Source organism: Neopsephotus bourkii, unplaced genomic scaffold (genome assembly GCF_033783945.1).
Source record: "Neopsephotus bourkii isolate Nb327-2 ecotype Australia unplaced genomic scaffold, CSIRO-AGI_Nbou_v1 NB_126, whole genome shotgun sequence".
Taxonomy (NCBI): Eukaryota; Metazoa; Chordata; class Aves; order Psittaciformes; family Psittacidae; genus Neopsephotus; species Neopsephotus bourkii.
Genome location: NW_026900643.1, coordinates 652,222 through 932,984, shown reverse-complemented (window position 1 = coordinate 932,984; position 280,763 = coordinate 652,222). Strand labels below are relative to the sequence as shown.

At 41.4% G+C, this 280,763-nt stretch overlaps 9 protein-coding genes and 1 long non-coding RNA gene across 16 annotated transcripts; 6 read left to right on the top strand and 4 right to left on the bottom strand.

Annotated features, from left to right (window-relative positions):
- Positions 1-59,461: 59,461 nt before the first annotated feature.
- On the top strand, positions 59,462-74,744 carry GPRC5B (G protein-coupled receptor class C group 5 member B). Its single transcript, XM_061367048.1, has 4 exons — positions 59,462-59,577; positions 65,506-66,519; positions 71,024-71,136; positions 72,511-74,744. The coding sequence occupies exons 2-4, from the start codon at positions 65,514-65,516 to the stop codon at positions 72,553-72,555; spliced, it is 1,164 nt and encodes a 387-aa protein (XP_061223032.1). The 5' UTR covers positions 59,462-59,577; positions 65,506-65,513; the 3' UTR covers positions 72,556-74,744.
- IQCK (IQ motif containing K) lies at positions 67,460-117,282 on the bottom strand. 2 transcript variants are annotated; one of them, XM_061367067.1, is made up of 9 exons: positions 117,130-117,282; positions 115,610-115,665; positions 113,843-113,981; positions 111,963-112,060; positions 104,698-104,750; positions 104,476-104,553; positions 93,494-93,578; positions 89,498-89,609; positions 67,460-67,560 (listed from the first exon to the last, which is right to left on the bottom strand). In XM_061367067.1, the coding sequence occupies exons 1-9, from the start codon at positions 117,176-117,178 to the stop codon at positions 67,535-67,537; spliced, it is 696 nt and encodes a 231-aa protein (XP_061223051.1). In that variant the 5' UTR covers positions 117,179-117,282; the 3' UTR covers positions 67,460-67,534. The 2 variants fall into 2 exon arrangements, with proteins under 2 accessions (XP_061223051.1, XP_061223044.1); XM_061367060.1 differs by lacking the exon at positions 67,460-67,560 and adding an exon at positions 84,840-85,333 and having other exon boundaries at positions 117,130-117,278.
- Positions 117,177-126,302, top strand: KNOP1 (lysine rich nucleolar protein 1). The gene is made up of 5 exons (XM_061367036.1): positions 117,177-117,293; positions 118,181-119,540; positions 123,023-123,091; positions 123,579-123,656; positions 125,950-126,302. The coding sequence occupies exons 2-5, from the start codon at positions 118,182-118,184 to the stop codon at positions 126,259-126,261; spliced, it is 1,818 nt and encodes a 605-aa protein (XP_061223020.1). The 5' UTR covers positions 117,177-117,293; position 118,181; the 3' UTR covers positions 126,262-126,302.
- Positions 126,303-129,779: 3,477 nt separating this feature from the next.
- On the bottom strand, positions 129,780-187,521 carry VPS35L (VPS35 endosomal protein sorting factor like). Of its 2 annotated transcripts, XM_061367205.1 has the most exons (31): positions 186,788-187,521; positions 184,306-184,405; positions 183,194-183,361; positions 182,743-182,865; positions 182,364-182,388; positions 181,261-181,337; positions 179,987-180,115; positions 174,172-174,256; positions 173,133-173,192; positions 170,864-170,960; positions 170,412-170,459; positions 169,273-169,366; positions 167,150-167,227; positions 166,646-166,768; positions 165,884-165,930; positions 163,610-163,721; positions 163,288-163,404; positions 162,835-162,888; positions 162,338-162,418; positions 161,433-161,495; positions 160,547-160,632; positions 159,446-159,526; positions 157,006-157,069; positions 154,690-154,788; positions 153,790-153,867; positions 152,520-152,634; positions 142,531-142,670; positions 140,544-140,709; positions 138,635-138,753; positions 131,098-131,244; positions 129,780-130,548 (listed from the first exon to the last, which is right to left on the bottom strand). In XM_061367205.1, exons 1-31 carry the CDS (start codon positions 187,018-187,020, stop codon positions 130,450-130,452), a joined length of 3,108 nt encoding a protein of 1,035 aa, XP_061223189.1. In that variant the 5' UTR covers positions 187,021-187,521; the 3' UTR covers positions 129,780-130,449. The 2 variants fall into 2 exon arrangements, with proteins under 2 accessions (XP_061223189.1, XP_061223197.1); XM_061367213.1 differs by lacking the exons at positions 170,412-170,459; positions 170,864-170,960; positions 174,172-174,256; ... (5 more) ...; positions 184,306-184,405; positions 186,788-187,521 and having other exon boundaries at positions 173,133-173,177.
- A 1,358-nt stretch (positions 187,522-188,879) lies between these two features.
- CCP110 (centriolar coiled-coil protein 110) lies at positions 188,880-204,692 on the bottom strand. 3 transcript variants are annotated; one of them, XM_061367186.1, is made up of 15 exons: positions 204,579-204,692; positions 203,546-203,702; positions 202,068-202,196; positions 199,063-200,707; positions 197,983-198,107; positions 197,655-197,838; positions 196,827-196,966; positions 196,502-196,618; positions 196,140-196,241; positions 195,739-195,855; positions 195,213-195,292; positions 194,569-194,631; positions 193,518-193,577; positions 192,892-192,974; positions 188,880-189,123 (listed from the first exon to the last, which is right to left on the bottom strand). In XM_061367186.1, exons 2-15 carry the CDS (start codon positions 203,690-203,692, stop codon positions 189,071-189,073), a joined length of 3,045 nt encoding a protein of 1,014 aa, XP_061223170.1. In that variant the 5' UTR covers positions 203,693-203,702; positions 204,579-204,692; the 3' UTR covers positions 188,880-189,070. The 3 variants fall into 3 exon arrangements, with proteins under 3 accessions (XP_061223170.1, XP_061223163.1, XP_061223178.1); XM_061367179.1 differs by lacking the exon at positions 204,579-204,692 and adding an exon at positions 204,387-204,517; XM_061367194.1 differs by lacking the exons at positions 192,892-192,974; positions 204,579-204,692 and adding an exon at positions 204,387-204,517.
- A 1,566-nt stretch (positions 204,693-206,258) lies between these two features.
- On the top strand, positions 206,259-212,973 carry GDE1 (glycerophosphodiester phosphodiesterase 1). 2 transcript variants are annotated; one of them, XM_061366999.1, is made up of 6 exons: positions 206,261-206,564; positions 208,267-208,442; positions 209,437-209,542; positions 210,282-210,374; positions 211,369-211,580; positions 211,970-212,973. In XM_061366999.1, exons 1-6 carry the CDS (start codon positions 206,310-206,312, stop codon positions 212,115-212,117), a joined length of 990 nt encoding a protein of 329 aa, XP_061222983.1. In that variant the 5' UTR covers positions 206,261-206,309; the 3' UTR covers positions 212,118-212,973. The 2 variants fall into 2 exon arrangements, with proteins under 2 accessions (XP_061222991.1, XP_061222983.1); XM_061367007.1 differs by lacking the exon at positions 210,282-210,374 and having other exon boundaries at positions 206,259-206,564.
- Positions 212,974-215,123: 2,150 nt separating this feature from the next.
- TMC5 (transmembrane channel like 5) lies at positions 215,124-243,448 on the bottom strand. 2 transcript variants are annotated; one of them, XM_061366970.1, is made up of 23 exons: positions 243,160-243,448; positions 233,558-233,719; positions 232,808-233,007; positions 232,354-232,449; positions 230,878-230,970; positions 229,997-230,096; positions 229,326-229,416; positions 228,756-229,004; positions 227,413-227,564; positions 226,774-226,918; positions 226,056-226,211; positions 225,515-225,681; positions 224,928-225,006; positions 224,456-224,553; positions 222,725-222,820; positions 222,052-222,127; positions 220,470-220,603; positions 219,272-219,445; positions 217,824-217,902; positions 217,420-217,512; positions 216,202-216,303; positions 215,866-215,911; positions 215,124-215,302 (listed from the first exon to the last, which is right to left on the bottom strand). In XM_061366970.1, the coding sequence occupies exons 2-23, from the start codon at positions 233,629-233,631 to the stop codon at positions 215,187-215,189; spliced, it is 2,616 nt and encodes an 871-aa protein (XP_061222954.1). In that variant the 5' UTR covers positions 233,632-233,719; positions 243,160-243,448; the 3' UTR covers positions 215,124-215,186. The 2 variants fall into 2 exon arrangements, with proteins under 2 accessions (XP_061222954.1, XP_061222962.1); XM_061366978.1 differs by lacking the exon at positions 243,160-243,448 and adding an exon at positions 241,264-241,296.
- LOC133219579 (uncharacterized) lies at positions 221,135-229,093 on the top strand. Its single transcript, XR_009727471.1, has 2 exons — positions 221,135-221,653; positions 228,758-229,093. It is a non-coding gene; the product is annotated as an uncharacterized LOC133219579 (long non-coding RNA).
- Positions 243,449-245,481: 2,033 nt separating the features above from the next.
- TMC7 (transmembrane channel like 7) lies at positions 245,482-261,783 on the top strand. The gene is made up of 16 exons (XM_061366964.1): positions 245,482-245,684; positions 245,914-246,163; positions 248,340-248,488; positions 248,834-249,001; positions 249,189-249,274; positions 249,796-249,941; positions 250,515-250,662; positions 252,113-252,283; positions 253,687-253,844; positions 254,752-254,869; positions 255,427-255,524; positions 255,858-256,041; positions 256,884-257,014; positions 257,278-257,433; positions 258,840-258,918; positions 260,602-261,783. The coding sequence occupies exons 1-16, from the start codon at positions 245,630-245,632 to the stop codon at positions 260,659-260,661; spliced, it is 2,157 nt and encodes a 718-aa protein (XP_061222948.1). The 5' UTR covers positions 245,482-245,629; the 3' UTR covers positions 260,662-261,783.
- A 248-nt stretch (positions 261,784-262,031) lies between these two features.
- Positions 262,032-266,656, top strand: COQ7 (coenzyme Q7, hydroxylase). The gene is made up of 6 exons (XM_061367766.1): positions 262,032-262,149; positions 262,296-262,495; positions 262,911-263,025; positions 263,131-263,270; positions 265,323-265,391; positions 266,062-266,656. The coding sequence occupies exons 1-6, from the start codon at positions 262,032-262,034 to the stop codon at positions 266,137-266,139; spliced, it is 720 nt and encodes a 239-aa protein (XP_061223750.1). The 3' UTR covers positions 266,140-266,656.
- The last annotated feature ends 14,107 nt before the right edge of the window (positions 266,657-280,763 follow it).

The window sequence follows — 280,763 nt, the reverse complement described above, 5'->3', positions numbered from 1 at the left end:
CTGTCCTCACCATGGCAAGGAGAGAGGTCTCAGGAAACATCCTGCTGCCAGAGCACAGCTCCTAGTGGGGCAGTGACCCCAGGGTACAGACACAGCATTGCAGGTGAACAATGGCCCTCATATCCCCAAACAAAAAGCAGCAAAGGGTTACTGTCACAGAATGGATCAGCTTGTGGTGCTTTAAGAGGTCTGTGACTCCTGCCCTTGCAAGTGTCACAGCACAGCAAAGCATCCCAGCTGTGGGAGAAGTGCCCTGTGTCCTTTTGCCATCCCTGCAGATTCGTCTTGCAGGTGGGATTCCCTTCACACAATGGAGATGCCCATCATGTAGACAGCTCTCCATCAGCCACTCACCCTGACCAGCAAAGAAAAAGTCATCTCAGCTGCTGGAATTGCCCAAAGCACAGCAGAGGAGCCCCACATGCCATGCCCCTAAGTCACTGCCTTCATTGTAAAAGTGAGGGCAAGCACATGCTGCCTCCACCAGCCATGCTGCCCACCTAGAAAAGGGGTTAGAAAACAGGTACAGAATTTACATGAGCTAAGACTTTAGCCTGCTGCATTCTACAATGGATTTTTCAGCCCAGCCTCAGGACAGCCAGGCCTTCCAACAACAGTTAGAGACATTCAACCTTGTGAATTAAATATCGCTGTAAAGTGAGTGACAGGCACTGGTTTCCAGCAGTACCTTACTAGTCATTTCTCACAGTCATCTTTGTCAATGGAACTGATTCTGCTGGACTGAGCTCTCTCAGGTTTCTGTTCTGCAGGTACAGACCTTCAGCACTGCTGTGTTTCTGGGATAAAAGAGGTAAAATAAGAGTTTACGTCTGAGATGTTGTGTTCATGAGGAAATTGATCAGAGCCTCCTACTAGCACACATCTCAGGTATTCGGGTACTTGGGACCACATGACAGTCAAATCACACAGCAATGCAGCCAAACCAAATAGTGCATTTAGCAAACATTGCTTAAAAAAGCCTTTAGCAGAGATGCCTTTCCCTGATTTACTTCCATATGAAGAAAATGAAGAAAAAGAGCACATGCTGTGGAGTTTTTCCTCCTTTCTCTTCCTTTTATCTACTTAGGAGTTCCACAGAAAGCTACCTAATTGAACCACAGGTGGTCTCAAGGAAGGGATAATTATGCCCAATAACACAGGAGCAGTATCAGAGGGACCATCAGTATTACCTCATCTTTCAGCTCTATCACTAGGGGGCTCAATTTAAACAGAAACCACCCAACCTCCCATGTCATGCTATGAATCCGTAACAGGTCCTACTGAACAGGGGTCAAACAATGCCTTACACACAAGCAAAGCATTCATCTAACAAGTCCATGGTGCTTGAACAGTGATGTTCAAACTGCCCTGGCTCCCACAGCAGCTCCTGCTCTCTCTGCCTTACCAGCTCCACTCCTGCCCCAGATTGGCTCTTGGGCCCATCCATGGCTGCCTGCTCTTCAGTCCTCTTCTTCCCTGACCTGCACAGCCCCAGCACCCCCCACTTGCACTCCTTTCCCTTCTCAAATGAATCACACTGCCTACATCTTTCTGATCTGATCAGTGTCTTTAAAATAGCATCTATTGTTACTTACCACAAATATGTGATAAGAGTTTATGTGCAGAAAACATGAGCTGAAAGCTGTTTTATAGATTACAGCTGACTCAGGTTAGAAAAGTACAGCCTAAGTAAACCAAAGCAATTTACTTCTCATATGTTTTGCTTCTGATACATCCCAATAGAGTAGAGTGTTTGAAATGAATCCTTGTCAGTGCCCAGCACAGCCTGCGCACTCCAAGTGAACCAGAGGTGGCTCTTCCCCTTCTGATGCTCCACGTACCAGTGGTGCGAATGACAAGCAGCCCTGCGCGTGCTGGTGAGATGCGCCGTGCCCAACTGCCATGAAAAGTGCCACCAGCCCAACTGAGCCAAGACAGGCTCAACTACAAGTCATCCAAACCATCTTTTAAAGCTGCATGCATCCCAGAGGATCTCCAGCAGACATCTGGCCACAGCTGGCTGCCTAATCAGCTGCTCGAGGGAAGAGGCACATGCATAATAAACCAGTTTTCATTTAAGCCAATATTGCACTGGTGTGACCTTTTCCAGGAGTGTCTATGTGTAAACTCCAGCAATCAACAGCACTAATGCTCAGCAGCTGCGTGCAGGAAGGCTCATGCCTGACAATTCACCACTGGCAGCCAAACCCAGCATTCACCAGAGAGAAGAGCACTTTGTGTTTGCGTCTGCGAGCACGGAGAGGGTAGCGGTGCTCGTGGGGTGAAGATAAGGATACACATCTGCAGCCTCGCAGAAGAGACGTGCTTAACATGCAACACCACCACGCTCTGTGTGAGCAACTGCACCAGTGATTCAGAGATGAGAATGAGTAAGGATGGAATCTGAAGTTTAATTAAACTACTAGGAATTATCAAAGTGGGGAAAACTGAGAAAAGGCACAGGGGAATCCACAGGCAGAAGGCAATGGCCATTTTGCTAAGCTGTCATCTAGTACAGGAGTATATTTGTATAAATAAAGGAAATCTAAATCTCAAAAGCATCAGTGGGTCTCTGCAAGGAGGATCCAGAAGGCAATCCAGGAGGCACTAAGATAAGAATTAGGACAGCACAGAATCATTTAGGTTGGAAAAGATCCTTAATACTGAGTACAGCCACAGTCTAAAGTATCATAACGGTTAGCGTTCCTCTGGATCACCATCTCAGAGGGGCCCTACCAGATCCCCACAGAGGCTGAGGGCAAGGCAGACTGTGCGGAATGAGCTCTCCTTCAGGGGCCACCTATGACCTGTTACAGCCAGAGACCATGAGACTCCCTTAAGTGGCAGCCAGCAGATGTGCCATAAGAGGCTCTGCTCTTCTCCAGGCCAGGAGAAACCTCAGGAAAGGAAAGCAGTTTTGGAGACTAATGTAACAAAATGGCACATGTGAGCGTGCCTTGATCCTGGCCGCTGCACACTGCTGCTGAGGGGGACTCCATGCAGCAATGCCCACAACACTGGCCCTGAGCAAAGGCAGGCCAAGCCTGCACACCAGCAGCAGCATTACATGCATTTGTGGGGAGTGAGAATGGAGCTGCAAGCACATCTCCTCCCTCTGCACTCATTCAGGCTCACAAAGATCCCTCGGCACAACCTCCCATGGCTACAGCCAGCCTCCCCTTCTCCTCTCCCAGAACACAGGGAGCTGCTCACGTGGCACAACCGCTTTCCAAGAGAAAGGCACACCGGCACATTGGTTTTAAGGCTCTATGTATAATCACACACATTAACCACATCACTTCATGAAGCTACAGGAGCTATTGCTTGTTCAAGTAAGCACTCCATGTCTGCCAAATGGAACAACTACTGCATCGCATCAAGCTGACATGCTGCAAGGTACCCCCGAGCACACAGTCACCCACAATCAAGCAGGAAAAGGCAATGGCAGAGATGACAACTAATCAGTGCTGCTGATGTAGGTCAAACAAAACCAAACCATTCTCCGCTGAGGCCCCTCTGTGCCAGTTATCCTCTTGAACTGCATAAAACAGAAAAGGAGAAATATCGAATAAACTTCCCCCCTCCCTTCTTCCTTACAGCTAAGTCTGTCATCATCTTTTCCCTGTCTGTACAAGTCTTGGGGACTTTATGAAGACTTGTCCTTTTTTATGAGGACAAGTTATTTTCCTCTGCAGGCAGTGATCCCTGGCCTTGCCCACTTAGAAAGTTATTTGATTTATACCAGGGAGAGAAAGCCCCAGATGGAAGATGCTGCCCACAAGCACCCCACGGTGCCCCCTTCAGCAACACAGGACCCACATGCAGAGACCAAGAAACTGCCAGGCTCTGCTCCCATCAGAGCTGTGGCTATACTCCAGGAGAGCTGAATGGGGCTGTAGTTGGAACCATACAGTTCTAAATGGTTTTGAAAGCAGCTCCTCTTTTCCCAAGTCTTCTCTGGGCTCCCCCCCAGGTGAGCACAGTTGTGCAGGACCGTTTCTTGCCCCATGCGGATGAGTACCATTGACACTTGAACTTACCACAGTGGGTAAAACTGGGCAAGATTCCACCCTCTCAGGTGCAAACAGTGTGGAAATGCTGCTGACCCAAACATTTGCTTCAGTCTGGGTGCGAAGGTGCTCCACTTTACCAAAAACATTTATAAACCTAACCTCCAGGGGAAATTGCTTCTCCAGCCCCAGTCATGCTTGGGTGCCTCCAAGAAATGGATCACATATAATGGCTAGACTGAGGGGCAGCTGGAGAATTTGAATACTTTTCATGCTAAAAAGCATATAAAAACTTCATATAATGGATCGTCTCCTTTATCTGCCCTTTACAGATTGCTTATCTCAGGTTTATAAGCTTCCAAAATCCATGCCCCACACACCAGTGCTCTGTTTGTGCACCAGACTGACAAATCCCCTATTCTCTATTAGCACATGCACCCCCATGTCCTACAAACTGGTGTGGATGCAGACCTGAGTCACTGGGTGCCCATTTGATGAGACCCTCAAGCACAAAGGTGCAGGGCCCAGCCAAGCGCTCTCACAGAGCAGGAGTTGGTGGTAAGGAGATGACCAGAGTCCTGATGTCGATAGCAGCCACTGAACAACAACGGCGATACAAGATCTTGCAGGATTTAGACACAGTATTCCTTAGCCTACATGTTCCATGTGAAAGGGCACAGTGTTCACATCAGCTATTTTAGCATCTGCTAGCATCTGGGTTCCCATGCTTGCAAGGCAACCAGCAAGAGGCTGCACTGAATTGCCACTACAAAACATCATCTCTTTCTATACTGAATTCATTCAGGTGAACAGCTCCTTTCCAAAGACGAACTTGCAAGCTGGGCTTGAAAAAATAAAACATTTTTCCTTCTTCTGTTCTAGCATTTACTACATCTGATATCAGGTTCTAAAAGCTTGAAGAGTTCAGGAGATGAAAGTATTAATTATTCAGCAAACCTCATCTACACATGCTCACAGGAGACTGAGCATTTAAAAATGTACGTTGCACACTTTTTTAGTATTTTCCAGAAAACAAACTAATACATTCTGAGTTACGATGTTTACTGCACTTTCCTTTGTCTATTTGTCTAACAGGCAAACCTCAGTGTGCACTTAGATTACAACATTCATTCTTCCTGCATCTGCAGCCATCATTCCTCCTCCTCAGGCCATTGGACATCCTTCTCAGTTCACAAGCCACACACCTACCCACAGCCAGACTGGGACGACAATGTGGTCCCTCCCCATCCATTTCTCTAATGCATCAGTGGTTCACAGAGGAACACAGACCCCTCTCATTAATCAATAGCTTCTGGCAGTAGGTATCAGGGAAAACCCAGCTTTCGCGTTCTTACAGAAGACATTCTGAGTTTGGACATCTCCCACGAGCAGCCACCACCCCCAGCTGGGGTCACACCAGCCTTCTGTAGCAAACACTTCAACTGACTCAACACAAATCCCATGGGCCAGCAGAGTCTGGCAGTCTCAGACAGCTCTCATATTATGGGGAAAGCAGGTGGAGAAATGAATGTTGCTGTGGGTTCTCAAACCAGTGAACCAGCCTCTTGCTGGTTGTAAGTGCCACCATGCCAACATTACCTCCCACCAAAGCCACTTCCTGCACCTGCAAAGCCCCATCTCCTCAGTACATTCCCAACGGCTGTGTGATGCTCACTGATGAAGTTTGTGACACAGTTCAGACACTCAGGGGCTCAGAAATGGGAGCTGCTCATGCCCGGTGAGCTCCCAGCTAAGCAATGGATGATTGGAGTATCTATCCATCAAAACAATGTTTCAGAAGCAGCTCATCTGGATCAGTCTTTTGAATCACATCCTTCTTGCCAAGACAGCTCAGTTTTACAGTTCCTAAAGCAACCTTTCTTCCAGATAACTAAACAACCAGGGGCTGAATGCTGCATTAGTACAGAGTCAGACAAAGCACACCTGCAGGCACACTAATGCTTTGTGAGCAGTTTATACTGAGCTGTGCACACTGTTAAGGTTTCTCTGGCCAGGCTGGCCTCTCGGCAGGTATGAAGATCTGCTTCAAGACCTGGGGCTAGGATACACAGCTGCTTTCCAGGACTATGGGGGTACTCTCCAGGAACACTGCCTTCTTATAAGTACTTTGCTTAGAGAACTGCAGTGCTGCAGAAACTGCTGTTAAGGATGACTGCAAATACACCATCCAACATTAAACAGCCACTTTTAAAGCCTATGCATGATCCAAATGACCTCTGCCCTCTGTCAGGAAACCCTGCACAAAGGGACAGCTGTGCTAAAGCCAGTGTTATCTGACAAAGCTGAACCAAGTTGAACATGACTCCATCAATACCAAATGCTGCTAGCACCACGTCTAGTCAACTGGGACAAGTCCCTGTGGCACACAAAATTGACTTCATAGCAGAACTGTAGACAAAAAGCTGGGTTCCCCTTATGGACTAAAGATTCAGGACTAAGAAATCTTTATGTTTCCAGGGAACATGTACCAACATCCAGGTCAGCAATTTAGGTCACACTGGCCTTACTACACTGCCATCTTCTGCTCTGTAACAAGCAGCCAGATCCAGAGGACAATGCCTTAATATGCAAGCCAGGTCATTAACAGGGAGAGGCCAAGAACTTCATTCTATGTTTTTTGCACTGAATGCAAAAAAAGATGAATATGAAACACTAAGAGAAGTTATAAATGGACAGAAAGCTCCAGAATGTGCAAACAGAGCTGCAAAATCCAGGACACTGTACTTTTCCAGGATGGCTATTAACATTCTAGCAGCTTCTAACCTCTTGTAATCTCTGAAGGAATACTGGGAGAGAACAAACTTGTGAGTCCTGAACAAGCGTAACATTCAAGACAAAAATAAGGTCTACAGTTGCTTGCCATAGAATCATAGAATGGTTAAGGCTGAAAAGGGCCTTAGGATCATTTAGTTCCAACCCCCCTGCCATGGGCAGGGACACCTCACACTAAACCATGCCACCCAAGGCTCTGTCCAACCTGGCCTTGAACACTGCCAGGAATAGAGCATTTACCACTGCTTTGGGCAAACCATCATTACGCTTATCAGGAAGCAAAGGAAACCAACTGCAATTACAAATTCTTACATATTAAAATGAGCGGTTGAGCTTTATTTCATATAAAATAAGAGCTGTAACCCCAACTCCATTGCTGCACCCCACCAGAGGTGACAATGGTAAAAATGGCAGGTGAACAAGGAAGAGCTGTTGCCCTTACAAGACCATCTACCATCAGAAAACCAGGCGACCAAGTATTCAATTTCCAGTTTTGGAAAAGCAAAAAATATTTAAAGAAACAACCCCAAAACAAACAAGAAAAAAGAAACCAAAACAAACCTCAAGAAAACATCCCAAAACAACCCTTCTGCTTCTGGGCACAACATAAGCTTGTTCAGTTCCAAGAACCAATAGTGTAATTACACCATGTGAACAACTCACATGTAGAAAAGCTGCTTTCTGCATCCAGCTTGGCAAGAGTCGGTAACAGGAACAATTGAACCTGATCAGTCCCCAAAAATAAATAGCCTGAGAGCAAAAGGATGGACTTGCAGTGCAAGTACTCAGGAGTTACAGCACTAGGGGAAGCAGAAAGATGAGAAGATCGGAACAGCACAGAAACAGAGCACAGCATGCTGGCTCCCAGCAGCATCTGGGACCAGCACTGGATGGTCTTGTTCTGCTACCTATAACTTGTCATTGGGATTTCTAAGCCTCCAGTAAGACTCCTGCATGTCCCTTCACCACATTTCACATGTATTTTATCAACCATCAGTTTTCACTCCCAAGAAGAGGCTGTGCTGGCACGTTTTGCAGCCCAGCACAAGGTGGGAGATCCACAAGCAAGAATGGGACATCTCAGCCACCCAGCAACAGGGCCATGACAGTGATTGCAGCTCTCAGCCTGACCACATCCCATAGCTGGCACCTCACACCCAGCACTTAGGACACCGGCAGTCAGGTAATCTTGTAATCACACACACATAACCAGATGTTACGATAACTCCACTGTCCTGGGAATAACCACAGCTAGAGCAGATATTCCCCCACATCTGCATTTGCTAGCTACCTGCCTGCAGCGCACTGCGCACACAGAGGATTACTGCTACACTCTATGTATGTGTAAATGCATATACCTGTATATGCTTGTGTGCGCACATACACATTTGGAGAAGTGTTGCCAAGGGCACTGTCAGTAACTGCTTCAGTAACGAAGTCCAATACGAGACAGTCACATCGCAGACTTGATCCTCCACATGGCTGTTGGAACAGAGTGCTCCAGAGAGCCTCCAGATGGTACTTCTGGCACTGCTTTATTTTATTTGCCAGGGCCACCCTAAAACACAGTATGCAGGCATTGCGCTAATAAAACTAGCTGCTAGGCATGAAGGGTTAACAGTTCATCTAGAAAGATTAATTTATGCTCAAACCCCATTCTGTTGTCACTTACCAAGAGAAAAAAGTTAAGCACTGTAAAATGGGTAGCAATAATTGCATTTCCTTAAGGACGTGTCTGGCAGGAGGTTGCTATCTGCTCCATGAGGTACGTGACCATGATACTGTCATTTTGACAGCATCAATGTATGCAGCCATTAATCTTGCAAGTTAAAAACCCATAAATCTGTTAAAACCACTGTCACTGATTAAGAATTACATTACCACAATACACAGAAGCCTTTTAATTTTGTTTTTCCTCCAAAATGAATAAACAGGCCTGTTTGGTTTATCTCCTCCTATGCTGGAGTGATAAAGGGCAAAGCCATTTCATGGCTATGCATCATTGTTTTGGAACAAAACCATGCTTAAGAAGCTTGGGAGAGGGGAAAATGAAGAAGAAAAACAGGTTTCCAGGGAAATTCCAGGGTAATTTAGCCCAACTACTTACTATCTTTTTTTTCAAAAGTATCAAACACTGAGGCAAAATATGTCAAACCTTGAATCTTGTAAATTTGGTTAACATAAAACCAGTGATTAGTCCAGCAGGCCTCCTTGTAAGAAAGAGAAGCACAACTGTTGCGCTGGATCTTTATCTGTTGCCTTTTTTAATGCTCCTAGCTATTGGAAATATTCCAGATTGATCAGTTATCAATGTGGTGAATCAACCTTCCAAGGCAATGTAGATAATAACTCCTCATTACAGTAATGACTCAATAATCCACATACATTATTAGGAAATCTACTTCCTACTGAATTTTAATGTCTGGGTGCTGCTCTAAAATGTAAAAGCAGATGTGAACTCCAGCATACAGGCAATTCCATTAGGGTCAGGATTGATGTGCTGATAGTTTAACACAAGTGCTTTACTAGACCAGTGAACTGACTTCATTTTTCCTACAAAACCCCTATAGTTTTGGTGCGACCAGGTCACCACTTCATCCTGTTCAAGTATTTGACAAGTGTGGGGGAAGGAAGTGAAGCAAAGCAAGGTCTTTCTGATAATTAACTATAAAACTGAGAGCTACCATTCAGATTTAACCATCTGCCAGGTTTATTGTTGGCGGGCACATATAAAACTTCTGAGAATAAGGACTCATTGACAAGAGCCTTCTGGATGACGTTTTTGTGAACAGCCAGTGGATACACAAGTGGGAGACTGAGCGCCCATGTGTACAGGCACAAAGCAAAACCAACATCCCAGCTGCATTCCTGTAGTTCCAACGGGAAATAAAGGGCTAAAAGACTGAAACTTGTTCAGCTCTCCTGCCTCTTCACTCGCCTTTTCTTGCACTGCCCATCTCCTTTACCGATGGCTTCAAACAAGGAGAAAAGAACTTAACCAGCTTGTCGTAGTTTGTATACAAGCACCTCAACGGAGGGTAATTAAATATAGTGTATGTTCTCTTTTAGTAGTTGTTTACAGCTGAAAGATCAAATGGTTTTCTCAGACTTTGATCTTGATGCTTCTCCTTGAAAAAAACACACAGACAAGTTCAATGGACCCCAATGGCAACTTCTTAGGGATGATGTTGATTGGATGCAGCTCCCCATGACAGAGCTGCACATCTTCAGGATGGGGAAACCAAGTCAGTTTTCCGCAGTCTGTAAGGGACATATACGATCAGTTAAATTAAAAGGGAGTGGAAGCTCAGGGTGCAAACCCCAACAAGGCAGCTTAGGAGCAGAAGTTGAAGCAACAGCCATTCAGTGTCTCATTCAGGCTGTTCTCACTGGTGTGCTGGGAGCTGCTTCATCCCATTCCTGCTCTGAAGAGCTGGCTGATCTCATCACTAAGTGCAGTACCAATGTTTCTTTCAGGGGAAAGGACAGATATTTTGTATACCTTTTATGGGCACAAATGGGCCTTATGTAAGAATGTCATAATGGTTTTATACAGTTATCATCAGGAAGTTTTTTCCGATTTTCTGGCTAAGCTCTTGCTCTAAAGACACAAGGCAGGCTGTGTACCTTAAATAGTCCCCAGGACCCGCCCAGCCTAAGGAAACTATGGGAGACTGACAAAAGTCAACAATTTAATTTGCCTGAGGGCTAGAAAGTAGAACAAGATCCTCTGAACACCAAATGGCCTTAACAAATATCCCCCTTCAGAATCATTACAGCTGAATCTTGCTTTTCTCAGTATTACACAGACACCAGGAGTCACTTAGGAGTTTGCCAGCTCTCAAATTGGCCAGGAAACCAAAGTCAATCCAATTGGAATTGGAATAGAAACATTTGCCAGAGTGAAGTGGACCACCCGAGATCAATAATACAGATCCTGGGACAAGGGAAAATTACTGTGTCTGAAGAAGGAAACTAATGACAAAAGAGAGGTTCCAAATCAATTATTACCAGGATCTGGGGGGGGAAGAAATAGAACATGGAAAAGCAAAATAGTAGCTATGTGTCTAAAATGTGTAGCCATGGGGAAAAACGTATGAACTATTTCCATGAAGACTAATTCCCACTCCACATCACACAGCTCCTTCCACAGACATACATATGTGTCAAGGGGACACATGGACCGGATTCAAAGGGAAAACAGTGAAAAACATGATATAAACCAGGAAGGTTCATTCCGCAAATGCACTTTTCCAAACAGCACAGAATGAGTAGAGCCTGAGCAATCACTAAAAGGCTTTGAAAAGGAAACACTACTTCTATTTGCTTTCAGTCCACTTTAAATACTAAATACAGGCATTGATAACCTGTTCACTGCAAAAATATACAGATAACAGGTAATAAAAATAGCAGCTAAGGACTTTTAACCACCTACTAACCAGTGACAGAAGCCAGTTGCCAAGAGACATACTTTCATTATGGTTCAGTACAATAACCCCTACAAAAATGAGATATGGATAAAAATTGCAACTTCAACCCCCCTGCCATGGGCAGGGACATCTCACTCTAAACCATGTCACTCAAGGTTCTGTGCAACCTGGCCTTGAACACTGCCAGGGATGGAGCATTCACAGCCTCCCTGGACGACCCATTCCAGTGCCTCCCCACCATCACAGTAAAGAACTTCCTCCTTATATCCAATCTAAACTTCCCCTGTTTAAGTTTTAACCCATTACCCCTTGTCCTACCACTACAGTCCCTAACGAAGAGTCCATCCCCAGCATCCGTATAGGCCCCCTTCAGATACTGGAAGGCTGCTATGAGGTCTCCACACAGCCTTCTCTTCTCCAGGCTGAACAGCCCCAACTTTCTCAGCCTGTCTTCATACGGGAGGTGCTCCAGTCCCCTGATCACCCTTGTGGCCCTCCTCTGGACTTGTTCCAACAGTTCCATGTCCTTCTGATGTTGAGGACACCAGAAATGCACACAATACTCCAAGTGAGGTCTCACGAGAGCAGAGTACATCTCAGATGCCAGAGAAGACAGGAGTGAAATTCCATTTTGAACACTGTTCAGTTTACACCACAAGAATTGTGTTTTATGGCTGACTGCAACGAGTTCAGCAATTTTCCTATAGGTATATCAGTGACACCTGCCCTTCCAGGCAAACAAACATGCAAAAGTTTTCATTTGCTCCCTCCACATGCTTGAATTAAGCTCACTATAGCAATGAGGTATCTTATCAATATGGTTTGGAAGGGACCCTGGCAAACTAATGTTTTGCCAGTGACTAAAATCAGAGTTTCTTTTTGTTTCTGGATTAGTCAGCTGCTAAAGATAATTTCTTTATTATGAAGTTGATAATTTCTTTATTTATGAAGTTTCACTTGCCAAGGACCCAACCATTTGTCAGTCACCACGCTAATCTTGCTGTCTTTCTACAGCCAGATTCCTAATTATTGCAACTTCAAGAAGTCCTGTGAACAATCTCCTCTTATTCAGATAACTCCCAGTCACCATGTGCTAAACCCAAGTCTTTACAGTCTTGTTCACAGCAGAGTACAGATTACAAGCCAACAGCTTTCAGCTGGCATAGCCTGCTCTGCATACAGTGCACTCCTTGTATTTCTTGTACATGTTCACTGAGGCAACAGGATTAATGGATGCTTTCCCCACATCAAATATGATTTCCATGCATATGGCACATGTTTAGCAAGCATTCTGGCTGTGCCTATTCATCATAGGTAGTGTCAGTGCAGAGATGAACATCCTTCTTCAAATACACTCAACTGAAACCATACCAGCATCAGAAGGACTGCATGGTTTTGTCCTTACCCATTTGCTGAGTTCCTAATTCCATTTATATAGAGTTCAAAAATTTCAGCACATTTTTATGTGACAGGATTTCTTAGAACATAAAGTGGGTGCAAAAAAAACAGTGTAGTTAAAGTTGGAACTGATGGGGGCCTCTGAAATAAGAGTACCAACTACTAAGTTAGCCTGTGTACAGTCAGCTAACAATAAAGATAGGCCTGTGACATGAGACACCAGATCATTTGCTGACACAAATCAGAGCAGGCCTATGGAAGAAGCTCTAATGCAGCTGATTAAAGGCAACTTAACATATGAACCAAAACTTGTCTAGGAGCAGCTTTCAAACATGGATAAAGACTCCTGGTGGAATTAAGAGCTTTTGCTACTTTAGAATGACAAAATAAAATTGTTTTGGAGCAGTGACCATTGTAAAAAGTTGTACTACATTGCATTTCTCTATGTTTGTCAGTTCTGATGTGATGTTAATATCACTTAGACAAATAAGGACTAACTCAAGCCCATGAAAACAGAAAGGAATAAGTGACGCCTTAGATAACACTGGAATGAAAGTAGTCCTGAAGCTGCCTGAAATGGAGATCCTTCCCTCCAGAAGGTGCAGTGCACCCAAGCCATCATTTAGTACCTCTCAGGCAGTGTCCTGTGCTCTCAGCAGAGCAAGCAGGCTGCCTCCAGAGCTGAGCCCTGCCAGGGAGAGCAGCATCAGCCTCCCCCCTGTCCTCGGATGGGGTTTCTCTGCCAGGACAGCGCAAGGAAATAAACAAGACAAGCCTAGTCTGGGGTCACATCGATACCCCCTCAACCTTACCATCACTCCATGCAGTCCCCAGAGGTGCAGCCAGCCAGGCACACTGCTGCTCCAGGGCTCCTCTGACAGCAGGAACAGCGCTGGACACTGAGGGTTTAGAGCATTCACCCACTGCTGTCTCTGAGGGAGCCAGCCAGCCTGGCTGGTTGAGGAAGGGGTGGTATGGGGCAGTGCTAGGGAAGGTGGGAAGCAAGTGCCCAAATCAGAGCTCTGCCTTCAACCTACCCCCTGTCAAGGGGGGAGAAATGCAGGGACAAACTTGCAAGTTCACTGCATCATCTTCGGTGATGTGGATTTAATTTAAAACAAAACCTTTCTGGGATTGATTGTTAGGACAAACTGCTTACTGGTGTCTCTCCAAATCAATATCTCACTGCTTTCAAACCACTCAGTTGTCCTTCCCCACAGCAAAAGCACATGTGAAGTGCCTGTTAACTTTAGCAGTATTTCACTAAAGGCCAGCAGTGCAGTTCCTCCAACATGGTCAATCAATCTTTATGGATTTCAGTGGAGTTACACTGATTTGCACTAGCTGAGTACCTGGACCAGCATTTTTCCCAGTAGGAGCCTGAGGAAGCTTTCATATGTTTTTCATGTCACCTATAAATCAAGACCTGGTGGCACCTGCAGCAAGCAGGTCTGCAGCCATTCATTTTGAGCAGTTAGCCCACAGAGCCATAAATCACCACTAATGTCTGGTTCTCACCCCACATAGGGCTACAAAACAAAACCCCCTCTTGATTAAGAGAGTTGCATTCAGAAATGCTGCAGCTGGCATTTCACATAGAGATCAACTTGGTATTGCCTCCAAATCCTTACCCGCCTCCCCTTCGAGGCTCTCCTTTGGAGCAGAACCAGGTGCCCCTTCTTAGCACTGCAGCTGGTGGTGGTACTCACACAGGCAGGACAAGGCCAAGGTTTCCCATCTCCAAGTGTGAGGAGGAAAGCCTGTGGTTATGCAGATATTCCCACTCACACCAGTGCCGGGGATGTGCAAGTGGTACTGAACAGCTCCAGGCCTTCTGCATCCCTATGCCATCACATGGAGCAGAGAAACGTAACTCTCCCTTTACCATCTTGCTTAAAGCACGTGTAGAAAAATCTCTCACCTACTCAGGACACCTGTGAGCTTGGCTGAAAGGGTGAACAGTGACCTACAGGTAATTTTAGCAGAAAATAAGAGAGGCAGAAGGACATCATTTTTCTTTTGCTCTGGCAAGTCTCGTCTCCCAGTGGTTACCCAGCAGACAGCACACAATACATCTGCCATGGCAGATCATTTCCAGCAAATTGGACCGTGGCATTTTAAGCTGGGAATATGGATATCATTTTTTCCACTGCAGCTCTCCATGGATTTTACAGCTCTGTGGAGACTAGTTGAGAAAACCTAAGGATTTGTGAGCTTCTGCTAGCAGCATTGATGTGTTTAATTCCCTTTTCTCAGGCTGTCAAACTGACTGGAATGAGAAGTTCCACTTCTTATCCAGAAGGAAACTGCTATGGGAAAACCAGGCACCCATGTCAGAGCTAGCAATGAGTGGCCAAGAGAGCCAGCCTGCACAAGTCCTGAGCTGCAGGCACTGCTGTCACCCTCTCTGTGCACCACTCACTTCCACCTGTATCTACACCAGGCACTCAGACCACAGGACACCTTCCCTGCACAGTCACCTCACTACTGGTCTCCAGCAGCTCTGCCAGGTCTATCTTCAAAGATCATCCATCCCGTTGCCCACGCAGGGGCTAAAGATAGCCTAAAGCACATCATAAAAGAGGAAAACTATCGAAGTCTCTCTGACCTTCCACCATCAAACAGCCATTGTACCTTTCTGCATCACCAAGCTTTTTGCAGCCACTTCAGCCCTCTGCAAAAGGGCTCTTGCCCTGAGAGACAATAATTTTACAGGCTTTTCCACAGACAAAGCAAAAGCGTATCTACAGGCAGTCCTTCCTGGCCAACACCTCCACCCAAAGGGGCAGGAACAGCCAGCCCTGCTAGGCTAGCTTCATGTACAGAAGTCACATTCAGTCACTTCAAGTCAAAACTCCCACAGTCCATCACACCCATCTGCCTGAAGTCTACAGTCTGAGCGTTCATCATGCTGAACACCCCAACCCTCTCTCCACACACAAGTGGGGAAGGAGCCCTTTTCTGCAGCACAGGTTTGCCACCAGGCAGATTTTTAATTAAGCGGAAAGGGCAGAATCCACAAAATGATTAAACATCTGCCAGGTACTCACCCACTTGCCTGTGATTCCCTGCAAACGGCCAGCTTCCAGCCATGACTCACTTCTGGAGGCAACGGACCAGCTTTGTCTCTTCAGCTGACACTTTAAAGGTATTACTGAAACACACACAACCCTGTTTTCTCTCCTACTGTATCATGAGATAGCCTTGTGAGCACTCAGCTTCTCAATGAGTTAATTGCAATATGGACAAACATGCTAGGAGATGTCTGCAGTGCCCAGCTGCAGCACCAGCCCTGCTGGGCTTTGCTGGGGTGCCCATGGATGCAGGCCCCTTCCCACACCCTCGGATCTGCAGTGGCATCTGGCTGTGCCCAAATACCAAAGTTGCCCCTTGCATCAGATACCTGCCAATTTTAGGCCATTAAACCTGTCCATGTGCTCAACACCAGCGTATTGCAGGTCAGAGCCCCATCTCAGCTTGGTCACAGCCATGGAGGGAGCAGCAGGAGGTCTCCTGCACAGCAAGTCTGGCCATGGTGCAGCCAGAAACACAAAACAACATACTGCTGCACCTAGGGCAAGCCATTCACCCCAACAAGGGATCAGCAGAGCAAACTAAGGGCTCAGGCTGCATTCCCTTCATATTTATGCAGTACCCCAGACAAATCCACACAACACTGGGCAGCAGGGCTGGATTCAGGCACCTCCGAGGACTACAGCATGCTTTTGAACATAACAGTTACTCAGGACATACCCACCTCAGGGCAGCAAACCAACGGGTTTGTTCTCCTCTATTTGTCCAGGTCACTTGTCTGCCCCTGTCTCCAAAGCATGAGGCACAGCAGGCCCCCATGCAGGTCTGTTTGCTCCTCAGCACAGACTGTACCCGAGCACTCCCTGTACTGCGTTAGCACTCATCACAATATTTGCCTTTAACACCCTAGCCTGTCTTAAACCAGCCTGGCTGTGCCTCCGTCTAGCTGTCTCGTTACACATGATTCTGTTTACACACAAGCTGTTAGTTCTTTGTGCTGCTCAGCACTGTCTTTGCAGAGCCTCCTTCCTGGGAATTGAGGCATACCCTACAAACTGCTTTTGGTTTACATCGCCTCTCTTCTTTGCATTCAGTATCATGCACTGCCCTATCATCTGCCAAGGAAGAGCTTGATCAAGCCAAGATGCTCTTATCACACCAACTGTACACCGACACAGCATTTACCACTCTTAGTTTGTACCAGACCCAGGGTTTTAACTTCAGGCAAAAGCACCACAGCAGCAGCTCGTAAACAGGGTCCAGCCCACTCTATGGACAGATGATGGCTGATGATGGAGGCATGGGGACAGCCTGGCTCCCCATCTTTGTCAATGCTGGCATCAGCTTCACAGCTAGCTAAGCTGCTCTTTGGATGACTGCCACATCTCCCCCCAGAGATGGGCATCGCCAGTGGAGAGCTGGCTCTACACCAAAGTCCCATTTCCTCTCAGTAGTATATTCCTCATATCAGAGCTTTTCAAGGAGTTCAGAATTTGGCACCAAATACTCATTTATACATAAAGCTCTTGGAACATCCAAGGGCTCCTCTGTCCTCAGTTTTTAACCCCAATTTCTCATATTCCGCAGTTGACAAAAGCATTGTGATGTGCTGCCCCAGCACAAGGGCACATCACCGCTTACCTGAAGGGTCTGGACGAAGGGGTGGGAAACACGAAAGCAGCATTTATGGGTGTAGCTGTGGTATTTCCCCCCTCCACAGCTCCCAAGACAGAACAGAGCCCTGGCCATGGTCTCCCTGCAGGGAGGCAAGCCTGGGCAAAGGACAGCAGCTTCTCCCTAGGTTTTGTGCTCCCAGCCTGAACATTTACCATCCATAAATGGGATTGATTCATTCATTCTTCCTCTTCACCAAGCAATGAGATAAGAGCACTGGTCAGTGTTAACTGCTCCTGAATAACAAATGCAGTTGGCATTGGGATTGCTAAGGCTGGTAAAGAATTTGCTTGCTCAGCAAATGCATTATCAATCAGCACAGGTCAAGAACTGGAAAACACATTCCCAAAAGGGGAATGCTTTTACTGTTCAAGCCTTACTATTTCTTCACACAGAGTAGCCCATCAAAAGCCTTCAAAAGCATAGAAGTGGTTCTTAAGCAGTGTTCCTTGTTACTTGCTGTAGAAAAGAAAGCAATATTTAAAGCTTCTCCCAAAGATATTCTGAGCCTCAGAAGGTGAGCAGTAATAAATACCCTATCAGAAATGGTGGATCTGCTGAGCACCCCATTCCCCTCCCTGCATCCCTGAGCAGGGCCATGCACCAGGAGAGCTTACCTTCACACCAGGACAGGAACCAGCACAGGGTCACACACCCAGCACTTGCATCCCTTCCAAGACTTGGGTGCTGTCTTGTCTGGGTCAGCCTGTCCCAAAGGTTTGGAAGAGATGGGAAGCAGGAAAGCATTAAGTGAGAAAGAATCAAGTGCTGAGCAGTGCCAGGGACCCTTTGCCAGGCTATACTAGCTCAAACCCATATACAGAGCTAAAGCCTTTGAAGGAAGTTGGTTGGGCAACTGAACAGCTCTGGAAACAATCACCACATTTTACCTATTTTTCTCAGCCAGGAAAATATTCTAGAGAGAACAAATGTTGTTATGAGTCCATGCAACATCCACAGTGACCAGGGGGTTTTAAGGGATACACATATTTTCCCAGTCAGCATAAGATGTGGTCCTCTGCTTTGTGAGAGATTTTGGTTGGAAGCTGCACCCTAAAACTGTTGCTGAAGAGAGAGGACAGAGCCTGTATATTGCAGAGAAGGACTTCTACTGCTTCTTTTATTGGCTTTAACTCAGCAAGGCCAGCTCTATTCACTGAAGTACACCAATATGCATGTAAACACTTTTCCAGTTTAGGTCATTATGAAGAATGGGATTCACAGAATACAATGAACATGAGTGAATTGTGTTAGAGGATCTGCCCTTACCAGTGTATATAAAAGGTGCTAAGGTTAGGGTTCTATAGCAAGCTTATTTCTGCCCCACATAATGTGCCTGGACCTGAAGCCAACTACTTTAGCGTATAGATCATGCTAATATTTAGGTCAGAAGCATTTAAATTAAACAAATTCAAACTCCATTTGAATGTTTAGTCTTTATTGTGGTTATATATTTGCCTTAAAAGAAGTCTGGTTCTCAGAAAGTCCCAGGCACCTATTTAATAAATTGGGGCACTTACAGTCTCAAGCTGGGCACCCAGAAAGAGTGGGAAGGAAGCCACGAGACCTGCTGCTGAGCAAGATTCAGTAAAAGAACAAATGCTTCCCAGCTCCCAGACTGTCGAGAATTTGGTTTGAGTTCCTTATTTTGTGAAAGTGAATTTAATTTAAAAAAATTGGCATTATTTCAGTTACACACAGCACTGATGTTCTATACCCTGCTTACATTATTTTGGCCAAACTAGTAAATCTGATCATTCAGGACTGGATATAAGCAATTAGATTTACTGTATGACACACCATAATCTGATCAAGCAGTCTCAAAGGATTTCACTTGTTAGCATTTCAAAAGCATAGGAGGTTTTTGAATAATTTATTACATTTCTTTCAAAGCTCAACTTTGTTAATTCATTATGTAAAGATAAGGCAGATGTTTTACAGAGACTTGTGCCATATCTGTTTTAGCTTGTATTAATCTGTTTCCAAAGACCCAGCTTAATCAGACAGCTCAGCTGGAAGTAGCAGGTACTGAAAAGCTTCAGAAGGAGCTAAGGTTTGTGGCTTTCAAAACTCAGGTCCACAGATACAAGGATTTCCCCCAGCCTTCACTTTCTAAGAAGTTGTTGGCCTTTACTTCTCCATTTTCCTGCCTGTAGCCTCTCTACCTCACCCAAGTTTGGGTTTAACACATCCACTCATGGTTCTGCTAGAAGCTGCACTATTTCTTGCATTAAAATCTCCAGAAATAGATAGAAACGTTAACTGGATTAGACAAATCCACACAACCACATTCCATCTGATGGAGGCATTATTTCACCCTGCCCACTAACATGACTCATAAGCTGGCATTTGCTGAACCTGTTAACGACAAGACAGCACAACCTCCTTCCCTGCAACACCAGCTGTTTCCAGGGAGGTGGCTTGCTCCCTCACCTGCATCCCAGGAGATTACCTTCATGCTTTGTTCTTGTCCTGCCCAGGAACAAGTTATTCACCAGAGGTTTGAATTCCTGTGAACAAACTTCATTGGGTTCATTTGGAAAAGGGCACACTTTCATTACTTGATCCCTTTTCTGGGAGCTCAAGGCAGAACGATAACCCCCAAGGGCTGCAAAACCACATCTTTCAGCACAGATCCCTCTTCTCCCACTCTTAACTGAGTGATGGCACCAGAGTGGCTCTGTGCCCAAAGATACCATCTCATAGTGATGCAAAACCAAGGCATAACCTTCTCTTCCTTTATTGAGTCAGGATGCTAACTTTCCCAACCTACACTGATCCGATCACCCACTGTAAATCATTTTAACCTGGATTCCTTTTGCAGCTTAAGAACTCTTTTTAAGCATTCTTACCCCAAGTGTTAACTGCATTTTTCGTGATAACCCATTCTTTTTGTAATGACCCTCACACACCAGAGAATGTGCCCATAGTATCTACCTCCACATACATCTGCATTATAACTATTATTACATATATATGCTGCTATTCTGATTTTGGTCCAAAGAATCAGCTACACCTTGCCTAGTACAGTTGGGTGCTGCATGCACCAAGACTGACCATAAAGCAGGTCTAGGCACAGAAGAGGAGGTCAGCACCAGAAATCAGCCCAGTGCAAGTCACAGCATACTGCTTGGCAAAAGGCACTGTGCCCCGCATGGACAATTGAAATTACTTAGTGCATGAAAGGATGATTAAGCATGAAACATACTCATATCAGGAAACAGATATAAGCATCCTTCTGAAATGCCTGTTCTACCAGAAGAAAAGCTCCCAATAGTAAATTCAGAAGTGTTTCTCATGCCAGGAGCCCACTTTAGTCATAGTAATTTCCTGACGAGCTAAGCTGACAATCACTGAAGCAAGTGTGCAGTCACTCTGAAAACACAGAGCTCCTATTGTCACAGACTGTAACAAGCAGTCTGCTTTCAAGGACAATGTCTGAAGAGACCTATCTATCTAGAGTGCTTCTTGGTTTCTTTACTACCAGTGTTAGAAGAGGCATGATATTCCTCAGCTGCACCAAGAGACAATTTGTCTCCCAGTAACCAGCACTCATGACAAACACTCAAATCTCCTAACAGCAGTTTTCCTCACCTTTGCTGGGTGGCCCAAAGAACACCAGATAATACAGGATTTCTCTTTCCATCCCTTTACCTCTCCCTCCCAACCCCTCTCCAAAGAAAACCATCATTAGGGTCTGATATGAACTCAGAGTTTACCACTGCAGTATATTAATCAGAACAGAGCCAGATTATTGAATATCTGTGTTTAGATACCAAGTAGTCACCAACTGTGGTCAGCTGGAAACCCAGGGTGAAATTCATCTCACCTAAGTAGCAAATAGTTATCGTAGTCTAAGCAAGATGCTGCAATTCAGAAGCTTCCCTTGGGATAGGATGGATCTGGAGCTATTTCCCTCTACAGGCTGTAGAAGGAGTGTAGACAACTATCTTAAACTTAGCAGATGTCTAAACTTAGGGTGACAGGAAACCCACTGGTCTTGTTTGGAGCAATGGCTAAATTCTGCAAAGTGATGCATGTTCACCTGCAGTTGTCCACAAGTAGCACTACTGATGTGTGCAAGCAGGGTTATGGTCTTGCCCAGGGGGTTGGAAGGAGAAAGAAGAAATTACCTGGAGATTTCCTAGAACGCTTCTGCAAAAGACGTCCAAGTACACCAGGTCAAGAGATTTAGACACAACTTGAGGAGGTGTTTGCTGGAGCTGAAGGCTACTTGGAAGCAAATTTATATTAGCAAAAGCTACAGACATGTAGATGAGAATTCATGACACCCAGACAGTGTATGTCATGAATGAGCAGTACTTCTTTAAGGGAGGATTAGGCCCATTTGAGGAAGTTCCTGCCATTTCCAGTTTGAAGGTCAGCAGCTGAAGTTTGGCAAGGCTACATGGCGACCATCTGCACCAAGCAGAAACATTTCTGTAGGCAGGCACATAACAAGATGGCATTATAACAAACCTGCAGCAATGCTCATGGGCCATATTCATCTAAAATAGAAATCCAATGATAAAGCTGGAATGATCCCAACATTTAATACTATTCCTTAGTAATCTAGAGTATTTTTTTTTTAAAACAAAAATGAGCTTTGAATTAACTCAATAACCAGAAGCAAATTCTGATTCAGGAAGCTGTATTTTGTCTTCATTCCATTTCCAAAGCCATCTGGACATACATCACAGATAAACCAGTATCAAAAATACATGACTATTCCTAATTATGGTATGCTGTGCCATTTCTCCCACCACCTGCTAGTGATGACACATTACTCCAGAATAAAGCTTGATAGGCTCGATGAATAATTTTTAGACTATTTTCTTCAGCTTGCAAGTGATCTCTGAGCAGATTTTCCTTCCCCCCCATACCTGTTCTTTAAAATTAGTCACAATGGTTTTGGTGACTGATTCCTGAGCTGTAACTTGTTTATGAGCTCCACACTGCGAGTGTTTGAGATTTGAAATGCAAATCTCTGGTGCAGAGTTTAGATTTGACCTCTGACTCGAGAGTGGTTTCCTCCCAACTGGATAACACCACAGTCACCATCCCAGGATGAATTGTTGCATTTGTAGCCTCAAAGCTCACTTTCTACCCCTTGTAACAGTTCCTTACAGTTTGCTGCACCTTCAGACCATTCAGGGAGCACAGAAGCAATGCAAACACTAAGGAAGCTTGCGGGACAAAGGAAAAGGTGGGAGAGGTAAGGAATTGCCTGAGTTATTGCTCTGTTTGAACTCCTGTAAAGCCAGAAACCAATTCCTAGCAATGCTTCCAAACAGTATGCTCACCACTGGATCAACATAATATGGGACTCTGCAAGCACCTGCAAACCAAGGCAGAGACCTTCTGAAAACAACTGCCCTCAGCACTGTTCATCTCACAGCCATCTCCCTGCACAGTTAAGATTGGCCTCATTAAGAGGCCATAAGAAGTCACACATGTGCACTGGTCACTGGATTCAACTTCCTCACATCTCCCATCTTTTAACCTCCATGACATTCACCAGTTTCATTTTGAAGGTGGACATATTTGAAAGCACAACATCTACAAGCAAGGCGTGTTTCACATGGAGACAGCTCACTGAAGTAAGCAGAAGTATTTCTACAATCCCACAGCTGTTCAAGCCCCGCATTTTGGGAGAGGTGTTATCACCCTGTGGGTCAAAAGAGACAACATACCTCCCTTCCTCTGTCTCTTCTAGGGCAGCACAGGAAGTCTCCCAGTTTCCATACCCTAGTTCCATCCAGCCCTGTTCAACCAGGACTACAGCCCTGAGTTTCAAGACATCCCAAGATTGATCTTTTTCCTCCTGGTTTATCTTCTTTAAAAGACATTTGATTCCGTCCAGTCAGGCTCCTGTGGAAGAGCTTCAAGTCAGCACGGCCAGGAGAGCAAAGACCCCTGCAACTTCTGCAGTTTCAGAATCATCCCTCGCTAGCTGGCCAAGTCCCTTCTCCATGCTTTTGAAACAGCACGCTCCATGCCAGGGAACAGTCAGCACAAGGCTCACCCCTAAGGGAAGGATGAGCTCTGAGTGAGCCCATAGCATGAATGTCCTCACCCACCATCACATGGTCCCAAAGGCCCCAGGCACAGTACCACATGGTGATTGAGCATCCATCAGCAGCCCCAGACAGATAGCAGCCACCAAACACACTTCATTGTCACTAATATCAGTCAGCCCAACTATGTATCATCAGAGCTTCGGAACAGGTGCCTTAGAAATAAAAGTTGCCATCTTCTACGTGCTTTTCCCTCCCAGGCCATCAGCTTTGCCCATGGACTTTCCAGCCATCTTCAGGCTGTATTGTAGAACTTGGTTGTTACAGTACCCAGTGCTGCAGACCTGCTTGTAACTTCTGAGCACCCATCAGCTTTAGGTACATGTTCACATACTCCTCTTGTTTCCCAGGTGCATTCTGAAGGAGGATTCAGCACAAAACAGAGAGAAATGCTTTCAACCGATCCACATGGAGCAGAAAGGTGGGAGAAGTAAGTGCTCCGCCTGGGACTGGGGAGCTGAGCACTGAGGAAAAGCACAGCCACTGCAAACCACTGGGGATCACATCTGCTGCCCATAGCCCCCACCACAGGCAATCACATATCTGGAAACCAACCTGTAGCTCAAGGTGGGTTAAAAAAACAACACCCTAAATCACCAGATAGCGTCTTCTGGCCTATACTTCTCACAGGGTCTGCAGCACACTAAAGGGATGATAAATGAAATTTATGAGGAAGAGCTTGCACTTTCAATGCAAAACAGACTGGCTAAACTGTAGAAGAAATAGCTTGTGAAGCAGCTATAGCATCTGCCTCAGACAGAGGATGTATCAGATAGTTACACAAGGTGTAGTTAACACCACCATGCACCTGAATGCTCTGTGCCATGTTACATCAGTCCACATATCTTATAGGACTGATTACTTTTACAGAATGGCACAAGTTGCTCATAAGGGTGCCTCCAGCCTTAGTTTATGAATATATCATCATAGAAGTTTCTAGAACTATGCTCTCCTGACTACCCTGCCGCAGGTACCTCAAAGCATGCAAAAATGTGCCATAACCAATATTAAACTTCACTATTAATTAAAACACCAGGGAAGAGTTAAAGTTCAGTTTTAATTTGGTCCTGTTAATTATGATTAAAGTATTTTTCACAACTTGCTGGTAGCATTTTGCTCATTCATGCAGTGATACCACTCCTTTGTTTTCATCTGCAGTCAGACTCACACCAGCACTTGGGCTTGCCTTGTAAAAATAAATGAATAAAAAAGAGCAAAGTCACTCTTGCCAGTAAAAAATCATCCTGTGATTGTACCTGGGAGGTTGATTCAGCCATTCCCTCCCCAGCTGTGGTTCTGTCCTAGGGAGATAAAGTGCACAGTCAAATTTCTTATAAGTTTAACTGAATAAGACAGGACCACTTGGATGGAAGATGTAGCTGATAAAGGGGAAAAAATACCCTAAAAGAAAGCTCAGCACTCTAGCAGTTGCTTCAGATTCACTCACGTGTTCTGCCTGTTTCTCAACTATGTAAAACAGCTGTGTGCAAGGTGGCTGGAAAAAAGAAAACCGGAATGTTTTTAGTCCTGGTGTTCCTGGGGTGAAGTGCTCAGGTTTCCACCTTCATGATGATGCTTCCCAGCAGTGCACTGCTACTGTCAGAGTAGTTCACACATTTAGAATAGAATCGAATCCTAGAATAGTTTGGGTTGGAAGGGACCTTTCAAAGGTCACCGGGTCCAACCCCCCTGCAGTGAGCCCACCTCACAGCCCACGAAAGCTTTCAGGTTGGCAGGTCAGGGCAGCATCGTCCATCTCATCTGCTAACCCGCACATAGGATCTGGAGAGAAAGCTGAGCACATCAGGGAAAACACAGCTCTCAAAGAGTGCAGGCTAGGAGTCTTACAGGCTCACCTCTTTAAACCCAAAGTTTTGAGTAAAGGGGATACCCTAGATCATTGAAAACTAGCTCAAGAGAAGACATTTTGGTCTGATGTCTAGGCAAGAGAACAAGGTAACATGGGGCTTACTGAGACTGACTGCTAGTCCTGTGACGACACAGCAGAAATACAGAGATCATTGGGCTAGCTACTGTTTGGTGTTACTCACCGGGAAACTCAAAGCTTCTGCCTTCCTTTGTATGATCTCTTTATCCTCAGATCAAGATTTACTTCCCAAGGAAAATTTTCTTTAATGGACAATAAATCAAACAAGGTTTTAAAATCGTTTTGGAAATAAAAATACTACATCTGGCACAGTTAGGCACCGACAACACATTTTACTGGCAGCAACAAGTGACTAAAGCAAGGATAACAAATGGGAAAGGATAAAACTCAAAATGTGGAGTAAGGACTTTGGCACTAGGACCATCGGCTGTAAATCTGTTTCCTGCTGCTGTGCTTAACCCCAAGGGAAAGGTGAAAGTGAAGAAGTGAGTGTTGGGTGTCTCTGTGGGACTGGGAATAGGACACAAACTGTTGCCTCCAGATACAGGCTTGCCCTGCAACACCAGGGCAGCAGTCACAGTGTTACTGCCCACAGTGCATAAAGAAATCAGGGGGCATTTCTGGTCCTATCCCAGTTTCTTGCTTACACACTTATCACCAACAGTGCTGCTGATACGGGATACTGGGACCTGTTCTATGCCTTCCCAGACAGCCGTCACCACCCACTGCCTGTCCCCAGGGGCATGAGGACTCAGACATCAGGCCATTAGCTACTTTAAATAAACACTGCATTAGTTTAAGTCATGAGGGAGGGGCTGGGTTTCAATCGCTTTTTGATTTCCTAATTGTCCCTGCCACCCCATTTAATTTCCTTCTTTTTCCCCTCCATTTTGCTCTCTTTATGCTGGTATGAAACATGTTTTATTGTCTCATTTGCTAGCTTCCATTTCTCAGGGAAAACAGAACACTGTGCTGGAATATCTCCCTATTCTCATGGTCTGTTTCATACAGTAAAACCAGCAGACAAAGTACACAGGGTATCATACATCTTGGGCAAAGATGTCCTCACAAGGCACAAGGTGAAAGGCTCCAGTCTTCCCTATAAACTGCAAACTACTGTAAAAGGGCCTAAGGGTGGAAAGAAAGGAAAGACTCATCTAATTTGTTAGACCTCTGTTACAGCTGCCTAACTGTTACTGGCTGGGGAAATTACTGTCAGCATGGCCAGCTCTTCAGCCAACTCATTCAGTGACATTACTCCTACTTGCAGCGTGTTTCATAGAGCTCAGGAAGAAAGGCTGTGCTCAAATCAAAGCCAGATACCTGCCACCAGCATCTGGCCTGAGAGAAACACTGGTGACTGCAGTGAGCTAAGGGCAGAGCAGAGCATCACTGTCTGCGAACAAAAAATTACCTGGCTTAAGAAGAACTCCTTCACCATCCAGAGCCAGTAGCTTGACATTAACAGCCTAAAGGAGGTGCTGCAGTTCCATCATGGGCTACACAAGAGCAGCACAAGTGCTGGAGGTCAGACTAGGCGCCCTTTCTGTTCTCAGCAGAGCAAGGATCCATCAGGAGACAGAACTGGACCTAATCTTTGTGTGACACCATCTTCAGCTCCATAAATTCCTCCTTCCTGGCCATGTGAAGGGCACAAGCCCCTTGCAGCTCATCCACTGCCCACAGACCCTACCACCAGTTAGTCTTACACTGCAGAGCCTCTAACTGATAAGAAGTATGTCCTAAAAGAGCAAAACTGGGATAAAAAATAAAACTCAGTTCTTAAAGTACTTTAACTCCAGTTGCCAGAGCAAAGAAGCCCATCTCTTCACAGAGTAGCTTAGGGAATTGAACTGAAAGCCAGGAGAGAAGGGAAACTAAAAAGCTGCAGAAAACAGTAGCTGATATGGGAGAAGTTAGATGAGAAAGTAGGTCTTTGGCAAAGGATGTCTCAGCTTCTCTCTGCATCAGCCAGTTCACTGATGGCCTAAAACATGTGTGCGTTGGAGAGAGGAGGGAATGGGAGGAGTAGGAGCCACAGATCATGAAACAAAGCCTTAGTGAAGCCAGAAGCCTTGTTGACGCCACCAGCTTTAAGGGCAACTGACCCACAAGACAGAAAACATATTGCAAAGAGATACCTGCAGATCCACCCACCAACATCCTCCTCTGCTTCTCCCCTCTGATTACCTGTCTCTCCAAGATGAAAAAGGCCACTTCTAACAAGCTGACACACACCAGCACACTAGACTGAACACATGCGATGTTTTCCATGTGATGGTGAACAAGTACTCACATACAAGATGCTCTTAGGTTGCACAGGGAGCACATACAAATTTACATGTCTGTATTTTACCTGCATGTTATGTGTCTTACAATTGTCCTGTACCAGAGACACTAACTGGGATCACTTGCATGTCAAGGCTGTAGAAACAGGATCTTTCCCTCAAAAGCACATGCTCACAAACATCCTAAGGAGCCTCATTTTCAAAGTAGTTGGGTCCCCACACACCCCTTTACAATATGAGCCTGGACTTCACACCCAGAGGGCTTCTGAGGAGCCAGAGTCATCAGAACTATTTGTTCTTGAGAACAGCTCTGATGCCGTAAGGAGCTTCCAGATTTCATTAGCCCAGCTCCCATTCAGTTGAGAGCACCACTGACCACCAATCTATAAACCACACATCCATGCTCTAAAGGCAGTAACAAAGCTTGTAGTACTTACAAGCCACAAACATTAAACCGTGTCTATTGTGTATTTAAAAGCATCACAAGGTTCTCATTTGTGCGATTAATTACCTGCTCAGTGCTATAATCAAATGAAAAGCACAGAACTCTGCTGACCCCAAAACACTTAAAACAATCAGTAACAGCTAAATAAGAACCCCCCTCCATTTTGCTTTCCTGTTTTACCTTTCCATATAGCTTTATCCCCCACACAGCCCCCAGTGCCCCAGCAAGATGAGATAAGTCTTTCCAGATCCTTAAAAGCATTTTCACAGACCTATTTTTAAGTCTACTAAAGTCACCTTGTTAACCGTGTCTTCTCAACTTCCTCAGATGACCACTGCGGAGGGTGACTTCACTTTAGGAAGGGATTTGACTGCTTATGGGGATATTCACACAGCACAAAAAAGATTAGCAGAACAGACACTCTGAACTGAGTCCTGGTGCTTTATTACACATGGTGTTAACATCAGCAAGGTTATACTTTGGGGTTCGGGACTCAGTGAGCACCTGGGTTGATAAGGCAGGCTAAATAAACAGCACATGCTCAAAGTGAGATTGCAAACATGCTTACCATCTTCCCTAACAGCCAGAGAAACGCTGTGCATGACTTGGGTGTAAGAGTCAAGCACTGTACCTGAGCTATCTTTAAACTACCTCTAGCTGGAATTAATACAAGCCAGCCAGAGCAGGAGGGAGCCTGGTACCTGGGGAGCAGGACCTGTACCTGACAAGCTACTTTATGCTGGTCTGCTGCTGGCAATAAATCAGTTGGTCTCACTCAGGGAAGATAGCACAAGCCACACTCACTCCTCTGACACAGCCTCAGCAGGTCCCACAATGGCAACGTTTCTTACTTGCCCGCAGGCCCACCATCCTGGTTCATCATGTCAGCTCTCCATTCATCAGGGCAGCAAGACAGGAGGATGTTAAGCTCTCTTTGCGTGCTCTCATCTTACCTATTCCTCTGGGAAAGTTTTGAGCCTCCTAACTCTTGCTGTCAGCTGTCAAGACAGAGTTACTGTTTATTGCAAAGCACTTTGATTGACATCTTTGTAAGAGTGCAGAGCTGCTGTCCTGCGGCAGAGCTGGAGAAAAGCATATAGTGCCAATAGTTTTGAGGCAGGCAGAGAAGAGATGGTGCTGCGAATAACAAAGGATGTTATTCCTTTGGCTTACTTTTTACAGCACTTATTTAACAGATGACAATGCATTTTCTTGCATTTAACTTTATCTCAAGTGGGTCAGACAGTCTCTGACTGCTCTTTCTCAATGCAATGGTACATCCGGAGAGGGAAGAACAAAGCCAAGCAAGGCTTGCTAGGAAAATGCATTTAGCACTCCTTTATAAAGGGTCCCAGCACCAGTTTTGGGAAGTGTCACCAGAGCTTTTCTGACTCCAGCTTCAGGAGTTTTGCTAGGTCATTGCTTCTCAGTCATACACATTACAAAACAAGAACAGATATGAACAGCTTAAAAGTATCTTTCCGCAGGTCAGCATTGCTCCTTCCACTGGGTTACATCTGAGCTTTCCTGTTATCTGTAGGGATCTACTCCTCAGCTAATGTTTTGGTATGGCACAAACCTCCTGAGAACCTGCTTATATAAGGAAATGCAAGAGAACAAAACTTCCCTTTTGAGCGAAGAAAATAACATCCTGAAAGCTTTTGGTTTGGAACCAAAGTTGTACTACTGCTATAGTTCATAGTTTAATACTTAAGGTGATGCGAGTTATCATCAGATGGTTGTGTTCATCCAGGACAGGCATGGGTTTACTTTAATCTCAATTCTTTCTCCTCCATGCAAAAAATACCTTTCCCAAAATGCAAAGGTGGCACAGAAAGTCTCACCTGAAATGGCTCAGCTCTTGTAAAGTTACAGCAATCCCCCGCCTTACGCAATAAAGCAGTAAGTGTTTGGTAACCCCTCAGGGTGCTCTTTCTCAGTAGATGCCCTGGCACACAATGTCTGACTCCTGAGCCCAGGATCAGGCTCTGACAAAGCCACCCACCCTGTCACTGCTCTGCTCCGTGTCTCCAGTATTTATTAACAGGGAAACAGTGCACAGCATCTGACCTCTCCAAACAAATGCTGAATCTCCAGATTGGATGCATTCAGCAAAACCCCCTATCTTAAACAGCTGACCTTTTACCACCTTTTCTCCCACTCATTTGCTAGAAGGCATCTCCCAAGTGTTTTTCTCCCTAGCAAGATACGGAGGAAGGAAATGGATCTTGTATTAAAAGGCATCCTCATCAGCAACAAAGAGATCTATGATCAATGGATATTTACTGTTTACGAAAGAAAAAATAGACTGCTTTGTGCTGTGCAGATTAGAGATTTTTTCAAAGGTTTAAAACTGGAGCTGGCACAAGCCCAAAGATGCTGTAGTTAGTTAAAAGGCAAGAAGTAGGAAGAATTTTAATAATGGAGGCGGATTAGACCATTCCTAATTAACAGCATGATGGAGTTCACACTGCACCAGGGTGACTTTGGGTAGGGAAAACACAGTATTAGTAGTAAATGGGTATTTATATTTATTTTGTATTTACACTTGGGCTCAGCATAGCAAAGCACAGCCAGAACACACAAAGGAAAAAACAGTTTATTCATGCTCCAGCATTTTTTATGCTCCCATTTTCTCCTATTCCTCTGCAGGGTAACCCAGACCTCTGAGAGTTGGCACCATCAGCCCTAAGCTCCACACCTCCCCAGGGCTTCAGAAAGACACATTGGAGCTGAACTTCTGCCTGGCAGCTCTGTGAGTGGCCTAATTCCCAACAGCAGCACCAAAAGCATCCAAGCCCTCTCTACGCTTGCACTCAACTCTTCCTATAGTAAAAAGATCAAGTAAGCCACATTACAGCCAGCAACAGTCAGAGCTCCTCCAGCACTTTTTGCTAAGCAAGGAGCATAGGGATGCAGAAGCCTTCTCAATTTCATCTCCATGCTGTAGTGACCTGCCATGCCCTGCCTGCATTGAAGGCAGCGGTGTGGTTTGATCTCTCAAAAGACATTGGCTTTCATATGTGCAGATGCAGCACTTAAGGACATGGTTTAGTAGTGGGCTTGGCAGTCCTGGGTTAATGGTTGGACTCAATATTAACAGTCTTTTCCAACCTAAATGATTCTGAGTTTCTATGAGTATCTGCAATTAGCAGCACTTATCTGTTTCATCCATCTCCAGTGCTCAAGAAGCTGACTGTCAGAATAGCTCCAGCTGTTTTAATAAAGCTCAAGCCTGCTGTCTAAAGGTTAGCCACTTTCTAAACTACACTTAGACACTTCGGGTGGCCTGGCTTTGGGGGTCACTTGCACAAAGGACTCTGCTTCCTTTATCCCTTTGTGATTTGAAGGCACAAAGCAAACAGAGAAAGAGGCAGAGCTGGCAGGAGTAGTGCTGCAGCCCTTGGAGGGGAGGGAAAGAAGGACCACTGTTAAAAGCCTTCCAGCAGCCTGGGAACATGTGGTAAATGCTCGGATCCAGCACACAGAGAGCAGGATTGATAACACACTAAAGGGTAGATTACAGGCTGCAGAAGGAAGTGGAAACAGGAAGGAGGTGACCTGCATGTGATAGGAAGGGCTGCTGAACATCCCTGTTCATCCACAGCAGAGTGGAGATCAGCTCTACAGGCCACCTTCCCTCCACCATCCTCCTGAGCAGGCCAGCCCCAGCTCCCACATCCTGCTCAGTCCTCCAGCTCCATGGTACAATGCCCAAGACATTGATTTGCCTCAGGACCAGCAGCTGCATTGCCACAGATCTGCCCACCCCTCTCACAGCCAGCTCCCCATTTGGCTTTTCCATTTGTGATGAGCAGAGAAGCAAACATCAGTAGGGTTACATGGCTCGTAGCTACGCTAGACGTGAAGACCTGACAGTGAGGAACTCTGACTCAATTCCTAAAGCTAAGTCACCTACTGTCTCCAGTATGTCTGTTTGCAGGAGGTCAGTTCAGGGCAGCACAGGCAGCACCTCCCATATGAAGATCAGCTGAGAAAGTTGGGACTGTTCAGCCTGCATGAGAGAAGGCTGTGTGGAGACCTTATAGCAGCCTTCCAGTACCTGAAGGGGGCCTATAGGGATGCTGGGGAGGGACTCTTCACTAGGGACTGTAGTCATAGGACAAGGGGTAATGGGTTAAAACTTAAACAGGGGAAGTTTAGATTTGATATAAGGAGGAAATTCTTTCCTGTTAGGGTGGTGAGGCACTGGAATGGGTTGCCCAGGGAGGTTGTGAATGCTCCATCTCTGGCAGTGTTCAAGGCCAGGTTGGACGAGGCCTTGGGCGATATGGTTTAGAGCGAGGTGTCCCTGCCCGTGGCAGGGGGGCTGGAACTTGACAATCTTAAGGTCCTTTCCAACCCTAACTATTCTATGATTCTTTAAGCAGTGTCCCTTCTTTCCAGAAGGCAGCAGTCTCTTGTTCTATCAAGAAACTCAGCATAACATTGCGCCATTTCATTAATATATGATTCTATGCCTCTAAAATCAGCCTTTAATGATTTTTGCCAGCAACTGCCCTCCAGCACACAATCTCTTTGCCATCCTCCCTTTAGATGTTGTCATTCTTAGGTGAGTTTATAGTTTGTTACTGGTCCCGAATACCCACCCAAATGAAGCTTGAACACCCTTGCTAGGTGCTGCAAGAAAAAGCCCATCAAGCTGCAACAGCCCCATTCATTCTCTGGAAGCATTTCATAGCAGCACAGGGTAACCCTTGAAGCACCACAGCTGACCCCAGATCTGTAGAAATGGGGCAATTAGCACAGCTACAGGGAAGGCTGAGCTGGGAAGTCTGTTTGCACTTCCTAGTGATTGACCCAGCATCACAGCAGCAAAAGAATACAGATGCCTGAGGCTGCCACTCTGTACTGAGGCCAAACCCAGCAGCATCTAAAACTGCTCTCAGTATGAATATTTCTTGCATATATACATTGGCTTGGGGCAACAAAGATTCCTCTGACTTCTAATAGAGGGTCAGGGATGAATTTCAAAAGGCACAAATCAAATCACTTGCACTGTAGCATCCTATAAAAAAATATCTGTAGGATATTCTTTATAGATGGTGGATTAGAAAAAAGGCAGAAGACAATACTGCAGTTAATACTAATCTAATGATGGACTGTACAGCAGAACAATGCTTAGCAAATTGGTGCACACTAACAATGGCAAGTCCAACCAAATCAGATTAGGAAAGGGGGAGGGTGGTGCCAATCATAAGACAGCAACAGAACTGGGTGCAGCCTCTCATCCTGCCAAAAACAGGCAGCCCATCTCACACATCAAGCACAGAGCATTCATCCTAATTCAGACCAGGCTGACGGGCCCTCAGTGCAGAATTTACACTTCTCAAGGTCTTTTTAGTCATTTCCTGTCTTTCTGGTCTGAAAAGAGGCACTATTCAAAAATGGGACAGCATCTTAATGCAGAGAATGGGGAACATTTGCATAAAATGAGATTGGAGAGGCTTTCAGCACAGACTGTTTCTGGGTAGAGCAGGGTGGCTTCTGAAGGATCAATTTCACTGCATCAGAGACTAAGGGGAGCAAGACTGGATGATTTTTAAGACAGTGGCCTTGATAAGACCATTATTCTTTTCCTTTTCTCTAAACTGGGACATACATGCTTTGCAATGTCCTGCTGAGGCTAATGCAGCTGCAAGACACCAACACCAGCACTCCACAGAGAACCTGAGCCATTTGTGCTTTCTTTGGAGCCTCCATTACCACACTGGGACAAGTTCCTGGTGCTTTGCATGGTTTTGGTAACGTGCCATCCACTGTCAAGCCTGCCCTCCTCAAGCAAGTCCCCAGGACCTCAGGATCAGCCCATTTAACTCAAAGCTCTTTCATACCAACCACTCCAGCAACACAGTGTCCATCGCCACATGCTGACTTCATTAGAGTGGCAGTATCTTTCATATGCTCCATGCCTCACCATGCTAAAAGATCACCTTCCACTCCATGCTGAAAGCTGGGATGGGGGAGAAGTTTTCTTGGTCTATAGAGCTGGCAGAAAGGTTTTGATTCAAGGGGATCCAAGGAGTCAGGGCTTTTTATCTCTGCTAACAAGAGATGATACATTAAGAGCCACCAGATGTTTACCACTGCAAGATGCTCACTGCCCATTCTTGTCCTAAGGATCAGATAAAGGGAAACTGGCCCATGACTGATGTTAGCCACGTTAATGCCTGGAGAGCTCAGAAACTAAAGATACACATGCAGCACAGGAACCTGTGTGGAGGAGGACAGGTTACAGGACCATCCCTCTGGTAAATTCACTCTGCTTGTCAAAACACAGCAACAAGTATTCCCATGTTTTTCCCTGGGTTCTCATTTAAACACTCATTTCCCTAAAGGTAAGGTTCATACCCAGCAGTGCATTTGAAAAGAGAGGAACTGCACAGCAGACAGGAGAGTTCAGGAAGCTTGAATGAGGTGCAGTACCCAACAAGCTGAAATTCCCTTGGAAAGCAGCAGCCACAGACTCGGCAGCCAGTGTCACTGACACCAGGCAGCTCTAAACACTGCCATCAGCATGCCCAAATGCACGGAGTTCTGATTTCAGTGTCTTGGCTGCGCTTTTTAAATGAAATAACCTTTTGGTCTAGGATGCGTCACTGTCCAATCCACCAGGGGTTAGGCAAGGAGCAAAAGGGGAAGAAAGGATAAACAGACTGCCAGTTATTTTTTTCAGCTCTTTTCAGATTCTCTCCATCCCCATCTGAGCCTCTAACTCCATCCCTTGCAGCTTCTAGCATTTTCCCCCCACCATCATGCATCACTTATCACTCCTGCCATTTGGTTCCTCGAGTCCTCACCTAATCAGTGAAAACTTTATCTGCCTCTCCCCAAAGTCTCAGCAAACTGTTTCAGAAGAGATGCCAAGAGTGTATCTTTCTGCTGACAGCCAAGTCTGGGAAACTGCCTAATCATGGTCCTGATACCTTGTATGACGGTCCTGATAGTTACCCTGTATAACAGTCTATTCAATGCGTTATCTGATACTTTATGGCATAAAAAGGAGAACATAAGTTTTTCAAAAGTCCTGATGCCAAATCTTGGGCAGCATCTTCAGCTCCAGCTGCCCAGACTTGTGCTTACTCATCCATTGTTATGCCTTGTCACACATTTTCTGAGCAGGAAGTCGAAAAGCTGAACACATTTTAGCTTAAATAATCATGCACTGACACCAACAGCAGCAACTGCTCTAAATCACTGATGTGTCTCATATTTTAGGGTGAAATAAGGTTTTTTGCACTGTATTGCAGTTGGTGCCTTTCCCAGGGAGAGGAATCGGGACAGGAGCTTGGCAAGGCTGGGGTCAGTGCTGAGCAGGCAGGAGCAGGGAGACCAGGAGGGAAGAGCTCAGAGTGATTTTTCCATAGACGAACAAACTTGAATCAGAAGGAGCAAAATTTACCCAAGCATATAATGACATACTATTAGTATATACTTACCATATTATAATGGGTAATAGGATAATGTATTTATATAATATAATAACTACCTAAGCTTTGAGTAATACATTAGCTGTAACCACAGAGCTTTCACTCTACATTCTGTGAGCCAGGCCAAGTCCCCCCTGGGCAACTCAAGCTGATCCAGCTCAGGCTGCATGCAGCGGCACAGAAGGGGAAGATGTACAGAGTCTCCCTTGAGCTCACCTGGGGTTTCCCAGCTTGATGACTGCTCAGCAAGTATCTATGGGGGCAGCTGTGCACAAGCACAGATTTCTAGATCCATCGGGGGAATACCTAATCCTGCCACCACCGCACTTCTGCTGCCACATGGCTTCAGTGGGTCCCCTATGTCAGGGCCCCTCCTGCCACCAGGACACTGAGTGCACTAGCAGGCTCCCTAGGGTTTAGAAACCACGAATATCCACCATAAGGAAACTATTCCCAGCTTAGACAGCCTAGCAGGTCCTGTGGCACTGGACACCAGCACTTCATACCAGACATCATGCTGTGCTAGGTGGAGCACACTATACAGCTCAACAGCAGTACTTGTTCAAACAGTCCCATACTTGAAGATTTGGTTCTTATCCAAACCAGAACATCAACCTGGGCAAACCCTGTACTTCAGGTGCACTTATGCACTCACCAGCTTAGAAGCCACCACTTACCTTTGAGTCGGCTCTTGAGTACTCCCAAGCCTGAGTGCAAACAGCTCAAGAGCACATGGACTCACTGGCTTTTAGTGCCCACACAAGCTTCCTGCCCTCCCACCCTCCTTAGGCTGGGGTTATATCCAGGTCTAGAAAGTGATTTTTAGCTTCCACTAGTACAAACTGGAGCACATTGAGCCCCACCACATGACAGAACCCTCATCAGCACAATCTTTAATGAGCCAGCACTGGAGAGCAGCACTTTTAATGTACACAGCAACAAAAGCTGCAGCTGCCTCCCAAGATAAGGATACTCACAGCACACAAAGCTGCCTCCATGCTGCTGCAGCCCAAGACTCACTGCAGCCTCTGTGCACTTCCCAAAGAGCTGCAACTACTCCTACCCCCTGCATGAGCATCCTCCAGAAACACAGGGCTATTCCCCTCCAGCAGCAGGCCAACACAGCCCTGCTCCACTGGGTTTGCTCCTGATCATCATAGTGTTAGCAAAGAGGAACAAGTGGGCAACAATCACTTCTCCTGCAACAAAAGAACTATGCAATCACAGACTGGTTTGGGTTGGAAAGGACTGGAACATACCTTGAAGCTCATCTAGTTCCAGCCCCCTGCCATGGGCAGGGACACCTTCCACTAGAACAGGCTGCTTAAAGCTCCATCCAACCTGGCCTTTTTTAAATGTGTTTCATATGCTTGTTCTCACAACACAATACAAGTTTTAATCAATCACTATTCAGTTATAGCAACTTTTTATTTCAGCTAACTCTGATAATTAGTCTCAAATTTCCTGCACACTGCCTACTACCCCTTCCTACTCCCAGCACTATTTTTCCATTACTTTACACTTGGGTTCTGCAGCACAAGTGTCACATTAAACATTTACAACCAAAATACCCCCAGAAAGTATTGGCTTCCAATTTAAAAAAAACCCAGATGTTCCAGTGAATGCTTTGATTATCGTAAAATAAGAAACTTGTTGGGAAAAATCTTTTTGGAGTAGCTTTTCCTGCAGTTACTGCTTGTATCACTCTCAGGATGCCCACGGCAAGCTCTCTTGGTACAGGCTGGCTTTGAGCAAAGCACTATCTTATAGCAAGACCCTGTAATGCTGGGCAAGAACAAGATAAAAGGCCAGGAATGGAAAGATGATGAAGTGAAACAGTAAAAGGAAAATCCTCTCCTTCCCACTGTGACAAGTTGCTGCCAGAAGAGCTAATTACCCAGCAAGACCATGGGGTGCTGGTGAGGGACAAAGAACAGCAGCAATATTGAGCATTCATTTTACTGTTGCACAGATGAACCCACAGCCCCTCCAGCTGTGCTGGGACCTGTACCCACACTGCTCAGCAGGGAAGAGGAGAGAAGCTCCATGGGCCCATGGCACAGGGAGGCCAGGGTGAAAGGTGTTCAATTATTCTGAGTACGAGGAGTGCACGTACCCTCAGTGCTAGGATACACAGACTAGAGCTGTGCAGAAGATACCCCGAGCATCTCCCCCTTGGTCCTTTGGAAGACAACTGCCGGCCGAGTCCTGCGTGTCCCACCTCCTCGCTCCTAATTCAATGGTGCCACCTAGCGTCACCAGTCCTGGCACCGGACAGGGCAGCTCTCGCTGCAGGGATGCTTCATTTGCGCATCCTTTGGGATGCAAACTGGCTTCTCCTTGAGGGCCAGCCCCAGCCTGTTGTTCGCGCGGCTCTTCCACAGACAGCCCGAGGTGGGATGGGGTTTAGCATCCCCTGTCACGCTGGTGAGGGTGGTGCTCCAGCAAGGAAGGCACCAGGGGCAGAATTCCTCTTGAGCTTGGGGTCCAGGGTCTCAGGTACATGCTCTGGAGAGGACAGCTGTGGAGGTGCTCCTGCTTGCTGTGAGGGCTGACTGTACCCTGACTTCCCATCGCCTGCCTTCACCTTGCTTCTCCCAGGGAAGGAGAAAGGGATCATGTCCCATCACTACAGCTCAGCCGAGCTTCCTCATCACAGACCCCTGCACTCCTGGGAGGGCCGGTCACCACTCACAGCCCTTCAGGAGGATTGCAGCTCAGGAGCAGCCAGAGGTCAGATCAGACACAAGAACAGGCTAAAATCCTACCCTTCAGGCTTGAACACTTGCAGGGTGTGATAGAGCTGTCAGACCTCCCTGAAGCAGATGCTTATTATATCCAAGAGGGGCTGCGGGTCTGGAATCCTGGGGCCAGTACAGACACGCTGGGCAAAAAGAAGACAAGTTCTTGGTGATGCCAGCAGAGATGAGAACCTCCAAAGGGCCCATCTAGGCCCATCTATGGGAAGTCCACATGTGACAGAGTCCTATGCTTAATGATCGCAGCAGCAGAGCCACGTGAATAATGACACAGTTGAACCAGCATTGCAAATGGCATCAGTCCTGGCTGCATTAGCCAAAATCCCAGCCAAAGACTGCACAGACACCAGGTGTGCGAGCAAGCCCCAAAGCTTTGGTGCTTTGCATGAGCAAGACCCTGTGCAGAGACCCACCAGATTTCAGTGTTTCTCTGTTCAGGCACAGGACAAACACAGAAAACCAGGAGGCAAAGTGAAACTTCAGCCCCTCCAAGACCAGACCCATGGCCCACCAATGCTGCTGTAATGGCAGGATGCACAAAACAAGATGAGGCAGCCTGTTTCTGAAAGCTCTGCTATGTGACAAAGGCTGGCTTAGGCACAGGTTACTGCTCTATACCCTGCTACATATGAGCAGATATTTCCCTCTGGTCTCCCTGTGCTGTGAGCTGGAGCTCAAAGGCCAAAGGCGGAACAGAAGAAAGGAGACTGGCTGCCTTGCTGAGCTTTTCACCTGCCACACTGAAGTACAATAAAAGCATCACTGCTACCAAGGCTGTCCCTTCAGGATAGTACTTCAGCCCAGGAAATTACAGAGTTGCAAAAGGCACTTACTTAAAGGGATACAGTCCTCAAAAGTCCTTTTTTTCTGAATGCATCCATTATTAAGTGCATGATTATTAAGACTGCATCCACTGGGAAAACACTCCTGCAGGAATACAGCCAAAATGTTCTTACTATTCCAAAGCGCAACCATGCATACATCCAGGTAATTCCAACTAAATTAGGTTGAATTGATCTTGGAATCATCATTTCTTCTACATGGAGGTAGAGATCAAATTTTACTATCATCATTAATTAGGGGCACTGGTCACTTGATTGTCCATTTATTCAAGAGTTCCCACTGGGTTTCTGGAATATCAGCCCAGTCTCTCTTTTCCAGGGGTGCACATGACCTGAGAAGGAATCACTTGATTTCACAGCCTTCAGAGACAAAAAGGCAATTTCAGGTTTTGGCAAGAGGATGAAGTTGGATCTGAAAGATGGGGTGCTCATTTAGATCAGAGACCTGGCCAACCCGCACAGTGTTGTCAGCTCACACAGATCAATGCCCTAGCTGCTTTTTGGATCTCTTAATTGGATTTGATCCATGCTTTGAGATGCTGTTCATGGCTCCTGCACTCCTCATCTCAGCAACGTCTCCTGGTGACAGGAGCCACACAGGCTTTGCAAGGGGCTGGGTAGCAACATAATAAACTACTGTAAAGAGAGCTTGAATGTTACATCCTTTATTTGGATGTATTTTCATGATTTCCCTATAGTCTTTAAGCACTATTACTAGTCAACAACAGCAAATTCATCACACAGTGCCCAGATGAAGTGGCACGCAGGGAGCACGAGGAGGCCGGGTGAGCCAGCCAGTGTTTGTGTAGGTCTGCGCTCAGGCAAACAGCAGCTTCAGCAAGGCAGAAAACATCTCCCCACAGCTGCTCCCGGCAGCACCCCTTTACCACTGCCTCTGCACTACCACCTCCCTGGGACTAATGTCACCAGGACACAACACCACCAGGCACCAGGGTGCTCCTGACCTATGTCTGGGGCTAAAGAGCGGAGAGCAGATGTGTCAGTCCCACCCACAGAAGGACCAGGAGTACTCCCAGGGACAAGCAGATGTCACAGCACAGTGCGCCACAGCAGCTCCTGACCCTGCTAGACACAGGCTTCAGTCAAATCATATACAGCATGTCTCAGACCCTCCTATCCACCTCCCTGAGGCACTGCCAGGCTGCAGACACTCCTGAGCAAGGCCGTACCGAAAGCAGGCATGATTTCAGTGTGCAAGGAGAGAGGCACCCACTTCTCTCCAAGCCAAAGCAAGGGAGCACCTCGCTGCCAGGGCAGGCCGAAGGGAGCGAGGACAGGAAGGTCCATGCAGCCCTCCCTAGACCAGAGCCAGCTTTGCCCGAGCATGCTGCAGTCTCAGTGCTTCAGTGTTAAACACAACATGACTGTATATTCCCCAGGACATAGCAGTTCAATGGCACTCTTGAAGACAGACTGCCACACAGCCTCGGTGGCAGACGGGACAGGAGGTGGCACTGGCCATCCTCACTGCAGTCCCTTGCCCTGCACCCGCAGCAGCTCCTAGCTGCAGAGGTCACAGCAAAGCCACCCTTACTGCCTAAAGCGTACCAACTTCTTCTGGTGTTTAAATAGTCCTTCCTCTCCAGAGAGCCAGCCCCATGAAGAACATGTTGCTAACCCCAGTGCCCAGCAGGACTGCCTTCCCCAGAATCTACTGCGGTCAAGCCATGAGATCTGGGCTGGATAGATAAAGAGTATTTATAACCTTCCACAGGACTCTGTGTGTGTTCAAGCACAAGAGCAAAGGCTCTGTACAAGACCTAGGTGATAAACAGGTACCTACTTGCTCACACCAAAGCGAGCAGCAACTCTCAGTGCAGCCACAAAAATCCCTGCTAGCCGAAGCTGTGGAAGCATTATGTAATAGTGTCAGAGCACTGCTGGCTTTACCTGTGCACTCACTGAGACCAAGGCAAGAAACTGAGCCCTTATCAAAAAGTTCGGTTTCCCAGGATCATTCTTTGGCAGCCCCTAAAGATTACTTGGCTTGTTTGGGAAGTGTTTGAAAGTACCAAATTTTTCAGAGGAAGGGCACCAGAAGAAGGACACCAGTTTTAAACGAAAGAGATAAGAAGCAAGGTTACACATGCTGACCCCAAGAGGCTTTCAAAAAAGAGAATAGCTGATGTTGCACCACAGCCTTTATGTGGGGCCCCTGCAAACGCCTACATGCTCAGCCCAGAGCACACCCCTAATGCAATCCCCACTGTCAAGGGGGAAGCTCTCTACCACTCACAAATCCCTTGTGAGCTTTGCTCCCTGGCACAAATTTGTCAGAGCACATCAGAGGGAAACCAGGCTTCTGAAATCATGCAGAAACAGGACCAGGTACAGAGAGGGGCAGCAGACAGGCACCCTGCACCTCCAAGGCCCACAGGAAAGAGACACTAAGCCACTCAAGCACAGCTCCCATGGGTAGCAGCAGGGAGCAGGCAGGTAAGTACTAACAGCACACATGTGGATGTACTTTGCTCCCCTTTCCACAAGTACTGATGAAATCAAACCACATCTTCCCTTACATGAAGCATTTGCAGCATCTCTTGGGTTCAGATACAGAGCACAAGCAGTAGCAGGGCACAGCAAGGGTCAGCCGCACCCTCAGGAATAAGCAGGATAGCAGTTGGCAGACCACCCCAAGTACCTGAGCATGGTGAGTAGGGCATGCAGAGAGACCACTGGGTTCCGGCAGGAACTGGTATTACCAGACAACTTCACAATGATGAAGCAGCAACCTGGCCAGGCAAAACATGGCTGTAGCTGAGCTGGAGACCACCCCCCTTACAACATAGCTGAGGAAGAGCCTATCTCCACTGGGCTGAGCTTAAATAGAGCTCCTGGCCCACAGGTGGTGGAAGGGGAGGCCTCAGGTGAAGCTGACTGGGGCCAATTAAGACCTATGAGCGTGCTCAGGCCCTGAGGGCAGCTGGTAAGAGAGGCAGCCTTTTCCAGAGTGCAGGTGATGCCTGATCTTTACCGTCCCCAGTGGCTGCAGGGCTAGAGGGGAAGTCTCCTGGGGAAGGTCCATGCAACAGGATCTTACCCCTCCTCCAATGTGAGCAGATGGGCAGAATATGTACAGGAATCAGGAAAGATTCCTTTAATCAGATACAAGAAACATCCCTCCATGGGCCAGATGGTCCAGGCAAGGATGGCTCCCTTGCCAACATAACTGTTTATTACAGCTTAAAGTGAAGACTTGAAGACTCCACTGCTGACAGCCCTAAACCCCATGAGTCTTCAAAGCCCCAGGACATTAAAATCTGTGCCATTATCTCAAGAAAAAAACCTCAACAACATAAATAACATTTAGGCAGAAGGAAGGGCGACAATGCCAAAAGGCAGCCATGCAGTGTGGCAAGGGCCTGGCTGAAGTCCCCATGCTGATGGTATCCGGCATAGCTGCTCCCACATCACTGGATGTGGACTGCAGCAGTGATGCCCATGTCAAGCTCTGGCAGGTCACAGCTCATCTGCAAAAGCAGGTGGATTAAATGGAGAGACTAGACAGGTGGAAAATCTACAGGCTGGCTCCTGCATAGCAGTGTCCTTGTTGGGCTGTTGGGGGTAAACACTAGTCTGTGCAGATTGTTGTGGGGAAGATAAAAACCACCACAATTCACCAGGGAAACCATGGGGAGCAGGGAACTGGCTCTAAACGCTCTGTTCCATGTGTGCATTCATCTGGCTTTTGGTGGCATCGCAGCACCATCTGTTGGAAATGCATTAAAACTGGCCAGCCTGCACTTCATGTTCTCAGCTGATGCTGAGACACAGACCCTGCCGTGCTGACATGCACAGTCTGGGGATGGAAGCCCCAATGCCCCAGTTCACCTGGGGGTTACCAACCAAAACTTATTAAATGTTTCCCCAGGGGAAGGCAAACTCCCAAAGCCCCCCTAAATCTGATGTCCACCCCACACACCTGGGTGCTCCTTCCTGCTGCTGAACCTGGTGACTGCATTGATAGGAAGACATGAATGTGGCCCTCAGCAGTGAACTGCAAACCTAAGATCTGTGTCACAGGGAGGTCAGTATGCCCCAAGCCCAGGCTGCAAGCTGCACAGACAGCATGGCTCACTGGGAACTGTAGAGCAGACATGGTAGATTTACCTTAGGGACAAAATTTAGCACTTGGTGGCCCTTTGGGTGGTCACAGTGCTGGACTTCACACCTGGGAAGGGTGGTATAGGTTAAAACACATGGAGCTCTATGCTCTATGCTTTAGAGCTTTCTCATGGGAGCTCGCTGATTTCTTGCCTGCAATAAAGTAGGACAGGCCAAGTAGCATAAACCTCCATCCTCTCCCTTCCCGCCAGCAGGCACAGTGCCATTACACCAGCGAGGCAGTGGTAATGCCAGGGCAAGACTGTTACTTACAGATAAAAGTGAGTGTGCTGCGGCAGTGGAGCCCTCCTTGTATGCTGAGGAAAATCCATGTTTGGGTTTGGGCTGATCCTCTACTGCCTGCCCAGACAATTCTGAACTTTGTTTTCACAGGGAAAAACCTTTCTCAATCCCATGTGCCAGTTTCAGGGATTTCAGAGCTGTGGATCCTCCCCTGGGGATGTGCTCTTGCAGCCGAAATATGTGCTTCACTGGGCATTCCTGCCTGTGTCTTCTCTGGGCTGCACACACACTGCATCATTAAGCCAGCACTAGTACTTATCCCTCCTCCTAGTGCTGCAGTGGCAGGACTGGCCCTGCTGTGTCCTGCAGCTTGGGGAAGATGTTTCTGTTAAAAATATAATGAAAGAAACAGCTTTCCAAAGATTGCACCTTACTCACTGGGATGCTTCCTGGCCTCCTTCCTTCACAGTGCCTGCAGAGGCATTCCATATGGTTGCTGGTGGCCATCCAACACAGGAGCTGCAGCTTGCTCAGTCAGCAGCACCTGGGGATTACTGGACATGCCTAACCATGATGAACCTGGTGACCCTTCTTCTGCTTCATTCCTCTCAGCTGCAGCGACACAGGCTCCACTGCTACAAACAGATCCCTTCCCTGCATTCATTTGCTGCCTTCCTTCTCAGCATTATCATTTTATGTAATTGGCTGTGTCAAAAGAGCCCTTATATAACCACAGCCACCCCAGGCACATGTCTCCAAACACATGCATGCCTCCCCTCTCTGTCAGCTGCAATCTTTTGCACATGGCTGGATTCAACCCTTCTTCAGGAAATACTAAAAATAAAGAAAACACACTTGTGAGCATCAGGAACCCACTGAGCTTGGTGTGTTTCGTGTCTCTCACAGGCAGGATCTGTATACTAAAACATAGAGAGACCTGGAAACAACACATGCCAGTGGGAAAATAACAACTTGCTTTACTCATAGGCATCTTCTCTGTATTCAAGCGGAGTGCGCTCCCTTGATGAAAAAGTATGCTTTTAATCTTTGCAAGGGCACAGATCTGTGTACAAGCCATCCATACAGACCAAGGTCCTGTTCTGAAGCTAGAAACACTTTGGACCAAGTAATTCTAATCATCTAAGTGATTCCATTGATTTTTCTGGCTACTTGCATATCTAAATGATTCTGAACAGTTGCATGACTGATGCCCAAAAGTTTACTGGCTAAAATCACTGGCACAGTAACTTCCCCTGAGATCAGCTTTACCACTGGCACAGGGAACTGTATTGACTGGCTCACCACTCTGCTCACATGGATTGTTTCCAAGGGGCATAGTATCACTCACAGGCAAAACAAGCTGGAGCTTGCCATGCAAAGGTGAAGTCAAGGAGCACTTTGGCACTGACTTCACGGAAAGCAAGATCAGGGCCTAGATAACTAGGGTGATGGTTTGTTTGCAAAGCAAAAAGACACTTATTCCCCCTGATTAGTCACTACAACCTAACTTTGACAGCAAGATGTAGTTTCTTTTTCTCTTCATGCCCTTATTCTGCTACCACTCCCCATGTGCCCTAGGGAGGTGTCTCGTCTCACCCCATCAACATCAGTAACTGCAAAGCTGCTAACTCCAGGTACATGCCACAAGCAGTCTGGATCAAATCACATGCTGATTGTGGCCTCATACATGTTCCTGAATGCTGAAGACAACCAAATGTTTCCTTCTTTTTGTAGTCAGCATTTTATTTTCCAAGGCTCATTACGACAGCCCTTCAGTGCCCACATAGACTCCTAAAGCATTGTCTGGCCTGAAAATCTTCCTAGTTCATGAGATGATGTCAAAGTCTTGGAGTTGTGGAGCTGCACTGACATCACTCCAGCATTAGCTAATGGCCTTTTTGGAAGGAAATTGCTTTACTTTTCCCTTGGGCTATGATCACAGATTGTGTTAGTGTTATTAATGGTGATCAGATAGAGGCCAATCATTTACTAGTCATTTACTTACATGAATGACCTTTTCAGACCAGAAACTAAGATGGCATGGAAATGGTAGTGGCTTTCTCCTGCCTGGATGTCGGTACAGCTGGGCTTTGGCCAGGCATTGACATCAGCTTGATACCAGCCCCTGGACATGACTCCCTCTTGGCCAGCAGCACCCAGCAGGTCACATCAAGCAGGCCAGTGGAGATGCCCAGCACTTAGACTAGCAGAAAGCCAGGAGAGCAGCGACTTTGGAGACAGGAGATGATCTGTTCTGCTTAGAGGTGTCTCGTTTTGCTATTTTCACTTTTTAAATTAACAGGATGTGATTTGAGTATAACTAAGTTACAGTGGTTTAGATTGTCCACACTAGAAAAGTCACCACATTGGGCAAAACCTGTTGTGTTCCTGGTGGAAAAATTCAGCAAACCACGTTTCACAGCCCTGCCTCAGACACATGGACACTTGGCACCTGTGGCTGACCTCTGGCTCCTGACCATGCAGGCACGGTAATAATCCAGCTGACAGGAGGCACACCTAACCCCAGCCCTGGCTCTCACAGAAACCACTGCACTCAGTATTTTGGCAGCAAGTTTTCAGCCAGCTCTAATGAAAATCAGAAATCCCCATGAGCTGCTCTTGGCTGCCATCGCCTCACCCCCTCCTGCCTTTTTTCTCTGGAGAGCTCACTGTCTTGCAAGCATTCATTAATTAAGCCTCTCACGCACTTCAGTTGCTTGCTGGGAGGTAAGTAAGAGATTTCTGGATCGCTTCACTGATGGCTGGAGTGCAGTCAGCCATCCAGAGAGGAGCACAGCAGCCCCACACCCAGCTGCAGGACTGCTCCTGGTACCATCTGCTGTACCTGCAGCAACCCGACACACCGTGCTGAAGGCAAGGCAGTCACACCAGCAGGAGCAATGGGAAAACGTGGGTCTGCATCCAACCAGATGTGCTGGGGAATTTGGAGATGGGTGAAGCAGCCACTAGAGTCTGCACAGGTCCAATAGTTTCCTCCTGTTGGGAAAAGTGGAGGGGCTTTTTCTAAACCAGCTGAGATTCCCAGCATGTACTTCATCCAAGCATCTCTGCAACCTGTCAGTAGTCTGAGACTAGGAATTTGCTGGAAGCTTTAGAAGCTCATTGCTCAGACCCAGCAGTAAGCATGTCTGATAATGGCATTCTGACAAAGCTATTCTACTTTAAAAGTTCAAACTCTCTGGAGTAAGAGAACCGCATTCTGAAGGACCAGCACACTAAGCACTCGTCTAAGCATTTTCTCCTACTTTTAGCACTGAGAAGACTCTCTGTGTGATTTCCTTTTACGTTTTTTTCCAGAGATACAATCTGCTCTCCTTAGGTCTTGGTTAAAGCAAAGCAAACATTGGGTAAGGGTAGGGAAGCACAACAGAGTGTACACAAAGCAAAACTCAACACAACCTAAACACAGCTTCTCTCCTGGAAGTCTCCTGACTTCCCACAGGCTCTCCACATCTCTGCTCCCAAATAACAGGTTTGTCATAGGAATAAGACTGCATGTGCTGAAATGTGGTGCTATAGGCAGGCCCGTACAAGCACAGCAAATGCCTTGCCATATTTACAGGGGAAAAAAAGCAAGAGCTGGGCTTACATAGTTTCAAATAGCATGTGAATTAATCCCCACTTCTTCCTGAGGCACAACAACCTTGCTACCAACATGAGCTTACCTCTGAGCCACCCATCCACATTCCCAGTGTCAAAGTTAGGAACAGGGATCAGGTAGTTGTGATATGATACTGTGTAAACATGCAGAAAGGGAAGTACATGAGACATGAACATAAATACGCTCCGAATGCCGGGGTAACACTGGGTTCTCAGTCGTAACTCTTCAGAGCCATGGCACAGTGCTGGAAGGTGGCGAGGGTGGAAGGCAGCTTCTTGGCTTTGCTATGGGTGCTTAGCGCTGTGGTGTACACACACCATGGGCTCTTCATGTTCAGGGCAATATTACCAGGTAATCTCTGGACAATGACTTAGTAAGCAAGCTGCATGCTTTGGGGAAGGCCCAAAGTATCAAATTTGGCCAAAATTTAAGAAATTGTGACCATTAAAAAGATATTTTAAGATTTTGCTTTCATGGGTCCAGAAAGAAAATTTCTCACTCAAATTTACCTTCTTAGGTATTTAAAAAGTATAAAAAGGAACTGAGCTTTTGGTTTAGGTCAAAATGTTTGATTTCTTGGTGTGTGTTTCAGTGTGAAAATATCTCTTCAGTTTGAACAAAACAAATAACATTTTAACATGCTAACCATCATCTGTGGTCAGGTACCAGCGCCCCCCCCCCCCCCCTTTTCCCACACATCCACCTGCTCACATATTCCTGCTCTTAAATTTTGCTGAGGGGATCTTTAAATCTGCACTTGGGCATTTTATTTTAACATCTTTATTTCCCACCTTCCTTTCCTTTCTCATTTCATCAACAGCATTAGATCAGGGCATTGCGATGCTCTATGGAAATGTTGTGAAATCAAAAGCCTTCCTCAGCAAGCTTTGTCAGCTTCCCCAGTTCCAGGAAAGTAAAGCTGGCTCGAGTCAACAGCTCAGCTTGTTACAGCACAAAGCATCCATCCCTGAGGATAAACAAGTTATTTGCATGCTTTTTCACTCTTACATCATCATGCTCTCCAGCCAAATGAAACACTGTAAATAGTAAAACAAAGCAATGCTTCATCCTGCTGGCTAAAGACCTTTATCTTCTGAGGTTACAATGACAAACAACAGACAAATGAAAACTCTCCCAAACCAAACCAGAATAATGGTGAGACCCAGATGTTGTATCTTTTTCCATATGGGTATACAAATCCACCTGCCAGATTAGAAAAGTATAAATATTGTGTCTGTACAGAGCTGCCTGCAACACCTGGAGCTGTATTTGTTGTTCAGGTCCAACTGGAGGCTCCTGCTCAAAATCCGGAGTGGGACTCTTCTGTTTACCAGGATATTAAGTCAGACTGAAAAGAATTGACACCTAAGGGGCTTGCGAACTAAACACAATGTACTTGTACCAATGTATTTGAACAAATATTTGCAAAATCAAATACCTTAAAAGCACTTGAAGACTGTGATCTACCTGACTGTGGCAGCCCAGCTCCTAGCCTACTGCAGTGCTCCTGGGCCTGCCTGCCAGTTGAATGCCATCCAAGTCTGGGTTACACAGGCCAACAAATGCTCCCCTCCAGGGATGTGACAGAGAGAGTCTGTGTGCACACAGCAGATTTAAACTAGAGACTTTCTGCTTGTGCAACACCTATTTGGATGTGCCCCATCCCTGGCAGTGTTCAGTGCCAGGTCAGACAGGGCTTTGAGCAATCTGGTCTAGTGGAAGGGGGTGGGAACTGAATGAGCTTTAAGGTCCCTTCTGACCCAAACCATTCCATGATTCTATTATATAATAGAATCATAGAACAGTTAGGGTTGGAAAGGACCTTAAGATCATCAAGTTCCAACCCCCCTGCCATGGGTAGGGACACCTCACTCTAAACCATATCACCCAAGGCCTCGTCCAACCTGGCCTTGAACACTGCCAGGGATGGAGCACTCACAACCTCCTTGGGCAACCTATTCCAGTGCCTCACCACCCTAACAGGAAAGAATTTACTCCTTATATCCAATCTAAACTTCCCCTCTTTAAGTTTTAACCCATTACCCCTTGTCCTATGACTACAGTCCCTAATGAAGAGTCCCTCCCCAGCATCCCTATAGGCCCCCTTCAGATACTGGAAGGCTGCTATGAGGTCTCCACGCAGCCTTCTCTTCTCCAGGCTGAACAGCCCCAACTTTCTCAGCCGATCTTTATATGGGAGGTGCTCCAGTCCCCCGATCATTCTCGTGGCCCTCCTCTGGCCTTTTTCCAACAGATCCATGTCCTTTTTATGTTGAGGACACCAGAACTGCACACAGCACTACAAGTGAGGTCTCATGAGAGCAGAATAAAGGGGCAGGATCACCTCCTTCGACCTGCTGGTCACGCTCCTTTTGATGCAGCCCAGGATGCAGTTGGCTTTCTGGGCTGCAAGTGCACACTGAAGCCAGCTCATGTTCATTTTCTCATCGACCAGCACCCCCAAGTCCTTCTCCCCAGGGCTGCTCTGAATCTCTTCTCTGCCCAGCCTGTAGCTGTGCCTGGGAAGTTAATGAAAATCGATCACTAATATTTCTAAAACTAAGTTTCTAATTTTCTTCATTTTAGACCCAAAAGATGGAAAGGGCCTTTTATTTCTTCATGCTACAGAATAAAACCCAAGGGAGACTAGAAACCAGAAGGAGCCTGAAGAAATGTGGCCCTCAATGGCCAGGACTCTCAGAAACATCAGATGTTGTCCAAAGCCCCTCTGTATATCAGCCAGATTTGTAGCCTGAGCCTGAACCTTAACAAAATGAAATTCGTCTGCACCACATAGGAAGAACAGCAGCTGGCCAAAGGGAGGGGGAGGAAAAGGAAAAGGCCACTTTCTCACAGCTGTATTTGATAGGTAGCTTTGCTAACAATAAATAGGCTTACCAGTGTGGTCCTGTCTGCTGGTACTGAGTGACCCTTTGGAAGCTGCTACCTCTTTGCAGACTCTTCGCTTGATTGACTGCGCCTGCAGTAGAGGACAACCTGCCCTACCATAACTTCAGGGGAGGTAAAGGAAGGGCCACAAAATCCTGCCCAGGAGGCAGGAGGGAGCACTCTTGAGGACCTCATGTCAGCAGGGTGCTAGTTCCTATAAAGACATCCTGCCACATGGCCTTTCCCTGCCACTGAGAGTGTGAATCCCACACAAAAAAAAAAGAGGATGGAAGGTCCAGAGCTTTGAACTATGTTCACCTAAACCTCTCTCTCATGGTGTGCTCCCTGAAGAAGATCAAAAAGCTTCTGACCTCAAACAGCCAGGTCTTACCTGGGAAAAAATAGAGAAGACACTTAACTTTCTAAACAAATTCAAAGTCAAACTATCAGTGACTGAACATGCAGATCTCTGCCTATCCTATTTCAGGACTTGGCTGCAAGTCAGTGACTTTTTGAGCTGCAGCCAGCAGTGCCTGTTCAAGTGAATCTCTGGGGAGCCCCGATTCTGGCTGCTTCCTGCCCACTCCTCTGCCATTTCTTGATCTCTGTGCCCGAGCTGATCCTGCTCCTGGGCTGTGCTTCCTGTCTTCAGTCCCCTGCCCAGCTCTCTCAGATCTTTCCTCTGAATGTGCTCCGTAGCACAAAGGACAGCCTAATTCTGCATCTGGAGGTAACATCAGATCCAGTCCCTGCACAGAAACGTAATTGGGGTGAAAAAAGAAATGAGAAAAAAAGGTACTCTTACTGACAAAAGGCATGAAAGATCCTCCTTTGAATCTTGTGACTTCTGCACTACCCTGCAGTCCTGTAACTTGTGATGTGAGATGGAGGTGACTTCCAACATCAGGGTGGATGCTCTGCTGCATATCCTAGTCATGGCTGATTTTGCCCAGCAGACAGCACCTTCCTTCAAGCTGCACAGCTCAGCTTGTGTGGTTCCCCTCCCTCCTCCCAGCCAAGGCAACACTCCGAAGGACATCTGCAAAGGGACCATCCTGCATCCCACAAATGTGCTGTCATAACACAACAGCTTCTCTTTCCTCAGCAACCTCAGTCAAAAATGCTTTGCCTTGACCAAGTCACAACAACAATTTGTTACCCCAGGTTGTGAGCATCATTATAACCCTGGAATACAAGACCCTGGAGCATCATTATAACCCCTGGAATACGAGGGGAGGAACAAGAGCAGGATCTGCTCTTCTCACTGTAACGCCCTGTCACCAGAAATATCACTGAGTCTAGGCAAACTTCAGCTGATTCAAACTCTAACAGATTTCTTTCTGACCTTCAGTTCTCCTTTTGCTGAGATACATCATTGTGTTTTCACAGCTTGAGCAGTCTCTGCTTGCTGGATCCATTTGAGACCTATAATGTTTTTGCCCAAACTCCATTCCTTCCTTCCCAAGCAGTAAGATCTCAAAGCAGTATGACTCAGCCTTCAATAAAATACACATCAAGGACTATTAAAATTAATACACAGTGCAGGGATAAAATTCATCAGCTACATTTTTTAGGCTAGAATCTTCGTTGCCCTTCATTTACCCTCAAAACCAGTATTAACTCACGTTGTATCTCAGTGTGAAGTAAATCTACCAGCAAAATAGAAGTTTTAAATGAAATCCTTCTCCAGTGGGGAGAGAATATCTCAATCTAATAAAGTGATAGATGGGACTGAAGAGGCTGTGTGATGGTCCTGGGGAGCCCACACTCCCAAGCCTCCATGGTACTTAACAGTCAACACTCCTCAACCATCTTCTGCCTGAAGAAAGATCACAGCAGCTCCAAGGAAATGATTGACTGAGTGTGGGTGGACAGCAGAGAAGGGAGCCAGGCAGAATTTTCTCTAGTGTTGTATTCACAAGTTGGAAAAGTGCATTTCAGGCAAAGACTTGTGTTCTCAATGAAGCTGAAAAGGCTGTGGTTTTCCCTGTTGATGTTTGTGAGAGCTGATCCCAGGGTCTATGTGGCTGTGAGCCAGAGGTTTCTAAGTCCTCTTGACATGGAATGGCCTTGAAGTGTTTTGCTCTTTTACAAGAAGTGAGTAGTGAAGAAACCTATAGGGGAGGTAAATAGCATTGTCCTCCCTGTACAGTGTGGGGGACTAAGACTGAGCATCCCATGCAAATGCACCACCCCCAAAGCCTCTCATGATTTGAAATCTGATCCTAAATTCTTTGAAATTACCCTTTGCACTGAAATTAGTGGAATTTCACACAGACTCTTATCTCCCTGGTTTTCTTTTAAACCAGCCACGTGCTTTCATAAGAGAGACATCCAGGCACCCAGTGTTCTCTGACAACAAAGCTTGTAAACGTCCAAGTTCAGGAATGAAGGGAAATAAAAGCAAACAATGTACCCATTTCACAAAATTACCTAATAAGAAATAAAAATTTGGGCACTTTGCACAAATTCAGTGCTAAGGACTGACTCCAGACGAGGTCAGAAAGTGTTTCTAAAGTAGATGAAATCTATTTTTTACAGATGTTAACTGACAGGTGTGTGAAAAACATCCATAAAAACATCTCCTCTTTAAAGTTTCAGTACAACAGGCAGCAGTGAGCTTGAGTGCTGCTTTAGATGTGCTTTCAGGCAGCAATACCCTTGTGTAACACCAATTGAGCTGAGGATACTTGTCATGAAACAGACTGTGGCACTGGCTTTCCTTTGCTACCAGCAATCCCGCATCATGTCAGTAATACAGCTCAGTAACACACAAGAAGAAACTACAGATTTTAGGAAGAGCTATGGAGTGATGCTCTATTGCAATAACCAGTAAAGATGCAGTTGTGCAGTTGGGCACCTGTTGCTCAGCTCAGCAACTCATTTCTGTGTCTTAAACAGAAAAACTCCCAGCTGAACAGTGCCTTTCAGCAGTGTGTTAACCTGCTCTCAGGTCTGGGGAGGAATGGGGGAAGGAGGGGGACATTCCTTGTGACAGAGAGAATAAGCCATCCTGCAGTGCTATATTGTAGCAGTGAATTCAGACTCGCTCTTATTTATACCAGTTGAGATTCTGGCCCACAGACTGGCAGAAAATGAGCTACCAGTGACAACAGATGTGAGGGCGGGACAAGGACAAGGACAGGGCTAAAAGATGTTTCTAGAGCAATTCTTTCCTGTAAAAGCTGTAGAGTAGATCTTCTGTAAAGGCTCCTTTGATTCCTGTTGAGCTCTGCTGGTCAATACTAAGATGCAGCCCTTTCTTAAGGTCATCTTGTTTCCATGGTATAATGTGATGAAAATCCACCACAGACAGAACAGCTGGTCCTTTTTCTTTCCTTTGAGTGTTGGTTATGGTTTATTTTGCTGTCATTATGTTTACTTAAACTAGTGTTTTATTGCACATCTTCACTGTGATGAGACCCCAGTTTCTTTTGCATTGAAACACCATGAAATTTGGATATTTGATAAATGAGGAAGATTTCTGAATTCCTGATCCACCTCCATTTACAGAACTACTGCCTTGTTTATGGTCAGACAAGTCACGAACACCTTCGTGGTGTAATTTCTAAAGGCAAAGCTGAATATTTAACTCATCAGGCTTTGCTCCGAGCTGCTGGTGAGCTGCTCGGTGGCCAGCAGGTGACAGTCTCCGCAACAGAAAAGCCCGGGCAGCTCACAAAGGGGGTTTGTTCGGTGTTCTGCCGGGATGTAAACGTGATTTATTTGGTTTTAGATACACAAACAGTCCTCAACAGCGGAGAATACTTTTCACCAAACATGCCAATAAAGAGGAAGGCAGCAAAGTTCCTGAGGGTGGTTCCCTACCCCCCCCGAGGACATACTGCAAATGAGGGCACTAACAATCAAGAGGTACCAGCACAACTCTTTGCAGCATTCATTAAAAAACCTTGACATCCCATTGCAGATGTGAAACTAGCAGATATAAATAAAGGCACTTACAAATCTAGAATCGGAAACACAAGTGCATTCAAGGCTGGCACAGTTACACTGGCTGATACTTGTAACATTTTGATGAGGGAACAGGATGTAGAAAATCTCTGTGGTTTTAGTGATGGCAACTTCTTCCTTAGAGCAGCCCTAGACAGGGCTGAGTGCACAACCACGGTCTGTGAACACAAGCATGTGCTTACAGCACGCCTGGTTGTGACGATCAAGATAACCTTTGCAGCAAAAGCCAAGAAAACATTTCCTTTGTTCATTTAGACACACGCATGTTACTTAGCGAAATACCTGCATCTTGTTTACCATCTAAAGAAGTACAAGAGCTGCTTGAGTGGATGAGTCCAAACCAGGATGTGTGATTGAAGGGAAAAATGAGAACCCATAGTGGGTAGAAGGAGGTTTTCTACTCCACAACCACTTAATGTTATTCCCTGCTGCCGAGCTGTCACTACAAGAAACCTCACTGCACCCACTACCACCTACAGCTGCTCACTAGATAGAAGCTCTAGGTTCTCAAGCAGAAACTGTCAGTCTTGCCTGGGGTCACTACCTCCCAAACACATGCAGCTCTAAGGAGATGTATGCCATGAATCATTTGCCCTAACTGGGACTTTGCCTGAGCAAAGGTCAAGTATAAACTTGTAAAACTGAAATGGTTTGTCTGGTTTGAGAGGTATCTAGCTAGGTGGAGCCTCAGAGAGTGCATAACATTAATTCAATAAATCAGAGATATGCTGACTTAAATATCTATTTCTAGAGGTTTCCTTGTGAAAGGAGCATTTGAAGGTGTGCTAATTCCCAGCCATAAGAATTTTAATCACATATGCCTGGTGTCACAGACCATTTTAATCCAAATTGTGTTTTAGTCAAATTTGACCAGATGCATTAGATCTTAAAACTTGTCCATGTTTCTCTGCAGTTTAAAGTAAGCATTTATGCATTACAAGTGTGATAAAGAAATGTGTCGAGAAAACAAATTAATATCACATTGACTGCATTGTAAATTGTCCCTGCATTGCTACTTTCTTGTCCTGGTGCTGAGAGAATGACTGATAAGTGGAGGAGAGTCACTGCCTCTCCATAGGGCATATGCCACAGCACATAGTAGGGTGACCTGCAGGACAGATTGTATTTATTACCAAACAGTCAAAGAGTTATTAGCAGGCACAGTGCTATATCTTACCTTGGTTTGTCTAATCCAAGTTGAAAAACAGGTGTAATTTGGATTTGAACTTGGATGTAACATCTGATACTATGGCTGTTCACACACACTATCCATCCTGAAAGCACCTTTCTTTTGTGTTATAGTTATAAGTTCTTCTGGGTTACATTTCCCCTTAATGTTTCAGTAATTGTTTTTTTCTCTCTCCCCAATGCATCCATCTCCTTCCTGTCATCCATCTCTTGTTTTGTATCGATTTCAAGACTCTCTATTTCTTTCATTTCTCCTTCTCCCCTTCTCCTCACTGACCACATTTGGCCACTCAGACCCATTTAAAGGAGCACTGTGGAGAGTAAACTCCGCCTTTGGCAGTGCAAGGAGCAACCAGAGAAATCGTCTTGCAGTGGTCACACAAATCTCATCGGTGCCTTGGTGCTGCCAACCAATGGGAGCATCAGGATTTGTATCCTGCCCTGAGGAAAAGCAGGGCAAGTATTAGGCAAACTAATCACGCTGCAAGGATTTATGTAATGAAAAGTACCTCTGCTTGGGGATCAGAAATGGTGTCAATCAACCACACACCATTGGTTGGGTGTGCAGTTCATCCGGTATCTCTTCTGTCATGTTCACTATTGCAGTGTCTGAACATCTAGGAAGCAATAGCACAGCCTGGTCACTCTGGGATTAAGGCACATGGTTTGTCACGGGGTATTACTTCAGAGACTGCTGAACAAACTGCTTTACCAGATGCACTGCATGCAGGAGGGATGGCTCCACCTCACATCCAGCAGCCCTGTCTCTGCTCAGGGCCTCTACATGTTTCCTAATGCAAACAACACTAATGCAGACTTAATGATCATTGTCACTTCCATGTGCCTACATAGATCCCTTAATGAAATATTCTGGTTAAACTGCACTGGCACAAGCACAGTTCCATGATGGCAGGAGCCACAGACTCACTCTACCAAGAGAAAAGGTTCTGCAGGACCTGCCATGCAATAGGAAAGCTGTTGGTGAAATACTGTTTGACAGCTTTTCTGCCTGCTCCTGCAGTAAGCATGACACCCTCCTGTCTTCCTGGAGGGGAAAAAGGGAACAGAAGATGGAATTACCTTTATCTCAGGTTGGGACACAGAAAAAAAGTCTGAAATGAGAGTCTGTGGCAATGTGGATTTGGTACTTATTAATGGGTGGGTGCTATCCACTCAGTGCTGCTGTAACACACTTGCTCTTTGCTGTTATGGAATCCTGCTAGGAGCACTGATGCAGAAGAGAAAAACTTCGCGACATGCAGCATCACAGATTCTTTGTTCACCTATTGGCAAAAGCAGGAAACCAAATAATGAAAAAGCAGTAAAATTCTGTTAAATGACCAAATGTGAATTGTAGGCAACAGGAAGAGTAAAAATACTGAAAAGTGGTGGGTTTTTAAAGCTGAGAACATTATATGCCCAGTCTAAAATAAAGACAAAGATAACATTCGTACTCTTCACTATTTCAGAGATGAACAAAAGCACTGAGCTGACATCTTTTAAGTCATCAGCTCTGGGTAAGTGTTGCATCTCATAAGCAGAGCTGTCTAAATGTCACCTTTACTTTGGTCCTGCACATCTTGGCCCTTCCCCAGTCTCCTCCAAGCCCTGCTGACCTGCAGGCAGTTGCTGCCTGCAGCTGTCACAGGGTCCTGGGAAGTGCTGTAGGAGCTGGGGGCACCATGTGAGATGAGGGAATTCGCACAGTCCACATGGGTCATAGCACCTACTCCATCCTCCCTCCAGCTCTCTTGAGGCAAGGCAATGCTGAAGTTGCTGGTGAGTTAGTGGCTGAGCAGTGGAAACACTTTTCCCCTTACTAAAACCATATTTTCAGAGCATATTTTCAAAGTTAACTGCTAATGAATTTAAAGCAAGGGCAGCTGTCATTTAGTCCAGCTACTGTACAAAGTTCTTCTATAACGTCCTTGATGATTCTATTTGCTATGCACTTTCATGACAGCTAATGATAAAAGCTGCTTCAGCAGGACAGAAATCAGCATTATTTGGTAGCAATCGGCCTGTAATAGTTGAGAGGGACATTTCCTTCTGTCACTGAAAGGCAAACAGGAGAGACTGCTTCCTTTACTGTACCAGGGGCTGTGTGAGAGACACACAGGAAGAAGGGAACAATGACCAAGATTTGCATTTGCTGAGGGGCTGAGTACATTGCTCCCTTGTGAGCGGGCCAAGACCTTCAGCACATGAATTCTTGTGATTCATCCTCCCCCTTGGTCTACCTCTCTGCATCCAGCACGGTACAGAGAACTCTGTGTGTTTATTTAGACACAAAAAGGTCTTTGCTTGTTACTGTAGTATTTGGGTGCTTGGCTCAGGCTCCCAAGCCGAAGGGGAGTACAGACTGATCTGGTGAATCAGTATTTTTACTCTCTTGCCAGACCGCTGAGTGACCTTGGGCAGTTTGCAGCTGCCTCACGTCTCACCACCTCAGTTTCTGTAAAATTACCCCCTTTTACTTTGAATAGCATGTGGGTATCGACTGATGGAAGGGCAGGATATTATCGCTTATGTGTGGCTCAAATAAAGCCAATGACTATAATCCAGAATCAGCAAGGCAGAGAAATGGAGAGAGAAAAGGGCAGGAATGTGAAATCCTGCCTCTGCCTCAGCTGTTCTCTCCCCGCTGCCCTGCCTGAACACTGGCAGTTACAGCCCAACACACCATTCGATTTACTCTGTGCCAATCATGCTGAGAAGTTCAGGTAGCCCCCCAGGGCGTAATATGTGACATCTAAATAAGCCCACGCATGTTAGGATGAGTCTGTTTAAAGGTTGCAGATCTTCTGTGCTGGAGAATGGATGTTTTGGAGCAGACATCTGCCTTTGGAACACTCTGGATACTGAAGCCTAGTATCTAAAGGGTCTGACAAGAAATCTGGAGAGGGACTGTTTACAAGGGCATGTAGGGACAGGACAAAGGGGAATGGCTTTAAACTGGAAGAGGGGAGATTTAGTTTAGATATAAGGAAGAAATTCCTCCCTGTGAGGGCGGTGAGGCCCTGGCACAGATTGCCCAGAGAAGCTGTGGCTGCCCCATCCCTGGCAGTGTTCAAGGCCAGGTTGGACGGGGCTTGGACAACATGCTCTAGTGGAAGGTGTCCCTGCCTGTGGCAGGGGGTTGGAACTAAATGAGCTTTAAGGTCTCTTCTGACCCAAACCAGTCTGGGATCCTATGAAGCCTGGTGAGAAAGGCATCATGCTGCCCGCTCTCAGGATGGACAGGCATCAGTCCTGACTGCTGATAACACCATGTCAGCTGTAGCTGCCCAGTTTCTCATTAGCTGTTTAACATAAAACCATGGATGTACAGTGCAGTGTAGCTGCCAGTCTCTGGTGTGTCTCACAAACATACTCGAATCACTTGAAAACGCAAACAAGTTTTGCTGCTCATGAACATCACACACTGAAGCTGATGGTCCTTCCCTTCCTTAACTGACTCCTTATGGCGTCTCTAGGAAACCCTGTCCTGGGCAGAAGGGTTACATCTGTCTCAGAGTTGAACTGTGGAGAAGCTGGAAAGCTAGAGATGAGCTACATGCTGGGAGATGGGAGGCAGATACCAAACAAATCCCAGCATCGCCTTTTCAGGACCTCATGCACTCACAGGCCTACTCCTGTGTTTTGCTGCCTAAGCAGACTGTAAAATGTCACTTGCACGATAAAGAGGCACTTCTCATTTTCCCCTTCCCACTGCTGAGCTGCTGTCCAGGGCAGGCTGGACAATGTGCACTGGAAGTACACTTAGTGAATGCATCCAGCCCACTGCAAACCTCTCCGAGATGCTCAAGGTCTGTACGCAGTGGCCCTGGGAGGTGATTTCCCAGTGCACGCTGCCTGCACACAGGAATGCCTGCCTGATTCCGTCCTGTATCCTGCCTTCCCGTCACCTTGCAGGAGCACGTATAGCTGCGATCAGACCTGTGCCACTCTGCACTCACAGAGGTGTACGCGTGCCACGCTGCACAGGCAGGGGGTGTGTGTGGGGGGGGGGGGGGGGTGAGCACACTCGCGCTGCCCGGGTGTCCCCTCCCGGTGGTGCAGGCACCCCGTGCAGCCGGGACCGCTGGGTGCCAGCAGGGGTGCGCTGACCCTGCAGTCCAACCGGCGGCACCGTGCCGTGCCTTTCCGTGCCGAGCAGAGCAGAGCAGAGCCGAGCCGGGGCGGGCCGGGGCGGGGCGGGGCGGTGGGAGGGGGCTGGCCGCGGGGCCGTATCGCGGCGGGGCGGCGGGCGCAGAGCACGGCAGGCAGCGCAGCGTACGGTATCGCACGGCACAGCACAGCACCGCACCGCACCGCACCGCTCCCTGCGCACCGGCGCTCCATGAGCCGCCGCCGCCGCGGGGGGGCTCGGCGCTGCGCTCGCTCCCCGCCGCCGGTGCCGGGATGTGACTTGCGGCGGGCTGGCGGACAGAGCTGCAACAGCCAGCAGGTGAGTGAGCGTGCGGGAGGACCGGCCCCCGGCCCCCGCTCGCGGGGCTGTCCCCGGGGCGTAGTGGAGCCCTCGCTCGACCCCGCTTCGTGCGCTGCCCGCGGAATTAGCCCGGTGGCCGCAAGCAGACAACAGGCTGGATGTGGGAGTCCGGGGGGGATTAGGCGGGATATAGGGTAGGGCGGGGGGTTTGGAGCAGGGGCTGCGCCCCGCAGAGGAGGGTACGGCAGACCGGCGAGGAGGGGAGAGGAGTTCGGAGACAGGATGGGGAAAGAGCAGGGACAGGCGGGGAAAGGAGAGACTGGGAAAAGAAACCCAGGAGGGAAAGGAGCGAAGGGACAAAAGAGAGGAGGCTGGAGCGGACTGCCCTCGCACGGGAGGAGGAGGAGGAGGAGGTTGCAGGCGGATTAAGGGGACACCGGCGAGGACGGGGCTGCCTGGCTCCGCACCCGCGCTCTTCTGAGCCCGAGGGTAGCCGCAGCCAAGCCCGGCACCGTGCCGCGGTTCAACAGCGGGCGCCCAAGGGCAGCGGGGCCGGGCCGAGGGCAGAGCCTCCCGGTGGCCCCTCGCCGACGCTGGTCGGTCCCGGGCCGGGGGCAGCGGGACACGCGGAAGGGCTGCGCAGCCCCAGCGGTTTTCTCTCCAGTCAATAAAAAGCCCTGCGTCTCTATTAGCGCTCCCCGAAGCCGGGCAGCGATAAGATTTAGCACTTAGGTGAACCCTTTGTTTATACCTGGCCTAATGTTTATCCCGAGGCTAACAGGATTTCCTGCGTGCTGAACCTAAACACCTCGGCTGGTTATCATCGCTCTAAGACTATCTACTGCTCGGTGATATGCATGCTACTTACCGGCAGTGAATGTTGGTGTTGAGGTGTTCTCTCACTGCATCAAAAGAAACCGGGTGAAGGAAATCCATCTGTCGTGAGGCTGTGACATGAACAGAAACAATCTGAGAATTAGCAAAGAAAAACATTGATTACTATCACTGATTGCTACCAGTAGTATAAAGAACATTAGGCATTATGGTCAGAGGTATCTGGGCACGGGTGATGTCCAGAATCTGATTTAAGAGCATTGTGAGCACCTAGAACATTAGAAAGATCATTTCATATTATATTCAGCATTGCAAAGTATTCGTAAGTTAAGGCAGTGCTTTTTGTACATGCCCTTTTGGAGTGGGGTCTTGCTTTCTGTGACCATGAGGCTGTACACAGCGTGATGTGTATTATTCTAATGCAGGGGATGTCTCAACCTCTGCTGTATTTTTGCATACAAAGCATAATTGCACTATTAATTATTATTCTGGAAGTACATCTCTTGAGTAGCCTGAGCTCAGCTTGGCGCTGCTGCTCTGTTATCAGTCCTGAAGCTCGTTCTTCAGATCTGATCAAAAGGATCTGGCAGAGATCCCATGCTGTGATTAATTCCTCCTCACTAGTGGTTCTCCACAACACTTCGTGGTGGGGGTGGTTTTCTGTCACAAATTGTACAGTGAACCAGTCTTCTGCCTGAGTGTGGCAGAGCAGGTTACTATTTGTGCTACTATCACTCTTATTTACTAGGCTGTTATTCTTCTCAGTGCTTGGAGGCATCTTCCTGTATCAGTTGATTAACATGAAGACTCAAAAAAGGGGAACAAATAATACATCTAACCATGAATAGCCTAACCTCAAATCTTTGCATGATTACAGGTTTATTCTTTCTATATATTCTTGAACAGCATCTTTTTTACCAGATGATATTTGCAGTCAGAAGACTTTGACTAGTGAAAGCCTCATTGATTTTTAACCATGCCAACTTTTTGATGACAGCTGTGAGATTTTTCTGTTTGTGCTTAGTTGCTTGTAATTGTACTTTAAACCCGCTGGGGCAGCTTTGTGCCTGCAATTTCTGTAGTGATTCTACACCAGGTAATGTAGAGGACTTCACTCTGTTGAAAACAAATGTGAATCAAAAATTGAGGACTGGATTTGGAAGCTGTCCTGCAAATTGTTTGCTGCTTTTGCCTGGAATGTGTGAGGCTTATTGGTTCATTTGATGTGCTTGTGATTGGTCTGGGTTTGGGTATATTGGCTGAATAGTTCTTATGAAATATAATTTTGGGGATGGATTTTGGGGAAACAAAAATAAATCTCAAGCTGATTTCCTCCTGTATGAACAGTTCCATTCAGCTACGTGGGGATGTATCAATGTCGCTTACTGTACCTGTGCTAGAAATCTGTGACATTGCTGTGTTACTGTTGCTGTAGCTGTCTGGTAATAGAAGTGAAGCGTCAGTCTAATAGAGTGGTGTTGTTACTACCGTCAGGTTGCATAACATTGCAGAGCTAATCTAGATATAGAGGTAAAAATACTACTCCTCTACAGTTGCTGATTTAGGTAACTATTGGTGGTAGTGTGCAGACAGAGGATTTTGCTACAGAATCTTGAGCCACACAGGACTCTGCAAATCTACCACAGCACCAACTTGAGGAAGACACTATTTTAATAAAAACCTCATATTAAAGTATTTTTCCAAAATGACTTTTCTGGCAAAAAGACTTTCTATTTCCCCCTTAAATTACTGAATCTGTGGCTTCAGCTGAAGTAGTGGTATTCCCTTGCTAAACTTTCATGTTGTAATGTAGTGTTTTTCCCTTGTTTATACAACTGTCTGAGTCAATGCTGAGTACCAGCGCTAGACAGAGGATTTGGGCTAGTATCGTCGCAGGGGTTTGGTTATTAACACTGCCAGTCTTTACCTAATCAGGCAGAAATAAACAGTAAACAGGTTGTAAATATGGCTGTTGATAGCAATGGTGAGGGAAGGATTCCTCATTTGGAGGTTTTTAGGCTTGCAAGCTTTGGTGTGGATAGGATCTAGAGTTTAGCAAGACTTACTTGTTAGGAATACGATTTCAGGCCAAGAATACCTGGCAGTATAAGGAAGTATAAGTTAGCAGTCCTAAGGACTTCTTGGTCAGTACTACAACGAACTAGGAGCTTTCTAAAAGAGTCACTGTTTATTCCATCAGTTCTCCCAAAAGTAATTTCACAAATGGAAGTAACTTGGGAAAACTCTTGAGTTGAACGTCTCTGTGTTTCTGAACATATATTTTGAATTCTCAGTATATTTTGTCACAGATTAATTCCCCCTTTCCAAAAGAAACTACTTCTTTGTGGCAGGGGAAATACTAAAATTCATTAACCCTCCCTCCCCCTCTCCCAAACACTTCCAAATAGGAAGAGGAAACAAATGACGGGCTGACAATATGACTGCTTACCCATGCAGCACCATCTCCATGGAAACAGACTGTCCTAGAATAGCTCAATCACATGAGGGTTACATGACATGAATAAAGTAACCAGAAAACTGGAAAATATCTTAGAACTGGACATACTTCCACTTAATTCATTACCCTGCAGGTCTTTGGAGGATAGCTAATAAACAAAGCTAGTATTGAAACTGATTTAGTGCATGCATATCATAGTTTGTAAGTGATAGGATAGTGGAAAATTAACATAATCCTCACTTAAGGGCTGTTTATTGTTTCAAGTTTGGGGCAGCATTTAGAATGAATTTTGAGTGATTTTCCCCATGATCCCGTCTTGAAATTGGTACCAGTGGTTCACAGCATTGCCTTAGTAGGTCCTGGTGGATTTCCTCTCTTTGTGTCAGCAGGCACTTACCATTTCATGCTTTCTGGGACATTTTGGGTATTTTAAAGAGTGAATGCACTAGTTGGAGCAGGAACTGCCTGCACACAGAAGGAATCGTAAAATCGCCTTCAGAATGTTTCCTTCTAGTTAATTATGTACTCGCAGGGCAAGGAGATTTATTGAGTGTAACCATACTCAATACCAAAATGAATACATTTCACTGATGATTAGTTTTCTGTCTGTAAAGTCAGTATTTTTAACATGAGTGTTGTGACGGAGTCATTGAGAAACCTTGTTATACATACGAGATACAAACAAGTAAATATTCTACCAATTCCCCATAAAAAAAAATAACAGCTAGGTAGGAAAAAAAAAATCATTAGTCATTAGCTGCAGGTCATTGCATCATTAGAACACTGCGGCTCTTTCCACAGTGCAAGGATACTGTAATTTCTATGGGCAGGCACAGATCATCAATTACCCTTTTCCTGTTTGTCTTATCCCAAATTACGTTATTTGTTACAGTTTCTGCTTCTGAGATGAAGTATTTGTTAATACAGTTTTTTGTCTGCTATATGAATGAAAACCATAAAGTCATTATGCATTTGTATTAGTGCATTTGCTGTCTTGGTGTCTCTAATAGGAAACTGTAATTTGCATCATACATATCCTGTAAGCCAAACTAGCCATTGGTCATTGTACTGTGAAAGGGGAATAAACATCTGTTTGAAGATTGGGATCCCCAAAATGTGACTTTAGTCATTACAGAACTGTAATGCACAGGAAGAAAACCTCTAGTTCAGAGCTGCAAGAGACTCTCTAAAGTTTCGGCTAGTCTACATAAACAGGTTTTGTGTTGGTTATGAATGATGGTGTTTAACACAACAACATGGCATTGTTCCTTTAAACCACTTCCAATTCTCATTAAGTTTTTGACATTTTCATTAAATACATTTCTCACTTCTGAAACATCTTTAGATATGCAATCACTTAGGGCTGTTTGTCTAACTTACAAAAGAGGTACCAACAGTTTCTCTGCTTCTCGCTCTGTATCTCAAACACATCACATGAGCCCCTGACTAACATTACTGCTAGTTCATATGGTGCTTTTCTTCTGCATGGTCATACCATGCATATGGAAGTTAAACTCTGAACATTTTCACCTAGGCATGTTGCTCACATCAATGCACATAATCCTGCTGGAACCTGCAGCACTAACTGTGCAAGTGAAGGTTAACAGCGTCAGGTTTCATGTCTGGTGCACGAGTGGTTACTTCAGACTGCCCTTATAGGGCAGCTATTGCTGGGACAGATTGCTCGTGTAAAGGTTACATTTTTAATAGTCTCCTTTGCCATGCTTTGCCTCATAAAAACAAGTGCCATAACATATATCCTTTTAAAGCACGTAAGCCATGTTCTTCCCAAAACTAAGTTGGGATTCATCCAGGCTTTTGGTCTTCGTGGTTGAGTGGGATACGTTGTGTTCCTAGAGAGTTCACCATTGTTTGCTCTCTGGATCAGGGAAGGCGATGCTCTGTTTTTTGTTGTTTGTTTCCTTTGAATGGCTTTAGATGTGCTAAGAAGCACAATGAGTCATTCATTTTTGATTACTTGATTGATGACACTGCATGCGTGCACCATTGTCACAGAAGATGGGATTTCTCTAGCCAACCATTCCCATTTGCAAATGCAATCTAATACCTGGGCTTTGGAAGAGGATGAAAGGAGTGAATACTGTAACTACCTATTGACTGAGCATGAAAACAAGAATTTCCTTTATCAAAAAAGCACAAGGTTTATTTTCCTGCAACTACTCTATCCTTAAAAAAATAAAAAATAATGATTTCACTTGGCCTTTATTCCAGTGAAAGGAGCACGGCTGTGAGTGAAACTGTCTAATTCTGATACAACTTATGCTTGCACCAGGCCCAGTGCAATTTACACAAGCTTTAAGCACCTGACTTTGAGCAATAAGGTACTCTAGATAATATATTATTTTGCAACAGAATACAGAATTTCCTCTGGTTGTCTTTTAGGATATTAGCAGGGGCAGTGTTTGGAAGTATTGTTTTCAATCAGTGCAAACACAGTAATGACTCAGTTGGCATTCAGAGCACAACAGGCAAAAGCAGCTTTCTGGGAGGGCAGCAAAGGGGACCTGGGGTAGGCTATTGCCAGCTGCAAAAACCCAGTAAACACAGGCTATTGAGACAAGCTGTGCTTCCAATTGCTGTGAAATCCTCCAAAATGAACTGTAGCTAAGTGAACAAATATTTTGTTGTCTCAGACAGAAAAATGAAAACCTACCGAGCCATTGGGTTCTTCCTCCTCTTCGTGATCAGCTATGGCTCTTCTGAAAACTCAAGTACGTCTCGAGGATGTGGACTGGATCTTCTCCCTCAGTATGTTTACCTGTGTGACCTGGATGCCATCTGGGGAATAGTGGTGGAGGCAGTTGCAGGGGCAGGTGTGCTGACCACGCTACTGCTGATGCTGATTTTGCTGGTGAGGCTACCCTTCATCAAGGACAAAGAGAAGAAGAGCCCCCTGGGAATGCACTTCCTCTTTCTTTTTGGGACTCTAGGACTGTTTGGGCTGACGTTTGCTTTCATCATACAAGAAGATGAAATGGTTTGCTCTACCCGAAGATTTCTGTGGGGAGTTATCTTTGCTTTGTGCTTCTCATGCTTGCTAGCTCAAGCCTGGAGACTTCGTAGACTAGTTCGCCATGGGAAGAGTCCATCTGGCTGGCATCTAGCTGGTGTGGCAATCTGCCTGATGCTCGTTCAGGTTATTATTGCAACTGAGTGGTTAATACTGACAGTTGTCAGAGATAACAAGTTGGCCTGCAGCTACGAACCAATGGATTTTGCTATGGCTTTGATTTACGTTATGTTCCTGATGGTATTTACCATGGGATTTTCTCTTTTCACTCTCTGTGGGAAGTTTAAGAAATGGAAGAAAAACGGAGTATGCCTCATTATAACACTTTTTTTTTCCATTCTGATTTGGGTAGCCTGGATGACTATGTACCTCTTTGGTAATGCTGAGCTAAAGAGAAGAGACAAATGGAGTGATCCCACTCTTGCTATTGCACTGGTGTCCAGTGGTTGGGTGTTTGTTATTTTTCACGCCATCCCAGAGGTTCACTGTACCATCCTTCCATCACAGCAGGAAAACACTCCCAATTATTTTGATACTTCGCAGCCAAGGATGCGTGAAACTGCTTTTGAGGAAGATATACAGCTTCCTCGGAGCTACATGGAAAATAAAGCCTTTTCAATGGATGAACATAATGCAGGTAAGAATTTACTATAGAGGACTGTATCTTTCTATAGTAGCCAAGAAAATGAGGGGGAAGCAATAGAGAAAATACTTATGTTTGGTTAAAACGATTCTTCTGCATGTTGTTTTTCATTAAAAAACTGAACAATTTCAAATGCAAAGCCAAAACTGAAAGCCTATAAAAATCCACTGTGGGGAAAAAAATGGCCTCTATTTTAAAAACATTTAAATAATATTTGTTGTCATTATTAGTTAACAACATTTAATATGAAATAGTTTCCAAAACCCCAAGAAAATAATGAAGTGTTCTGTTACAAAATGCTCAGCCTCTCGAGCAACAAAGTAATTATTATTTATCATATTTCCATTAAAATGGGATTTAGTGCCACTTTGTGACACTTTGGGGGGTAAAAAACACAGAGTGGCATAGAGACAAGTTCAAATACAGTCTTTATTCTTAATGTCTGAGCAGAATATGCACAGATAGAGGTTTTGAGGTAGTCATTGCTTTCCTTGTCATGCTGTTTGGTGACATAGAACCATGTTTGATGACCCATTGTTACAATTTGCAATGATAGTGGTTTTGAGTGGTTGATGGAAAGGCTAGCAACAACTGGTTGCTTAAGAAATCCAAACCACTGCTGAATGCTTAACCCATGTGAGAAAATACACAGGGATGCTGATGTGAGCAGTGAAGGGAAGCACGAGCCAAACAGTCTTCTGTAGTGCAGGGTGCAGTCTGGTGCTGTCCTACACTTGGATAAAGGATTTTGTTACTAGTCACAATGCTTTTTATTCAATGTAATTGAGAAATGTGGTATCACAGCAATGTTCCCACATTGCTTTGGCAGCCCCCATGAGGCACATTATCCAGGCACTTCACCTTCCTATTCATTTTTACGTATCTTTTATTTCCTCTGAGTTTGAAGTTTCCTCTGGATATAGACCAGATGTGGAGGAAAACAGCACACTTGTCTGGCACGATGTCAGGTCAGGAGGGCGTTTTTCCTCTAAGTAGTTTAGCAGGAACTTTAAAGGTCTCCTCTTAGTACAGAAGCTTTGAACAGAAAGGAGTTAAATTCTGTGAGTATATTGCAAGGGCAGTGGTAAAACAAGTGAAAAATCACATGGATAAAAGAATGGTTGTTTATTCCAAATGTTCCAGAGCCACAGAGGCAGCTTCATGACAAAAAAGCACTCTTTTTTTTTTCCTTTGGGGTTTTTTGTTTGGTTTTTATTTTTTAGTGTTCTCTATTCCCCATCACATTAATGTCACAGTAAGGTAACTGCAGTGGCTTCAGTGGAGCTATTTCTGACTAAAGCATATCTAAGAACAAAACCAGATCTTCCACTCTGTATTATTCCCATTCATGCATGGACTTTAAGAAACAGCTGGAAGCTCCTTTTTAATCTGATCATTCAGTGATTAAGTCTTTTAATGAGATGAATAGATGCAAGATATCTATAAAATCATTATCATGTCTATTATAGTGCAATTTATGTTCTCTTTTAATCTATCTGAATCTTACATAGTACAATACTAAATAGATTTTTCTTATCTGATGCCATTATGAATATTTTCATAACAAATGCATTCCTATTCCTATGGCATGTGTGATAAGGATACATACATTTTTAATAAATCAAAACAGATTCATTATTCCTGAAGTGATTCTTCAAGTACAGACTTACAACGACAGGGTTTGGAGTGAAAACTTTCTAGTATGGTAGAGACTTAAAGTAAACACAGGTAGTAATATTCCAGTCATGTAGTATGGCTGTGAAGTGTTAAAGTCAGATTACTATACTGATGGGTGTCAGTGGCTAAGCAACTGGAATCTATTAGCAATTGTCTCTCTGCAGGTATGTAGAGAATGTTCTCTTCTTTTTTCATTTAATTAACCTCCATTAAAGAATTCATCATTAAGAGCTTAGAAATGAAAGGAAGGGTACTTGATTCAATTATACTGAAGAATGATGTTTAAGAATGGAAGATCTACTAGTTGCAAAATTGTGGTAGACATGATAACCAGAAAACACCTCTTGGTTCCCTGACTAATATTTGTTTCCAGAAGTAGTTAGGTTCCAACAGAAAACATGCTTGAATAAACATATTTATAATTCTTATTATTCCATTAATACTTGCATAAAGAAGTTTAGTAGTTTTGCTCCCTTTTTTCTTTCTTAAAGAAAAAAAAATACTTTAAGCAGCATTTTAAGAATCTGAACAAACTTTGAACTGTGGTTCAAACAAGCATATGTTCTCCTAGTCTCTTTCTTAGCTCCAAATTATACATAACAACAAGAGCTGCTATATTCCAGCAATATCATTAAGCATTTATAAAGCATTAAAAAACTATTTTAAAGTCAGTTATTTAAACATCGTTTCAACAACACATGGCCTGGGATTTTAATATTCATGATAGAGAAGTTGAAATATCTAATTAAAAGAGTTATTTTCATACCAGTGTCTTGTAAAAGTGTTAGTCAAGTATTTAGAAACCCTGGAAAAAAGCAACTAAAAGTGCAATACACCAGAAACAAACATCAATAGGACAGCTTTTGTAAGGCAAAGAGAATTTGCCTTATGTATGACAAATCTGGACGTGCAATGCAGAATGCTACAGCTGTCAGGAAACCCAAGCTGGAGCAGCTCTGGTACTCACTGAATTTCATTTAATGACTTCTAGCACTACAAGTCACGCTTGGAGCCAATGCCTAAACCCAAAGTTAACAAAATATATGTGTTAAAAGGAAACTTTGACATGACACTTGCTCAGAGCTTCTTGGCGCTATATTTTCTTCTTACCTATACGTGCTCTATGTAAGTAGATGCATTCAATAGTAATGGGAAAAGTACAAGGAAAAATGGTAAAACTGGTATGAGGAAAAAAATCCACAGTGAGTATTTTGTCCATAAGCTTTGTCTCCGATTCTGATGTTTAAAAGAATTTTAGACTTATTGCAGGAATAGGGGAAGGAAAATTTAGCAATATGGAATTGCATTTACTGGCTTTTTAACTCTGAAATGACCATGGAAATTTTGTGTAAATATTTTAATGATGGTATGCATTACAAAGAGAGGGGTTTTTTTAATGTGTGCTACCAAATACCAGTGCAACCATTTGTGTTTAATGCACAATATGAAGCCAAACTGCAAAGAAAGACTACTACTGACCCCAAGATGGTTAAATGTAAAATAAAAAATAATAATTCTAATTTAGGCATTTCCATCCATTATTCTCCCAGTGTTTTGCAACAATATCTAATTTCAAACTGTAGAGCCAGTGAGGGTCTGTCCGCATCTGAAGTGAACAACTGAGCCTTTGCACGGCTGGATTTCTACATTTCTGTCCCAAATCAATAGCGTTGCTCATCTCAGTGCACAACCCCCAAAGAGAGGACTGGCAGTGGATAGATAACAACATATGGCAGCAGGATCCATTTAAATCTTGTTCCACAGAGTGCAACTATATTAAATCCTGGCTTCATTAAACCCTGTATTGAAATTCTTGTAAACTTCAGCTCATTCATGATTTCAACCAGAGTGTAGAACTGCAATTTTAATTAAATGTAAGAGAAATTCTTGCCCCAGGTGCCTGAACTAGGGGTGTTTCTGTTTACCAGCTCACAGATGAGTATTGCCCATTGTAACCACACAAGTCACATGGATAAGTGAGCTCTGTTCCCTGGCCACATCTGAGTTCAGTGAAGCCATTATTTACCCTGAAGTAAAAAGAGAGTTTGTATGTGCTAATCCATGGACTGATTTAGAGAGAAAGAAGCACATCCCTAGCTATGCATCTCTCTCATTCAGAATCTACATCTTGAATCCAAACTTGAGCTCAAAAGTGGAGAGGCTCGTGTATTTCTGGTATAAGCATTCAGAAGGACAATCAGTATCTTCCCTTTTGCTTCAGTCCTTCACCATGTTTAAGCTATTCAAAAGCGATATTTACTTCATGTTTCTAGTTTTTCAGAGTAAATATAATCTGAAACATCTGGAAAATCCTTATATGCTAGTCATGCTGAAGTAATGCTCAGGGGGGTTGCGAGCATGCTAACTGGCTCGAGCAATGTTTTGGATCCCTGTCCTCTGAATTTGATAGAAAGCAAAATGCAAGATCATTTTACTTTAACCCCACAGTATCCAGACCAGTACAGTAAGTGCTTTGTAAAATACACTGTGCAAGATACATCAAAGGTTTCGTACTTGAAGACATTTAACTCCTATTGAAATGAGATGAAGCAAACTTCAACAGTTTGCTTCCAATAAACTTTTTCCAATTCTACAACAAACAGTTAAGTTTATGTAAAACTGATTCTTCTGAGATCTGTCCCCAGCAATGTAAGAAAAACAGCTGTTGAAAAGCAGTGTGAAAACCGGTATAGCACATAAGTTAAAATTGGTGGCAGAGTTTCCAATCGACTAACCTGGAAGCAAGACACTTAATGATTTCAGAGGCAATGCACAGCGTTAACTGTATTCCTAAGAACTATCTCTTTTTTTTTCTAAACAGCACTAAGAACAGCAGGATTTCGAAACGGCAGTTTGGGAAGCCGACCTAGTGCTCCTTTTAGAAGCAATGTTTATCAGCCAACTGAGATGGCAGTTGTGCTAAATGGTGGGACTGTAAGTATCAAAAATATGATGATTTAAGAAATCTTTGATACGCACTGACATATACAACCACTGCTAACTAAAAACCTGCTTTAAGCTTATTCATGGCAGGGGGGAAAGCTTCATGTGAAAACTCTGGCAGCAAGTATGCATGTAATGCTTCCCTTCCCTCTAGAAAAGATGTAATTACAAAGTATTTTGCATTTCTTTACTTGGCCATTCACATTTTGCAGTGTAGCTTGAGTGAACCAAGTTCTTTGAGACTATATGTTCAATAGGCCTTTCAAATTAAACCTCTGTTAAGGTATTTAACATAACTATTAAGTGACACAATTTCTAACCTGTTTTTTTTTCTCAAGATGATGTGAGTCACACAGATGTTTACAGGCCAGTACATTACTTTAAGTAAGAATCACTGTTGCAGATAGTGCTGGTTTTTCACCTATCTTCCATTTTCTTGTAAAATATATGTAATTCTTTGTAAGTAAGTTACAGAGGTGTATGTCTCTGGAAAAGGGATTAATAAAAGACGAACAGAACATTTTAATGTTAATAGCATTGATTTTCCTTTCTTAGACAATAGTTTGGCATGCCATTCTTTGATAGACCTGTTTTTCTGTAGCCTGGTGGTTGTAAGAATGGCTTAGTGTTCTGATGCCAAACAGACTTTCTAAATGTTTTTCCCATGATGTGTAATTTATACTTGCAGACATTTCATATAACGGACATACTGTTGAAAAAGAAGAATTTTCATCCCCATATTTTTCATGCATACCTACATGCTTCTTAAAAATCTACCCATGAGCCAGTTTATACTCATATGAATTGGGTTTGCTTTATTTTGAATCATGAGCTGATTCCATAACTCAGTCTCTATGCCTCTATGTTTCAAACCAAATGATGTGAACTGATTGCAGGTCTCTTTTGGCTGATTTTAGTGAACAAGAGGGACTAGATAGAAGGATTCTCCTGTAAGACAGGGGGAAACCTATCAACTTAAATAAAATGAAAAGACTTGTGTTTTGCTGTCAGTAATAAATAGTATCCTCCTGATGCTTGGATTCATCTATGCCTATGTTTTCTGATACTAGACTATGCAGCTCAGGGAAAAGGCTGAGAAGCTGGAGAATTTCTTTTGGAGTGGGTTTTTTGTTTGTTTTGCGGTGGACACAAAGATTAATGGAGGTAGTAAAATGACAGATTAATGTGTGCATATAGTCATGGTTTTTCCAGAGACGTGAATGCTCTGTATGGGTGTAAGATGAGTTTGTGTCCCTTTGCTGTGGAACCGCAGTCTGGAAAGCTGTCATATACATGTAGCATGATAACACTGATTTTTGAACAGACTAGATCTCTCAGTTATGGGTTTATTATCCTTATTTCCAGATACCAACTGCTCCGCCAAGTTACACTGGACGACACCTCTGGTGAAAGGCTGTAGGCTGTAGAGAGTAAGAATCCTTATTGCAGATGTTGTTCCCTGGCAATGTGTCTTTGAGGGAGGAATCCATAACAGTACCAGAACAAAGCAACAAACCATCCAGGATCTTTCGAAATCCTACAGAGGATTTTGTCTAAATGTGAACACCATTGAACTAATAAGATAACTGCAAAAACAAAGTTGGAAAACTGAAGCTGAGTCTAATTTAAAATAGCAGTAGGCACACCTGAAATTGGAAGAGAGGGATATTGCATTCTGAAATGTATGATATTCTCTTGTCCGCAACTAGTGTGTGAGGCAAGCCTGCTTTTGCTGGTTGCCAGTTGCTTGCAAGATACCCTCCTCTCACCTAAACTTAGGTCATGTTGCCACAAGAGATTGCCACTACAGCATGAAAACATGCCAGATTTCTTTCCATTTTGCTCCTTTTCCCTTCATTTCAAATGACATGAGAAGTATCTTGTTTGCTTCATTATCTAGCTGTACTGTACAGTCACGTAGCATCATGTGTGTGGATAAGCATTGTCACTCTGTGGCAACTAAATTACCATTACACTGTAGGCTGATACTCTTTAAAAAGCTGGTGTAGGAAATGCAGTTCTGGAGGGATGAAAGGTCTATGTATGTTTCAAGCAAGTTATGGAGCTTCTTGAGGCAGAGAGAAAAAGCATAGGTCTAGCACAGAGGCAGCTCTCCTTGACCACAAGGGACAGATTCCCAGTTGTTCCAGCCTCAACCCTGGGTGCAAGGAAAGAGTCGCACACTCTCATGTCTCCTACAGACGAAGCCATGAAGCGTAACTATGGAAGGATGTACTCTTGCAAAGACTTAGCTGAGGACAGAATGTGTGGCTTGAGTTTTCCAGGAGTTCATTGTGATGGTGGATTAAGGGCAACCCACTCTACTGCCCAAGCAAGCCTGTTCTGGGTGTTGATGGTACCAAGCAGGACACCAGTGGCAGCTAAGAAGCACTGACCACCTTTCAGGAGAAACTCAGCAGCAGATAGGGTCAAGACCTTCCTTTCTAATCCCTGTTCGTACGAGTAGTCCCCTTGACTGCAGCTGTTTGTGCATTTCAATGTGGTTGTGCATTTTAGTGCCTAGCTAATAGAATCTCCGTGCTGGAGGTGGTTTGTTGTTGTTTTTGTTTTTTTTTTTTAAGATGGTTTCTTCCCTACTCCTCCTTCCCTCCACCTTTCTGGGTTGATAGAAGGCAGACTTTCTCAAAGCTTTTTATCTTTGCTTTTTTCCAGGTTATTTAAAAGGTTCCCATTGCCCATTGTTTGTGCCATGGTTTTCATTATGTTTAAGCAATCATTCCTTTATTTAACATCTAATGCATATCGGACATTAAAAACATCGTTGTATCCTCACTGTTTGGCCAATGTTAACCCTAGCTTTCCTTGATACTAAAAGCTAATTGTTTTTACTTGAGGGCATAGGAAACATATAACAATTAAACTTTGCATATGCTGTAATAAAAATATATATTTTCAAACTAAAAAAATGTAATGTACAAATAACTGAATAACTTGGTAGCTTCACAGACAGAAGTTACTTGCTGTATACTGCAAAAGAAAGACAAGCTTTTTATTTTTCAAGCGTCTTCCTGATTCTTCATGTACCTCCATTCCTACTGAATTAGGAACCTAGTCCTGCAGACTTGTACTCCCACCAGTAGTCCCATCAACACCAGTAGGTCTACATACAGGTATGGAGGCTGCAAGACCAGTCCCTAAGTGTTGCACACAGATATAGATGTATATATATATAGAGAGAAAAAAATATATATTGCCATTCTTGCCATGATCATCTTATGGTGTTTTATTTCAAAGCCCTTCTGTTCCAGAAGCAAAGTTTTTCTGTCATGCATGAGTAAAGGAGTATGTTAACTCCCCCCTGCCCTTCTCGCCTCGAGGCAAAGGAAGCATGTGCTTGGTTTTGGGATTGCTTATTTTATTTTGTAAGTAACTAGATGGCCTTAGCAACCAAGTAGGGTAGGGGTGGATATTGCATGCTATCCAGTGACTTAGAAATACATTTTGCTTGCCTTAAGCAAAACTTTGATCAAATAAGATAGTATTTAAAATAATAAGTTACCCAGAAGATGCATCATTTGGAACAACAAAAAATCTATTACCATCAATTGCCTGCAGAAATTTGCTTTTAGAAAACAAATACCCCCCCCCCAACAGGCTCATAAAACTGGTAAAAACATATGAGATGACCATGGCATAAATGGTAGGACAGCTTTCTCTTCAAAAGTTTATCATGCTACAACCAAGATTAATGAATTACAATGCACATTTTACAGACCTTGGACAAAATTGTACAACATATATTTATCTTAAACTTTTTTTTATTTTCCTAGATGTGACTGAATTGATAGAGTTCCCAGTCCTGCTCTAACAAAGTTGTTTGGCATTTGAGGCCTATACAAAGATACTGCCAGATCCTACAAGCTCCCATGGCTAGTCTCATTGGGTTAGTCATGGGGATTGTTCATAAAATTAAAAGCAGGATTGGGTTTAATTTGTGGTGGTGAAGGTGTGGCAATAGATTAGGAGGGTCTTTATTTTCCAATTTCATGCAATTAGTAATAAGCAACTTCTTTTGTAAGTCACTAGTCTGTGATGTAAAAATGCCCCAAATAAAACTGTAATTGAAGAAAGGCACCTTCATGTTAACTTGTATTTTTGTTACAGTATTTACTTTTGCCTTTTATGAAAGTTGCCTAGAATGTAGAGCATCTGTGAACAACATAATAAGTAAGCACAAGCCTTTCACAGTTCAGTTAATTATAATTAGCTTTTATACTATAAAAGCTACTATGTTCTCCCTTGATGGTTATGTGCTCATGATACTCCCATGCAGGAAAATAAAACCATAAAACATCTGATAAAACTATTACTACCAATACAAGATTTGTAACAACTGGGTTTTGATCAGTGGCTACAAAAAAGGTCAAAGCTGTATTTTAGAGATCCTGTCTGCTTTCAGATGAGTTGAGGGAGTTTGACACTTGCCAGAAAATATGTAGTATTTTAAAAAGAAGACTCTCAATACATACAGTTGTTTATAGTAACAGGGTACACGAACTACTATAGAATTAGATGTTTCTGGTTTTAGTCTAAACGCAGGCATCTTGGTTGGCTTTGTTAAAGCTTGATGCCCTGGGTTCTAACCAAAGGCCATGCAAAAGGGAGCATTGTAGCTTTTATAATAAAACAATTGGACTATTCTACCAATTTACAGGATTACGAAGCAGGTGCTTTTTATTAATTGATGAGAGCTGAAGCTCATTTTTGATAGATAATATATATTTATTAAATGTATTAATGTGTGTTTTATAACGTACCCTTTTTTTCCGCTGATTGTTGCATACTGGTATCTTATTAAGTACATCTTTAAAGGATTTTCAAGACAATCAATGTGTAACATGATGACTGTACATAAGCATACAAGACCACAAAGGTTGTAAGGCATGGGCAAATGTTTTATTTTCAAAATGCTGTTCTTAACGAGAATAAAGGCTTTACTATTTACTTACAATGCTTGTGTGAACTTGGTGCTAAAATCTACCTAAAATGTTTGTATTACAGTAAACTAATGGTGCTACAGACAGCACCATCCTTTGTGTGCTACTGTGAGTGCAATTCTGCAATATAAGCTAAGTTAAACTGAAGGAAATTGGCTCTCAGAGGCTAGAGCCACATTCCTCCACCTCTGGCCACATTCCCATACTTATCCTTAGCTCTGGCACCTATCAGATCCACAGTGAGCCAGTCAAGGAGCTGAGCAGCCAAACTCTTAACACGAGCAGGGATTTTTTTTCTTCTCAGTTGGCTCAGCAGTTTCCTGTACTGGCTCAATTGCTAGTGCTTGTGAAAAGGAGGGGAGAAGATCATACAGCTGGGGTTGAAGAATGCAGGTTGAGAGTTTTTCTTAAATGGTTTGATTTTCCTGATCTGGTGCAACAACCAGCACCACCAACCAGGAAAATAATGAGGGCAGGTACTGACATACCACTGAAGACAAGGTCCACGTAAGTGATGGAAGAAATCCATGTTGAACCACAGAAACAGCTAGGGGCTACCCATAATTTATCATCCTTTCATTATAAACAACCAGACCTTTGATTGCCTTGCGTGGAATTAGTAGTAGAGCTTGCAACTATCTTCTCTAATTATGAAATTAGAAAGGCCTAAATAGGTCTCTGCTCAACAAGACTAAGTTAAAAAAAAACAGTGAAGACTCCTTAGCCCCAACCTGATCTTTATTCTGCTTGCACTTTATGTAAGTATGTACGCATAAACAAGATCACTGAAAATGCTCTCACTGTAATCTTAATTTTACACTTTCTCAGCACATGTGCTAAGTGATAACAAAAGGGCCTTTGACTTTTCTCCCCTGCAGAAATGCAGAGCAACCCTCACTAATTGCTATCAGTTGGAATTAGAGTGGCACAGCCTTCTTGAAGTTAGATGGTTAGGAACAGAGCCTGGATTTGTGTAAACTGTCACAGCTCTACAGAAGACAGTGAAGCGACTTTGTTTATACTAAACGAAGAATTTTGCCTTAGTTTTAAAACTTGCCTGCATGTGCGTGTAACCCCATTTGTTGCATCTTTTGTCCTTATCAGAAAAGCTTGCACAAAAGCATTCAGAAACACAGACTCAATATTTTTGGCTAAATGTGCACAGTTCCATCTGGTTTAACAGAATTGTGCTCGTTTTGACTAGGGCTGAATTTTGTCTTGGCATGCTCAGTCCTTATATAATCACCCTTTGATTTATAACACCTCACATGTAGAAGTAAAACTGTAATGCTAAGAGCCTTTCTAAATCAGTATCACAAAGTTGAGCCCATGAGCTTTCTGTTTTGTGATATTTGTGAGAAAACTAAAATTGAGATGTTGAATCACTTTGTGTATGGTCTCCTAAGCCTTCCAATTTGCTTCCCACTGCAACCACATAAAATAAAACATTACTTAACTTTCCAAAACAGCCACAGAAACAAAAAAAGCAAACATCCATACATCCACAGCAAACACTGCTGTTCAATAAATAATAGTAATGAAAAACCCACCCAACCCAACAGACCTGTTTCTTCTGTACATGGCATTTTTTGACACAGCTTCAGCACTCAGATACTTGCACAGCGTTCTCAGTGCCGTCTGTGGGAGTCGTGCATGTGTAGCCAAGGGCAGAGTTGTTTGCTAATAAGAAGTTACTGGATTGTAAAAAAAATTAGTGAAAGAAGCTCTTTGAGGTTTTCACTTTGAAGAATTTTCAATTAGAAGTCAGCACTGAAGTCATACAGTTTACCTAGTATATAAATATATTTTTGTCATTTAGGACAACAAGCAAGGTCAATAAAGAATAGTTTTTCTATGTCTCAGTGGAAAGAAGAATGTTATCCATGTGATTGCAAAGGATCTGCCAAATGGGAAAAACCAGTCAAACAAAGAGCACAGGGTTGCTCTCTGGAATAAACAATTCTAAATGAACAAAAGCTCTACATAAAAGTAGAATGTCCCACCCCCTACTGAAAGCTGTTTTCAAAGCTCTGTATTCTTTCAGAATGCTGTAATACAGATCAACCTAATGTTTTTCTTCTGCTGATACAACAGTCTGATTCCTCAGTCTACTTCTGAGATTTCAGCTGTCATATTCTGTTCTTAATATTTTTGTATTTTACAAACTGCCTTTTAACTTATAAAGGTAAAAATCTGTTTTTCTACTCCCTACACTTCAGAAAATGCATCTGTACCATCCACCTTTTACATCAAGCAATTTATATATATAAGTTATGCTAGAGACAAAGGAGGCCAAATAAGCCCCAAAAAATCCCCTTTTGGCTGTACAGTTTCAGAAGAGCTTACCTACCGTTCCAAGGCATGCAACTGAAACCCAGCAAACTCAGTCCTCTTGGTACGTGCATGGAGTACTGGGATGCAACAGACCCACGTGCTAATTTAAGGTGCTCAATGTGCTACCGACCTGGAAGACCCCAGCTCATTGAAAACACAGGAAAAGCAATGTATGAGGAACACAGACAATACCTTAGAAACCCAAAATATGACTGCAGTGACAGGATATTCCCTATGTTCTACAATGGTCAAGGCAGTACCTGTCCAGTGCCTTGCTGGCACAAGACCCTTCTTGATTTTAGGGCTTTTGTCTGTACAGCTGGTGAGGAGAAAAGTCAGAGTGGGTTAAATAACCCATATGACTATGAACATCCCATGTACAAAGTACTAACTATTGCATTGGATTTTATCTAATACCCCTTGATGTGATGAGGCTGGCCTTTGCAAAGATTCCATAAAAACTGCAACAAGTTCAAAACTCCCAAAGCTCACACATTGTTCCACATTAAAATGAGCAAGTTTTAGGTAGTTGCTAGCAGTTCTTTTAGTCAGGAGTGCTCATGTCTTACCATAACCTGTGTTATTTAAGCATAACAATTTCAAATCACATCACACTAACCAGGAAGCACAGGTTGTCAGCATGAATCTGGAATTCAGGCAGTTATTGAAATAGTTTTTGACGTAACCTTGCTTCCTATGCAGATAGAAAAGTAAGATGTCCTCAGGATTCAGCTAAGCTGGAAAGAAGCTGCCTGGCTAAGTCTCCTCACTAGAAATTTCCATTGGAAATTGTATTTTTCAGGCTGTGACACTTCAAACTGAACTAACTTGCTTAAAATATTTTGAAATTCCCAAGGAAGATGTTTAGTTTGTATATTAGCATTGCTCCTGTGAAGTTTAGAACAATTTATAGCAACTTGTAATCCAGCCCATTTCTTTCTGACAGCATGTATCTAAACCCATTGAATAGTGTAAATGTCAATATGAACAAGTAGCTTACAACCATGCCATTCATATGCAGAATTTTAAGCACTGCAGGCTTAGGAGTCCTGTCATTCCTTCAACAGAGCAAGAGAAAGACCCATTTCTAGTTTCAGATGCATTTAAAAAAATAATAAAAGTTGAACTTTAACAGCACAGGTTCCCATTTTATCCTTCTATGTCCCTTGTCACTGTGTGCAGTTATGCTGGCAGATTCCTACCGCGGCAGAGCTGCAATTCTATTGCAATGGAGACAATTTCTTTTTCTTCACAGAGATTTCCTGCGTACTGGGGGAAGGCGTATGGACATAACGGGGCAGAACAAACTGCCTGAGGATTGCAACTGTGCACTGCTGCCAGTCTCACAGAAGTGCCAAGAGAACCATTTTCACAGGAGGCTGGATCCAGCTCCCATGAAAATTACAAACACCTTAAAAATCAAGATATTTGTGTAACAGAATGTGTGAAAAATACCTACAGAGAATGCATAATCACTAACGTAAGGAGGTGCAATGTAAGATCTAAATAGAAGTAGTGCAATCATCATCATTGGCAGCATGATCACAGTACTGCATACAGTTTTAAAACATCAGCTCCTGTTTTAAGTCCTGAGACAGAGCAACTGAGGCCCTTAAGTACTATAACAGTGTAAGTTAAAAACCCCTGACATCTCACTTCCAGTATTACCACTTCTATCTATATATGTCACATAGTTTCTACTCTCAGGACAGTTGAATTTGTTAGCACTGTTTCAGTCTCATTACTCTTATTTTTTAATACAGAGCAAACCTGATTAAACTATACTTTAGTTGTGTGTTCTAAATCATTGGACACTATAACCACTGCTACAATAACAAGCACTAGAGGAGACTGTGATTAATTTCCTTGGGAGTGCGCTGGGGGTTGCTCTGAGGAGGTTAGCACAACTGTTAAGTGTTATTTTTGACTTGCTACTCCTACTACAATAAAGTTATCCATTAGTTTGTCTGCCACATTCCTTGGAAATGCAGCTCATTTGTCGCAGTTTCTCATGTATGTGTTGCAATGTGGAGGCACAGGGGAGGCTAAAGGAGGCTTTGAATGCCTTTGGATGTACTGTTTTGGTTAGCTCCTGGGAGTGGGATACTCAAAAATCTGCAAAACTCCTATTAGACATCTGAGGATTGGCCTTTGTTCTATTTACATGTGTATTAAATTCAAACATCTTTACCACCTATTCTGGATAGTAGACACAAATTTCCCTCATTGTAATGCACAGGACTGGCATTCTGGTTTGAGACTTAGTTGTTTCAGCATAAAAGGGAACAAACTGACCTACTTTGTGCACTACTGTATAATAGAAGTGGTTTGTGGCAGTAGCTTATGAAAGGTTTATATACCCACACTGTTTTGTTTAAATAATAAGAAATACAAGAATGACATTTAGTAATTTAAACAGTTGACAACAGTAATGAAAAATACCATAGACCCAGAGAGTAAGAAGATGAAAATCCATTAAAGAAAATCTATTGGAATAACTTATTAGCAAGGGCTTATTGTAAAATATATATATATATATATAGAAAGGAGTTTCATCCTCACCTCCCAATGAAATGCCAAAGAAGCCTGAACATGAAATTGGAGCCACCAGCCATCTTTCTGAAATAAGACCTGACTTTTAAAGAGACAGTTCTTTATAAAGCCTGGATAATTTTAGCCTCTTACTACTAGAAGTCAGCATGTATGCAAGCATCAGTGAAAACTTTCACTTCAGGAAATCTTCAGTCACCAGTGATAGGGAAATGGTGTCTTGAAAAAAGGTTTATTAAACAGACAAATAAAATAATAAACCGGGAATAGTGCCCATAGACATTCCTTCTACTCATGGATCTGAAACAGAACTGTCAGAGGATCACTCATCAGGAGAGGCTTCTGCAAAATGGATATATAGAAGTGACAGGACAAACCTAATTCTCCAAATCAGCAACAGAGTTTGTAAAATGCTGAGTCTTGCCTCCGTGACTTCAGAGAACAAACAATTTCAGGGCATTTGCTAGTTCACTTAGGACCAGATTAGGGAAGCAAGAGCTGACATTGGGACTCCTAAACACCAACATCCAGTAAGGGAGATGGGGAAAAAGATGGCTGAAAGAATTTGTCCAATGCACCATGCTTTCCTAGTATTTTGACAGAAGGATTAAGAGTTCATTTGATATATCTGGACGGCATTTTACAACTCAGGGTCTACAAAGAGAAATATTGGAAGATAGAAACATTAAACTAGATGAAGAACTGACACAACACCTGAGACTAGGAGAGAACAAACTACACAGGATTAGATGTACTGGATACTGTATGGCTACTGATTATGCAAGTGCCCTCCAAATCACACAGTGACCTGAGATTCATGAAGAGACAGGCACAGAAACAACAGTTGAGGAAAGAAAACTCTCAACTGAAAGGTCCAGAATAAGGGCAACCAGCCCATCCTAAGTACATCTGATTAATGCAGGCTTTTTCCATGAAATAGTCAACATAGAAAAGGAGAATGGTGAAAACAGAAAGAACTGAGCAGAAATGAAGAGAAACCATTCCAGAGTGGCAGCACCCCAGCAAAAAGCATTTTGGGCTTTACAGGCAGAAGCCAACATAGGCAGAAAACCAGAACACCAGATTTGTTGGGCAGGTTCATGAAACCTGCATTTACACCCATTAGCCCCTCCTGTTTCTGAAACGTTTCCTGCTTGCAAAATATGATAGGTTCTGTAGTCATCAAATTTAAACTCTGACACAGACTAAAACAAGTGATAAGGTAAAGAAAAAGGAACCGTTACATTGAAAGAGTATATATACTATATATAACCTAAGTGGTTAATGCCACTGTCTGGGTTTAAAGGGAAGCCTGGGGCAAGTAGCTGTATGTTCTGCAATCTGTCACTCACTTCTTGACTAAGCTCTGAATCATATTTTAAGACTCCACTATCAGTTTATGGACTTCCTTTTCTTGCCTCCCCCCCTGCCCCAAGAGTCTCAACTCTGGTTTTCCTGCAGGACTCTGGGGGTTTTACTTTTTAACTGGTGACAGTCTTTTCTCCAGTCTTTTACTGCATCTCATACATAGAACTTTGGGGTTTGTATCTCTAAATGACTAACAAAAACCACCAATGTATTTTTCAGGAAAATCGCTCCCATTTTTTCACTGTTATCTTGAAAAAGGTTAAAAGAGGAAAAAGAGAAAAAAGATTGCAAAACCCATGAAGAATTTTTCCTCCTTTAAAACAGAAAAACAAACAAAAACTGCTATTTCCATAATCACAGAAAAATCACCACATTTCAATTGTGTTTTTTCCATTACAAATCACTATTAACAACTGTAGAGTGATGGGTAAAAATACCCCTTTGGTACTGGAGGATTAGTTCAGACTTGTGCCAGCAGACACAGAGCTGTGCCTCTGCAGCACAGTTCAGCAGATCACAGAATACGTATTTTGCAGCTTATCTAAATGATCATCTTTCTTTATTTTCCAAACATTCCCAACATAGCTCCAGAAATTCAATGTACTGCAATCTTTCTAACTTTTCAAAGATGTCTGAGGCTGGGTGTGGACCAATAAAGAGGAATCTGTATCATGAGTCTTATGACTTTTATCACTACATTCTCAGCTGTTAGTGACAAGATTAAACTTCCAGAAACATCTCAAGCATCCTGAATGAGGCTTGATGAAAACCACCACATACTCAGCCCTCGGCACTGCTTTGTTCTTTTTTTCCTTTTAAGAAGAAATATTAAGGTCTTCTGTGTAACTGAAACCTTATACATGTGCTTTTAAATCAAAAGCAATCAATACACGAACCTATTTTAAGCCATTTTAACTGCAGCACTTTTGTTTTCAGAAAGAAACAACCGAATACCTGTAAATACAGTAATGTTTAAGGAAAAAGGAGAGCCAAATTCTTTTAATCACAGTGTCCTATTGACAGCAAATAGCCTTCCACTTCAAACCTGTCTATAAGGCTCAGACTGAAACAAAGTAATTTGAGGAAATACTTTCAACATGTCAGGCCTCAACATAGATACGTAATTGCATGTATGTTAGATAATGTAACAGGTATATTGAAAGTGTAAAACCAGGAATATGGGCAGGTCACCTCTTACAAGAGCTCCATGATATTAACTGAATAATTGCAACTACAGTAAAAGGAGGGTAGAGGAAATCAGAAACAAATTTTTTTTTGCTTAAAATCTTCCTAAAAAATGACAATATTCAACTCCCCTTGGTAAAAGTGAGGGGAAAATAAGCCTGAAAGAAACTCTCACATAAACTTGACAAATTCCTTACCATTTACTGAGCTAAATTTCCTAGATAAACCACAGAGGTGGAATCTTTAAAAATTCCATTGCTATTCAGGCTGTGTTTTCCTAATCCAGCATTATTACCTACAGCACATTTTAAATATATTTTTTTCAGCCTACTGTAAGATGTCCAATTTAGATATATCCCCTTTTCAATATTTTACTCAGGAAACTACTCAGCCCTGCAAACATGCATGTGATTGCAACTTCATTTGTGGCCCCATTAGTAAGGATCTATTACAGCATGTGACTACACTCATGTTTATTTGTTTATGGAATGAATTCCAAGAAGTTTTACAGTGTAGTCTATTTGTTCTGGGTACTAAATTTAATGTTTTTCCCTTCCTCAATTCATTCTGCTTTGATGTGATATGATTATTTACTTTGCTACAATTACATGCAGCCATCCTTCATAAGGGTGCAGACCAGACTTCCCCTGTTCAGCTTGGTAAGCATATTTAGCTTTCGAATCTTTCCTCATAATTTAGGTGGAGACACATCACAGCTGCATAAAGAGTGACTGACTGTATTTTGTTGCTTCTTGACAGTATGCATCTGTTCCTGCTCTAGTGCTCCTAAAATATGCAGCCTGTTCTCCACTTTATCTGCAATCTCATTCATATTTTCAAGGATTTTCCTGTGACATAACAGCATGTTGCTGGTCGCATCTTCCCAAAGGAAAAGATTCTACCAATAAAGCATTTGTAATATCTCTCAGTCTAAGTGAGTAGTAACTTCTACTGCCAAAGGAGTAATACAGCTGGAAAATTGAATGGAATGTAAAAGAATATTCCCTCCTGTATCTGGAAATCACACCCCCACACACACCTGCTGTGAAGATTACTTTCTGTCTCAGTCTGGTTTAACTAGATTTTCCACACACTGCATACACATTTACTATTACAGAAGTACCTTGTAAAGCCAGGAATATTTATTTCTTACAGTAAGAACAGTGCTTTTTATAAATAAAATTTTGCAAACTTTAAGCAGGTAAGAAATAAAGAAAACCCTTAGGAAACAAAATAGCTGAATGTACTAGATAGCATCTACAGAACCAACAGCCTTTCCACAGCACATCAGCAAAATCATTGTAACAGTGTCAGGAGAGTGTTTTGTTCACATAAGTGATGAATGAAGATTTAGGTATTTTCATTAAAAAGTTCAAATATTTTCAGATTCCTTTCATTGTAGGACAGGCATTTTTCATTTCCAGTGATGTGTCAGCAGTACTGCATCTGCATAACACACCGCTCAGAATCATGGCTAGATGGGGTTTGTCCACTGCAGGGAGGCACAAAACAAATTAACCAGGTCATTAACAAAAACCCAAATGTTTCTTCTTGGAAACATGAAAGCAAAAATACAGCTGGAGCTATGTGGGATACCAGCTAGGAAGCCAGCTGCAGGAAATTATGTCCAGTTTCAAATGGATGATTTAAGGTGCAGATACTGACAGAATTGATATGGACAGCCCTAGATAAATGCACGCTGGGAAGAGTTTTCCTAATCAATCTCATGGTAGAACATCAGCTGCATGAAACCAAAAGCAGATCTTGCGATGTGTATGCCCCTGTGTCACATCCTGCCAAATAGGAAAACATCATCTCAAGTAACATGTAGGTTACATACATTTACATTAGTTTCAGCAAATCAGAATAAAATCAGAAATGACATAATCTCAGGAAAAAAGAAGAAGGAAAGAAAGGGAAAAAAGGAAAGAAAAGGAAAGAATAAAAAAGAAAGGAAAAGGAAAGAAAAAGCCCCCCAGCTTATCCACTATTCACTCACATGCTCTGCAGGTTGTTTTTATTGGGTGTGTTTTCTGTAAAAGGTAGTATTTTTTATTTTTAAAGACCTGTAAAATATTCTGGAACAAATTTATCCCATCAGCTGTGCTATACTGGGGAGAATGCTCTCTCCCTACAAGTCTAAAGCTGTGAGCCACTAAACTGAGTCTGTAGTGCTATGCTTCTCTCTACATTTTCAGTCTGAAACTGTGAAGAGTAAGGACTATCACACCTTAAATATAGATTGCTTTGTGGAATGTGATGTTACAGCTCTGGAGCAGTATAGCAAACAAAATGTCAGCTAAGAATGTTGTAGCTTTACGATCTTAGGTAAAGGCTGAAAGAAACACACCTCCTTCTTGGCACTCAAAAGGAAATTTGGCAGGCATATGCACTAAAGAGGTCAACAGTCCTTGCAAAATAATACTTAGAATTTTCATGCAAAGTTTTCATACTTTCTATCCTAGAACACGTTCTGAAATGAGTAATACATAGTGTAAAAGATACAGTGAAAGAAGAATTACAAAGAAAGAAAATAAATGTGACACTTTAAACACGCTGTGAAGCAGGGGGAGAATCAGTGGTTTATATGAGGCTACATTATACCCAGCCTACCAAACCAAGCAGCCACACCATGTAGGGTATGGTTTCACATGACACAGCAGGCACAGGACAGATAAGCTGATCTGAAAGTGAGCGGCCATCACAAATGGGCAGTTTGCCTTCCTTCTATTTACTGTTGCAGTATTTCTCTTATAGTGGATGTAAGGACTGTGTCATTACTGGGCAAGCCAGTTTGTCAGGCTGATCCAGCAGAAAACTAACCCAAGGGGCAGCAGACCGGAACTGAGGAGCAGTTCTTTGTCAGATCTGCTGAACCAACTCACTGTGAAGCCATGATTGCTAGTGCCAAGAAAAGGAAAGGATGGCAGAAGCCTTGGCCAAGGAAGCACAGGGCTGCCTTTTTCCTGGAGAAGCTGCTGGATTGCCTTAGCTGCCCAACAGAAATCAAGACTGGTCCTTACTTGAAGAAAAACCTCAAAAGTGTTTCATGCTGGTTATGTTCTAATGAAAACTAAAACTTCACTATTTGTTTCAATAATAATGAACATGCTTTGACACAATTTCTGAAACCAGAAAAATGAGTCAAGAGTGCCTTTGCATTTGTTAATTACAACAAGTTTCTTTTTTAACTTCCTCTTCATACCCTTCTTAAGTATCAGACTGGTCAAGATTATACAAACATACTTTCATAAAATTATACATCTTTGCCTCAAACATACCCTTGAAATAAGGTGTACACAGCATTGTGCTGAAAGCCACAACAAAGCAGAAGCTGTTAGCTCACATTATCCGAGTCTTTGGCTGATATTTTCACGAAAGGTATGCTGATCTTTCTAGTAGTGTCAATAGAATCACATTACTGCCCAAGTCAGCATTTTCTAAAAGCTATTTGGCAGCTCACCATTCATCCCCTACAGTCAGATTCAACACTGTTTACAACACCTAATAAACCGGGTTAGACTCATATACGAATTTAAGAGATATTTCATTGTTACTCTCAATGTATTTTACTTTATAATAAATTGTTGTACCTATTTAAAATTTAAAAACATTTTTCTTCTTTGATCATGAATCTCAATGCTTTATTTGTGACATCTGAGTTTAGCAACAATAAATGCTTTGTCTGCTTCATGAGAAGAGCTCAGTTGTTTACTTGAAAGGGATTAATTCAACTAATTCACTTAAACCAAATATATATAACAACAGGTTAAGAAGTAGTGGTGTTATGCTATTCATTATGAGTGCTCCCAATTCACTTTAGCACAAAGTCAGGTGGGTTAGATGAAGCCACTGGTGAAAGCAGTTTAAGCTAACCTTGCTGACTTTACCACGAAATGGGGTTTAACAACATTAATAAAGAGCAGAATAATAATAGCAGAAACAGGAGCAGCTGGAGCACTAACAAAATTAATTGTGGCATCACAGCTGAGATTGATAATGAAAACCTCTGGACAGTAACTTCTCAAACTAGTACAGCTGTTTCCAAAGAGCCATCTGTCTGGGCCCCAAAGCTATTTTATGTATGGATACTCTTAAATTTACTTAGCAGAGCGCAGTTAAAGAATTACAGAAACAATGTGGTAACACTGAAAGCTAATGTGATATAAGGAATATAAACTCTACTGGATTAAGAAAAAAAAATGGAAAAAGGGCAATTTTACAAGTTTCTTTGAAGTGGTAAAACATCTGTGTGTCCTACAGTCCTAAAGTAATTGATCTGATGACAGCAAAGCTCTATGAGAGTGATTAAAAGGAAATTTGTTTTTCCTTTTAAAACAACTGGCAAAGGCGGCAAAGGAAATCTTATCACTACATTACTTTCCAACACAATATACATTTTATAAATAGAATGTATGTAAAGATTAAATTTGTTCAGGGACAGGAGGGTTTTTTAATCAATTCAACTGCCAATTGACACAGTCCACTCCACCTCCTTTTCTTAGCTGCAACATTTTGACATCATTTAAAATTCATTATGAAGCCCGTAAGGTCAACTTCTATCATCCCCCTCAGGAATGCTTTTTTCAACCATTAATACTGACGGAATTAAACACATATTACAAAGAGAAGAGTTTGGTTTGTATTTTTCAAATCTATAATGACATTATTTTTATCATAGTAAATCTGAATCCACTGTTTTCAGATCTTCAATACTAGATCTACTTATTTATTCTTTTAAAAAATCAACGGTATAATCAACTCCTGCTAGTCACCTGGAGATTGGATCTTCCTCAGACAGGAACAAATACACAAGAATACCTTCTCATATTCTGCTCAATTTAACCAAGCTGTGGGCTGCTGGAAGCAACTGTGATGCTCTCTCCCCAGTTCACTTTCTTCTTTATGTTAGATACAGCAATTACGTGGCAACAGCACTGTGGAAAATTAACCTGCTCCATACCAAAATCCTCAGTGATCCAAACCCATGGTGCAGGTACACAAACACTAAAACTGATGCAAGAGCTACAGAGTGGGATCAACCCTTTTGTCAGCTCTCAGTTTGATCCACTTGACTCTGTGAAACTGTACTCCGAATGCTCGTATGTAGTTCATGGCAAAGGTTGACCATCTGAGCACACATCTGCAACAGTCCCATCAGACTGAAGGACCTCACAGTGGTGACTGGTACAACATAATTTTCCCTCTCTTCAACACATGAACAGTACAGCTGAATAACCTCTTCCCACCTCCATCTATTTGTGTAAAGTTGACATCCCTACATGCATCATGTCACAGTCTAGTCCACAGAGGCTGATAAAAAGTAGAGTGGCTGAGGAGCTAGTGAATCCTCCTGCAGCAGCAAAGAGGGTGTGCAGATAATCATAACTACACCTCTGTGCCTGAGTAAGTGAATGATAAATCTGGCCCTGCGAGTAAAGCCTTGTCCACGATCAGGGTGAACGAGAACATACTACGCTGCTGATTCTTAAACCAATCTGTCCTCATTTCCCTTGGCAATTATATTGGGTTGTTTGGGTTTGCTTTCTTTTCTTAGAACTGTACGGGCTAACTTCTGCTATAAAGCAACTACAGGAAAATGCCAGTAGAACATTTACTAGATTGAAATCCCACAGTTCAGAAAAACCGTACTGTAACCCATCTGGTAAAAATCAGCATTTACATGTTGTGTAGCTGGTACAGGTCTGATCCTGCCCTACAAAATAGTGTGCCAGCACGCTGTCATAGTCCTCTGAAATCACTGAGTTTTGGACCTGTACTGCATTTTCATTGCTACTTTCAGCCATGCAGGCAACTAACTCAGAATAAGTAGTATGGAAACAGCCAGCCATTTCCACTAGACATTATCTTCTCTTCTGTGTGTCCTATTTTATAAGGCACCTTAAAAAAAAATCAACACAGCATAAAAAAAATAAATAAATACACAATTCACTTACCTTTGGCTTCCTGAATAGTCCAGAATTCTTTCACTATCTTAACAATGTTTTTTTCCTCTCTCAACTTCTTTTGCCACTGACGTAGCTCTTGTACTTCACTGTCACAGCGGACCTGTGAAAGGGAAAACAAAAGATGCTACTAAAATCATATACATTCATGCTACCCAAGAGGATCAAACAATTTTTTCTATGGGGCTGTGACTGGGCAAATACATGACATTCATCCTTTTTTTTCTGGGCCTGATAGAAAAGCACAGTCCCAGAGGTTTATAATTTTCAACTGGCACAGAAATAAAGCCCGCAAACTGACAAACCCTATTGAAGACATAAATATGCCAATTAGGGGATCATATTGATTACAAAGGACTCCTGAGAATGTGATTGCAGTGAGGTACTTTATTCTTTGAGTTAATTAAAATTTAAAGCATTATGCTAAAGAGTATTTGTGCCTTTAGAAAACCACAACACTGTAACACCATCCCACTGACCAACATAATAGAGGAGCGAAGGAGCATGAAAGGTCATACAGCAGGAAATTTATTCCAGCAAACTGATTCACACCTGCTATCAGCTGCAAATAGGCTTACTGACAAGCCCAGCTATACAATTTTCACAAACAGGAGAGCCATTAATCTGTTATTTAAAGTAATTGGAATGCATTACATGATATCTATTCTTTGTCAGTCAATCACTCTATGAAGGGCATAATTCTGCTTCTACATAAAATGACAATACTCACAGGCCTTGACTCCATTTAAGATTTAAGTTGAATTCTTCTATTATTGCTTTTGTACTAGGGTAGATCCTACTAATGTAAGACAGAGCAAGCTTTACATCAGCAGCTTTTACCACTCTGCTACTTAAACTCGTTCTAAGCAGGATTTGATTAATTAGCAGTATGTTGCCTGCTGTCTACATCAGTATTCACACAGTTACTACCTCTGTGCTGGAGCTAAAATCCACAATAGATACTGTCCTTCTGAAAATGGTGGGAAAGGGACATGCTAAAATTAGCTTAGACATTGGTTAGTGATTATTCTTTTAAACTCATATTCAAATTATAATAGAATTATTGAAAAAGCCGTTTCTGGTGGCTTTTTTTTCTAAATGTTATATAAGTAAAATGTCATTATGTTTTAGGACTTAATGCCCTAATAATTCAGTCTGGAGTTGAACAACGTGGTAGAAACAAGCAGCAATAAGCTTAGGGTCTCCTGAACACATTCTTGTTCTTGGGAAACTGACTACTTAGTTTTCTAGAAATTTTCTTGTATTTATTTTATTCTTACATGGTAAGGTAATGGGTTTGCTCTGTGACTTGAACTCTCCTACCCCACTCCATTACACTTTACTTTTCTTCCACTTTCCCAAGATACCTACAGAGCAAAAGAGCAGGATATGGTTTTCCACTAGTTATAAAAAGAAATAAAAGAAAACAATATAAATTATTTATCCTCAGATATATTATTTCCACCCAGAATTTCTCCTTTGTGGTGCAGCTGGGAATGCAATAGAGAGTAGCTGAACTCCCACAGCAATTTTTAATCCACTTAGAAGATAACTTGCTATGTTTCAGACAGTGCACTGGCAGAGCAGAAAGGTTACATGATCAGTAACGCCAAGCAAGATTTCTGCTCAGTGACTTGACATCAGATACCTCTGAGTCCTCTAATAATACCCCATTATACTAGTACAGTTCTCTATTATCTTCTATAAAAGTTATACAAAGTTCTCGCAAAACCATTTTCTATTAAACACATCAGATACTATTTTCAAAAATAAAATACAATCCCCAACCCAGGATAGTTTCTTTAGGCTTGCAAGACACTTTTTTTTTTCTGTTATACTGCAATTCATGTCTTTATAAAACCAATAATTTCCTATAGCATGGAGTCAGTTTATCTGCACAGGAAAGGGTTAAAGCAATGCTTATGGAACATGCAACTGTCAGTAGCAGAAGAGGCAGAAAGATAGAGATTTTACTACCCCTGTGTCTAAATATAATATTTTTGAACAACTTAAGTGCCCATTTCCGACTGCAGCTATGTAAGACCTGTATTTTGTCCTGAAACACTGATGATTGGTCTGGAGAAGACCAATAATGAAGCACAATACACTGTTCCTTTATCACAGTGCCATGTAAAAAAAATGTATGTGTGCTTGTGTTTGATTATTCAATATTATTACAATGTGTAAGTTTTTATTTTGATAATAGTGTTTAAAAGTTCCAAATTCTCTAAATTATAAAATAAGGTTTAATGAAAAAGTTCAGAAAAAGAGCTTAAAATACTGACACAATAATATCCTTAGAATGCAAAAGGGCATACTTGTAAGTGTTCAGTTATTGCCGCAATAAATCCCTGTTATCTGACAGAGCTATTTATTTTAAAAGCAAAATATTTGAATTCTTTGGTGAATTTTCATAATATACTTTAACATTAATGTGTTGAAATGCTATTTAAGCTTTGTGTTCTCTTAATTTACAAGCTCAGGCATAACACATGGCCCTATGTAGTACGTTGTTACTAATGATTTTTGTTTTATAGTCCTGATTTTAATTTCAATTTAAATTTTTAAAACACCAAGTTCTGTCATCTCTAATTAGCTAAACCATTTAACAGCGAATTTTATAGCCTGAATTATTTTTTATGTCTCCTCCTTTTTATTGTACAGTTTCTCTCTCATTTCTGGGAACTCGTTTAGAATGATAAATAGTACTGTGAAAATGTTGACGTTAATATATATAACAAGGAAGGATAGTGTCCTTCAGAAGCTTTGGTAGAAGCACAGAGTATCTGAGCAACCTTGCACTGTTCAGCAAACATAACTATTACTGCATAATGGCTGCCTTTGCAATACACCACTGTAAGGATGCCTGCAGTGAGGCTGTCAGTGCTAATTAATGTTAGTGTCAATGCCATCTCTGGTTTAAAATAAGAAAAATAAAGGAAAATGAAAAAGCAGAAAGCATCACACAAATCTTCCAGTCAAGAAGATCATTTCAAGGTATGTCATCATCTTTGGTTTCATGGCATATTATGTATCCACTCATATATTCATGCTTGTTAAAAATAGTAAAGATAAACTTAGCAGTGTTTTATAGTGACTGTTACTTAAAGAATACCTAACATACAGACAGAGGTGTGTCTCACTGTCTGTCACAATGAAATTCCTGCTATAACTGAAGGCTATTTACAAGCATAAAGTTTGATAAAGGCAGTCAAAAGACATTTCTTTGTCACCAGTGTCACCTGAATTTCAAGTCAATTTCTTTCCAAGGCCTGAAAGTGTTAGAGCCTTTCAAAGAAGTATTTGATAAAATCTGTTCAGGATTTTCAAAGTAATTTATTTTGTACCCTGGGGTTAGCATGGCTGTTACCCTCCACAAGAACAGCATTAGCCCATTTTCTTTGCATTTATTTTATGCCTCTTGCTTTTCCCCTCAAATAAGGATCTTGTTAGTGTTATACTACTAGTACCACTTTATTTTCCCTTTCCTTGAATAAAAGTTCATGCCTCTCCTACATATCCTGTCTCATTATTGGTCTCAATTTTTTTATCGTTTGTTTCTGTATGCTTTTATTTCTTAACAGACCCCACCAGTCCTCCTTTGTGCATCTTCTCACGTACTCACTCACTCACATATCCCTGCATGAAGCAAAGTTAACACTTCATCCTTTAGCAACCAGTCAAAGATTTAAAAAAAAAAAAAAAAAAAAAAAAGTTGATCACGGTTAATTGTATTTTTGAAAACCAAATTTCTGTGCATTTTCTTTTGTTGAGGAAAACAGTGAGACTGCATCAGCAAAAATGCCTGTGAAAAAACTGTAGTCACTAGGCATAAGGCAAAGCAACATACAAAGCCAATGAACCATGGGGGGTCTCAGCAGCTATTTATAGTATCCCCTACTTAAAATTTATGTAAGGATTTTCCCTGGGGCCTTCACAGTTCTACAGTTTTCAACATCAAGCAAAATAATTATAGATTACTCTTACCCGATAACCTCTCCAGAAGGACTGAATTATTATGCTTGCTTCTTCTTCTGATAGAAGGAGAGAGAGAGGAATTGGTCGTCTAGGACTTAAAAAAAAATAAATACATGTTTTGTACTTGGACAGCCTATAAATATAAAATACTTTCTTCCCTAACAGCATATTTGACGAAAAAAAAAAGAAGAAAGGTTATTCAGGAGCTTGAAAGACACAATTGCTTATTGCTCCAAAGATAAAATGTGCAAAGAATATCTCCTTTAAAAATACATTCTATGTTATGTCTACTACAACCATTTCTTTTAAAAAATAATAATACATAAATAGCACATCAAGAGACGTAATCTTTCTTATTCTTCTACATGGATTTCAAGTTCCAGCTATTACAGTAAAGTCTGATGTGGCAGCGGGAGATGGGCAAGAGAAGTAAACGTGCCATTTATTTCAAAAGCAGAGGAGGTTTTAGTGTGCGTGCAAACAATGAACAGCCTGATGACATAAATGCTTATAACAATTATTAAATACACAGAATGTAAATACATTTTAGTACATTAATTTACAGTATGATTTCACTAAAAATTACAATGCACTCAAAATGTAATTATTATCATAACTGCATAAGCATGGGTCCATGTTTACAAATGTCTAAACGAGTTCTTAAAACACTGAAATTTTACTTTGAATATACACATTATTTGGTGATAAGAGAAAGCAATACATATGTGAAGTCAAGAATTTTCAGTCAAAATTTACAGTAATTGGGTAACATGTTTGCTGATTCTGTCACTACCAATTTTAATGGGAAACATTCTAAACTATAATTACAATTCAGCCATCACTAACAAAACCTCAAATCACTGTAACAGATCCTGCTTCCCAAAAGCCACGTTCCATGGATGCTGATTTTTTTCTCATACACAATGATCAGAAAGCATCCATTGGAAAGGACAAGATAAAACTAACTGATGAAGTTTCTTTCATAATAAATGTAATTTTAAGCTAATGAACTATAGGGCTATAATGTTGCAACTCATGAAAATACCTGTTATGAACACTAGATTTAGCAAAGGATTAGAAGGGCTGCTACGAGCCACTCTTCCTTGTATGGGAAACACACTGAACACAAACTTATGAATCTGGATGCAGCAATCATCTTATAGACACATGCAACTAATGCAGAAATGTTATTTACCATATTTATACTATAAAATATATACCTAAAGATATACTGTAATGACCACCATTTAGCAAGCTATTTATGCAGTCTTACATTTTCTGGCTAAAACATTTCTTCTGCCATTTCTTTATTATATTTTTTTTCTTATATTACAGCTCAAGCTAGGAGGCTTGACAGCTTACATTTTCCCTTCACTTAATTTCATTCATATTAGTCTCTACCCTGGTAAGCTTCCTGTGGTCTCTGACATCTTGCTCTTAGAGCTTGTCTTCAGTGAAGGAGCATTTCAACTTAGAGCACAATCTTAACTATTATCTAATGCTACACTGACTGCACCATTTTAGTCTGTGTACTCAGCTAAATTGGTATCATCATGTCAGCTGGGTTTTGGCCTACATTTATTTTAACGTGAAAGAAAACCTTGGTCTTTTTGGAAGAGTAGAAGTAAGGCAAAAATAAAAAGAAGTCTCTCTATTAAGCTCAATGGTTTAGCCCTGTGAACATTAATTAGCATTTCTACTGCTCAAGGGAATCAGAAGTGCTGGACAAGCAAAGCTAGCGGCTTCCTATGATCAGACAAAAACAAAGTTGGGCTGTGCTGGTTTACCTGATAGGCTTTTCAGCCTCTATTCTATTTTTGATCTTTTTTGAAAACCAAAACTTTGAGCAGGAAAGTCACAGAAAGACCTACATATTTTACAGCAGTTATATCAAAGACATTGAACTTTCTCTGTGAATGAGCACATCTCCAAAGAACAAGCTGAGAAGTCTCTTAGCCTGAAAGGCTGACTCTAGCATTCATTTGCTTTCATTTTCAAATTAGAAAAATGTCTAGTTTATAATCCAACACTAAATTTGAGAAACTCATATAAAAATCAGGCAAGAACAGGACTTAGTTTTCAGTATGACATCAATCATTTCAACAGGGCAGCTTTAAAGAAGAGAAGTCATACCAGGTCCAGTTTTGTCTGAGAGAATATACGCAATTGGCTTCAGGTCAAATAAAAATAGAATCTGAGCAGAGGCAATCACCCCTCAGCAGTGAACTAGGAAAAAAGGGAATATATCATTTGTGGCAGAAGACAGCTGTATGCCTCCAAGAAGATTAAAACTGACACTAACTATATTCTGCCTGTTTAGTCTTTGATTATGCAAGCCCATGCATTAAACATGTTGATACCTATTTTGAGAGATATATATATATCAGCTACATTGTTTAATGTAAGTTAAATGATGTAAAAGAGCATCAGTAAAATGATTTTTCCTAACTACTGTATTTTACCAACTCTGAATAAAGCAGACACGAAACAGAGGAAAGTTGTTTCTTGCTTTATGAACAAACTTGCCCAAATCCTGACTATGCAAGATACTTACTAATTATGTTACACTATGCAGGTGGAATGTGGCACCCAAAAGATAGACAAAAGACTTGGATTAAATAAATGTATGAGGTATTGAAAAGGTTTCTTATTGAAGATGTATATCTGATTTCCTCATGGGCAGCAGCTGGGTTTCTCAGTGAATTCTCAAAAAGGGAGGGGGGGAAAGACCCTCCATTATCTTGTCACCAAAATAGAGAAGTTAACCTCTTGGGGTTCATAGCCATGCTGATGAGCACTTTATACAGTCACTGATTTTACACAGTAATGTCCAGAACACCCAATTGTCATTAAATTCCCAGTGTGTCTCTGACAGATAGGTCTGATTTTTATCTTGAAAAGGAAATACAAGAAAAAAATTAATTGAGCAAAATTTTCACTATTTATAATTCAGGATTTCATAATTGCTCATTTTATTCAAATCTATTCCCTCACAGTAACAGATAACCACCAAATGTAACCACCAGCCTCACAGCAAGCTGCTGCAGGACCACTGTGCCAGCTACAGAAAGCATCAGTGCCTGGGACGGAAGGTGTGTGAGTGACAGTGGGATATCCAGGCACAGCCCATGAATGATCAGGGTTTCTCTCTGTTTTCAGAAAACTTGTCTCTAGAAATAGTGAAGCAAACTGAATCACAAGGATCAGGCCTTCTGGAGGCCTCTATGTTTCAATACGACAGCTACTGCCATATTAAACAGCAACAACCGCTTCACCTTTAATTTGACTGTGATGGTTATTGTTCTTGAGTATTTATATCATGTGTGAACACAGGCAATGACAGAGTCACTGCAAAACTCATAATCTAAAAGACACAAGAACTGACCAAAGAACAGGGATAAACATAGGAGACGCAAATAAATGACATGGTGATCTGTGTAACTCCTCTGATAAAGTCTGTGGTTTGAAAGTATTCCAATAATTCACATCCTGATCTGAACAACCAAAAAAGTTCTGGAAATTTTTCAAAGTTGTTTTCTTTCATATTTTCTGCCAGAGAATCTAGAAATACTATAGCAGCACCTGACTTCATTAAGACTTGCTCTTACAATGCCTAATCCAGAGTTGTAAATATGCACAACAATGAAAAAGCATTGTTTTGATTGAAAATGCATGTTTCAAAATCTCTGCCTACAGACGCTATTAAGATCATTCACCCAAAAAGCAGGAAAAACATTGTTCATAAGCAATCAGACACTGAAGTACTGATTTATCAGACCTGTTTGAAACCAATTAGACATGTTAATCACGTATTACACTGTCACTGTAGGAGCTTCACAGCTTTACAGGAAATATTCCCCCAGACACCTAACAAATACACCCGGAACATTTTCTCAGATAAAACTCGGTGCAAACTGAGACTTTCCTCTGTAACATTTTAAGAAGTAATACAACTATTCAACAGTCAGAAAGAAATTTCTGTTAAAAAACAGACTAAGGACAATGTAGGCCCCCTCAGGAAGCTCTCAGGTGAACTAGCTACACAGGATTTGGAGAAGGCTGAGGTTCTGAATGACTTTTTTACCTCGGTCTTCACTGGCAAAGGCTCTGACCACACCACTCAAGTCTTGGAAGGCAGATGCAGGGACTGTGAGAATGAAGACCTTGGGCCCACTGTAGGAGAGGAACTGGTTCGAGACCATCTTAAAAATCTGAGCGTGCACAAGTCCATGGGTCCTGATGAAATCCATCCGTGGGTCCTGAAGGAGCTGGTGAATGAAGTTGCTAAGCCGCTGGCCATCATATTTGAAAAATCATGGCAGTCAGGTGAAGTTTCCAATGACTGGGAAAAGGGAAATATAACCCCCATTTTCAAAAAGAACATGGATGACCCAGGGAATTAGAGACCAGTCAGTCTCACCTCTGTGCCTGGCAAAATCTTGGAGCAGATTCTCCTGGAAGGCATGCTAAGGCACATGAAAAACAACAAGGTGCTTGGTGACAGCCAGCATGGCTTCACTAAGGGGAAATCCTGCCTGGCCAATTTGGTGGCCTTCTATGACGGGGCTACAGAACTGATGGACAGGGGTAGAGCAGTTGATGTCATCTACCTGGACTTGTGTAAAGTGTTCAACACTCTCCCACACGACATCCTTGTCTCTAAACTGGAGAGACATCAATTTGATTGATGGACCACTCGGTGGATAAAGAACTGGCTGGATGGCCGCACACAAAGAGTTGTGGTCAATGGCTCAATGTCCAGCTGGAGACCAGTAACGAGCGGTGTCCCTCAGGGATCGGTGTTGGGACCGGTCTTGTTCAACATCTTCGTCGCTGACATGGACAGTGGGATTGAGTGCGCCCTCAGCAAGTTTGCCAATGACACCAAGCTGTGTGGTTCGGTTGATACACTGGAGGGAAGGAATGCCATCCAGAGGGACCTTGACACGCTTGTGAGGTGGGCTGATGCCAACCTCATGAAGTTTAACCATGCCAAGTGCAAGGTCCTACACCTGGGTCGGAGCAATCCCAGGCACAGCTACAGGCTGGGCAGAGAAGAGATTCAGAGCAGCCCTGCGGAGAAGGACTTGGGGGTGCTGGTCAATGAGAAAATGAACATGAGCTGGCTTCAGTGTGCGCTTGCAGCCCAGAAAGCCAACCGTATCCTGGGCTGCATCAAAAGGAGCATGACCAGCAGGTCAAAGAAGGTGATCCTGTCCCTTTATTCTGCTCTTGTGAGACCTCGCTTGTAGTACTGTGTGCAGTTCTGGTGTCCTCAACATAAAAAGGACATGGAACTGTTGGAACAAGTCCAGAGGAGGGCCACAAGGATGATCAGGGGACTGGAGCACCTCCCGTATGAAGATAGGCTGAGAAAGTTGGGGCTGTTCAGCCTGGAGAAGAGAAGGCTGCGTGGAGACCTCATAGCAGCCTTCCAGTATCTGAAGGGGGCCTATAGGGATGCTGGGGAGGGACTCTTCATTAGGGACTGTAGTGATAGGACAAGGGGTTATGGGTTAAAACTTAAACAGGGGAAGATTAGATTGGATATAAGGAGGAAATTCTTTCCTGTGAGGGTGGTGAGGCACTGGAATAGGTTACCCAGGGAGGTTGTGAATGCTCCATCCCTGGCAGTGTTCAAGGCCAGGTTGGACGAGGCCTTGGGTAATATGGTTTTGAGCGAGGTGTCCCTGCCCATGGCGGGGGGGTTGGAACTTGATGATCTTACGGTCCTTTCCAACCCTAACTATTCTATGATTCTATGATTCTTCTGCAGTATTCTAAATGCACTAGAATAACAGAAAAGTATTTGGAGAAAAACATACCTTACAATATATAAGAAAACAATTTTGTGCATTACATGAAGGGTACATTTTTGAAGCACTGTAAAAATAACCAAAATTAACCTTCTAGAAAGGAAGTGCAAAGGAGCAGATATTTTGAAGTGTGACTCCTGCTACCTGCCTGAACTCTTCTCTATCACCTCCAAATAAAAGCTCCTTGATATTGTCAATAGCTAAATGAAGAATTAAAAAAAATGCACTTTGACCCCTTTTGCCCCCTCCATTCTCTGCATCCTAAACTGCTTTGCTGGTCTTTTGAAAACGCTTCTGTACTTTGAGTATCCTCACATACAAAGGCTGTATGTTATGAACAATCAAATTTCCTGTTTCATTTATGTCTCAACCACAATTCTTAACAAAAAAACACCAAACCCACACCAGCAAACAAAATCCACAAATCTTCCCCCTCCCCCTGAAGATTCAAAATATTACAGTATAACAAAACCGTAAAATTACACTCAGAAGTATCATCAAAGTGGTCATAGTGATAACATGCATACAGCTGTTAACACATACAAACCTCTAAAACACTTATTTACCTTTTCATAATGGAGACGTGGTAAAAAGAAAAGATAGTGCGGAATTAACATGAGAAAGCTGCTAACTGGGGAGGCAGAGTCATATAACAGACAGGGGAATGAGGCAGAACAGTGAACGATAACAAGAATGTGAGAGGAATTAGAGGAAGCACAGCAAGAAGTCTTAGTAGTGAGAAAATGCCAAGACAGTGGCAGAGCAAGAATCTTCTGTCTTCATTTCTGTCTGAAAATTATAGTAGCTTTCTTGCCTCTCAATATGCCTTTTACTTTGGGAGAACTTACCCATTTTAATGATAAAACTCAGCCCTCCTTGCATAATGCTACATATTTTGCAAGTCACAGTGTGTTGCCTTAATTTTCTCTTTTGGAGTACCAGTATTGATATAGTCTGTAGGAGTGTTTGTGGTCTTGGACTGAAGGAAATCAAACATGGAACTATTCCAAAGTCCACTCATGTTAACGGGCAAATTTCCATCTATGTTTGTGTACTTTAGATCAGACCTTGTATCCTGTAAACATGAAAAGCTAACAGCAGAAGGAATAACCTCCACTTAATGCTCTAACAGCAACATTAAGAAGATGGCACAAGCCACTAATACATTTTCAATTTTTTCATTGCTATTTGGACAATCTTTACATAAATTAAGGCAAGTTTCATCACTGCCTCAGGATTTGAGCCGCAGAACCTCAACCACATAAAACCATTACACAATATAAATATTTTATACAACAACTTCATGCAATTTTCCAACACACAGTTGTAGGGTAGGGTTTTAAGTCAAAAATTTCTCCTTCATTAACTCAAATCCTGCAGTACAGCTGTAATAGCGATACTTCTTAGATCCACATAGACTAACATCCATACAGACATATTTGTTGGATTTTTCTGTTATTACAACTAAATGTGCTGCATACCATCCCCCCAAAGAAAAAAAAAGAAAAAAGGAAATTAAAGCTCAAATTATTGAAGACAATGAAAGAAAAAATATAATGTGAATCAAATATACTCTGAACATGGTTGGTTTAGAGACAAACTAGTGAAATATAGCAGTGTGCAGAAAGCAAAGCCTGTAAAAACTGAGCACATTATGGAAAGAAAGCAAGCAGTCATCCATGCAAAATTACCCCTATTGGCCATCTGAGAACTGACAATGAAGTCAACTGTAAAGGCAGCTGAGACCAGCAGACTTCCCTAATTAAAATGGGAGGGGGATCAATGTATATATGTGAATATACAGATATTTGGCAAAAAGCCACTATGTGAGATTGATTAATAACTTTATATATACATATATATATATTTATTATAGCTGTCCACTTCATTAAAGCCATGATAATTTTATTTTCTCTGTATCTGTACATTTGTTTTAGCAGACATAGAATAAACCAGGAAATGTGTCCTTCGGAACTGAATATCAAGTGAATACCTCTATACAGAAAATGAGAAAATACAGCTAAACAATTTTGGTGTATGAATGTTTATTTATAAAGCACACCTTCAGTTCCTGTAACCCTGTTAAATATGCGTTCAAAAAGTGATCTTCAACAGCTAGGAAAATACTTATACTTATTCCTAACACAGATCCGTACACCCTTCTCTTTCACTGACTGTAAAGGTTTGAAGGTGAGCTTGAATAATTCTGCCATATTAGTAAATTCACATGACAGTAGACTTTTATGCTATCACTCTCTTTCAGAGCAGTGGAACTATTTTTATTGTTTTCTTCATATTTCTTTCATTAATACGCTAAAGAAAGTTGGATAGTGATACTCCTGTGATACTCAGAACAAAGACTCAGTCTAACTATGCCAGAAAAGTAAAATTTAAGGGGAATCAGGGCATAAACACAGGTCACTCTTTCCCAGTTCCTGGTTCAGTACATAGAGCTTGGTTACTTGTGCTGAGCTTCACCGCTATTCAACCAGAAACACCACTGGAAAATGCTGACAAAAGGCAACTGTGTTGCTCATTAGCATATTTATAGAAGTACAAAACATTCAAGGCTCTAATTCCATTTACTTTGCTTGGCTGTTATCAGCAGGCTTCAATGTAGGAATAGGGACACCAGTATGTACCTCAGCCAGTTCCCAAAAAAAACTTTTGTTAGTTTCTTGTTAAAACTCCAGTTTCTTGTCCTCTGAAAGGTCCAGCTGCCCTTTTAGACAAGAGGAATGTGTTCTCCTGGATGTGAAATGTAGATTACCAGTCAGTGTTGAGGCTGCTCCTTCCAGTGCTTTTGAAATCTGCTTCATGAATCAAGAATTCCCAAGGGATATAAAATTTTGTCAGTACTGCTGGTAGCTCACAGATCCCAGTAGAAACAAGGTTAACTCTACTGAGGCTTTTATTTACTGATGGCACAGCAATTACTATAAATACTAAAGCTGGAAGGAAATCCAAATTTTACAAGCTCCTTCACCTACAGTACCCAGCTTCTGAAGGTGCCATGTTTGCATTTCAAATTCTGGAAACCAATACAGCATTTGGGTCCTTATAAAGGAAAAGTAGGCTGCAAGATCTCATTTAGAAACACAGAATACAGAGAGTGGGGGTCATAAGACTGTGGCTTTGATTATTCTTTAAAAAAGAAGAACTGAGCTTCAAAGAAAAAACTGGAGGCACTGGAGGAGAGCCAAAAAAAGTCATACTCAAGTATGGAATATATTAAAAAAAAAAAAAGCTGCATCTCTGATAGAACAAAAAATTATTTCTCTGGAGTTTTTATGGTTTTGTTTTCTTTCCTTTTTTTTCAAGCATGAAGACCACTTTGCTCTGATACACCCTATTTTAACACAGCCTAGAAATGTATTCCTATTTAACAGACTTCACAGAATGCTTTCCAAATTTAGACAAGTAACTGAAAAAGCAACATAAGAATTTACCCCCTAAAATTGCAGCAATGCTTTTTACTTCTTTTTCTTAATTGTACCATCTAAACAGTTGGAATAAGGCTGTTTCCCATCAAAACTTGACCAGCACACTTTAGCAGATTGTCTCTTACATATTCATAAATCCTGTTAAAAAAAGCAAACTCTTTTACAAATAAAAATGGAAATTACAATAAAAAAGCATAAAATTAATTGCATTTTAAATGTGATACTTGGGAAGATACAATAATGAACTATTTATGACCTATCCAGGAGGACATAATGATGAATTCTCCATTTTTATTGTTATTTAGTATTGCAAGCTTTCATATGCTCTAATTGCTTACTTTATAAGCAATATTTGTTAAGAAATCTGTAATTTTAAGGTATTTGCATAAAAAGTTAGGTTTTAATAATTTTAACTGTTATTTTTAAAGGTCTATTTGTTTAGAGGATTTGAGATCAAGTGTGTATCAATTTAAGCAGGACTTTGACACTTCAGTGTCCTTGTGGAGCTGTCACTACGTTATTTAGGAGCACAAGTACTAACAGAAGCTATGAGTCATTCAGGCTGTGATTCCACAGTGTATTTCTCTTGTTGGCAAAGCTGACTTAAGCAATTCCTTCCACCACCTCTATATTTTAGCAGCCCATTTGTTCTCTTCACCTTGCCTTGAGCCCTTCATTTTAATCCTTCATTGTGCCAATACAAAGGTTTGTCATGCTCCCAGGTGAACCAGAGTGGAGAAATTATCTATATTTCAAATAGCTACACAAAACCTCCTCACATGTTTTGGCAGAGAGATTTCTAACTCAGAGTAGGCCCCTGATCAGAATAACCAAGCATCCAACCACACAGATTAGGTTGCCTACAAGCAGGTTGGGGTGAAGAACAGCGGAGAACAAGGAGAGATTTTGGTCAGCTTTACTTCCAAAAGAAATGCTTATAAAACTGCTATCTTTGATTTATCTTAGGTACAAATATTAATTCAATTCAGTGGTATCAAAACTGCCTTACTGGTGGTTCTTCAGTATGCTTAAGAAATGAGTATGACAACCTCACCACAGTTCATAATCAGTTTCCAAACCACAAAATTTCCTTTAAATCTGGCCTCTGTAGTTTTCTTATCCTCTCACTGTGGACTATTACTTTACTTCTGATACAACAATTCCATTTTAAAACAAAATGCAGTCTCAAAGACAGTGACATTTCTTTCAAAACTACTGTGTAGTTTGATTCCACAGGAATAATGAAGAATATTGATTGAGGCTGTCAAAACAAGTTCATTTCTCAGATGCAGAGTCATAAATGTCTGCAGAAACGTACCCTGACACCAAGGATTGCTGCAGGTATTTTTAAAACAGCTGCTTACAGTTAGAGGAAGAATTTCTAGACTGCATATCCTCAAAGACTTCCATAGTAGGAAGCAGCATTGAAAACACAGCTTTGTTCCTTAGTACAAAGATATTCATAATACTACCAGACTATTCAAATGCTATCCAATCTACAGTTAAAATATTTAGGAATTTTAAGCTAATTTATCTGTGAACAATTCTGATACAAAACACCTTGTAACTAATACACTACCAAGTTAGAAAGTATCACATATTTCTTTGTTTCACACAGTAAAGGGGCAATTAGAGGGCACAACTGTAACATCAAAGCTCTATTACTTTTTTGAACTACCAGGGGAAAAAGAATAAAAGGAGAAAGGTTACTCTGAGTATTGTGATAACTTACTGGTCCTTTAGCCAGTCCTTAACAAAAGGAATGGAAAAGAATTCTGTGAATGACTCATCTTTCCTCTTTGGGTTATTGCTGATAAAGATTAAAAAAAAAAAAAAAGAAAGAAAGAAAAGAGAAGAAAACAACTCATTAATTTAGATTTCAACTATTCGATTGGCAAATTAATGCCTTTGATTCATCAAGCATAATTAATAGTAAAAGCCATGATTAACTTACTTGTATAACCACTCGGTGAGGAAATCACAGGCAATAAATTTGGTCCTTATTCTCTAAAGATAAAAGATAGTTTCAAATTATTTATTATCCTTGGACTGGACACATGTTTTTACTAGTGGAGAGGAACAGAAGCTAAATTGACTGCTTTTATTAAATCAAATATGCAGTACATTACTCTGTCTACTTTCATATTGCTACTGCCAACAGTCAGTGGCTCAGCCAAACCTTTAGAAATTCTGTGGAACGCTTTCAAGTCAAGTCAAAAATGACTGAGAAAGTTCTACATACACTATCTTGACATTTGCTGCAGTGTAGCTGTAACAAATATCTCCAGTGTGCTTTCCAAGTGGCAATCTCATTGCAAGGAAATTCACAGAACTCATATACGAAAACACATTGTAAATTACTTGCCATTTTGTTCAAAGTTCTATTATCATACTTCAACTACTTCATTGCTTCCAAGGCACAGAAAGAACATTGATGGAATATTGTTTTCTCCTGCATGGAACCAGCTTGAAGGTGTCATAAGTAAGACACACAGAGAGTGTTATATGGTTGCTCAGATAAAATCATCTGTTGGGTAACCCAGAAAGGAAGGCCGCAACAAGTCATATATATATATCCACAACCATGGGTACCACTGACATTACAGAGAATCAGGTAAAAAAGTTCAAAACCTGGAGCTTTGGAGCTAAACATCTGTGTCCTTTGCTTTCAGTTCTAAGACTTCTTTACTACTATGAAGATTGTGGTGGATTGATTTTGCAAAATGCTATGCAATGGGTTATCCTTAGCGACTCCTGAAGCCAGTACCTGTTAAGCTGGACAGCACTGCACACTGTAAAACACATTTTGAGTTCGAAATTCAAATCACTGATTTTGATCAATACAGAATTAATTAGGATCTTCCTTTTCTCAGATTTCCTTTTCACATTCCATCTTTACAGACTGAATGTATAAATAAGTACTGGTGCTTATTCTGCTTATCACAAACCAGAGTAACCATGATGTGGAGAAGATAATGCAGATTTCTGGTTGGAATAACAGAAGACCTTAACTAGCACCTTCTGAATCTCTCTTACATGAGATATGTTATGGATGTGCACAGCCAGAGAGTCAACACTGGAAGCCATTAAGCCCCCACAGAACAGAGAGGCTGAGTGCTTTATCAAAGTAGCTAAGAGAAAGCTCTAGCTCCCTTGCAGAAGGTAATACTTACCCTGTCAAATAGGGGATTCAACTGCAATTACTACTTTTTAGGAAAACAATTCACACTGTTCAAACACACTTGTGAAACTGCTAAATGTCATGAAAAAGGCTGGAGTCTTGATTAAAATGTAAGAAATGAAGGTACTATTACCACCTGCTAAGAAAAATATCCTAAACATGTAATTGGAAATGTAATGCATGACGAATGACTTTATTCTATGCATTATCCTCGCCGTGTCTCTCCCTGTGCTACAAGAATATGATGTAAAAAGAACTGGGGGATGTGAACAGAGAGGTAGAAAAAAAGTGCTGTACATAGCATAATTCTTTCCATTTGGGATATTAACAAATAGCATTATTTGGGGGTCAATCAATTATTCCAGCTACAGGAAAAGTGGAAGAGGAACATTATGTGAGGGTGCTGACTACACAGTGAAGAACACGGGGTAGTCATGTAGCTATGGGATGAAACACATCTCCTTAAGGCATTTTCACACTTGTCCTGCTAATACCAGAGAAACTGTTCTGAGAAGCCAAACACCTGAGCTTTAAGAGAGCAACAACTTCACTAGAGAGCTTTCTACTGGTCATTTTAGATGTTAAATTGACAAATTTTGACTTGAACAGAATCTGAAAACTAACAGCAGAGTTTTACAATCACTGTACAGCTATTTGCAATCACAGTATGAAACTGTGTGCCATCACTTAGTGAATTGTTTCAGAGAATAAATTCTATACTTTGACAACAAAATTCAATTTAATCTTGCAGTTGTGATTTAATCTAAGTAAATTGCTTTTCCTTTGCAATGGGAAAACACAATCGGAACAGTCTTGTCAAAACAGCCATCACCAAAGGAATCAAATTTATCTTGCCTTATCCTTGTTAGATCCAGTGAACTTATCAAGGAGGAATTTGGTCAAGCTGAGTATTTTTTTACTTTGTTATTTCTTTTGCCAGGAAACAGTTCCCTTTGCTGTGAATTAAATCATTAGTTGCACAGCAGGCAACATTAATAGAAGGGAAAAAATGACATAAATTGACCTGCCTTTGACACATTCCTCCTATGCTGCATGAATCAGGATAAACACAGGAAATATCTGCACAATGTGCATTGTTAACCTGAAGATGTGTTTATAAACTATTTATATTCAGAATTAATTTCCCATTTTTCAGTTTAAATATGATGTGCTTGGTAATAAGCATGCAAAATACTGGTGATCAGAAGCTGGTAAAGTCATCAGAAAACCTTCTTCCATTCACTTTCCCTGATCTATCACACTTTTAAATATAATATATTCCATTACAGCGTCTGGTACAGCACTTTCCTTCTGTGATTGCGAGCTAGAAAGAAAAGTCAGAATTATGCTAATAAAAACATTTAAACATTGTTCAATTTTAATGCTGAAAAATGAATGCATTAGCCAGTTCTCATGAGAGAAAAGATTTAAGAAAATTGTCTTTCCCCCAGAGACATTTGACAGCAGATAGGATAAAGCACAGGAGAAGTTATGCTAGGGAAAAGAAAAATCAGCAAGGGAATACACTGGGCAAGCTAATAGGTTCCTTTCATCTCTAATTTAAAAACTAAGCTTTTGCAGGGTGTTCTCATATTTATGTCAGTTTGAAGTCTGCAAATGTATCTAGCAGCTGGTGGTTTTTCTAGGAGTTTGCTTTCCAGATTTCTCATATGGACTACGTAACGCAAGACAGCCTATTTTAAATTAAATGTTTAAGTTGCTATAGCTTCCAAATAAGTTATAGTTGTTCTATATAGCCTTCCAAATAAGATCTTGCAGCTTTCTTTCCGAAACAAATGACTACTTTCAGCACAACCATCTTCGTTTCCTGACTTTCCCATCTGATTCTATAATTCTTCCTTTTCAAACACAGGTGCATCTTTTCTGATCTCTTCCTTGAATTCTTCTGTTTGTCCCATGATCTGATCTCCTATCCCACAATTTCAAACAACTCTCCAATGTAATTTTTATCATAGAATGATAGAATTGTTTGGGTTGGAAGGGACCTTAAAGCTCATCCAGTTCCAACCCCCTGCCACAGGCAGGGGCACCTTCCAGAACAGGTTGCTCCAAGCCCCATCTAACCTGGCCTTAAACACTGCCAGGGATGGGGCTGCCACAGCTTCTCTGGGCAACCTGTGCCAGTGCCTCAGCACCCTCAGAATAAAGAATTTCTTCTTACTGTTTAAGGTAGTTCTACCCTCTTCCAGTTTGAAGCCATTACCCCTGGTCCTGTAACTACATGCCCTAGTAAGAAGTCCCTCTCCAGATTTCTTGTAGCCCCCCCTTTTAGGCCTGGAAGCTGCTACAAGGTCTCCCAGAGCCTTCTCTTTTCCAGGCTGAACAACCCCAGCTCTCCCAGCCTGTCTCCATAGCAGAGGTGCTCCAGCTCTCTGAGCACCTTTGTGGCTTCCTCTGGACTGGCTCCAACAGGACCATGCCCTTCTTATGTTGGGGGCCCCAGAGCCGGATGCAGTACTCCAGATAAAATAATACACTGTGCAAAACTGCTAACTGTGTAGATAGGGAAGGGTGAATGGTTCAGGAAGCTGAGCTGCCCCTTGCACCACAGAGGTGTTTCATTTCAAAGGCTGCTGACAGTGACTCCGGGACCTGATCCCATGGAAGATACCTCTGCTCTTAAAATCACCTGCGGACGGCTTGGTCCTGGTACTCCCTTACTTAGCAACAGGAAGATGAGAAAATCAGTGGAACTTAGAACTAAAAACAATTATCCAGTGTAAGAATTAGAAAGTGTAGGTGCTGGGCTGGAAATAACAAACACTGAGCTCCGTGTTTGCTGGTTTTATTTGTTGCCTGTTCATGGCACGCAGAGGTACAGAAGGCCGTTACTGAGGCCACTCTAGATTTGAGTTGCAGGTGCATCACTGCTGCTTTTTGTCAAACAGCATTGCTTTATGCTAAGACATAAGCTTGTATAGGTTGAGCTCATCAAAACCGTTATAAAAGGACATAAATATGCAGTAAGACACCTACATCTGCCGAAGAGGCTGCCCACACTTTCTTCCAAACCTTTGGAACCTGAATTCCTGCATTCACAAATTAGAAGTCCCAACAGCTTTCCTAAGCAGGGGCACGGGAATGAACATCGAGCAGGGAGGAAGAACACAGCATGGAAGCACTCTTTGCCAGGTGGCAGCAGCCCGTGGGATGAGTCCTGCCCGTGACAGTTCCGTCCGTGGCTGGGCTCCCTGTCCCTGGGACCGGGCTGCCCTAGTCTGCTCCCGGTGCCGGTAGCCGGACGGCCGCAGGGCGCACATCTAGAGAGTGGCTGTCGTTCTTTCATGGAAGAAAATACTTCCCACATGCTTGTACCTGTGAGCTCTCCCTACAGCGGCTGGGCAGACATTAACAGCCTCTGGATTTGGCTGAAGGCTAAACGCCCCGCGGGAGCTACGCCGCCCCTCCTGCACTGCCGCCTCAAGATGGCGCTCCGGCGGGCGGTGGGTGCGCACGGCTTCCGACCCCCCGCCGCTGAGTCAGCCTCCTTCCCCTTCACCCCACGGGAACCTGTGGTGTGCCTCATCGAACACCCGCTCTGCAGGCTCCACCACAACGAGCCCTCTCTTCTCACAGGCTCATTCAGTGCTGACTGCAGTCAGTTCCATTATTCCTCCCTTTCTTCCAGTGCTCCTTCCATTCGTCTTCCACCGGTTTATGCTGTACAGCTGCCCTTCACAAGCTTTAATGATGCATGTCTAGCCAAAATTCAAACCCAGTATTCTGTTCCCTCCTTCACGGCTGCACGTAGCTTAATCACAATTAATCATGCTCCTCTCCTGCTCTCTCATGAGTTCCACAAATTCCTCTACTCTTTGTTCTCCTGGTTTTTGAAGCTATATTCTGGTGTTACCACAAGATCCTTTCTCCCTGTCACTAACTCTCTGGGTTTCTAAGAGCTCTATTTTTGATCCTAAATCTGTTCCAGTTATTGCGCTAACCATTTAAATACAAACCATAGCATGTTTTTTAATCCAAATCCACATGGAACAAAACATTTCTTACAAAACAAAAGTGCAATTTGAAAAGACGTATTTAAGTCAGATCAGGAAATAGACTGTCCAAGTACCAGCACCTGGACAGTAATGGAAAAGAACATAAATATTCAGTTATATGGCAAGCACAAAGAGCCATTGTTTTACTAGTTATTGTTCAAAAGGAGGAAGAAATGATGTCACAATGGAAAATGATCATCTGACATAAGCTTGCTTTCCTAAACTAAAACTAAACAGCAGGACATCCCGTCATGTAATGACAAAAATCACTCTTTTTTAACAGATATGCTCACTTTCATGACATTTCCATACATTAAAAAGTAATTGGGTTTACTAGCTTACTATGAAGCAGCACAGACCCATAGAAAATCCGTTTTGAGAACAGGTACTTTCTGATCTATGTACTACTGAAGCTCTGCAAAATTGCTCAGATTAAAAATAGACAAAGTAACCTAAGATTTGTCCTGAGGTTGAAACTGAAGTATTTCTAAGAATTCCGGCGTTTTTGTATTAAGTGCTGGTTTATTGCCTCCAGAAATACGGATCATCTATCAAGGACTGTACTTTAAGCCAGCTGTAAGACACGTCTTTTCCCTGTTAAAGGATATGTGCTTCCTTTAAAAAAAAACCCAAAACCCTAATCAATGTAGATTTCATTACAAGTGTGATGAATAATATACATGTTTGAACTGTTCTTGGCTAGGTAATGTAAATGTGATGGCAGGAATGATGCATAGAGGTGTCATGCCATAACGACATGTAAATGAACCATTTTCCTATTTCACCTGTATTAATTACAGATTATAAATACATACACACACATCTATCAATGAACCAGTTCATAGACACACAAACCTTGTGACGATCTACGCAAAAACTGAAATAACTTATTGTTATTAAATGTATCAATCTGGATTTAAAATGCTGGATTGGGGTGCCTGTTCAAGTGTGGTAAACTTTGTGTATGTTGGCTGCGTGAGGCATGTACAGATCAGCAGCAAACAGCACACATAATGTCTATTACCATATATACAGATCAGGGCTTAAGATGATTAATAAACCATAGTTACAAAGTCCTCCTCACTTCACTATCTTTTTAATCAATAACCTCAAGAGCACAGACTGTATTTCTCAGATGTGTATTATGTAGAAAAAGGGAGAAATTTGCATTTGCATTTATATGAATTGCTTTTTTATATTACGAAGCTGCAAGTAAGAGGAGGCTCTGCCACAGGCATAAAAATATGGAGAGGTTTTACATTGGAAAGTGTGGATGAAAGGCAGAAAGTAGGAAAGAAGCAAAAAAATAATTGCTTCTATGGTTGAAGAAAATAGCAGAAATGATGGAAGACCCCAAAACTCCCAGTATCTAATCTATTCCTGGTGGTTTTCAAGTTAGGCTTTGGTGATGCAATGAGCTTTATTTTGCACCAGTTCTAATGCTTTTTTAAGCATTCCCTATATACAGTGAGGAATGTCTCTCCAGACATAATTATGCACACAAACACTGAAACCAAATGTATAAAAATATACGTAACAAAATTATTTTTAAAATGTACAATTTTATAAGCTCATTAATGCTGAAAACCCTGGCTTCCAAATAAATGGAATTCACGCTGAATGTTAAACAGCTAAAGAACAAAATACACTTTTGTTAGGATGTCAGACCAGCAAAAATATTTGAGTATTGAAATAAAATTCAAATTCTTTATCTCACCCTCAATAGAGTGTATGAACCTGAAAAGAAACCTCTTTCTTTAGAATACAGCACTATTGAGGCTGATACAACTGCATATTTAAGGAGGATTGGTTGGGAGTCAGACATCATCGCAACAATCGAGTGCAATATGCAAACTATTCTAAATCACTGGAGAAAACAATATCCAAGACCAGATCCAAAACACCTCATGCTATGTTATTTCGTATTATTGTGATTGGTTTTCTTGCAAAAAACAAATAAAGAAATACAGCCCGTGAAATAAAACTCTGATTTCCTGCCAGTGATTTGGACTGAAAACAAACCTCAAAACACTTTTCCTCCTGTGCTCGATGCAAGAGTTCCACCATTCCGGGTAAGAGTACTGGAAATATGTAATACTCTAAGTATTCTCGAGGAGGACCTGAGAAAACAGCACAGCCTTTACTTACAAGTAAGCATGCAGATTTCACAAAAAAGCAAACATTAGATATCATAAACTAAATAGCAGTTATTTTATCAGTACCACCACAGCTTAAACTAAACAGGTTAATTCAGTGCAAATACAGACACAAATCTGTCTTCTCTTCTGCCAAGGCAACATAAACTTGAGTAAATTTCATACTAAAGGTGCATCAACACTGCAAACTACAGTGCTCCTTAGAGATGTCAGACTTAGTTTTAAACGAGGAAGCTCAGACACCAGAAGCAGTTTAATTTACCCTGACAGAAAGAAAAGTAAATTGGCATGCCCTGAACTCAGTGCTGTTACAGGTAGACCACTTTTGGTATCTATCCTCATGCCCTTCACAATGTGCAGTAACAGAGTTGGTCATAAAACTCCATTTCTAGATAGAGGAAAAAAATCAAGGTTATGTTTCAGTGGTGCTGTGATTTCTTTCTTATAATTACTTCCTACTTGCCAGATCCTTCAGAAATTTGAATGTGCCTCCATGCACCCAGATTTCCTAACTTGAGAGGGATGTCTCAGTTTGCATGTCTCTCATGTTTCACTGCACCGCCCTTACTGCTTGCCATACCTCACGTCCTCACACACACTGGCAACATGGAGTTCCATGCAGAAGCAAGCAGTTCCAGTTTTTTTAATCACCAAAACCTAGCAGTGCTATGGCCCATGCTCCTCTACATATAGCCTAATAGCTACATGTTTGCTCAATTTAGAGACTCAAGCGCCCTTTCCTTCTCAGCTTTGTCCCACATCTCCATCTTCCCTAACAGGACCTTTCAGCATCATAAACTGGGTGAAGTGGGGAGCCTTCTACCCCTTTCTATGAAGGCACTGAACCCCTGGGCCAGAGTGAACAGGGAGCCTGACCCTATAAGAAGGCATAAGAGCACTTCCTTCAGAAAGATGAACAAACCAAAACCTGTTAGGATCCTAGACAAGCAGGCATGGCTTACTGGCTAAAGGACTGTCCTTGATTTAAAGGCAGACTGCCTGCCATTCAGTAAGTATGGTGTGGTCAGTAAAGATTTAAGTCATAGAAGTGTTCTCTTCTGGCAACACAGCTGAAAATTTATTCTCTGCTTTATACCTTTAATTGGTTCATGTCCTGCCAAAAAATATTCATAACTGGAAGGACACTATATATGTATAATAGCCAAGGGTAATACTGCTTCTGATTAGCAACCTAAATTCCTAATGGTCACAAATGAATGGAAGAGAGGAAGAGCCAAACAGGCAGGCTAAAATGCATAATAAAAACACATTGGTACTTGGTAAATTTTATAAAGTATAGAAATAGATAAAAATGGAGGAACAAAACTTTACAGCTGTCTCCATTCTAATTTGTAAGCAGATAGGCAAAGATGATATTTTGAAAGCAGTTTTCAAACTCAATTGTCTATTTAATTTATTGATCCTAGTTTTGCATTATTAAATTAGAGGAGAAAATGCTTGCCTTTCTCTGATTTAAGTGGTTAAATAAAATGTCACTTATTTGGAAGAGACAGAACCTATCTTAACAGCTAGACAATGCTACTGACTCATGATGCACCAGTTGAGCTTTCTTCCATTGATCAATTGACCAAGCTGGCTCCCTGTTTACAGACCAGGGGTCTGATCATGCAAATTCCACTTAAGGTGGTGTAGCTGTTAACACTTTAAATATAACAAATGACAAACCCTTGCCAAATGCAAGAAAAATAATCACAGCAGGGTTCAAGATAACATACTCCTACTTACACGTTTTTGCATCAGGTGGTTCTGGAAGGGGATCTGCCTTGGGTGTGGAAAGCAACTGTTGGACAGAAGTATCAGCTGCAGGGGCTGAAAAAAATTGTTCCATACATAATGGCTGTGCTATTCCTGCTTCCAAAGACACCTGTTCAAGATAAATGTAACCTATATAAATATCCCAATGAAGACTGTAAAAAAAAAATCCAATTCAACATGAAAAAGTATAAAGTCAGTTAAAAAAATATAATTTCTAATTCAATATTAAATTGTTTCATTATTTTATGAGTACTTTCAAAGAAAGAATTAAGCTTTAAAAAATTCTGCACAGCTCCAGCACAATAAAAACATCCAAACCTAACAGAAGGTATATGAATGCTTCTAAGAGAATAAGGTGAGATATCACAATTAAAAAATATTTTAGTCTTTGCAAGAAATAGTAATTCTTTGAAAATTAATTTATGTTTCTGTACGGTTCAGGAGTCCTGACACTTGCCTTATAAAGAAAATAAACATTCCTTCTAAACAAAGCATAGACAAATTCAGAGCAAATCCTTAGTTTCCCCACACAGGGACATTTATGGATATCAAAAAAAAAGATAGCCCACAATTTTATGGATGTTTTTAGGAGTGCAGGAACTGAGCCTGCAAAATACTCTTAAGAGACACTGAGCTACACCTGTTACAGAAAGACAGGTACAGCCTTTTATCCCCAAGAATGCACCACATTAGAGTTTGCTATGAAAATATGTTATGAAAATTACATCACCTGAATAGTTTCACCTTAAATTCAACTGGATTTATGAGCTACTGCAAAGCAGGTGGTGGGATCAGGCCACTACACTTGTAATATACTGTATGTCAATAACTGCAGAGATTCCTTTTTAATACATGCAGGATACAAAAAATCAGTGTAACAAGGTATATTATTTCATTTTCAATGCTCAAATATATCAATATATTTTGCCCAGACTAATGCCTCAAGCAGAGTTCAGTTTTCAAATTTAATAACAGCCTGGAATGAAACCAGTTTCATCTGGGGAGACAGGGTAAGTCTAAACAGACCCACTGTCAGACATTTTAAACCATGTCTTAAAATAGCTTTAAAATAACAAAGAATAATAAGATAACACACCTACAGAAATGCCTAATATAAATGAAAGCTAACTTTGTATGAGATGCCCAAAAGAATTGATCTTGCTGCTCCTAGAACTTTTGGGGCCAAAGGTTTAAACTGGTTTGTCTTTCTTAAATTTTTATGTCTGCCACACAAATCTTCCTAGACTGAATTTATCAAAATTAGACTCCAAACCACTTTGGCCAGGTTTAATCCACTAATTTCAATGGCCACGTCTATGTGACCTATCATATATGTGACACTGGGCAGCAACTGTCACTGTGCTTGCTCCCCTCTCCTGTGTATTGCAGTACTCGCTCTGCTCAACCACCACCCAAAGGAGCTCCTGGCATGCTTCAGAGCCCTGCCTGTGAAGCAGACAGTTGCAGCTAAAAGACAGCAAGATGTACAAACCAAACACAGCTGCCAATCTAATTTTAGTGTAACACCACCCAAATTGTTTTAAATAAAGTAATTATTTGGAATATTACGTTTGTTGAGTCACAGAAGTTGTTTGCAAAATATCGTTGGGTTTTGGGATTTCTTTTTTTCATTTTATGAATGAGTGTACTCTGTGGGTATCTAATTTTTCCATTTAGTTATGCAAAATATTTCTAAAACCAGCCCTATACAGATTTTTTTTATTGAACGATACTCACATATTCTTGTTTTGATTCAGGACCATCTGGAAATTGAGGCTGCTCTGCTTCATACTCTGGAAGTAAAAAGAAGTATGACATTTATTCAGAAGACTTTAAAAACGTAACTATTTTTCTCTTAAACAAACATTATGATTCTATATTTAGGGTCCTCCTTTAACCCTCTGATGGGTTAACCATAACCCTCTGGTAGTTGATGCTGCCATTCTATGATTCTGTGATTACTTTCTGAAGATACCTAGTCCAGATTTAAACAGTAAAATTTAATATACCACAAATGTTTAACATGAATTCTAATGTTTTCAAACAAGTGAGAACTTCAGAGCCTCTTGTCTGCGGTTTAAGTCAAGTCCCAGGTTCTCAGTGATAACATAATTCTTTAATGGAAAGAGATCTTTAATGAAATTAACAATTTAGAATATTTTAATGTAAGTTAAATGCAGATGCTTGCATAGTATTAGCCATTGTTTTACCAGTGTATAATACTGCTTTTTAATTTGTATTCCTCTATAAGCAATTAAATCTCCAGGACATTACTAAGCACTAGTCGCCACCTTCAAAACAACCAACCAATCAATCAAAACACAAAAGGCAAAACCAGGGGAATAAAATTAAAAGATGAGGACAATGGAATGGATATGAAAAAATCTTACAGATTCCACGATATAGGAAACTCCTGCAGCCAACCCCAGGTTTACCATTCTACCATTATAATCAGATTTACTGGCTTTGCCACTTCCACACATACTACACATGGCTTAGATGAGTTATATTAGAATAAGAAAGTTTATCCCTACATTTCAAATTGCCATTTTAACACAAAATACCTACTTTTAAGGCATTATAAAGTACTAACTGAAGAGAAGCCCACCACAAAGCCACGCTGCTGGTCTCTCAGCTTCCTGACCAGCCTCAGCACTCTGACTTTGGGAAAAGGCCAAGACTTTTGCTATTAGAATCAGGCTCTGGTAACAGAAGATGTGTATTCACTGAACTTGCCGTGAGCAGCAGTAACATCGTCACCTCTCTACTTCCCCAAGGCAACAGGCTAACTCCTTTGCAGGGATAACCCCAAAAGCTGCCTCCACGCAGGGCGCAGACGGCCGTGTGGTAAGCCACAGGCCACGACACTACTGCAGTAAGCTGGGTACTTCTGGCCTTGCTGGCAGCGGAAACACGCACAGAGGTATGTTTCTGTCAGAAGCTGATGACAATAAGAAGGCACAAAACGCTTGGGAGCGGCACCGCTTCGGGGCTTGCCCTCAGCGGTGCGAAGGGCGGGTTTTAGCAGGTACAGCCAGCCCCTCCGCCGGCTCCACAGCGCTGCTGAGACCGAGCGCCTCTCCGCCAAGAGCCGGGCAGGAGCCCCCTTGAACGCTGCAGCAGCGAGGAGCAGCCTGGAAGAGCCCCGAGTGACCGAGGCTGCGGGGCTCTGCCCGCGGGGTCAGAGCCGGGCCTACCCTCCCGGTGCCCGCAGCGGCCTCAGGGCCAGGCCGCCCGCCGCCCCTCCCGGTTCCCACCTGCGCACACGCGCTCCCAGAGGCTCGGCTCCCGCCCGCCCTCCGCCATGCCGCCTTGTGTTGTGTTGTGTTGCCACGGCAACCGCGCCGCCAGTCCCCTCGGCGGGGCGGGCGTGGCCACGTTCCTCTTCCGGGTCGGCGGGAGCCGCACGTGGCCGCGGCAGGTAAGCGGCGGCAGGTAAGCGGCGGCGGGGAATGGTGTGTGCTCATACTGGGGGCTTCCGCGCTCCGTCCCGTCCCGTCCCGTCCCGTCCATCTAACGGGGGCCGGAGTTCAGCGAGAGCTGGGTGGGCCCAGCCGGCGAGTCCGGGCGGGAGGGGCAGCGAGCGGGTCACCGCGGTGTGCTGTGGTGCACTTGGGGTTTGAAGGGTTGCGGCAGGGGTGTAAGAGGCACTTAAAGAGCCCTGTGGGTTAGTTACTGATTAAAGGATGGGAGACCATCTAGGTTCCTCAGCAAAGGCAGGCCTGTCGCCGGGTGGGTACCACAGGTACAGAGGTCTGCTATAACCTGTGCATGGGCACGAGTGTCCCAAAACACAGAGCAGGACAAGCAATCACAAATAGAAGCAAACTCAAGGTAATTACGAAGGTGCCTTGAAAGGATCCTGTAATGCCAAGTGGGCAATAAGGGGATGTAAAGTTCAGTGCTAAATAAGTGAAAAGTTACACATGTGTGGAAAACCATCTTAGCTCCACACACATACATATACACACATATATACACACACACATATAGTAAGTATCCACTTTGTCACTTAGGAAGGATGTTTCAGAGGGTAGCTAAACCTGTGAAAAGGTCATGCTGAGCAGCTGGCAGAGACACATAAAAAGTTACAAACAAGGACAGCAATAAAGAAGATTAAAAACCCCCCTGTGGCCACTCTGGTACACTGTTTTCAGTGCAGCACTTCTGGTTCCCTCTATCACAGAAAGCAGATTGTGAAACTGGAAAAAGAGTGATGAGATACAGAATGGTTTCAGAGTAAAGGGAGACCAGATAGCCTGGGACTTGCTGAAGCTGCGCACTAACATCTCCATTTCATGTTTTTAGAATGATAAAAAGAAAAGAAGTTCATGAGGAACCTGTACAAAAAAGGAAAAAAGCTAAAAGGAGTAGGAGCCAAACTGTCACTAAAACTGAGAAAGATGTTCAAAATGTCATTAAAATTGAGGATGATGACGAGCTTGAGACAAAAACAAAGAGAAGGAAAAAGGAAAAATTAAAAGATGAGCATTTAGACCAATTAGAACTGAAAAATAATAAGAAAAAGAAGAAAAAGAAGGCTGGCTCTGGATTACTGAAAAAAGCACATTCAGAAAGCTTTGAGAATGTAGAAGGCCATCTGGATTCAGAACCTAAAGAAGAATCGGAGCAACAAATTAAAATCGTCAAAAAGAAGAAGAAAAAAGCCCAATGTCATTCCTCCTTATCATTGGAGAATAATGAGAGTCATGATGTGGAGCTTTCAAATCACCATGCAGATGGTACTAATGAAAATGGATTTGCTTTTAAAAAAAGCAGAAAGAAGACCGCTTTGAATTTGGAATTGGATGGTGAAGTAACCAAGAAAAAAAAGAAGAAAGGCATTTTTTCTTGTTCATTAGAGGACATCCAGGACAGTGAACATGAACAGGCTGAAAAAGTTCCTGAAACCACACAGAAATGTATTTCACAGGAAAAACCTTTTACAGGTATTATCCATAATGATGGAGAGAATTATGTGAAAAGAAAGAAGAGAAAGAAGAAGGATAAGCCTGACTCCTTTTTACCACAAGCAGATAATAAGGACAATACCAATGGAGTTCCTGATAGCCCCACTGCATTAAGTGACTCTGGAAAAAGGCAAAGAAATAATGCCCTGGAAATTACACGGACAAGTAGAGAGGAAGAGGACACAGCTGAGAACTCTGGAAGTAGCAGAAAGACCAAGAAGAAGAAGAAGAGAAGAAAAGATGTTCCTTCCTTAACACATACAGATGATAAAGACTACAGTCACAGTGTTCCTGATGAGCATCTCCCAGCACAGCAAAAAGTTGAGTTTGAGGAAGAAGAGCTTTCTGGGAAGAAAAGCAGGAAGAATATAAAGGATAATCATGAAGTCATCAAGAAGAAAAAGCAGATTCAGGAAGAGGAGGATTCAAAAGTTTTGTTAAACAATGACAGTCCATCGAAAAGCCAAAAAATAACACTACACAAAAGCACTAAAAAGAACCAAAAGAGGGAAATGAAGCAAGCAGAATGTGTCACAGGGGACACTGTAGATGCGGTATTGTGCAACAGTAACCACATACGCTGGGATGGAAAAAGGAAAAAAAGGAAAAAAGAATCATGCCAGGACTTTGCTGAAGAACCAGGTTCAAAAGCAAACACAAAAAAGATCCAGAGAGAAGACATGGGAAATGAGGCATTGGTAAGTTGTAAAGAAAAGGATGTCTTTGCTAAGGAATCCTGCTAAGGAGTTGAAAGCTTTTTAGGTAGGCACTTTCTTCCTGCAGGCTGTTCAGCCTGTTCTGACCACTGGGATACACTTAGGTCTGTAGGGGCCTTCTCTGGGGTTCAGGAAGCAGGATCAGCTGATCTGTTGATTTCAGCATGTAATAGTTGTGAAACCCTGCAAAATGGTTTTTAATGCCAAATCTTGTAGTGATCGTGTTTCAGCTGTGAAAATGTTATTACAACTAAGAGCAAGTACTGGCCCCAAAAGAAAACTCGTATGTACAGACATAGTGTTGTTCTGGCCTTCCTTCTATTGCTCTTGGCAAAGTGGCAGCACTCCTGTAAAACAGGATTTTACTACCATGTCATTTAACCTGAGCAGGTTGGTAACACTGGCAGCATGAGTGCAGCTAACTGTGTTAGACTTTCCCTTAAGCTTTTGCTGCTCTTAATGCTGGAACTGCAGTGTTAGAAACAAGGGGGAAATTTAGCCAAAACCTGTCATCTAACTTGGACAAAACTTTAGAGAAAATCCTCAGAATCCTAAGTGTAAATGAGGCCTAGAGCACTGATGTATGAATTTGGCTAGAAAAATACTAGAGAACAACCTAAACACAAATTATTAATAAAGTAAATCAATGCAAGACAATAAAATGATACAAGAGCTGTAAATTGTACCTGAAAGTAACTGGAATTGTATCCAGACTGGCTGTTAAAGGAAAACCCATCCTAGAGTCTTGTAGTACTGCCATTTCTGAGGTGGAACAAACATGGAGAGGAACTGATGGAAGATTTGAAATACAGAAATACAAAGGTTTCTTCTTTGATTTGCTCCCCAGTTCTCCCTCCCCCCCCCCCCGAGGCTATTAAGATCTTGTTTTATTGCTTTAACTTTTTTTTTTTTAACTCCTTTTTTAAAATCTGATTAGGTTCTTATTTTAAAGCTATTTAAGTGCCTAAAGTTAGTACCTACATGCCTAACCTCTGTTGTTATTGTTGGGAATTAAGGTGTGAGATGCTTAGAAATTCAGTAGGTACATACCTGTATTTTTACTACTTAAACAACAATGGCTAACTGCAAGTGACTAGGAGCTTGCTTTGATATTCAGAGGTAATGTGAAACTGCACTCCAGTTGTTTTTTATCAAGAATTTGGATATTTGGCTTGTTTAAAAGTCAAGCTCTAGTAAATAAAGCATCACTGAAGATTTCTGTAAACCAGGAACAAGGCGGGCTGCAGCCCTGGCTGCCTCTCCAGCCAGCTCCATGGTGTGCTTTGTGCTGTTACACACTCCTGTATGCAGTTTCTTCATGTTCTGTGAAAACCCAGCAGCTTTCTGGTATCTGGCTAATAATTCAATACAGATTTTATATAAGCAGGTTCTTCAGTGTCCATGGAGACACAGATAGAGGCTTTTCCACAAAGGTTTGTGTTGGGAGTGTGTATGCTTCTCAGTCACCAGGCGAGCAGATGTTTGGGGCTTTGTCCTTAGGTTTCTCTTTTTGACCATTCAAAGGACAAGATGATTTTATTGCTGGCATATATTTTCTAATTAAATTCACAATGACTTTTTGAGACTGTTAGACATTATTTAGATTCTTGTAGCTGTTCACATTCTGTGGAGGCAAGATAAGCCTAATAACAAGTAAAATCTCATGATGAATTACAATGGAAAACACAGCAAATACCTTGCAAACAATTGAGGAGAAAGATGTAGGATGATGCATGCGTTGTTTCTCTTTCCCATATTCAGCTCTGACCTTTAATAATAAGAAGCACTTCAGGAAAATTCTGAAGACTGAGAAGTCTGGGTAAATCAGTTCCAGAGAAATCTAGTTCCTGCCAGACCAAAAGACACTGTTGTAGTAAATGGCGGATAATGTCAGTCTTGCATTTAACTGTGCCATGGTCTTGACACGTTTTCTAGTCTACAGTGTGTCACATACACTGCTGCATGCCTTGAAAAATCCTCTGCACTGCTTGTGCAGTGAACAAATGAGTGAGTTTTTCAAGACAATGTACAGTGATACCCACTTTATATCAATTATCACCGTTTTTCCAATTGGAGACTATTACCATCACCTTGGGCAGAGTGACGACTTGGTTTACTTCTTTGAAGTTACTTGCCTGCAGATAGCATAATCCTACTACATGTGAACGTGCTCCCCTTCCATGAATTTGGAGGAAGACCGCCATTCCTGGAGGGGTAATTTTTGCCACACAGCAGCCCTCAGCAAGCCAGCAACAGGCTGTGAATTGGCAGGGATGAGGGTGCACCCTCCTTCCTCATCTTCCGCTTGACCTTCCAGCTAGGAAAAAAAAGTAACATTGCAGCTGTTTGCAGAGTCCTGTCACATCAGTTCTGCTTGTTTGAATAGATCTGAAAAGACAGTACCAGGCCATCTAGAAGTAAATTGGGGTTTTGATCTTTTCTTTTCATCCAAAAGAACAAGCTCTCCTTATTGCAGACAGTGTTCTCGCATTTTTAATGGTGCATGTACTTGTGGGTGTGTGTGAAATCAGTACATAAAAGGTAGCTTTGGAAAATGAACTAAATCATTCATGGCTTTAAATAAAACTATAAACCCTAAAAAAAGTAACAGCAGCTTTTGCTGACAGAAGTATGTTACAAATATTTTCCTTGTCCTAGCATTCCCTGGCTATTTCATGCTTGGATTATTATGTTAGCTGTATCAATAGATCTTCCCTTTGGCCACCTTTTCCAGGCTGGTCTAAAGCTTATGGCTCTAATTTACCCATCCTGGACTTACTACTTACCCTGTTACACTGGATGCCCCAAAATCTTACCCTTATTACCAATTTGGAAAGGAAAGGCTGAGGACAGTGATCTGGAAGTGCCAGTCAATGGGAGCAGAACCTGCTGAAGGGCTGTGCTTTAGCGTAGTATCAGTATTTACCTGGGGACTGACACTGATTTACCTCTTCTTGTCCTGCCCAGTCATACCTGCCAGAGCTGTTCTGTCTCCACATCAGCTCCCCATTCCTCACTCCCAAATGTGCAACTAAAGTGCTGTTTGCTGCCATTGTAGGAGTTGCTCTTTCCAGGTTTTTGAATTTATGTTAACTTTCACTCTTTCTGCCCCCTACTTGAAGTATAAACTTAAACTGTTATGGTTTGATTTGAAATGACCCTGTCTGCAAACATTAGTGTATGTGCCAATGATGTGGGCAGGTCCATTTTAATGTGTGAATTTAAAGAAATCCCTTATGCTCTTTGTTTAAAAGGAAAAGGATCTCTTCCTTGGGGAGAAAGTCTCTCCATAGAAATACACAGCTTTAATTGGCATTTCCAGCTTAGATTTGACTATTTCTTGCCTCACATTACTACTAATCTATTGCTTGGTGGTTTTAGTACTTTTGTAGTCCGAGCTATGTAAATTCTAATTAACCAGAATGGACAAAAACATCCATATAAGCTTTTTTACCGTTTTACAGGAACATGTGGATGATGTAACTATTGTGCAGGAAAAAAAAGGAAACTGTGATGAAGTTAACATAGACAAGGTATGCTTTGTCTTAATTGTGTAAGATTTAAAGCAATTCAGCATTTATTGTATACATAGAATTTGTAACAAAAACCCTTTATTACTTGTCTATGCCAAGATTTCCCTAGATAGAGCTCTGCTTAAAGTGTGTTTTACCTTCCATGGGTTAAGTCCAAAATGTACAGCTCCAGTAAATGTCTAAGTAGCTTATTAAGTTAAATACGGGTTTCTTTGTGTCTCATTAACTTTGGCAGTTTCAGTGTAGCTGTTACCTGCGGTTAGAAGACAAAATATATCTGATACAGCAAAATGTTCATTTAAAATACCACTAGCAAAATCACAGTTCTGTTGTTGAGGGTGTAAATGGATCACATGCAACCTTTTAACTATCCTTGCAAAATTCTGAAGAGAACTAATTATTTTAGTCTTACATTTTCATTGTGAATGACATTAACTCATTTAACACACAGAAAATAGCGTCTTGTGCTGTTTTTTCTGCATGCTAGGTGAGGCGACAGGCTCTGCAAGAAGAAATCGATAGAGAATCTGGCAAAACTAAGGCTTTCAGTCCCAAAGGGAAACAGGTATGTATGAACTTTAGATCATGATCTGACAGAAATACTGTGTCACACAGCAAGCTCCTGAAAAAAGCACTGTACTGTTTGTACGTGGCTCAGGTACAAGGCTTGCCACAATGTTCCTCCTTTGGACTGTAAATTTAAGGGCATGGTATAGAACAAGTTAGTACAATCCCAGGAGAGCCTGCGAGCTGACCAGTGAACTCTCAACAGCAGCTGGCATTGTACAGTGCTCTAATTTCCAGCATCAGTCCTCAAAAGCAACATTTTGTCTGGTTCCTCTGGAGAATGAGCCATGACAAAATGCTACAGAAGCATTTTCTGCTGGCTCTGAAATACAAATAATTCTAGACTATGGATATAGCAGTCACTGAATTGTATGTGAATTGTTATGTGGAAAACATTCAGAAACAGGGGTGAACATAGATGAAAGGGATGACAGCTGATAACACGTGTGATATTTACAGTCAGTCCTCTCCTAACTTTTACATCTTTCTTCTACCTCTTTGAAAGATTATTCTTTGCTTTTGCACCCTACTCAGCCTGCCTCCTGACACATTTACAGGAATGGGGTACAAATTGTGGCAGTAGTGTAGCAGTGGTAAAAACATTCAGAAAGAGAGAAAGCTTTGCTTGTAATTCAGTATTCTTAGTTGTTTCACAAGACTGCCAGTGTGCCTAGAAAGTTGGAATATACCTCAGTGAAACGCCAGAAACAACTCCTGTAGGTTTTCACATAGTGGGAGGCAAACTGCAATAGCTCTGGAACTGCAACTATCTAATAGTCTTTGAAGTCATTGAGAAAAATGACATCCTTGGCAGGGGATCTCCGTTCTGTGGTGCTGATCTGTCTCTGTTTAGGAGTACACAGAAGAATAGAAAATTAATTCATCAGCTTCACAGAGTGAGCTGGAAATGCTGCAGCAAAAGCTATGTGTAGTGCCTGCCAGCGCTTCACTTAAAAGAAATTACAGAGTTTGACAAGGCATAATTATTTCTGCATCTGTGCAGATGTCTCCCATGCCAAAGGGAGGACATGTATTTATGTGTATGTGCACATGCATCTGCCACAGAGCTGGGCTTACACAGCAATTTGTCTTTGAGCATAGTAAAAATACTAAGTATTATGGATAGCTTTTTTAACAGCAGGTATTTTGGCCTCTGATAGTGAATGACACTCCAGCCTTGCATTTTTTTAGCTTAAAAAGCCTGGTACAGCTTGCCTGCAATATTGAGTAGCATGCTGTGTGTCATGTTGGCTGTCGAGTGGAGAATGACTGTTTCATGCAAGCTGGAACTGTTCAGTTGGAAGGATTTCAGGCGTCCATAAGACAGGCCACTAAATTCACATTTTTTCCTTTGATGTAGCCAGCTCGGTCTATCTAGTATCACCCCCAATTTTAAAGAAAAAATCGGGAGTAGCAGTTCTGCCAAAAACAGTTATAAATGAGAACAGAGCTCCTAGATACAGCTCGGGAGTCAAATAAGATCCTTAGATAATTAAGGTTGTTCTTAGGTAAGCCGAAAGTTCATGAACTTTATAAATCATATGATGTGTCTTTGGTAATCCACAAATGGCTGAACCCTGATTTTACTTGGACACTGGCTGTTCTCTCAGAAGGGACACAGCTGCAGACAAAACAGAAATCCTGAACGAGTGAACTAGTTCAAAGAATACAGTGAGAGGCGAATACAAGGAACAGAGCAAGCTGCACAGGAGGGAAGCTTTCAGAGTACTATATTTAGTCCTGTCAGATAAGGATTCGCCCTCATTTTTTGCACCCTTGTGATATTAGTGGGATGAGACTGCAAATACTACTCAAAGCTTGAGAGCCAGATTGAACACTGTCTCCAAAATGTACTAAAACATTGCTAAAACCCACATTGCTAAAACCCTGCCTAACTAGGCAACAGGAAAATGAGAAGATAACTGCACAAAGTGACAGAGTGAAAGAGGATTAAGCTGTCAGTTGTCTTAGAATAAGAGAAATGATTGGACAACGTCTGGCTCTGTATTATCCACAGTGCAGAAAAGCCAAGATTCCTAAGAGGGACAGGAAAAAGTGCAATAAACCTTGTCTCCAGGTTAAATGAGCTGAAATGCTAATGAGGATGCACTCATGCAGGGTTGTGTCATTCTTTTATCATGTCCTTCGAGAGATACTACCCGTAAAATTACTGTTTCTCAGCCCTGCTGGGTTGTTGTAGTTGGTTCTGTTCTCATGGTACACAGCCAGAAAGTGTTGTTCTTAATCTTGGTATTATTTAATTTTAGCACTAACCTTGTTTCACTTCACAGGATACAACGTTTGGCCAGTGGAGTACAGCTGCTTTTCAAAGTTCTGAGCAACAAATGAAGTTTCTTAGACTGATGGGTGGCTTTAAAAAGGGCTCTGGTCCTATCCAAAATCTCTCAGCAACTACAAACAAACCAAACATGGCTCTGAACAGGGAAGGGGAGGAGAAGTTACAGCAGGCTCTGAAGATGGAATTTGATAAAGCAATGGACTTGAAGCAACACAGAGGAATTGGTCTTGGATTTCAACCTGCTGCCAACAAAAAAGTATACATAGACAAATATACATCCAGATCTATAAAATTTGAAGATTAAAACTCTGAAGTAATAAAAGGAATAGAAATTCAACTGGCAAATTTCTTTTCACTTTCCACATCTTTTTAACTTGAAACAAGATATAAAATATTTAAGAAATTTGATCTATGAGGCACTTGTACTGCAAGTTGTCAACTGCATGAACTGGAGCTGAGTCCTCACTTCAGCTAAGCAGTAAGTTTTTGATACCTTTACAATGTTTTCTACAAGGCAAGAGACAGTCTGCTTTGAAGATTGCAGCTACGTGGGCAGTGCCTGTACATAGTTGAAACTTAGTAAATTGAAAAAAAAATGCTGATTTTATAACCTTAATTTTCAGCTACATCTGTGTGGTTTAAACTCAGCCATGCAGTCTCTCTCTCACTACCCCCCTTTCTCTCCCCCCAGAGGGATGGGGAGGAGAATCGAAAGAACTCCCACAGCTTGAGAAAAGAGCAGTCCAGTAACTAAGGTATAACACAAACCACTGCTGCTGCCACCTATAATAATAATGATAAGGGAAATAACAAGGGAAGAGAATACAACTGCTCACCACCCGCCAACCGATACCCAGCCCAACCCCAGCAGTGATCTCCCCTTCCAGGTAACTCCCCCCAGTTTATATAGTGCGCATGATGTGCTGTGGTATGGAATACCTTTTTGGTCAGTTTGGGTCAGGTGTCCTGTCTCTGCTTCCTCCTGGCTTCCCCTCCTCCCTGGCAGAGCATTAAACTCAGAAAGTCCTGGTCACAGTAAACATTGCTAAGCAGCAACTAAAAACATCGGTGTTATCTGCACTGTTCCCAGGCTGAAAGTCAAAGACAGAGCACTGCACCAGCTACTAAGAAGGAGAAAAATGACTGCTACTGCTGAACCCAGGACAGTATCCACCCCTTATTCCATACCATTCACATCATGCTCAGATCCCACATTTTCAATATACCAACACTTTTATCTCATGTATGTATATACGCACACACACACACACACACACAGAGATCATTCCTTAGTGCATGGACCAATCCCTATAAAACTGCTGACTCCATCTGCTCCATGATGTCAGGCTCTATCTCTTGTAACAGTCTTTCAGAGCAGGAGAGGCTGTGTGCAGTGTTCACATTCATGGACAACCTGGGCAAATAGTGTACATTGCTAAGTCTACCCCTCAATCATGAGTCCATCTCGATGTTGCATCTCTGCCATGAACCCAGGACAACATCTCAGTGATTCAAAAGGATTTTGGTGTTCTGTAAAATCTTGACATTTTTACACTCAGTGAGTGGTACAAAGTGATGGTGTTTTACTCTGAAGAAACACTAGTGATACACCTACAAATCTGATGATACATTTTGGGCAACTCCTGAGGAGAAGTGAAAATTATGGAGATGCTCCAGCTTAAGGGGTTGCTATGAATCCATTCCCATACCTGGGATGAAGGAGATGCCGAACCACTTCCTGCAGGGTCTTTGACGAAACATCTTTATAGTGTCATTTAAAACCAGCACTACCTCAGGGCGAGTTTGTTTTTCAGCAGTGCTCTCAAAGTTCAGTGACTGGCTTCAGCCAGCACTTCTATGCTTCAGCTTTTGCTTTACTTAAACCCAGGCAGTGGAGGTTCTGTCTTCTGTTCCAAGACAAATGCTGAATTCAGGCCCTCACCTATTTGCCTAGCAAAAAACCTGATGTAAAATAAAGGAACAGGTAAGAAAATGTCAACTAGTGACTTCATTTAGGAAGAAAGGGACAGCACATACAGCTTTCTGCTGCAGAGCCAGTCCTGGATGGGTAATGACTGGTTTTGCACTACCACTGACAAGATGCCGAAGGTGGTATTAGTCCTAGCCTTGCCCTTAGATAAGAACTCTTTTTCCCCATCTAGAATTGCATAACGTGTACCAGTATGTTGTTCAACTGCAGCTTTGTGGCCTGGCACCTTCTCTTGATAATAATGTACACATGGAAATGTAGTTTGAAAATCAAGACAAATACCTGGGGAAAAAAACTCAAGCTTTTTTCAAGCAGATAAACTTGGTCTGGCCTGCATATGTGCTGCATATAGAAGAAAGAGGTCTGTAATACTGTACAGTACTATAGGTACTGTAGTGATAGGACAAGGGGAGGCAGGTTAAAACTGAAACAGGGGAAGTTTAGATTGGATATAAGGAAGAAGTTCTCTACTGTTAGGGTGGTGAGGCACTGGAATGGGTTGCCCAAGGAAGTTGTGAGTGCTCCATCCCTGGCAGTGTTCAAGGCCAGGTTGGATAGAGCCTTGGGTGGCATGGTTTAGTGTGAGGTGTCCCCACCTATGGCAGGGTGGTTGGAACTGGGTGATCTTAAGGTCCTTTCCAACCCTAACTATTCTATGATTCTAATAACTGGTGTGTTTTAACTAAAATTAGTTTTTCTCTAACATGGAAATAAGCTAAAAACAGTTTATAAGAGTGATTGTGTTAGCTTCTAAGCTACATTTTTATAGAGCTTACTTTTGATAACTGTTTTCTGCCTGTTGTTGTTGAGCTATTTTTGCACTAATAAAAGTAGTAGTAAAACATTTCCCATGGTGGTGTTGCATCAATAAAGGAATGAAAGTAATACTGTGCTTCAAAGACAACAAGCAAAAATTGATGCCTGCATAGAAAGAGGAACAGTGGGCATGTCTGTAAGCGTGTTGTAAGAGTTTCTATTTTACAGAGTCTGATGGAACTCCACCCTGGGTTTAGAGCAATACATTCGCCCCCAGAGGGCAATTTCTGCCATACCACAGCTGCTTAGTGTGACCCACTTGGTGGTTTAGAGGGCTCAGAGCTTACCCAGTTTGTGGTTTATGTTTCCAACCCCAACACGAAGAATCATCTCTGTACTGTTGAAAGTTGTTTTGTGCAGCTGCAGCAAGAAGGAAAGCTAAATTAAAGTTGGACATGATAACATACCATTTCAGTATCTATGTGCACTATATAAAGAATTTTTTAAGGAACATCGGTATAATCAAAATGGCCATGTACTAAAGTTGGAAAGGTTCTGTTATCAAGCTGATACTACTTCACAGTTATCTTGTATTCCTGCAATTTTACTTAGGTTACACCTACAGCCTGTATCAGGACAAAAAAAGTCCTGGTTCGTTTCTTTACAACCTTACCACAAAATACATATTTTAGATGTACCCTGCTTCTGTAATCATGGAGGAGATGAAAAACAGGCAGCAAGAATGCTTTAATAATTTGGGTGGTATTTATTATCAGTTTGCTAACTCCTTAAATATATGATTCTGGCAAAAATGATTACTTGCTTAGCCTTAACAAAATAAAGCAGTTTTGTGCAAAAATGTATCTTAATATCTATATGCAGATTTAGCTCATTAAAATACTTACCACTAAGCTAAACCAGCAATAGATGCAAGGTCTCAACATGGTTCCTCCTTACCATGGGACAAAAAATGGTGAGAGTGAAATGTTATTAGATGTAATAGCAGTACATGTAACTTAATTCCACAAGGGTGAAGTGACAAATCTGTATACACAAAGTCCCCAAGAACAAACAGATGAACTGCAAATTGTTTTATTCAGGGATAGTGTACTTTGCAAACACAGAGTACTCTGCATACATTTCCATTTTTCTTTGCAGACAGCACTTAAAAGAGTCTTTCCATTTTACAAAACAACACTGAACTAAAATGAAAGCATAAACATGTCCATGAAAATATAATGCAGAAATTAGAACAAGAACACCTCGGCCATTTTTCTCTTCTACTGGAACTGACCAAACCAATGTTGGCAGCTTCCCAAAGCAGAAAGATGGCTTAGTAGGATTATTATATTGAAATGCTGGTTTCTACAGAGGAGAAAGACTATCCTGCACATGGGATGAAGTCTGGAAGATGTGAACTGATCCGTGCACAGTTTATCTTCTTTCTTTGTTGCTAAAATGACAACAGGTTAGATTTCTAAAGGCTTTTGCAACCACAGAGGTTCAAAATACCATTAACTGAATCTAAATTAGCATTTAATAAGAATGTAGAGGTAAAACTGGAAACAAATTCAGGTTAAATTATTGCACTGAGAATAGTTTTACCTTTACCTGTGTCCAAGTAAATCTGTCACACTAAGTAACATAAAAATACACTGAACTCCTCCAGTCACAATCCAGATCAGTGATTTGAGCCTTGGCTACACATTCCCTTGTGCAGGTGACTCCTTGGGAAAGCGGCATTCCTCAGGTCCTGGACTGCAGAGGAAGCCGAAGGGCCAAATCTGTGAAGTGACTCATTTCAGGTTGTTTGCTTCGCTTCTTGATGTATTCCAGTGTTGTCACCTGGGTACAAAAGAAAGGTATTTTGAGTTTTTTAGTGTCTTTGTTCTCAGTTCACAGGCCATCACTTAATCTATGTGAGGGTGTTTTGAATAAACACTCATGATTTTCCCTAAATGTCATTGGCTACATGAGCACTTGCTTTTCTTGCTCCAGAGCTGCTTATCATGTATACCTTTCTTAAAGGCTCTAAAACACCCTTTCCAAGCTTACACCATGCAGTTCCTTCCACTAATACAAATGTTGTACTTCTCTTAAAAATAGTTTTCTGTACTGAAAAAAGTTATAGCACCCAACATTTGCACATGCCTTAATGTGTGAAATACATGTTAAAAGTGCCAGAAAGATACAGACCACCTGAAGTAAGACAAGCTGCTTATTCCTTAAGAAGCACTTAAAAATAAGTGGGGTTTAAGCTGATTTATTTTTTAAGACAGCAACTTGTAAAATTATTGGCTTTATTCAGATAAAGGAAATGTTACCTTTTCTCAAATGAGGAGTTCAAAAAGATCTTAACAACTACAATTTCCCTGCATTACCCCTTTTCCTTACCATAGTACTGGTGTCAGCAAAGCCATGCTTCTGAGCAAGATTCCAGAGGTTGACTGAAAGCTGGTTTAGTTTGTTGCTCCGTAGATCCCCATGAGCTAGAATAGTGTTAAAGAAATAGAGTGCCAACTGGCTCTGTCGCTTTAGGGTCTATAATAGAAAAAAATACATAAAAATCCTGTATTATCAGGCAGTCATCCCAAAATATCCAGCATAGCCTCACCATACTCTCTGAACTCAGAAGTGCAAGGGGCAGACACTCATTTTGTGATACACAGCAATACACAAGAAAACGGGCATAGTTTTTCACATCAAAACACAAGTAGTGATAATCACAAATCAGCCCAAGTTGCTGTAACTAAAATAATTACATCAGGTTCCTACATCTTGTCCCACTTTAGCACAGCATGTAGGTCTGACATGTTTTTAACTCAAAGACTCCCTACAACTGCACAGAAATCGCTCTCCACCAACCAACCTTCAACTTACACCACCATAGCTATGTATCTTTTAGAGAGACCACTGTCACCATCTAGATGAATGCAACTTCAGGCCTTTTCCAGTTCCTAAAGATGTTTTTCCCCTGCTGTTCTTTAACTGAGACTTCGGTGGTACCAACATATTTGTACCATATTTGCAGCTATTTTGCCAAGGAAGGACCTTAAGGAAGATCCCTGCTTCATGGTAACCTACCATAGAGGAGCACCATGCCATTTAGCCTCTGGAAAGAGTTCTGGGGCACAGACAATCCTGCACTAAGCTTAAAGGTTGCTACCATGCTGATTTAGGATAAGTGGAAAACAGAATTAAAATGCCATTGCAGATTCTGCTTATTCCTTTAGAATAAACTCTAAAAGGCTAAAAAGAGGAATTATTATTGGATGCATGTGAGTGTAGTATCTGTTTATAGTGCTTTGCTGCAGCTATCCTTTGTTTTTTGCTCAAGATGGATCACTAATAAAAGTATAGCTCCATCTTACACAGAAACCACAGCAGCATAGTAGTAGTTAAAACTGTCAGCTGAGCAGCTTGATTAATGAACTTAATACTTCACTTTAGCCCCCTCAGTTCAACACATACTAGGTAGCTATCACACAGCATTCAGATGTGAAGGTACAGAAGACTGAAGCAGAGACTGGGATAAGAGGAGTGCAGCGATCTCTGATTTGACACCAATGCAACCTTGCAGCCTCTGCCCCTTTCCCTAAGGGATCAAAAGTAAATTAATTTCCCTTCTCACTGCCAGCAAAAGAGAGGTCAGATGCTATTCATCAAAGAAAGGGCACACACTGAGCTATCAGTCCTCCAGATAAACATGGAAAAGGAGAAAGGCATCATTAAAAACCTGACTAACTAGAAAAGAGAACACAGCATGCCCCAGACTAGAAGCATCAGACTGCTACTGTATGTACGAGACACACACAGAAGATCTGTGCACACAGAAAAGATCTGACACATCAGAAACTGTGCACCCACACATAAGCATGCATATGCAGTGCCCAGAGCTGCTCCAGGCCCTGGAAGTTCCCTAAGCACTAAACTAATTGCATGAAGCTCCTGAGATGACAGCTGTTCCTGTAACAGTTATCTACAATAATTAGCAATTTCCATCCCAGTATCTCCAAAACCTGTTCATAGGCTAAAACTACAATCATCTTTTGGAGTGTTGAACATACCAGACAGAGAAATACAACTGATCAGTCTAGTCCAGTAGTAGTAACAAAAAAAGCACAAATACAACTCAAAAAGACAATAAAAGGAAAGTGGTTATGTTTAAATGCTACTGTAGTATTTCTCTTGTAGGACTCCCATTATTCAGGGGAAAAACAGAAGGTACAGCCAGCTGGTCCATGTTTTGCCACATTATTCACAAAACACCCTGCAACATTAACATGTATCCTGGATTAACAAAATAACCTGTATTAACTATGGGTTTTTTTCCCATTGACCATCTAATGCCTGGATGTCTTCTGCTGAATACAAACTTCAAAGAGGTTCCTGGGAATTGCCTGGAGGTTTCCTCACGAGAAGTGGGACAGTCAAATTATCAGGCAGATTGCAGAAGCAGCAGTACTTCGGTCTGAATATCAACAAATGAAGTTTTCTAGGCAGTACCAATGCAAATACAAAATCCATTCTTTAAAAGAAGGATGATATTTTGATTAATTTAAAACATATATAATCCAGAAAGGATCACACTTCAAAAAGGTTCTAAAAACACATTAAAAAGCTGGAAGAATGAGATGCACACTAACTCTCATTGTATTGGGATAGATGTAACAGGATGTTGGCATCTAGTCATCAGTAACACAATATAGAGAGAAGACAGAGGCAGGCTTGGGTATGCAGTAAATCCCACCATGTCTGAAAATGAACAAGTCAGAGAAAAGGCTTCACATGATGATGAACAAGAACGTTTGTGTACCACTGACCTCCAACCTGAGAGATACCTGTGCCAGCATGCTGCCATGCCTGCTGACATACCTGAGATGGAAAAGTGGATGGCACTCCAATTCACAGGACGTCTTCACGGGCAGCAAGGAGAAAGCAACAGCTCAGCCATTTGGCAGCCGCAGACATCATGGGGTTAGCAATTCCCACATCAAAAGGAATTGCCAACCTTGTAGGCAGTGCATTTTCCATAATTTTTGGAATAATGCTGATGACAGTGAAACAAAACACCTCATCCCAGAATGTGACTCCCTTGTGCCCGAGCCCCTCTACTGAAGTGCACAGCAATGCCCAAATTTCATGTAAATGTAACAAAAAAAAGGACCTTCCATACAAATGCCTCTGTAACATATTTCACCAAATTCTGCCTAGCAATTAAAATATTCATTCCTGTCTGTCAGTGACTTTTGCCAGGCATCGATGTCATAAGGATACCTTGAGCCTTCTGTTAGAAAAGCATTTGTGCATTCAGATACGTTGCTCCTCTGAAGGCGCATCCAGCCTGCTGCAGCTCCCATGTAACAGGCTCTGATACTCCTTAACAGGACATCTGTGGCAGCACGGAGCTCAGCATTGCCTGTAAGGCTCCTCCAAGGTACTAAATATATCAGTCTAGGCTGAGTCTCCATGCTGATACAACATCTGTTTGCTGGTGTTACCTGAACCATCTAGCCAGAAACTAATTCCAGCACTACTGTGATGCTAGTGCTTATGTCCTTGTGATCCAAACCTACATAGAGAAAGAAAGCCATGACAGGCAGCCTTGTCTTTCCTTAAAAGCTCTCACGTTAAGCTCTTTAGGAATCTTTTAACATCTGTTTGTTCACTGGGAAGGATCATGAGCCGCATGGGGCAGACCATGTGCTCAACTCTCTCATTACACAACTGTCCTAACACAGGATAAATGAAGCACCCAGCACCAACAGCAGCTCACACAGGCTCATTTATAATAAAAGGAAATAATGATCTGAGAAAACACCAAGAACCAATCTGCAGCTGGGAGCTCTTATACCCACGAGAGGACATGTATCCCCTGTTTCACCACTCCTCTAGCACACTGAGATGGACAGAAGAGAAAGAGCTTTCTCTTGGATACAGTCCTTGAAACAGCAGTCCTGAACCTCCCTCTGAAGTACTCAATCTCATTGACAGCTTCTCCTGGCTCAGGGTGCAGTAACACACCTCTAGTTAAGGCAGGCTGAGACACTTTATTTCTAGCTCTATACCGGCACCATGACAGCTTCATCTCTATTTCAAACTCCTTCATGCATTTTTAAAGCTTTTAATATTCACTGTGCTGCTCACATCAGCTTTATTTCCCTCTAAAATTAATCCAAGAAAGAAGTGCTCCATGTAGAACTAACTTGTGGTTCATGGACAACCAGATCATACTTTCCAAAACCATACTGAGTAATCCTGCTGTAGGCTGTTAGCAGAATCCTGATTTATGTATTTTGGTTTTCTCCATTTACCCAGTATGCTGCAAACATGCAGAAACAATGTTCCCAATTAAACTTTCTCTAGTCTTTAAACTCCACCAGCATGCCAGAGGCAATGATGTAATAACAGGATTAATCTGGGAGTTCAGACTCTCCAACTCTTGAGACAAAGAAGTCGAGTTGACATGCACTCACCAGCCACAGCTCCTAACTGCAAGGTTCCTATCCTATTGCTGACCCATCAGCAGGCAAGCTGCAAGGTGCCAAAACAGGAACCTCCACCACCTGCAGTGTCTTCTGGACACCTCAGCAGGTAAACTCTCTTGTCCCTCTCCTCCCAAAGCAGAATATGATGTTTAACCACCTTAGAAAATCTTGGCCAAGGACACAAAATTCTTAAGGATGAGCAATCTCTCCTCAATTTAAAACATAACCACACACAGAGAACTACGTCCAACTCTGCTTCTAGTTCAGTATTCAAACACATGAAATCAACTGAAGTTTTTGTAAGTTTATATAAAATTATCAATTGGATGTTTTGAAAGAAGAAGCCTCGAGAGTATATCCAGAAATTGCGTTTTATTGCTCCTTTTTTGATGCTTACTATAAAACGTCCAGTACCTATCATATGGTACATGTGAAGACTGCCATCCTAACATTACACTGCCAAGGACACAAGAACATGTTCCAAATGTTTTGGATCAAAAGTCGTGTTTGAATAAAACATACTCAATCTGGACATTTATCACTGAGTAGCAAGAGGCAAGGTATTTACACTCCTAAGAAAGTGAAGCATAGGATCAGCCTTCCACCCACCCAAAGGCAGAAAGGATTCACTGGTACATGCTCTTGTGACCAGAAACAGCTTGAAGTTTACAGAAATATCCAGAACAAAAAATATCCATTCCAACACTGTCACGTAACTGAAGCATTCTCCAATACTGTGAAAAGATCATGCTGTGTTAACATAAGATGCACTGTTCTCTTCCAAATCGCCCTTTTGGTGAAAGCATTTTACTGTGAGTAAAATTTATCTTACTTTATAGCTTTTAAAGGAAATGAACCAATGAAAAATGCAGAATCATCAGAGACTTGTTCATTTAAATAAGCAGCCAAGAAGATGAATAATAAAAGGTCACTGACACTGAAGCAATCCAAATACCACAGTGATTTTATGATTGGTTCTGCTTTAGCACAAATGGAGGTGTCTGACAATATTCTCGTTGCCTCCATTCGCTCAGCAACAACAGCTTCCTCAAAAAACTATTAATTCTTAATTCTTACAAACCAACTTTTATCTCAACCTCTCAAGGACTTTTACTCAATTAAGCAAAATAAATGCTCCCTCTTTGTAAATAAGGACCAACAGAGGAATAAATCCAGGGCCACAGAGGCAAAGGCAGGGCAAGGACCTATATCCATGCTGCTTAGCTTTAAATCCAGTTTTCTATGCAACAACTGCTTCAGCGAAATAACACAGGATCTCATTACTCAAAGTACTAAGCTTGAAAGAAAAAGAAAAGAAAGAAAAAGCCTTTCAGAAACCACAGATTTCAAGCTTTACAAACATCCCCACACACATACTCCATACAGGAGTCAGATGCAAAAAATCCTTAATATACAAGCCACAGGCCTGAAAACACTGTTAAAAATCACTTCCCAATATCTGCTTGGATATTCTAAGCTGTGCAAGAGTGGTTGTTTTCTTCTGTTACTGTTCTGAAAAAGAACTGCTATTCACTGTGGTGATGTGTACAATAATGTGGAGTCATTTGAGCAAAGAGTTTATTCATCTTATGTCTCTACTATTGCTAAAGGAAGGATAGATAGGATAGAAAAAGTAGAGAAAAGGCTAAACTTAGCATAGTGTCCTCCAAATATGTAACATTCAACACATTCTGTATTAGCAAACACTACAGGGTATTGTGCGAACAGGCTACCTAAAAAATTACATCAAATTAATCATCCCCTGCCCTCCCATTTCCCTCTACAAGAAACAGGATTTCTATCAATACAGCAGTTTAGTAAGGAATGTTTAGGAGGTTGTGGATGGGTTCGATCTCAGAAACAGCAAGTTCTCATTATTTCAGTAATACTGAAAACTTCACTCACCTGCCTTTCACATACAATCCCATTACCCTGTATTTGATCCCTCAGGGATTCTGAACTCCAATCAAGAAATCCAATAAGCTGCCTAGAGTTTTCTGTATTCAATATTGAACAAATATGACCCTGCATTAAAAACAGGATAAAGCCAAAACATCTTTCCCCTCCCCCTGCACCTTTCTCCCGACTTCATCCTAGTGTCTGAAACCGAAAACTTTTACCAGTTAAAGGTGGTTGCCATTGCATTTTACCCAGTAACAGACTAGTATTGTGTACAGTTCTGGTGTCCTCAACGTAAAAAGGACATGGAACTGCTGGAACAAGTCCAGAGGAGGGCCACGAGGATGATCAGGGGACTGGAGCACCTCCCATATGAAGATCGGCTGAGAAAGTTGGGGCTGCTCAGCCTGGAGAAGGCTGCGTGGAGACCTCATAGCAGCCTTCCAGTATCTGAAGGGGGCCTACAAGGATGCTGGGGAGGGACTCTTCATTAGGGACTGTAGTGATAGGACAAGGGGTAATGGGTTAAAACTAAACAGGGGAAGTTTAGATTGGATATAAGGAAGAATTTCTTTACTGTTAGGGTGGTGAGGCACTGGAACGGGTTGCCCAGGGAAGTTGTGAGTGCTCCATCCCTGGCAGTGTTCAAGGCCAGGTTGGACAGAGCCTTGGGTGATATGGTTTAGTGTGAGGTGTCCTTGCCCATGGCAGGGGGTTGGAACTTGATGATCTTAAGGTCCTTTCCAACCTTAACTATTCTATGATTCTATGAATTCTTACTTTCCCGTTATAAAATTGGGGACTTCAGGCTACTGTTAATTTAGCTGCCAAGAAAAGATGGTTTATTTACAGAGAGAGAAAGTTGACAGCCATGAGAAAAAAACAGGAAGGCCAGATAGAGAGCAGATTTTAGGCATAACTATATGGCAGTCAAAAGAGTGACTGTGGCACTCCAGTTCTCTTAGGCCAATAACTGCAATACCAGCATCATCCAGCTCATTATAGTCAGACTCTCATAAGAAAAAAAGTTATCCCAGACTGAGCATCATATTTCCATAACCAAACTACACCAGGACTCAAGCCTGTTAATTTAAAGCTAACTCTAAACCACAGAGCATCATGTTTCCATAATCAGACTACACCAGGGCTCAAGCTGGTTAACTTAAAGCCAACCTCACTATGCTGCTCTGCAATCATTATTCTAGGCACTGCAGGTGCACAATCAATACAACAGAGTAGCTTCTACTGTTTGTTGGTTTGTTGTACTATCTGTGTACAACATATGGCTATGCAGGTAACTTTAGCCTGAATATTAGAAATGTATTATAATTGCTACATTATCTGTTTCACATCATTAGGTCTCTCCACCATAAGCCTGCCTACATGACTGATCCACCTTTTAACAAGTAAAATTACCTAACTTCCTCCTGTTGCAAGGTTCCTGGAGCTTTGTATATAACAAAGCCTGGTCAAGAAGCTAGACTGTTTATTGAACTTCAAAGTAATTTTGGTTTTGTACTGAATCGAGCTGAGTAAGAACATACCTCTTCTTTTCCAAGGGTTTTCAGATGATCCAGGATCTGTGCTATCACTGTTTCACACAGTTTATTAATTTCAGCCAGGAACTTGGAGTCTCCACCATACAGGGTATCATTAGAGTCAACTGCAGAGATGAATTCAAGCTTAAGTTTGACTAAAGAGCTATGCATTCATTTGCTACTGAAAACACCAGCTATTTACAGAAGACCAGATTTGGAAGTTATAAAATGACCTTCCTCCTCCAAGAAACACAAACAGAACAATCTCATTTAAGTGCCTACCGCTTTGTTACCTACTATCTCCTGATTTAAGGAAAAAAACACTGAAAAGGATCTTCTATTTTAAGGCCTGTCCTGTGTTCCTGGATGCAGCCACATTCAAAAACATCTGCTAGACTTAAATGCAAAGCAATATATAGTGTTAATTTTCACTTTTCCCACAGAGATAGAGTCTCTGTGCCCATCAGTTTAGAAGAGTATGGCTATCATCTTCAATGGCAGCAGGGCTGGGCCAAGAAGTTTACTTACTAAAACCAGGAGGATTTTCAAAGGAAACTGCCTTTTTAAACTAAAATAAAGCCTGGACTACCTCGAAGTTATGGACAGAAATTCAGGAAGTGTCTTTTCAATTTCAAAGACCTTGAAGGGTATTTTTTGGGGGGTAAGGGGAGAGAGAGCTCCAAGTTTTTAGAGCTTACATAGTTATGATTTTAAACATGTTTTGTCCGAATTTATTTATGTTTTAGTAAGAAGCTAGTTACAAAAATTTGTAAGTTTAAGTGGTTTAAGTGTATTCTGGGTAAATCAGAGAGCAGTCGAGATAAAAGGTGATCTCCTGTTCTCAAGTAAACTTCAAGAAGCTAAGGTACATGGTCCACATTGGGGGAAAAAAAAATAATCATCCAGCTACAAGGGACAAATTAGTAATTTATATTTCCATGCTTCATTCCCTTGAAATGTAATTAATTCAGATTTCTCCTCTTGGGATTATGCAGCTGTTTTGGTCATATACAACACAGAGTGAAAAAAAGGGCAGCTAAACCACATTTCCTTACAGAACCTGAAAAGTAGATTTAAAGTAGAGTACTTGTTCAACAGACAACTATTTTCTGTGCTGCTAACTGCAAGAGGTGTTTTGTTATGGTTGGTAACTCTGACAGACTATCCAGCAGGAAAACTGCAGAATGTATTCCAGCCTGCCTCTCTGTGAAAGCCCTGTGCAACTAGAACAAAAAGCCAAACTAGCTTGGCCTCTCAGATTAACTAATCATGTCAGTGTGCTTTAAAAAGCCTGATTAATACCCTACCTTAATTTAGTAACCTTTTTATGACCAGAAGGCAAACACTCAAATCTTAGAGCATATTACAAAATATTACAAAAAGACTACAGCTATTTTATAAAATGAAAAATCTTCAGATTCCTTTTTTCTAGATGACCTGAAAATCTTTGTAAGTTACCACCACAATTTCCACAACTAAAAGCCTGTATTCAAAGCAGCAAATACACCCTTTAATAATGAAGAGGAGGCATTGCATGCTAAACTGGAGTAGTTAATAAATGTGAATGAAACACCAACAACAGGTATAAGTCGACACTTTAGACTAAAAGAAAACTCTCCATACATATGAAGTTCTAACATTTACTTGAAAAATTCATAGTTCTAAGTATTTGCACCAGCACCACCAGGAATAAACTATGTAAAACACTTTACACAGTTCCACATTAAAGAACAGACTATACATCTGTTCAGGAGTCACTCCTGTGATTACTTTAAGTTACAATATCTGGACCTGCACAGGAAAATAATCCATACTGTATTACTGACTATCATTGATCTTCATTAACTAGGTAAGATAACAATACTATAAATTGCATGGTGGAACACAAGGATACAGAGCCACCCTTATTTATTACCTTTATCTACATGGTAGATATATACTTCTTGAGTCATCGCAGACAGCAGATGCAAAACATGAGTATAAATCCTGACTTTGTCATCGCTGTTATCCTCCCAAGTGTAATCCTGGATCACATTTAGTAATCCTCGCACAAGAAACAACACTCCTTGTTCTGGATGGTCCTGTAGAAAAGAAAAGACAAGTCAAAACCACCGCCATAACCACCCCAAAACCAAACTTGGATTATTCGCAGTAATTCAGGGGTTTAGTCATAATATTACCTCTATAAAAGTAAAAACTGCAATATAATTAAAGCTGACAACTACTTTTCTTAAGTAAGTGCTTCCTGCAACTCCTTTTAAAAAATTGTTCCAGTTTCCTTTGAAAATGCCCATTTGACCCATAATCATAAACTTGATCTAAGGCAGTCTCCATGGACAAACTTTGAAATGCTTTGTTTTCTAGTCACGGGGGAGTAGTACAAAATTTAATTGCCAGCTTCGTAACAGCTAAGCTGCTAAAATTACACACACCGGGTAGACTTCTTAATTTAAATAATGTCAGTAAGCTACAGAAACAAGTATATTACTCATATAATTATGAGTTTCAGAAGAACACCTACACTGGGAAGTCAAAGCTACAGACAATCAACAATCTTTCATTATGAAAGGAATATAAAGACATCCAATTTACATAAGCTACGGGGTTTTGCAAGTAGTTTTAATAGTGCGCCCAGCTTATTTCAAGCTGATGGTGCAGTGACACCAACATGCATAAAGACAAATCACAGTCCACTGGGGACACTTCCTTCTGATCATCTATCCTGTAAAGTAAGGAGAAAAAAAGTTATGGAAGCTAATTTCTGAATCCTGGTATCTCATTGCAAGTTCCTCAGTACTGGATCCAAGAGGCAAATTCCTCCTTCAATCATCTGATCCAAGCCATTTCTCTGAGCAGCATCAAGTTCTGATATAGCCTTCCTTCAGAGGAAGGTCAACAAAATACCTTGGCTGTGTAAGTTTTATCTCAGATCTTCCAGACTAATTTACAATTTTTCCTCATCTTTCAGCTACAGCTGAAAATATAGGAAGGAAAATTGCATCTGTATGTCTAAACTTGGCAGTTGGCTAAAAATTGGAAGGGTGCAAAATGGCAGTATTTTGTAAAATATTCGTCAGAAGAGGAAAATCATGCACAAACACATCTTCTATCTTTTTTTTTTCCCACTCAAAAGATTAGGCAACCTGTAACAAAGTAACTGAAACTCATAGAAACTACAGCTGTGTATTTTTCCCCTCCTCAGGTATTAGATTTTATGAGTGCTTAGCTAAAATACCACATTTCTGCAAGGATCTATAAATACTGGTTTAATACCAGTAAATTATGCTTACACAATTAAATGATGGTGAGATTTCATAGAATCATAGAATAGTTTTGGTTGGAAAGGACCTTAAGATCACCCAGTTCCAACCCCCCCGCCATGGGCAGGGACACCTCACACTAAGCCATGTCACCCAAGGCTGTGTCCAACCTGGCCTTGAACACCCCCAGGGATAGAGCATTCACAACTTCCCTGGGCAACCTATTCCAGTGCCTCACCACCCTAACAGGAAAGAACTTCTTCCTTATATCCAATCTAAACGTACCCTGTTTAAGTTTTAACCCATCACCCCTTGTCCTATCACTAGAGTCCTTAATGAAGAGTCCCTCCCCAACATCCTTGTAGCCCCCTTCAGATACTGGAAGGCTTCTATGAGGTCTATCCAAATCCAGTTAAGTGCAAGATGCTACCAAGAGAGGCAATGCTGTTCTCCGGCTCCAATTATTCTGCCTCCTCATTTTGCACTTGGGTGAGTGATTTTGCAGCCAATAAGCAAATGGGTTCAGCTTGCTCATGGAAAACCAAGCACTGCATCTCCCACTCCCAAAAGCCCATTGTACTCTAAATTTTTAAACAGGAAAGCCAAAATAGCCTATGTGCTATTCATAAACACATGACTTACCGGAACAACTAATAAGGTGGAAAAAAAATTACAGAGGAATTCCAGCAGGAAGGAATCAGAAGGTCGCATCTTTCCATCGACATTGATCATTTTTGGTACTTCAGGAACAAGGCTCACTGCAGCTTTGAAGAAAGCATCAGCTACAAAATAAATATAGAGTTGCTGTATTACTGCTCCAGCTGTGATGGCACAGTCATGCCCCTGATCCAATGACTGCTTCAAGTTTGTTTGAAACAGACCACAGAAAATGAACCTATGCTTAACTGCAAAGAAACTCGAGACTCAGCAATCAATATCTGCTGCAATTTAAGTGATGCTGGTTTTTCAAAAGAAGTTGCCACTTCACTCGAGACTTGTGAAGTTATAATTCTCCTTTGCTTAACAGGAAGACACCACTCTTTCAAACAGATTGCAAATATAATTAACAAGAAAAGCACACAATTCAAAACTGACTTATATGGCTTATGCTAGTAGAATGGGGAACCCAGAGGGGGATGCAAGGGGAAGATCTTGCTATCTTGTTCACAAATTCATTCACAAAAGGCTATTAAAGTTCTAAGGAAGTATGGGTGGGTTCACTTCTCTATTTACACTTATTAACAGTAAAATACTGATATAGTACCAGAACCCAAGGTATCGATGAATAAAATGATTCTAAGAATCACAATAGAGGAATTACAGAAACCAGCCACCATTATGGCCTTGGCGAAATAGCTCTTAAGGTGTTTTTCACAACTCTCTATTAAGTCTCTTTAATCTACAAAACCCCTCAAACATAAGAACATCTACTCCTCAGTCGATTAATATTCATAAATTAAACCCAACAGTTTCCCTCTCACCCTGAACCTCCCATATATGCCAAAAACTCCCCCAAAAGATTCTGACAGTAACACTGTTTTGCACTTTCTTGGCTACATTTCAAAATATCCAAGCACCCAAATCCCACTCAAGCTGTTTAGCTATATACTTCAAAGCAACCTTCAGAATTAATGCTGCATCTTCACTTTAAGCACAGAGATCGAGGCCATGAAACCAAATTTTAGCAAAGAATAAAAAAAGAATTCTTGGTGAAAGCCAAGAGGTGTCTGTCCCATGGCTGAGATGGAGACCCCACTCCCAGGCACGCATGGGCACTTCCAGGAGTGCAGCTTGCTTTGGAAAAATTCATTTGAGCACATGGGACTCCAAGCAAACTTGCTAAATATAGCCCCAACTGATACCTAATCCAAGCTCCCAAGGAATACCAGGGAAACATCTGCTTTGGAAAAACTGTAAAATTGCCTGACTCTTATTTCTTTTCAGCACACAAGTGCTCAATCCCTTCTTAACTTTTCAGTGCTTACAACACAGACCCCTTCAGTCAAACATCATGCTTCTTTTGTTCTGCACATCTGAGGTGAAAGAATGACTTATTTATTTTGAACATACAAGTTTGAACAGCCAACCCAAAGGAAGGCAAGTAATCTTGCTGAGCTTTATTAGAGGAAGGAAAGCAGCAGCTGACGTTCATTCTAGCACAAGTAAATGAATCGCTGTCACTTCCACAGTTGTCTTAGGAAAAAAAAAAGCACATGCCCTACATCACTTTATAATAAAAACATGTGACCAGACAAATGAAAAAATGTGTCTCAGAAAATAGTCTGCATTCCAAAGTACCCACATCTGTGCAGAGAATACCCATGCCTTCTGAAGTTATTTCACAGTGGGACAAGAAGGGTCTGTGCAGCAATCAGTCTCCATAATGAAAGAGAAGTACCTCACCTGCTCTCCCAGCAATCACAGTCCTAGACATTCTCTCCTAAACTTCAGCCACAGCACAAAACCAAACCCTCTATCTTCACTATGACTTACTGCAGTTTGATTAAATTTACTCTTCCTTGACCTCCTGCTGTCACTGCAAATGAGATATGCCTTCTCATCTGGTTGAGCAGAGACATGAGCTCCCTCATTAGACCTGCTAGTTAGAGCAGCATGCCCAGCTCTGCAGGTGACTGCTGCCAGGAATGAGGAGAGAGCTGTCCACACTCACCAGGACCTATCCTCATTGCAACAAGCTCCTCTGTGCCTCCACCTTGGTCCTTCCTCACCAGGACAGTCACAGAACTGCTGCCTCCCTGCTATGAGTCTTTGTGGCTGCTGTCCTCTGGCCACTGCCACATGGTTGTGTTTGCAGTCCCACATACTACTGCTGTCTCAGCACAACAGGAGACTGTGGGGTTCTTGCCCCTACACTTTTGATTCTTCTTGCCTCATTCCTCCACAGCCAGGCAAGCCAAAAAAGCAATAGAGCATAGAAGGAGTTGGTTGCATTTTCTATTGAAGAAGTGGTTATTTTACCTTGGTACATCCAGAAGTACCAACAAAGGAGTATGTTCATTCTGCTACGAGTTCAGCCAATCTGCGCTAACCACAAAATGGTTCTTACACTGGAACACTAAAAGCACATTTATCCAAGGTAACCCTTTGCATTAATGTGCTTTGTGAGAAGCAAAAATAAATTCACATTAATGCAAAGGTTTTACTATAGGCTTTGCAGAAAACTGTCCTCCGAACACTACCACCCTGCTCACTTGCAGAGAGGTGTCAAGAGTACGCATCACATGTTCTGAGTTTGGAGAAGAAATTCACTAAATAGAATGGCACAGACATGCTCTTTTCCTAATAAGAATGAGCACTGGTATTTAATTCTTAATTACATTAATTATGAGGTTACGCAATGGTGCTTTCTCTGTATCTTTTAACAGTCAATTTATAAAGCTATTGCTGTAGAGATGTTTCAAGAGAAAACCACATGCTTGCTTTTCCTGGTTTAAGAAGCCACATGAAAAATACCAAAACCCACAACGATGTTACATTCCTGATTAAAAAGAAATAGAAAAATATAACATACATACAAGAAGACTTCTGGTGAAGGAAGGAAGCTGTCCTCTTACCTGCCTAATGTATGACACTAGTTCTAAAGTGAGCCACTGTTAAGTTGGATAAGGGGACAGCAGCCTGCACATTAAAACAAATCATCATGATAAAGTCTTCCCAGACTGCTGTTAATATCTTGTGCAGTGCTCCGAATATGACATAGTTCATGCTCTGCTAAATTTATCCTTTCACAGCAGCTCCTTCATTTTAGTTGACCATAATCCTATAAATCTTTACCCGAGCACACATGTTGACCTTCAGGGTACAAAAACCAAGTCTTGGATATCCAAGTCAGTACTTCCAGTAATACTGTCCCCTATGAAAAAGCAGGTGAAATTGGTGTTGAACATTTTGCTATTGTCAATATTCATGACGGTGCATATACACACACATTTAATTATACATACACATAAATATGTGTACCTCCATATATTTCTATCCATCAATCTGCTTACAAATAAAAATTTAACTTACATCATATTTGCTGCATCTATGAGAATCAGGCAAAAAACGAAGGAGGAACAAAGCCATTAATAATGGGGAAAACAATTAAGCTCAAGCCCACCTTCAAAGAGCAAAAAGGGAGTGAGTTTGACATACCTACACGAACTATTTTTAGTCATGGATACTATTACACGAGGCTAAGTACACCCAAAGGACAAGATCAGGACCCATACGCAGTGTTCTTTCTGCATTACACATCACCTTCATGCCCTACAACACTGTCAAGCCTGTTTCAATACTCTGAAGATTTTGCTTCCACATATGATAGATGTTGGAAATATAATGAAGCCTTATACTCCAGTGCAAAAAAATAATGGGATGTGTGTGGGGGTTTTGTTGCCTTTCCTTTTTTTTTCCTGTTAAATAAAATAATGCATTAGTGTTTTGTCAACCAAGCATTGCAAACATTTGGAACTCCTCCTCCTCACCTTGCTGAAGCCACTATGAGAGTTCTGCAACACTGCTGAAATGTGTTTTTCCCTTGAGCTATTGAACATTCTCCATTTTAGAATTCTCTACACATCACTTCCAATCCAGAAACTACAAAAAATTATTTGAAGTAACAAAGATGAAATTAATGGCTGCTGCATGGTGAACTGGAATGCACTATGTTAAATAATACTATTTCATACTAATTCATACTATGAATTAGCTGCAGATAAAAAGGTAATTATGTGGATGAAGCCTGCTAGTGCTAGTTAGAGGAATAGCTTGATTATAGATTGTTACAAGGCCTTAGTACTTCCAGACAAAGGAATACAGAGGCGTAAGTGGAGGAGATTTGTACAGGGAGATCATGCAGTATGAGCAAGAACACTGGATACAAGATATTTTATTCTTAAACTGTGATCAATAAGCACAACACCATCACCAGCACCCAAAAATTCAGCCTGACTCTTTAAATTCCATGTAATCGCTAGACTGTGAGGTAAGGTATTGCCAGCAGTCTATCAGTAATACTGTAAACTTTGAGATGATAAACTTAATAAAGTTGAATACTGTAGTTTCTCCTGGTTATTATGAAATGGGAAAAAAAAATCTATCAAATGAGCAGACACAAGGAAAAACCTGCTACAACACTGAAGTATCAATATGGGTTTTGGAGACAGAAATTACTCCTCAGAAAGTTTTCGAAAGAACCCACAAGTTTGTGTTTAAAGTGACCCACAGCCAATAGGAATAGTCAGATTTTTAAAACACATTTAACAACGTTCCTCATACAAAAGGCTTTTAAAACAACTAAGCTGACAAAAGATAAGGAGGAAAGTCCTCCTGAGGATTCACAACTTAATAAAGGATGAGGTGGAGGGGGAAAGGAGCAGGAATAAAAAGTTTTCACAGTGGAGTGAAATTACTATTGTGTCCTTAAGGTTTGTCAGGGAAACATGTCCATACAATGAGCTGGGAGGGAACAATGTTTGCAGACTAGTCTGGAACGTGACTGCAAAGAATCGCAGATGGATCTCATGACTCTGAGCAATAAAACAGCATATGAAATCTAATATTAGTAAGGCATATGGAGAAAGAAGCAGTCCTTGCAGTAACTATAGAAAGTTAAGCTCTAAATAGGCTATTTACACTCATGAAAGGTTTTGGAGTCATTATAGATGGTTCCTTGAAAAATGCATCCTAAACAGCTGTCGAAAAGGCAAGGCAATTATAAGAATCCTTAGGACAGTAATGGAAAACTGAGGTGTCACTCTATCATTTTTATAGCTGTTGTGCATTTATACCTTGGATATGGTCCCAATATTCCCATTTCCAAAAGAATAAAAAGAAAATTAAAAAGGTCCTAATGCACGGAACCGTCTCCTTATTAGAAAAGACTTTACTGTCTCAAATTCTTATCAACGTACCAACTCCATCATCTCATAAACAGCGTGAAGAAAATGAACCAAGAATGACTGAATTTATCACAGTACCACAAGTAGCTGCTTGCATGGAAACACTCAATATTTAAACAGCATACGAAAATAAATCCCTAAGTAGTAGATTTCCAATTACCATGCAACCACAGAATTCACTGTCACGTGAAGTTACAAAGGGTAAAAAGTAAAACTTGGTTTAAAAAAAATAAATTCCTAAGGATTGGTCCATCTCTTTTTATTAAACACTGTCATCCTTGTTCAACTTTGCTGAAGGATGTATTTAGATCACCTGCAGCTAAAAGCTAGGAAGAATCATTCTACATTATTGTTTCTCATATGTTCCCTTGGGTAGATGCTACTAGACACCTTCAAAAACAGGTCATGGGCTAGACATCCTTGAAGAGCTGACAAACTGGTATGAAACGCTAGTCTGAAGAGCTTACAGAGGCAGAGATGCCCTCTCTGGAAAATCTATTGGCTGGGATAAGGGAAGGAACAAGAAGCAGCTCGGTGAATGGGAGAAGTTTCCAGCTGTGGAAATTCCAGGTAAAAGTCATAATTTTGTTCAAATAAAACAATATTTAGTATTACTAGTGAGGAAAACTGTATCTCATCTCTTTCTCCCAAAGCTACTTTGCTGCCTTCAAGGAAAACAGCATTTCAAAAGATAACAAAGACATCATATCAGAGACAGCATACACTGATATCACCAGAAAATCCTGAGCCAAGAAGCCCCAAAAGCTAAAGAAAATAAAGATCTGTGTCAGTTGATTTTGGGGGACAAAGACTACCTGTTTTTATGAAGTTTTATGCTTGACGATATCCCAGTGAAATCAGTCACACAGAATCAGCTGAATTACTTTATTCACTCAGCATGTTACTTGTGAAGCGAGGCAAGGATTTCATGGCCTTTAAAATGGAAATGCTGCTCAACACACATTATCAGAAAGTTACATCATCTCTACCCACCTGCTGAATGCTGTGACCAGCAATTAAAAAAATCACACTGTTCTCTGACAGGCAAAAGCAGCATTTCAGCAGGGAGGAAATACATGCAATTAAAATAATACCTATAGGTCTTTTCCAACCTGGTTGTTTCTATGATTCTATCTCAAAAATTCAGGAAAAGTGGTAACAGAGCATGCATTTAATCTGAATTTAGTCCAAGCACTCCCTATGACAGAAAGCATGACTGATGAGAATTCAGTATTTTATGTTGGCAGCATGCAGCATTCTGTGGCTCAGATTGAAAAAAAAGAAAAGCATATCTCCGTAAAATCTAGCATCTTCCTATCTTCCTTTCTAGGGTGGGCTCTTAATAGGCTCACCAGAGATACAAACTGTGCACCCAAGACAGAATCACTTAAAATGTATCAAATATAATTACAGATTCAATTTATTTGAAGCACTTCTTGGGAGCTGGAAACAAAAGAGACAGTAGTCATAGTATCCCAGACTGGTTTGGGTTGGAAAGGACCTCAAAGCTCATCCAGTTCCAACCCCCTGCCATGGGCAGGGACACTTTCCAGTAGACCAGGTTGCTCCAAGCCCTGTCCAGCCTGGCCTTGAACACTGCCAGGGATGGGGCAGCCACAGCTTCTCTGGGCACCCTGTGCCAGAGCCTGACCACCCTCACAGGGAAGAACTTCTTCCTAATATTTAATCCAAATCTACCCTCTTTCAATTTAAAGGGTGTCATGATTAATACATGTTGAACAGCATGCCTGGACAGACATCTGTCAGTGTATTAATACTGGACTTCTCATGAGCCTATGAATTCATTTTTTCTGACACAATTTCATCATATTAAAGAAAGTCTATTCCAAGAAAAATTACAATTACAGTTTTCTAATACTGAAGTTTTTAGGTGAGTTCAAACAAGAACCACACAGTCGCTTTGATTAACAGTGTGGCAAATCCCAGCAGACAATGCTCCGATTTGATAGAGGAAATTGGAACAGCGAGACACTAGGCCTGATGGTTACTACTGCTGCCCCTTGGGATTGGGAACGAGACAAAACCCAAACTCCTCCACAGTTACAGGCAGATTAGCTGTGGCTCTACAGTTGTTGGTAATATCTCAGTGCAATTCTCAGACTGTCAAACTTTAGTTACTGCTATGACCTGCACATCCATTTTATAAAACAGCAATCTTTCAAATTCCCCTTATCTACCCCAACAGGTACCATAACTCCTTTTTCAAGTTGGATATATTGGCAATTTAGAGAAATCTTCCTATTACCCATTACCAAGAGAAGTCTATTCTGTGAAATTCAATTTCATGGAAAATTCAAATTCACAGAAAACAACAGCTGGAATTTTAAAGAGGAACTGCAGGTACATGTACACACACACACATGCATGCCTCAGTGGTGACTGAGCTGTCAGATCAGGTACATTACCTTTCAGTTTTATTTCTCTTCCCAATTCTAAACTGATTAAACTAATTCCAATCAGCATAAAATAAAGGTTATATACAAGGCACAATATCACTTCATAGCCTACTGCTATCATTAATTACACACTATTAAAACTTCATGTCACGCTGCATTAGTTCTTGCAGATCAGTGTCTAATTGCCATCAGTTAACTCAGTTAACTGACTGGATTTAAAGCTGCTGTTATCAATTAACCAGTACTTCTTATACAAATGAAATGCATTACAGATTAAACTGTGTTAAAAGTAACTTTCAAGGACATGTTATCTGACTACAATACATCAGAATCTGCAAAAACAATTCACAAAAAATGTCCCAAGACTGGTGTCACTGTTCCCTAACTGGTTAACACATGAAAAATTACTCATGGAAGTGACATGTCTCTGACTACAAATTATACCCGAAATAGCTTTCCTAAAGAAGCAGAAAAATGTGTAACAATAAACCCTTGGTAAACCAAGTGACCTAGTGAACACCAGCTTTGCATATGCTTCATTTCAACAAAAACTGAGGTGGACCAAATGCTCTTCCCTCTAGATTGTTGGTCTAAAATTCAGGAGACAGTGGCTAAGATGAGATTGAGTTCACAATACTTTGCATATACCTGTTACCTTAAAAGATTTTAGAATGGGGATCCTACTCATTGCTTAGTGAGTGCATTGTGTTCATATGTCAAACTCTCACACCGAAAAATGCGGACAATTGTCAGAGCCCAGGAGCCTCTCTCAAAGAAGACCTGGATCACAAACATGGTGGGAAGGCAGTTTATAAACTGAAAGATTATTAAATCACAGAGTTGGTCCCAACGTGGGCAAGACATAGACCTCGAAGACTGAACATTGCAGAAAAACTGCTTTGGATTTGCTTCTAACTAGAGATACACTGCAACAGAACAACAATAACAAAAATTGATACAGATGATAAAGTAAGCTGGTCAATTAAACAAACACAAAGAAGAAAAAGTGAGTCCATTTTTGGTAAACTCTGTTATCTACAAAGAAACTGCACAGTACTAATTGTACAACAACAGACTTTGCAGATCTTTTATTTGCACAACATACTTGGACAAAACAGCTTTATTCTAAATCCCTCTGCTTTGCTACATGGGCAGTGTCAGATTCAAAACAAAGAAACACAACAGTCACCCTGTACTAAAAAGTCTTTATCAGCATCCTAAGTCAGCTTGTTTGTGCAGCTGGAACTTACTGGTAAATGCAGGGCTTGGAAAGCAAGCTCTTGTGAAGGAGCAGACAGCTAAAACAAAGAATTAATAGCCACAACAAAAGATGTTGCAAAGTAATCCAATTTATTACTCTAGAGCTCCACTGAAAACATGTATGGGAAAAGCATTTACCTTTAAAAAGCAGACATTTAAAGTCAGTATTAAAATTGCAAAATAAAGTAGAATGACTTCACTTAAAAAAAAAGGACAAATAAAATACTGCAAACAGTTAAAAGTATGAAAAGACTTTCAGAATGGGTAACAGGTTCCATCTGTGATATCAATAGGCATAAGATGACATTAAACGGTGATGCAAGCTTAATATTCACTCTAGTGCCAGAGGAGCTCCAGTTGTTTCCCCAAATCACCTCTTGCCAGAGTTCCCAATTACTTAAAGACTGAGCTAGAGGATGGTTACAAACTGTACTCAGGCCCTGGTTCAATAAATATTTAAGATCAAAACTAGAAAATACATTTTTCATCCTTCATATTATGTGATATTACTCCATTGCTTCACTCCAATGAAGAGGCATATTTCTTAGCTACACATTTTTCACACACGTGCTTCGGTAGCAAGTTTCTAGCGTCAGTGACCTAAGTTTTAATTCTTTTCCAGCTTGTTGCAGGATTTTGTCAGCTTGTGAACTACTACACCGATGAACTAGTTCCTTTTCCCCCAGTTATAATAAAGCACGTAATTTGTGACTAGAGTGCTTGTGTAATTATGCAGGAGGAAAATAAAACAAAACATTCCATGCTTTCCATAATTTCTAAGTAATTTAGGACAACCTACCTCATAACCATGACTATGTCATGCAGACTCATGTATCTGTTTTGGTTGTTCAGATCACAGGATGCGTTAGAACTGAAGAGTTGCTTTGTGACAAGTTTTCACTGACTGTAACAATGCCTGAAACAGGGCTGTATTTTAATTACATCATGAATATTCTTATACAACTTATGATTTCAACCAAGTTATTAGTCATAACTAGAAATACTTCTGAAATAACAGAACCTTTAAATAGACAGATTTGTGCCTTACCTTGTGAAAGGCACTGATTTGCCAGAGCAACCTGTCCAGAATGTAGATACAGATTAAGGCGTGTGAAGATACCACTCAGAGATGGAATTGTAATGAAGCAGAAGGCAACACAAGCCTAAAGCAAATTAAAAAAGGAAACTGAAGAAAATTCCTATCTCAGAGTTACAGCAATCATTACTGATTTTATACACCATCAGGAATCAAAATCTGTAAATCGGTTTTGGGAAAGACTTTCCGTAAAAAGAACAAACTATGTGAAGTCCAAAACCAGCAACTCCAAATTTCTCATTATTTCGATAAGTATAACAGTATTTATTACTATTAATTCTTGTTATTATATGTACATTAGCTCAAAGCTTACTCTATGACTACAGCTCAGAGTCCCTCTCTCCTCAGGTAACCAGCTTGCAGCTCAACACCAAAATCTAAGTAGGAAAGCAGGGACAATCCATGTCAGGTGCACTGTGTGCATCTGGGAGGAAGCAGGCCCAGTGCAGCATGCTGCAGCTTTAAACCTACTGGAACAGGCCAAATACCTAGGTTGAGCAAGTAGCTCAGTAGCTCCCAGGCATACAGAAATTGGCCCATGCCACCCTCACTATCCTTTGTCCAGGACACCAATGCCCAGGTACCACGAACAAAAATCCATTCTTTAATGGCAGCATATCTAAACACCTTCCAGAACATGAAGACGAAGACATCTTAGTTGCTACATTTCAGGTGAGAAGAGGGGAACACAAGCAACTTGCACAGCTTGTGCGTGGTTCAAAGCTCATTTGATCATATCTGTATAGACTCAGAGGCACTACAGCTGAAAGCAGCACTTTATTTGAAATTCAAATACTGGTTTCAGCGTATCAACTCTGATATTATGAGACAGTTTAAACATATTCTTTTCTCCCTATCTCCCATTCTTGCTGTGACTGTTACACAGAAATTACATACTTGGTTTCATACCTAATCTGAAAAGAGGAGCTTTCTAGAATTCACATGAACACCCCTCCAATGGAGCTTCCCTTGGAGAGGGAGTCAGTCTTGCTGTTCTTTTTTAACACAAAGGTGCTATATTAGATGCTTTGGGGATTTTTTTTCCCCTAAAACAGCAGCATTTGCTTTAGAGAGTAAAGATCAACGGTAACAAGAGAAAACAGGACTACAAACAGTGTAAAAATTACTAACACATTGGTTTTGCAAAAACTATAAACTTAGGTGGCAGCAGATAGTATTATCTGCTACAGCAGCAGGCTCAAAGTTTGGTAGTCAGACCTACCCTGACAAACGCTGCAGTCTTTCTGGAATGATTTCCTTTCATCACCTTTCTTGTTTCCATTGCCAGCTGGTTCACAGACTACACATAAAAAACAAAAGCAAATCATTAAAGAAAAATGCACAGATTTATTAGGTCAGCAGCAAGTAACAAACTGCATGTTTTACTGCACTCATTTAGAGAACAGAAACTGTCAAAAGGGACCCTGATACGTTGTGCTCTCACTGTACTACTTAGTTTTTACTTGGAGAATTTTAGTGATTGTGCCTTAAGGCAAATATGATTCTGAAGGTTTGTGAAGGGAGACTTGCTGATTTACTCAGGCTTTAGGTCCTCCCTAGCTTCCCAGCTATAATGCTGTCATCACCTCCTCCCTGATGGAAAACCCATGATTTCTAGTTTATTAAAAAAAAAAAAAAAGACCAAAAAAGCCCAACCCAACCACAAAATAATAAAAGGATTTAAGAGAAAATACAATGCTGCAATGGAATCAGATGCAACTAATGCTCACCTGACATGTGACTGAATACAGAAAAGAGATTAACCTTCCCCATCACAGCAGGACTCTGATTGTATCTGCAGCCAGACATAGTCTAATCTCTCCTAGATGGAGGATTACAGAAGATAGAACCGAAATTCTGACTGCATAAAAGTGCCATTTATTTTGTAAAACATGGAATCTCTAGCAAGATAGTCAGTTTTCTTTGTTGCAATGCCTGTCAAGCAAGAACCTGACAGAGTTTAGCGTGATAACATGAGAGACAAGATCAAAGTCTACTTTAAAAACACCTGATAAAAAGACTTCAGACTTACTGTGACATAGACCAATAATCTGGACAGGGAATAGGAGAATGGCAAATATATCCCCACTTGTTAAGATAATGGAGATAAACTGAAGCTTACATGAATCAACTGGACTAGAACAGGCTCCAAATTGCAAAACATTGACCTGGCTTCAACATAGAAACTCAGCTGTTGTTCAAAGTCACGGCCAAATGAAACCTGTAAAAGACAAAAACTCATAGTTTTTACCATTGTAGGCCATTAACTTTAAGAAACAAACAAACAAAAATGCATACAGACAAGCCACAGATATTCAAAAGTCAAAATCCCTATATAGTGGGGTAAGAAAAAAACTCCACCGCTAACAAAAAAATAGCCCCTGGGGAATCTGTGTCCTTTTAACTGTATGATTTCCAACACCTAACCTTCAGGGAAACTTGAAGGTTTTGGGGGTTTTTTTTGTCCATACTCCACAGGTTCTCCTGCTTCACAGATGAAGAATTTATCAATAAAACAAAACTTAAATCCTAGACTTGTGAAGTCCTTTCAAAACTAGCAGAACTCTCAATTCTTCACAGAACAGGGAGAAACACTTGTTATAGTTCATACTTAAAAAGCAAAACAAAACAAAATGAAAAAGTTCTTTACTGTTAGGGTGGTGAGGCATTGGAATGGGTTGCCCAGGGAAGCTGCGAATGCTCAGTCCCTGGTGGTGTTCAAGGCCAGGTTGGACAGAGCCCTGGGTGGCACGGTTTAGTGGGAGCTGTCCCTGTCCATGGCAGGGGGTTGGAACTTGATGATCTTAAGGTCCTTTCCAGCCCAAACCATTCTATGATTCTAAACCCCCAGACAACAGAAAAACAGAAACAGGTCAGTGAATCTGTACTGAGATTCCTGTAATTTCTAGTTGATACAGGGCCTCTGAGAGAGATTAGCATTTTCTTAACCAGATGTACCAGGGTTTCCTCCAGTCTGGTTAACAAATATATGCTTATATAGCATGGCAAAAGCCTGAAAGCTTGCATGCTGGCAGGAAAGAAGTCAAAAAAACAACCCTTGTGTAATTGCACCCTAATTCCAAGCCTCTAGATTTTAAAAACCCAAGTGCTGTCAGCTGGAGTGTCTCAGCTGTCAGTTAAAAGCCCAGCAAGAGAAACAGTCTCCAGGCAGTCTACATTTATGGATTCAAATGGATTTTTTTTCTTCCTAATAGAAGTAAAGGTTGCATTATTTATTATTTCTCAAACCACATACACAAGAAGATTTTTTTCAGAATTAAAATGAAAATGACATTTAATCCATATAGTGAAAGATCAAAGGAACTGCACTGGAAAACAAAAGATTGCTTCTTGCATTACAGACAACTGCCTTTGACTTTCCTCTATTTGTGCAACTGCTGATTCTTGACTACAGGTCTCAAGAAAACTTCTCTAAAAACAGAGTGCTTTTCATAAGAAAGCCTAACTAAAATGACTGCTACAACACCTTCCCACCCCACATCTAATGTGTGATGGTTTAAAATTTATAACTACTCATTTTGCTGCTATGGGATTTTATTTCCCCCTAAACCAAACACATCAAATATTATTCAATGTGGGAAATCCTCCTAAAGGGAATAATACAATATTATCCTGCACATAAAGCTTCATAAAGTAAAATCATATTAGAACATATTAAAAGCAAATTATTATAGCTGAAGAGAAAGCAACCATCTAGAGATAAATTCATGGCACTGCAACAAAGAACAAAGACGACAAGTAGAGACAAAGCCTGTCAGCTCTGACTATGTGAAAGAAAAGCCAAGCGTTGAGAGTACTTGGTCAGACAATAAAAAAGGCTTGAGAACATCTCCCTAAAGCAACCTGACATCTCAAACACAACAGACGAGAACAAAAGATTTTACTGGGATAAGAGGGAGGGAAGGGTTAAAAATCAATTTCAAGATAAAACAATTGGGAGGTTTTGTGGGATTCCTAATTTGATGATACAGATTCTTATTTATAAATTAAGATAAGCAGAGATAAGAAATTGCAAGTCTTTTTTTGTCTGTTTTTTAAAGCTGGTATTGTCTCCATTTACAGCTGGATAGTGGAACTTCATTCACATAAATCATCTATAACAGGCAAGACTTTAACTGCTGTTTAACTTTCAAATACTTCCCATGTTCCCAAAAAACTAGAAGAAAACATGGTTAAACATATGCAATTTAAGCTCTCAAGCTCTCATAGTGCACCATGTCAGCTTCAACACTGTATGACATTAATTTCAACACACACATACTTCATAAAATTCACCAGTTGGGCTTTTCAATGGTCTTAAGCAAGTCAGACACACAGCCTCTGATTCAGTGAAACAGGCACCTGTTTTTCATGGGGATCCCAGGCAAATCCGAGTTATAAGGTACAACCCCAACAGTTGCACACAATTGTCACTCACCATTTTTATGAATCCATTTATCAAAGCTGCTAACATTCTTTTCTCATCCTCAAGTGTTAGTGCACTATAAGAGAAAATTTACATGGCAAATTTTAGCATATTTCTTGCCTTACTCTCTGTAAAGGTTCAAATGACACATAGTATTTTATATAATGTTTATATAAAGTATTTTTCACACTAAGTCCACTAAGCTCATAATTTTAGCTATAAAGCAATAAAACTAATTTTAGAGTATCACTAAGTCAACCATGCACCAAACTAAATTCCAAATTAAAGAAAATAAATTTAAAAATAACTAAGAGTGTATTTAGATTTTACAGAAACTCAGTTTTGGAATGAGAGGGAACCTAAGCTAATGTTCTTTTCTGCAGCAAGCAAAAAGCTTCAGCCTTCTGTTACAAAGTGAGAATTTGAGCAGGAACTGCTTATAAAAACCTAAAGAAACTACTAAATTTATTCTTAGAATAAAATTATCCTATTTATGGGGAAAACCTTTTAAAATACACTTTAAATAGTATACGTAACAGTTAAAGTACTTATTTTAGAAACAACATCTGTTCACTGTTTTTGTTTGCCTGGGTTTTCGTTTGGATTTTTGTTTTTAACTAACCCTGCCACATAATTAGAAAAATAATTAACATAACCTTGTTACAGTTCTAACTTTTTGATGTTCTAGTAAGAACTGAATTAAAATAATATGCAAAAATAGTTTCTTTTCAAGATTATCACAGACACCTATTCTACAGCAACAGTCTAAATATGATTTGAAACAAATCTGCATCACATGAAAATCCAATGAGTCAAACCTGTTTTGCTGAAAATGGATGAACAAAAAGTTAAATTGCAATTAACTAATACAATTTAATCCTTTTACTACTATCTACTTGGTTCCAGCTTTGACCTTTAGTATATCAGTTACCAATTTCCTAGCTCAGACACCAGATGGGAAGAGAACAATAGTTTTATTATACAAATTCAGTAAAGGAGGAAAGAAAATCCCAGCATGATTAGTTCATTAGTGCATTGCCAATCAAAAGAGCCAACTGATGGGCTCTGAAAGGCTCAGAAGACTTGTAATGAGATCTCTGGGTCAGTTATAGGTTTCCAGTTCAACTCTGAATCAGACCCCCACCAGCCTACAGGCTGTTACCCTCTAACAGCTGTTATGGGGGTCAGTGAGCCCTACACAATGGCTTGGCAGTTTCCTGAGCCAGGACGTAAAGTAGCTGCAGGAGTTACTTTAAGTTAGTTAGAATTTATGATGATTTGCCAATCAGAGATGACACAACATAAACAAGCTAATGATGTACCAGCTTATCACAACTAATGAACTGCTGGTTTAGGGGACTTTAAGGATCCCAGTAAATGTTTCAAAATGTTCTGGCAGGATGTCAGAGGGAGCACCAAATATGGGTTGCAATAAACAGCTTAATTTTTTTAACAAGCTCTTTCACCTTCAATATATTGTTCTATGCAAAGGTTGAAGTTGCTTTTAGTGCAACATAGAGCCAAATAAGGCACTTTACCCCAAAATAAAGCACTCTAGCTGGTATTAGTTGCAATTACATGCCAAATCGGACTTCTTTATAGGCATTAAATCTTGCATTCATGGCATATCAAGGCTGAGAAAGTTACAAGTTCCTTTATAGCATCTGCCATGCTAAGAGGCTCTGGGCTCAGAGTGCAAAAAGAAACTGCTCTTACAATTCTACTCAACCCAAACTGGAAGAAAAAAATTAGGTTTTTGCTCTTAGGATCTCAAATTTGCAGCACTGTGATTCTGGCTCTATTTTCAGACACAATTTTCTGTGTGCTTTTTCAAGTTACCTGCAAACCACAACTGTTTTTCACATTGCACAACTACTGTTCAGTGAGGGTGACACAGGGCACCTGGGTCCCCAGCAACCTCAGCACTCAAAGTCAAGGGGAAAAGAGGAGTATTTAGGGGAAAGGCATCAAATGTTCAAAGAGCTTTTCCTTTGTTCTAACTTCCCCTGCTCAAGTTCCTAGAGATCTTGCAGGTGACCTTTTAAAGATTTCACACCCCTTTGTAATGGCTGAAAAAAGTGGCCCAAGAAAAGGTGTAACTGAGCACGAAAATGTGTGCTTTAATATCTAAATATTCACTTATATCTCAAAAATAGCTTATTATTCACTATAACTCAAAGATGACATTGGTTTATGTCTCTGTTTCACTAGAAAACTACAAAACTGTTGCTATTTTCCTTTTAACATTCTGCTTCAGTATTCAAAATAAAGCAGTAACTAAAGAGCAAACGGTACGTGCTGCAACTTCACTGCACAGCTCTTCCCTCACCGCTAATTGGATTCATGTCTTAATCCACCATGAAACAAACAGCCTCAGAAATGTGAAACTGTACACCAAGCAGCCAAACTTTGCAATAAAGATAGTTATTAGTATGAGTAAAGTTAATCTTACTTCACAGAATCATGCATCGTCTTGCAGATATGCAGAAGAGCATTGAGTATAACTGGATCCTTTGTAGATTCCTGCTGATGCCTGTAAAAATATTTTAGGAAAAGCGATGAATAATCCTGCTCTGTTTAAATGAAAAACAGTTACTAGAATAATACCAATTTAATGCATAATTCAAATTATCACCATTGTATGACACTACAGAAGGTTTATATTCATTTTCTAACCAACAGAACTCCCTAAGATCATGTGGTTACAGACATGCAATTCCAGCAAATGCCAGTCAGGAAATATTATCTTAATACATGGAGCTTTACTGCCAAGCTACAGAATCTGACTCCTTAAGGGACACAAAAAGCTAGACATGGGATACATTAAGGCAATCCAGGAACACCAAAACAAAGCAATCCTAGATCTATCCAGAAGTAATAAAGTTTCTCAGCTACTGATGGACAGGCAGGCATGGTGCATGTCACATTTAGGTACAGAGGCACATGTGCAGCAGAGCACCACTAAGATGATTAAGGGGCTGCAGCATCTCTCATGAGCAAAGGCTGGTTAGCCTAGAGAAGAGCAGGCTCTGGGGGAATTAGCAGTGTATATAAATACCTGAAGGGAAGGTGAAAAAGTAAAAAATGTTTCAAGGAACCTGTTAATTATTTGAAAAGAAAAGGACTGTTTGACTTTTACAACATTTGAAGATGAAGTTTCTACCCATTTTTCTACATAATGGAACTTGTAACAAGAGACTGTCTCTCTTCCTCTATTAAAGTAACAGTTCTCTGCTGTCACATCAGCTGGAACATGAAATAAATTTCATAAACTGACTTAGGCAATGTAAATTTTAAAAAGCTCAGAGAACAACTATTATGTTAATCCACAGCAAGTCAGCATCAACATTATTACTTCAATTTCAGCTTTGTGAACAGTTATACAGTCAATCAACAGATTAACCAAATTGACACATTTTCTTTTTTTTCCCCCAAAATCTGGAACATCTTCACAAGACACATGGCCTATATACTGACTTACCTTCCCTAGCCATCTGTCAACAAATTCCCCAGACCCTCCAGAATGCATTTAATCTCAATATTCTCCACTTACTTAATAAAAGATTCCATGATGCACTTGCAAACCTCCACTCTCACGCTTTCCTTCTGGAACATATCCAGAAATGGCAGGAATTTCTCCTGAAAGTACAAATACATAAACAAGTTAAATTAGGTATTTTACAAACAATACACTGAAACAGTAAATATGGTGGGGTTTATATTCATAGCTGTTTCAGTTAAAATTATGTTACTGAAACAGCTTAACATCACGACAAATTCAGACATCTATGGGAACTAAAGAAAGGATATTAAAAACAATGAAAGCAGGCCATGCGCCAGCAATCACTTTCCATGTACCCAGGGCAACTTATGAAGGTCCAAGAAAGTCACATTTCCTTCCAAGATAAGGCTTTAGGTTGCTAAAATACAAAATACTTTGTTTCTGTATCATATCAAGAACATAGCAAGGGTAAGTTTTTTCAGAATTATCGGAGCCATTTGTGAACAAGACTGATTTCAAATCCACAGGGTCACTCCTGAATATTGCTCTTCAACTGGTTTCAGCACTTTGATGCTCTTTGTTCCTCTTTCTCTACCTCATACACAATCCCTGACCTCTCTAAGTTTCACTTGGTTTCAATGCCAAATTTAAGCCCTATAACAGAGCGTGTTAAGTACAGACCATAACATAAAACCAGCTATCAGCAATTACACAACACACAAAAAAATAAATGGTATTTTATCTTCCACTGATTGTCACTTATGCCATAGTAACAAACACACAGAATCTAACAGCCTAAGAAAAAAAAAAGGGAGAAAATTTGAATTAGAATAATGAATATATAAGTAGTAAGCAGCAGTTACCAAGTCAGGTAAATTCTCTTACAGAAACAGTGCTAAATGATTCTTAAAACTTTATTAAACAGAGTATCACTTACCACTGAGAAAAGCAAAGAGAAGTCATAGATATAGGTAATAACTTTCTGAATAATTGACTGTAGCTAAAGAGAAAAAAAAAAAAGTGTAAAAAAGAGTGAAATTATTGTAATACAAGTTGCATCAAGACTATCCACACCAGGGATTAGTCTTCTCTAGTTATTCATAGAAAACCAGGCTGGAAGACACTTCCAAGCATTCATCAATGTCATTTCTTTCCCCAAAGCAGGATCAACTACAGCTATGCTGTTCCTAGCAGGTGTTTTTCCAACATGCTCTTCTGAACTCATGTAACGAGAGGGTGATCAGCCTGCCCAGGCTTTATTTGTCCTTTATAGTTAGGCAGGCTTTTCCGATTTATAGTCTGCATATCCCAGGTCTCTCGACTGAAAGAAAAAAACCCAAATAAACAAACAAAAACCAAACCAATTTTCTAAATCTTTTGGAGGCACTTTATCTACCCTCCAAGTAACCACAAAAACCTCCTTCTAGACCTCTTTAACTAATCCACCTCTCACCTGGCATGCAGAACTGGACATGGTAATTCCCTGAAGCCTTAACAATGCCAAGTAGAGACTGATTATTTTACAGTTTACTTCTGTATAAACAGCCTGCCACGACTGCTCATTTTCTTCAGCAGAACACCACTGTTGGTGTAGGAGTTAACTATTGCTACTTCTAAACACATATGTCATTCTGGTTTAGCATTTTTCTGAAAGACTGATGTGCAGAGAAAAGTGAAGGAACAAATCACAGCACTACACTGCTCCAAAAGGCTTCCCAAATTAGAGACAGGGTTTAAAAATAAGTATTTTGTGGTAACAGGCATCAGTAACGTTTAAGATTTAAATTCATCTAAGAAAATGCCCATCAGATTTTTACAGATCAGGCAAAACAAATTTTTCACCTGGGGGTAAGCATCTTCAAAGGCTCGATCAGGAGTCATGTGCTTGATAACATCAGCCAAAACTGTATTGACCTCCCGTTTCTGTGTAGTGAAAAATAAGGTTACAAAATACAGTACTGAAATCGGCACATGAATCAAGTCACTGAAAACTAGTCAGAGTTCCATTTGCCTAAGCATCAGCTTTCTACAGAGCTCTAGTTAAGTCAGGAACTTCAGCCATAGCTGTAGTAAATCATTACTTAAACTGGTTCACCTGCCATTAAAATAAAAGGATAAGAAACAGGCAGTGGTGGGGAGTGGTGAAGACTCCTTCGAAGCTGCATCTTTTGTCCCTATTCATCTTTCATGAAAGGAAATACATTTTTTCCTTCACTACTGAAGTCTATACACTTATATTGGATACTCACAGCTTTTCCATTTTTAACACCAAACTCCTAATACAGCTACTTAGTCTGTATCAGAAAACCTTCAAATGAAACAAAGTAAGTTGCACATACCGTAAAATGCCTGCATGTGTACTCCACCCACACTTCAGCACAGTTGATATAATCCTAGAAATACACATGGCTTACAATTACCAATATTTATGAGAGGTTATGATAAGTATAATACTTAATTATTTTTGATTATTTTAATTATTTTTAATTATTTTAATTATTAATTACACTTAAAAGAATAAACTTCTGAGGTATGATTCATGCAGACCTAAAGATTTAGCACTAACAACAGACCTCAAAAGTTGCTTATGTACACTTACATTATCTAGAATTAAGTTGTTCTAACAGAACTCAGAAAAGCAGGGATCATATACAGATATTACCAGGCATTGTATTTTTTGACAACTGTCTGTATCTAGAACAGGTAAACGATGTCATGCTAAGCATATGCTTGCTAAACAATTTTGCCTTAAATGCAGAATGAGTAGTGAAACAGAAAAGACAATAACTCACCTGTGGGTTCTTCAGCTTTGTTATAACCTTCCAGGCTTCATTTAATATTTGAAGGCGATCATTTTCAGGAGGATCAGCCAACGCCAAGTTTAATCCCAAGGAGCGAAAGAGGAGATGCTGAAAGTTAATGACAAATTTTAAATTACCAGCAGAAGATGCATGTCTGGCCAACACTGCTCTGGCACATACACTGTGCAAGAAGAGTTTTTGATTAAGCCACCTTTAATTTAAATGCTGTGCAAGTTAGGCAGTCAACTAACTGTATAAAGAACTCTGTCAGACAACAAACAGGAACTGTTTCAAATTGCATACAAAAACTTACCTTTGGGAATCCAGATTCATCACACTCTTTAATCATGCCAATGAAGTCCATAGATCTTGCAGCAATAAACTCCGCTCTGAACGCTGACATTACTGAATTCAACAGCAAAGCACTACAATGAACATAAAACAAATCAATTAAGATCAACATCAATGAAACTTTGGTTGTCCCTTCACTTACATTAATTCAAACTTCTTAAACTAAAAACTGTGCAGAATCAATTCTAAATTTTAAAGAAGGCGATAAGGAAGAAAAAACCCTCAGCAAAACAAGAAAACATTAAGCCATCAGATAAGTAAAAGATGCCCAGTTTGTAGAATACTTGTTCCACACAGGTTTGTTCTTCCAGGCCATTGTTCTACCAGAAATTTACTAGAAAGATCAAGTAAACCAGGAGTAGCCAACAAATTTGGAAATTTACTCTCTCTTTTTAACTACAGTTCAGAAGTATATTTTGGAAGGGCAAATCTCTATTGAAGTTTTTCTCATTGAATTAAAATATATATATATACACATTAAAAAAGTGAATTTTCTAGCAGCTAAATTGTTAGGATTTAAATAAATCCAAACAGTTATTATCGTATGATAACTGGCAGTGACATATTCAGACATTTATGATTAATCATTCAGATCCATACCTGTATTACTATCAAGCCAAAGTTACCAATGGAACAGAGAGCTCATCATGTTACTGTAAAACCCAGTCATTGATTGTATCATGCAAACATAAGAAACAAAACCTAGTACCATTCAAAAGGCAGCTGCTTTGGGCAAACTCAGCCATGAGTTAGCACAGAAGCTGCCTCATAAAACCTGTGTCCGTCACTAGGCTGAAACAGACAGTTTGAATACAGGGCAGTTTAACTTGAGGGATATCTATGGAGTGCCCGGAATAGCCCAGCATCCTCTGTGCTTTCTGACTGACCTTTAGTGGTCTCATTGCAATTTGACTGGGATTTGCATTTTATCATTAGACAAGAATTTCCAGTTCAGTAGGTATATGCTTCACCATACAGAGAGGCAGGCTCTCACTTTTCACTTAGATGGTGGCGATGTAGTTCATGGAACACACTGAGATTATTAAAAGATTTATATACTGATGCCTCTTGCTTTGTAATATTTTGACAGTCATGAGAAGACATAAAACCACAGAACTCCACTTTAAAAGAAAACTGTCATGCTTTATAGATCATCTACAATGGATTAGTCAACTTCCCAATAATAATAATAGCAACAAAAAAGGTATGTCCCAAAAATATTTCTTAAAAAAAACTTCAACTCATCATACTCAGCATTTTGTCCTTCCTTCAAAGGGCCAAAAGGCACAGAGAAAAGGCCCCTTGCCCGCCTTTACGAGAACTGCTAGAAGGTGATTTATAAGTAAGTTCCACAAAGGAAATCAATACCTATACAAAATAATTAATATAGCAGAATACATGGATTATTACCCATATTATACACTCTGATATAACAGCATCTTCACATTGCACGTTTAAAATCACGCTTTCCCCACACCCCTTAGCTCAGTCACAGAATGCTAATGCTAGCATTCCTCATCTGTATGATTAACATATTTCAGTTCCTCAGCTACTGCAGGACTGGACTGTGCAAAGCACATTAGGAAAAAAACAGATAGCCAAAAACTTACATAGAACTCAGCCTACCTACCCAACAAAATGAACTGAGATTAGCTCGCCAGCAGGCCAAATTCCATACACACAGCTCAAAGTACATCCAAAACTTTCAGACCATCTTCCTGAACTAGTCACTGAAGGCGATTATTCTGCACACAGACTTCTAGGAGACATTTGGGATACCAGTTTTAATGCTGAAAAAAGCAGCCATCTAAATATTACCATCTTCCAAAAGTGTAAGGCTGCCCTACAACTTCCCTTGCAAAATTTATGTATGGACTGACTGTAGCCAGTGCAGGCTAGGGGGAAGGAAGGAGAGGAAAACAGAAAAACGAAGCAAAACCAGGAATCAGACATAGCTGATGGGGAACATATTACGTCTCCTAAACTTTGGCTGAGGAACCAGAATGCCGCAACAAAGTTAAATTAATTAACTTTTGTTCTACAAGTGATCAACCATATTCTAGAATTCATCTCTGGAAAACAGATGCTCATAATCATGATTTAGTAAGATACAGGGAGAACAAAAGCTATACTACGCAACCAAAATGTATTTTCAAAAGGGAGAGAGAGAATTTTATTACAGGGACTCACAGGTACTCATTACAGACTCAAGTCTTTTACACTGTACAATACTTACTTGTTCCCCAAATTTTTGCATCTCTCCATCATCTCAGTAAGCAGAACCTGAAAGAATTACTTATTAAAATTAGGGAGTAGAGACTGCAAATAAATTCAGCTTTAATTGCTGTAGTAAAATCTACTAAAAGCTGTTTTAATTACCTACCCAATACATTCCAATAATCCTGTCCTATCCTGCATTTATAATACAGGATATAATGTATTATAAATTATCCTTCATTTATAATACAAGAAAACAATGGTGTAGTACAACATAAAACACACCTACTGGAATAAGTACAGTGGCATTTTAATCAAGCCCACCATTTTATGGAAGTGAAATTTGCAATCCTTCAGCCATGCCATTTCTCAAAGTAATTATTATTTGCCAGCCAGGTCAATTACCTCTGGCAAGAGAGGTGAAGATTACCAACTCTCTGCCACAGAATGCAAAACAGACTGCCTGTTGACTATGTTAAGCAATTACAAAGCTACAGTTTGCTCAAATCATTTTTTATATCTATATGACACAAGAAACTAATGAATTCGGGAGATAAAGATTAAACTAGCTAAAGGACAGCAAGAAACAAACAGGAATACTGCCTATGAATTTGAAATGGTCTAACTTGAGCTTTGTGAACATGAACATTATGAATAGGAAACATAAATAAGACAGTTCTCACGCCCATGTACATACTGACTGAGGGTGTTTTTTAATACGCAAAATGAACTCTTAACCCAAACACTTTCTTCAGTATCAAGTATTACCATGCTTCCTTACCTCAGGAGCACGATATGCAATGCACTGTAAAATCCAGTCTATAGCAGGAGAATATAAAGTTAAATACAAAGGAATCTCCACACATTGCACTACCAGCTGATTCTGAACTGTGTCCCCATGAATCTGTTGAAACAAAGACAAAAACATGTAGCTGCGAAAAGGTATTTAAATAGGAGATAAACTGGACAAAGTTTGTATATGAATCAAAATGACAACAGACAAGATCACAAAGATGCAGAGATTTTCTGAAGCATTCCTTGCTTGCTGGGGAAAAAATATTGAGCTCATAAGAAATTACTATTAAAGTATGGAAACATGCTGAGCAGAGCGGCTTCAATTTATTTGAATGTATGTAAAGTTTCCCATACTGCATCTGGGTACAGGAGCATCCCCAAATCTAGATTTAAGAACTTTAAAGATTTTTAAGAAGTATGTGGTAGTTTGGTTCAGGAGTGTATTTATATGATTTTGCAAATAAAAACCCCCAACATGTTATTTGCTTACTTGTTTAAATGTCAGAAGAAAGTCAAAGAAATTTTCATTAAGGCTTTCTTTGAGTTGTGGTGCCACTTCCATTCCAACCTGTATTAAAAGAAAGATTTTATCTGCACCTATCAGTTATGATCCTCCTTCAGTTGTAAGATAAAACACATTTTCCAGAGTATACCTAGTCACACACATCAAATCAATACTGAATCATGGTTTTGACTGATTATTCCCTTCCTTACTATGTTAGGCACGTCCACTAACAACTACCCTGAAGTAGTTACAGCTGTGTTTAAACATGGTTCTCCTAACATCAGCTCCAAGTGCCTGTAAACAGTGAGGAAATCAATGTCTACCCCAGTGCCTGCACTGCAACAGCCTATATTCCTTGTATGCAGAAAGCCTTATGATGAAGAACATCTAAAAAGTCAAAGTTCAGAAGTTGCTTAAAATCATGTGTATTTATTCCATGGACAGAATGAAGCAAAAATCTCAAAGGAAAATACATTGACAGATATAATATTGATAAATAATATAAGCTGATGCACAAACACAAGGCCTATGTAGTAAAGCTGGAATTGCAAAGGAAACTAATCCTTTCGTGACTGTTTTCAGTAACACAGATGAAAAATACCAAAAAATTAAATATACTAAACATATTACTAAAGATGCAATAATGAATGAGAAGCTGCTGACAGATTAGTAACAGATCAGGCTTAATAAACAAACAAATCCATCTCAACAGCTTAAGGTCCCACTCTTCAAACAAACCCAGGGGTCTGAGTTTCTGGGATCCCTGAGAACATGCAGCTCTAGCTGACTTCAGCACAGTTCTTTATATATCATTTCATATCAAACCATGTGGCTCCATTGTTGTGTAAATATCTGGCTCTTTGGTTTCATACAAGAGTTTATTTGCACAATTCATTACACTGTGGTTTTAGGCATCATTTATATTGATACTACAAGTTTCCTATTCCAGAATTCATATTTTTTAAAATATCTGTTTTCCTTATCTTCATTGTGGAAGTATTAATATAGTGTCAGCAGCTGGAAGACAGAAGATTAAATGCTTCCCAGTCCACTAAGATTTCTCATTTAAAAGAAAAGTCAGGATTTTAATAGCTACTATTTTATTCCAAATAACATCTTATTTATTTATATGATCATCTTTGTGGACAAACAGATCATGCCAAGCACTCCCTAAATTGCAATTACTAATTACTATCACTAGATTATTAGGCCTAACTGCTCTACCATTATGCATCTCTTTTAGGTGTATCAGAAGTAGTAAAAGGTGGACTGTGCATACAAAATTTTTGCTATGAAACCTTCAGAAGCCTTGCACTATGTAGCAGGAATGATTAAGCTACAACAAAAATGCATTATTGTATTTCAAGATTCAAATAGACTAAGCAGCTCATCTATAAGAGTAAACCAGAAGTTAGCCATTGCTTGCAGACAAAGGAATTCACATGGACACCCCGAACAGTGTACCAAGTATTGCTAATTAGCAGCCCTACCATTTCCCAGTCATAGTTGAGTTATTTGCCACTACTTCAAAAATGTGTTTCACAATTATTTTTCCAGTACCGATGACTTCTTGAATCATTTTAGGGTCTCTTCTTCAGTAATTTTATCTTGGCTGAGCTGTTTAAGGTAACTGCAGGAGTAACTGAGGATAAGAAGACAGCCACACTGTGTGGACACTGTCTGAACATTTCACCAAGTGGCTCCTCTGCCAAGGAGCTTGCCTTGCCACATACACTTAAGCAGCAGAAGGAAGATGAACACAGAGAAAGTGCTTATCTTAACTGAACAGCAGCACCCAGCAATCAGACAACAGCATGTAGCCTCAAAATCCAAACTCTCCACTTAGGTCCCTTATATTTTGCCCTACCTGAAGATGAAAAACTAGCATAAGCAGCACATAAAATTGTTTTTACTTATTATGAACATTTAAAAGAAAGATTCCCCATTATTAAAACAAGAGAAACTTTATTTTTTTGTCTGTTAGAAGGAGGAGACAGGCTGCTGGCTGCTTCAGATACAAACTGTAGTTAAAAGAAATTCCCCTTTAGCAGCAGAGCTAGCTGCAGTAAATCTTTGTGACAAATCTAAAGTGTCAAATGATAGCCTACCCTGCAGAGGTACGCTCTTGCATATACTGCAACCAGCGGATCTCCAATTCCTCTAATCATAGACGTTAACCGCGGGAGACATTCCGAAATCCCCCTGTGAAGATTTTTCAGAAACAAAAATGAGATTCAACAATCGATAACAGAATGGCATCACTGAGAGACATCAGTAGCTGCCTTGTAGACTGACAGCTGAGTCTTTGTCACAGAAACACCTACCAAAGCAGCAGCACATTAGCACAAAAATTTATTTCAGAAGCAAAATGTGTATAGTAACATGCACATCCTATATCCAAGTAGCAGTATTTGCCACTAGGAGTAAGTAGCGCAGATAGCCAGGTGGGATGCTTGGCTTCTAAAGACAAACACAACTGAAAAACTTCCTCTATTTCAGAAGAATAGCAAAGCTATAGAAGGGGTGTAATTCAATGAGAAGAAAGCAGCCACTTAAAGCAGAACTGGCAGGACTCCTTGTATGTCTCATTTTCCCACAGGTCCTTTTTGACAGAGCTGTACCAGTGCCTGCAGATGAGGCCCATCAATTCCAGTAAAAAGAACAGCTTTTTAGGGATAATAGAGTTGTCACTATAGTAGCAATTTGGCTTACAACACTCATTTCAAAATGAAACTGAAAAAGGAGGATTACAGGTGAAGGAACATTCTCAGCTCAGCAACTGACACTGTTTGCCAACATAGTAAGTTTATACCAAGATTTTCAATAGATAGCAGTTCATTGCTCCTAAATTGTTTCTCCAACTCTGCCTTTAGCAGTATGACATACCAGTATTTTCCCTTCATTTTTTATGCCATCTTTTTTCCACACTCCTCTTTTCAGCAATCTTGCTTCCACCCCACCCCAGCCCCCCCGAAGCCACTGGTTTTTAATTTGCAAACTCCTGATGTCACAATTATACCTATATTCCAAAACTGCAAAGCACTATTGCATTTCAAACTGTATCACAGTTCACCTTGCATTTTTCCATAGCACTCTTACTTAGCACTCCAAAGCCCCTCAGGACTGCTTCTTAGATCTATTGAGACCCTAATTCACCATTAATCCCAGAATTTGCATGCGTAACTCCTGAGATTAATTTATAAACATGCCCATTCTCTTCCTTCCCATACTTAACATTTACTCTTACATCTTTGACAGGAACTTATTGCACTTCAGTATTGCTGCTTCCACGTAACTAAAATGAAGCCAAGTTAAGGAACAAAACCAAGATACATGCCATTTAAAAACATAAAGACAAACTTATATACCAAATACATATTGAATCAACTATTTCAAGGCTTTCTGTAATTAATTTCACTGCACTTTGTTGATTTTTATGATTTATCTAGATTTTTATTGTTTCAAAAGTTTTCACACATCAGCTCTTCTGTGAGTGCCACACTGCCAATAATTCAGCATTCAGCTGACTATGAAACACAACTCAAGTTTAAATTCAAAACATACAGCCTGAAACAAACAAAACAAAGTCAGTATAAACATCAGATGCTGTGGATTTCATTGAAACAGACGTGTTCATTTTAGGGAAAGCCTATGAAAAAAATGCAGACAGACTCCAAGAGTCTAATTTGACAAGGATACAATCTGGGAATGAGCTCTCTGATGGAAGCAATCTTGAAAAACCAGTTTAAGCAAGTTTCTTTGGCCGTGTCGTTCACACTCTCTGGAGAAAAATTATCTGGGGGGAAAAAAAACAAGGGCCCAGAACTAGTTACAATCTTTCTGGAAACAAGTTACTTTACAGCCGAGGTTGGTTTAACACTGTATTCTCTTTCCTGTCACCAAGAAATCAGGCGCACCATAATAAACTAGGCAACATGTTTGCTTCTCAGCTCTCTGGTGCAGCAGTAAGAGCTGAGTATACAGACACCAAGAATAAGTAAGTAGAGCTTCTAGCTTGAATTAACATGTCCGAAGCTGAAGTTGAGCACTTGAAGCTAATCTCGTATTTGCTACTTAGGAATCTAACCTCTGCCTCCCCCAAAAGGAGAAACTGCAAGAAAAAATACAGGGAATCTGTGACAAATACAGCTATATAAATCTATACCAAATGCACACATATAAAAGAGATTTAAGCACTCAAATTCTTTACTTTAAAAGGCTAATATATTTTTAAAGAATGTTATTTAAAACTGTATTGCAAGAATTAGGAAATATTAAACACTGACAGAACACTTATTTTTGTACCCTAAGCATGTAACACTGCAGCACAGTTCTCTCCTCACGAGTTCTGGGAGTATTTGTGTCAGCTGCCAGCAGGAAAAAGCTGCCACCCTGGGGTGGAACAGATGGGTTGGGGGGCAGTGCTCTGGTCAGGGGGGCACGCAGTTGCACAGCAACTGACTCCTCTTTCTCTACATTGCCTGAAGCAGAAGGCAAAAATAGGCTTCGTGGGATCAACCAAGGTCTGAGGCAAAACAGTTGGGGAGGATGGGTTCATTTTCTCTCAGTGATAAAGCTACACAAGCAGCTTCTGCTGTGAATGTCTGTTTATAAACTCTTTGGGAAACAGTTCTGAAATACCAGTGCTCTCCCAACCTTGCCCTCAGAAAGGGAGAAGCTGCAGCTCCACACAACAGTTTCTAACTTCCAAGACTAGTGAAGCCACACACTAGATGCTGACTGAGTAGAGGAAGATGATCTTTCTCATCTAGAGCCACAAGAGTTCTTGTCCAACTTTGTTTCACATGGTTCCCAAGGGATGAACATGGAGGTTGGGCCTGAAATCCCTGGGGGTTCACAGTGTGTGCACAGCCAGCACAGATTTTCCTTCTCCCTCCCACATTTATAGCTGCTTGGGAAGTTCCCACCAGCAATGCCTCTGGCAGCTCTGTAGCTCAGCTCTCCAGAATGGAGGTAGCTGTGCCCAGTAATCACGACGTGCTACGGGAACTGTCTGCCTTCATTAACATCTATCGAACAGTTTGTCATATCTGCAACAACCAAATTTATCATAAATATTTTCTGTATGTGTATTTCAAATTTATGTATTTGTTGATTTCAAGCTTCTGGCTCAAGTCCTACAGATTTAACTACAACCTAATGGTACTGTTGAATTGCCAGCAACAAAGCATGTTTCAAGGACACGCATTTAATATACTCCAAACTGCAAGAAAATGCTTGAGTTTCCATGGAATATATCTTTGGATATAGGACCTTCCTAAAGAGGTTCTTCCATACACATTTGTACTGTAAATTTCAAATTAGACTTTTACATTATGTTGGAACTTCAAGTGAAAAAATAAAAATGGCCCAAATTAGAAAGATTATTCTATCCTAGTAAACTCATCACCAGCTCAATGATGGCCTCTGCAGCTTATTCCAAAAACCTGCCCTAATTAAAGCAAAATTATCAAGTTTCCAATGTAGCATAGAAACATCTGTTTAACAAATTCTGAGATTCTCAGCTTTGTTAGATTTGTACCACTACCTTTAAGCTACTAAAATGCAGTACTTCAGAAAAGAGCATATGCTAACAAAAAAAGGTCTTCCTTCATCTAATTTGGCCATTCACGTTTCATTCTCCCTCTACTTATATATCACTTTGCAATTCTGAGTCTCAGGAAGACCCACTTCATGTTTAGCAACATCAAAGCAACAAGTATATTTTATTATACCTTAGGTATACTCTTCACAGTTACAATGTAAGCTTGCATGAACAAGTTTATGAATGGCGAATGGTGGAAGCCGTAATCAATGGATTTTACTCTGCTAAAAACTAAAAATTACAAGATTCAAATCAGAACTTTTCCCACAGGACATACAGTAGATGGGGTCCTGCTTAACCTTCCTCAGGTTAGTTCAGCCATGATTTTTTCCAGGAGCACAGCAGAAGCAAACACCAAGTTACCTGGCAAAGGGACACGGCTGTCCACACACATTGACAGGATCCTTTCATACACCAGTTTCCCTGGTTTTAAAAAGAAACAAAAAATCATTCAGAACAAACGAACAAACCGTAAAACACAAAATGTTGATACAAAGGTTCCCTCTCCAACATCACTGGAATCAGCTGGAACAGAGCTCTCCAGAACACTAACATTGTGCTGCCCTCTAGTGAGGCTGTAGTGTTAAGCCTGAATTTAGCACTGCACACTAAGAAATAAGACGAAATTACTTGGCTTTCTTAAGAGCAGAGCTAGCACAGGTCAGATTTCTCCCCAGTCAGGAAAGGACAGCCAGTGTCCTGCCTTTGCTGAGCTTGGGTATTATGTAATCTTCAGCAATTTTTGGTAAGTAGGAAAGAGCACAAAGAGAAAGCAAAGCCTGAAAAACAATTGGATCTGTCGTAGCGTATCCTGCAAAAAATCAAAATACCCTTCTACTTGGAATGCCATTGTAAATCTTTTCCATAACATGGCAAAAACCAAGACAATCAGATGAAATGGATGACAATTTCACTTAAAGGATCATTTAAAAATTATTCAAATAGATCAAAAAATCAGTAACTACTTTCTGATCACTTCATAGTCCCTGTTCAGGCTAAAGAAAACTTCCCAACTTCTACTCCTCAAATACAAACAGACTGAAATACTAAATCAAGAGGCTGCCAAAACCAAAATATTTTCATAATAACGACACTGTTTTAAATTTCAAAATGCAGAGATCATTTTTCTTCCGGATATTCACTGATACACAAACACAGAACTAGAAAACGAAGTATTTTTATTCTAAAGACTTCATTCATGGTTTTTGAACAATCACATACCACATATACATACCACATATACATATACCACTAATGCCCAAATGTTTATGTTGGAAATATTCCATGTTAAGCCAGAGTAATTTCAGCAATTATCAGGTAACTTTGGTGTTTTGTAACATTACAAGAAATAATTTCACTTTGTTAACAATTGCATAGTAAGTCTGGCACAAGAGACACTTACCAAAAGTATCGAGGATATCTGTAATTAAAACAAATTTACTTGGATAGAACTGGATTACTGTCGTGTCTGAAAGAAGCTTCGAACACTAGAAGGAGGGGAAAAAAACACATAAAAGAAACATTTTTAGAGGACAATGCAAGTTTGTGTTTTTACTCCAGACAAGCTAAAACAAATCAGTATCTACAGATGGAAAGAACCAACACAAACTACCCAGCAAAAAGCGTAAGAACCCCTAACATATACTAAGAAATACTCTTGGTATTTTTCAGGTTATTCTTCATTTCCAGCAGAGCAAGACACAGATCTGGTTTTCCTTTATGTAAGGTAATCTACAATGCAAAATTTCAGCTCACCATGCAGATCTGTGCATTTGTTTAGACAAGACAAATTCTCTCCCAGAAGCAGCATTAAAAGGCACTTCTTTCCTAAAATAACTTTTCAAGGGTTTGGGTGGGGTGTTTTTTTTTTCCCAGTTACTCAGCATCTCTCTAAGCATCCACATCAAACACAAAATTTTGTATGGGATAAATTAAGAAATAATTTTAAAAGTTTAGCTAATGAGCTTTTCAACACATGTTTGTGTTCAAACGTCCTGCAAACAGGCCAGCTGATCTAGTCAGCTCCAGGGAGGAATCTGTTATCAATCACCACCCACAGGCACCCAACATCATTGTGGCATGTGGATTATAATGGTAGCAGGTACAAAGTCACATATGAAAACATATCAACCCATTTAGTTCTAGTGTTGCTGAATGTTAAGTCCAGGTAGGAACGTGTTCATCTATGATATAAATTCAAAATACACACTGAGGAATGAAGACATTTTGAAGATATTTAATGAAACAGTTCTTTGTTTTCCGAGATGATGCACAAACTGCAGATTGAACTGGAATCAAAACTTTGGCAGAAGTTTATTCACAAAAAAATCAACTTCCACCTGAGCAAAACAGGCAAATGACTGACTGGAAAGAGAAACCCACCTCCTCCCCTTTTGAGCTAAATGCAGCCTTTGACCACGAGTCTTCTCTGATCTCTAAGACTGGTAAGTGCAGTATTCTCTGTGATCTCTGTCCTTTCTCTCTCCTTCATCAGAAAACAGTTCTTTGATCTCAGTGGAATAGAGATCCAAGTTTTCATTGCATTCCAAAAATCCAGGAAGTAATCCAATACCCCACAAGACTGCTTGGTTTTAACAAGAACATAATGACATTTGAACATGCTTAAATGAGGGGCACGCTTAGCCTTTTTGCTTTATTCATTAGGGAGGAACTTAGAAGTGAGTGCACCAGAAAGACAGGCAAGAGAATTCACATCTTAACAATGAAAGCAGAATATTCCCTACTGCATGGCAAATCTGTCATCTTCAAAGAAAGGTAATTCAGTAGCTGTTTAGAACCTACATGTACCATGAACGCTTAATTACCACTTTTCTTAGAGCACACATAATCAACTTACTTCAGCTTACTCTAAGTAGCTTATTCCTTCTTGACAAATAAAGTATATTGTAAAAAGGCACTTGAGGAATCGTAATCATTTGGGTTGGAAAAAAGCCTTTAAGATCATCTAGCCCAACTGTTAACCCCGTGCTGCTAAGTTCACCACTACACCGTGTCTCTAGAGTGCCTCAGCTACACCTCAGGAACAGTGACCCCACCACCTCGCTGGGCAGCCTGTTCTAATACTTGTCAACCCTTTCGGTGAAGAAATTTTTTCTAATACCCAGTCTAAACCCCTCCTTGTTCAGCTTGAGGGCATTTCGTCTTGCCCTGTCACTTGTTACCTGGGAGAAGAGACCAAACTCCACCTCTCTATAACCTCCTTTCAGGTAGTTGGAGAGAGCAGTCAAGCCTCCCCTGATGCTACTTTTCTCCAGGCTGAACAACCCCAGTTCCCTCAGCTGCTTCTCGTAAGACTTGTTCTCCAGATCCCTGAACAGCTTTGGTGCCCTCCAGCACCTCAAGGTTGGTCTTGTATCGAGGGGCCCAAAACTGAGCACTGTATTTGACATGCAGCCTCATACAACTGGCCTCAGCCCAACAGTCCAGCCTGTCCAGACCCCTTTGTAAAGGCTTACTACCCTCAAGCAGATCAACGCTCCCACCCAACTTGGTGTCACCTACAAAATTCCTGAGTGTGCACTCTATCCCCTCATCCAGATCACTTACCAGTGACCGGTCTCCAACTGGATTTAACTCCATTAACACCACTCTTTTGTGGTTGGCCAGTTTTTTGCCCAGCACAGTACACCTGTCCAAGCCATAAGCAGCCAATTTCTCCAGAAGAATGCAGTGAGGGGAGTGTCAAAGCCTTTACTCAAGTCTATGTAGACAACATTCACAGCCTTTTCCTCATTCACTAAGCAGGTCATCTTGCCCTAGAAGGAGATGAGGTTATGTCAAGCAGAACTTGCCTTTCATAAACCCATACAGTACACCTGGTTGTCCTGTACATGCCACGTGATGTCACTCAAGATGATCTGCTCCATGATCTTCCCCAGCACCAAGGTCAGGCTGACAGGCTTTTAGTTCCCTGGATCTTCCTTCCAGCCCTACTTGCAGCTGGGCGTCATGTCTGCTAAATTCCAGTCAACTGGGACCTTTCCTGATTAGCCAGAACTGCTGATGAACGATTGACAGTGCCTCCGTGAACACTTCTGCCAGCTCCCTCTGTCCCCTTGAGTGGATCCCATCCTGCCCCATATACATGTGTGTCTGAGTAGTGTAGCAGGTTCCTGATCATTTCCCCTTGGATGACGGGTGCTTCATTCTGCTCCCGCCCCCCGTCTTCTGATACCCAGAGAACAACTGGGACAAAGAAGGCTTTAAGTACCTCAGCCTCCTCCTAATCCTTTGTCACTATGTTTCCCCGCATCCAATAAAGAATGGAGATTCTCCTTAGCCCTCCTTTTGTTGCTGATGTATTTATAGAACCATTTTTTACTGTCTTTAAAGGCAGCAGCCAGATTAAGCTCTAGTTGGGCTTTGCCCATTTTAATTTTCTCCCTGCATAAACTCATGACACCCTTGTAGTCCTCCTGATCTGCCTGCCCCTTCTTCCAAAGGTCACAAACTCTCTTTTTCCCCCTTAAGTTCCAGCTAAAGCTCTGTACTGCCTCAGTGACTATGCACACCCTGCCTTAATAACCAGAACTCTTTCTGCCCTTAAAGCTCTGTAAAACTCCTGCATCAAAATGACAGCTTCATCCCCAATGTCCAAATGAAAGATCAGTGTAATTTCATCATTAGTTCTTAAATCAAGACAATTCTGGCACTCAAACCAAATTGCTTTTTCCAGCCTAGCATACATTTCAGAAAATAACAAAGGCCAAATTTACCCCTCCTGTTACACACTAACCAGTAGGTGATGATAATCATAGACTATGCATATAATCACAACCTGATGTCAAAAAAACTGCTTAGTTCTTTTAGAGGATATAACACTCTTAATATTACGTTATTTACTAGGCAGAACCACAACAAGGAAAGCTCAGTCATGTTTCCACCCTATCTTGCTTTCTAAGTCTAGAATTGTTATCCTTTATAACTTTTTATTCGTGTTAATTACTCAAATATCTATTTCATTCTTACCAAGTCTTTCAATTAACGGTGAGCATCTGCAGCATGAAGTTCAAGTGCAAAGTGAACAACATACCCAACACCAACAGATGAACATACAGCATCTTGATACTACTTTCCTAAAAGGAAGCACTGAATCCCATCTTAGAAACTACATTATTTCAAAATTGTTTGTGAAACCATTTACAAAAGAATATGTGATTGGATATTATATTAATGAGCATAGAACATATTTATGCATAGATTGTCACTGCATGTCAGACACTGTATAAATCTTGCTTTGCAGAGGCACTTGAACTTTTTGAGCTGGAAGTCAGCTTGAAGAAGACAGTAGTTCTCTACCAACCTGCACCACAAGATTATCATCATCCCCACATTACCACTGGCGAGTCAGAGCTTAAGTCAGTTCAGCAGTTCAGCTATCTGAGAAGCATTATTTCATCGGCTGCCATGATCAACAAAGAGACAGACAACAGAATAGCAAAGGCATATAGAGCCTTTGGAAAAATCCATGAAAGATTCTGGTGCAATAAACACCTGAAGAAAAGTACAAAGATCAGTGTCTATAGAGCCATTGTACTGTCTACTCTTTTATATGGGTCTGAATTACGGGTTATCTACTGCCATCACCTGCAACTCCTCGAATGCTTTCATCAGCGCTGCCTCGGTCCAATTCTAAACATCCATTGGACTGACTATGTGCCAAATGTTACTGTCCTTGAACAGGCAGGGGTCACCAGTATCAAGGCCATACTGCTGAAATCGCAGCTGCGCTGGGCAGGGCATGTATCTAGGATGAAGGATCACTGCCTCCTAAGATCGTGTTTTACGGTGAACTTGCCACCAGTTGCCGCAAGAGAAGTGCCCCAAAGAAGAGATACAAGGACTCCCTGAAACAATGCTTTAGCCTTGGCCATACTGACCACCATCAGTGGTCCACCTTGGCCTCCAATCGGGAGACTTGGAGATACACCATACATAATGCCCTTGTCTCCTTTGAGAACACACACAGAACTAGTCTCAAGGAGATAAGACAACATAGAAAGAATTGCATCCCGCCTATACCACCTAAGGAGACTTTTCACTGTGCTTTTTGCAACAGGATTTGCCTATCCCACATTGGCCTTTTTAGTCATCAGTGCGCTTGTAGTAAGCGTGGGTAAAGCCCTTCTCAAATCCTCGTTCACGAAGTCAAGCCATGATGCTGATACATTTATTAATGCACTGGAAATACAGTACATCCATGTCCCTTTTCATCCAAAGTCTTTTCATATTCTCTTTCACTAAAATATTCACACTTCAAAATGTTATATATAGATTTTTTAGTATTACAGTATTAGTGTTTTTCATAGTATTACAACAGAACATTAGTCACCCCTGGGTCACATATTATTATTTGATCCCACTTACTTTATGGTTCATTTCCTTTATTATCTTTACCACAATTTAAGCTGAAATTACTGTAAACAGTTTTCAAACGAGTATCCAGCATGACAAAAGAAAAAAAATCATTATTTTATATAACCCCACTTGATGCCTATGAGCATTTTATCAGTTTTACAGCTTTTAAGGATGTCATTATCTCATCTGTCCTCTGATGCACTCTGCCTCTGGCTTTTTTTAAAGGCCAAGCCAAACAGAAAGAGCATTTAATTGTCCTATTTTCCCCTGCCCCCCTCAGAGCCCATCATCCCAAATGAGCCAGAAGATGACTGTGGACAAGTTTAAAAAAGAGAAAAACAACCATACACACACTTTAAAAATCTGGAGTTGTTTTCTGTAGCTTGCTAGGATCCTAAATCAGATTATTCAGTTTCCTTAGTATCTCTGGATGGGGAACAGTAACATTCAAAAAATCATTCTCTTATGACTTGGGGTAGGGAGCAAGGGGCTAGAAGGGGAAAAGGAGAGGAAAAGAAATTACATGCCCTCAAAAGAGTTGGTATCACTACATGTTATTTATACTAATTGTCCCTCACTAGCTCAATTTTCCACATCTGTCATTTGGCCACTCTGAGAATACCATTTCCCATACCCTAGTCAAAATTAATATGTAACAGCAAAGTTGAAAATCCAACTGTTGTCAAAAGTCGTAAAACTCAAAAGAAATTGGTTTCAGTGAAGAACAGAAAAAAGCAATAGAAAAGTATTAGAAAACCTTTCCCCAAGAAAGAAATGGGACAAAGTCACAGCACCACCAAACTCATCAGTTCTGTACAGAATGAAAATGTAAAACTGACCTGGATGACTATTTTTAGAGCTTTTACTTTCTGATCAGAGGACCAAGCATCCTTTAAAGACTGATTCAGTTCTTCAATTCGGTTCATGTAATCCTGCTGAGTCAAATTCAACAGCTCTTTCTGTGACCCCTGGCAATTGAAAATAAACCTAATCAGCAAGAGAGGGAGACCATCTTCATTTCATGCTCAGAATCAAAGCACTCCTATGGCCTGTCTTCTCAAAGACCTTAGAGACCTTATAAAAAGATTACACAGCAAAAATAAGCTAGTTAAACCTGGAAGCAGAAATAATTGTTTAAGCTTTAGAACCAAACTGACACAGGAAAAAAGTGACTAAAACACATTTAGAAAAATCTTAAGGTGGCTCTGGAACAGTCTTTCAGCAGAAATAAGAGTGATGTTAAAAACTAGCTTCAGGACTAGTTTTGATGAGTTTATTAAGCTGTATTACAAGACAGATTTCATAATACCCGACAATCTAGAAACAACCATCAGTAAAACAATCACAGATGAAGAAATAAAATGCAAATGCAATTACAGTTTCACAAAAGGTTACATATTTCCTTATGATAAAGGGTACTTAATTTTTCTACTAAAATCATAGACTCATAGAATAGTTAGGGTTGGAAAGGACCTTAAGATCATCAAGTTCCAACCCCCAATCCTTTGTGATATGCAAGTATTAGAACTGTACTGGCTCAGGCAACAGGCAACCTGAAGTTAGTGAAGAGGCAGCAGTTTCAAAGCAACATTATCCAAAACAATTCTGGAAGTACCCCACAAATTCAGGTTCTAGGAAAGTGAGTTATGGAAGATCTCATCTTTGCACAGTAAAACACTGCAGTCTGAGAAACAACTTGAGTACTCGGTATTTCTATCAAGCATGCAAATGTAACTTTAATTAATCTCAGGTAGACAGGATGCAGTTTCTGCAACAACAGCAAATGAAATTATCAGACGTTGAAAGTTCAGGCTCCACAAAATTTTAGAGCATCTGCAGACCGTGAACAGAACTGAGGTAAAGCAACACTGGTACCTCAGGTGAATTTTCAAATCACAATTTCTATTGCTACAAAGATATGAGTCGGCCTGAATTCTGCAACAATAAGGATTGAAGCTACTAGAGAAGTCCTGTGGAAAGCATATACTTAACTAAATGTTGCATAAACACACGCAGAATCAGGACCTTTTTAAAAGTTTCATAAAAGATGTTTATTTCACAAATTTACTTGACTTTTTAAATGTGATGTAATTGGATCAGAAAACTTTCTCACCTCTTCCAGATCATCCAGTTCTTCTAACCTTGTCCTCACTTTTTCAGAAACTGCTGAGCCAGTAGTTGTAACTTTTCCTGTAAAGAATTGTGTGCTTCAGTTTCTTTACTTTGACCACTAAAGGGAAACAAAACTGAAGAAGCTTGACAGACTCAGACAACTAGTCAGCTTCCATGTTAGGAGACAAATGGTTTGATTTATTTGGTGACTATTTCTGAGGACACACATTTAAACATACCTACATCTCATTCACTATGAACAGGGAATGGCAAGAAAGCAGAACTGAATATAAATGGATTTTCTTGCAAGTCTTGCTGGTAAGAAAGGACCCACTGGGTAAAACCACAAGATAATTTAGACTAGAAAAGCCCTATGGAGGTCTATGTCCAACTCTCCTCCTCAAAGCAGGTCTGATTTTGAAGTTATCACAGATTGCACAGTGTTACATCCAGTCAGTTTAACAATATCTAAGGACAGAGATGTCACACTCTCCCAGGATCCTGTTTCAGTGTTTGACCATTCTCATTCCAAAAAAGTATTTCATATTTTTAGAGAAGCTGAAGTGCTGCACGCTTAATCATATATAAAAACTCTGATTTACTATGCAATCAGCTTTAAATACTAAGGCCAGATTTGCTTTGCTAGAAAACATGATAAAATATTTAACATTTGGTTCTTTTTTGAACACTCAGCATACAGCTGAAACCATTTCACTTTCATGTAAAGAGAATGACTGAACAAGTTCCCAAGGGACTTGCTTGCTTTCCCTTCCAGCAAGCAGAAAGTTGATAAGGATGATCTTTAGAACCTTAAGTGAAAGTTTTAAGCTATAGTGGAAGGTAATGAATCCCATTTCCTTCCACAACACGTAATCACAAATTCATCAGCCTACAGGAATACAAGACAAAGGCGGCTGTGTGGTTTATTTCCAATAATTACTTTAAGTAAAATTCCAGCAGAAATTTTCTTCACAAAAAACATAGATCCAACTGCACGTCGGAATGGGGGAGGACAGGAAAACACTTTTCAACTACACGTGACCGCAAACCTGTCACTATACCCCACCTCAAGCAAAATTTGTTGCTGTTAAAGAAACTGCCTACCTTTTTCAGACCCCATGTACAGATTCTGTGAAGAAAGAGAAAAAGCAGACTTCAGAAAACATGTACTCACTAGCATTCTAAGAATTCACAGGGTAATTACACTGCTAATGAAGCCCCTAACGGTTTAGAAGCAGACATAAGACCAGAAGTAATTTGTACTGTTATACAAAAAGACAAAGTTACGGCTTTTAAGTATTCACAGATCACTGGACTTGGCTCCAGAACAATTACTGTGAGAATTGTGGTACAGCTTTCTACAACATTAAAACTGAAATCTAGAGGGACAGTATTTAGCCATTAAATAACTGCAAACCAACAATAACCAAAATCCATTAAAGGTCTAGTAGAAACAAATAAAACTGGAGAAGCTGCCACTTACAATAGAGAGCTTCTCTGTTGTTGTGTATCTAGCAAGAATTTCACCACGTTTGCTTGACCATGGCTCGAAGTCACTTCCTACTGCTGAGCTGTCATCTTTATCCCGTTTCTTTCGTGTGCTATCCTACGAGGGGAATTAGAGTGCAAATGTTAAATACAAATCTGGAAAAAAAAAAGAGAAGACCTATAAAGGTCAGCTTCATATTTCAAGTTATAACTGATCCTTCCAAAAGTTACAATATATATAAAAAAATAAAACCATATTTCAATAAATATGTCAACATCAACCACATAGAAGAGATAAAGAAGAATATGCTATTATATTAGCTCACTCATTTGCATTAACCTCCTAATTTGCGAAACAAATCTATTTTATCCAGGGTTGGCTTTGTGGTGTTTTTTTGAGGGGAGGGGTTATTTTATGTAGTGGACATAACTGCCTCCAGTATTACCATGGTCGCAGTAGTAGTCACAGGATCTGCAGCTGCTGCGAACAATGACAAGGGATCAGTACCATCCAGTACACTGCTCAATGGATCCAGCATAGAACTGGAAGAGGAGGAGGATGTAGAAGAAGTGCTTCCTTTCCTGTTCATTTTCTTGGTCTTGGATTCAGTAACCTAAAAGAAAAATTCAGAACTACTAAAAAAGCTTTCTCTTCCCCTTTTTTTCTTTAATAAATCATCAAAATATGCGCTACATGAATTGTGTTTTTGCAATGAGAGCAAGGACAACTAAAACCAACTCTAGAATGAGCATCCGCATTTAAAATGAAGCATCTCCTTTACCCCTGAACCTGGAGTCACTCTTTGATAGCACTTCCATTACATTCCCCCCCCCCCCTTCCAATTCCAGGTCCACGGAACTGTTAAGAACAGCCATTCTAAATTTCTTTCTAGCACACACACACCCCCCCCATTTTATTGGTTTTGTCCATCTCCAACCTCCTCCTTGCTATTTGTTTTCCTCTGCTTGTCTCATCTTTACTTCCTTGTACAATATTCAAGCCTGAAACATCGGGTCCATTTTTAAGACCTCTGCCTTATCTCCCTACTGACTTCCTCAGCAGAAGGTGCTGTCCATTTATCATTCATTATTGTATGACTATCATTTCTTTGAAGCTGGATTTTTTTTGTACATCCATAGTTTTAAAAGCCTCTCATACATTAAAGAAATGATAAATGTTTTAAAGCATACAGCTGACTGGAAGTTAACCCAAAACCAAATCTTACATCAAGCAATTATGCAGGTTATTTGTAATGCAACAATTTGATTCTAAACTTATCCATTATTCAGCATTTAATGCAACCAAGAAAACCCACAAGTTGGAATGCTATATTTGTCAGGAGACTGGTTTTGACCCATAACAGCATCAGCAAATTTCTGTAAAGGACAAACGGAATAAACCTTGATCTCTCTAACATAATAAGCCACAGAAAGCAGGTTCACTAGTACCACCACAAGCTTCAAAGCATTTTGATTTTAAAGGAACAGAAGTAAAAAAGAAGAACACAATCCGTTTTAATTCACATTCAATTTTCCAAAAGCACAAGAAGAAACTCACTGTAATGGGCTTTAGTGGATGGTAATCGCCAAAATCCAAGGGTATGGATTCCAGTTTGCATACTTCAGATTCTGAAACATAGTTTCTTGATCTTGCATGCCTTAAAAAGAGTAAAGTATATATTAATATAAATAATCATATACATACTTAATGAACAGAGAAACACATCCTACATTTATACAGATGCAGACACATTAACAGAAAGAAACGCATATTGAAAAACAAATCAGTGTAAAGACCAGAACTTCCCTCTCTACTAAGATACATAAAACTGAAACAGATTTCAGCCACTCAACTTTCCATACCTCGTCTTTTCAGATATTTCCTATCTAGCAGTAAATAAAGATGTCACTGACAGCTCACACTTGGCATACCACTCGCAGGCCAAAATCAATCCTACTCTAATTAGAATGCAAGACATCACCAGGCAGTATATATGTCTAATACACATGTGTGAATGACGAGCAACTGTTCACCCTGCAAATAAGTCTCTCAAAAGTACATTTACAATGTGGCTATTCAAGTGGTAAGACAGCTTGTACTGTATCTTCTAATACAGGGGGCAAGTCCAAGCTTGCACTGAAATGATGCTCCACTTACTCTTCAGGGAAAAGAGATGAAGAATTTCCTTCTTGGCCACAGTAACACAGCCAACTTCTGAGAGTAAACTTATTTTAAGTAAACTTAAAATAAGGCTTGGGCCAAGCGAATGTACCTATCACTATTTGACATAAACCCCAAACAATATATCTAGATATTTACACATATGCAATACAAAAATGAATTCTAGCCCTAGGTTTTAATCTTCACGTATTTGCAAAACAGCTCTTTAAAATCAGCATCCAACAATGCTTAAAGGCAGCTAGTGTTCTGCTAAACCCTACAGCAAGACAGTATCTTCCACATTACAGAAACACCTGCATCAGAACATTTTACTCTGGTTTGTTATTTCTCCGTGGCCACTTCTGCATCAGTGTTACCATTTGTTAGCCAGCTACCTCAGTGCTGCATCACACAAAAACCAAACTGTTGTCAGCCCCACTGCTCTGCTTTCTGGCTGCAGGCCTCGGTTTTCATCCTAATTTTGGTACTGCTAGAAATCTGTAAGTTACAGACACATTCATTCCTTCCTGTTTCTGCAAGCCCACTGACCACACATACAGATCCCACCAAAACTACTGTGCTCGCTAAGCACCAACAGTTCCACCAGCCAGCTGTGTTAGAGCTCTCTTACACCCACAGATTTCCTCAGCTACATGGGTTCAAGTTTAACAGTGCACCGGTGTGTTCATTATAAAAAGCGCAGCTCTGGTGTTTTTATGAAACCAACTGAGGTTTTATTAACTTCTTTAACTTTTAAACCCAGGAATTATTTCCACTTTTTATTAACCATGAAAGTCTGCTCACATGTTAATGTCATGAGAGAGTAAGACAGGTGAATTCAGCATGGCAGTGTATATATGGAGGAAACCTGGCATCCTAATGCTCTAATTGGCTCTAACTACTGCCTATCACTTTTGTTGATGAACCTCGCATGAGGTTTCATTTCTGGTTTTCTCAGGACTAACCCATCAGCCACCAAAACCTAGAACTGGGTATATTTGCTGTCTTAAAAGAACAACAAAAGAACACAAACAGAAAATTAGCTCATTTTAAACAATTCTGAAGAAAAACGAGCTATGAGGATATTTTCATTTCCTCTGGCAGAGAAAGAGTGCCTGTTTTATCCTTCATTTCCACAACAACCACCAGCCTAAGCTACTCCATGTCCAACTCGGGGCAGCTTCTTTAGCTGTACACCGAGTTTTCCTGCAGCAATACTGCACGTCGCAACAAGCTGCCTTTAGTTTGCAGCCCTTAAGCACCGTGTCTACTTCGGAAGGGCCAGTGAAAGAAGCAGCTAAACTGAGCCAGTAACCTGTGATGTAAACTCGGGTTCACGGTACGAAACCTTCATCTGCTTCCGCTCCTTCAGCGGCTCCTTCCTCCGAGCAGGGGTGGATGAGGTGATCAAACCAACCCAACAACTTCTCGCTTAGAGGCAAGACCCGCACCGGGACCGCCCGCTCCCTCGGCCGCTTTCCTCACGGATCCCGAGGGCCCGCTGCCGTATGGCAGCCCCGTGTCCCCGCCGCGGCACCCCACAGAGCCCAGGGTAACACCACTGCGCTGTAAACCTGAGCTGCACCGCCCCACCTCTCCGGACGGCTGCCAGCACCACCACAGGCTGCGACCCCATGGCAGCGCAGCCCGTGCACCCGGCGCCCCGCTCCCTCCCGTCACCCTCGGACATCCCACTTCCCTCAGGCCCTACAGGAAAAGAGTCCCGGAGGGCGAGGCTTCCCCCTCCGGCACACTCGGGCGTTCTCCGAGCCCACTCCCCACCTCAGCCCCTCGGCTGTGAGGGGCGCTGAGCATGACGGGCTGCCTCACGCACCCGCGGAGACCCTCAGAGCCCACCGCCCGCCGCCCTCCGCCTCACCAGGGAAAGGCAGCCATCTTGCCGCCGTTCACATGACGCCGCAGCCGGGCGGTGCCTTCCGCCGGCATTTCCCGCCCAGCCGCTCGCCTCAGGGCGGGCGGCTGCCCCGGCGCGGCCGGTGAGAGAAAGGCGGTTCTTGTCAAAGACGTTAAAAGTTTATTGTGCAGTATGTTGTAAGTAAAAAGCAAGACTGGTGAAAACGAAATAAAGTACAAAAATAAATACACTTTCATAACGATGTCACAGTTCCACGCAAAACAAAGAGATAAATAGGTATAAATACAAAACACCAAGTACAAAAACAAATTCTGGCACTTGTCAAGTAGAAAGGCCTCGTGAAAGTTAAAAAAAGCCTTGTGCTAGAATGGTTTAATACACACACTGGAAGCATGCTTAAAGTAAGAGAGGTTTAGATGTGAAACCTGAACAGAAGGCAAGCATTCATTTTTACCGACACTTAAGCTAAACCTAATTTTACATCAACATATCACCTATGCTAATAATAAATACAGCACATAAACCATCCCTTAAAAACATCCACCTTTAGCACTGATATACCAACAGCACATCTTGTCACCTGGGACACAGGTTACTCTTGTCACCATAAATGTTTCCCCTCGAGCTGTTTTCCACTCCCAAGGAAAGGTGGGAACCAAACCGGAGCTTCCATAGGGGAGCAGGAAGCTTGCCTCGGGCACTTCCGGCATTACATCTGGCATTTTGAGGATCACAGCGTTTGTATGGGGGGGACAGGTCCTTCACTGGTGAAAACTCTTAAATATACACCATGAGGAATCCAGGTCCTCCACTGGTGAAAACTCTTAAATATACACCATGAGGAATCCTCTTAAATAAACGCTGTGGCAAAGAGCTACCAAGCAGTGGTGCTCTTCAAACTGTTCAGGCAGCATTTTCTCCACTGCCCAGGTGTGCACTTTGGGTAACTTACTGCATGGTATAAAACGTGTGTTCTGAACAGTGTCACCAGAGGACAGACCTGGTCACAGATGACAGCCACAGCCAGAGCCACAATCGAGGCAATTCACTCATTGCTGCCCTGAAGACACTCTCCTCACCCCACCATTAACGTTCCTCTTTCATGCTATTTAACGCAAGGAAATTTTTGGTCAGTCTTCTTTCTTATAGCCATATAAATATGTTACAAAGCCTTCAGAGTCAGGGTGTTGCACTGTATCCATACTGGGAAAGAAACAATATACAATCTGTTTCACATTCTGTTAGTCAGCTCTCTATTACTACTGTTACAGAGCAAAGTAAGCACTGCAAAGACACACACAGCCAAGCTTTTCCTTATCAATTCCCTATTAATGTGCCAAGTTAATTAAAAGAAGTTACAGAATTCTGCTGCTCGAGTTGAAGGATGATATCCATCAGGAGGAAAGCCAAGGGAAAATATAACCACGATCTTTTGATGTTAAGATTTTTCCAAATATGAGATTGTGTTTGCTGGGATTTAATAGGGGTATTTTTCCTCCTTGGAATCATTATTTCAGCACAAGGGCCTGTCAGATCACGGTAGAAGAGAAACTGCTCAGAAAAATCGTGACTGTCATCAATGAAACAAAAGATACCTGAATTATTATTATGAACAATCACTTGTAAGTCTGAAACGGTAAAACAATTAAAATCTTGCCTTCTGAAATTTTTGTAGCACATACACTTCTCTTCACCTTGGCCAAAAGTTGTTTCCATAAGAAAATGCTGTAGACAGCAAGGAAAAAAAATCCTAGGACTCTTTCAGCACATCAGTTTGATCTACCTCACATATAAAAGCACTGTTTCAGTATAGTCTTTGAAAGTACCTCTGTATGGCGAGCAGTGAATCTGGATCCATGTCTGTCCAACTCAGCAGAAATGCAAAACATGTAGGCCATCAGTATTTAAATTGAGGTAATCTCAGTCATACATAGAAATTGTGATTTGAAGTAATGCAAGAAGTGCGTGTTAGACACAAGAATTAAGAGTGGGAAAAAGTCACAAATTAATGTTGCCCTGTGGTAGTCTTTAAATAAACAAGATTAATAATCTTATGTGCATGTAGCAGTATGAATATATAAGTCTTAGCATGCAATTTTTCCACAGGTATTCAAGCTTCACAGCCCTTTATAACTTCAATATGATTGTATTAATGTGTCATTATCTGGAAATGACAAAATGTTTATAATTTGTAAATATACATATACGCATAGGAGACGCATTATGTCAGTGCTGAGAATGCCATCATTCAAGAACAGCCATTTTATCCCAGTGAGTGCTGTCTTCTTAAATTGTCACAACATTTGGCTTCTTTCTTTGGGTTCTTCCTGCATATGCTCCTAAAAATGAAGTAGAAACATTACAATTTTATAATAAATACTGCTGTTTTTTCTAACAGGATTATCCATCAAATATAGCTGAAAAAGTGTAGGACAATTTATATATTTTTAAAGCTTTATTATATATCCAGTGGCTACTTTTAAAATGTCCGTTTTCATAACGTTACACCCAAAATGCCATATAAAAATTACCTATGGGTTTGAAATTAATGGCATTTTGTAGTATTTCCTTCCTCAGTAATTATTCCACCTTCTTTTCTGCTACTTTAAAACACCTACAACTATAAATTTTTTATAGCAGATCTGTCACATTACCAAGACAGAGATTAAATGACTGATAAGTTTAACTATGCCACATATTACTTTCAAACAACCTATCAATTAAAATATATTATAAAAGTAAAATATTTAAGATCATTCTTTTCTCCAGCTGCCACATTAATAAATCAAGAGACAGTTGTAGATTTCTACAGGTTCCATATACACAAAGTGCAGTATGAATAAGGTCATCACACAGGGCCCTTACAAAAGTGAAGGTGCTCGAGTATCAAAATAATAACAAATAAATCTCTGCACATGAAACAAATATGTACATAGATTTATATGTTTATAAAGCCATATTGTATTATGCATAGCACAAACATCTTCCAGGAATAAGGGTTTAGCGCTGCAGGCTGCTAAGAAGGAGCACAACTCAGCATTCACTAGGTTCAGGCAGCTCCCGAGTGCCCAGCAGTGTGACATTCACACAAAGACATTCACACAGAGCAGTGACAATCGTACCATGTGGTGCAGAGCAGTGGAAATGGAAGACAGCCATGGAGAGAAAGTTACCAGGCAAATAAATGAATGCAACAAAGTACATGCCAGTCCTTTTTAGGCTCTCCAGCTACTCTTTGTCAGGGTTGCAGTGGTTACTCACAGTTGTCCGAGGGCTACATTCAGCACAGTGCAGAGCATCTTTGGAAATGCCTACAGAGACCTCACCCTGTCAGAATCCCTCACATCTGAACACTGTTTCCCGCTACACAAAAAGGCATTTGTGCTGGCCCAACACTCTCCAGTGCTGTACTCTTCAGCTCACCTGTGATCTCATAGGACAAACAACCAGGCTGACAGGCACGATGCTTTGCTAGCGTTTTTACACTAGCTCTTCACTTTCCTCCAAGTTACATAAAAATCTCCCACACATAAGAAGATAGCATAGGGAAGTGGCCTCTCTCCTATGATATACAATTGACCTGCTGTTCACACGGAGCAAGCCTGATGCCTTTCTGCAGTGCTGGCCCAATTTAACACACTTCATAGCACACCCCCCATCTCACATGGGCCATTTTGCTCCCAGCTCAGCCCAGACAGGCATGAGGGAAACACTACACTTGGCAAAGTGCTTCTGACACCCAAATACTCGATATGCCTCATGCCCTCTTTTCCACAACACACAGTCAGACTGGGCAAAAACAAATGAGTTTAATAGGTCTAGTTGTAGCAGCAGCCTGATCTCAAACACCTTTTTAACACAATCAGACCACATTAAATGCCACCCTGGCACAGCTTGCAGGATCCTGACTGAACATCTCTGTGCTATTTAAAATACACTTCTTCAAAAACTCAACAAATAAAACTCTTTATAGATTTATCAGTTTGTATTTTTCTCTTCAGAACAGAACTTTGAAGTAGTACAAAAAAACCAAAAAATAAATTTAGGGCCACTAGCTGATTCCTGAATGAGATGCCTTCTTGCCAGAAAAGACAACCACCACTTGGAGTGGTATTAAGATACAACGCACTTGGTAGATAGAAATTAAAACAATCATGAAAATGAAAGAAGAAAAAAGAAGAAGAGTTGGATGAGTAAAGTGTTGTTTTCTTCTGAAGGTTTGTCTTGTATCTAATTTGAATGTATTTATAATAGCTATATTTTACTAATACTCCTGCCCTTTTGCCCCCCCTAATAGACACAATTTAACTGCGAGTCAGCAATGAATGAAGACGAGAAATTCAAAATATTATGGGTTAGGAGTACAGCAAACTAGTACAGTTACAGGTATAAATAAATCTCTGTATTGCCTGGATGAAGCCACTGCTACGAGTCTTTGTTTTCTGACATGCACAACTTCTACTACAATAAGAGAAGCCTATGTATTTGTTTGGCTTTTTACATCCTCTTTTCAAACCTCTATTCAACTTACTGCCAAGTCTTTCTTCACTATTCACATTTTATCCATGTATAAAGAAAACAATTTCTATTGAAATGCATTCAACTTAAGGTTCTTTTTATTGCAAAATTATGCAATTATTGCTTTCATGCCAAGTGTTCCTCATCTAATAATTTCAGAAGCCATTTTTATTAATACAAGTATATGCCTATTTATAAAGGAGCATATAGAAGTACTGGTATTACAACACAGGAACACATGATGCCCAAACACTAAATGAGGTTATGTTGTGCAATCAGAACTAGGCAGCATAAAGTTGGTTAGACACTTCTGCTCTAAGTTCCAAGGCCACTACTGAAGGCATTGTGCAGGTTTCCAGGTACTCAAACATCAATAAGGAAAGGCAAAGAGAAATTTAGAGATATAACCCAAAGCATTCTTTTCATTGCCATGTATCAACTGTTATGACTTCAATAATTATGACTAAAATAAACTCAGAGATTAGTACAGCAGCACACTCTGCCGACAGAGAGAAAGAATGCTTTAACTGGAGGTCTGATGCCAGAGGCAAATGTAAAAAACACTGCATATCATTATAAGCTGAGCATGAAAATTTGAAATTTGGTATGGCATCCAAATCTCAAACCAGTTATGAACCTGACACTGACATCCCCCTTACACTACTACTCTTTTACAACCTCTGTAACTGGTACATGTATTGACTGTTTTGCTGTCTTCTTCAGCACTCTCATCTACTAGTCAATACCAGACACAGTTTTGCAAACTTGGAGAAGAAAACTTCCCTTAATGACTACCTCTGGTTGTTAAAATTACTTTGCTTACTTAATTTTCTTCTTTATATTTCAGAGAGATTATTTACAACCTTTGCTAGTTTTGCTGGAGTGTCACTGAGTGCAAATGAACAACTGCCTTGCTCCACTTTAGTGGGGACAGCACTAGGAGAATAGAAAAATAAATGAACAAACCTTGTTTGTAAACTCCATGTTTGCTTTTTTACTTTCACCGCTTCAAACTGAAATGCTACAGATGTGTTTGCCTAGTTTCTTATGGTACATCCTTCTATAGCCACTTCTCTTGGCTTCACAAAGCACTATGGAAAGACCAAGCACTATGGGAAAACATTACATTTAAACAGTACACACTGCACTAAACCTCAGAGACTCCCTGCCAGCACTGCTCCAGGGCAGTAATAAATAAGAATTTCCCATATTAAAAAAGGTTTGACACTAATACATTCCGTACGATGCTAGATTAAGATTCTAATCCATTATCCATCCAAATAATCCACAAGTCTATTTTGACTACTATGAGCTTCTCAGACAGTTTGAGTGAATATACCTGCAAACTTTTTTATGACTGGGCATCTGGTGAGTGAAAGCAAATGAGCTGTGCTGCGCATTCTATATACTATGTTTATAGAATTTAAAAGTGGATGGTTAAGTTACCAGCGCGTTTGTTTAAAGAGATAGGTCAGATTTCAGACATAGCAAAGCAGGTGCACAAGAAAAGGAAACAATATATTGCCCATTTACTTTTTCTAGATACTAATAACATATTTACTGTAAGATCCACACACCAATTTACACACCTGAAACAGCCTTGTTAGACATTCTGCTCTCTGAGGCCTTCTTTCTATTTTGCTCAACCCCCTTCATTGAGGTCTTAGGGGTTCTAATTAAATATAAAAGAGTTAATAAGTCATTGCAACAAAGTTGAAAGGCTGTATCCAAACATATAAAGACACTATCAAACTGTGTTTGGCATGAAAACATTTTTACAGTGTTCCACAGAGCCTCCTCCTGAGTACAATTCCTATTGATGTTATTATGGCCTACATAGATACATTAAATAGGAGAACATCCCCCCATGAACAGATTTTTAAAGCTCTACTCAAGAAACCGATTCAGTTCAGATACTGAATATAAAAATACACATATTTAATTATGTGGAAGCAAAGCTTCGTGGAATGAGTGTTACAAATAGAAATGTTGGAACACAGTGTAAATGGAGACAATACACAAGAGGATGAGAACACTATTTTCTCCCAGTATAAGGTAAAACAAAGCTTCATCACTCTCTCCAAATACTGTGAAAAGTAAGTATTTTTACTTTGCGCAACAGTTGCCCCAGTATGTGTAATATTATTCAGAAATCACTGTGCTCTTATGCTTTGCTTTACTTTCATATTTAGGCTGTAAAATGCTGTGTCCTTACCCTTGTCTGCAAAGAAGCCTGTGAACTGGGGCATTCTGTCCTTGGTTGGGTTGAAGTATGCTGGTAAAACACAAACCTTTATTAGTGCTTTTCTCCTTTAAAAAAAAAAAAAAGACAAAAAAACCCAACCAAACAAAAAAAGCAAACCACAAAACCAAACCAACCCAAAACTCATAAGGAATATCAAATTCTAACATACATCGTGTTTCACATAACACATTTCAGAAAGACCAATGGGTTCTGTAATGCAGATGAAATGTAGGCAAAAGTAGCTGGAATTAAAGTTCCAGAATAGGATTACTACTCCCGCTATTTAAAACAGAGAAACAAGAAAGCACATAGATAAAACTCCTCAACAGTGCCTTGGGGTCATAGACATCCATAAGAACATACAGGAAAAAAGGAGTGAATCGCTTTAACTAGTCACTGAAGATTGAACTGTGTTAGTAGGCAGCACATCTTCAAAGTTTTTGGGTAAGCATGGGATAAAAATTGGTTTTAAGGGATGCCAAGTATCTGACTTTTTATATTAGAGTAAGGTGCAGACAGGCCTCATAAGAGAGCAGGTGCTGTCTTCTTGGATAGCAAGTACTGACACTGTAATTTCCGTGATCTAAAGAAACCATCACACAATCTAGGAGCGAGAACATCAGATCACAACAGAAAACTGCTTCTTTTCTGACAGCTTTCCAAAGATAAGCATATCAATGATTACATTACAAAGTAAAGGGTATTAAAAAAAGCAGTGTCAAACTGAAGCTTAAGAAATACTAATAGTGTATCTTGGAGAAAAACCTTGAACCTGAACACAGACATTTAAAGCCATAAATAAATAATTTCTGAAGATAAAATTTCAGAACTGACTCTATGCATCTTATCTAACTTCTAATAAGCTAATAACCCCTTCCAGCCCATGCTAAACCAGATTTCATTACTGGCTGTCATAATAGTGGCAGGAACTGAGCTGACCAATGGCAAACCAGCAACACAGATCAAGGAATCTCTACGACAGTTCTTTAAATGCATTCTAATAGAAGAAATCTTCACTCACCGGCTTTCAGGAGTTTTTTGTTTTATGATTATTTTTTTACTTGGCATTCCCATTTCTGAAGCCCTAGAAAAACAGAAGTATAGAAATATATTTAAATCATAAAATCGTCATTTAGGTTGTGAACGGAAACAGTAAGAGAAAGCCTACAATAGGATCTACAGCAGTACTACAGATTATCACTTTTTACCCTCAAGCAAGTGTCACACAGCTGTTCAGTCCACTGTGTTGCAGGACAACACCCACTGCCATCCCCACAAAAAACTTTGGCAGAGATACTCCATCACATTTCTTTATTGCTAAACACTTTAGAAAGACTGCTAAAATAACTTGGAACAATTCTGCAATTTACAAAATCAACCATAACCCAAGTACTCACAACTGGAAAATAACATAAATGCACAACTTAGCACAAACATTTTTTCTCCCATGCAAACAAGAAGTCTCTTAAAAGTAAAAGTGAACTACTATCACTAAGACAGCACACACCCACAGAGAGATTTTTATTCATTCTTCCTTGGAGATATGTTAGTTTGAAAAAAAGCTCTTACTCCAAAAATGTCTTTTCACTACTTGCAATGCCTCCTACTCATCCTCTTGCCATCCACCACCTCCCACCACCACCACAAAAGGAGAAGTGCACATACTTCATGTACTTCTTCCTGTCCAGAGATTTCTGTGTAGCTGTTGAAAGTGTCACTCGCTCTCTTGGGCTCTTTATTTTATCCTAAAAAAGCAAAAGAACCGACAAAACCAACAGTGTTTTCAGTACTAATTTCACATTCAGCCTGAATTCGAGGGTTTTTTTCTTTTTTTAAAATTCAATGATGCCCCTTATATTCCCAAGTTAAGAAGGTTTGTGTGCCATAACAAATTCTTGTTAGGGACTTTCTGTTATTATTTTCACCATGGTTTTAATTCTAACTTTTTATACATCTACACATTAAAAGTTTCAACATAATAATTCCTACTGCACTGACCTCTCTTTTCCCTTTTTTTTATCCAAAGAATAAAAAGCATAATTGAACAACTTACATCGTAAAAAACTTTTTTAAATAATTAAACAACTTAGATTTTAAAAACTTTTTACTGGCTGAGGAAGAACCTTTTAAAAGCAAAATGGTTCAGTACTGAAAGTCTTTAACAGTTCACATTCTCTTGAATATAACACACCATTTGCCTGAGCATCCTCTCTTTACGAACTTCACGATCATGACGCAGAATATTCATTCTTTCAGATGCCTCCATTGTAAAAAAGATGTCATAGATGTCATACAGAGCAGCTCGCAGCTGGAAAGAATAATTAACATTTATTAACATTTTAATAAAGTAACGAGTCAAGTTTGGATCATCAAACTCTTCCTGCTTTCAGTCTAAAGAAAACACTTGAAAAGGTATCTGGTATCTCTCTTAATGTGTCAGCACAAAACTGTAATCTTCTCTTCACAGCCATATTTTAAAGTTTTTGCTTTAAACAAAGTCACCCTGAAGGTTTTAGGTATTTACACTACAAAAGCAGAATAGCTAGGAAAGAAAAAAAAAGGGGGAAAAGAAAAAAGCTTCAATTGTGTCACCTGAGCCATGACTCTTTCATGAAGGGATGCATCTTGTGCAGAAACACTTCCTCTTTTTAATGGGGCTTCAGACTGAAAACTCTTTATGAACTCCATTGTGTCCTGGGGAAGACAGCAAAACAAGATTAAGCACCAACCACCATCCCTCACAACAAAGAAATCGTTACAAACAGTATGCATTGGACACACAATTTTTGACTTGGGCCTTATGACACTGAGCAGTACAATACTTGAACATGTTCAAGTGATAGACATGCTGAAATTCTTCTGAAAGCAGAAAATGCATCATTTCATGTGTCATGAAGACAGGAACAAAACCAAACAGGAGGTGAAGCTGCACAGTATAAAAATGCTGATCTTACTTTTACGGTTTGCTTCAGATGTTTCAGCTTTTCTGTCTGCAAGAGTCTACGAGTGAGAAACCCCTTTGCCACAGCAGTGATCTTATCGAACTTCATTTGTATCTCGGGACTGAAAACCTTAAAAGAAAAAAAAAAAAAGCATTTTCTAAACATTTGATCAAAAAAGCCAAGAATTATGCATTCTCACTCAACTAACATCAATCATGTGACCAACATTTTGAGGTGAGAAACAAGGTGTTTATGATAAAGTTTTGGCTGTGCCAGAAGTACCCACTTACAAGAACTACAGGTTTTTAAACATAGAAATAGCTTTTTTTTTCCTTACCTGAGTCCACCTAGTTTTGATCCTGTTACTTGGCCTAGATACAGAGGTTTTTATAACTCCAGTGCCTGATGGTCCCCAGAGAAAGAATGACGTTTCACTTGTTGTAGCAAAGGTGCTAGGTGTTGTAGTATGAGCAAAACCTGCATGCAAAGCAGAAAGTACAGTTCAACCTACACTTTTGTCCATAAAGTAATGACTGTGTGTGTATACACTCAGCTCTGAGGTAGCAGCTTTGTTTACAAGGTCAACTGGAAGAAGCAATCTGAGTATTTCTGATGCATTTCCTAGCAAAATTTGCTAAACAGAAGACAAACCAAAACATTTCATAATGCCCGGGAACCAGTGAGAGGTGTTCCAACAGCTATAGCTGTACTTTCTTGCATTCAAGACCCCTTGGCAGAGCCCTTCTAATCCTTCTACACAAAGGAGAACATCTGTCACACTGCTGTGCAGCTACATGGCATGAGAATGAACCTTCTGTGACATGATGCATATCCACATGCACATCCTTGACCAAATGAGTTTTCTCTTAGCCTGTTGTCCTCGAATATGCCCTATAACAATTATATAACAAATGCAGTACATGGCGCAGTACAAGGATGGCTGAAACTGTACTAAATGCCATCTAGACAAAGACGCAACATAGAATTTGTTTTACATGTGCTGGAGACAGCTGGAGGCAGCAGCTGTCCACATGATCCTTATCAACAAGTATCCCAGGGCATGAACACTGCCTTTATCAATACAGTGGGGCACCTCCTCCCACCAAGCATTGTAGATCAAAATATAGCACAATATTTAATCTGTGTTCTACCCAGTCAGTTTTACCAGTGCTGGTAGAGTTTGCATTATGGACCGTCTCCAGCTGAGACTGCACACTTTCCAGCAAGCTGCTTTCGCTTTTTTTCCTCCACTCCAACTCCATCCTACTGTTAATGTTCACTTTGGAGATTTCTATTTCTGTTGTAGCAACCTTCCTCCCTTGCAACTTTCTCTCCTGCTCTTCCAGTTCCTACAAAAGAAAGAATTAAGTATGAGACTATTTTTCTACCTCTACAAAGCAACAGAACATACATTTTTATACCAACTGCTTTCTGACAAGCTGCAACACAACACACATGCCCTTTGCTTAGAATTTTTCCTCTTTTTACCTTACCTTCTGCAATTTCTCCTGTTCTCTCTCTTGCTCAGCTATCAGAATCGACAGTTGTTGTGCATGCTGTTCCTCAAGTCTCTTCCTCATTTCTTCAAAGGCCAACATTTTAGTTTTTAAAATCTCCTCTGAGAAGATACATTACAAAGAATCGAGTATTAAATAATTTCTATATGATCTTTGCCATGGACATAGATACTTCTAACAGAAGGATTTTGCATCATCAGTAAAAATGTACAACAGATCTTTGCTATCAGGTTTCCATTACGTATTGTGAAGAACCTTGATATCACGTTTCCATGATGTCTTGCAAAGAACCTCATCAGTTACTGCAGTCCTTCAAAATATTTGCATGTCCACATTAGTGGGATAAGCATGTGAATGGACCAGCAGTAATTCCATCTGAGCCTATAGTAAAATGAGGTCACAAAAAAACTAGCTCTAAGAATAGCACACCTGCACCTACTTGGGTGAATTATGCCACTCCAGCTTCATTTGGTAGAGGCACATACAGATATAACAGCCTTGAATTTGAACAAAATACTATACAGTGATTTGCAACCCACTAAAAGGTACTTTAATATACACAGGCTATCTTTAGTGATCTTATTTAAACCTTGTGGAATAAAACATGATTTTCTTAGCAAAACCAAATTCAGATTTCTACATTCAAACAGGAAATTACTATTTGTGCTGTCAAATGATATCGAGAATACAGAATTGACAAAACCGATACACAATGTTTTAGCCAATGTTTTCTCATCGTTTCATTAAGTATTTGTTACAAGTAACTGTTGTAAGACTTTTAACTCCAAGTGGCTCCTAAGACAGCCATTACTCCATCCTGTAGCAGTTAAAAACAGCTCACGTAGCAAGTTGCATTTCAGAATGTGTCATTACTTAAAAATGAGAGAAGTAATGAGGTTACTGAAAAAAAGGTAATTTACACTCAACAAAATTTAAGTTTTTTGATATATGCATATACTTAGGAACACCAATGACAAATGATCATTGGTTTTTTTTCCAAAAGATTTATAAACTGAGAAGTGTAAGAAAAAGCCTCAAGTACAGGAAATCTTTTACCTTTTGCCATATTGTCAGGGGCTGCAGTCTTGGTAATGTAAACTGATCCCACAGGATACTTCTGTTCCTGCAACCACTGCTTCTCTTGTTCTTCCATTCCAACTGTTAGAACACAGGGACTGTTTTCTTTTTGGCAGTTGTCAGTGTCCAAATCAAGTCTACGTTTTACCTTTTCAAAAGTATTTTCTAGAAACTGCTCATGTGCTGAGGAAACACTTGGAGTGTCCATCTGCTGTTGCATATTCTTGCTCTGCATTAGTAGTGGAGATGGGTCTTCTACATCGTAGGATTTATTGAGTTCTACTGGAGAATTACATTTAGTATTTTCTATCAGACTGGATGGGTTGGTTTCGTTTGCAGTCAGGAGCTTCTGTGTGACTGTAGACTGGCTGCTGACAAATGGCTCATTCAGTTTTGCAGCAACAACATTAGTGCTGGTCTCTACTTTATAGGGGCCTCTGCTGTCCATCACTAGCTGTCCTTCCACTGTAGTCGACAATGTTCCTTTGCTTTCAAAGTGCCCAAAGGAATGGCGATTTGGCCTGCCAACTCCCAACCCATCATAAGGGCCTGAAGAATTCCTGTTGACACCAGGAACTCTGCCAGGGCAAGCCATAGTGAAGTCCACCATGAACTTTGGCACTGATTCGGACACATTGTTTTTGTCTGCAATATCTTGCATGATTAAATCCATCGCTCTACCCTTGCCTTTAGGACTCAACTCATAGGCGTTCACTGGGTTATTTATAACTATGTGTCCCATTGATAAAGGCCTTGGGCGCCTCCGGTGCATTTTAGGGCTCATGCTTGGCTCTGGGCTTGGCAGTTTGGCGTAAGAGCCTGTGAGGCTCCTGACAATGCTACTGTCACGATCAAACATAGAAGTCTTTTTAAATTCTTCATCTGAATCTGAATCCACCAGTGGGGGTGTTCCAACTCTCATTGGTATGTCCACTTTAGAAAAACTGGATAAAGTGGACATACTTGTGTTATTTGTATGAGTAGAGGCACCTTGGAGAAGAGTATTTGATTTATTAAGACTAGGCTTATCAAGTGTCACAGCAGCGCAACTTCTGCCTGCAAGCTTCGCTCTTTCTTTCACAGAGTCAGCTGTTTTAACACCATCATTTTCTTTATCTGAATTACTTTCACTCATACTCCTCTTTGAATTAGCTTTTGAGCTACGCTTGGTTTGCTCTTTCTCTATGGACTCCCTAGATTTCTTCATCAGGTTCTGAAGACTCATTACATATGGATCTTGGAGTTCCTCATCTGATGGCGATGCTCCTAGTCCCTCCTGCTTTTGCAAAGCAAATGAAGCAGGCTTATTATGCACATTTTCAGGAGATGCAGCCCTTGGACAAGGTACATCTTTTGAGATGTGACTCTCACTTTGCTTTGAAATAACATTTTCTCCTGCTGCTTTAACTACTTCTGTCACATTTGGCGTCACCTGCCCAATAGCATCTGATGCCTTAAGATCTGGTGTCTTTTCAAGCACTGTAGAACTATGCCTTTCAGAAGAACATGACGAAGTGCCATCTGATAGGGCTGTGAAGTCAGCTGAAGCTTTTGAATCTGAATCAGGACAAGTATTCTCAGCCTCCTGTGTGTTCACATCACTCACACTAGGTCGTCTCCTGATCTGTAAATAAAAATTGAAAAAGATCACGTATTTTCAATTAAATCTCAGATTCCTGCAAGCTTCATCTGATTTTATAAAAGATTACTACCACCTTAAAGCCAGTCAACTGTTACCAATTTCCTAGAAATGACTTAAAATACAAAGCTCTTTGCAATGAGAAACAAATTATTAGAATTAAAATCTAAATTTGAATAATGATCCACTTAGAATTTTTACTGATACCAAGTATCAGAGTGCAAAGATGCTCTTTTCTTCATAAAGTAATCTGGATATATTAAAATCATTTTATGGCTTGAAAATACCTTGCAAGATTCCTCTTAAAACATGAAAACATGTTTACAGTAAGAAAGGTAATTGAAAAAAATCACCACAAAATATAGATACACCTATAGATAACTAAAAACAAATCTACATAATTCCTAATAAAAATAGTGGAACTAAAACCTGTTTACTTCTTCACTAATCCAAGGACAATTAAAGAGTTTTCACTTGTACAGTAGTTGGAAAACCACCTTTATTTAAGTGTTATATGCTACTTTTAGCCAGCATCTGTTTAAAAGGATTTTCACACTGCAATTACCCTATAGGTTATTCTGTGTGTTGCAACTCAATTATTAAGGGGACACCTTTGGGAAAAAAGAAAAGGCTAACTTATTTTTGTATTGTATTCCTGATCTGCTCTTCCAATCCCAAGTCACGTGAGTGTTGCCATGCACAGTTCACTTAACAATGCAAACCACAAAGTTTTGTTTGCTACCTTAGCAGCCCAACAAATCCAGTGTTAACTGGATTTGTTGAAGCCACAGGTTAATTTAAAGACTGTATCACAACTGCTTCAAAGGCAAACAGTATCTTGATTAGATGCATTTAATAGCTTTATCAGTTTAAGCCTCTAGTAAATTCATCAGTGAAGCAGCGAAGAAAACAGTAAAATTCAAAGCACACAGAATTGCAAGTTAATTTTAATTCTGTAAGGTTGAATATAGATTATTTTCTGATTAAACTGTAAGCTTGCAACTACAGCAAGCTCTAACACCTGGAAGGGGTATGTTGTTCATTTCTTTTTACTATTTAGTTTTTTCAACACAGATACAAAAGCAAGGCATTCATCTGGTGCACTCTGCCTTTTGCATATACCAACAAAAGCAGTGAAAAGCAAGTCCCATGCATTATAATGACTGTAGAGATTATCACTAAATAATCCATTAGGTCACATACCATGAAGTACTAGCACATACTGGTTCTGGAGAGTTAACTGCTATTAATTTCATGGTGAACACTTAAACCCCAGCACCTTCTCAAAATGCCTGTAAGGCGATGTTTTCTGTAAAGCTGTAAGGTGGCTTTGGACTAACACTACCTGAACATTATCCAGGATCTCCTGAACACGATTCAATAAAGCTCTTTTCCGGGAGTTCTGTCTCCAGGTCTCTAGGTCCAGTGCTTTCTGTTTATATTGCTGTATTTCCTTTTTCTTTTCAAGGCTAAGCTGCAAAACAAAGTGTAAGAAACACAGTTTATATCTCTAAATGCAAATTGCAATACAGAATTACAGAAATTAATTAGAAAGAAAAACAAAAGAACAGTACAACAGAACAACAACAATCACCTGAGACTTTGCACACATTTTAAATGGCAGCTTCTTTTTAACCTATTATATATATTTTTTTCCATGGAAGATCTACAAAACTCCTTCTTGGCACACATGCAAACAAACATGAATTTAAGAGGCTGTTTATGAGAACACTGCATGAACATTACATGCTATAGCACCAACTTCAAATGACACAGGACTGACACTGCAGGACAGGTCTTTCTCAGTTCTCTATACTGATGGTAAGTTTGGCCATCCTGTGGAGCCCCTCTGCAACTCAGACCCATACTCAAAATAGTCAGTTCTGTGAAGGACTAGCTCACGTGTGCCCTCCTGAACCAGAGGGGAATTCCACAACAAAGAAATGTATGCAAGCAGTCTGCTTCAACAATCAGAATCTGAAAATCTTCTGAGTTACAACTTTAGAATATGTGGTTTGGATAAAAGTCAGAAGTACATCTACAAAATAGAGCTACAAAAATTAGTCTCACAAAGTTATGCAACATTTAATAGTATCAAGACAAATGATACATTTATTTTATGAAACCTTGAAAGAACAATTCATTTGTAAATTAAAGGTATTAAGATACACCATTTATTCTCTGATGTGTATCTGTATCCTGATTTTTGGACATGGTAGTTAGAGTCTCTCCGTTCATACTTCCTATCACTGAAACAAGGAAGTCGGCTGTATTACTGCACAAACTACCAACAGTCTTCTGCTTGGCCCTGTTTGCATTAACCATAGAATGACTTAACATAATTAATGAGCCTGTGAAATACATCAGAGGAAGCTGCAAACACATGCAAAAAAAGAAATTTGCTTAAAAGCTTTTTAAGTGTCCCAGTATTTCCTATTTGCACTGGGTTTGTTGGGGGGTATTTTTAACACTTTAAAAAACCCTCATGTATTCAACATTTGGAACGTTGATACTATTTTCTATGAAGTCAAGCCCAGCAATAATATTCATCTATTTAATACCACAAACACTTTTATTCCCCTTCTGAACAAATTTCAAAAAATTAAGGCAAACATAGTCAATGTAAAAAAAAGTACATTTTACCCCTTTACTTTGTAATATTAAGGCTAAGAATGCCTAGAATAAACTAAAGAGCAGGCTCGATGACACCTCACACAGAACTGTACCTTCAGTAGAATCGTTACATGAAGACATCAAGGCTCGTGCCAATAGCACAAGTTAGCACATTAGAGAAGAAAATAATAAATAAATAACACCCCTTACCAGAGGAGAAAGCACAGGAACTCCATGGAATTGAATGAGGGAGATACTTTTCTGCTGAACAGTGAAAGAGGTTTCTCTTTTTAGTGCCTCTGCTTGGATTCTGGCAAGATGCTTCTTACAGAATATTTCATAATCCTCCATCTTCATTTTAACTGAGCTACAAAGAATAATAACATTACACTTCCATGTACTTCCAAGACCATGAAGGGAAAACAGTATCACAACTAATTGTGCTGCTCTATTCTGGGAAACAAATTACACATTAGAAAACCCAAGTAAGTTTCTCTTCTTCCTATCACTAACAAAAGCTGAAAAGCTGTTCTTTTTTTCCCCATATAAAAATAGAGGCTGAATGAGCAAAAAATGATGATCACAGGTACAGAGAAGCAAGCAAGCATCAAGGTGATCGACTTACAAAAGTACACGCCACAATCTTCACAATTTCCACCCAAGACTAAACCTCTAAGGCCTCCCACAGCTATCAGACAGATCCCATCAACTGCAATGAATAAATAAAATTGCAGTAAAAAAAAAATAAATTATAGAAATGCTGGTGTTAAACTAAGACCAGCCTTCATATTTAGGGGAATCTGTGTCTCAACCCCACGAGCCTCCTCCTTCATACATGCCTGTACGAACACACGCCAATGCTTCTACCAAAACCCTAAATTAGCCTTGCTTCCCTACAGAAGCCGACATTCCTCACACTGCCCATGCCGACCGGAGTCAGAAGCCAGAGCCAGGCACCTCCTGGCAAAGCCTGCCAACGCTTTTGTTCCCTTCGCACACCCCTTCAGCCTATTTCTGCCTGCCCGCCGTCCCCCCGCAGCCCCGTGCGCACCCAGCCCTCCACAGGCCGGGCGCCGGCCTCTCCTCTCCCCTCGGCCGCCCTGCCCCACATTGGCTCCGGGAGGCCAGTGGCACCGGCGGGGCCGGGCCCGGGAACCCCGGCCCTCCCCGCCCGACAGTAGCGCGCCCACCACGGCCTCTGCGATGCGCGCAGCGCCCGCTCTCCCGGCGATTCGCTCGGTACCTGCTCGGGGCCCGGAGGCCCAGCCCGGCCCGGCTGCCCCGAGCGACGCCGCCTCCCCGCAACCGAGCCGAGCGCCGCAACACTACAGGCCCCAGCGCGCACTGCGGCCCGCTCCGCTCCGCTCCTCCTCCCGGGCGGGCTTGTGCACAGGGGGGAGGCACTGGGCTCTCTGCGGCCCAAAGTTGAGGAAAAAACCCTCTTGATTTGGTCTGGGGAAGCGCATGAGCGCCATCCACAAACCTGTTCGCATCACTGCGCCCGCGGGACAGCTCCCGGGCAAAGGCAGCCCCAGCATTCAGAGGCGTGAGGTGGCACCGAGGGCCACCCGGGACTGATTCCCAGTGATTCCCACCCATAAGTTTCCAAGAGATCTCTATCAGCACGGGTGAAGCCTATTCTGCTTTATCACACCAAGTATCACACGGCTGCGCAGTTCTCGTACAACCTGGACCACAGACGGTCACTAGCAAGTATTGGTGCCACCAGACACACACTGATGAGCAAGATAAACATGAGAAGTTGCTAATAGGCTCTTCTAGAACAGCATCAGGTTGTAATGGCAGACATTCACCCCATCCCACCCGGGCGGCAGCCAGCTGCTGGTCCTGCCAGCCGAGGAGCAGGTAATACTCACCCAGGAGGCAGGTCAGGTGGAAAATGCACACTTGTCTGCCAGCAACAGGCCCAGGAACAATGAACCTAGTTCCCCATGAACGTTCCGGGGTGTTAAAAGTGCTGTTCTTGTTTCAGAAACACAACTCCATCTGTTACCTCTTCAGTATGTTAAACATCATTGAGGGGGGGTAAATCTTTGTCTTTAATCCCAACAAATGCTGTTGTTTATCAAGAGATCTCTAAATATGTAAGACATTTAATTATACATTCCATTATGTTATGTGTCTGCATGTGTGTGTCAGGTTTTTTCCTCAGACACACCCGGCAGAAACACAAAGCCATAGGACAGAAAAGAATATCCAAGGTGCTCAGAACCAGGTAGGATGATATGTGACAAATATATATACATATATACCCAGTTTAGAAGATTACCTGGTGCCTATTCCACCTCTGGTTGGCAAGAGCTCCTCACAGCAGTCATTTTTTTCCCATCCTTCCCACAGAGAACACAAAAAACCCCCACAAAATCCTCATTTATGTGAATACAAACTGCTATCTCCTCTGCGTTGCCACTCTATTTCTGTACTAAACAAGCCCAGTTTCCTCAAGTTTCACTGATTTCCCTGTCTTGTTGCTTTCTCCTCTCTATTCTTCCCGTTTGTCACCCACAGTGCCAGGAGCGAGCATCCCTCTCCAGCAGACGCCTCCCTGAGCAGAGGGAATGTGGGTCTGTCCCTCGGATGGCTCTCGGCCCTCCTCACAGCACCGGGGTTTAGTCTCGGGTTTAGCTTGGGAGCAGGCATGAGGGACAGTTAGCTACACAACATATATAGCTAGCTGTATAACATTTATGTTTGACCGAGCGTTTTTAACCTGGAACCATCCGCACCTCACACCATTGCTCCGACCATTACCTGAGGGGGACTCCCGCCACCGCCTCACCCGGCCCTCAGCGCAGCCGGGGGAGGGGACAGCTGGTTGGCTGAAGGCTTGGGAGCGGAGAGCACTGATTGGCTGCTGGCGGAGTTGGGGCGGGGCGGTGTTGCCGTCGCTGTCGCCCCGAGGCGTGTTGGCGGTCTCGGTGCCGGCCGGCCCGGCGCGGTGGGTCCCGCCGCCATGTTGTGCCGCGGGGAGGGCCTGCTGGGGTCCCTCACGGCGCTGCTGGTGGTGGCGCTGGCGCTGAGCCGCAGCCCGGCGCTGTCCGGCCTCCTGACGGCCGGCCTCTACCTGGCGCTGCACCTCTTCAGCCTGGAGCCCGCCGCGCCCCAGAGCGCGCAGCGCGTCCTGCGGCCCCGCGGCCCCGCCGCCCGCATCGCCCACCGCGGCGGCGCGCACGACGCGCCCGAGAACACGCTGGCGGCCATCCGACAGGTCAGCATCCACAGGCCTCACCGCGCCCCGAGCCGAGCCGAGCCGCTCCGCTCCGCCCCGGCGGGCACAGCCGCCAAGGGACGTGCGGGGCCCGGACGAGGCTCGAAGCGCGAGGCGAAGCTGCCCGATGCTCTGCAGAGAGCGGGCGAGGCCCGGGAGCCTATTGTCTTCCCGTAAGGCCGGTGGTGAGGCAGAAGTCGGTGGGCACCACTACAGGCCTGTGGGGTCTGTTTGAGGACCTGCCTTCTTAGCAGGCACCAAGCCCTCGTGGCCCTGAATAACTCCAGCTTCTGCCAGCGTGCCACCGGGAGCTGTGTATGGATGTCAGGCCTTCATGCCGGAGCGGGATCAGAACGGTTTGGTCAGATTGGAGACTCGTGGGAGCTGTCTTACACCCTTTGTGCTGATGGATATCTTAGCAGTGTAGCAATAATGAAATACTGTGTTTTGCTGGTGGTGCAACAATATAGACAGCAGACAGCAACCCAGTAACAGCTTGTTTGCTGTCTCAGCCTTGAAGATCTGTAACGAGAATCCGCAGTCATGGCAAGACCTGATATTGTGAGAACTCCACTGGTGCAGCCCTGCCATGGAACTTAACTGCTGCCTCATCTGCGAGGCACCGTGGTGCTGCCAGGGTTCAGAATCTGCTTCTGAGAACCATCTGAATCCGTGATGAGCAGCCTCTCAATGCAGTGTACCTGTGATGATGGGACGTTGCTGCTCTGATCATTTCTTACCTTTGGGCAAGGCAGGGCTCGCTCTTCTGACAAAGCCTGAAGCTGTGCAATAGAGAGACTAACTTGGCAGGTACCTCTGGAGTAACCTCTAGTGCTGTAACCTTTGGGTTACATGCCTGGCATTTGTCTTTCTGCTGTGCTGGCCCTTTTCCCAGCAGGGCATTTGACCTTGAGAACAATTCAACTTGCTTGCAGTTCACTTGGGTGCTTTTCTGAAGAGTTCCTGGGAAAGAGCCAGGGCAGGAGCAGGATGTATGAAATGCTTTAAAGCAGCCCAGCTGCTTACTACTCTCCAATATGGGCATTCCTCAGATAGGAGGAATCTAGTATTTAGTACAAGCATAGTGTGTGGTGGTTGTGAGAGGTTTTCTATCTACTGTGTATGGTGGATTGACCATACTGCGTGTGAGTGGTGAATCTGACTCTCATAGGAAATACTGCACCTGTGTGCCATAGAAAGAGGGGTAATAACTTCTCTTGTGCAATCAGACACTATGCTCTGGTGGCCTGCTCTGACTCTGGCTTCCAAGTGTCAATCCATAAATTATCTAAAGTGTGGGCATTTGCTTCCCTTCTCTCTTTGAAATTAACATAACTTAGGGACTCATGGGTTATTAGGCCAGAAGGAGAAAGCAGGATTCTTTTCTGCATTTTTATCTTGAAACAGCCTCAGTCCCAAGACTGAGACATTAGCACTGTGGTTTTATTGGTAAAATAAGTTATATGCTTTCAGTTGATCTATGAATGCTTCTCACAATAACTTGGATAAAACCTACTTTGTTCCACAGGTCAAGCTTGCTGAATAAACATTATTAGGTTGGGGGTTTTTTTTTGTTGTTGTTGTTTTTTGTTTGTTTTGTTTTTTGTGAGAACACAAACTAATTATATCTGTGCCTATATTCAATATCTATAAAGCTGTCTCCTGTTGTGCATGTGATTTTGTTTCTTCTTTTTTCTTTAAGGCAGCTGAGAATGGAGCAACGGGTGTTGAGCTGGATCTCGAATTTACTGCAGATGGGGTTCCCATCCTAATGCATGATGAAACAGTGGAAAGGACAACTGATGGCTCTGGAAGATTGCGTGACTTGACTTTTGAGGAAATTAGGAGGCTTAATCCATCTGCAAAGCACAGGCTACGGTAACTGAACTGTTGCTGTTCCGAAACTACTGTTTCAACAGGGAAAACTAATATTCTTGGTAAAGAAAATTATTGATTTGCTCTATCACTGGTGAAAGCTTCTGTAAATTTAAAAATGAGTCCCGTATGCTGCTTCTGATTTGAATTTAGAGGTGTATGAGGCTATATCTCTTTACGTATCCTGGCAATCAGAACAGTGGAGCAGAGTCAAGATAATTGGCTTTCAAGGATAAAATCCACAGCCATCTAAGGTGAAACAGGTTAATCTATACATAAGCTTCCCCTAAACTGAGTGCAGGACACCAGCGATACTGGGAGTTTCAAGATACGTCAAAATTGGCTTGAGTAATTACTTCTAAAATTAATTTTATTCACATTTATTTCTTGAATGATTGTGTCTTAGGGATTATAAACATCAGGATTATCCTGTTGAAAAAGAGCCAGACAGATTTCCTGGGTAGCCTCAGGCAGGAGTCGTGATTAGGTCCTTTCCAGTATGTGCAGGAGAAAGTATTTTATGTTACTAACATTTTGATAACAATGCAACTGATACAGTATTATAAGTGAAGCCTTTTTAGAGGAAGAGCTTTTAGTGTGTGCTCCTGAGACACTGCATTAGGCATTTCCAGGCTCTTGTAAATGTACCAGCTGTGAGTCTGTAGTTCAAGTAGCATCCTCGCCATCTGTTACTGGGAAGGTGATCACCTGAACCACACAGACAGAACTTCCACATAGGCAGTTACCACAAACCAGCTGCTGCGTATTGTCACCTTACCAGAAATAATTTATGGATATGTGAAACTGCTTCTCCTGTATCCTCGTTTTGTCTGGCTTATTCCGCCAGGATCTGTGATTCTGGCTCAGGGCTAGGGACACAGGCACAGCAGGGTGAAGTCAGAAGGCCCTAGGAAACAGCCCTGTGTAGCTGTGTGCCCATATGTGTGCACATGTGTATCTTGACTGCATTCCAGTGAGAAGTTCTTTGTCTCTGCAGGAGCAAATTCCAAGGTGAAAAGGTACCAACTCTGAGAGAAGCTGTCGTGGAGTCTATGCAGCACAATCTTATAATCTACTTCGATGTCAAAGGCCATGCAAATCAGGTACTACTTGCTGTACTAAGACACCTTTTTTCACCTTTTCTCTGGGTTTCTAACCTGCTTTTCTGTTGGTCTCAAACTGATGTGGGGGGCAGTCCCTTCTCTAATGAATGAGACTGGGTCTGCTGTTTGTGTCATCCAAAGCTGGGCTGTCAAAGCAAAGACATGTTCCCTCGTCCCATTCCATTGTCCAGGGAAGCTGCAACTTAAAATCAGCATGAGACTTGTGTGAGTGTTGAGTTCAGCTCACACCACCACCACGAAACAAAGCAAAGTGAATTCCCAGCCTGTGCTGAGGGGAGTTAGTACCTTGTCTTCAGCCTCCAACTAGGGATCCTGCTCTTGTGTGTAATTTGTGTTACTGAAGGCAGATAAAAATGATCAATCATTAAAAATCTATGCAAATTGGAATATTTTCTCTATCATAGCAAAATATGGAGGAAAAAAAAATCCCCTTGAAATAAACTCTAGGTGTGCTTCATTTTATCCGCTATATATTTAAGGGTATTGTGAACACTAAGAATGCTACTCACTACTGTAGACAGAATCATGCTTAGGTTGCAAAAACTAAAATGTCATTTCTGTGTTAAAGCTATAAACAATACTCCATTTTTTTCTCCCCACTTTCCATTTCCATATTGCTACACAAGTATTTTTCAAGGGGATTATTCTAACAGGACTTTGCAGTGCGTATATGGGTGTATGTATAGATATAACACCTGAGTGTCTCTCCAATTGGCAGGCAGTTGATGCCCTGAAACAGCTCTACCTGGAGTTTCCATCTTTGTACAACAGCAGCATAGTCTGTTCTTTCATGCCAGATGTTGTGTATAAGGTGATGTTTCCTCAATGTTTACTTTGGGGTTTTTTAAGTTTTGCCTGGAATTTGTTAGGTACACAACTGCAGTTCAGGATTGGGGTTGTTAAAATTGCCAAGACTTTTGAAAGTGAATGAAGTAGACGTTTAGTCTGGAAAAGAGGTGGCTCAGGGGGGACCTTGTTGCTCTCTACAACTGCCTAAACAAAGGGTGGAGTGAGGAGGTGGCTGGTCTCCCCTCCCAAGTAACAAGTGACAGGACAAGAGGAAATGGCCTCAAGTTGTGCCGGGGGAGGTTTCAATTGGAGATTAGGAAGAATTTCTTCACAGAGAGGGTGCTCAGGCATTTGAAGAGGCTGCCCAGGGCAGTGGTGGGGTCACCGTCCCTGGAAGTGTTCACAAACGGTGTAGATGAAACCCTCAGTGATATGGTTTAGTGGTGGCCTTGGCAGTGCTGGCATTGCCATCAAGTCCAGTGTTGGACTTGATGATCTTGAAGGTCTTTTCCAACCTAGCTGATTCTATGATTCTGTAATGTATAATGTTACCGGATCACTCTGTGCTCATTAGATGCACATAGGAACCTACACCAACTCTGGCCATCCTGAAAGCTGTGTAGAAAAAGGTGCATCGCTTTTACAGTTGGCATGTGGCCAGGTATCTGTGCACAAGAGACCTGTTAAACAGACCTCATGTTCTTATGGAAGTGTAGACTATTCTTAAAACTGCTTCCTAATTCTCCTTGCCCTGTCCATTTATTGTGTATTTTATTCCATGACCTCTTACGCAGTTTTTTAACGTTAAAGCTGTTGTTTATTCAGTACGTTTTGAAGAAAAAAAAACAGCCAGTGAAATACCATAAGCAGCTTTCTGAAAGAGTGACAAAAGGATCAGGAGGGGAAGGGGAGAGCTGCAAATGCAAGCTAGCACTTTGTATCTAACCTCTCAAAGTTCATATTTAATGCAGCTTGGGTTTTGTATGAATTAGAGTCTTTTCTTCTTCATCTTCCAGATGAGACAAGCTGACAGAAATGTTGTAACAGCACTAACACACAGGCCTTGGCAACTGAGTCATTTTGGAGATGGGACACCCCGTTTCAGTTCCTCTTGGAAACATCACTTGTATATGATGCTGGATGTCATTCTAGATTGGAGCTTACACAGTTTCTTATGGCGATTGTGTGGGGTTTCAGCTCTCCTCGTGCAGAAAGATTTTGTTTCTCAGTAAGTGTTAAGCTTCCTAACATACTGGGAGGTTATTACCATTCTGTTAGTATAGAAGGATGGAGTTAACATAGTACATGCTAATCAATGTGTTCCGTTCAGTGTTGTGTAAGGTTATTTGAATAATTCCTTTACTCCAAGCTATTTTATTATTTTAAGCCTCTATCACTTTAGTCTGTATTTTTATTTTATGCTTTATGTGTAAAGGGAGGAAAAATTGTTGCTTTTGTTTTTTACAGTAATAAAACACAAAAAGATGACGTTGCAAAAGGATGCACTGTCATTCTTGATGTGATAACCGGTGTGAGACTAAAACTCAGCTGTAGCCTCAGCACTGTCTGCCTTAAATATGGTAGTGCTTCCTCTTACGGTGTCCTTGTTCCTTGCAGAGACTACGTGAGGCACTGGTCTTCAAAAGGGATTCAGGTGGTTGCCTGGACAGTGAACACGTTTGCAGAAAAAAGCTACTACGAAAGTGTCCTTGAATCCAACTACATCACCGACAGCTTGGTGGAGGACTGTGAACCTCATTATTAGACCTGTGCTGCGCACACACCACCCGAAGTAAGCTCTCTTGCCTGGGCAGCCTGAACTCCCCGTCAGGAGGGTACCCACTAGCACAGATGGGATCACCAGTGGCAGTTCTGTACTTCTGCTCTGTGGTCAGACCCCAAATGCAATAACCCTCTGATGGAACGCCAGGGAAAGACAAGGTACAGGGACATGCAGTCTGAGTAAATGACGCTCTAACATAAAGGGATCCAGTTTGACAAGCGACCTGTTGCTTTGTGATTCTCAGACTCTTCCTTTGCTTTGTTCAGCTCTTGATTATGAATCCAAATCAGCAATTTTTGGTGGCAAGTTTTAAAGTCGTATCTTGATTTTTTATTTTTTTTTGTAATTTAAACAGCCTGTTCTACAACTGTATAATAATATGAGATTGATTTATGGTATCTTAAAAACATCTACATTACTGTTCTTAAAACAGAACCTGAAAATAATGGTGCCAAGTACAGCATGCGTATGTTTCCCTCCTGCTGCACAGGAAGATGCCTGTGCTGTGTTTTGACCCGGAAAAGCAAGCCAAATTTCAGTGTTCAGTGTGTAGACTGTGAGAATCAATGAATAAAACTTGAATAGCTGTCTATCTTCCACACTTTTTAAAGAACCAAGGGAGGATAGAAGGCTGTTTCTTCTAATGACACAGAATATGAATGTATTTATTTAAAGAAAGCTATGTATTGAGTACTGGAAGCAGTAGAACAAACGAGAGTCTTTTAACTTTCCTTATTGTTTGGATGATTGAAGGGCAAACACAAAGATATGTGGGAAACTGTAACCCAGGTTTAACTTGAAATCAAAAGTCCCAATAAACAAGTAATCTGATAACTCACGGTTATGTTGCTCTTTATCAGCTGCACAGCAGCAGATTGATGTAAGCCATCAAAGCCAGCGCAGGTTGTGTGCTGTTTGTTCTAACATGTAAAACCCCAGGTGTTCCCATCAGCATGCAGTGAACAATTTTGGCTCTGCTCTGGAAGGAACTGGTGGTTAGAGAAGACTGTCAATGCTTAAAAAGAGTAGAAAATTCCTGTGCAGCCAGCCCTACCATAAATGAGACCACCTTTTCTTCACGGCCAACACATGGAGTTACTAAGTTTAATGATTTTGTTTCAGGAGAATGTAATACTAATTTCAATGGAAATGAGGAATTTGAGCATTTAACTTGTTATAGGCTGCAGGCTATTCAGATGCAGTCTCACAAGACACTGTTGGCTGCATGTAGTAATGTACACATTCGACCAGGAAGCATAACCACATTTGGGTAAGGTAGTTCCTTGTGCTGCTTCGGTGGTGTTGAATTCACCGTTTCCCTGTTTGGGCACTGCTGTGTTTCAGGGGAGGCACTGCAACTGTGCACTGGGTGAGCACTTTGCAAGGTGCTAGGGGAAAGCTGCCTTTCCCAGAAATGGAACAGCAGACTGGGGGTGCAGCTGGGTACTGTACTTTGGATATAAATGCTCTTGAGAGCCTGCCTCATGGTTAGAAGAGCCAACTGGAACTCTTAAAAAAACTTCTATAAAAGATGGTTTGCCTAGAAAAGAGACAAAGTGTAATTAAAAAAACAGTAGAAATCAGTCATTGGTAGAAAGAACTACACAATTGTCCCAATTAAGGTAAGTCCAAACCTCTGAATTAGCAGCAAATTAATGCTGCCTTCTGCAAGGGGTGATGGATTCTTTTGCTTGTACCTTTAGCTATAGCTAAGCATAAAGAAACATAGGAGTAAGGAGCTGATTTTTAATGGCAGGATAAGACAGGACCCTCTTCGGTTTATGTCCCTCATCTACCCTGCACTGCAGAACCACCACACCTCATCTCCTGGTGCACATCCTATCACACACGTATGCTATGCTTGTGACCTCTGCCTCTGCTGCTATGTTCTACAGGCACTCCCTGAGCAGCCGGCAGGAGGCCAAGTGCCCATTGCTATATGAGTTGCTGGCACTGAAGTCGTTGTCCTAGGTGCAAACACCAGGCCCATTTCACAGAATGACAGAACAGTTAGGGTTGGAAAGGACCTTAAGTTCATCAATAGTCACAACCAGATTCCAGAGCTCTGCATGCAGAAAAACATATTAAATACAATTGAACCTCTGGTCTCACATTGTATATAAAGGTCATCTTTTTTTTTCTGTACCTTTCGTGGCTGTTTCTGGATTCTTTCACCCAAATTACAAGCCTGACAGCAAGATGTGCCTCTTCCCTAAGGCATTTTTATGTCTAAAGCAATGAGAGAGGAATAAACCAGGAAGTAGTAGAAAACGGGCTAAAAAACAAACAAAAAATTATCACCAGAGCAAAGTTGTGCCTCTGGATAAAAAGAAGTTGCATCAAGTGTCTCAAAGGCATACATGATAAAGAAACTCTCACCTGTGTTACTTCCAATCTACCCTTTACAGGAAAGGATGTATAAACTTCTTGTTTACAAGCAGTGGTTTTACACATGAGACTTCTGATGAGTAATCACTCTTTAAAAAAGGGTTTGATAACTTCTAATGTCTGTAATAAGCTATAACAATGGCTCAGGAAAGTGCAAATGGAATAGAAACAAAGAGGTTCACACAAATTACTTTGCAGCCATTACAATGTCTTCAGCATTAAAAACAACTGCACTTTAATTTCCTTCTATTTTTATTTGGCCAATGCATTGCTTTTGGCTTAGATTAGATAAAAGCAGTTTGAACAATATAACTGTTATAAAAATAGTTTTGGAACAAAGCTTTATTTACAATTAGGCACAAGTTTCCTCTCTTTAGTCAAGAGCAAGTGACTTCTGTGGTGGGATCTTTACAGTGTCAGAGTGTGAGCTAGTCCTGGAGAAGGCTGTCAGCACAGTATCCCTACTTCAAACAAAACACACAGGATATTCCCCATCACAATAATAAACTCCAGTCAGGATGCATTTTTCCATCTGTTCTCTTGTTCTTTTCCTCCATTTAAGAGTAAAAAGGCGCAAATGGTTCACAGTCCTTATAGTGCAATCGAGCACTGCTTTCTGCAGAGCACCGCTCACTGTTCATTACTGATTCTGCTGGCTCGCAGTCAAGGATAGGTGTCATCGTCTTCGTCTTCCCACTGAGCTGCTTCTCTGGCCTGCAGAGCGATCACCACTGCCTCTGACATCCAGGGCCCACTGCTGTATGGGCCTCCTTCCAGCCCTGCTTGTCACAGGGGAAGTAACATTAACTGTGCTGTTGTCACTACACTAACCACCCCCACTGAAGTGCCCCATGCTTTTGAAATGTCTCATCTGCCCTGTATTTGGAATGCAGTTACATGTTTGTGTAAACCAGGAATAGTTCAACCTACCACACTGAGTTTCCGTAGCTTTTTTATGTTCTGGACATACCGTGTCCTAGGGACTCTACATCATTAATAGCCTCTGATGAGGTTCACACCAAGATATAAAACATCTAATGTGATGTAATATTCTTGCTTGTGGCTGCTCCCATATGACAAAACATCTCATTTACCCAAAGAAATTCAACACTTTGGGATACAGAAGCTTGTGATCAGTCTTCAGAAGTCACCACCAACACCACAACAAGCACACCCTATAGGAAATATTTACCTCAAACCCCCAGTCTTTTTGTTTTCTCTTCATACAAGATGCTAAAATCCTGCCTTTCCTACATCTGTTATGAGCGGTGTCTGTACTGTAACACTTTCACTGAGCTGAGCTTCTACGAGCTGCTTGCTGTGTTCAGCATTTGTTGCTTACCTTGTGGGAAGCCAGTTCCCCTCAAGATCCCAGCAGCATAGGGATACTGAAAACAAAATTCACAGGGATATTGAGATTGATGTTTTCCTCACGTGCCATTTATCTTGTACTTAAAGATCCTGGTTAGCTATAACACAACCACACTCTCTAGATCTTAAGCAGGCTTGTATGAGTATTCCAACAGCTATTCTGATTACATTTTGCTCAAATTAATCTTTAAAATTACTTCTATGCATACAAGATAACCTCTTTGTTCAACATACACCCCTTGCTGCATCTTGCCCCAGGCTCTATATAGGAAAACCTAGCAGAGATTTCTGCTTTTGACCATCTCACCTCGTTGTAGGATGCATTTTGGTTTCTGTTAAATGCCCTTTCTGGGTAGCCTGGCACTTGCTGGGCAGGCTGCCAAGATGGGTGGTATGAAGAAGAGCTTCTCTGAAAGACACAACAGCTGCATTAGCGGCACTATGGTCTGGCTTCCAGTCCTGACTTTACAGCCACCCAAGGCTATGACCCTTGTTCTAGGGAGGTGGCTCTTCTATTAGAACCACAATAAGATTATTCTGGCATCTCCTTTTGAAATCTGACCTTAATTAGTACAAGGACATCTATATTTTGTAGCAAACCCTGCCCTCAGGGTCCCAGGTAGGACTCCTGGATGCAGCCACAGGGTTGTCAAGTGTTTGAAAATCCCCAGCAGACAGAGAATGGCCATTCACTTTACGGTCCCCTCTTTACAGTCAATATTGATTTGTATTTGTTTGTCTTAGCACGTATGTATTGCTGTTTATCAATATATCAATGCCAATTATTACCAAAGCTTATTTACCTTTATTTGTATCATCACATTAATGACAGCCAGTCATACCAGGGGATATGTTTTATGGGGAGAAAGGAGAGGAACTGAAAAAACCCTTTTTCTTCAGCAGTATGTAGGGTCAAAGAGTTTTCACTCAATCCAAATGAAAACCACACTTCACAGCACCTAAATGTGCATGTTTTAACACTAACTTGGTGGCTCAGGAGGCGGGACTGACTTGAAAAATAATTTCAAGCTTAAGACATTATGCACCTATCTTGACGTTGTATGGGATTTAAAATGGGGTTAGGTCAAAGCACTCAAGTTTTACCTCAGCTGAAAAGGTTGGGTGGAGGAGCAAACCATGAAACCCTAAGGAAATAGAATCAGGGGAGGAAAGCAGCTTCCTTCTCAGTCTAGGCAAGGTTCAAATGTGGTCAAGCCCTTTAGTGACCACCACTGCACTCCTAGATGAGGACTGCTTTCTTGCAGTTTCACAATCATAAATGATGTCTAGTGAGGGTAAGAACTTCTCTATATTCTTCCCAGGCTGAATTCCAATCTGGAACACATAGTTAGGCAATTTCCATGGTATCCTCTTCCTGCATGGAGTTAATTAGCTGTCAATCAACTTACATGAAACTTCAAATACAGGCAAATCCCAGCACGACAGTCTGTTTGCAAGGCTAGAGGAACCCCATGAAACTGCACCAAGCACATGACTGAGATGGTATCTAAACTATCAGACTGACCTGCTGGCCTTGTCCTCCTGGTGCACGTGGGGTTTGCTTTGCCATTTGCAGTGCCCGTAGTTTTTCAAGTAAAAACACTTTATCTTTTCCTCCCTGTGGTCAAGACACATTTGATCATTAGCTCAAGGCCCGTAAGCAACCACTGACCACAATAATCATTACAATTCCTTTTATGCTAAAATAATCCATCTACAGAGGGAGCTGCAGCAGCACAGCTTGAGGATAAAATTGTTCTGCAACAACTCTGAGTTTCCCTGCAGCTCCCATGGGGGAGGGCTCCCACCCCCCTTGCCCTGTCATAGGAAAAGCAGATCACAGCTCCACAATAGCACTGATTGTGTCATGAGACAATCAACAAGGAAGCCAAGTTTTTTTAAACAGATAAAGCTGAAAGTCAAACTTACATTAATAATTTGCTTATGTAAGTGTTTGATCATGATCTTTCTTCCTTCTATTATTTGCCAGTAAAGATAAGCAATAACTCTAAAAAATAAAAAATTATATTAAAAAAAAGTCCAGCATATGAGCACTCCCACCCATGAGTATTCCCTCCTAGTCACTGCCAAAACAGAGTGGTATCTATTAAGAAATGCACACAAGCACACACATATATAGCCCCTGCCCATGGCAGGAAGGTTGGAGCCAGATGATCTTTAAGGTCCCTTCCAACCCAGCCCATTCTATGATTCTATTATCTATAGATACACACACATATATACACATATACATATATATATATACACACATACACCCACATGTATTAAAAAATAGATGTATACATTTACACAAGGAATGGCAAACACATGAAGTTGTTTAAAACATTCTCTTGGAAAAGACCCAAAGATTTGTGGACCTGTATTTGAATGAAAGGTACAATTAAAGTAAGTAAAAAATACAAGGTGCATTTCAGATAACAAATAGGAGCCTAATGCTCTTATCCAACTTTTTGTCACTTGCTTACATATATGCCTGGACTCTAAATCACAACACTGAACACCTACTACTTCCAGGCTAGTCTTGGTCCCACCAGAATGAGTGAGATCTGGTTTCATCAGGGCAGGTTTGGGTTCTTCAGTGTGTCTGGCCTATACCAGAAAAACCAGGCAGCACAGCTACACCATCAAACCTACATACTGGGTTTGCCAAAATAATATACTTCAGCCAAGTAGACAGTACGTGAATTTACCAGAGATTAGCTGGAAGCAGACTGCAACCTACTTAATAGCATTTCCCCATGTTTGTGCACTACTAAGCCCTTCCACCACAGTGTGCCTCTGGTATTTCAGCTATCCTTTACATGCTATCATCTCCTCTAATGACTCCACTGATGAGAAATGGTCAGAAAAGTCAAAGCAACCACCTCCCAGACTTCTGCTTTTTATGTTGCTCAGAGTCCTAGTATACATTTGACCTGTACTGGCTGTGCTTGTGAAAGCTTGCTTTTCCCTGCTGATTTATGACGCAATGAGGAAGGAAGAAACTAAAAAAGCAATGGTGAAAAAAACCCAGAAATGCAATCTATGCTGCCAAGTCTATGCAACATGTTTCTCTTCACTGATGTTCCTAAGGCAAAGTGTGCCAGTGGTAGTAAGATCTGCCTAGGCACAATAAACAAGAAATACTCAGTTAAAAACAGTGTATCCTAGGGTTAGCATGAAGCTGGTTTGTAAAGAGCTTTGTCACCCCAACATAAAAGGAATATGTACTTCAAATACATGAATTTCCAATATATTAACCATTTCTGATACTTTAAAATGGACCTTGAACTTATTTTAATGAAGAATGGCTATGTCATAGGCAGTTTTTTCCACTTCAGGTCCTTTTCCAGTGCTTTTCATTAGCAGGTACTTACAGGATAGAAGTGGATAGGACGAAGAAGAAAATTTCACTTGTAATTAAGTTATGGTAGATCCACACTACCCATTTTGAGGCAGTATAATTTTCCAGTATTGCTATCCACTCGGAGACTGCAGCATACATAGAAGACAAACCTCTGAAAGGACCACATTCTTCTGAAGGTTTTAACCTGAAAGGGTAAGAAAACAGCTACTTAAAGCTTTATATATTGACCAGTGATTTAGTTAACATTGTGATTTTGTGCATTAAGATGCTCATTAGTTTGCTATAGCCCACTGCTGTCTTTGGACCCCCCAGGAACTTCCATGATCTCTGTTTGATTTTTAACTTGGGTCACTCTCCAGCCATTGAAATGCCCACCCCAGACTATGCAGTGAAAGATAAGAGACCCTGCTGCTATGGACAGGTACCAAGCCCTTGACATAAATGCAACAAGTCATGCGTTGAAGTAAGGCAGCCTATAGCAAGAATTAACATTTTCAGGTAGATTGGAATAGGAAAGTGTTGTTTGCTTTGAAACTCAACTGCTGCAGACAGCCTGAAATTCTGACTTGCAATCTGAAAATGTTTGCTCTGAAGTACTACGTCCCACCTGGTTTCATGTGTAGTCACCTGCCTTACTAAGCATCACAACCATGTGGCTGAGAATTGCCAGGAAAAAGAAAAGGGGTAGCCATGCTGCTCTCCTTACTGTGGCCAGTGATGTGCAGGTAAACAAAGCAGCTTTAAACTCCTGGCAACAACCAAGGTGCATTACTGCAGAGGTCAGCACTTACTGCAAAGAGAGTCCCTGAAGTTCACAAATAATCCAGAAGTTTACCTCAATTGAGTTTTTCCAGCTGCTTTTCCACTGCAGGCCCAGTATGGCCTATAACATAAATAAGCTCAGGAACTAGGACTAAGTCACAGAAACCTTTAAGCAGGAGGAAAAGCCAAATTTGCTGTGCCATTTAAATAAAACCCAAAACTTCAATGTAACCTTGTTTCTCCTCCTACTTTCTTATGTGTTAACCACATTCTTGCAAACTCACTGAGCATGTCTTGTTTTCAGAACACAGAACAGCTCACGAACATCTGAAACCTTCCATTAGCAAATAATACAGCTTTATGAACAGAAAAACACAGGTTATTCTGCATTGTCTCAGGTCACACAGCATAGCGTAGCAGGCTTGAATGCCAGTGGTCTTTCACACCTCCAGACAGTGACTCCAATGACAGACAGTACTCCCAGGAAGGAAGGGAAGAACAGCAGGAACATGAAGGTTGTTGTCATTTGAGCAGTTCTCCAGACTTTGCGAGGGGGTTGGCAATTCATCATTAGACTGACCTTTAAAGAGATGAAGGTACACTTACGTTAGAATGGTGTTACCTGCCACAACAACTCAGTTTAAGTCAATCCCATTGAAACTGCTGGCAGCAGTTTCTGGAATAGTGTGTATCAAAAGTTTCCAATACCTTCTTTTATAAGACTATGACAGATAAACTGTAAAAAATGTCAAGAATATCATCTTTAAGTAGTAAGAGGCAAAAAGATGGGTTCTTCAGGACTCTGCTGGGTAGTTTGCTTTTGTAGCATATGTAAACCCATAGTTTAGGGAATATGAGTTTTGACAGCGACATGGTCAAAGGAGGTGATCCTGCCCCTCTAGTATGCTCTCATAAGACCCCACTTGGAATACTGTGTACACTTCTGGTGACCTCAGTGTATGAAGGACATGGAGCTGTTGGGATCAGTTCAGAGGAGGCCACGAGGATGATCAGGGTCTGGAGCACCTCTCTTATGAAAACAGGCTGAGAAAGTTGGGGCTGTTCAGTCTGGAGAAGGCTGCGTGGAGACCTCATAGCAGCCTTCCAGTATCTGAAGGGGGCCTATAGGGATGCCTGGGAGGGACTCTTCATTAGGGACTGTAGTGATAGGACAAGGGGTAATGGGTTAAAACTTACACAGGGGAAGTTTAGATTGGATATAAGGAAGAAGTTCTTTACTGTGAGGGTGGTGAAGCACTCGTACAGGTTGCCCAAAGAAGTGGTAAATGCTCCATCCTTGGTGGTGTTCAAGGCCAGGTTGGACAGAGCCTTGGGCAATATGGTCTAGTGTGAGGTGTCCCTGCCTATGGAAGGGGGGTTGGAACTAGATGCCCTTAAGGTCCTTTCCAACACAAACCATTCTGTATTTCTCTGAATTTTGAACCGCTCTTTCTAGCTATAGCTACGTGCAACACCATAAACTGTTGGGTGACTCAGCAACTGATCTATCATCTAGTCATACTACTGAGACAAAGAATTCTGAAAAGAAAAAAATTCCATTATGATCCTTGGTTGAACCACTCTGCTTACGCTTAGGTAACTTGGAAGGCCACCGGTGGGGAGTAGGAAAGTAAGCAGGAAGCCAAAACAACAGCCACAGGTTAAATGTCTATACTGACATATGCACTTGTACCTTATTAATTCTTGAGCCTTTAGTTTTACTTTATTCTCTCCCTTTTCTCTCTAACTGAGCTCTTAACCCCTCCTATAACCCTTCCAATAACCCCTCCTTAACCCTTCCACACTTCTCCCCTCTCCCAAGTTTACTACAAGTTTGAAATTCAAGGGCCTGAATCTAAATTGTGTTCCTTTAAAGCAAACTCCACCCTCCAAAACCCAGCCAAAAATCCTGCTCCCCTAAATACAAGACCCCAGAGACTCCAGACAGAACCAGCACTTTAACACTATACATTCTGCCCAGATTTCAAACTCTGTCAGTTTATGATGAATACATGTAAATCCTGTTACCTTTTTCACACAAAATACTATAGAAAATGATATTATCTGGATACCGGGCATCAGAGGTGAGAAGAGGATACCAATCCTACAAGAAAGGATTTATAAGAAAGTTAAACCTTCACTATTCACCACCCAGCTCTCAGTGCACTGAAAGCAGAGAATATCACAGTAAATTAACATACAGTTACAGTTCGGTTATTCAGAAAGGTAATCATCAATAGTATTGTTATTAACATTGATCCTGTAACAGAAGTCAACCTTTAAAATATGCATTTTCAAACATACATGTCTATGTACATGCCTGCAAAACTCTCTTGTAATAGGAGTAACATACTCATTCCTAGAAATAAGGCATGTTTTCCAGGGTTTAATACCAAGACTATTTCAACAGGAACACCATTCCAATGGGGAAGTAAACAAAGCTAGGGTGTCCCTTTTATGCGTTTCTCCAACACCAGTGACCACAGGGCAAACTATTGGGTAAAGTTATTGGTAATACCTGCACAATTACAAGAGAACTGGCATGTCACAATCCTTATAAAGATAGTTAGTATGTCATCTCCCTCAGCATGTATCCTATTCTTTCCCCTGTGATGGGAAACATCCAGAAGCGTCAAGAGTAAGAATGTTCCATGGTATTTCTAAGTGCAAATGAGGTTTTGTCTGTAAATGTAACACTTACCAGGTCAAAGTCTGTGCATAGATCAAATCTAAAACATTTCGTCCTATATCAAACTCTGGCAGCCCCAGGCTCACACAAACTGTAGTTCCAAGAATTCTGGAAGGAGAAACCACCACCACAGCATGATAGCATTTAGTACATCATAAAACCCTTTGTAGAAAAATCTACAGAAGGCCTCCTGAATGCAAGAATCAAGGACAAATTATTTAGGGGCTGCATTAATCACATCATGCAAAGCAGCCACAGCTTACTGATAAAACAGCTCATTAAAAATGAGACAGAATTGGGAAAAATCAGGTTCCCATAACATACAGCAGGGTTGGAACACGACCTAGGGTATTGTTCAAGCAACTCAAAAAAAAAAAAAAAAAGATTGTTAAGTGTATCAGAAAGGTATGCTCGTGCTTAAACAGTCCAAACGGCAAGTTGCCTCAGTACAAAATTGCAACAGCTTTTCAGTTGCTGAGTCCTCAGAATTTTCAGCCTCAATCAGTCAAAAAAAATGAATCTTTTGGATTGATACTCATCGTATATCCTACTTCACACTAACTGAGGTTGCAAGCAGCTGAGACACACACAGGTAAGCAAGTACTCAGAGACTTCCTACTGAGGACCAACCATCTGTTTTTACCATCTATTTTTTTTCCTGAGCTGGGGAGATTCAATTTCTGCTTGTCATAGCAAGAACAATAAAGATTTTGGTAGCTATCCCATCTCTCCCTGAATACAGGTCTTGCTGTGGCCTTATCAGCTGCGTCATAAATACAAGCAATTGTACTTCTAATCTTTCACAGCTGTAAGTCTGGTGCTTTTGCACAGCTCAGTGAGGACATTCATCACAGCTGACACTGCAGTTTTGGTACTGTGGCTGTTCACTGAAAGGTGGTTTCCTATCTGAACAGAACAAAAACAGGAGTAGGATTAAAGTTCGCTGGCAAGAGCTGTGGAGGGAAAGTCTTCAAGGGTTTCTCAATGTTGTTTTGTGTTAATTTAACATGAAGTTTTTAACTAACTGTTCTACCCTGTTCACATCATGTGCGAAGGGCAAACAATGCATCTCCTACACAAGTATGGCCAGGAACTCAAAATGCTCATAAAGCTGGCAAGCACTCAAATACTTTACTACCTTAAGTCAGAAGTAATGTTTGGCAACAGAAGGGTATACCCAGCAGATGTCAGAAGTAAATTACTTCTTGGTTACAATGCTTATCTGTATTCATGTTCAGTTAACAATACTTTCTCATTTACCATGCTACAGACCTCTACACTTAAGAGTCACACTTTGTCCTTAATAAGACTGATTAAAATAAGATTGTTAATTTGTGTGCACTCTATAGAGAACATAACTAAAAGGAAAAACATTACAGGAGGCTATACTAAAGAAAGCCAGCAGTGTGCCCGGGCATATGCAGAAAACAAGTTTTTCTGCTTGAGGCGTTTGGTTCTTTGTCACCCCATTCAGGAGAGGCATGGGAGTACAATGTGGCTTCCTCCCTACTTGTGTTTCCACCTCCAAAAAAAGAAGGACACATTGGGGAAGTTTAACAGTATACACTCTGACCTCCTCCTAAGAAGGAGCTGAAACATACAGAAGACAAGTATCAGAGGCTATGCCGGGTAAAGGCAGCCAAGGAAGTTTCATGCTTCTGTTAGACTGCATTTCTCATGCTGGAAAAAAAGAGCATGTCTTTGGTTAACAAATGAGCACAAGATCAGAAAAGCAGTACTCACCTTCGTAAAAACTCTCCAAAGAAAGAGCCAAGCAAACAAAAGATGAAGTCAACTACAATAAGACGATAGATATCTTGGCCAACCAGAGTTTCCCAGCACTTTTAGAAGCAGGAGGAAAGAAAAAAAGAACATTAAAAATGCTTATCTAGAAGTCAAAAATAATGTGCTTTTAAGATTGTTCCCAAATGCTTGGGCATATGAAACTTGAGCTACAGGCCAAAGATTTGCTAACAGCTTGACCCATCCTAGTTGAACTCTCGTTGAAAAATGTTCCAAAACAGCTGAGACCTGAGTTGGGAGACTTTCTTCCTACAGTTAATTTATCTAGAGATGATAAGTAAAAAAATGTTGGGGTGGCAAATTCAGCTTCCCCAGACACTACATGCACTTCTCTTTGCTGGATTAAGCCTCTTGCAAAAATGGTTCTTAACCTGGCATTGTAAATCAAAGATTTGTATTTCTGAAACTTTACCTGTGATTCTGATGCAGCCACAATGTTAAGCCAGTAATAGCACAGAATTCCAACAATTGATATTTTCAGGATGATACTTCTGAAAAGAGAAAGTAACAGTAACTGCACTGACAGGTGGTCCATAAACTCACTGGAGGGAATGATGGCAGGATGATCATCAGTTACACTCTATTACATTCTCTTATAACAAGAATAGCACTGCAGAGTGCCAGGACCAACAGGAACTCTCCTCAAATCTTAAGCACAGCATTATTCTATTGTCCTGATGGAAAAGGAACTGGGCATGACAACCTTGGCACAGCCTCTGCAAAAGAGGCTGCTGGCTGGGTGTGTGGGCTCCACAGGGGAGGAAGGCCTGAAGAGCACCAGCAGTTACACACTGTTAATTTCAGGCACCTGTATTTAAGTAAGATCTCATCACTCCTTTTCCCCCTTCCTTTCTCTGGTGTACAGAGCTCTTTGGAGAAGATGAATTCTCCTCCATAGCTCCTTACTACCCACCACATCACCTACACACAAATTGCTATCAAAAAGAAGAGTCAGGCAACTTCAGGCAAAAAGCACTAAGAGGTGGTAGCAAAAAATACCTGGCAATAGTGACATATACATGCTGTCCAGGAGTCTGAAATCTTTCCAGGCGTCCAAGCCATGAGTAGAAGAATGGGATGAATGCATTTAGGACAGATGTGACAACAGGTAGCACCAACATGGCAGCTTGGCTCTCTAGGTCATTTCTATGCCCTTTCACAAATAGCTTAAAGAGGAAAAAAACGAAACTTAGAGCCTTAACCAAAAGACTACCTCAAGTTGTGTCCATAGGGAAGACCCCTGGCACATGTCCCTGCATGATCGGAAGTTAGAGATTATTATGGTTTATGGGCCCATGTCCAACAGCACAGAGACCCTCTCCCCTTCCCCCATTTTACATGGGACCAAGGGTGAGAACCCCAGATTAGATGCAGCTCCTCGGCAAAGGAGAGGCAGGCCTTGCTGAGGCTGCTTCTTGCTACCCTAAGGTAGCCATGAGCCCAGGAAAGCAGCTGTCAGATGATGGGGGAGAACAGACCAGTGCTTGCACTCAGTGTAAGATACCCATGTTCAAAACCAGACTGTAAAATCTGTCCTTACCTTCAGGTTATTAGTGGAGAGGAAGTAAACACCAGCACAAGCAGCTAGTGCTGTTCCCAGAGAAGTGACCCACGAAGCAAAATGAATAGCAATGCAAACAACTCTCTCTGTTACAGAAAAACTTAGAACTTCCCGATTTACTTCAGAGAGGTCTTCCTGTAAGGAAAAAATTCCTAATGAAGAATTCCTTAGTCAACAGCATAAAGCAAAACTTGCTTCAGGCAACTACTTGAGAGACTGAATGAAAGATTATTTCTCTAGAATATGGGCAGAGTAATACCCTGGGAACATTTACTAGACAACTTTGTGTTCGTACCCTAAAAGTCTCTTCTCTTGACAGTTACCCTGTATTTCACAGATATTACTATTGTGCCTTTTGTTTACAACATGGTTAAATAGCAGGAAGGAAAACCAGAATACTCTGCCCAGCAAATATTTAACAGTCACAGAGTCACATTCATTCAATAGAACAGAAGCATACAAATATTTATATGTAGCTTAAAGAGAAAAGAAAAGCAAGTAGCTAAGACAACTCCAGGAGTACAAATCAAATGAAACTTAACAGTCAAGAAACCTTAAATCTATGAGCAACAGGGATAGCATCCTTGAGTCCCTCTGCCAGAGACTTCCATGTACATACACAAATTTCTATGCAGAAACAAGCCTCTGGCAGAGTGACTTGTACATGTGAGTTTTGTACCTTTCTACCTTTTTGTACCTTTATTTGTGTGCTGAGATTCTTTTGTTTCAGCTTCACAGCTTTTTCATTGGTGATATTGAAGTCCCAGGTGCAGAGAAGTTTGCTAGCATTCCCAGGGAATGCCTGAGGGTTAATGAAGTTCCTGCAGAAGGACTTTGCCATGCTGCAATGAAAATTGAGTTTGTGAGATGCATAATGGGTAAATACATAAATCTGCACAGCAGGGGAAGAAGGGAGATTCATCAGCTTTTGTGTCCCACCCCAAGGCTGCTGCACCTATGTCAGAGCACATCACACAAGACAAAACAGAAAATAGATGTTCATGTAGGAAACAACTCTGACATTTCCTTCTAATCAAGGCTGACAATCTTTACCTTTGGAAGGCCACATCAGTACCAGAAGATATTAGGAGCAACAGCTTACAAAAGGGGTATCATGATATTCATTGGCTTGAACTGGAATTCTCTGCATGTCCCTTACTATTTCACAGTTATTCTTTGTTTGTCTAAAACAAGATTTGATTTCTGGAGACTGTCTTTTGAGCAGAAACTTCTACTTAAACTCTACACCTGAAATAAGGACTTACAGAAACACTCCAGTAATTATAATTGCCAATGACCTCAATATAAGTGAAACAAGAATATATAGTTAGTTTACCTGAACAACAAGATAAGAAAACAGATGACAAAATACAGTCCAACCGTGAAAATATAGGCCAGCTGCATGTTGTAAGATGGACCATTCTTTATTTTACTGATTGTAGCATTGGTGTAAAAGCCATAGTAGAGTACTGTTTGTTGAAAATAACCCTGAAAAGACATGGACATCATTCAGAATGTCTGCTATCTCCTGTATATGGTTAGTATCATCATCCGAAGCCCAATTATTGTAAGTGGGAACCGTCCCATTCCCTACATGAAACCAGAGGAGTGAATAAGTTTCTGAATAAATATCAGGCCCTTTGTTTCTTTCTATCAGCTAAAATATTCCATAGACTTGAGAGCTTCCAGAGATATGTAAATAACTCCTGTTCTTCTGAAGATTCATATGGTATGATCATGAGCATTCAATGTCTTTGAAGGATCTGCTCTTCTCTGAAAATTCCTAAAGAGGGGAAGGTTTAATTGCTTCCTTCTTGGGATCAAGGATCTGTACTGACAAATTGCACTGACTATAAAGGAACCATGTAACATTTAACACTAGAGCTGCTAGATCATAGCTGAACTCCTGCAGTAATGATTGTACTTTGCAAAACAGCACTACTACAAAACATCGCTCTTTAAAAGCAATTTTAGAAGGAAAAAGCTGACACCATTCCTCTTTAAAAAGACCTCTCAACTAAGCATTAGTAAGAGCAGGCTCTTGTTTACTAACTAAAGAAATCATTTAAAAACAGTAAAAATAACGTTATTTACAATAAAGACATAAAAAAATCTCAGATCACTTAGTTGATGAATGCCAGTAGAATTAAAGCAGTGCTAAAACTTCCCTTAAAAACAGCCTGGGACTTTACTCCCTGAAAGTAAAGATTTCCACACAATGGAAGGCTCTTTTGTCTCCAGGCCCCACTTAATTCAGCAGGTTGCCACAGAGAGATCTGTGTGCTCCTTGGAAGAACACGGCTTTGGAAATAAGCAAAATTCACAGGATCACGTATGGAAATCTGCACTGCATTTTCAGAGGAAAATCAGCATGGGAAAAATGTCCTGCTGAAGATGACTGCAGCTATTGCTGCCTTCCTTCATGTCTCTGCTGCAGCTTTCTCGAAGAGTGATGAAAGTCTTGAAATACTGCTGAACACAGCAATTTTTTACAGTGAGACAAGTGCATCAGGACAAGTTCCGTTCATCTCACTCTGTTGTTTCTAGTGTCTAGAATACTGTTTCTAGTCACATAAAATTCTAACTCCATAATAAGAGATACTAAGCTTTTTAATGTGAGTTTTTTAAAGTAGATCTGTTGCACACAGTATTAATACAAATCTGCTGTTACATACTTACAGCTCCAGTGAGCAGCTCTAGACTCGTGAATGAAAGGTTATTTGGTTCTGCTGCAAGAAACTGAGGAATTGTGAGGAAACTGAAGTTTATGAGGAATGAGAAGATGTTGAAAGTTAGCAGCCACTTCAAGAAAATAAAATAAGACAGAACACTTGTTCCAAACTTGGCACCAATGACCTTCAGAGTCTTCTGCTGTAACTGCAGTAGGTGAAAATATTCTGACAAGCTATTTCCAAATCGCCGAAATGACTGAAGTGCAAAAGAGGAGAGAGATCAATCTCAGCAAGCAGCCTTAAACAGGACTCACATTCACATAATGAAGCTTCACATTCTTTACAGTTCCATTTTAAAATAAGAACAAATTTCCCCCACTATCTGCACAGTACGATGCCCAACTCTTGCTCCTAAGTGCTACCATAATGCAAGTAGTTATTAGCGAAGATTGCAGCAATTAACCACTTCTTTGGTAAATAACATAAATTTATATAAAACATAAAGCCAAACACCAGATACCTCTGCAGACAGTTATAACATTGCAGCTATTTTGGCTGACAGGAGTTTGACACTTACCAGTGCTATTCCCTGCATACACTGTGTGCAGGAGCAAAGTTGAGTACTTCGATGCCTTGATTTTTTTGTTATTTCTCTAAGAACTTTATTCCTGTGGAAAAGCAGGGCAGGGGATGACAATGGTATGGGTTGTAATTACAACAAGATGACAAAGAAACTGCTGGAAATAGTGTTTCATACACATCCATATGAAGAAAGTTAATATGGAGCTATTCTGTTAGCTCTTTTTCTAGTAGCTGACACCATGGCTCTTGTCCATGCTATGACAGCATATTCTAATCCCTCTACATATCACTCTGGGAACAAAACTTCAATATATTCTGTGAGGACACAAAAGGATGGTTGAGAACATTTGCTCTCTTCTCCGTTTTCAGTGGCCAACATCCAGTTTCCTCTGAAAAGAAATCATAAGTCATCATTCATAATCAAATATCAAGGCCTTGATTTTTATATTGCCATGAGATTCTTCTCATCCAGAGAAAGGACAATGAACCATCTTTAAATTATTTCCATTTGCAAGATGTTAACTTTTTAAAAGTGTATTAAAAAATACTTTTGGCTCTTTCAAAGTGACAAACCAAAGCTGAGCAGGTGGCAAACACTCACACTTGATACTTAGATGTTGAAAGTACAATGTTTGTAAAACTAAACAGACACATTTTTATTTTTACCTGATCTCTCTCTTTTTTTTCATGGTCTCTGGCATCTTCTGGATTGTTTTAATCCTTTCACTGGTGGACATACTTGCAAGATTTTCAACTAAAGTTTCCTCTGCATAAAACCCATGAAAAAAATCCAAGTATTTGGAATAATAACACAGTAATAATTATACAAAATCTGAAGTGGATATAACAACATTCCCCATTGTCACTGCTACCAAAGTGTGGTATGTTCTGAGACTACTCCCCAGGAATATCCTCAGCTCCATCAGTCCTCTAATACAGATATAGGTAGTACAATATTGAATGTTAAAACCAAATATCACTTGTCTGATGCTTGTTTACTGTTCATACAAAGAGCTGAAATACAAAGGAGAACAAAAAACTATCATACTCCAAGATTCTGGTCTATTGCTTCATCAGTGTTTGATAGTAATTTCTATGATGCTATGTACTGGCTTGAAAGCCAAACTTTTATTTATTCTAGAAATTTAGTTTATGTTTCTGCCCAAACTTTGCCCTACCTATGAAACAGACAGAACTGTATTACTTGACAATCAGGCTGGTTTTGCATAGTTGGAATTTGATGCTAATTCCAGACACACTGGCTGAAAACAGTCTATTAGCTGGTCAAATAAATTCTAATAAAGAGATTAGCTTTTCTGTCTATGATTTAACACATTCAGACTGCACTGTGCTTCCTTTATCATGGGATTTTAATGTGATAGTAGAGTATAAAAGATGAATCACTAGCATTAACACAAAACCAAGTTGTTCCCATAACCACAGAAAGACTGTACATGCAATTCAGGTGAATAAATCAGGAACAGTATCAACCACACCATCTTGTGCAAGATGCTATTTAATATTGAACCACTTACCTAAACTCCTACTTCCTTTCCACACTGGATTTGCTTCAAGCACACTGGAAGAAGTTGTGAAGATCTCATCATGTGGTCTTCTGCCACATCTCTGAATAAAGCTATCTAAATAACATGCACTGGTCAGTAAGCCCAGACATACTTGACAAATTGACTTGAGAAATTCGAGTTTTGAAACAACTTAAAAGTATACCCTTCAATCTCACTACCTGCATGCAAATATATACTCCCTCATTCACTTCTTTCCTGGTTGTGCTTGACAACCGTATGCAGTCTTTCAGATACGTTTTGGAAGAGAGGTACAGAGCATAGCCTTCAGCTACATGGAAGCCTGGATAACCCGCTCATAAATGAGCACATTGACTGTTCAAGACTTTCTTCTAGAAGATAGGTCCTTTCTTTAAAAATCCTTACACTGACTTCAGAGGGATTGTTTTAGAATCACAATCGTGCCAAATAAGTTATATGTATCAGACTCCAACTTCCCTGAAGCCAAAATGCAACTGTTCTTTCAACCTTCTTTCATGCAATTATCCAGACACTAGTGACTATATTCCTTAAAAACATCTGCCGTCCAGCTATGAAACAGATGAGTTTAGCCACAGCTTGCCTTGCCTGCACTATATTTACTATTTAGATCTAATGGTTCCTTAACATTAGTGTCATTTACACTTGGAGACAACTTTCTTTGTAGCAACTAAAAAGAATCAGAAAAAGAAAAACATCTCTGCCTCCTCAGGTATTTCTTGAGCTTTCAGCACCCAGACATTTCTCTTCTAGTTATGGAAATGCACTCTCTTTCCTACCAGATATTGAAAGCCATATGTGATAGGTAATGTTTGGAAATGCCCTATCTCTATGGTCACTCACTGAGCAAGGCATTTCCAGGTTCCAGAAAAGAATTCTTAGTTACATTCCAAAAGCAGCAGACAAAAACTGAACTGACTGTAACAGAAAAATTACACAGCATGGTGAGAACAGTTCCTACTCAGAACATGAACAATAAATCACTACAGCGGCCTAAATTAGAAGCCTGATTGTTCTATTCCAGACTCCTTGTATTTTAAGGAGTATAAATCTCTAATAATAATAATTAGGGTCTAGAACTTACACAGAGACAACATAGTGAAAAAGCCACTAAAGGGTATAAAAAATGCACCCTATCCTCCCCTTATTTCCTCCTATAGTAAGTCTCTTCAGATAACTGTAAGTTTGTTTTATGCTGACCCACTTCTAGGGAGTTTGGGTTAAAACGAGTAGGCGTTACACCTTTCATTGCTCAGGAAACAAAGATCATCACCTGTAGGAAGATACTGAAAAATTCAGCTACAACAATGTAGGATAGTAAAATAGAATTTCTGTTTTATGGTTCCTTTTATTACATGAATACCTTCATATCTGAACCAAAAGGCTTTTAAGTGCTTACTATTTTATGGAGGGTGAGACTAACATACAATATCTTGACACACCACAATACTTGCATCTTACCTTCCGATTCATTCAAAACGCTGTGGGTATAGGGGCTACGGAAGGTAGAAGGTGGGCTGTATGCCAGTTCAGACTCAGGCTCAAAGGAAAGATTATCTGTTGAATGGAATCAGAATTATACAGAAAGTTCTATACTGCTATGGATTATTTACACACAGAGTATCAGCCCTCTTGGCTGAACTCCTACGTCTCACTCCAGTGTACATCCCAGTACTCAACAATTTACTCAGGCCACACAAGTCAGTATCTACTGATCTGCTAATACAACAGACAGTCCATGGATCTGTTAATGTAACAACTGAATTACTTCTAGGGGGAAAAAAAGGCAAAAAAAAAAACCCCACTGCCAGCATCCACAAATACGTAGAGTTGAGCTTTCCGGAGCTACTGGACTCCGTCGGGACGTTATCTGTTTCAGTGTTTCTGTAAGCTGTTCATACGAGAAATTACATACCTGTGGAATTTCCATATGGACTTCTTCTTCGGACATTAACTCGTGGTAAAGCTTCACTGTATTCAGAGCCGTGTCTCATGGAGGCCATTGGTATGTCCAGAGGGTAATTCTGTTCTCTTCCACTATGTTCTCCATAGGAACCGGGTAGTGAAGAATCAGAAGTGGCTTGGTAAGAGAACAGATTCTCTCGAGAATTCCTCCTGTGTGAACAATAAAAAAGAACACTCAAAGTGCCACAAAACCTTTCCATAGACATCCTTACTAACTGTTGCCTATTATCATCAAATTTGAGTACTTTATAAAGCAAACGGATACTGAGAGGTATTTTGTATTTAGAACTCTAACATCATTATTCTGATTTGGTCATTAACTGAATTAGAAAGACTGAAACTTTTCTCCACCTCAAGTTAGCTTGGATTCTACCTACACAGGAATAACTGCTTGGAAAAAATGAGGACATCCAGGGTTATAGCACACTGTAAACATTACTGGAACTAGAAAATTTCCATGGCATTGTACCATAAATACTAAGATACCTTGAACCAACAGGTAAAAAGCAGATGTGCTGTTTCTCTTGAATGCTGCCTTCCCAATAGCAGTTTTAAAAATCTGTGTCTGAGAATGCAAGCATAAAGGAGGCATTGAAGAATTCCATAAATTAAAATTCCGGAGAAGAAGCTTCTCCTGCATATAAATAGAGAATTTAATTGCTTATGGCACAGTCACAACAGCAAAATTAAACAAACTTACCTTCTATCAATTTCCAGTGTCTCTGACAAGTGGTAGTCTGGATTTTCAAAGGCTTCATTGTAATGATAAGACATGACAAGTCCTTGGGCTGAGAGATGAAATACTCCTTATTTTTGTCTCTACTGCTTCATTAGTATGTTCATGGGAAGACTGATTACAGACCTAGTTCCAAAACAGATGTATGCACATACAAAATGAAAAAAAAGTTCCTTTCAGCATCTGAGTTAGGGAATTTTGCCACCCTGCTAACAAATTACAAACGAAATGGTACAAATCAGAAATGATTCTAACCTGGTGCTACTTACTGTCACTAAATTGGGATCCAACAGAAGTTGCAGGTAAAATGGGAGCTAAAGTTTCTGTATAGTAAGCTCTCTACAAAACTAAGAAACAGGAGTGCCCCAGTTTTTCCCAACACTAACAATGAAGCCAGGTTTTAGAAACATGGTAAAACATTAAGAAAAAGAATTTTCTGAAGAGGAAAATTTTCTCCAAGTACTATGTTTTCAAAACCAAAGAGGAGGTGAAGCCTGCCCACCTTCTTACTAGCAGTGGCATTTCTAGGCTGTAGTTGTGAACAAGGGACACACCAGAACACTGCTATGTACAGAGCTGGCATTATTTAGAGACCCCACTCTTAATGAGGGCTCTTCTAATGACTTCATGTCTTGATCCTGTAAATAAATTTGGCTTTAGCTTTATTTCTCACAGAGTGCTCCACTTTAATCTTAAGCAAACCAGACTTGGTCAGAGTTTAATGAACAGAAGTCCAGGTAAGTCAGTGAAAAGGGAACCTTATGCTAGAAAAACAAAGTCAAAATTAAACAGGAGTTTCTTGCAACTCAGTCATACTCAAAATTAAAAAGGAAGCAAGTTTTAGCATTTGTTCTTAAAGACACCACAGCAAGTTTGACCATCTGGCAAGCTCTTCAACAGGGAAAGAAAATAAACAATAAAGGACAGGTCTGGAAGAACCTGACAGACCCTGCTTTTATCTCAGCTCCACTCCTAGGAAAGCAGAGCTGAATCTCATTTAACAGTACAGTCTCAGCCAACTTCTCTGTCTGCAGTGGCTTTTATTTGTGATTTCTGCTGCAGTAAAGGAAGTATCACATGAAGAGAAGTATTTTCAAAACAGATAATTGCAGTGTCTAGTTTCTGAAGGCTTGTCAAAATCTTCTCATTTTTGCCAAAAGCAGCTCTGAAATTACTATCATGTTATTTACACTCCTAAAGATCTTGGCAGAGAGTGTAAAATCTTGCAGTGACACAGCTGTAAAGCACTGCCCAGGTTTTGCACACTGACTTGCAAAGAGATTTGCACATAAACACAGGTGGTTGGTTGAATTTGAAGCCCCACATTTTAACTAGAACACTGCTTACACTTGCATTACAGCCTGATGAAGCATGCTATGAGGCCCACATCTTCAGCAAACATTCACTAAAAAGCATAGCAGGAAACCTGAATATACGGTGTGCCACCCATCCCTTCTGTAAACAGTGGAATGTGATTACTGCCAACAAGAAACTAAAAACAGTCTCCCCTAGGTGACATTCGTGTTTTTTTCAGGCCACTTCACACCCATAGAGACAGAGTGAGAGTCTCATCTATTAAGAAAAGTAATAGCAGAGTCTCCTCCTCTTCTCTAAAAGAAAACCAACAAGCACCCCAGGAATCTAAGCCTCTTACATAGAAGTCACAGGAAGTTTAAATCTCCCAAGAGGTAGGTTTTATTTGACAGGAACCACTTAACTCTTGGTGATCTTTTGAGAACTAGCTTAGAATATACAAACTCTTCAGGGATTAGTGCATTCTGTCCTTATACTCCATTAAAAAGCATGGAAACAATTCTTGAAAAAGGTAATCATGGACCTCTGCAAATACATGCTCGGAAAACTGAATTTCCCCCTGTAAAAGTGTTTTATATTTCAAACCGTAATGAAAAGCTCAAGAGGAAAAGATTACTCAGGGGAAGACAATTCTCAGACAATCCCCTTTGAAGAGTGTGCAAAATGAATTTTTCTGGTTTTTAACTGGTTTTCTAGGAACCCAACTTCCTTGGACTCAGCCATCCAGAAAGCTGGGAAGCCTGCCAGCAAGGCAGCTGGAAAGCTGAGCACTGATCTAAACAGTGCCTGGTCTTCATTCAAACTAGTTTGATAATGAAGGTAATGAAAGATAGTTTGATGGAAATGCATGGGTTGTGTAGAATCAGCATTCCCCTGAAGCAAGCTGGTAGGAAGCATCAGGCAATTCTATCAACCAACTTCCTAAAGTGCAACCAATCAGAAGAAGGTCAATCTGGCTAAAAAACATATCCATCACTTCTTTCTCTTACTCATTTTTAAAGATCTCTAAGTGTATCTCTGAAGTCTGGCTAGGACACCCAAGTAAGCCTGGGACAGACTGTCTATTGATTCCATTATTATCCACTTTATTTCCTTTGAGTTTTAAGAAGCACTTCATGCCAGGATTACTATGAAAATCCACAGGCACATCTACCATCTAACACTGAACCCAGCATCTGAAGCCACACTGTTTTTTTCTCCACTCATGATGTTTTAAGCATTTTAAATAAATTCAAGCTCAAGGCATTTGCAGCATGCAAGAAAACATGAATGCACATAACCCATAGGTTTCCTGACTGTGGCTGTAAATCACTCAGAGATTACTATGCCACCTGAAGGGTGGGATGAAGGTGTGTATGAGCAGACATGCTCTGGGTGTACAGTGGCATGCCAAATGTTTACAGGTTGCATGGCAATCTACCCACTTCCTCCACCCCCGGCCCAACAGTTATGAGAAAGTTGTCTTCTCAAATCAGATATCTGCATTATAGGTTTAGTTTGGGGTTTGATAGACTGGTAGTTTATAAATTTCTAACCAGTCTTAATTCATTGGAAAGAACCGGAAACAGGTAATGCTCAAGCTAAAACATGTTTCTTCTTTCTGACCTGTGATGAAAAGCAGTAAACAATAGCTCCAGGAAAAGCTACGATGTTTAGACTTAGCTTTCCCTTTAAAAAGTCAAAGGAAAAAAATAGGTGGAGAACAGAGATTATCTGTGAAAAACAGAAAGCAGGAGCTTGACAAATCTTCCCTTTGTAGAGTGGTTTCCATATGTTAGATGACATTTTGCATCCAGGCAAGCAACTAGACAAAACCTGTGTTCCTCTGGGGAATTAAGTATTTTAAGGTCTGTGTGTTTAACAATCATCGATACGTAGTAAGTTACAGGATAGGTGGGAGTGACTGCTTTCCGCTTAAGTCATCCAACACACTGTAATGATATAGAGCAGGAAACTCCAAGCAGTGCACTCACACATCTGGATCTTTTCCCAGAAAAATAACTGCCTTCACGTCATAGACAAACAGCCTTGAAAAAAAAAATATCCGGGTTAGTTTCATCCATTCCTGTACAGGTATTTCTCTGCTATAGCCACTAATCCTCATTTAGAATAGAAATCAAACAAATGTGAATGTCTTGCTAAAGTAGCCCTTTGACCTGGTATCAAGTTCCAGGAAAGACACATAGACCTTCAAGTCATTTACCTGTAATCCCTCAGAAAAAAGAATTACATAAAAGTATATTCTACTTCCACAAACCTTGAAAAGGAATGGAAACAGTAAGCTCCAGAACTACCTCATACTTGACTTAATAGTGTTGAATTAAGGGAATAGAACTCACGGAAGAACTGATTCAGAAGTTGAATGTACTCTGTTTCCATAAATATCTTTTCATTTTGTAGCGTGCAACTAAACAGGACTTCACTGCTACCCAAGTTATTTTTATTCATTAATCCCTGTCCTGTTTAACATGGCTCACATGGCTTCATACTGAAAAAAAATCAGATTGATTTCTGGAAGCCAAAAGTGAGTTTGAGAGACAGACCATGGTTAAAACTAGATTACATGCTGCATCAGCAACTAAATTCCAGTACCGACCACTACTCTTCAAGTATCTCAATCTCAACAGTTTCAACACTCCTGCAACAAACCAGGAAAGCCTCTGAGAAAATCTAAACAGCCTGTGAACTGACAGTAATACAACACTATGCTCAAGAAAACCTGATTGTGAATTGACGTATTAGCAATGAAACAAATGTGACTCACACACGGAAATGAAAGTCACTTACCTTTTATGCATATTGCCACAGTACCCACACTGCACTAACAGACACCTCCTACCAGCCTTGCACTGTGTTTTTATTGATCAGTAGGGTCAGTTACAGGGGCCAATATAAACTTTGTTATTTTAGACCTTCAATTCTAGCAATGTAAATTGTGCCTCTGTTATAAAAGATCTTCCCAGTGAAAGACGATGTAGTAGCACTAAAGAGTCATCTGTATGCTACTGTATAGGCAAAGGACAGAAAACTAAACTGGGAAAGAAGAAAGTGACAGAAATCCCCATTACAGTCTCCCAACAGCTTGTTGGATCTTCAGCTCACAAAGGAAGGTACTTTCTAGACCTATGGTGCAATGCTACCTACCACAGTCCAGATCCCATCCTTCCTGTCCCCCAGTCCTTGGTGAGAGTGGGGTGCAGAGGGCAGCTGCAGGCTGGCAGAGGCAGGCAGAATGGTGCCTGTCCGACATGGGGAACATCTGACTGTGACTATCTCTGCCTTCAGCTGACTGCTCCCTGGAGTAAACTCCAGGTGTTGCTTCAGGATCATGAGCTCTGCTCCTTATTTGCTCTGTATCCAGTTCCTGCACCTACTCACTTGTTTGCCTTGTCTTTTCCTTTTAACATTCCTATTGCTATCCCCCCCCCCAACCCCCCATAGTCAAGAGAACAATATTTCCATCCTGCTCACTTTGTAAGTTATATCCTTTCTATCACTTGCGGCTGCTTAGACAAGGCTTTTTGAGGACTGCCAACTACTTTGTGTTTGCAGTGTCTCAAACAGGTTTCTATTTCTTCACCTGACTTTAGACACCTTTATTATAAATATTCAAAAAAAAATCATTACAACAAATTTTAGTGTCCAGTAATGTATCGTAAAGATGTGCAACACACCTCAGAGTTTTTGCTTAACAACAGTGGATGAAAGTCCAGATACTTCATTAATTCTGAGAAATTCACAGTAGTTTCCCTAATCTACCACACAAATCCCTGCTTCTCCACCCAAAAGGCCCCATGGGATCACAATTCTTAAGGACTGAAGTACATATCACAGTGATTTTGCATTACCTAATCCTTTCCCCAGAGACCACTTGGAGAGCAAGTCTTTTTATTTGCTGCTTTGTTGCTTTTATTTTCTTCACTGTGACCACAAGTTGCAAACTTAATCCATTGGAAAAATTATGAGCATCAGGTAAAGAGGAACAAACAGGGATAAATAACTACTAAAATCAGAAACAGTGAAGAGTAAGAACAGTGTGCCTGGCAGAGAGAGGAGAGATTAGCAAGAAAAAGAAACTAAGAGAACTCTGTATTATTTCTTTAATACTTGAAAAACATTACCTATCTCAGTCTGACCATTAACGGCTAAAAAAAGGCTAAGGCAAGAATCAGTTCATATCAGTGCAAGTCAGTCTTGGGACTCAAATTGCAGACTCTCACATTCTTTGCACACAACAGGACTGAATCTTGTTCTGTAAAACAAGTTCTTTAAGTCTGACCGTTAGCCAACATTACCAGGTACTTGTATTTGAAGGAAATGACTGATTACCAAAAAGAACAAAGCAATTTTTGAACACCTGTCTGGAATTAGTTTTCTGCTATTGATACTGATTACTAGAACAGTTCTAACGTTTTGCCTTAAGAGAAAGCTTTGTTTATTCTGCAATGGATACCTATTCAGTTTAAATGCAACCTTCAAATTACACTTTAATGAGCAGTATCAGTTACATGAGCCTCATTCACAAGTTCAATTGGAAAAGCTTACAAAAACTACACATACGGTCAATTCAGATGATAAACAGGGATTTGAAGATACACAATGTTGTTGAACTAAGTAAAGGGCGTTGTTTTTTTTTCTAATTTCTAGCTTAACTTCCTCCTAGTGTATTGTCATCTCATTACTATTTGCAGAAGCAGCATTTAAGACAACCCGGAGGGAACAAAAAACCATCCACAATATTCTGGCAAAACAACTAAGAAGCTGGAAAATGCCCAGAGAGAACCAGTCACAGGAAAAGAGAACCAGTTTTGTCACTGGTTTCTCCTAGTTCTTCAAAATTCATATTCAGTTTTCAAATTGCTGGCAAATAATTTCACATAAAGACTTTCTTTTTAATTTTCAGACAAAATGCAGTTACATTAAAACAGTGTAACATGTTAGTATGTTAGGGTTCTATTCTACAACAAACATACAGAAGCTATGGGCTATCCAAGTCACAATTAGAGGCTTTTCCACAACAATGTGAATGGGGACACCACTGTAGAGTGCCAGCTTCTGTAATATCAGCCCAAACAGCTATAGCATGCCACTTCACCAGTTTTCATGGCAAGGATCAAAGTCCTTCCAACAAGCTTACTCTGGGAGGGGGGGGAATCAAGAACAAAAAACTTCCAAACACCTTAAATCAATTGCTTTGATTAGAGTGGAAACACTGACATATTAGCCCAGAACAGCTGCCATTTTAACTACGCTGCTTAGTGCAGGCAGCCCACTGCTGTCCTTATCTCACATCAGGGCTGTGTCACATAGGCAGGGACTGACATAGCACCCACATTTCAACTATCACACCTCGAACGTGGCTCTAGAGTTACTGAAAGGGTGCTGCTGCTACTATAGAGAGCGGGATCAGGCTGCTATTGGTCCCAGGTCAGGTAGAGAAGACTACAGGGACACTAGGTCAGTGGAAGCAGAAGTTACCAACAGCTCCTATGCCATGCTATGGACTGCTTGCAGGTTTGTTTAACTAACGGAGCATTACTAAGGCACAGTGACTTAGCAATAAAATCTTGGCTTTTAGATGTATATTTAATGTCCTGCATAAAAACGTTCCAACCTTTGTAGGTTAGGATGAAAAAAAAAAAAAAAAAAGTAGCACTGAGGCTAAATAGTAAGCCTGTGTGTTCTGAGGAAGTGGCAGAATGATTGACCACAAAGAATGTTACTACTTAAACCTGAGAGTTTTCACACCTAGCATAAACACATAAAACTCGGAACCTGCCACTTGGAAAATGCAGTGACACATTCATTCACCAGCTAGCAGACTCCAACACGCAACCTACACCAAAATGAAAGCAGATGTCCCGCTGGAAGCTGCTGACCCCAGCAAGGCTAGTGCAGTACCTCTCAGACTAAAGTGGCTAAACACACCAGGGAAGGATGCGGCTGTTAATTCTCTCATGGGACCCGCCCTTCCAGCTGAAGACAGCAGAAGCTCGTGTGCGACCAACGGGACGGTAAAGCTGTGAGATACCACACCGCAGGGCTGACACCAACATCAGGGTTATGTACTGCTCAGATAGCAGCTGCAGAGCACAACCCAGGGCACGCGTGCAGTCCAGCCCTAACAGTTCTATCACCCCAAAGTAACTAAACTGGTAAAGTGCCGTCGCCTGCCAGGCAGCTCGGGTGACTTCTCCAGGGCAGACACTTGAAGAAGCCACTTTCCAGCCCCACCGGTAGGGTGCAGACCCTGCTCGGACCCCGGCAAGCTCCAGCCCCGGCGAGCCCGGCCCTAATCGCGGAGCCGCAGCGGCGGACGGGAATCCGCAGTCCCAAGCCCCGGCCCTTGCCCTTACCTGCCCGCTGCCCGGCCCCGGCTCGCCCGCGCCAGGTGCCGTACAGGCGGCGGGAGCTCCGCAGAGCGACACTCCACCCCGGTGACGGCTCCTCCCGATGTCCCGGTCCCGCCTCCGGCCCCGATGCCGGGGGCTGCCATGGCAGCCCTCTTCGCTTCCTTTCCCCCCCGAACGGGCTGTGCGCGGAACTGCACCCCCGGAGAGGGGTAGCTGAAGTCCTGCTCTTGCAGCTCAGAGAGACACAGGAAAACCACCCAAACTAATCCTTTTCGTGATACCTGCCGTAGAACACGTTGCTTTCTTTCTGTTTGATCTCCAAGATATTAAGTTTCCCTCCTTCCATGAATTTAAACGTGTTGCTTTTGGCTTGGATCACAATAACAGCACGATAAAGGAATAGAGCAGGGAGAAATGTTTTCCAGACACATGATGCATTACCTTTATCCTGGGATTAATAATTTGTAGAGCAGAGATAAAGAATGATCTTGGCCTCATATACTTTAATTTATATTAAAGGAAGGATCATCTAGGGGTGAAAAAATTAGCTCACACCAATACAGGCTGTAATTAGCAGTTCCTTGACAGGGAATGCAATACCAGCCCTGTCTTCCTGTACTCTGTAGGGACCAGAAGAAACAAGAACTTCTTTAGTGTAACACAGAGATACTGATTTTTCTTTTCTTTCTCCTCTCCCAATGTGTCTTCCTTTCAAGCGGACACAAGCAAAACTATGGACTAGACAAAGCTACAGCCAAGCACCAGGCAGGGGGAAAGAAAAAGAAGACAATTATGTGTTGGGGTGTTCCTGTTCCAAAGCAGCTTGGCACAGATACCTGCATTACCTTCACTCCTGCTGTTGCAGGAGATGCTGCCAGCACACCCACCACACAGCGGTCACTGTCAGGCTGGTGCCCAGTGCCCTCCTCAAAGGCTAATGCCATCCTCTGAGCAGAGGAGTGTTCTCAAATGGAACATGTGGCACAACAGCCACCACAGGGACATGCACAGAGAAAAAGGAAGCATGGTAAGGACAAGACTGGTTCTGCTCTCCCAGACCTGTGGTCTGCCCATTACTTTTTTCCTTTTGCTAATATCATAATTCTAGAACCCCAACCACTATTGTGTTAATATAGCCTGTTACCCCATTTTGGCATATTTATCTCCCCAGAAAAAAACACACATCTTAAAACTTCCAGCAACTATTCCTAAGTAACTTCTCTGGTCAGCAAGATTAAAAACCAAACAAACAAATGAAAAATACCCCTGTCAACCTTTGGATTAAAGGCACCCTCACTACCCCATGACGAATTGGTAATAAATCAGTTTGTTCTGCATTCTGTACTGTTGTAATGGCTGAGGATCATTTTTACCAAATGGCTAGTGCTTTTCCAGTTTCCTATATGGCTAAAACATGTCTATCCTGTACCAGACACATTCAATGTAAGCTTAAGTGAAGTTTTCTAATACTACTTTAAGATTATGTTTTGCCCAGAGCAACATTCCTGGCATGACTGCAGAGGACTTGTCTGCAGATCTCTTGTACTGATTCAGGAGCTGCCTGCATGCTGCACAGGCCACAGGGCAAAGCATGGGGGTAGTCGAACACACGATTCCCCCAAAATTAAAACAATCACTTAGAACTTCCCTGAATGTTTAGAACAAGTTTCTAACCTGACCAGGTTTAGAAGCAACTTCTGACCCGAGCCATGGCATTATGAAGAACCATATAAAAAAAAAAGGGTTCTGGAAACACAGGGTGCTACTGAACGTGACAGATGGACCTCCAGCATCACAGGAAACAGTATATGGCACTGGCTTCCCTGCTCAGCACAGACTGAAAGCTGTTGCTTTTGTGAATAAGGGACAGTGGACAAATAATACATGAGAAGAACCTACCACACTCCATGTGTCTGACTGTCAGGCTCTGGCAGAATCATCCATTCTCTTCTCCTCAGCATGCCTGTTTTCCCACCTGGGATTGCTGTGATCTGTAAAATCCATTGAAACATTTCCAAGTGTCTGAAAGACTTTCTCAAATAAAAATTATAAAAAAACTAAACCAGAATACAGGATGTTCTCACAAAATCCCTGGGCAAGTCAATCATGTTTCAATTCCTCCAATCTTTATTTAAATTTGTTTTCACAGGGTCATTAACTCAGTATTTTTCTAGTGTACAGAGTCTAATTAATCTGCAAGTGTATTACCTTTCTTCTTTGTATTCTTGGTGGTAAGAAAAGAAGCCTAAATAAAAGGCAAAACCGACCCCCCCAGCTGACTCCCTTAGGGAAGTCTTACACTGTAAGTATTCCTAAGGCAGAACTGGCCCTGCTCTATATTCACAGCTCAACACAAAAGATGGCCCACACTTGGTTAGCTTCAGGTAACCAATAGAAGAGGGTACTTTGGCTCTGGTGTTGCAGTACACAATCACACACTTAGCATGAATGCTCAACAATACTGAAGGATTTTTCAGGAAAGCTACCAAGAGGTTTCCATTTTCACCTCCTGAATTTTTAGGAATGATCAACTGGAAGCTGTTTAAATAAAGCTCATGAAATGTAACACTCAACCAAGGAACCTAAATTGCCTGTGTAAATGGGCTTCACTAAGGTGTCAGTTCTACTACCAACAAGCTGATCCTGCATGCTCCCAAGCTGAAGCCCAGCCCAGCCTCTAGGCAGAGCAGCAGACAGTCATGCAGCTATACAAAAAATCCTACCTGGAAAAGATCATCCTGGATATCTGTGAAAAGGAGAAGGCAAGAACAGTAGGCTTGAATTCCTGCTCTCTTGTATGAGACTTCAGAGTGATTTATTGAAGGATGAGGGCAAGTTATCGCTTATTTTCATCAAAAAATAGCTAAAAACCCCATATTAGTTATACCAGCATAAAGGCAAGAACACCTACAGATTGTTGTGGGGTTTTTGGTTGTTTTTTTTTTTTTTTTTTTTTTTTTTAACTAGTTCAGAGCAATAAGGAAGCTCCTATGCTTTAATTCCTTGTGTCTGTATTTCACAATTCCACTTCAGATATATGCCTCCTCTGCCAGTAATACATTAACTTACTGATCATAAACGTGTACATCTAAATTACTTTGAGAACTTTCATTTTAGTCAATAAAATGTTATGGTTTTATTATGAAAACTGATGATCCACACATATTCTTACTGCCAGTAAAGCAATTCCAAAGTCACATACCTGAGCTGTGACACAGGGAAAAAAAACTTAAGAGATGACCAGCTCTAATAGTGAGAGTTCTCATGATGATTTCTCTTTAGAAGTACCTCAGAAAGTGGATGAGGAATGTTCAGAAAAATCTGGTTACTGATTTAACTATCAGTAGAATACAGTAAGAAAGGCCAGAAATGCTTTTCATCCCCCATCCCCATGTAATACCTTTGAAACTACTAGAGGTTTCATTTTCTTTTTCATCACACATGCTGTTATTTTTGCACTAGAGGCAAGAATTATTCAAAGAAATAAGTCTCCCAGGGATGTTTACTACAACTTACACAAATACCACCCTGTCAGATGGAAAAAGAGAACCAAACATCTACTAACTTTATTTGCTACTGTTCATGCCCAGTTTTCATATTCAAGGGTGAAGCTGTGTTCTTTCCTCTGCAGCTCATGTCACTGGATCCAGTCACTCAGAACGAACCAGGGAGTTTGAGCCTGTGACGCAATGGGAGTTGACCAAATACCAGTTTTAAATAAGTTTTTACAATACCCAACACCAGCACTGACATTTTATAGTAACAAAAGTCATTGAAACAAGGCCTATTTGTAAACCAAACATCTGTGAGAGATGTCAGGTGGTCAGGCAGAACTCCCCACAGCCTTGCCCATGGGGTGCTTGGGCAATGCCTCATTCTAAAGGAGGAGTGCTCTGCTAGTCACGTTTCTTCACGGCATTTTTAAGGAAAGCCCTGGGTAACAGGAATAAAAAGACTCTGATATCCTAAATATGAACCTAGTATTTGAGCCTACACGGTTAAAGATACAAAGCAATGCCTTGCAGGGAAGACGTCCAGGACTAAAGACAGCTCTATCTGTGCAAGCGGGCCCAGCCACCTCAGCCCTACCTCAAGGAGCTCCCGCCTCACACCGGTGCTCGCACCTGAGGGCCCAGCACAGCACAGCACCGCACCTCCCGGCCCGGCCCTGCCCCACCCCGCCCCACCCCGCCCCACCGCCCGCGGTTACGGGCGCCCCCTGCGGACGAGGCGCCCCGGTGAAGGCGGCCCCAGCGGGGAGCCCCAACCCGCCCCGCCAGCGGCCCCGGCTCTCCGGCAGCCACCGCCCCATACCCCGCCGGCTCCTAACGCCCGGAAACGGCGGCACCGCGGCTTCCCCCGCGCAGACATGAGCGGGCCGGGGGCCGCCGCGGAACCGCCGAGCTGGCGGCGGGGCAGCAGCGGTAAGGGTGCGGGGAAGCAGATACCGAGCGCCGCGGGGAGGGAGCACCCACCGGCGTGAGCCCGCGGCAGGTGGCGGGGGCAGGGAGGGGCGAACGGCCGGGAGCGGCGCTGCCCTCGCCTCCCTCAGCGCGGCGGGGGCTCCTGGGGCGGCCGGGCCGGGGCTATGGGCTGGGTGCCATGTTGTGGTGAGCCCCGCGCCGCAGCCCCTGCGCTTCCTCCCTCCCGCAGAGGTCTTTCCTCCTGAGGAGCCGGGAGCCGCCGCACCTGTGGGGTTCCTGCAGCAGCTGCCCAGCTACCAGTCGGCGCGGAGGCGGCGGAACGCGCCTGGCGCGGGCACCCAGGGGCGGCGGGCGGCGCAGCAGGGTTCTGGGGGTCTCCGCGGGACTGAGGCCTGGGGGCCGGAGCAAGAGGGAGGCGAGCAGAAGGCTCGCCCTGCGAGGGAGTACCCCCTGAGTATCGCGGGGAAGCGGAGACTGAGGTAAAGCTTCACACGTTTTTTCTGTTCTGTTTCTTAATTACAATTTCCTGAACGCAGCACAGATGGGATGGAAGGCTGAAGCAGCACTGAGCTCGTCTGTCTCTGTTCCACACTGTGGCATGTGGTTTTGACCAGAAGTTGCCCAGGTACTCATGCAACATGTGGCAAGCTCCCTGTGGCACCTCCGGTTGCAGGAGCATGGCTGGGTGCTCTTGGCTGGCAGGAGGGACTAGCTGACTTGAGGAAGGAATAGGTTGAATTGGGAAAAATGAGTCGAAACCGGGAAATACCTGCAGCAGCCGAACGCGTTTTGTACTGGCTTCTTTTTTTTTTTTTTTTTATTCTTCTTGCATCAGGGTTTTGTGCTTTTAAGGGTCCCTGCGGGTTATTTGTCATCAGAAACCCGCTGCTGCGAGCGGGTGCTGCAACGAGTCTACTGAGCAGTTCTTCCAAAATGCATTGCGCCCTCTCTGGTGTGGCTCAATACAGGTGGAAAGAACCCTTCCAGGACCATTGCTTCCTTTTCTTGGTTTATTTTTCTTTTCCCTACTCTTTTTAAACTGCTCTTTGCTGTGAGCTGCAAACAGTTCCTGCTTCCCTAGAGGTTACCCACAGGCGAGGCAGGGAATTGCAAAGGGCATGCATGCTTTGCCCCGCCTGTACTTCTCTGCTTGTTGTCTCCTGTCTTACTGCTAGGCTGAAAGCTCGTTTGGGGAGAGAGGCTATGGTATGTGTTTTTACATTGTCAGGCAACGGCTGCACCTTTAAATCAGCTATTTCTTAGTTGTGGTTATGAATCAGGAGAGAGGTGAAAGTACAGCTAATGTCTAGTGCTCCACAGAGAGCAGTAATAACTCTCAAGAGCAGTGGGAAATGAGTTACACCCTGACCCTGGCATTAAATTTAACCCTATAGCCTGTACACAAGAATAGCAGGTGATCTAGGTCATGGTAAAGGAGAGTGCTCAACACATTGAATTTTTATTTGAAGTTGTGTATCATGAAAAAGGAACTGCAGTTCTGTGGCTGTAGTGCATCTTAGGAACAGAGGTGGGATATCCCAAGCTTGTTTACATGTTTTAGAGCTGAGAAATTCTGGTGGGGCTTCTTGGCACTTTTGTGGATCAGTGATCTTTGTGCATTGTGCAGCAGCTGCCAACACAATGCTTGACATAAATGTCCTGAAAGCTGAACACTCAGCTTCTGTAACACAGATGAATGTGCAGCCCACGCCTCTGTTTAAAATGCAGACCAAACACGGGGCAGATAGTTCTTCAGTGTGTCTGTCTAAAACCCTACATGCTCCAGCCTGTACTTTCCACAAAGTGAAATCTTTTGAGTGTAGCTGTATTTGGACTTAAAAATGAGGTCATCTGTTGCCTGTTTAATTGTTGTACACAGGGTTTAATTTGGTTTCCTGTCAAAATGCTAATTTTACTCTCAGCCAAGAAGGATATGGAAACTTTAGCACCGTACAGCACCCATGGCAGTGGCATGGCAGTCAGGCACACGTTTCAGTAGGGGTTTGTGCAAAGGCTTTTCTTCGAGCTGTGTTTCTGGATAGTTTTTTCTGGTTTTAAGGCTTCTTAAAAGAAAAAAACATAATGCAAACTTTCATTAGTTTCCCCTGTCCCCCCAGCATACATTGACATTCATTCTGATTTTGGGATGTGTGAATTTTCTGCAAGAAAAGAGAATAAGGTTCTATTTTGAACAGCTGTGTCTGTAACATTAAAAGAGGAAAACTAAATATTTTAGAGAACTTTTTTTTTAAGAGCCTCTTGGTGAAGATGCTCTCTCCATGTCAGAAGTTTTCAGGAAAGAATATTCTCTTCCTTTCCCAGACATTTGTAAGTATGAAATCATTAATGGAATCTTCCCTAAGATCCCACCAGGAAGTTCAGGCTACATGTTTTTCCTGTGTTGTGCTATTGTCAATTGGATTTTTTATTTTTTCTCCAAGAGAAGCAACTGCTTTCTGCAGGAGGACTTGCTGTATTTGAATTAACTTTATGTCACAGTTATCAGGAGGAACAGATGAGGACTGCCAGTGTATGCTACTCAAACTACTAGCACTGTGGTGTCCCTCCCAAGGCTGCAAGCAGGCTCCATTCCACAACTGTTACATGTTGTGAAAAAGTATTTCTTGTGCTCAGTAACTATTTCTTGATCCTTAGGGTTTTGCAGCAGGCTGATACAAAATATTTATCTGGGTGGAAGCAGTGGAAAAGAGCTAGCAATAAATCACTGAAAAAAGTTCTGAATGAAGTGAAGGAGTTGTCATCTTACCTGGAGCTTTGGCGTCATGATATTCACAGCATAGAAGGTATTTATTGTCTGATGTCAATTTCTTATCTTTAAAGTTGCTTCTGTTATTCGTAGTTTTACACGTGTAACCATAATTTCAGATACAACTGTATGTGTTTAAGAAGTTACTTTATTATTGCTGATGTAAAATCCATGATGGGGTAAATGGAAATATGTTGGATAAAATGATTAAAAAGTCACATTTTCATTTGAATTATATTGCTAAAACCCCACAGTACTTCAAACTAGCTTTACTAATGTTTCTTCAGCTTGCTCAATGTAACCGAAATAATAATCTGCTCATTCTGTACTTTCAATGGTTTTTATCATCCTAATTATTGGCATATGTGTCTTTAATTCCCAGGGAAATTTGGCACTGGCATCCAGTCCTACTTCTCCTTCCTGCGTTTTCTGGTCCTGCTGAATTTTATAATGTTTATCCTGATGTTCAGTTTTGTTACTTTTCCCAGCATCATTTCCAAATATGGAATATTCAACAGTACCTTTGCTAAAATTCCTCCACAGAACACAGGTAAATATCTTCGCTATGTACTGCTGCTGTTTGTAAGATTCCCCCTTTTCTGTCAGCTTTTTCTCCACCTCCCAGGAGAAAAAAATAAAGCTTTTATTAGAAGAACTTGCCATGTTTGAGTTAACTTTGTCTTGCTGTTTTATGGCCATTACTATTTGAGTGATGTGTTTTGCCTTTCTGTTGACAGAGCCTCACTGCACAGTTTATACACCTAGTGGTAATAAGGGACTTGTTTACTTCTATACTTACCTCAAAGATTTGCTCAGTGGCACTGTAAGTAATTAGATATTATTTTTTTTTAAGTTTCTATGTTTCTGATAATGTTAAAAAGCTTTACTGAGGGGAATGAAGCTTTGATAATTGTGAAAAATGACAAGGCGTATGCATCACTGGGGTAAAATTAGCTTTTATCATCTGTGAGAAAGGGAGTTTTCAAACTGACTTCTACTGCATGTCCACAAGCCTGGTTGGCCACGTGCTGCAGCCTGTGCTTCTCCTCCCCAGCTGCCAAGCATTACATATCCTGTAGCACTCTGCCTGTTGTGCTCTTTGTGCAGGGTGTCAGTTTTTGTCATAGAGCTCTTTGACTGGGAGAGGGAAGGGATTTTAAGCACTGTCTGTGACAGTTTGGTAGAGGCAGTGGCATTATTTAGAGGCTATGAAACTGTTGTAGCTTGCTGGGCATAAAAATAGTAATTTTAAATTCACAAAATGATTGCTTAATACCATGTTGAATATAACTGGGCAGTTGCTGCTACTGTTACAAATTCTGTTCCAACTTCATATTTTCACAGGGGTTCCTTGAAGTGACAAGTTTGTTTTATGGCTATTACACAATACATACTGCATGGTTCAGTATCCTGAGCTACAATTTGCCACTAGCATATCTGTTGGCTACATTTGCCTACCTTGCATTAAGTTTCATCTGGATAATAAAAAGGTAAAGGTGTTGGTGTAGTTTAGGTATATATTTTCTGCTACCTGTTGCACAGTTTACATTGCATTTTTGCTTGTAGGGAACATACTCCTTTATATGGAAATGGAGAATCTTTGAGGATGCAGTGCCACAGTAGCTTTTGTCAGTTTGGGAAACTGAGACAGCAAAATAAGTATAAGTAAATAAATTTGAAGTATTACTATTTTTCATATTTATGCATACACGTACAGTTGAAAGCCCTTTATTTGTAACAGTTGTAGGAGGATTTTCTGTTAGGTTTTTTTGGTGCTTTTGGTTTGTTTTTTTGCCATCTGAGTTTATAGGAGGAGGTATGATTGTGGCTAAGTGCAGAGGGGAGTAACCTGTGTCGGTCATGGCTTCAGCTCACTTTGGTTGCTGCAGAACCTCACACTGAAAGCATCCCAGAGCCTTGCTGTTAGAAAGCAAGTGTGGCTGTTTGCTCATGGAGGGGAGAGTGTCATTTAGTCTTTGAACCAGGTTGCTTGAGTTGTGTTCTTTTGTTTCTTTTTCTGTGGATAAAATGTCTTCTCATGAATGAATTGCATTTTTCTTTAGGTCTGTAGAAGGATTTAAGCAGAACTTGGTGCATGGTGAAGATCAATTTCAGAGTTACTGTAACAAAGTCTTTGCAGGCTGGGACTTCTGCATTACAGATCCAAATGCAGCACGGCTAAAACATCGCAGCTTGCAGTATGAGCTCCAAGTGAGTAACTTTGATTTCTCTGTGATTATGGTTAAATATAGCTTAGATGGCTAAAAAAGAGGTGTGCAATTTTGCAAGTAATGGAATGAGGATAAAAAGGATTGAAGTAGCTTATACTGGGTGCAGGGCAACCCACATCCTCTTGCATGCTTTCTGGGTAGCTAGAATTGGGGTGTACTGGCCCTTCCTCTATTCGCTGGGGACTGAAGCCAACCTGTCTTCTTTATGCTCCAGTCCTGCTTCCTGTGTTTCAACATAATCAAACAGGAAAAGCTGTCCAAGCTGTGGGCAAAACCCTGTACTGTTGGGAATAAGCCTGAGTATTCTGGGTTATAAGTCTACAATGTGGGAAGCAGTGGTTTGGGGAGGAATAAAATTCAGATAGTGCTCTTCATACAGTCTGAGAGCATAGTTGCAGAAGATAAAGAGATACTGAAAGGTTTTCACTAGGTGTCTTTGACAAACATGCACATACAAAATGGTGATACACCTAATAGATTTCCCAAATCATAAAGCTCTCTGAAAAAGAGAGATTATAGTATTTTTCTGGTGAAACCTGTACCACATTTTTGCTCTCCATACACTGGAAACAGAGATCTGTGTAGTGACATAACTACCTTTGAAAAGACATTTCCACTTCAAACCACAAAGCAGTAATTACAGATTTCATAAATTACAGAGAGTTACTTTCTGCTCTAGTAAAATCCAGAGTCATGTTTTTCATCATATAATCAGAGCCTCCTTCACTTAGCACAATTTTGCCTCTAGAAGTCACACCTTAGGAGAACTTTCCTCTTCATATTACTGTTTGGAAATAAGTCCTCAGAAAATACCTGGGTAATCTCTGGGTTTGCTCAGGTTAAATTGCTTTCACAGATGATACCGTGTTTTTGCATCAGCTAAGGTGAAATATATCAAGTTTGCATGAAAAGCTGTTCAAGACTGTACTACTTTCTCTCTGTGCCATCCTTCAATTTTCCTTCACAAAAAATAGGAGAAAGAAGCTTGAGAGAGGACTGGTTACTTATCTGCAGAAGTAAAGAGATGAGTGGGCTGATACACATGTTTCAAGATATCAGTACCAAGCTGCCTGAGATCAGTCACAATAAAGAGGCTAGTTGTCTTTCTGTCCTTAAGGAGATAATTACCAAATTATTATTAATAATTACTGTTACCAATACAGTAGAGATAAGAGGATTACAAGGCAGTTGTCTTTGGCTACAGGGCCCTCAGCCTGAGGGTCCTTTGCTCAGGCTGAGCACAAAGGGGCTTCCACTCCTGCATGGACCCATTTGTGTTGATGAAGAGGCACTCTCAGTTGAGTGTGCTTGGGCAGGTGGTGGAGTTGACCCTCTTACAGCAGGCTATGGATTTGCATATTCCCAAGATAAAAGACAAGTATTGCATGCTGCACCAGAGAACTACTTACCCTTTTTCTTTTTCATTTTAGACAGACTTGGAGGAGGAAAGGCTGAAGCGAAAAATAGCTGACAGAACAGTGAGAGAAAAGCTACGCATCTACTCTCTGAGAATATTTATAAATATAATTGTCATTGCAGTTTTATCAGGATGTTTTTACTCTATTTATAGAGCAACTGTCTTCTCTCAAGAAAACTCCAGTGTAAGTATCAGACATGACATTAGGACAGATTCAGCTGGGGCTGGTAATTACAGCAAGAGGAACTATTGTGAAAGAGTCAAGTATCTTAATATAGCACCTTTCATATGAGGGATCTGAAAACTTTCTACAGTGTTAGAATTATTTTAGTAGGAGTGAGAAAGATTAAGAACCATGTGCATAAAAAACCGAAGTTTGATGCAAAGGCTTTGTTGTTTTGTGTGCCTTGGAGCTAGTGCAGCTGAAAGAAAGAAAAACAGTCCTCACTTTCCTTCTCATGTAACTGTTCTCACCTCACTGTGATCTGCTAGTACAAACTTTATATATCTGGGCAGTGAACTGGCTGAGGGAACTGATCCAGTTAAAACAAACTTCATTGTGATCAGTTTCTTGATTTGGTTCACTGCTTAGTTGCAAAAATGAACAGCAAGGGAAGGAGAGAATAAATATCTATATTGTGGATTGAGTTGTAGCTACAGGAAGGCTTTGAACACAGAGGATTTTGCAGAAGAAAATGTTAGTGCATCAGTAGTGGAAAGAATCAGATTAGGTGGGGTTGTTTATCCCTGGTTGGACGAGCAGATGGGAAGAGTGCTTCAGAAACAGAGGTCCACGAGCAGACAACAGTTTCAACAGTTTCTCAGCATTAATTTATTTCTCTGTAGGACCCCAGGATTGACTTAGCCTGATACGAATCAGGATCATAGTTTTCTCTCCAGTCTGTTTGCGATGTGAGGGGCACTGGCTGTGCATGGGGAAAGTTGTGCTCATGGTGAAACTAATTCTTAACTTCTGTAAAGTGCCAGGGTTGCAGATAGAGGAGCAGGAAATGGAGACTTACGAAGTGCTTGTGTCAGAGGTATTGTTTGAGGCAGAGGAGGATAGCACAACACTGAACATCTTGAAAAACAGCTTCACTTACGGTGGGCTTTATGTATAAGGGTTGATGTCTTGACTTTGCCTAAATGAGTAGGTAGAGGAGCTTATTAAGATGGTAGAAAATTTAGGGGGGCTGCTTGGCACCATTGCAAATAACTTGAAAAGTGTCTGCACTTTGACATGGGTGAAAAATATTATAGTCTTAGTGCTGGATCAGGCAACAAGGTCAGACACAAGCCTCGGTGAGATGATTCGCTTCAAACAGGAGCTTTGGGGAAGTGCAGAAATACTCTTATCTGGGGGTAGAGGGAGTTACTGGTGAAGGGAGCAAGGGTGTGTAGCAGGAAACTGCAGAAATAGATGGCAGTGGTCAGGCTTGTAGTTCCAAATACATGTGGGGAGTGAAGACAGTAAAAGATGCCACCTGAATCCTGGGTAGGAGAGGCTGGTAGGTAGCTGGAGAGAGCACAATGTCAAAAATGTGTGTTTTTCTGAGTATTATCTTTCTCTCATCTCTTCTTGTATAGGACATCAGCAATATGAACTTCCAGGCTAATCTCTTAGTGCAGTATTTACCTTCTATAGTGATCACATTGGCCAACTTCATTGCTCCTCAGATCTTCTCATTTCTGATCGGATTTGAAAGTTATTCACCGGCCTTTGAAATCAGGTTGACACTCATGAGGTAAAGATGTTTTTATTGTGGCTTTGCATGTTTCAACAACTTGGTAGGTTATAAGTACTGTAAACATTTACATGTCAATAAGCAGAGAGGTTGGCCTCTCTGCACTCGAGGGCTCAGGCACTGGAAGCCAAGGAGGCATTGTTTGACTTAGGTTTGGTTGGAAACTTTGAATCTGCAAACCATCTCCTGTTCTGAGGACAGTACAGCCTGGCCATTCCAGCGTCCAAGTTTTCCTCTCAGTCCCATTTAGCAGTGTGATCTGGATATCTTCAACAACCTGAGATAGTCAGTAGAGAAGTTGTGGCTGCAGAGCTGTGGATTCACACTGTTTTGTGTGCAGGAGTTCCTTGAATGAGCAGATGACTGTACAGCAGTGACTGAGACATGGTTTTGCTCAAGGCAGAATTTAAAAGTTTTGGGCTAAAAGGTGCTTCAGTGTGAGAGCATGAAGAACTGTTACTTGGCAGCTTAAGGCATTAAGATCTGGGTTGAAGCATGTGAAATATGCAAGCCCCTGTGCTTTTTATTTCTGATTTGGTTAAGTGCCTCTGAAGGTCTGAAGCCACATGAGGAGGAAATGCTGCACACAAAGTTGTCACCTGGCCTCTCAAACTGTACTTGAGAGAATTGCAGCCCCTTGCAGCATCAAGATTTGCAACTGAAATGGCTGATCTAGAAACAGTACTGAGAAAAGAAATGAGGGACTGTAGCCTAAAGCAGGGAAGGTGAAAAGCAGTTTAACTTACTACTAAGGAAAGAAATGTGTTTATTATCTATATGGCTGTTCCATTAAAGCTCTGGTAGACCCTTTTGTGCTTCAAGCCTCCCTGGGACTCCTGTGCAAGCTGAGCCAAGTGTCAGAACGCTTTTTTAACAGGTTTGAAGTTAGGTTTTGCCTTTTTTCCAGGTGTGTCTTCGTGCGGTTGGCCAATATTGGTGTTCTCTTGTTCTCGCTGTGGAGTCAGATCTCCTACTGTGACACTGATGAGTGTAAGGCCTGTGGATACAATTACAAACTCTATCCTGTAAGCAGATTTATCTTGGTTTTTAATTGTCTGAACTTGTGAACACAGATTTGTTTTCCAAGAGACTTGCTTGTCTGGAGCTATTCAGAATCAGACGTGAGGTTGCATTCATGTTATGCTTGGTGCTGATTCCTACTGCTCAGTGCAAACCAGTACAGTTATGTTTATCTTTTCTTTGTGTAAAACTGATTAGAATTAGTTCAGGGGGATGTATTATCATTTGGATAATAGACTTTCTGACTACCATAGGAATTGTTTAAAGTAGCTTTGGTTTAGACATAGTTGTGTTACTGCCTTTTGCTCCAATTAGACAAATGGCCTTTCCTCAAAAAACCCCAATACAAACCCAACAACAAAACCAAACAAACCCAACAAAACAAACAAAAAGCTCATCATGGAAACCCTGAAACACTTAAATATATTAGATGTGGGAGTTAATACAGTTGGAATGTTATAGCGTTATCTGTCTGAGATGTTTGTTGCCTCGGTGATTGACAGATTTATTTTTCACTTGTTATTGAGCTCCTGATCTTGTTTTTCCTGACTGGTTTTTATAGTGCTGGGAAACTGAAGTTGGGAAAGAAATGTATAAACTGACGATATTTGATTTTATGATAATTCTTGCTGTGACCCTGTTTGTGGACTTTCCTAGAAAGTAAGTATCTGCCTTTTAAACATACATTTGCAGATGACATATGAAACAGTTTCCTTTTTTTGTTTTTCTTTTTTTTTTGTCTGTTACTATTTCCCAATGTTTCTAGCCAAGCTACCAGTTTTAAAATAGAACATAAACATATATCTGGTGGCTTGAATACGTGTTTGCTAATCAGATGGCTGTGTATTTTTTCATATTTGAGTCTTTTCTTTCTTCAGACATTTTTGTGTTGTCTACTGCTTAAATGCTAAATGTCTGTGTGTTCCAAATGTGTTAGAATTCAGCTAAGCTTTATGATTTCAATGTAGACCTAATGATATTCTTTGGTTTTAGGTTGTTAGTTACTCATTGGTCTTGCAAGCTAGTTCAGTGGTATGGATTGCAGGAATTTAGAATTTCTGACAATGTCCTGGAAATTATTTATGGGCAAACTATCTGCTGGATTGGAACCTTTTTTTCACCACTTCTTCCTGCAATAGCAACTATAAAGTACTTCATCATCTTTTACATTAAAAAGGTAATGAAAGTGTGTGGCAAACAAAGAAAACTGAGCCCATTTTTGTGGATTTTGTAATACAGATACGCAGTTGATGTAAAATAAAAACCCCTAAAAACACCAAAGGATGTGGTGTTCTGTAAATAAAGCAATGGCATTCCATTTTCTGTAGGGTTTTTTTTTGCTTTTAAGAGAAGGTAGAATTTTTAGTAAAACATTTTTATATAATAAAACTTAATTATAAGTGTTTATAGCATTTTCCTGCAATAATCTATTTACTAGCAACACATCTTAGAACTTGGCGAAAATTTTGCCAAGCTACTGAAGATTTGGAAGCATAATGGAAGATTTAAACTGGGTTGGATGCTCAAGATGTGATTTCTGCACATCAGAAGCTTTGTTCTCTGACTGCACAACTCCTCATGTTCGTCAAATTCTTGCTGATATTTTAGCTCTTACAAGAGGGGATGTATCCAGTGAAGATGTGGCAGAACAAAGCTGATGGTTGTGCCATGGATCATACACCAAATGTCAGTTGACTCTGCAGGTGTTTGAGGCCCTCTGGATCAAATTTTTACTCAAAATAACTTATACCAGAGTTATTTTGAATATAATAACTCAAATTATTATTCAATTAATATAATATGGAGTTATTATTAATAACTCAAATAACACCTGACTTTTACCAGAATGTAAAGCATTCTTGCTGTAGCCCTCTTCAATGCATGTACATCAATGAAAGGATGGTTATGTGGTAGCAGGTAGCATATCTGTGAATGGAAAATCCAGTTGGTGGGGAAATTATACTTGAATGTATGTATATAGATGTACTTCTAACAGCCTTGCTCACTTTCCTTCTTCAGATTAGTTTGATACACACATGCAAACCTGCAGCCAGACCTATCAGAGCATCAAGTTCCAATTTTTTCTTCTTGCTGGTGCTGCTGATTGGGCTCATCTTGGCTTTTATTCCTTTGGGAATCAGCATAGCACAGTAAGTGACAATTTAACTTCTATGAAGTTGATATTTGTTCTAAGGTTGTCAGTTGCCTAAAAAGAGAGACACATCTTTGGAATGATAAATTGGAATAAAATATATGGTGCATTATAAATCAAACTATAACAGTTCGTATAAACAAAAATCATAGTTTTAAAGATACTTTTACCCCATTGGCAAAATGGTGCTGGGCTTGTGTTGGATTATTTTATCTTTACATTTTGGTGTAGCGTTTCCTTTCTGTTCTGTTTCTTTGACAGTATCCCCTCCTCCAAGGCATGTGGGCCATTCAGGAGTTTTAACACTTCATGGGAAGTTGTTCCAGATACAATACTTGGGTTTCCAACAGGTCTGCAGCAGGTCTTTCATGGCATAGCATCAGAAGCCTTTGCAGTGCCTTTCTTTGTGGTCATTTGGTGAGTTTTGTGGAGACTTGGTTCAGTCATGCAGTTCTATGGTTCATTGCCTTCCTTACTGAGCTGATACCAAACAGTTATTGGACCAGATTTTCCACCTGCGTTCAAAAGCATCAAAGCCCACATGAATCCTCAGCTCTGCCCATATGCTGATGCTCATAGCTTTATTCCATTTCCTCTTTCATGTCCCATATTCCACACTTGTCTTTCTCAAAAGTGTTAACTGTGAATCATTCTGCAAATTACTATTTGAAACCTTATGATCACAAATCCTATCTGCAAATCTTGGTTTAAAAAACCCACAACAAACCAACCCCTCAAAACAGTAAAAATCAGTATTGAACCATAGGATTTTCAAGGTTGGAGGTCAGCTGTAGAGATCATCTAATCCAACCCTCCTGTTAAAAACAGGATCAAGTAGGTCTCAGGAACAGTGTCCAAATAGATTTTTTGGATATCTCTGAAGACAGAGGAACTTCACAGCCTTTCTGGGCAACCTGTTCCAGTGTTTGATCACTCCAGTATAAAAGACTGTTTTTCCCTACATTTAAATGATTTTTTTTTGCATTTAAATTTAACCTAACTGTTTTCAGACCTTGGAGCCTTGTTACCTGATACTTTTTACACTTGAGAAACCATTCAGTTTATTTCAGACTGCACCCAGCACTTTCTTCCATAACACATGTTTATGTGTTCTCCTGAACTGACCATGTTATTGTGTGCACAGGAAATAACCAGTTCCTCTTTTTTAACTTTTTTATTTCTTTTTTTTTTACTTTATCATAAAGCCTGTGTAAGAAGTGGAGGATGACTCGCATTCCTACCGTACTGATTATTATTTGGAGTAGAAAATATGTGGTTTATATAGGCATTTGTGCTATCATAATTCTTGCTACTGCTCTCCATTTTTTAATGCACTGTGAATAATCTGTGTCACAGATTACATCTGGAATATGTGCTGTAAGAAATGGCTGCAGTTCTGATCTGTAGCTGCTTACCATAGTTAGAAACCCCAATGGGAGCAAAGAGTTACTCCATTGAAACCTCATTAAACTTAATTTCTAAGGAGCAAACCCCCCTCATACCTACACTTTGAGCAGGGCAGGAACTGACAAGCCTAGAGAGTGCTGTCAGAACACAACCTGTAACATCTGAAAAGTGGCCATGCCTCTATGCTCCCTTGCACTCTGTCCCTGCCTGCTGGCAGCACAGATTTCTCAGCAAATGCTTTTGAGCAGAGCTATGTCATATCTACCCCAGCTGTGTATTGATTATATTTTTTCTCCAGCAGCTTTTTGTCCAGCAGCAGATGCACAAACTGACAGTTCCTCCAGCCTGTAACAGTCTTTTTCTGACTAATTCTGTTTGGGTGATGCTAATACACAGCGTTGGTTTGTTGTTCGCAGCATCATTTTGTTCTATTTTATGGCCTTGGCTGGAGCACACAAACGAGTGGTTGAGCAGCTGAGGGAGCAACTGGTTCTGGTAAGATTTGACCCACTTTTCTGTACCCCTGAAGTTTTCTTTATAGTGTCAGTAGTTGAGCATGCAGAGGAGCACCGGTTTTCATGATCTGGATACTCAGTGTTTGCACAGACGGTGAAGAATGTTTTGCAAATTATACAGGAAAAATAACCAAAGCACTAATATTTCTCACTCTAGTTGGTTTTCTTGGGTATCAGCTGCACCTGCAACAAGGTCTGATTGTATGAGGCAACATACATGCATGAGAGATGCCTCTGAGAAGCAGTCTTCCTGTTCTTTATATATTATCTTGCTTAAATACACCCATCTGTATGGGTTTCTTTTCTGCCAAACAAGAACGTGAATCTTGTGTTTCCTGTCCCCTCCTCCATCTCACGCAATACCCACCTCAATTTCCTTCTCCACTCTCATTATCAGGCACCCAACTCCCTACCCTTCTGTTGTGGTTTAAGCTCAGCCAGTAACTCAGAAGCACACAGCCACTCCCTCAGTTCTCTTTCGTTTTCCCTCCCTGCTCCTGACAGAGTTGGGAGGAGAATCGAAAGAATGTAAACCCAATGAGTTGAGATAAGAACATCCAATAACTAATGTATAAAACTACTACTACTACCACCAATAATAATAATGTTAAGGGAAGTAACAAGGGGAGAGAATATAAAATGAAAAAGGAAAGGAAAAAAAACTCAATATACACGTGATGCACAGTACAGTTGCTTACCACCTGCCGATCGATACTCAGCTGGACCTGAGCAGCGATCTGCCCTCCCAGGAGACTCCCTCCTGGCTTCTTGTACTCCTCCTCACTGGCAGAGCACGAAACTAAAAAGCCCTTGATTGGGGTAAGCATTTCTGAGCAACAGCTGAAACATTGGCGTTTTATCAGCATTGTTCTCAGACTAAATCCAAAATGCAGCACTGCACCAGCTACTAAGAAGGAGAAAAATAACGGTTACAGCTGAACACAGGACACCTTCCTTCCAGCCTGATGTTTCTACTGCATTGTATCTGGTCTTATTCCTGAGGGCAGGTCCAGCACTGCTTGCAGCAGGTACTCAGAGTAGAGCAAGTCACCACTAACTAGCTCTTCAGAGAACAGTGCCAGTGCAGACTTGCTGCTTTGTGGCCATCAGAAGCTGCTGCCATGTTTGACAAAGTTCATATACCGTGGTCTGTCTAACTCTGCACTAGCCAGAACCTAGCCTCACTAGTAAGTCTTTTCACTTTGTTAGGAAACAGCCCTTTTCCTGGTGTGTGCTTCTTTTAGATACAGCATTTAACAACCCATCCTTAGAAAAACACTGTGCTGGGGAGAGCTTTTTGACCAGGAAGGAATATAGCAGCAAAAGCCTTGCTGCTTTTTCAAGGGTTCCCAAATCGGTTAGGAATTCTGAAAATCCTTGAATGCTTTTTATTTTTGTTTGCTTGTTGTTCTTAAGCTTCTTGGAAGTACAGGCTTAAGTTTCCAGGTGTGTGAGCTGCTTCTACTAGGCTCAACACAGAACTGTTAATGTGAGATAGATGAAGCTAAGACTATAATAAACTTAACATGATTCAGGCAGTTGAGAGTGTGCTGGGAGTCGCTAATGAGAGTGCAATGTAGTGAGTGCATTTATTTCTAATAAAGAAATGAGCTGTTCATTGATAACTTCTTTTAATCTAGAGCCTACTTTTTATTCTTTCCAGGCGAGTCGTGACAAGCTGTTCTTAATCAGGAAGATAACAGAAGCTCAGAGGCATCCTTGAAAACCACAAAAAGCCAGAAGAACTTGACTTCCCCAAACTCACAGAACCACTAGATAAGAGTAGAAGCACATGCAGCACCTAAAAACTGAGCAGCTGACTGCACCCTGGCATTGTGGTCTATCTGATGGACACCTGTGGTCTTAGTTTTGATTGTTCTAGTGGGCCTTAAAGTTTCAAGGACTGGAAATGTAGCTAATATATACTGTGCTAGACCTCTGCAAAAAAATTGTATGGAAAGACACTATTGCTGCTACAATGTCAGGGGTGTTAGGGTTTGGTAAGTCACTATTTTTTCAGGGGTTTTGGGTAAAATGTGATCAGAACTGAAACTGTTTAAGAATTTTGTACTGTTTCTACAAATTACGCCTTAAGAAGAGGGAGGAGGAAGAAGGTGCGGCTTTACATGTTTCTAACTCACTTCTCTTGAAACCAAAGCAAAAGAGAGACATATGTCAGTATTTCCAAATACTACGTAGAAGAAAATACGGCATGCGTTTGAAATCGAATTTCTAACTATTTTCAGAGGAGAGACTTTGGTGTTTATTTTGCTCTGAAATAGCAAGTGCAGTTGAACACTGGATAATTTCACACAAGGGCTCAGAGAAAAGAGCTGATAAAAGAACTCTGAATAAACACTGGGAGTTGGAAGAGACCACCATGCAAGCCAGCAAATGCCATTGCTCAGGTACCAGCCTCACTGCTGTGGAGTGCCTTTTTTGTTGTTTCAGTGTGTTAAGTATGCCATTGTTACTTGTATTTTATCCTTATACAAACATCCTGACTACTGTTCTCTTTGTTCTAAAATGTGAATAATGAGAGATAAGTTATAGTTTGGAAATACAGCCTTCAGAAACTTACGTGTCAGTACCCTTCAAATTCACATTTCTTCTCACTTAAATGAACTACAGGAGCTGTGTGGTTTGGAGAGAATAGTATTTCCAAGTAGACCACTACCTTTTCTTTATTTATAGATTGTGCTTAAGGACTTTCTGTGCAGGGTTGTGTTCAAGATTTTAAATTTGCAGTAGTACACAGTTAATACGTGAGAGACTGTTCTTTTTATAACATGTATTGGAATGTTTTCTGACTTCATTTTCAAGAAATTATATTGTTAAATAGTGATTTACTGGACGTTAATGTCTGATGTTCAGATCAGTTTGCTCTGGCTACGGGTGCAGCCTCGGCCGGCACCTCCCCGCCGCTAGGGGCGCCTGACCCGCAGCAGCCTCTCAGGAGGTGTCCTTCCCCCGTTGCCATGGCAGCCAGGGACGCCAGCACTGACTGACAGCTCTGCTGTCCAGGGCGGCAGTGCTGGGGAGCAAATGGGAATCGTGATAGGGCGGAATGGGGGCGGGAAGCGGCCCGCGGTGATGACGTCGCTGCGCTGCGATGCGCCGGAGGTCAGCGGGATGGCGGTGGCAGCTGCCGGGGCAGCCCCGGCTGTACGGCGCTCGCTGGGGAGGTGCCGGCCCCTGTGCTGCGGGGCGGGTATGGGCTCGGCTCCGGCGCCTGACCGAGCACCCCCCAACATGTCGGGGTGCCGCCTCAGGCTGCCCGGCCCCGCGGGTAGCAGCGCCCGCCTCGGACGGGGGCCTGGCCCAGCAGAGCTCCCGTCACCGTTGTCTCTCCGGCAGGTCCCCGGGGCAGATGGGTTCTGCCCGCCGTCGGCGGGTCCCTCCGGCTTTGCAGCACGCGGGTGCGCCTGGAGGGCATCAACAGGCCCGTCATAGACCGCATCATCCGGGTGGACCACGCGGGGGAGTACGGGGCAAACCGCATCTACGCGGGGCAGATGGCCGTCCTGGGGAGATCGAGCGTGGGACCCATTATCCAGGTTAGTGGAGCTAAGAGCGATCGCTGTGCTTGTGTTTAATTTGCATTTGGTTAACAACGGATGGATGAAGTTGAAAAGTGGCAGTTTTTTGTAGTAAGATAGCTAGCCATCTTCAAAACACTTTGAGACATGCAGCTTGTGAAGAGAGGTGGGATTACTTGATAAGGGAGGTGCAGTACTTACAGCTACTTTAGTGTTGTCACTAAGACTTACTTTGTAAATGTGTTTTACGTTGTCTTTTTGTAACTATCCTCATCTGGCATTTTTAACCATTAACTCTTTGTAATTAGTGCTGCCTCTGCAACCAAAGTATAAGTGGCCCGAGCCATTTTGGTTTTCTTTGTATTTATTAGTTTTATTGGAAATGCTTAGCTTTCCTGGTTTTACACTTTACTGTGATCTGGTTCTTTTCCAGCAAATGTGGAATCAAGAAAAAGACCACCTGAAAAAGTTCAATGAGCTAATGGTTGCATACAGAGTTCGACCTACTGTCTTACTGCCTTTTTGGAATATAGCAGGTTTTGTTTTAGGTGAGTTTGCCTTGCTCTTTTTGTTTTGTGAAGTCCTCAAATGTGTAAATTGTTTGCATTGCTTCAGGTTTCAGTGTTCTCATATGTTTGGTACCACAATCACAGGGGCTGGAAGTGCTTTGCTTGGGAAGAAAGGTGCAATGGCTTGCACAGTGGCAGTGGAAGAGAGTATATCAGATCACTACAATAACCAGATCCGAACGCTTGTGGAAGAAGATCCAGAAAAGTACAAAGAACTATTACAGGTATGTAACTATGACTTAAAAAGTAATTTAGCAAATTTGTTAGGTTATCTCTTGTGACTTTAGTCTTTAAAAATAATATGTTCATAGAGTTTACAGTAGCTCTCTTTTTGTTCTATCACTTAGAATACTGATGGCTACAGAAACTTTAAAGGGATGTTTTATTCTTCAGCAGCATTAAATTTATCAAGCACCAAAATTCAAATGTATATTGGATTAACTTCAACATGGTTTCAATAATTCAGCATTTCCCTTTTATTGGAGGAGCTATGCTTTAATTTTAGTTGAGCAGAAGGGTTTAGAGGGGAAACAAAAGGAGAAAATAAGATTGTGTAGTAACATTTTGCTTGTAATGGCTGTGATTATACAGTTAGAATAGAATATTTCAGTTGGAAGGGTCATATGGTGATCATCCAGTCCAGTTGCCTGACCAAATCAGGGCTGACCAAAAGCTAAAGCATGTTATTAAAGGCATTGTCCAAATGCCTCTTAAACACTGACAGGCTTGGAGCATTGACTATCTCTGGGAAGCCAGTTCCAATGTTTGACCACTCTCTTGGTAAGGAAATGCTTCCTACTGCCCAGTCTGAACCTCCCTTTTGAACTGTTCCCATGTGTCCTGTCACTCGATCCCAGGGAGAAGAGCTCAGCACCTCCCTCACTTCCCTTCTTCAGGCAGCTGTGAAGAGCAGCCCTCAGCCTCCTTTTCTCCAAACTAGACCAGCCCAGAGTCTGTAGCTGCTCCTCACAGGACATGGCTTCCAGCCCTTTCAGCAGCTTTGTTGTCCAACTCTGAATGCACTCAGACATCCTTCTTAACCTATGAGGCCCAGAACCTCACACAGTACTGGAGGTGAGGCCACACCAACACTGAGCACAGCAGGTTAATCCCCTCTTTTGAGCAGCTTGTCATGCTGTGTTTGCTGCAGGCCAGATGTGGTTTGCTCTCTTGGCTGCCAGGGCACACTGTTGTCTCATATTGAGCCAGCTGTTGACCATCACCCCATTCACATTCTAGCCTTGAATATACTGTTCAGAGCATGTAAGGAGCTAATACTTGTAAGCTCTGCAAGAAAATTATTTCCTAAGTATTTTAGGTATCAAATTAGGCCTCATTCTTTTGGGGTGTTTGTGGGAGACTGACCTGTTTCCACATGCAGCACGTTGAGCTCGTTTGCGCTGTTTGCAGGAGTTTGCTTTAGGGTCCACAAGTTCATTTCCAACTTTGCTGACTATTTGTATGTTCAGTTGTGTATAGCTTACCATGTAGCCAAATCTGGTTGCTCCACAGTCTCTTATTGTTATAGAAATAGTACCCAGATTCTGCTGACATGCACAGCCTTGTGCACGTTTCCCTTAAAATACTGCCACTGAAAACAAAGGCTATAAACTGAGAGGGCACAAACTAAACAGAAAAAGCGAAGCAGCAGAGGGTTATTCACAGTGACAGTATGAGGAGGACCAGTGATGAAACCAAAAGCAATGCACATCTGTTGAGTAGGGCCAGTGCTTGGGTGTCTGTAAATGCTGAGCACTTTAAGCTTAATCACAGTGATGCAGGCACCTTGAGGGAAAATTCTTTAAACCTTTTTTGCCCAGTTGGAAAATTAAAACGGGAAAAAGAGTGTTATTTAGGGTATGATAGAATGGACAGAAGCCCTGTTGGCTTAACAGGAGATAACAGAACTCCTGGCAAGGCAGGGACCTTAATTTCATTATCTTAATTGTGAGAATTATTTGTATGTGTGAAACTACTGTAACAAGTTACTACAAGTATAGATTTTCCTGAGACAGTGGAAAAGATAGTGATACATTAAACCAGCAGCTAGGTTTCTACAGACTTTTTTTTTTTTTTTGAGAATATTAAAAGATCTTTAGGTTTGGGGAATGCTGTAAATAATTCCCTTCTTGCTGGACTGGAGATACAGGTCTTTGAGAAGTTTTTGAGGTACCTGAGCCTCAGGTGCCTGCAATGGTCAACAGCATATAGTTTTGTATTCTGGCTGCCTTGACTTCTCTGTGAAGTAGATTTATTAATTAATGCTATTTTTAAAGATAATAAAGCAATTTCGGGATGATGAACGGGAGCACCATGACATTGGGATTGAGCACGATGCAGAAGCGGTAAGTACAATGTTAACTAATTGCTAATTGGCACTCTTATCAAGAATGCGGGTGTAATAGTCTCGTTTTCCTCACCTAGTGACCGTGGTGTAGTTTGTTACTTGAGAAATAGAAAATAAGGAGCTTGATACTCTTTCCCAAAGATAAAGATAAGAAAGCACTGCATGTTACAGCTTTCTAGAGCAGAACTGAACCTGTTGGACTCATGTCAAGTGCTCAGGTGATTGTGTTTTCTTGAGAGATGTTCTCTGCACAATTTTGACTTTAATGTTTAGATTAAATATTTTTGAGGATAAGGCTAATAAGTGCTATCTGTACAGCTGGGAACTTGAGGCATCATCTTGGTAGATGAACACAACCATGTTAGGAAGTGGGGGATGCTGAACTAAATTCTGTGCTGCTTTGAATACTGTATGAGGAATGTGTGATTTCTCCCCTCCTTTTGACTTATCTTTGTGGAGAAATGGAAACATTTTGCAAAGTTGGTAGTTTTTAATTTGGTTTTCTCTGGGGTAGATAAGACAACAAACGCAGGTAACTTTTGGTGGGGTTTTTTTGTGTGCTTTTGCTTTGTTTTGGGTTTTGGGTTTTGCTTACTATTCCTTACCGCAGTGTGGTTAAACATAATACTTCATCAGATGTATTTAATCTTTTATTCTTTGTTTTACAGACACCAGCTTATTCAGTTTTGAAGACAGTTATACAACTTGGATGCAAAGCTGCAATTTTTTTATCAGAAAGAATTTAGTTATATTTTCTATTATGGCAATAAACTGTGGCAATAAAATGTGACATAAAAGTGTATGGAAACTGTGGAGGATTTTATACAGCCTTTTAAGGTTTTCTTCACTGAGCATCTGAGTCAGCCATTCTTTGTCACATCAAGTACCTGTGCAAAAGGTATCAATGCTAACGTCAGTTGAGGTAAATGTAAATGAAGATGGCAGAATTGGGTGTGTATGAACTAAGCCTCCTTATTCAGATACTGTTCACAAGGTGGCAGCAAAATATGTATATATATATACATGACTTATATCTATAATATGTGTGTCTATATGCACACATATCAAAATTATAAAAGGGTTCTCTGTTGCTTCTAAATTTATACATACTTGAAATAAGCTGGAGCTCATTCAGCTCATTTTAAAGTGATTAATAATGGCTAAGTAGGATATTTTTGAGTTGTATTTTCAGGGTCAGTGAAGTACTAGTAAGTATTTCTTTTCAGCCTGTCTTGAATAAAGGTTGGTATTATAAGATTTTAATTTGAATAAGTGTTTTATTATTTTGGGTCTTTTTTTCAGGCTTAATTATTTATATAGATTTTTTTTCTTCCTTTGGGGTTGTTGTGGGATTTTACTGGTTTTGGATGTTTTTGGTTTTGTTTGCTTTCTTTTCCCTGTGTGTGTGTAAGGAGTTGAGCCCTGATATAAAGCTGGTGGAGAAAGCCACTTGGAGCACATGTGGAGTTGCACTTAATACCCTGTTAGAGCTTTAAAGTTTATCATACTTTGTCTCTAGTCTTCAGTGGCTCTTGAATAGAGATGCTCTTGCTTCCTGGACGTTCACACAATTTCCCCATGCTTTCTGCTGGCATCCTGGAATGGAGCAATAGAAATAAAAGTTGTGCATGGTTGTTCTGTTAAATGCTGATTGGAGATGTTAAAAGCACAGTGATGGAGTGAGAATGCCTTGTAACTTCTAGGGATGAAAGGGATTTCATGCAAGATTGCATCTCTTGTTCCTCTGTGTCTTAAGAACATCCTGACCATTCTTTTCCTATTGCATCATTATGGAAATAGTATAACTTGCCAAATGCATATAGATGATATAGAAAATTCTGATAGGTTGATAACGGACATTTAAAGTCCCTGTGAGAAACTTTCATTTTTATAGCTGAGAAGCATTATCTCCTGACTGTGTGGTAAGGGAGGGAAGCCCTGTGAATAAAATTGTGGGTCACATAAAAAGCACATATCCATACTCTTGCCTTATATCTGTGCTTCTAAAACTTCTAGGAGATGCAGCTTATTCAGCTGCCATAAGCAAATGTTTTGGGTTTTTTTTTTTTCCAGTTTTACAGATTTTCCAATTTCTACATGTTTGTGGGTTTGGTTTGGTTTCTTAATAAGAATAGCTAAGCTTGACAGATTAGGGAGCAGAATTGCTTGCATCTTGTTTTCTCATTAAAAGCTATGGTCTGTGATGTAAAGTCAGTACTTCCTGGTCCAAGCAATGGGTATAACAGATTGAACCGGTCAGCTATGGATGTGGGATGTAATGGATATAAACTTAGTTGAAAAGGAAAGAACTGGAAACCAAGAAAAGAAATAATAGCAAGTGTTGCCTGTTACTGTCATGAGGAATGGGGCCACCATTGCCAATCTTGACTTTTACCCTCTGGCAAAACTACAGTTACATTTGAGCCATTTAAGTAATTTGATAAAGTTTTGCTGTGTGCTGGTTCCAGCTCTCTTGTACTGGCCAAATGCTATGGACTGACTTTGTAGCTACTTTGAGATCATAGGAGGATAAGAAGTGCAGAGTTGCCACCAGGACTCCAAAACCTGTGGGAGCATCTCAAGACCAAGCATCTGGGAGCTTGGTGAAGCTTCAGACAGCATTTAATCCAGGTACGTCTGAGTCTACCTTTTTCACTAGCCCTCTTAGCATTTGTAGGTACTGACTGGTTTGTAATTTGACATGAAAGACTTTCTAAGATGGATTATTTACCCTTTTTTTTTTGTGAAGGAGCTTAGACTAAATCTTAGTGTAGAGCTCCTGTTGTGTGTGATTTATTATGACTGACTTTGTACCTTTAATTTCTGTCACACTGTTGCAAATGTGGCCTGGTTATACTCAAACTACTGATACTATTTACATTGTCCAAACAAAGTACCATTTGGGATGTGGAAAATTTAGGTAGTATAGAAAAGAGAGGAACAAGAACAAGATTGGTTAATTGAAGTGGTGTTGAAAGAACATGCTGTGCAGTCATGTAAGTCATGGACTTTCATAATTGAATCAAAAGAAGAAAAGATTGCTTGATGAATCGTCCATTGTAAAGTCTTTAATAACAGGGGCAGCATGGGACAGCATCTTTTGTAAGCCCTTTATGAGAGCTGGGGAGGGAGGGGCACAATAAGTTTTGACTCAAAGCTGGAAGTTGCACACCCACATGTACAATGGTCTTGTGATATAAACTGGAAACCAAGCCAAACAGTTCCCTGGTCTTTCAGCCATTACGTCAGGGCTGAATATTGGACAAGGCATCTGTAGGGCTTTCCTAGAGACATGGTACTCAGCTGAAGGCTGATGTTTTCCAAGGCAGTAGTTACAGAGACAGAGGCTCTTTGAAGATGTCTGTGGTGGTGTTCAACAGTTGTGAGATTTGCTGCTGACACAGAGAAGCATTCATGTGATCCTTCATCCAAGACGTGGGTGGCCTGCAAGACCATTGCACGCTGCTCACTTGGGGCAACAACATGTAAGAGACAAATCCCATTTTTAATGCATTTAGTTTGGCCAAAGGCTGGGAGCATCAAATACCAGGATGTCACAGTGTGAGTTCACTGTGTTTGCCCATATCTGCAGCCACTGTGAGAGTGCTCACAGTGAGTTCTTTGTCCTCAGCAGCTGAAAACATCCTGCACATTTGAGTAGGCCATCAGACAGTAATACTGACTCTAGTTGTGAGTGTAAAATAAGAGTCAGGAGAACAACTCTGCTTTATGCTCCCAAGCAGGATTTGTTCCTTCTTTTTACTGGAGCAGCATATTTGTGCCCATCCATTAAAGTGTGGATGAGCTGTTCTTCTGTCACTTCCAATGGCATTTCCCTACTCACTGACATTATTGTTTTATTTTTGGTATTTTACACAGAAAACTGAGTTGCTTTTCATTTTCCTCATGCAAAAGGCACTATTTTCTTTTTTGTTTGAAAAATTGCTTCAGGTTTTGAAAGACTACAAAAGGTGATAGGAGGTTACAAAAGGACTAGAGATGCTTAAGTGCTGTACAGAACTTCTATTGTACAGCTGCTGCAAGGCTGTACTTTCTTTTTCATGTTATTTTGAGGCAGAACTAAAACAGACTGATGTCAGCCATCCTGGCAGGGGTTAATGGCAGGCGGAGGCCAAAGTGTATAGCTTATACAAGTCTGTTATCAGAGCGATTCTTGATGAACTCTGGTCATGTTGACAGAGGAAAAGGAACTTGGGTCTGACAGAGAGCCTATGAAATGCTGCATTTTCAAAACAAGAGTGGGGAAGATGACAGGGTCTTCAGTGTGCCTTTAGGCTTTGAGACTTCCTTCTGAACTATAAGATAAGCATGTAATTTGGGTGCTGTAATATGCAGCAGGGTGAAATCCTTCCCCTCAAAGTAATGAGGACTTCTAATTCCTGTGATAACCAAGGGCTTGATCCTTCTTGCTTCGTTTCTCCAGAAAGAGACTATTTTTCAGTGAGGAGAAGCAGAGGGTATCCATCTGTGTGATCATAGGGCTGTAGGACTGTTACCTGCTCCTTGATCAGCATCTCCTCTCTTACTGTTTTCTCCCGCAGTCAGTGCTGGGGTTGATCTGGTCCCTATTCTCCAAAGCTGCTCTGAGTCAGAGATTAAGGTAATGACAGTGCTTGGAGGTGAGTGATATGGCCAGATGGTTCAGTCCTTGTGCTGAGCACTGGGGCTTTTTCTGATGCTCTGACAGCTCTGAAGCAGGATCTCTGCACTATCTGCACTAGCTCAGGAGGAGGAAAAGCCAGCAAATGAAAGCAAACAGGCAACAGTAGCTCTGTCTCACAAAACAAGAAGGCTGGTTATGAAAATCTGAAACTTCTCGGAAGATCCGTGGCGTGTCAGTAAGAACTCTAGGAAGCTAACCAGGATGGCAAGGTGCATGTGATGCCATGGTGGTGTTGGTCTGACTGTGCCAGTACGTGTTTCAGCCTCTTGCTGCTGCAGCTGGGCTAGACAAATGCCCATGGCTGTGATTAATGTGATGATGCTGACATAAGCTGAATAGCCTTTTTACAAAGGCATGTACTGAGAGGATAAGGGGTAATGGTTTTAAACTGACAGAGGGGAGATTTAGATTCGATATTAGGAGGAAGTTCTTCCCTGTGAGGGTGGTGAGGCCCTGGCACAGATTGCCCACAAAAGCTGTGGCTGCCCCATCCCTGGCAGTGTTCAAGGCCAGGGGAGTTTAAACTAGATGATCTTTAAGGTCCCTTCCAATGCAAATCATTCTATGACATGCTACAGGCTATATAAAATGGGATTCATAAGATTGTTTGGCAGAGAGCTATATCATTGTCTGAGCTGATATCTTAAAGATGGAAAATAGATCTAATGGGCTTAATCTTTGACTGGAGTAAATCTGTGTGGCTCACTCGAGCATAATGAGCTAGGTTGCTATAAATCGACTGAGGATATTCCATACAATATCTGTGCTGGGCGTGATGTGGATTGTATATGTCTTTTTTTATCTTAGCTTTTTTTAGCATTTAATCTGCATAGTCCCTTATGTCTGCTTTGTTTCTTTACTTTAGGGAAGATAAAATTTCAAATGGTGTGTCAGTCATTTTTTTTGTCACTAGCGTCAAAGTTGTGGCATGTCACTTGCATTGAATTCTGCACATCTTTTCAGCTTGGGAAACTTAAAGGGTTAAGTCAAAAATACTGGCCAGTTTAAAGGAGGAATGTGTGATAAAGGAGGAAATGGTTTCAAGGTACCATTTTTCTGTTTGTCAATTGAGTTTCCCCAGAGTGGCTGAGATGAAAAATCTGGGTAGACTTAGGAGAATGGCAGCAGTTGAACTCCCAGAGTGGCAGAACTTGTGTTGAAGAAAGGTTGCCGACACTCCTGTGGGGCTGAACTAAGGGTGAGCAAATGAATTAACAGTTAATTGGAACACGTTCAGTGGGTAACAGATCTGTAAAACAACTTGACTGTCCTAGAAGGAAATCCCATTTGTTGTCGTTAGGTGCTTTCAATAAATGCAGCTTCCTGTTCATTCCAGGTGTTTGAGAAATACCACCTTATACTGCAGTTTTACAGAGCAGAACCCAGACTGAAGCAGACCAGGGGATCATACCTCTGTGTCCAGAAATAGAGCTTATGGCAGCAGCATCATTTCATCATGTTAAGATGCAGATTAATACAGTTTTGCTGATATTAATAAAAGATTATTTTTTTGGTGCCAAATAACTTTATTTCACAAATTAAGGCCATGACACTGCCCTTTACTTGTGCTTGTTCTTAACTGGAAGTAACCTGTGTTCTGATGGAAAACCAGGAATCACACAACATTTCTTGGAAGGGAGTCTGGAGGTCATCTTGTCCAACCTCCCACTGGAGGCAGGACTGCAGCCAGCACAAAGCAGGTCAGTTGTGATTTTTACCTAGCCCGGTGATGAAAACCTCCAAGAACAGACATTCCACAGTCTTTATGGACAGCCTATTCTGGTCCTGCAGTACTTCACCTGTGATGTTTCTGGTTGGTTTGTTTTTCCTGATATCCATCCTGAACCTTCCAACATTCTTGCTGCTGCTTGTGATGTCATGTGGTACCACGGAGAAGAGTTTGGCTCCATCATTTTGGTAAATAATCTTTAAGCAGTTTTAGGCAACTGTTGAATCACTTAGTTCTCAACATCCCAGCGTGCGTGTCCTCTACTGAGCCTTGTGCTGAAGAGCAACCTGGGAGGCAGTGAGTAAGGCAGTGGAATACAGGGCGTAGATTGGGGTGCACATCTCTCCTCCTCTGTATGGCTGTGCTGTTCCTGCTGCATTTCCACTGCAGTCACGGCTTTCACAGCAGCAGGCGCCTCACGGTAGAGCTGTGTCCCCAGGAAGGAGGGAGCAGAGCTGCAGCTCTCCTTACAATGTCTAGTTCCTGAACTGGCCCAGAGGAGGGAGATGTATCTAGTGACCACCTTAGCAGCCTTATCATTTGGTTTAGATTCCAGGCTTCATATGAATGCTTGAAGCAGTCTTCTTTCCCTGCAGGTATCTTCTACCCAACTGTTTGCATGTCAGTGATTCGGTTTTTAATTCTACCTGTGCCTAGGACAGATGGATTTATTGACTTGATGGTACAGATGGACATCTGTAGACCAAGGTATTAACAAAAGCAAGTCATAAACACACAGTAGGAGTTTTTGCTATTTAAAATATCTTTTTGGGACTGAAAAATAAAAAGATCATTTATGGCACTAGGAGATGCTTTTCTGTTTTCTTTCTGGCCACTGGCCAGCCACCTGCCAGGGACTGCTCTGGTTAGAGCAGAGGCACCAGTGGGTGATGGAGATTTGGGTTTTGTGGTGTGTTTTGAAGCAAGATCTGCCAGCTGCATTTTAGCAAGCTGTCATGAATTTCTCCCAAGTTTGTGGTTTGAGGGCAGCTGTATAGGCAGAGGCTGCTAACTGTGTATGGAAATCGGTAAAACATTTAGTGGAGTGAAAAGCATTTGCTTATAGTAGCAGGCAGACATGCAATGCCAAGGCAGATAACTCAAGCCTTTGATTTCTGTTGCTATCTCTGGATTAAAGTCAATTTCCTCTTTAAACTGTAGCCTATGTCTGATTTCATTTCAAGTTGTCTCTCATCTTGCTGATAGCTTGTTTGTCGCCTCCTTTGGGGGCAGAGACACGCTCTAGAGATGGCACTCACTTTCTGAGGAAGAAGAACACATACAACTTGTTTTCCCAGGACTTGTGCTGAAATACTGGAACACAGTGGGGCCTCTGCTCTCCAGATTTCATCCCAAGTCTCCCCATGCCGATGGCTGTGGATCCCAAGGCAGGCACAGCAAACTCCCGCCTTCCTCTAAGGAGTAGCTCTATTGTGTCTACTAGCCCATGGCATTCCCATGGGAAGGGGCTTTGCCTTAGGGCTGGATTAAGAGAAGGCTGTTGGGTGCAAGTCTGCTAGGGTGGTAAGTTTTTGCTTAACTCTAAGTGCAAGAGCAACAGGGATAATTGGATGCTCAAGGCTAAACTTGTTCTGAGGCTTTAGTGACTTGCCTGTGGCCACCTAGCAAGTCTGTGGCAGAAATACGTTGGGAATACAATTTGAGAGGAGTTGAACCTCCCAGTTGTCTGCACTAACAATACAACACTCCTGGTATCTGGCAAAAAGGCACAGACTTTGCTGCTTTTAAGTGTTTTTATGCAGCAAAAGAACAGCATCAGGACTTAAAATCACTGGTGGGATTGTTCTAACTTCTAATGGCTCAATTCTAGCCCTGACCTGAAAAGCTAGTGACTGATGAGGAGCTGTCTCCCACATCTCATCTTGTCAGCCTTCATTACTCTGCCTTTGGCAGGAAAAATGTAGTTTACTTGAAGACTTCAAAGGTGGCTGAAATGTTGTGATTTAGAATGAAGAAAAAACATCAAAAGAATCGTCCACTTTTGAATTCCTCCCACCCAAATATCCAGCAATACATGCTAATGGGAAATAATTATCTCTCAATTTTAAGTGATACAAGTGCTATTGTTTACACAAAATATGAGAATCTATCAAGACATCAGGCGTATGTTTAGAGGGATAATGCTTAGAAATCAGTTCTCTCTTCCCAGGCAGCTGAGCCTTACAAAGGAAGATGACAGTTACATGTGTTCATAGACAGACTCTAGAGCTGGCTGTATTTGCTTATCATTTGTCACAAATGTGGAGGCTTGCAGCACAAAGTACTAGTACAGCGTGAGCTGGAACATTTGCTGCTCTCCAACAGATGTGGCGCAAATCCCAGCGCTCACTGCATGTTTCAAATTGGTGACCAGCAGGAGGATTTATCCTGGTAAGCTGGTATGAGTAACCTTGAGTCTTCCCATGGATTGTTGCCTAATCCGTGGGAAAATTCCAAATGGAGCAGGCAGACTATGGCCTGGATTTTGGCTTGCATCACTGGCAATTCATAGCTGCTGAAGCAGCCATCTGGACCTACCTGATACATTGCTTCAGATGTTGCAAAAGTGTTGGGATGAAAATGCTTGCTGAAGCTCCTGCTTTGAAGTGACCTGTAGAGTGACCTGATAGTTCAATATTTCTTTGCATTTGACTCGTTGTTCTCCACAGACTTGGAATTCAAACAGAAAAAACCCTCCTCACTCACAGTGGTGAAAGCACAGTGTCTTGGTTTTAGTGACTTTCCTGTTAATGAGAAAACCATGGTTGTATTTTTCCCTTTTTATCCTCCCTGTACTTACCAAACTACATGTGATACTGATACAACTGTTGGTTTTAGAAGATGGGTTACAATACACCCTCTGTGTAATCTTGTACTGATTACTTATCCAGGCAGAGCTTCAGAGAGGTAGAAATAATCAGCAGAACTGTAATACACTTGTCCTTCTGATTTGCCTGAATCAAAACAAAACACCTCAAAGCAACCAACCAATGAAAAAACTCCAACCAAACAAAACACACCCCCAAAACCTCCAAATCCCAAACATTTCCCTTGTAGTCTCACCGTCCCAGCCAAGAGAAACTAATAGAATAGATTACGTACATGAGTTGCATGTGCTAGGTATGAAAATGTCACATAAAGCCAAGAAGTTTACAGAAATTTCCTAGAGAATATTCCTCTGCACTGTAAAACCAATGATAAATTTTGCTGCACCTGGTAACTATTATGCCACCCTCTGCTCTTACTCAGTGTTCACCCTGTTCATCTTGGGCAACTCATTCCTTGACTCTCCCACATACCAAGATATTAATCTCATTCTCATGCAAACACTTAACAATCTGAAATTGCTACAACGCACCATTGTAGACTTCATTCACTAGCTGGTTTTGTTTGCTGTTAAGGATGAAGAATCCGAAGTGGATCAAAGTCCATCTGGTCTGTGGACCTCTTTTTCCCCTTTGTTTAGACTTTGATGCTATGAAGTTTCAAAAGTCATAGCCACCACACATCTGTATTTGCCTTAAATCAAGTAACTTCTTTAATGGATTTGAGGTGTTTCATTTTTCTTTGCTTTGCCGGGCATGAGTTGGGTCTGATTTTTCTGCAGGCTTTGCTTTTCTTGGCTTCTAACATAACTTTATAAGGCATTCCTGATTTGAATCATTAGGTCACTGGGCAAGTCCAGCTGTGCCCCCTATCCAGCAGTGCCCTGCTTCAGGGGGTTACAAAGGGCAAGTGTTACCATGACAGTTGATTTTGATCATTGATGGGTGAGTGAAAGTACCTATGCAAATGCACATCAGCACATTCCTCATTAATATGATGTGTCTCTGTTGAGCTGAGAAATGGGCAATGTGACTTTTATTCAGTGTTCACAGAAGTAAGAGGTGCTATAGCCCTTGATCACCAGCAGTGAGACACATTCAGGTGTGGAGTCCACCGCATCTGGGTAGGTGACAAGAGGACAGGCAGTGGCTGTAACATGGCTGTAGTTGGAGCCATTTACATGTAGGAGAGCTGGCAAGACCATTTTACCAGCCACTTCTTCAAACCTGCTGGGTGCTTCCTGCTGGCCCTCCAAGGACGGAGGGAGCACAGGCATATTTATGCCTTTCCTGGACTCTAAGGCTTCCAGCCCTTCTTGGTGAGGTGGTGGCAGATGGTGTGTTCACATTGCTGAGCAGGAGCTGGGTTTCCCTGGAGCAGAGGAGAGGTAGTTTCATGCTGCAATGACCTGCAATGTGGCTGGAGGCCAGGAGAGGACAACTTGGCTGCCATGGCGTTTCCACACACCAGGCCTCCATGCTCTGTTCAGGTATGGTTTGACCTGGATGGCTTGCCTTTGCTGACAGATGAAGATGGGCACTAAATCTAAGTTATGTTTGTTTCTACTCTTCTTTGGTCAATGGACAGGGTGTAAATGGACTTTTTAGTTGGCTGTTCAGGAGATACCTGTGGTTTATACAAATAACTGCCTTCAGTCCTATGTTAATATTTAGTCATCTAGTCAAGGAGTTACATTAGTGCTGTTGCATGTGTAGCTGTACGTGCAGCACAAACTACAGGTGGCTGAGGACACTGGAGGCAAATGGTGTACCAAGAAACCTACTGGTTCAAATTTGCTCCTTCGAAGTATTTGGTGAACAGCTTCAAGTAAGATAAATGTCCAAAAGTCCATGAATGATTCATTAAAACAAGGGAAATAAATCCAATAAAGCATTTTATCATCATGAATAATTCATTGTACTCTACTATGTACAGGAGTGAGATTTAAAATGTATTTCCTAGGCTTATAATTCATAAACCTGACAAAATATGATCTAGAAGAGGGGGTATATTATTTATTACAGAGCCAAAGGCTGTTGCTGAAGTTGTGAGAACTGAGACCTCTTGGTGAGTTCAGATGCAACCCTTGGTATTTTATACTTCTTAAATGGCTAAAAATCTTCCTGCAGAGATGAGTTGTTGAAGCTCCTGTCTATCAGAGCCCAGAAAAGCTGTAACCACAGCAGAGAAAAAGGTATGGAAATTTCAAGTGTGCAACTTTCAATATCAAAGTGCTCTCAGAGAGAGCTTGAAATTTGTTCAGCCTGAGGCACCTCTCCCAAAGCCTTTGACATCTGTCACGCTGTGGTGCCAGACAGAGCAGAGGAAGAGCACACTCATACGAGGACCATGTCATGCTATTTAAAGAGCTACAGTCCAAGCAAAAGTCTTGGTTTTGGGTAGGTAACAGTTCTTTTTTTGTTTTCCAGTTTAAACTTTTAATTCTTTGGCCATCATGGATGTCCCTTTTTTCTCCTACTTTGAGGACCAGCAAATTATTGCAAGGGTAGGTGGTGACATCTCTGCACTGCAGGGCTACATCCGTGATCCCTAATATGTGATGCAGCAAAGGTATCTGAGTTTGATTCACTTCAACACTTTGTGTGGTCTTTTACTGCTTTTATGTCCTTCTTTCATTATGAGCATATTCTTTGCCATTCGGAGAGAACCCAGGCATGAAGATCCCAGGAGTGTGACCCTGCTGCTAGGGAAGGTGGTAGTGTTGGCCACTGTATCGCGAGCCCGATGACAGTGAGAAGCTGTCAGCAGGGAGCCAAAGGAGCCTCATGTCAGTGGAGATCAGGTACCGATTACTGCCAAGGAGGAGGTCTCAGCATCCTGATTGCTCCTCTGGACGGTGCCCTCTTGTTCCATTTGGAAAACCTCCTGCTTGTTTCTCTGAGCACTGTGAGAGCCTCCAGTGAGGGATCCACGCACTTCCAATAGTAGGACCTCACCCAGGTCATGGACGTGCCCCTTCTCACCACTGCTGAGACTGGGGAAAAACAATCTTTTGCATTCATTGTTCTCCTCCCCCATTTGCAGTTATCACTTCAGAGACGGCAAAGGGGCAGGAGACAGAGCACGTTCCTGGAGGTGAAGTAAGAAATAAAATGCAGCTGTGAACCCGCTTTGCATTTGTACTGATGTGAGCTGAGAAGAACAACTCATATTTTACAGTTCCAGGGAGCAAATATGATGTCTTCTGTATCATAAAATAAAAAAATAGATTTAAATTGAATTATGTAGGACATGAAAAATGATCCCACCTCTGTTCAAGTGGTTGGCACTGTAATAATAAGGCAACCTATAACACTAGATGTAAAAATAGCTGTCATTTGATGATCTCATATGACTGGCCTTAAACAAAGGCAGGTAAATGCTACGCTTGCTGTCTTGCTAATGAAGTAATTGTGCTGCTATGCATTGATCTGTGGAATGTTTAATCTTAGTTAAAAGGGCACGGCCTGAGAAATCAGTGTGGAGGTGTGCTGGGAAAAGATCAGGTTTAGCCTTCCTTGTGGGATTTCAGGCTCCAGTGCTGTAATGCTGGTCCCCTCAGAGGGCAGCTGAGCCAGTGAAGAATCCCCCTTAAAGCAGGAAGACTACATAGGTGGGGCTGAATTTTACGCATGACTTAAGCAACTGCGTATGTGGACATCTATAGCAGGCACTGTGCTGATGTTCATTTCAGCCAGTGATGAGCAGTGCCTGCACAATCCCCCCAGCATCTTTCTACCCAAATCAGGTGGGCCAGAGCAGTGCAGAGGACACTGTCCCACGTGGACTGGTGTCACTGGGGTGGCACTTTCTGATGGAGATGCTGCCAGCTGGGGATTGCTGCCAGGCTACCTCTCTGAGCCCAAGTACCTGTGCTACTGTCCCATTGGGAATGCAGGGGTGAGAAAGTGCTAGCTCAGGCCCTTTTATCAGTTTCAGGTTGCTTTTCCTTTTCACATGTCACTTTCCTTTTAAACCATTAGCTTTTCTCCTCTCTGTCTCTGATGGGATGAGGTAAGGGTCTAAGAGAAGGTTTCCTAAGCTACCACTGCCCTCCAGTCCTTCAGCATGGATGCTGTAAGCCAGAGCATCAGCTTTTCCACCCTAATTGCCGAGTGCTGATAAGCCGGTTTCCCTGGACTGATCCTCCCTCCCTCAGGTTTCCTCCCAAGCTGTTTTTTCCCTCCTTTTCCCTGGGTGGTTGATCCAGCCCAGGCTCATCAGGAGGAGTGTCAGCTGAGCCAGGATCATCTCATTATTTGAGACTGTAAGCTGATAACAGAGCTTGTTCACTGTTGTGCGGTTGCCTTTGATTCTGTGTGCTATATCTCATTGCTTCATGCCAAAGCTTTATCTTTGCAGCTTGCTGTTGCAGGTTATTTGTCAGGCACAAAGCCCCTTCTCTACCTGCATAGCAAGCTTAGGGGTACAGAAGCCCAACACTGGAAGACAAAGAGGCCAGGCAGGCTCAGAGTTGGATCCGGTAACAAGAGTCACTAGTGGTAGGGCAGCTGCTGCCCCAAGTCATCAGTGACACAGACACAGCACTGCTGAAAACAGTGGAAAGCTGTGGGATGAGCATAACGTAGCTCCCTTGCACTGGTTTATGAAAAACAGAAGCTTTTTCATTGTTGTTGTGGTTGAGGTGATATGTGTCACAGAGGAGCTATTTTCACTGTGTGACGTGAGACTCTCTGCCAGGATAAATTCACAAATGCTGTTAGATGAGGTTTAGATGTGTAGTGGTGAAGGTAAGGAAAGTTTTAATCTGCTTTGTGAGAACCTGCATTTTTGAAGTTAAAGGTCAACTGATCATCTGAGCAGCTCTTGAGGTTTTGGCTCTATTGCTCTCAGGTGGAATGAGATGGCCAGGCAGTGCTGATGTCCTGCTGCAGCCTCAAGACTGTAACAGGATCTTTCCTGTATGAAATTACACATGTTAATGCTTTGGACTTCTGCTCTGCTTCCCATCGGCCAATTTCAACCAAATTGATTGCAAAGTTATTTGGGGGGCCAGTGCTGGGCAAGCAGCATAGTTTCCTTGGGAAGCAAAGGGAAAAGTGTGTTCCAATAATGTGAACAATAAATAGGAAGTTGGAACCTCTGTTAAATTCTCTTTCCTATTTCCTCAGCAAACAGGTATTAAAGATCCAGACCAATTTAAAATGATCCAATCTTGCTACATTGATTTAAAAATCAATCAAATGGCACAATAACCTCAAACTTGTATCATGAAACCATTGCAATCCTCATTTAGATTACTGTGCTTTAATCAGCAAATTAGGGCTCAGCTATGTGATCAGTTTTTATTAGTTTAGCAAGTTATGGTGCAAATACACGTTTAAGTGACTTAGCATTAATTAAGCTAAGCCATTTCAGTCAGTGATTAGATTTACATTTGGACACACACATGCTCAGGGTTGATTAGTATTAAACTGGTTTTCTGTTAAGCTAGTTTAACACAAGCACATGTAAGGTTGGGCTCTACCTGATGCTTTTTAAACCCATGGGTTACCTGGCTCCATCTTGGGGGTCCTCAGACCCACAAGCTCTGCTAAGCCCTGGGGGTGGTGAGGAAAGGGAAGGGCTGAGCAGGTCCTGCACTTGTCTTGACCTGGAGATTTTTCGTGTTTCCATTTTTTAATGTAAGAAACATCTCTGATAGAAATACTGAAGGATATTTCATTCACAATTACTGCTGATTCCCTTCCATATGATGCTATGTACTTGCATTCCCCTTGCCAAAAAAATGTTTCCTCTCCATGATGCTGTAATTGGCTTCCTTCATAATAGCAGCAGCTTCAGCTTGCTGGAGGACATGTGACAGCAGCCTCCCATGGCCACAGCTTGTCAGACAGAACTCAGCATGCTGACTGACACTAATATAGATAGGCTGGGGGTTTTGTTCCTGTTTCATTACTTAGCTGCAAACATATAGGCATGGCTTCCTGAATGCTGGTGTGATGGGTAAGCATAAATGCTCTGCTCACACAGGCTTCTAAGCAAAAAAAGTCCTTCAGGGTTTTCAAATAACATGGGACAAGCTGGAGACGTGCCAGCTGATGCTGGTACTGTTCACCAGTGTAGAGCCAATGTATTTCTGTCTATAATGAAAACAGGCTTGGGTTAGA

Excerpts from the sequence above, each read along its gene's own strand:
- VPS35L (XM_061367205.1), bottom strand. The coding sequence starts at position 187,020 with ATGAAAGTGTATTTATTTTTGTACTTTATTTCGTTTTCACCAGTCTTG. Across the intron at positions 142,671-152,519 it reads AAATCAGTGCCTTTCACAAG|CTGATGCTTTCTTCAAAGCT; the intron begins GTAAGGCACAAA and ends TTTATTTTGTAG. Across the intron at positions 140,710-142,530 it reads CCACCTTATTAGTTGTTCCG|GACCATCCAGAACAAGGAGT; the intron begins GTAAGTCATGTG and ends TCTTTTCTACAG.
- GDE1 (XM_061366999.1), top strand. The coding sequence starts at position 206,310 with ATGTTGTGCCGCGGGGAGGGCCTGCTGGGGTCCCTCACGGCGCTGCTG. Across the intron at positions 206,565-208,266 it reads CGCTGGCGGCCATCCGACAG|GCAGCTGAGAATGGAGCAAC; the intron begins GTCAGCATCCAC and ends TTTTTCTTTAAG. Across the intron at positions 208,443-209,436 it reads TCTGCAAAGCACAGGCTACG|GAGCAAATTCCAAGGTGAAA; the intron begins GTAACTGAACTG and ends TTGTCTCTGCAG.
- TMC5 (XM_061366970.1), bottom strand. The coding sequence starts at position 233,631 with ATGTCTTATCATTACAATGAAGCCTTTGAAAATCCAGACTACCACTTG. Across the intron at positions 233,008-233,557 it reads ACACTGGAAATTGATAGAAG|GAGGAATTCTCGAGAGAATC; the intron begins GTAAGTTTGTTT and ends TTGTTCACACAG. Across the intron at positions 226,212-226,773 it reads ATCTCAGCACACAAATAAAG|GAAGACCTCTCTGAAGTAAA; the intron begins GTACAAAAAGGT and ends TTTTCCTTACAG.
- CCP110 (XM_061367186.1), bottom strand. The coding sequence starts at position 203,692 with ATGAAGATGGAGGATTATGAAATATTCTGTAAGAAGCATCTTGCCAGA. Across the intron at positions 200,708-202,067 it reads AGATCCTGGATAATGTTCAG|ATCAGGAGACGACCTAGTGT; the intron begins GTAGTGTTAGTC and ends TTTTATTTACAG. Across the intron at positions 195,856-196,139 it reads ATGAAAGAGTCATGGCTCAG|CTGCGAGCTGCTCTGTATGA; the intron begins GTGACACAATTG and ends TATTCTTTCCAG.
- KNOP1 (XM_061367036.1), top strand. The coding sequence starts at position 118,182 with ATGATAAAAAGAAAAGAAGTTCATGAGGAACCTGTACAAAAAAGGAAA. Across the intron at positions 123,092-123,578 it reads ATGAAGTTAACATAGACAAG|GTGAGGCGACAGGCTCTGCA; the intron begins GTATGCTTTGTC and ends TCTGCATGCTAG. Across the intron at positions 123,657-125,949 it reads TCAGTCCCAAAGGGAAACAG|GATACAACGTTTGGCCAGTG; the intron begins GTATGTATGAAC and ends TTCACTTCACAG.
- COQ7 (XM_061367766.1), top strand. The coding sequence starts at position 262,032 with ATGACGTCGCTGCGCTGCGATGCGCCGGAGGTCAGCGGGATGGCGGTG. Across the intron at positions 263,026-263,130 it reads TATAGCAGGTTTTGTTTTAG|GGGCTGGAAGTGCTTTGCTT; the intron begins GTGAGTTTGCCT and ends CCACAATCACAG. Across the intron at positions 265,392-266,061 it reads TTGAGCACGATGCAGAAGCG|ACACCAGCTTATTCAGTTTT; the intron begins GTAAGTACAATG and ends TTTGTTTTACAG.
- IQCK (XM_061367060.1), bottom strand. The coding sequence starts at position 117,178 with ATGGCGGAGGGCGGGCGGGAGCCGAGCCTCTGGGAGCGCGTGTGCGCA. Across the intron at positions 93,579-104,475 it reads AAGGACTGGCTAAAGGACCA|TCCTAGACGACCAATTCCTC; the intron begins GTAAGTTATCAC and ends TTTTTTTTTAAG. Across the intron at positions 85,334-89,497 it reads GACTATTCAGGAAGCCAAAG|GATGTGACACAGGGGCATAC; the intron begins GTAAGTGAATTG and ends CCTATTTGGCAG.
- GPRC5B (XM_061367048.1), top strand. The coding sequence starts at position 65,514 with ATGAAAACCTACCGAGCCATTGGGTTCTTCCTCCTCTTCGTGATCAGC. Across the intron at positions 66,520-71,023 it reads AATGGATGAACATAATGCAG|CACTAAGAACAGCAGGATTT; the intron begins GTAAGAATTTAC and ends TTTTCTAAACAG. Across the intron at positions 71,137-72,510 it reads TTGTGCTAAATGGTGGGACT|ATACCAACTGCTCCGCCAAG; the intron begins GTAAGTATCAAA and ends CCTTATTTCCAG.
- TMC7 (XM_061366964.1), top strand. The coding sequence starts at position 245,630 with ATGAGCGGGCCGGGGGCCGCCGCGGAACCGCCGAGCTGGCGGCGGGGC. Across the intron at positions 246,164-248,339 it reads GCGGGGAAGCGGAGACTGAG|GGTTTTGCAGCAGGCTGATA; the intron begins GTAAAGCTTCAC and ends CTTGATCCTTAG. Across the intron at positions 257,015-257,277 it reads TTGGGAATCAGCATAGCACA|TATCCCCTCCTCCAAGGCAT; the intron begins GTAAGTGACAAT and ends TTTCTTTGACAG.